General features: G+C 37.0%; 3 protein-coding genes and 1 long non-coding RNA gene across 5 annotated transcripts; 2 read left to right on the forward strand and 2 right to left on the reverse strand.

Moving 5' to 3' along the window:
- The first annotated feature begins 1454 nt into the window (after window positions 1-1454).
- LOC131065966 (probable LRR receptor-like serine/threonine-protein kinase At1g53420) lies at window positions 1455-96899 on the forward strand. Its single transcript, XM_058000580.2, has 24 exons — window positions 1455-2113; window positions 2202-2337; window positions 2631-2702; window positions 3346-3417; window positions 3500-3571; window positions 3708-3779; window positions 3949-4020; window positions 4150-4221; window positions 4396-4467; window positions 4701-4772; window positions 4883-4951; window positions 36818-36889; window positions 37003-37068; window positions 37257-37322; window positions 37469-37516; window positions 37700-37749; window positions 93613-94004; window positions 94193-94388; window positions 94559-94717; window positions 94823-94938; window positions 95093-95303; window positions 95422-95659; window positions 95750-95900; window positions 95999-96899. The coding sequence occupies exons 1-24, from the start codon at window positions 2011-2013 to the stop codon at window positions 96329-96331; spliced, it is 2982 nt and encodes a 993-aa protein (XP_057856563.1). The 5' UTR covers window positions 1455-2010; the 3' UTR covers window positions 96332-96899.
- On the reverse strand, window positions 80879-84493 carry LOC131065967 (uncharacterized). 2 transcript variants are annotated; one of them, XM_058000582.2, is made up of 7 exons: window positions 84284-84493; window positions 83296-83981; window positions 82944-83176; window positions 82691-82843; window positions 82198-82598; window positions 81676-82084; window positions 80879-81576 (listed from the first exon to the last, which is right to left on the reverse strand). In XM_058000582.2, exons 2-7 carry the CDS (start codon window positions 83931-83933, stop codon window positions 81194-81196), a joined length of 2217 nt encoding a protein of 738 aa, XP_057856565.2. In that variant the 5' UTR covers window positions 83934-83981; window positions 84284-84493; the 3' UTR covers window positions 80879-81193. The 2 variants fall into 2 exon arrangements, with proteins under 2 accessions (XP_057856565.2, XP_057856564.2); XM_058000581.2 differs by lacking the exon at window positions 84284-84493 and having other exon boundaries at window positions 83296-84102.
- On the reverse strand, window positions 93999-169497 carry LOC131065968 (uncharacterized). The gene is made up of 3 exons (XR_009111527.2): window positions 168837-169497; window positions 168602-168705; window positions 93999-94110 (listed from the first exon to the last, which is right to left on the reverse strand). It is a non-coding gene; the product is annotated as an uncharacterized LOC131065968 (long non-coding RNA).
- A 27738-nt stretch (window positions 169498-197235) lies between these two features.
- Window positions 197236-204209, forward strand: LOC131859561 (uncharacterized). The gene is made up of 2 exons (XM_059213473.1): window positions 197236-197337; window positions 203766-204209. Exons 1-2 carry the CDS (start codon window positions 197236-197238, stop codon window positions 204207-204209), a joined length of 546 nt encoding a protein of 181 aa, XP_059069456.1.
- Window positions 204210-228059: the final 23850 nt, after the last annotated feature.

Below are 228059 nucleotides of genomic sequence, written 5' to 3' on the forward strand. Positions count from 1 at the left end.
TCTACTTTTAGGTATGTCTTTAGTCTTGGTAGGGGTGTGATCACATGGACTAGTAAGAAGTAGCAGGCGATAACTCTTTCCTCAATAGAAGCAGAGTGTTGGTGAATAGTTAAAGCAACATGTGAGACAGTATGCCTACGGAGGATACTTTTGGACATGAAAATGTCTCAAGCAAGTCCTTTGCCCTTGTTCTATGACAATCAAGGGGTGTTGAAACTTGTCAAGAATCTAGTCTTCTATGAGCACACCAAACATGTAGAGCTTCATTGTCATTTCATCAAACAACTTGTTGAAGATGGAACTGTAACCTTGTAGTATGTTTCGATGATACACACTGAGGCAACAAGCACATATACGAACGAAAGTACATGGCAATTTCATTAAGTACTTCTAAGATTAAAGCTCAAACTTTTTCACAAAAGCATTTGCACCATCTAGGATCTTGTCTCTTCTAGAGATTGAACCTTGTGACCATCTTTATAATATTGTCTTACTACTTTGAATTGTCCTTCTAACCTACAAATATAAGAACTTTACCCTTTTTCATATTGAAACAAATCATGGCTTTAGTATACATGTGCTTGCAAATAAAGATTGGTACTAGAACAATGATACTACCTTACTCTAGACCATAATCGTCACTAATCTTAACAAACACTAAGCCAAAGTGAAATGTTTAAGGACACCTTTTGGACTTGTCCTCTTGCTGAAATGACATGTACGTGAATTCATAGGCCTAGTCTATGAGTTGGGGACACACCTAGACTTTAAAATTTCTTCGTAATTGCTATTCTTTTTCAACTTTGAAAGTCCAAAAGAAAGTCTAGAAATAATGCTTTTATTTTCTAAACATAGGGGAAGAGCACCAGTAGCCGTCATAGCTAACTTCGCGCACCCACAGATCCTAAATGGTACATCGGATTTTGATTTTTGTTTTTTAGTTGTCTTCGTATGCGACTTATAGTTATTGATTTGGGTTCCGGGTAGTAACGATGCACTTTGTGTAATCAGTTATGCGCACAAAGGTCAAAAAGTACACATTTCAAAGTGTCGCCTGATACCTAACTAAAGATGTTCCAGTAACTGTCAACTCAAAATCGCTAGTACTTGTTGACAAATGTCCCAATAGTGGTGCACAAATGTTCCAATAGTAGTACACAAATGGGACAAATGTTCCAATAGTTGTGCACAAATGAGCCAATTAATTACAAAAAATGATAGGCTATTGGTACAAAACAAATTTATTAATGGTGTTTTCACTATGACGGCTATTGGGGGGTCAACATGACAATAAGGTGACGGTTATTGGAAATATGTTATCTATTGGTGCTCTTCCCCTATTCATTGTAATTTTTAACAAGAAAATGAGTATCCTTTCCTTTTGTGTACTTATAGATTTAACCTTACAACGAGAAGGTTGTTCCCCAGTTTCTGCATGTGTAGGATTTGCTCAACCACAAGGGAAGCACCACGTACACTACTACAATAGGTTTAATTTAGATCTTCTCGTGGTGAATCTTTTAGAACCTGACAGAGTGACACTAAGAACATGGTTATGAATTTATCGCCATGATGACTTCTTATTGCCTCTTGACTGTGTCAGATCTATAAATTATGCAAGCTAGTACAAGACTTGATTTCCCTGGCGAGCACTCCTAATGGATGGTGTCATATCATGATAAACCCCTGCATATTGAGATGTTCATTCTTTGCCGTCAGTCAACTCTAAAACACTGTCGACGTATATGACATTCATAGCTTTTTCTACATTGTTTTCTATTCGAAGCGTGAAAAGTTCTCAATTTTTTGTCCGCTGCTATTACCGATACTTCAGGATATCCTTTGAATTTTAACTATGGCAATCTATAAGGCCTATGTATGAGAAGCTCTCCTGTCTCTGTATACTGGTTTGGACTATCCAATGCTAGGCAGTTGTTGATAACATGTTACTCATAGCCTCTCTTTTCAATATATGATATTTGCTGTTCATTCTAACAGCAAGCTCACCTCATGGCTTTCCACCATATGTATTTTATGGTGTGCATCACTTATTTGTATGCTCTCTTCTTCACAACTGTACACACAGAGGCAGCAAGCACAGACACGAACGAAAGTACATGGCAATTTCATTGCTTTTCGATTCATTTCATTCCACTTGTTTGGCTTTGCATCTTTTAACCCTCTCCTTTTGCATTTGACAGTCGAAACGTTGCGGATAATTTTACAGAAGCTGGGTAAAAGAGATTGGAACTTTACCGGAGATCCCTGTCTAAACTTTCAAGAATTCCGTTGTGATTATTGTGACAAGAATAATAATGTTTGTCATGTTACCAACATGTATGTTTAATCTGGTTGTCATATCACCAACCTCTATGCTTTTAAATGTTTTAGGATCATAAAAGCTCTTATTTTCTGTTGTCATGTATCTGGGAGTTTATTTTACCCAACACTTAGCTTTCGCCACCGGGAGTCGATCTTCCTAGGAGATGAATATTGAAGAGATGTGGGGTAAATTAAAATCTCATATTACGAGAAGCTAAAAATATTTGTTTGTGCTCCATTGGGTATTGGATCCATTTTTGGGTATGGAGGCAACAGAAGATATTCATATTGTTAATATTTTATTGCAGAACACTTCCAGGCCTAAATCTGAATGGAGTGCTTCCACCAGAACTAGCCAATCTATCACATCTTGTGGGACTGTAAGTGAGCTCTATTATATTTTCAGAATTTCTTTTGGGCCAAAATGGTCAAAACAGGTGTATGGCAAAGCTTTGAAAACAATATTGATAGAATTCACTACATCTTACTTATAGGATCATGATATATAATAATATAGGGATAGCTTAAACCGGTAGTGTTTGTTCTGTTCTCCACTTCCGTGGAAGCTAACTTTGGACCTTGCATACACCTAAGCAATATACTTAGTTTAGTTTGTAACTGTAAGGCGACCTTCCAGGTTTACAGTCTGTCTTATTTTGCGGGACTGTAAGCGAGCAATATTATATTCTCACAATTTTGGCGTTTGGGTTTAATCAAGCTTTAAAAAATATCAAAACATAGGTGTGATAGCAAGCTTTCCAAGAGACTATTGATGGAATTCACCATACCTTAACCAGCTTAATCACAGAACCAGAATATAGGAACAGCTTAAACAATGACTGTTTGTTCTGTTTTCCACTTCTGTGGAAACTAACTTTGGAACTTGGGTACTTAATCATTAATTTACTTTTGTTTCTAATTATCAGGCAAGCTTCCAGGTTTATCATTTGTCTTACTACATAGATTAATCCACTTTTCTCTTATACCTTTTTTTGGGCTAATTATTGCTGTTCTATTGAACAGGGATATCTCGGACAACTATCTCATTGGCTCAATACCTAAAGAATTTGGTTCCATGCGCGCCTTGAGAAATTTGTAAGTTCTATAGATTATTTTTTCATACTGAGTACCATCATGTTGATGTGTTTCTGATTCAAATTCTTGATTTCCTGATCAGAACTCTCTCAGAAAATCTCTTGTTTGGTCCTATTCCAGAGGAGCTCGGAAATCTTGCAAGCTTAGTTGAATTGTAAACCCCTCCCTCTCTCATACTGGTTTAGTTGCATTTGAAAATGTTTTTATAGGAAGAATCTAAGAGTTATGTTGTTTTCATTTCCATTAATGTCTGAAACTTGTGAACAATACAAAAAATATTTGCTCTGCAGAAGCCTTTATTCCAATAATCTTAATGGTACGCTTCCTCAAGAGATTGGGAATTTGGCAGCACTGCGGAATATGTATGTATCAAATAATTTGCCAAATTTCAACAGGAGCTTATCAAGTCCCACGAATTGTCTATCCACTTGTTTTAGCAGAAACCGATGTTTTCTGTCACTTCATTTATGTTTTGCCGAAGCCTAATCTGAGTGACATCTCACGCAATTATTGTTCTCATTTCTTATGCAGGTATTTATCTTCAAATCAATTCGTTGGAGAGATACCTCCAACATTAGTCAAGCTACAGAATCTGACAGAATTGTAAGTACCCATGTTCTTTAACATATATTTCTTCATTACAGAGAAATTACATAAGCTAAAAGATGTTAACTATATAATAGAAATGCTTTAAGCAGATTCATATAAATTTACCTTTCATGGTGGATACAGTTTTGCATCTAGCAATGGTTTCACGGGTGAAATACCAAATTTTATTGGGAAGTTGATCAAGCTTGAAAAATTGTGAGATTACTTGCATCTTCTGAGAATTTGAAGCTTATGCTGAGATTTTCTCCCAATTCTTTTTCTCATCAGGACAGTAAGACCAAATGAAACAACATAGTAATATACACGTAAGATCTATTTTAATTTCTGCACCATCTACTGTTGGAGATTAATAAATTGTGTTTTTGGCAGGATACTTCAAGGAACTTCTTTGAAGGGACCAATTCCTTCATCTATTAATAATTTAATTAAAATGAAATATTTGTAAGAATTGTTCTGCTTTCGTACCTTGAATATGTAAAATGGATTCTAAGATGGACTGAAATCTGCTACGACAGTAAATTGTATCTCTTTCTATACTCTCTTATTCTTTGAATTTATTTCCTGCTTGCTTAAACATCTACAGGTTGGTCACTGTGTAGTTCTTGCATCTCTCAATACGTTCATGTTAATTAGTAATGTCTATTCAATCATATTTACACTTCAAACATTCACAGGAGGATAAGCGATATAGCTGAAGGTGGTTCAAATTTGGACTTTATAAAAAGTCTCATAAATCTGAGGGAAATGTAAGGGAAATAATGTTCTTAAAGTATCCTTTTCTTTGAAGCATACAGCCTTTTTTAAGTCTATATCCTTTAAATTTTTATAACTCTTATTATAACCGGGCTTGTTGCAGAGTTCTAAGAAACAGCAACATCACTGCAAAGATTCCAGACATAAGTGAATTGACAAAATTGGAAGCTCTGTAAGTTAAATTTGTAAGCTTTGAGGTTACATGTATCAGAAATGTATAGTGCACTAAATATTTTTAGTATATTCAATAATTTTAAACTTCTATCTATGGAAGAAGTTCTTGTTTTGCTTTAAAAATATTTTATTTCGTCACTAGAATTTATTTTCTTTTAAAATCTCCTCTTTGCTAATCTAGATAAGAACTATTTTACAAACAAAAACGTATAGACAATCCTGGGTAGGTCAGAACTACACAATACAGACATGAAACAGAGTAGTAACGCCATAACACATTCTTTATATGCATAAATGTTAAGAAATATACTTAAGTAGATCACATGCAGCAAAAATGGAAGCGATACAAACTAGCAGTTAAGATAATCCTCTGCATTCTCTCTTGCAAGGATCAAGGAAGGAACAATTTCTCTGTCACATCATGTACAGTTGTGAACTGTTGTCCTGTTTGGAACACATCTTAGAGATGATAGTGCACATTCTTTGCAGGGGCAGATTTATGTGTCATTAGCTGTTTTGATGTAGCAGATTTTTGTTTGAGGACTGGGCATCATGTTGTTGATTGGAGAGCTTCCTAGAAACATTCGAAGACAAGGGAATGTGATTGCCTCGAGTGATTTGTCATAGAGAAGGTTATTGTCACTAGCAGTGCTTGGTTTGCCAATCTTTCTAAGCTGACCTGGCAGAAAACATGCAAATTTCTACATTTTCTTCTCAGAGGGGGTAGCTTTTAAGCCGCGCAGGACAGGAGCCTTGTCATCAAACCCTAGTGGCTACAACATTAAAATCCATTTCCTCATTGCAATTGTGAAAGGTTTTTTGGCGATTTCAATAGGTTATCAGATTGGTTATATTCCATGTATATATACTGCAGATGTGCATAGTTTAACTTCCAGATTTTTTCAATATTACTATTTTTTTCTTGCATACATCTTGTGAAGGGGCCCAAGCTCATAAGAGGGACTCTTCTCTATCTCAGAGTTTGGTTATGTAAACAATACCATCTCTAGAAGGCAGTCTCAGCCATTTTTAGGGTTGAATTCACGCTATATGACAGAATTAATCTTTTATTGATCTGAGATCACATTTGGTACAATGGACTTGGGAAGTGGACGAGAGGAAGAAGTGGATTTTCTTGATTACTCACAAGAGTCAAGACCTTTATGGAGGTGAGCAGATTTTCCTAAAAAATGTGGATTTGATCGTTGGGTGGAATTCAAAGATGATAGGGTTCATTTGGTTAAGGAGATGGTAGGTCATAGATGTAAAATGACATCAAAGGAGGAATTTTCTTTTGAACCTTTTGGAGGGTTGATCTCATTGGATGGAGATTGAGAATTTTTGAAGGTTAGAATTAGGAAGTGTCTAATAATCTAGAATATCTTAGGGCAACATGTGGGAACTTAGAGGTTGATTTTATGGAGGGATCCTTGAGAGCAAATATCTTCTTGGACTTTGTAGTATTGTTAAAATTATAGAGGTAGTTGTTGAACCGGTGTGGAGGAAAACAAAATGGAGTGTGAAGTTTAGAGAAGACCATGCTAATCTAGTTTAAAGAGTTGAGATAGTGATGAGTCAAGTTGTAGATAAGGAAGAAAAAATCTTAACTAGGAGGTTCTATGAAAGATTATATTCAGAAAAGGGTAGTTGGGAGATGGTTAGAATAGGTTTGGGGCCCCCTAAGTTATACACTTTATTTTCTTCTTGGTGTGAGGCTAGTTAGCTTACTCCTTTAGGTCGATTGTAGATAAAGGAAGAAATATGCAAAAAGGATGGTGAGAAGGATCACTCCCTTGTCCCTGAAAAGATTATTTCTATCCTTTAACCTGCATTGTGATTCCAAAGTTTTTTAACATATATGGGGTCAAATTGCTTGTATTATCTTTAGAATTGTGATCTTCTAAAATTCTTTTAGATATTAGGAGTTCCTTGGGCTCATTTTTGGACTAGGATGAAAGAGCTCTTAAGAGCAATAATCCTTCATGGCAAAGACTCTAGTGGGCATGGATCTTTAGGAGAGACTCCCTAAGGTGATCAAGATTTCTTGCTAATGATTTGCATCATGTCTACACTCTTAAGTAATCTAAGGCGCCCTTTCATTGTGATCAATGCCATACTTATGACCATCTTGTTGTTGACTATTCTTTGCATTCCACAAGATAGGTTTGCAAACCTAAGATTACAAACTTATAAATGTCAATAGAGCCAAAGGAATTCCCAGAATTATTAATAAAGTTGACGAGGATAAGTACAATGTCATTTCCAAGGACCTAAATTGTGTGAAGGGGAAGGTGTATTTGTGGCTAGGGGATGGCTTTGTAGATGAAGTTGCTACCATTATAATAAAGCTTCGTGATGAGGGAACTAAAGAGGTAAGTGTTGTCATTTTATGATACCCTTGGTCCATCAGTGAGAACCGATCAAAGATATGTTCCATGGACCAACACTGCCCCAATTGATCAAGCACAAAACCAATGGAAATGTGAAATGCTCAAGTGTTCTTTCGTCATGAAGTGAGCTTCGAGCCTTCCCCTTTCCCCTTGCATCTTGCCTTCGCACCTTGTAGTCTTTTGGTTCTTTCTCTTTCCCTTCCTTCTGGATTCCGAGATTCAAGGAACTGGTCTACCCCTTCCCTTTTGGGAAGAGGTATCACATCTCCCTGAACACTGAAACCCAACCTTTCCCTTCCTTTCAGATTTCGGGATTCAAGGAACCAGTCAACCCCTTCCCTTTTAGCAAGAGGTATCCGATCTCCCTAGACCCAAAAACCCAGCCTTTCCCTTCCAGATTTCAGGATTTGTGGAACCGGTCTACGCCTTCCCTTTTGGGAAGAGGTATCCTATCTCTTCGAACCTCGAAATCCAGCCTTTCCCTTCCTTCTAGATTTCGGGATTTGGGGAATCGGTCTACCCTTTCCCTATTGGGAAGAGGTATCATGTCTCCCCGAACCCAGAAACCTAGACTTTCCCTTCCTTTTAGACTTCGAGATTCGAGGAACCAGTCTACCCCTTCCCTTTTTGGGAAGAGGTATCTCGTCTTCTCGAACCCTGAAACTTAGCCTTTCCCTTCCTTCCAAATTTCGAGATTCGGGGAACCGATCCACCCTTCCCCTTTTGGGAAGAACTATCTCGTATCCTCAAAACCCGGACTTCCCATTCTCCTCCCTCTCATCCCTTCGATCTTTGAGGTTCCCGCCTCCTCTCCATTGCAATGCTTTCCTGAAGGTTCGACATCTAACCTCTGACGACATCAACTCTTCTATATGGCATGAGCAACACTCAAGGCTCTTAATGCTCCACTAACTCCTGTGACCTGTCTACTTTCATTTATGGAGCTACAGGGGCACACTTAATGTTTTTTGCAAGATTGCCATCAAGTGGAGTCCAAGGCCATGCTTATTTATGGTTACTTGATGACCTTCATGTCAAGTTTGTATGCTTTGACCTATAAATGTCAAGAAATCCATATTCTAGAAGTAATTTTCTTCTTGGGTTTGCCTTGTCAGGGTATGGATGGGTTTCTTGCACACACAACCATGTTAGATTCTTGTACTTCTCTATCTTCCCAAACTAACATTCCTTTGCACACCAGGGTCAAGGCTTCCTCCCTTTGACCATTGATCTCTTATCAGTGACCTATTTGCTATATATAGGCTATTAAGTCTCATTGTAAAGGGTTCTCTCCCTACTGGCTTGAGCTACTTTATGCTCTTTCACTTTCTTGAACATTTGTATATTTCCTTGCAATTCTGCAATTGTAAGTTTGGCTATTGGCATGAGAATGAATCGAAATCATCATTCTTGCCTCTCTTCAACTTATACACATTATATATTTCTTTCCTTCATTATAAGTGTATGTTTGTGGCTTTCTCTCACATATATATTGTGTTAACTTGTTCTTGAGTGTGACTTGTGGGAAACCTTCTCCCCTTTTGACATTCAACAAATTCTATCCTCCATACATGCATTAGGGGTCATCCACGCAACTAAAGTTTGTGCATCTCTAGGGTATTTCGATTGATTCTTTGTCATTTTGAGGTGGCGAGATGAACATCTCTTATCTTGGTTTATCACCTCCTTTCATTTTAGCATTTTCTTCTTCCCCTTTACTTTTGCAAGCTGTTAGAATAGTTTTAGAAGTAGAATTTGGAGTGTCGAGTTGGTTCAACACCTATACGTGGATTGAGAAGGAAGTCGGTCTTCTCTGATGATTCAACCCCTTGCTCAAGATCCCACACTTTGAGGTTGTTTCCATGTTTCACAAGGTTTGTTGAGTTGATAGCTCAACAAAGGTGCAAACTTTTGTGACAACAAAATCTAGCATGCCCAATGGGACAAACTTCCAACCTTCATGCTAAGGATTTGGCGCTTCTCTTAGCATCTTAGCCTTTGAAGGCAGTCAATATTCAAGCTCTTGGAAACTCTAATCATAGATCCGGTCTCTTGTTCATGACCTAATGTTGATTTCATGCCCAAAACTCATACAAGGGCATCTTCTAGAGGTCATTTCCAATTTTCAAAACTCTCATTTTTAAGTTTTGGAAGACAAAGAGGTAGACCTTCATTGTCACCAGTTAGAGGTGTTAAGGTTGCAAGCACTCCATCACCCAGGTCTCATTCTACCCCTCCATTTATAAGACCATTGCAATCTAAGGCTCCCACCACCCACATCAATAGACCATTGTTTCACATAGCCAAAAATTAGGCTTTTATTACCTTCAATTGGGGGAGTCCTCTCATTTTAACCCAAAGAAATGATATACCAATGGCTGCATTAAAGAGTATACCCTATTTCATTACTGAAACAACTACTACTCCCATATAGCACTTTCAAGACATTGCAAACATCTGCTTCGTCCATAATGTCATCGAGGATGATGTTGTTGTTAGAGTCTTGGCCACATCCTTGAAAGGAAAAGCCTTGCAGTGGTACAAGGGGTTGCAACCTAACTCCATTTACAATTGGGATGAGTTAGGGGAGAAGTTATGTGAACAATTTGAAGACAAAAGTGATCATCTATCACTTGTAGAGCAACTGACTACACTCACGAGGGCATCTCATGAAATCATGGGATACTTCAATTTTAGATTCCAAAAGACATGGGATAGGATCCCTGCTCTAGTAAAGCCATCTCCCAATCATGCTTTCTTGTATTATCTAAGAGGTCTCAATAGTGAGTAGCTGTCATGATACAATCAATGGGCGGAACTTCTCTATTAGATGCCAATGATATAGCCATAAGGGTAAAACATTGTCTAATTCAAGTTGGGAAGATAGCTACAAGGCTGTCAATGTCTCTATTCCCAGAAGCTCCCAGTTGAACACAAGATGCCATTGAGAGGGGGGGCAGGGGGGGAGGGTGAATCAGTGGTTTCCAATCTTAACCCTTTTAATCCTAAATGTGAATACCAGTTAGCATATCAAAGACCAAGAGCACATACCGATGAGATAAGGGAAGAGAACATTATGCAAACACACAAGGATTCATCACATAACACCAGATGTACGAGGAAAACCCAATGTGGGAAAAACCTCGGTGAGAAATGCTGTTGGAGTCTACTGCTCCAATCCAACCTCACAATCAACAACTATATTACAATTTTTAGGGCACCAACCCAAGGAGCACCAACCCCTACATCAAGCACCATCTCAGTGATTACAATGAATACAAACAATACAATAGTTATAACCTGATTACAAATGAGTTTTGTAACCTCTGCAAATCATAGTTAAAAAACTTTGCGAATACTTGCAAGACTCACGAGTACTCGTGGGTCATTTGCTCAGCTGAGTCACTCACGGAAAGACTCGCAAACATAAAAACCCAATGTATTTAAATGTAAAATTAATACTATGATACTATGATGTTAAATTAATACTATTATGACTTAAATAGTTTTCTATTAATATATGTTTATTCTAATATAGTTAAAAAATAAATTTAATGACATTAAATTTATATAAATGTGTGTTTGAAGAATATTAAAAAAAAATACTTTCAAATGTTCAATAAAGTTGCCGAGTTTTTCCCCGAGTTTTTGCGAGTCGAGTTTTTTGAATATTTTGTGCTTGCCGAGTCCGAGTTTTTCAACTATGCTGCAAATAATCTCTCTGTTGGTTTAACCCTACTCTGATCTCTACCGGTTCTCTGCTCACTTTGTTCTCTGCTGGTTCTCTGACTCCTCTTTGCTCATTGCTACTTCCTTACCGGTTCAGACTCTACCGGTTTGATGGACTGTCAGACTCTGCACTTCGTTACTAGTTACTCTGCTTATTGGTCAAACCCTATTATGTGTTATGTCGGTTCTCTGTTGACATTCACTCTGCACCGTTTCACTCTCTGCTGCCTTCTGCCAGTTCTAGCACTACTGGCTCACTTAACTGTTAAGCTCAGTGACAGTCTACAGGTTACCTTAACCTCACCGGTTAAACCTTTGTTAAACCCTGTTACCGGTTATGCCTCTTATCGGTTCTCTCTCCAGGCGTTCAGTCACTTCTATGTTTGTTGATGGACTCTTTGACTGACAAACTCTCTGATTGCGCTCACTTCACCGGCATCACTCTTTCATACAACAACACGCATCTTCAATCTTCAGTTTGCATATTTATAGCCAAGCTTTCCCGCCAAAACAAAAAATCAAATCTTGGTGCACTAGGGTATTCTCTACCAACCACGAGACTTATCAAATCAGATCGGATCATCTATCAGAGATGGACAGCTTGTGACAAATCACACAACACTGCCATAACTTACCCTTCTAGTACACATTTTCTAACCTGGGCAACCTGTTTTGTCGGCCTTGCAATGTCAATCACCATAAATGATCTCACACTAGTCATCACCAAATCCGATCTGCACTTGGACATCCTGCATTGATCATTGCACTGGAGATCTTTGCCTTTCAATCTGCATCGAGCCGCAAACCTCTGCACTTGACCCATGAAAGTCACAGTCGACATTTAATATCGACCTACCCATCACCAACCTCGCCAAAACACACTTCACCGACTTTTGTATGTCTGCCACCTAGAGTCCATGTGTCCTCTTTGTCAGTATCCACCTCAGCTCAGTCCACTGTGTCGGTTTAAGCTCAGTCACCGACCAACATACTACTGCTGTTCATCTACCAGTTCAACTTCCATACCTGTTATGCATTAACTGGTCAACCTTCATGCCATCTCTCTCTGTCTTGCTGGTTGGATCACATTTGCCCGGTCACCAAACTTAGACACATGTCCATTTGATAGGACCTCTTCACTTTGTCTCTTTTGCTCACTTACCGGTTGACATACTTACCGGTTGACCACACTCCTGTCTGCATACCGGTAACATCCATAGGGTCACTATGTCAACAATCTTTAGTTGTGTCCAACCATTGCAACATTAATCTCCATATGATCTTCTAGCATAGCGATAGACATGTTTACTGTTTAACAGTACATCTGCCTGCACATCGGTGACACTAATCTCAGTCTGCATTCTGGTTGACATCAGCATCCCGGAGTAGGTCCATGTCTGCAGATGCAAAATCCTTCCTTCTCCTTCATCAACTCATACCTCATCTCAACCGGTTTGTCAAAGGGACAAACTCATCGCTTCTTATCCTTCCTCTTCTGTACCGGTAGCTCTCTCAACCGGTTTGTCAAAGTGACAAGCTCATCACTTCTTATCGTTCCTCTTCTGTCCTGGTAGCTCATCATGCTTACTCTTGACTCGGTGCATATCTCTCTTTTCACACACCTGAGGCATCTTTATGTTTCACTTTGGTCATCCGGTGTGAGCTCTCAATCACCTGCCTTTAACTTCTTGACTAACCTATCCTGAAGAGTTATAATGCATTCCATGCATGTTGAGAGATAAGCTTTGTATTACCACTTACTGGTGGGAGTAGATCCTTGTCACCTGTTGGCCAATATTTTGCTCTCTCTCTGCTTCCGGTATAGCACCTATATGACTTTGCTGTCATTGAGCAGACATATCTTCAATCAGGCACATAACTTGGTAGACATCCCCTTTGTCTACCTTACTAACTTGCAACAGCCTAAACTCTGTCGGTCATATCTTCATCCCGTGATAACATCTTCATCTGGTAGGAGTCCTACTGTATGACATCCAACTGCATACTGGTTGCCTGCACTTTCTCCATTTGCTCAACCTTTCTTTCTTACCGGTCACATGCTTGCCGGTTGGCAACCATACATTGCCAACACATCACTCACCGGTTGGCATTGCCATAATGCCAATGGTCTCCAATGCCTATTCAACGGTTAACACCAACTTATGTCTCCAACATTAACTTGTATACTGGTGACTTCATTGACCACAATGCCGATTGACATCCTCTTCTTACCGGTGACAAGCTATACTGGTAACCTGCTATACCGGTTGACATCAATGACAACACAATGCCAACATTCCTACCCAACAACCCGCTTTGGCTCCTATTCCAATTGCCTCTAAATGTCAACTATTTGTTGATGTGTTTTTTATGACAGCATCCAACATGGAATAAAGTTACCAACGGTTACCTTACTCAATCTTGATGAAAGCGCGATTGTATGCTAAGATTGCAGAAAGTTCAAACAGTTGGCTCCAAGGTTCCTTTATGCAACGAACGTGACTCAGTTGGCTGATGTGATATGCTAGTAATCCAAGGGGACTTACATTTGGATCGTTCTTTCACTTCTTTGTTGCGGTTAGAACTTCAAAAATAACAATTCTGTGATGGAACTGAACTAAAATGGACTAAAATTAAAGGGGAAAGGGTTAGAAGGATCTAAATCTACTAGTAAGGGCAATGATATCAATGGATAGTGCTCTAGTGGAGAAATTTCAAATAAACCAAGCTCTGCTTCGCCAAGATTAACTACAACTCCGCAAGAACCGGTGCAATCTTTTGAGGATGTTGAAGGATTTTCACATTGAGAAAGTGCATTTGAATACCCAACATGGTGCAATCCAAATGACTATTCACAATCGAACTTAGCATAAATTTGGGGGTTTAGGCTAACTTTGCATTGCCATCTTATAATCAACAAGATGTAAAAAGTATGAACCATGGAAATTCATCAAACACCATTTCATTCTTCATTGAAATCAAAGCACTTTATCTAACAACTAAGAAAATAAAATTCTACTCTAAGTGAGGAAGGTGAAACCATGCAAGTTTTGATAAAAAAACTTAAGTGGACACCATCAAAGAACAATGTTTCATTGTTATTATCTCAAAAAACTCATCGCAACAATTTCATACAAATCTCCCTCCTTTACAAATGAGGGGGTCACCCCTTTATAGGCTTCAAGCCTTGAGGACATGCAAACCCTAATTAGGGTTTTCCCTGAAAGATTCCCCACACATGATACAACAAGGTCATAATCAACAATAAATGCCCATTATGCCCATATACAATTAATTACATTCCTGCCAAAAATGGCATCCACTTGTGCATTAAATGCACCATCACCCATTAAGCTCACCCAATAAATCATAAATGCAATAAATGTCTCCATGCAAAATCGCCCCCGATGCCACAAATGCACCATCATCTCCACATGCGACGACTGCATGCAAAAGGGATTCGCCATAATGCCTTAAATGTGACAGCTACATGCAAAAGATGCTCCATTAATTCATCATGCACTGACCTGGCTGCCATTTGGCGAGAAACCCTTGGAGAGAGAAAACTTTATCTGGGAAGCATTTTCTTGAAGTTTTGATTTTTTCTTGTTCTAGAGGAGATTTTTTATCAATTTTCAACATCTATTTTTTAGGGATTTTTTCAATTTTGAGTTTTGGGGTCTAGGAGAGATAAAATTCTCACAAATCTAAATCTATCATCGTTTTGAAATTTGGATGATTTTGATGCCCGAAAATGGATTTTTCAAAATTTTACCCAGGGGAATTTTCTTGTTTAGTTCATCCTTGATTTCAAATTTCCATGCCTTGGAATTCAACCTTCAATCTTGGGCGCTAGAATGACCCTATGGAGGAATTTTCTTTGGAAGGAAAATTCCTTGACTTCAAATTTCCGTGCCTTGGAATTTGATCTTCAAACTTGGGCGCTTGAATGACCCTGTGGAGGAATTTTCTTTGGAATTTTGAAATTTTCCTCCCAGATCATGTTTCTGCATTTTCTACTTGTCCTAGAGCAATTTTAGAAAATTAGACTTTCCTTCCTTGATGCCATTTTGGCGCCCATTCCTTTCTTGGAGCACATTTTCTCCATGGTGAAGGAATTTTGATGTGGAGGGAAAATTACTCCTTAACCCCATTTTGGTGCACAATCTTGACCTTGATTCTACTTTACCCTTGAGGAAGGAATTCCTTCATACCTTAGCCAAATTTCACATTTTCCAAGAATTCTGTCTTGTAGGAAGGAATTTCCAAGAATTCTGTCCTATAGGAAGGAATTTCCAACACAGTCAATTTTTCACTTTTTCCAAGATTTTTGTCCTGAAGGAAGGAATTTCCAACACTTAGTCAATTTTTCCACTTTCCTAGAATTTTGTCTTGGAGGAAGGAATTTCCAACACTTGTTCAATTTTTCCACTTTCCTTGAATTCTTCACCTTGGGCGCATTTCTTCCTCGAGGAAGGAATTTTTTGAATTCTTGAAGTTTTCTTTATGAACCTTGATTTTCATGTTCTGCTTCCAACCTTAGGCGCATTTCAGAACTGGAGAAGAAATTTTGGAAATTTGTTCCTTGAGGAAGTAATTTTTTTTGTGCTTTTTGAGTTCATCTTGTTCGGAAGAAGCTTTTTCATCAATTTGCCACATTTCCTATTTTTTAAGAATTTCTTAAAATTTAAGTTACAGGGTCCAGGGGAGAGAAAATTCTCTTATGAATCTAAATCTATCATCATTTTGAAATTCGGATGATTTTTTATGCTCGAAAATGGATTTTTCAAAAATTTTCCCAAGGGAGATTTTCTTTCTTAGTTCTTCCTTGACCATTGATTTCCATGCCTTAGAATTTTTTCACTTCAACCTTGGGCATGGAAATTTCACCTTAATGGAGGAATTTCCATTTTCTTCACGATTTCCATGAAACCACCATCTTGGCGCCCATCTTTCTCCTTGGGCGCTAAATCACCTTGGGCAAGGAATTTTGGTTTTGAGCATTTTTCCTTCATCACCTCCATTTAGCACCCTGATGCACACTTGGGCATTATTTTGCTTGGATGAAGGAATTTCAACATCTTTATCTTTTCCAAGGCATGCTCATTTTGGTGCCCTCAATTGCACCTGGGTGCCGAATCATGGTGCCTTTGGAGGATTTTAGGAATTTCTTGGTTTTCCATGGCATCTTCATTTTGGCGCCCAACCCTTGACTTGGGTGCTATTTTCACATAGTCAAGGAATTTTCCATTTTTTCAACTTTCCTTGACTTCTTCATTTCAGCGCCCATACCTGACCTTGGGCGCTATTTCTCCTTAAGCAAGGAATTTGACTTGCTTCTTTCCAAACAGTCAATTTTGAACAGTTCCAGATCAAGATGTCATATCTGGAATTGAGGAGATTTTCTCACCAGACTTAGAAGATTTTAATGCTTTCCACTTCTGGAATGGATGTTCATACAGCCATTTTTTATCCATTTTGCTTTCTTTTTGAAGCTTCTGGATTTAGAAATGTTCAAGAATGCTTGGTCTTCAGTGTTTGCTTGCGAAGAACTTGCCACAAATAGAGTTTCCCAAAATAGGAAGTGTTACTAAAAATAGAAACTTACTAAAAACAGTAAGTTTGATTTTTGGCAAAATTAGACAAATCTAGGAGGTAGTGAAATCCCTAAAAAATAGGAACTTTATAAAAATAGATAGTTGCTCAGAATTCGCTCAAATTTCACGTTTAGGTCCCTTAAAGGATCCTGATTCCAATGCAATGTTCAGTTTTTCCAAAACCCTAAAGGAAAGGTCTCAAATCCAAGTCTGAAGGATGAAACCCTAAAACGGACAAAATAGACTCCAGAGTTAGCCAAATTTGCTCAAACGAGCTGCAAGCTTGATCAAATTGACCCCAAAACACTTGCAAACTAAGAGAAATGACGAGACTGCCGCGAAGAGACCCAACAAACAAAAGCCAAAAGACTGAGAGGGCCTAAAAAGTAGGGGGTCCCCATTTGTAATGGGGTAATGTGCGAAAACATCACAACACTATCCACATCCACTTCATCCTCAAACGAGCTCCATGAGGTCAAGACTCTATTGCAAAACTTTGGCAATGAATTGGTGACACTAAAGAGGCAATAGGCTCAACATAGTAGGCCTTATCAAGCACAAAATCAGAAATACCAACAAAATAGGCCACCTTTTCAAGGGCAAAACCAACGGAATCATGCAAGGCCCTTGAATTGTGTGAACCCTATAGCTGCAAGTAACTCAAAGGCAATAGTTCTGATGGAAAACAATCCCACCCAAGAACACGATTGGTGTCAACCATGCAATCAACCATATAGTCAAAGTGCATGCCAAAATAGAGAGTTTGTTCAAGCTCTAGTAGTGCAGAATGAGCCAAGCACCTCTAGCTGACAATATGATACAAATCAGTCAAGTGTTGGCAATCAAGCTCATATACAAGCAGATTCTACTTTTGTCAATTGGCAAGAAGCATAATTATGTGGTATAAACTAGACAAATGGGGACACTATGCTACAATACACAAGGACCAAAAAAAGAACAGTAGAAGGTGTCACACTTGCAATAGCAGCCAAGACTCCAACGAAGCTATCTAGGATACAAGTTCGAACGTTGTTTCAGGAAGTAAGAGGCAAGAGCCTTAGGTCGCCCCAATAACAAATTCGGGCCTCCTTGTTACAAAGGGACCTTCAAAGTCAGCTGGTGTTCCTTTCAACATATTGGACCAAATGAAGAAGACCACCCTCAATGTCACTATGTGGGAAGCCCTTTCTATCCCATCTCAAAGGGATTTGCTTAAGGAGGCATTGAAGGGCATCAACCAATCAAATGATGAGGCAGCGGTTAGGAAGAGGACAGTTCCAACCAATTTGGTACAACTTGGGGAGGAAGGAGATTCAAGCAAAATCAGTAAGCCTTGTCCTTTCTATCTCTCTTGAATCATAGGGGATAACTTAGTTCACAATTGCATGATAGATTCAAGATCCAGTAGCCCAGTCATGCCTAAGAAGGTAGCCGATCTTCTTGACATAGAATATGAACTTGTGACTAAGGGGGTTGTCCAACTAGATGGCACCTCTATTAGGACGGCAGGGGTTGTTAAAAATTTGAAGTTATCCTTGCACGCATGATCTAGCTGCACTGTCTTGCAAGAAGTATCAGTCATTGACCTCCTTGCCTTCTTTGCTATTTGTCCATCTAGAGACTTCACTGCGAAGATAGGCAGATGCTTGTCTTTTGATTGGTCCCACATGCTACTTCAAACAAGGCATGGTACGAAGGTTACCATAAAAGCATAACCCATTGCATGAAACCACAGTAAGCCCTACACCCCCAACCCCATAAACACAAATTGCACTTTGCATGAGGGGGAAGACTGTATTATCCGTGAACCTGCCATTCCTCTAGAGGAGGTTCTTGATTGCTTACTAGATGAATGGGCCAATGGTTTTCAGTTTGATCCATTAGTTGAGACTGAGGAGTATTTATGAGGAGGATACTCCTATTCCTAACCTCATCAAGACACAAGAAGATTTGGAGGGGCTATGGAGCATGTTTTTTATGGTTCAAGAAACAAGAATGGTGCAGGGGTTGGTATAATGCTTGTTTCTCTTGAGCAGGAGAAATATTTCTTTTCTTTTAGGCTTCATTTTGGTTGCACCAACAATGTGGCTTTGTGTGAAGCCTTGATCTAAGGTCTACAACTTGCACAAAGAAGAAAGATTAGATCTTTGCAAGTATTTGGGGACAGTGCATTAGTTGTTTATCATATCAGAGCTCAAAGCATAACAAAGAACAACTTACTCAAATCATACAAACATAGGGTTTGAGACTTGATTGAAGGATTTGAGGCCTTCACCATCCAAAGCATTCCTAGGAGTTAGAATAAACATGCTGATAGGCTTCTAGTAGTTGGTGCTTAGTTTGACATACTAGTGCATGTTGCAAGCAAGAAGGAACAACACATCAAGCTTGTTGTGGGGCCTGCTGTCCCAAACAACCAAGCAAATTGGCACGTATTCGAGAGTGATCAGCAAATTGTTAATTTATTGCAAAATAAAGTAGAATTTTCTGCTAAAAATCAGTCTATGCTGCAAGACCAATATGGAGATCAGATCATGCTCAACTCCAACAAGTTGCTTAAAGGTCTAGTTACCTTGGAGGGCATTTTCAACTTGGATGATCAACAAAAGAGGAAAATGAACCTAGCTACAAAGAAAGGTGATTATAAGCTAGTTACTGTTACGGAGGGTAAGTCACTAAACTTGGGAAGGGTATGTTCCTTAACTGAGCAAGAAGCCTTTTTTAAGCTTTGTCAAACATATGATGACATAGTTGCTTGGACCTATGAAGATTTGAAGGGTTTTGACCCTAGCTTGGCCCAAAATACTATAGAACTAGACACAAATGCAAAACTAGTTAGACAAAAGAAAAGGCCAATAAACCCCAAAATTGAGCCACTAATGAGGAAGGAGTTAATGAAACTCATAGAAGCCAATATCATCTTCCCTATCAAACACTCCTCTTGGGTGGCTAACCTTGTCCCTGTAAGAAAGAAGAATGAGGAAATCAGACTATGTGTAGACTTTAGGGACCTCAATAGAGCCTCCCTTAAAGATCATTATCCCCTTCCCTCCATGGAACAAATCCTACAAAAGGTCAGTGGCTCAAAAAGATTTTCATTCTTGGATGGGTATTTAGGCTACAATCAAATTTTTTTGGTCCAAGAGTCAGATCAATACAAGACCACATTTACAACTAAGTGGGGTACTGTTGTGACGTTTTCACACATCGCCCCATTGCAAATGGGGACCCCTACTTTTTTGCTTTTTAGGGTTTGTTTTCTAGGTTTTTTAGGGTTTTGTCCATTAGCCTTTGCATTTTGAGTGCTGTCGGGGAGATCAATAGGATAGCGAGTCCGGCTTGAGTGATGTCTTGATCCTGAAATTTGGCTAAGTCTGAAAGTCCTGATCCTGAAATTTGGCTAAGTCTGGAAACTGAAAAACCTCAAAAAACTAGATTTTGCAATATAACTCCTGGAGGTCTGAAACCACTCTCAAACATCCTGAAAGTATATATGGAATATAACTTAAAGTATAAGAAAGGAGAAACATAGAGGGAAATGTCACTTATACTTTAATGTTATATTCCATAAAAATTATCTTGATAGAGAGTTCAAAAGGTCAGAAAGTGCTCCCATCCCTCTCCAAGGGTCCAGAGTGAAAAGCGCTCCCAGCCTTCACTCAGGATCCAGAGCGAAAAGCGCTCCCGTCCCTCTCCAAGGGACCAAGGCGAAGTGCTCCCGTCCCTCACTGAGGGACCAAGGCGAAAAGACTTATTTGAGCCATTCCTGGCCTTGTTTGGTTAAATTGAGACATCAAAGATATGGTGAAGGACGAAATGAACATGATAAAGCATCCAGACTTGATTGAAAACGATGAAATGATGAAGTTTTGGCCTAGATGGTCAAAAGTGCTCCCATCCCTCACTGAAGGACTAGAGCACTTTTCTTTATATGCACAATTTTAGACCTCTATTGGACATTAACTTCTATTCATAGCATTAAGTAAGATGAAATCTTCCCTAGCAAAGGAATTTCGAGGTGGAAAGTGAGACAATTTGGCTTAGAACACAAAAAGTGCTCCCGTCCCTCACCAAAGGACCATCCCACTTTTTCTAAAAATACAGATTTCTAGCAAAGGCAAGGCAAGTTGCGTGATTGAAATGAATGAAAGAGGGCAAGATTCATCCATTGAAGATAATTTGGAAGACTAGCAAAGGACGAATTGGCTTGTAATTGCAAAAGTGCTCCCGTCCCTCACTGAAGGACCGTGCCACTTTTTCAAAAGTGCTCCCGTCCCTCACCAAGGGACCAGAGCACTTAACATGTTATCTTGCCTTTCTCACCAATTTTGGACAAATTGAGGCCAAGGCGCAAGTTTGAAAAAGTGTTTAAAATGCCTTGAAGTGGAATTGAGATGCGAGAGTTGCAAATTTTGACGACAACTAGCAAAAGTGCTCCCGTCCCTCACCAAGGGACCAAAGCGCTTTTTCCAAATATGACCATTTACCTTGCATTTTGAAATGATATTTTTATTACCAAGGCTCAAGATGGTGTGAAATGTGATATTCTACGCCTTGAGGGTAAATTGAAGATTAATGTGATCAAGAATTCATGCAATGGACTCAAAAGTGCTCCCGTCCCTCACTGAAGGACCGTGCCACTTTTTATGAAAACAACTAATTTCCTCCGAGATTATGCTAAGGCAAAGTTGTATGAGATGGGAAGGATCTTCTAAAACATGGTGAACAAATGTTTGACCTCAAAAAATTGAGAATCCTAGCCTAAAAACGAAAAAGTGCTCCTGTCCCTCTCCAAGGGACCAAAGCGATTTTCCAAAAGGTGCTCCTGTCCCTCTCCAAGGGACCAGAGCGAAGTTATTGACATTCTTTATTTTTGCCATATCTCAACGTTAACATCTTCCAAATCGCATTAGAAGCTAAATTTGCCAACTTCGAAATATTTGAAAAAATTAATTAAATTGGCATTTAATAAATTAATTTTGGGCCTCAAAAAAATCGAATTTCTATTATAAAGGCATTTAAAATTAATTTTTGTGAAATAAAAAATTAAAAGTTGATCGCACAAGGCATTATTTTGCCTTTATTTGCTAGGTCGGCCTACTCCTTTTGAGGTTTTATTTATTATTTCACCTTTTATTTGCTTAGTCGGCCTCATGGTTGAAGAAGGTAAGCGCTCTATAAGAGGGGAGTGTTGTGGACAAATGCAAATCATTCATTCATTGTTTTAAAATGCGAATTGGAGGAGCAAATTGGAGAGGCGAATTTCTTGCTAGTTTGGAGGATAATTTCTAGATTTTTGAAGACATTTGAAGGCGAATTTCCAGATCTTGAAGAGGCTAGTGGAGTTTATTCTTTTCCAAGCTAGAGGAGGCGCAATTTGTTCAAGAGAAGGCTTTGATCTACACTTTGCCTAGCAAAATTCATCTATTTTTTTACATCATTTCTTGGAGTTTAAAACTCAAGAGGAGGTATGGCGAAATCATCTTGACGCCCTTGTTCAAGGTTTGATTTTTTAGACATTTGTTTTGGAAAATCTAAGTATTACATGGTTAATTAGGAAATGATAACTCAAGATTTATCATGAAGTTTCCTAATTAAAATCTTAAATCTTCCTTTTAAGTTTAATTTCTACACTTCAAGATATATTATTAATTGTGAAATGTTGTGTAGGTATCAAGATGGCGACTCCCAAGCTCGAAGGATCTACAAGTCGGAAGGTTCTCCTCAAGGAAAATCAAGCCAAATCAAGGATGGTCTCCTCCAAGAAGATCAAGCAAGGACAAGGGCGACCTCCTCCAGTCTAGCATCGACAAGGATGGCTTTCTTCGATCAAGCATCATCAGGATAAGGGCGACCTCTTCCAATCCAGCGTTCCAAGGCGAGGTACATCATCATCTTGCAAATCAAGGACACAAGAAGTCAAAGCAAAGGGTTCGTTGAAGAAGCAGATAGTTCCAGAAGAATTAATTAAGGCTAACTTCTCAACGTTACCAAATTGAGTATCAACCAAGTGTCAAATGAGGTGGCATCCTAGTCATCACTTCTCCAGTCAGTGTGGTCCACCTCAGCATGTCCAGATTCAATGTACCTAACTCATGGAAGGTGGCACAAACTTCGATGTACCTACCTAGCTATCCATTGGTGGAATTTTCCAGAGAGGACATGTGTCCAAGCAATACAATTTTGTCATTGGTCAAGCATTAAATGTTATGTAATGGTTGTAACAAACCCTAATTAGGGTTTTTATTGTTGAATCTTGGCCATTGATCTCGAATTGATCTAAGCCGTCGAATTGTATTGTGGGCACTATATAAGCCCTGGCATTTCATTTTGTAAAAGCAGTTAGAGAGTTGGAAGCAGTTAGAAAGGAGTTAGTGAATAGAGAGTAGTTAGCTAGTTGATAGAATAGCAATTAGAGTAGAGTAGAGAGAGAAGGCAAAGATTGTTGCCAAGATGTTGTTGTAAGATACTTGTAAAACTTCATTGAAGAAATGGTGAAATTTATGGGTCGATTCGACAATTTGCATGGTCTTTATACTTCTCATATTTGATTTCATGTTATTAGATGAGTGCAAGAAATGTGCTTGATTGATGGTGAAATTCGCATATCCATACTACTAGCAGTTTGTTGATTGCAGACTTGCCTTGTGTAGTCAACTGGAATCATTCAGCTTAAGCTTAACTTCAATTGTCGCTTCTTCATTGACATGCATCAGCTTGATGGTGTCTATGCCTGTAGTGATGATTTGAACATCATAAAGCTTTCCTTTGAAGATCGCACTAGCCTTGTGGAGATGGTCCTGCGATGTCAAAACAAGATTAGTTAGAATTTCATCAAAGATCAATCATTGCTCCTACATTCTTAGTATTAGGATTAGATCCTTTCCTCGCCCTCATCTTTTTCCCTTTTTTTCAAGTCAAAGCTAGTAAAAGCTTGTGTTCCAGCAATATTCAAAGCAGATCAGACGTTCAATCATCAAATGTAAGTCCCCTTGTGATTCCAGCAAATCACATCATACCACAGAGAGCTTATCCACACGTAGAGATCCTACATCGAAGAACCTTGAAGTCATCCTGATTGATCCTTTTTTGCGATATCTTCAGCAATCAGAGGCTTTATTCAAGAGAGGATAAGGTACCTTTAGGTATTTTATTCCGTGTTTGATAGTGTACAAAATACACGTCAACAGGTACCTATGCTTATTGTAAGATGCCCTTTGGGCTAACTAATGCAGGTGCCACTTTTCAAAGGGCAATGGACATGGCTTTCAAAGGTGTATTAGCAAAGTTCATGCTTGTATACCTTGATAACATAATTGTTTATTCAAAGCATGCAATTGATCATTTTGATCATCTTGAGCAAGTGTTCACATTAAATGCAACGAATATGATGTGTCCTTGAACCTGAGCAAATGTGTATTTGCTATTGATCTAGGAAGATTGTTGGGATACATTGTATCCAAGGAAGGCTTAGCCATTGATCTGAAGTGAGTGGAGTCTATTCTTTCTCTTCCACTCCCTAGTTACAAAAAGGGATTACAGTGTTTCCTTGGAAGGATCAACTTTGTGAGTAGGTTCATCCCCAACCTTGCCACCATGGTAAAACCCCTCACCACCATGCTGAAGAAAAATCTAGCTTTCAGTTGGACCAAGGAAGGGAAGGCCAGTTTCAAAGAGATCAAGCAAGCAATTGCTTAGACCCCCACTCTTGTCAATCCTAACTATGAAAAGGATTTTATCCTCTATACTTTTGGAAGAGAATCTAGCATCTCAGCTAACATAGCTGAACAATGATGATTTGGAGCAGCCCACTGCTTTCTTCAGTGAGGGTCTAAAGGATTATGAGCTTAGGTATAGCTATGTAGAGAAGCAAGTCCTCACTGGCGTTAGAGCATTGGAGAAGTATAGACACATGATGTCTAACAATAGAATCCAGCTCTTAGTTCCACATGCAAGTGTCAAGGATTTCCTTCTAAAACAATTTGTGAGAAGAGGGCTAGGTGGATAACCAAGGTCATGGAATATGACATCCAGGTCATGATCACTAAGCTTGTAAAAGGCAAGGGCCTAAGTGAACAACTTGTCTCATCTTTTGAGACTCTTTCAGAGGTCGCTCTTGTGTTACAAGAAGATCAATTGATCAACAATGACACTCAGGTCAGTTGGATGAGCGACAAGACCACCTTCTTCATGAAAGGTAAGTACCCATAGGGTCTAGATAGGACCAAAAAAAGACATTCTAGGTTGCAGTCCATTCCCTATGTCTTAGTGGATGGCACCCTTTTTTGGAGAGACTTTAATGGAGTCTCGTTAAGATGTGTCAAGCACAACTAGGTTAGTAGATTATTAGAAGAGTTCCATGATGGCTCTTCATTGGGCCACTTCTCTACAAGGACCACAACTATCAAAATAAAGAGGGTTGGTTATTATTGGCCAACTTTATTTAGTGATTCACATAGATGAATTTTGCAAAAAATGTACCTTCTTCTCTGGAAAGAAAAGGCTAGTTGCGCTTCCTCTCTACCCTAATCAAGCCAACCAGCCATTCACACAATGGGGTTTAGACTTCATTGGCGTGATAAACCCACCTTCTAGTACTGGTCACAAGTGGATCTTGGTAGATACAAACTACTTCAACAGGCAGACACAAGCAGTTGCATTGAAAGATGCCACAAAAGCCTCAGTGTTGGAATTCCTTGATGGAATTGTAACCAGAATTAGTGTCCCTTCCATTATCATAGCAGACAATGCCAAGGCATTTGTTGGAACCCAAATCAGTTCTTGAGGAGTTAAGTGTGGTACGTATTTGAAGACATCATCAAATTATTACCCCCAGGGTAATGGCTTAGCTGAGTCTTCCAACAAGAACCTCATCAAGATAATCAAAAGAACAGGTGAAGACAATTAGAGGTCTTGGCATACTAAGTTGAGAACAACCCTACGGGCTGATAGAATTACACGCAAGAGGGCAATTGGTAACTCCGCTTTCATGCTAGTATATTGGAGGGAAGCAAGACTCCCATCTTCCCTAGAGTTACATTAGCTAGAATTGATAGAGAATGATGCCATAACAGTAAGGCTAGCTGAGTTGATGGAGCTAGAAGAAGTTAGAAACAAGGCCATGCATACACTTGAGGTTCATCAAAAGCATATCAAAAGAAGTTTCGACAAAAAGGCTACTAATAGGATCTTCAAAGAGGGAGATCTAGTTCTCAAGTGGGATGCAGACAAATCCAAAGTTGTACAACACTCCAAATTTGATGCTGTTTGGAGTGGTCTATATGTCATCACCAGTTGCAAGGAGGCCAATGCATTTCATCTCTCTAGGTGAATGGGATTCATCTCAAGCCTTTCTTCTAATGAGGGTCTTGATGACAATGTAAATGTTAGATTAAAGGTTGTTTTACTTTCATAAGTGCTTTTGCACCTGCTATATTCTCCTTAGGAGGGTGTGTGCTCTAGTTCCTTGCTTTCCTTCAAGTGTAAGCTTGCACATCTTTTGGGTCCTTCTAATGACTCAATGCCCAATGGATGCTCAAGGCTTTTGGATCTCACACTTAGCAGGCAAGCATCTCGCAAAGGTCGCCAAAATGTTGTCATTTTGTGACACCCTTGATCCATTAGCGACAACCGATCAGAGATATGTTCCATGGACAAGCGCTGCCCCAATTGATCAAGCACAAAACCAATGGAAATGTGAAATGCTCAAGTGTTCTTTTGTCATGAGGCAGGCTTCGGGCCTTCCCGTTTCCCCTTGCATCTTGCCTTCGCACCTTGGAGTTTGTTGGTCCTCTCTCTTTCCCTTCCTTTTGGACTTCGGGATTCAAGGAATTGGTCTACCCCTTCCCTTTTGGGAAGATGTATCCCATCTCCCCAAACCCTAAAACCCAACCTTCCCTTCCTTCCAGATTTTGGGATTCAGGTGTAATGTCCTCAACCAAAAAATTATATTACTCTAGGATCTAGAAATTAGATTCACAAATTCTATACCGAATTTCACCAAAAACACCAAAACTAGCTAGCTAGTTTTGCACATAAGAAGCCAATTTCAATGAAAGCTTAGAGAATTCATTGAAACTGTTTTTTTCTGATATGAGAATCATATAATCAGGTCTGAAACTGATCTATTACATCAGCAACATAAATATCTTCAAACTCCAATTTTAAGCACCCACAGTAACTATTATAACCGAATACCACCAATGTCACTGTAAACACGACAAACTGATTTTGTTTGATTTCCAAATGAAAAGTACATAGCATATGATCTTATACAAGATTGATAACAGAAACAAACCCCTTAGAATACATCTAGATCACTGCAGCAACATTAATAAGCCTCAAACACAAACAATGGAAAACTACTCGAACTGCTGAAATCTTGAAGATCCAATGCAACCTCTAGATGAAGTTGCTCTATGTGAACAATGGGGTTTCATCCACTATCCACCTAAAACTCATGGGTTTCCGTCCACAATCTCCAATCTCCAATGGGTTTCTGTCCACTGAAGAATTTTGTTGAACATGAAATTCATACAATGAGAAATTGAGAAGTAGAAATAGCATAATGATCCATTTTCCCAAATATGCTTTGTATTTATCTTGTCCTTGGCCAATTTGGTGGGAAAATCAATAATTAGAAATATTACAAATTTCCATGCCACTCTTACTTTCCAAATTTGCACTTGTGGGAAAATCATTAATTAGAAATATTTTAATTTCCCACTCCACTCTTGCTTTCCAAATTTGCTCTTAGTGGGAAAATCATTAATTAGAAATATTTCAATTTCCCCTTCCTCTCTTGGTGGGAAAGTCATAAATATAAATATTTCAAACTTCCCATTATGGCACAAAATCCAATTCCCCACTAATTGTTTCCAAATATTTAATTTAATATTTGAATGTCCTTTTAATATTGATAATATTTGGACATTCATAAATATTAAATTAATTGTTCTCCCAAAGATTGTCCAATTAACCCATAAAAGAATAAAATGGGTTAGTACTGACCAAGATCCATTTTTAGTAAAAGGGGACATGACAAATCCTCCCTCCCAAAATTGCTTGTCCCCAAGCAATTTCAAACATATATTTCCAAGGTCCTGATATCTTAGTGTTTTGTCATGTTGTATACTCAACCTTGATTTTGCAACTGTGAAATGTTGCATCTTCCTTCCAAGTGCCCTGAAAGAACTTTGAGATGTATACCTATGCTGTTGTACTTTGTTTTGAATGTCTTTAATGCTTAAACGATGAGTCAATGCTATTAGAATCCAATTTCCCTTTGTACAGCAGCTATTGCTAGAAGATATATTATAGAAATGCACAGTTGCTTCAATTTGAGTGATGACATTTCCAACTTCATGGATTGATGTGTTAAAGCATTTGTATAACAATGAACCAGCCATTAGCATCGACCAACAATAACATTCAGTCCGCAACCCTCTAGGTACCCAAATGGCAGATAAAAATTTATTATGTTGGAAGATTATGTAACCTCTGGAATCATCCATTTGCACATACTTGCCACCCTTTGAATATAAAATGTGATGAGATGCCTTCAAAATGCTTCTCTTCATCTTGGGTTTAGGAAAGAGATGCTCCCGGTCCATAAAAAAATTGAATTCATTTTCTTTCCTATGACTTTCATCCTGAAACCTTTGAGCAATAAACCAGTGTCTTCTTTGAAAGATGGGTGGATAAACATGTAAGGACTGCAAAGTCTCTATGAGCAGCCACAAATTGAAAATCATTCTTTCCCAACTTTGAATTTTGTATTGGAACATGAGATGCAACACTTATGAATATATTTATAACAGCTCCTATGAAAGTGTAGCAAATTGCAATCAACCATTCAAAGTTGGCAAATGCTATGATCAGCTATATAAATGGAATACAATAGTAATGAACCAGCAATAGAAGCCATGTGAAAACTTGAATCAACCATACAATGATTATAATTCCCTTCATAAGAACTGGTATACTGCTGCAACCATTCAAGATCAACAACAACATTCTGTATATCATTAAATAAGTATTATGTAATGCTATCATATATTGAACATCTTGTAGTTTCCTTATATTACCGTGTACTTTCTTAGAAAGGATATAACTCCCATCATATCTTCTTGTTGTAGCATCACATTCTTGAATACCAATCTCCTGACCCATGTGTGTGTTATCAATCTTCCAAGAATATGCTTTATACAAGAGCCCTTTTTGCTGAAATACATCCATAGCTATATCCCAATCATCTTTCCATATGTTGGAGATCAAAATATCATCAACATAAATGAAACCAAATTTCTCACCTGATTTGTCATGAATTGGAAATTCAAACTGTAAGGCAAGAAATTGTACTTTATGTGCTCCTTGTTGATGGATGACAGTAGTGTGATGCTGAATCAAAATATGAGACAATATTAATGCATTCACAATCAATGGTATGCTGAAATATTCGTTCTAGACATGACCTTGGAAGCATATCTCTCAACACCTTCCTCTGTTGATTTAGAAACAATGGGACAATAGGTTGAGGTATATAATACTCACCAAAGAATGACATTTCTTGCATACTCAGTATTTCCAAACAATTTTCTGTCCTCTCAGCTTCTCCCGCAACACCATACTCTTCTACATATGGATATGAAAAATCAGAAATGCAAATTTTAAATCATGAGCAGTTTACCTTTTCAAACCATTCTAAAGAATCTCTTATTACATTCTCTTGCATGTCCTCAGTATTAGTGTCTTGGCTACTGCTCATGACGTCATTTTCCCTTGGAAGTATATTCCATGATACCTCCAATTGTTATGTGGATGTAATATTGCATTCCTTTTCTTGAATTTAGAAATGTCATGGTAGAGTCCTCCGTTGTACCACTTGCAAGCATCTCAATTATGAGAATGGGTTGTAAAGTCCAACACCGTATGATTGAAGACCCTTCTTTGGATTTGGTAGAGGGTATGATTGCTAACCAATTTTCATTCAACCACATGACTATTGAAGCCCTTGGACTGGTGATATAATAGTCTTTGTGTGTTTCTTGTTCATCCAAATGGATCACCCACTATCTTGCCTTCTTGAGTCCTTCAACTTGATTGTAGGTTGACATTCACAACACCATAACATAATTACTCACAAAATATTGAACATCATAATGATTCGAATTTTTCTTACCACAACCAATGTTGGCCATTTCTGTTTTTCTATCAACCACAAATTTGCCTTCATACATGGTAATTAGCTTCCATGAATGATCTATGACCTATGAACATTGACCTTTCAAAATGCCATCAATATGATAGCAAATCCCTTATGAACCCTTATAAACATTCTTTCATTCCAAATGGAAGATATGGAGAAATCAATAGTGCCTCTAACTATTTTAATCCTCAAGAGCTTGCCCGGATCCCATATGAGAAAATAATTTTGGATTAGAATCAAAGAGTCTTAATGCCCTATACTGCAAGTCATGTCCTTTACTCTATCACCCATTTTAGCATGCTTTCCATGGTGACAAGAATTTTGTAGTTTCAAGAAGGAAACAAATATGAAATATTTTCATATCGTGGGCTGCAAAAAAAATTCTCAACTCATTTTCTGTAAGAGAATTGATTAAGGTATCCTCAACAACTCCATTTTTGTGACTCAAAACCCTCGAACTAGAGCTAACTGAAATATTGTTCTCAAATGCATACTCATCCAGCAAGCTACTCTGTAAATAAAAAAATGGCTCATAATCTGGAAGTTTTGAATATAGCGTATGTATTGGTGCATGATCCTTTGACTTGTGCTCTTCACTTTGAACAAGTAAATCCTTTCCATCTCCTTGCATGACACATTTGTTCCATTTTTTCACAATGGTATCCTTCTTTTCACTACTTATAATATCAATGGGTGTTCCTTTCACACCATTAAAATTAATTGTAACAGCTTCCTTAATTATTGAGACTTTATCTTCCACCTTTGAATTCGAGTCTTCGTTATCTTGGACTTGCACCCTTTCTCGTTCCACCTTATCATTCATATATGCTTCTCCTTTTACTTCTTCATTGCTCCCACATATATGAATTGGCTCCCAAGGTTCCTTGCATGTAAAACAAAGCCGCCTTCTTCTGAGTTCATTTTTGGTGTCTTATTCCATCTTCTTTGTAATAATTGGAATTCTATTCTTTTGTGCAAGTACAATTGCACGATATGGCTTCTTTTGGGATTCTTCCTCAATTTTGTTCTTCATCTCTCCATTACTTTGATTCTTGTAATGTCTTTGACCTCTTTTTCGAGGTTCACTCTTCCTTGCATGTTCTACATATTCTCTGCATGACATTTGACATTTGATCTCTTCAGGTAGGGAGTTGTAATCTGTATGCCATCTACAAACCTTATCAATATTGAGGTCTTTATAACTCTCATAGCATGCCACGATGCACTCATTATTTGAAGAAGTTTTGCCCCTCTGACTATTGTGATTTGCATTTCCATATACCAATTTCTCTGCAAGGTTTTCAATATATCTCGTCTCTTGTAGTGTTGTTGGTATGTCCTTTAAAGCTCTTGTAACCTAATGAATTTCTGTTATTTTTCTTTTAAATCTTTCTTCATTTGACATCTTCCTTTTTTATTGGATGTGAAGTCTCTTCAACCACTTTTCTTTGCTCTCTTTTCTGCTATCTTAATTCTCTATCACTAGGAATCATTCATGGACCCACTTTAGGCTGGCAAGACCATGCTCTGATACCACTGTAATGTCCTCAACCAAAAAATGATATTACTCTAGGATCTAGAAATTAGATTCACAAATGCTATACCAAATTTCACCAAAAACACCAAAACTAGCTAGCGAGTCTTGCACATAAGAAGCCAATTTCATTGAAAACTTAGAGAATGCATTGAAACTGATTTTTTATGATATGAGAATCATATAATCAGGTCTGAAACTGATCTATTACAGCAGCAACATAAAAATCTTCAAACTCCAATTTTAAGCAAAACCCACAATAACTATTATAACCGAATACCACCAATGTCACTGTAAACACGACAAACTGATTTTATTTGATTTCCAAATGAAAAGTACATAGCATATGATCTTATACAAGATTGATAACAGCAACAAACCCCTTAGAATACATCTAGATCACTGCAGCAACATTAATAAGCCCCAAACACAAACAATGGAAAACTACTCGAACTGCTGAAATCTTGAAGCTCCAATGCAACCTCTAGATGAAGTTGCTCTATGTGAACAATGGGGTTTCGTCCACTATCCACCTAAAACTCATGGGTTTCCATCCACTGAAGAATTTTGTTGAACATGAAGTTCATACAATGAGAAATTGAGAAGTAGAAATAGCATAATGATCCATTTCCCCAAATAATTTGGTGGGAAAATCAATAATTAGAAATATTATAAATTTCCATGCCTCTTACTTTCCAGATTTGCACTTGGTGGGAAAATCATTAATTAGAAATATTTTAATTTCCCACTCCACTCTTGCTTTCCAAATTTGTTCTTGGTGGGAAAATCATTAATTAGAAATATTTCAATTTCCCCTTCCTCTCTTGGTGGGAAAATCATCAATTAGAAATATTTCAATTTCCCCTTCCTCTCTTGGTGGGAAAGTCATAAATAGAAATATTTCAAACTTCCCATTATGGCACAAAATCCAATTCCCCACTAATTGTTTCCAAATATTTAATTTAATATTTGAATGTCCTTATAATGTTGATAATATTTGGACATCCATAAATATTAAATTAATTATTCTCCCAAAGATTGTCCAATTAACCCATAAAAGAATAAAATGGGTTAATATTGACCAAGATCCATTTTTAGTAAAAGGGGACATGACATCGGGGAACTAGTCTACCCCTTCCCTTTTGGGAAGAGGTATCCCATCTCCCCGAACGTCGAAACTCGACCTTTCCCTTCCTTCCGGATTTCGGGACTCAAGGAACCAGTCTACCACTTCCCTTTTGGGAAGAGGTATCCCATCTTCCCAAAACCCGAATCCCGGCCTTTCCCTTCCTTCCGGATTTTGGGATTCGGGGAACTGGTGTGCCCCTTCCCTATTGGGAAGAGTTATCTAGTCTCCTCGAACCTCAAAACCCGACCTTTCCCTTCCTTCCGAATTTTGAGATTCGAGGAACCAATCTACCCCTTCCCTTTTGAGAAGAGGTATCTCACCTCCCTAAACCCCAAAACCCGGCCTTTCCCTTCCTTCTAAATTTTGGGATTTGAGGAACCGGTCTACCCCTTCCCCCCTTCCCAAAGGGTATCCCGTCTCCCCGAAACTCGAACTTCCCTTTCTCCTCCCTCTCATCCATTCGGACTTTGAAGTTGTCGCCTCTTCTCCCTTGTAGCGTTTTCGTGAAGGCTTGACATCCGATGTCCTATGACATCAACACTTCCAAATGGCATGATCAACACTCAAGGCTCTTTATGCTCTACCAATTCCTACAACTTGTCTACTTGTATTTATGGAGCTACAAGGGCACATTTAATGTTTTTTGTAGCATTGCCATCAACTGGAGTCCAAAGCCATGTTTACTTATGGTTACTTGATGGCCTTCGTGTTAGGTTTGTACACTCTAACTTTGGAATGTCAGGCAATCTGCCTTCTAGAAATACTTTTCTTCTTGGGATTGCCATGTCAGGGTATGGATGGGTTTTTGGCATGCATAACCATGTCAGATCCGCGTACTTCCCTATCTTTTTGGACTGATATTCCTCTGCATACGCTAGGGTCAAGGCTTCCCCTCTTTAACCATTGGTCTCTTCTTTGCGATGTGTTTTCTATATATAGACTATTTAGCCTCATTGTAAAGGGTTTTCTCCTTGCTGGCTTGAGCTACTTTATGCTCTTTCACTTCTCTTGAAGATTTGTATATTTCCTTGCATTTTTTGCAAAAGTAAGTTTTTCTATTGACCTAATAATGAATTGAAATCATCATTCTTGCCTCTTCAACTTATGCATGTTGTGTATGTTTTTTTACCTTCATTATAAGTGTATGTTTTGTGGATTTCTCTTATGTATATATTGTGTCAACTTGTTCCTGAGTGTGACTTGTGGGAAACCTTCTCCCCTTTTAATATTGAACAAATTCTAACTTCCATGCAACTAAAGTTTGTGCACCTCTAGGGTATTTTGATTGATTATTTGTGTCAATTTGGGGTGGGGAGAAGAACATCTCTTGTCTTGGTGCATCACCTCCTTTCATATTAGCATTTCCTTCTTCCCCTTTACTTCTGCAAGCTGTTAGAATAGATTTAGAAGTAGAGTTTTGAGTGTTGAGTTGGTTGAACACCTATACCTAGATTGAGAAGGAAGTCAACCTTCTCCAAAGATTCAACCCCTTCTACAAGGTCCCACACTTCGGGGTTGTTTTCATGTTTCACAAGGTTGCTGAGTTGATAGCTCAACAAGGGTGCAAACAAAAGCCTCGTTTGCTTGAAAACTGAGTTAAAATCAAAGTTGAAGGAAACACATATAATCATGACTTCCCCATCCAATTTACATTTTCTATTAAATTTGCTTCTAGATCATTGGCCATCCTTAAGGGATTCTTCTTGTGCTTCTCCATATGGTGCACGGTATCTTAAAATGTTTCATAAGAAGGCTAGGTAAGAGAAGACATATATCTGCTAGGTCACCTTAAGATCTACTACAAGTCTTGTTATTCTAGAAAAAAATTAGTTCCAAGATAGGTTCCCTAATATTTCTTCCTTCATGGGGGATGAGGAGTCTTATAAAGGATTTAATAGGTTCGACTTATTATCTAAGAGGCTAGCAACTAATTTTGAAGAGCTAGTCAAAAAATTAAAAAGAACAAGTAGTAATGATCTTGAGAGGGGGACATGTAATTCCTCCCCAATGAGAATGTCCATTTATCATGCCAAATTTAAATCATCAAGGGGTATTTAATGTGGTGAAAAAAACTATTGATGGGGCACTTATAGTAAGTTGAACCCTTAGAAAGGTTACATGCTAATTCTCTCTCTTAACACTTATGGTTTGGGCAATCTTTTTGAAATGTTAGCTATGTGTAAATAAGTATTGGTTCACAAACTTGATATTTTGTCGGTTCAAGAAACTATGTGCGAGGCTAGGAAGATAAGGGTATTCACGTTTTTTCTTAATGTAGTAGGAATTCCTTTAACTAGGTTTTGAAGACCTCTCTAAAGGTTATTTATCGGATGAAAGAAAAGTTCCTTTACACTGCTTAATTCTAATTTTCTTACCCAACTTGTGACAATTCTCCTAGATCGATCTCTAAAGCCAATAGAATCCACCCCAAACCTATTATTATTTCACAACTCTTTGATTTGTAATATTTTATTTTCTAAAAGCTTTGTTTTTAAAGAAAGTTTAGATTAGGCTACAAGTCATAAATATTATCTTGTAGGATTCTAAGGTTGTAAGGTGCACCTTCTTGGCCTTTTATCCTTGAGTTTCCACAAACACTTGTTCTTTACCTTGCTTGACCAATCCACTTGAAAAAATCTACCTAGATCCATTTATGCTAGAGCTATTCTCCACATCTTTTATGGAAAAGGGTTCAATGCCTCTAATCCAGAGGTATGTCATACCTTCTTCTCAATAGAAGGTCCACTATTAATTTAAGAGCCTATTTAGACCTAGAGAATCCAAACCTCTACGCACAACAACCAAACCATCAAGGGAAAATGCATTTTTATTTTCTTTATCATCCCTACTTTCTATTAAACTTCTTGCACTATTTCCTCTTCTTTACTCAAGTGATTAATTTCTTGAGTTTCCTTTATTGTTATATATGATCTTCACCTTCACTACATTTAATTCCTCCATTATCTTTCACCCTATTAGTTATTCCTTCATTATTTCACTTTCTAAAGCAACCCATTTATTTTGAGTTTGTACCCCAACATTAAATTACTTTGAGTTTATCCTACTTGGTTTGTTATTACTAACATATAAATAACACAAAAATCATTCATTTGTATTAGCTTTGGATTTTCTTTAGTATCTAATATGGTTTTGGAAGGGAAATCATGAATAAAGTATGCATACTCATTGCAATTAAAAAATTTAAGGGGAATTAGTTCATAATTAAAATTATGCTTCCAAATTTTATCTTGAAGGTCTATTTATATGCAATCTAGAAGGCCCTCAATAAGAATAATTTACATATAACTTTTAGGAAAAAGTGATGAATTTATATCGTGGTCATTCAAACAACTTTAATAAGTTTACCCAAAGTATCACCAATCATTTGGAAGGATCCTTCCCTCCACAACAAAATAGAAGAAAAAGAAGCTAAAGTCAAATGGAAATCAAGTTGGGAATCTCCTCCCTAAGGTTGGAGTTAGCATCCTAATATTTCATATGTTGTTTACTTCTAGTCGAAAACCATGGTCCTTTATAAAAAATATTCCATTATCTTTAGTTGAATGAAAAATCACCAAGAAAAAACCTCCTAAAAAACAAATGCCAAAGTTACTAAGAAATTAAGGGAAGTTAGTTATTCCTTACATTGAATGGCTTTTAGAGAAGGCCATAAGATAAAAGATTTATAGATTATACCACACTCTAATAGTCTATGATCTTGAATAATGTTTCGTTCATCAAATTTAAACTCAAGTTTTACTGTTATTCTTAACAAAACTATCTTTAATAAGTGGATAGCCTTATCTAATTTTGTTCTTCTAGAATCAATCCCAACCTAGGCTATAACCAACCTACATGAGAAAGAAAATCCAAAACATTCTTTTTAAAAATTTCCATGAACAAATTTATAGGAAATATATTTCACTATAAAAAACACTTCGTAACAAAAGGGTACATTAAAATTCACAAAGAAGAACCCCACCATTAACCAAAAAATGACAATACTTGCAAAATTAAATCAAGGTAAGGTCTTTTGTGCTTCTCTATCTTTTTAATCTATTTATATTTGTAACATTACATATAACCTTTTCAATAAGTGCTTTAATTTCTTCTTGTATTGAAGAAGATTTGGACGCAATACCATCTAGATGGCTACAACATAGACTTTTCCATTAAACCAAGTTCCTTTTGACAAGTGCTTCAAATTTTGGGTTTTTAATAAAATGATTTTTAGTTTGATATAAAATCTATGTTTAATTTGATATTTCCATTTTACAGGGATTTGAGTTTTAACAATTTATATGGAGACATTCCAGATTCTCTCAATAGCATTCCAAGTTTACGATTTCTGTAAGTAATGTTGTAATAATTCAATAAAATTATTGACTAATTAATTTAATATATTTTTAATGGGTTTATAATTTTATAAAATTTAAGCATGATAATACATGGTTGTATTTCAGACTTCTTGGGAACAATAATTTGTCAGGTCCAGTGAATCCTTGGTTGTTTTCAAACAATGCAATAATGTGAGATTTATAATCAATTAATTTTATTTTAATGTCAATATTAAATATTTTGCATGCACATTTCTTCTAAAATGACATGTGATTCAATTTTTTTTTTCGAAAGATAAAAGTGTTAATTGTCATTTCCCATTATTATTGAAACAATTTCCCAAACTTCTAACTTTTTTGTTTAATGGTGTTCCTTCCAGAGACTTATCTTATAATAATTTAACAGGGGATATTCCATCAGGGTTTATAAGTGAAAATTCAAGAGTGTAAGTTTTTATTTGCATTCAACTCATAAATTAAGATAAAATTGAAATTGTTATACCTCTAATATTTTTTTATCAAACGTTGTTTGAATTATATTAAATGTTTATCTTTTTGTTTATTTTTAATTTAACTATACTCAAATGTGCAGGAATTTGATTGGTAATCTTTTGAATAGTAAATCCCCTAATGATCACAGGTGTGCATATAAAGCTATAATTCATTAAATATTATTAGTAAATTGCATCATATCATGCTATTTTAGAGCTTAAAGATCATTGGCAGATGATCAAGTTTTAGTTTTGCATAATATTAACAATATTCTCTTTTTCAATACAAATTAAAAGATTCGTGAATTACGTTTTTTTGTTTTGAACATCAGTTGGATCACTTGTCTCCAAAGAAATTCCATCTGCAATAAACAACCATCAAGTAAGACTTCTTCATTACAAACCTTATTCATCTTGAACATTTTGTAATTTTAAATTGAAAATACTATTATTTTTATATCTTATCATTTTAAAATTATGGATTTACATGTTATTATGAAATATAAAGTATATAAATGTTCTCTTTATTTTTTTTTAGTACTTTTCGATTTTTATAAAAATCAAGCTTATACAATAAGAATACATGTGTTAACATAATAGTGAGAGTTATTTATGAATTAGATAGTAACCTTCTAATATGAATTAGGAAAACTTATCAAGCACTAATTTATAAATAAGAGAATTATAAATATTCACTAACTTTGTGTCTTGAAATTCTCATAAAATTTGCAAAATAATGAGTAAATATAACCTTATTAAATTTTCTAATCAATTTTAGTCTCTAAATTTGAATGAGTTAATCTTTCAATGAAAATAATATAATTTGTATAACTGGGTAATGGTAGTCTTCATAAAACTTAAATAGGAAAATGCTAGAATTTCCAATTTATTATCTTTCCTAACTATTCAACTCTATAGTCATTCTTGTTAATTAATATCAGATTTAAATGCAATGCTTTAATTTTAATAATCAGTGTTAATTCTACACTATGTTTGGTTCTTGTTGATTATAATCTCTGATGTGAACAGGTATGAATATGAAAACAACACTGTGTATTGATATACCCAAAGTTTTGAAGCAAAACACAGGTTATAATTTCCGATCCAGTTGTATGATATTTTTCGATTTCTATATCATTGTTCCCGGCAGCCTCCCTCCATATATAGGAAGGGAAAGAGGCATGCCTTCCTTCGTAGAGGCATGCCTCTACGTGGAATGAGTTCCACGTAGAGACATGTTTCTACGGAGACATGTCTCCACCGATCCGTGGAGGCTAATACAATTTGACTTCGATGCTTGCATTATGTAACAAGTCGATTAATATATCGACTAATGGGTATAATATATATGTTTAATAATCAATTTTTATATACATAGATTATATATATATATTAAATCCAATCAACAATTACATTTAATTTGATGGCAAAACATATAAGTCAATTTATGATAATTTGTAAGGATAGAGCAAACATCAAATGCTTAAGGCCAATAGGCCAATTAAGTATTTGATTTCGACGACTAGAATTATCTGACTGAAGCTATGCATCGTTAACACTCCCTCTTAGCTAGGGAGGATTAATTCTATCCCAACAAGAGAGAACAATTGATATCACCTTCTCATGATATCAAAGAATCATGACATAACACAAATATCACATCTCATGATATTTGTCATGGTTCTCAAAAATATCCAAAGTCGATGATATGTGCACTGGTATCAAGTCGCATGATACCTATCATAGGGATACAAATCATGGCATACCGAGGAATATTACATCTCATAATATTCACCATGATCATCTCAATCATTATGACTTCTCAAGATATCAAGTCTCATGATATCTATCATAATGCCTACAAAGATGCAAACTATCATGATGAAGTCACAGATATCAAGTCTCATGATATCTTTTCATGATAGTGTGGTTAGAGTATTGTGAAGCCATCACTTCATAGTATCAACCATAAATAAGTGAACTTTTCAAAAAATCATCATTTTTCAAAGTTACACAAAGATCAAATAGTCATGGAGTCTCACACATGACAAAACAAAAAATATAGTACAACAGATCAAAGTAAAAATAGATTACATTCTCAATTTAACTTACATTTTCAACCATGCCAAGTTTCTTACGAAAGTACTCAACCTTTGCTTTAGACAGGTTTGGTCAGAATGTCTGCAATTTGTTCTCCTATACTCACATATTTTAGCTGGATTACATTCCTTAAAACTATGTCTCTAACATAGTGGTAAGGTATCTCAATATGTTTAGATCTATCATGAAACACGAGATTAACAAAGAGCTTTATACAACTCTGGTTGTCACAATGAATAAGAGTAGGATTTAGTGGTTGACCAAATAAACTCACAAGGAGTTTCCTTAATCATACTTCTTCTCTTGTTCCCATGGAAGCTGCAATATACTCGACTTTTGTAGAACTCTGAGCCACTGAGGATTGCTTCCTACTTATCCAGGATATCATAGTTGATCCTAGACTGGAACAACACCCTAATGTGCTTTTCTTGTCCACCACACTTCCAGCCCAATCTGAGTGTGAATCCATGAAGATCTAGTTCAACATTAGCATATTTAAGTCCATATCCAATAGTGCCTTGAAGATATCTCAGAATATGCTTTGCAGCCATCAAATGTATCTCCTTTGGTTCACACATGAACTAACTAACTGCATTAACTGAATAACATATGTCTGGCCTGGTATTAACCAAATACATTAGGGATCCAATCATCTGCTTGTACAAGGTAGGATCTACAAATTCTAATTCTGAAGCAGCTTCTCTTAATTTGTGCAAGTTTGTTTCCATGGGAGTGGACACTGGTCTACATTCCATCATACCGAACCTCTTCAGAATATCAATAGTATATTTTCCTTGATTCGAGGTGATGTTGTCTAATTGTTGCCAAACCTCTAAACCAAGGAAGTAATGTAGAAGACCTAAATCTTTCACGTCAAACTCTGAAGCAAGGTCTTGCTTGCAATATCAATCAAATGATCTTCTCCCATGATTAGTAAATCATCAACATATAGAATAAGAATCAACATTTCACCATTTATCATTTTGAAGTATAAATTTGGATCTTCATCATTCTTGAAGAAGTTTAAACCCAAGAGATATTTGTCTATCCTTTCATACCAAGCTCGAGGTGCTTGTTTGAGCCCATATAAAGCTTTCTTTAGTTTGCATACATATGCATCATTCTCATGCATGACAAACCCTTCAGGTTGTTCTAGGTATACTTCTTCTATAATTTCATTCAGAAATGTTGTTTTCACATCCATCTGATGGATCTTCCACCCTTTAGATGTTGCTATGGCAAAGATGGATCTTACAGAGGTATATCTGGCAACTGGAGCAAAAGTCTCCTCATAGTCTATTCCCTCTTTCTGAGAGAATCCTTTGGCAACAAATCTTGTCTTATATTTTTCAATACTGCCATCTGCTGCATGTTTGATTTTAAACAACCATTTGGAGGATACTACTGATTTTTCTTTAGGCCGGCCCAAACATCATTCTTAATGATAGACTGATATTCTTCAATCATGTCATCCTTCCATACTTGTCTTTCTAGGGCCTCTTTTACACTAGATGGTTCCAAGTTTATAATTTCACTCATCAAGGCAACATAGCTAGAAAACCTATGAGGTCTTTTGCTTTCCCTAAATGTTCCTTGAGGTGATGCATAGTCCTTTGCTTCTTGTATCATTTTTCTGGCCCAAAGAGGCTTTTTACGATTCTCAGGAGGGTTATTATTTGGAGGATTTGTGTTATCACATTGTTCTTCAGTGTTTATTATTTATGGAGTCTCCCTCTAAGTCTCAGGGGCCGGATCCTCTTCCATATCTTGAGGAGAATCTAGGTCTTCTGAATCTTGAGAGCTCCTAGATTTCATGAAGGCAATATCTTCTTCAAATATTACATTTCTACTTAATTCAATTTGTTTCTGACCAGGTATATAGATCTTGTAGGCCTTGGAGGTTTCACTGTACCCTACAAAAATGCCTTTTCTGCCAGAGGGATCTAGTTTGGACCTCTTTTCTTTAGGTGTATGGATATAGACAGGACAACCAAAGATTCTTAGGTGACTTATATCAGGCTTGACTCCAGAGAAGGCTTCTTTAGGGGTTTTGTCATCTAGGAGAGAGTGAGGGCTCCTGTTTTGAATGTATACAATAGTGCTAGAGGCTTCTGCCCAAAAAGAGGTGTCTAAGTTTTGATCATACATCATCGCTCTAGCAGCTTCTACAATAGTCCTATTTTTTCTTTTGACTACCACATTTTGTTGAGGATTGTAAGGAATGGTGTACTCCCTCTTAATCCCAACATTTTTACAAAATGTTTTAAATATTTCTGAAGTGAATTCCCCCCCATTGTCTATTCTTAAGATTTTGATTTTCTTACAATATAGATTTTCTACTAGGGCTTTGAATTCCTTAAATCTTATAAGGATTTCTTCTGACCCTTTACATTTTAGGAAATAGATCCATGTCTTCCTAGAATAATCATCTACAAATTAATGTAATATAAAAATCCCCCTAAAGAGGGTACAGGCATGGGTCCTCATAAATCAGAATGAACAATTTCTAATATATTTTTGGTTTTGCTATTGCTAGAGTGAAACATACCTTTTGTGTTCTTTCCAAGAGCACATCCTTTGCACGTACCTTCATGATTCTGTTTTAACTTAGGTAGTCTGATCACCATCCTTTCAATTGTAGGAAGAGCTCGGAAATGTAAGTGTCCTAACCTCCTGTGCCAAATTTCATTTGTGTCTGGAGATTCATGTAGCAAGGCTTGAAGGGGAGATGTGCATAGTTTATAGAGGCATCCATGCCTTACTCCAATTGTGTAGGCTTTCTGTATGGTTGAATTCTTTGGCCAGACCAAGACTTTCCCCTCCATGAAAGTGATTCTATACCCTTTGTCTTCAAGTGTTGAGATGGAGAGTAGATTTCTTATTATCCCTGGTACATATAATACCCATGTAAGTTGAAGAGAGATTCCTGATTTCAGATTTATGGTGTAGGTCCCAATCCCTTTTACAAGGTAGCTTGAATCATCCCCAATGGTTACTTCTTCATTTGAATTTTCTTTTAAATCATCAAGATGCTCTTTGAATCCAATAATGTGTCGGGATGCTCCACTGTCAATCACCCAGGTATTAGGGTTGGTTGAAAATTGACTTGAAAGGGCTGAGCATAATACAAGTCTCTCTGAATTATTTTATCCCCTTGATTTGCCAACTTCTGCAATGGAGGCTTGAGACTTTAGTCTGTCTAGGCATTTAATGGCATAGTGCCCATATTCATCACATTTGAAGCATTGGACCTTGGTCATATCCCTCTTTCTTTTGTGAGAGTGTTTTCCTTTATTTCCTTTAGGTTCTTTGTCCTTCTTTCCTTTGAAACTTCTTTTCTTTCCTTTTTTGTGTGAGGAAGAATTTAGAACATGAATGTCTTCATTTGAGGTGTTTTGATTATCCCCTCTTGTGATAAGCCTGGATTCCTCTTGGATACAATCAGTCTTCAATCTATCAAATTTAGGTAGTTCAGCACGAGCACTGATTCCTTGTATGAATCCTTCCCATGATCCTGGTAGCCCATTTAATGCTAACAAGGTTAGCTCCTTACTATCTATGGTATGACCAATAGTGGAGAGCTAGTCTTGTAACTCCGTAATTCTCATGAAATATGAAGTCATGGATTCACTTTTATGCATCTTTATGTGATGGAGTTTCTGCTTTAAGGATAGAGCCCTGTTGGTGTTGTTAATTTCATACATGTTTTCCAATGTTGAAAACATCTTATATGATGTATCTAATTTGGAGATTATAGGCACTATGTGATCTTTTACTGCATCTACCAATATCTTCATAGTTTTATTATTGTTCTTAATCCATAATCTTTGCTCATCTTCATCTTTTGGCATGGTTGAATCTTTATGCACGAGAGTCTCTAATTCTTGTTCTCTTAGGGTAATCATAATACTGAATTTCCAAGAGACGAAATTGGATGCACCTTCAAGACGGTCCTCAAATCTGACCCCATTTGCCATTTGGAGATAAATATTAGATAGTTAAGATTATATGTAATTTCTTTTATTTCTTTTATTGCTTTAATCCGATATGATCTTCCTTAGGCTGGCTCTAATACCATGTTAATTTATATCAGATTTGAATGCAATGCTTCAATTTTAATAATCACTGTTAATTCTGCACTATGTTTGATTCTTATTGATTATGATATGATGTGAATAGATATGAATCTGAAAACAACATTGTGTATTGATATACGCAAAGTTCTGAAGCAAAACACAGGTTATAATTTCCCATCTGGTTGTATGATATTTTTCGATTTCTATATCATTGTTCCCGGCAGCCTCCCTCCATATATAGGAAGGGAGAGACATGTTTCTACGAAGGCATGCCTCCACCGATCCGTGGAGGCTAATACAATTTGACTTCGATGCTTGCATTATGTAACAAGTCAATTAATATATCGACTAATGGGTTAATATCTATGTTTAATAATCAACTTTTATATATTATATATATATATCCAATCAACAATTACATTTAATTTGATGGCAAAACATATAAGTCAATTTATGATAATTTGTAAGGATAGAGCAAACATCAAATGCTTAAGGCCAATAGGCCAATTAAGCCTTTGATTTTGACGACCAAAATTATCTGACCAAAGCTACACATCATTAACAATTCTCTATTACCTCACCCACACCTAGTAATCGATTAATCATCAATTTATTGCTTTGGTCCCATTTTACTTTATTCACTTCAGCTAAACTTAGGAGCTCTTTATATAGTTAGATTAATCTAATTATAGGCCATGAAGTCTCAAGTCATTGAATGAGGACATTTGTCATAATCTAACTTAATCCTCACCAAGGGTTTCATCTTTTTTCTTTTATAAGCATTCATTCATTCAATATCAAATACTTGTGTAGATCAATCTCTCTCTCAAGGTTGCAAAGCATAATCATGACTCTTTCTTTTCAAATGTGATAGATGTTTCAATTATAGGTATTTTTGGGAGTTGTGGGGTTTAACTATCAATGCCAACATGGCAATAGAGCACCAAATTTGTGACTTCCTATAAAATTTCTGAGAATATAGCTTTGAGAGAAAATCAACTCATCCTGGAGTGGAATAGGCATCATTGTTAGATCTAGAACAACCAAAAAACCCTAAGATCGCTTTATCAATTCGCCAAATTTGGAGTAGTGCAAAAAAAGAAAAAAAAAATTAAGGGCACAAAATCCAAGGCAAAATTTTGTATAGATCCATACAAGTCTCATATAGATATGTGCCCATCTCTGCCATTAATTGCAAATTCAAAAATTTTAAGGGAAGGGTTTCAATTTTTTTCTATTTTTTTATTAATTTTTTTTAAAATAAAAAATCAAATTAAAAAAGAGAATAAGAATTTTATTGGACATAAGGTATAGTACTTTATTGTACCCTTGCAATCACAGATTTCTCGAGGTCAACACATGGCCTCATATAGGTGTATTGACAAAAGTCATGATGGGCAAATCTCTTGCCACCAATGCTATCTTCCACTAGTCGATGACCTTACCAACCAACTAGAAAACCTTTTTGGCACCTAGACAATCATTGTTGGCATACATAACTCCAAGCTGTGTCGCTCATAAATCTAGTAGAGATCTAACCAACCTATCACAAGTGACAAATAATTTTGATAAGAATATTCTTAGAATATTTTGACTAGTGGAAGATTTGCATCTTTCCCAGCACATTCCAGGACTGACTAGTATGTTTTAGTATGATCCTTTTTCTAGGCATCATTGTTTTTCTAGTGCAAGTAGAAGAATATTCTAAGGGCAAGCTACATTTATTCTTTGCTGACATCAACCCTTGTACCCTATTGATGCAAAGAAAAATGACTTTAATTATATTTCAAATGGACACATTTCATATACGAGTTCAACAATGACCACAACTAGGTTCATCCCAATACACCCTAGACACTAGTGAGCACATGTGCTTCAAGTTCAATGCAACACACCCAACCTTGGACTGTTCTAACTCCCTCTCAACACATTTTAATGGTTAACAAACATTCACCTCACAAAACAACACAATAACACCCTTTCCACTTGGATTCTCCTTCATTTCCTAAGCCAAACATTGCATTCAGATCAACAACTTGATTCAACTGTTCAAATAATAGTTTTGTAAGCCCTTCTACAATCATGCCAAGAACCTATCACAACAATACTACCATTATCTTAACCCCAAAAAACCAATAATTGCATTAAAATCCTCATGAATTGGGTTCCTGACTGTTACACCAACAATTTCAGATTTTCTGTCAAGGATAACTTCTACAAAACGAAATACTAGGCCATTCCGTTTGGAGTGATTGTAGATAACATAAAAAGAAAACTTTTCACCAATTTTTAGCAATTTTGGACGGTTAAAACAAGAGATATGGATTTTTAAAGCTTGTTGGAAACCCTAGGCAGCATTTCGAACTGTAGACCCCAAAATGACTATAACTTATTCAAATCTTAATGAAATTTGATCAGACAAAAAAAATATGAAACTAGAATCATTTCCTCATCTTTTCCCATTGGTTTCAGGCTGATATCAGTCCATACAAATCCGTACCATTCATTTTTGCAAACTGTTAACACACAAAAATACATTCTTTCAACCTGTCCATACAAAGAATGTAATATCTTTCAAAATACTAGATGAAATTTAATGAGACCAAGGGCATTGGAAAGTAGATTCACATGGATTTGAAGTCCAATAGATCTTAGGTCATTAAATTCAGTGCACAACCCGTACCAAATGAAATAGCAGCAATATTACAGGAAATCACAAGAAAAATTGCTCCAAATTGATTCCAATCTTCATTCCAAAGTTCAACAACCCCTAGGGTCGTGCTTACAAGACATATTTATGCCATAACAGTTAGTTTCTCACCCCCAACCAACCTACAACTACCCTTTAACAACATATTAAAAAGTTGCATTACAACTTTGACAATATTTGAACAACTTTTACATCTTTTACCCTATTGGCCCAAAGCTTCACAAAATGATCTCATATGATCTCTAATGGTCCAAAATGACCTTATTTACATAAAACAACACAAAACAAGAAAAAAACTCAAATTTAAGCATTTTGAGCATGAGGGTGCTCCTGCACCACCTATCATAGCCCCTTAACTCCTTTTATCTTGCCAAAAGGGATTTGTTTTTATTTTCACTATAACTTAGGCACATACAATGTTAGAATTGGTCAAACAAGATATCGTCAAAAAGATGGCTCGAGAACTTTTCAATGGTTTAGATCTCATTGCCAAATTTTACTAGTGGTACAATTCATTCTTAGTCAAAGTCAAATCATTAGTTTCTACTTTTCAGCTCGCAATTTTTTCCATGTCTCCAACTTTTGTGATTCTTGTGGTGTTGAAAAGATATTTCAGATCTCTTTAGTTCCATTAATACGCTTTTGTTAGAATCTACCCCAAGTATATTTTATTTATTTTTGTGATTTCACATTCTAGTTAATTACTTAAATGTTTTGGCACCTATAAATGATTCGTTTGCATGAGATGATTTAATTTTATTATATTTATATATATATATATATATATATTGAGGTTATTGCTCTCAATTTTTTTTCATTTAAGAAGATATCACAAGTTTTATTGTTCATCCTTCTATGGCCATCCTTGTGTGGTCATCCTAGGAAAGGATAATTTTAAGTCTTGGCAAAATAGCATTTTGACACATCTTCGGTGGCCTAAGATTTTACCTTATGTATGGATTCACACCAAGGGGTAGATCAACTTGGGGTAACATCATTGACCTTGTTGTATGAGTGATTTCTTTTAGTGTTGATCCTAACACCATGTGTGTTGTATTGGATATTTATTGTCCTCAAACACTTTGGAATAGGCTTTGGGAGATCTATGGAGACCCTCATTCCTCTCCATTCTTAGAGGATCTTACTATAGAGTGTCTCATTTCCCCTTTTAAATGTAAATTGTATACTCTTTGATTATGCTACTTTAGAGGAGCTTGAGCATATCACAGGTCTTGCATGTTCCAATGGTCCAAAGGATTTTTTCCTTGTTCTTACTCTCCATATCAAGACCTATTCTCCATCTTAGGTTTTTCTTGATCAAATTGACATCACCACATCCATGGACCCTATTGATCCAGTGCAATAAGACATTCATCCTCTTCCAAACATAACTACTGGGGATTTGTATCTTGTTGACATATCATCCTTGTTCAAGTGGAGTCATATATAAAAATTGGTGGATTATTTTGAGGACATTCATCTCCTCTTTTCATGACAACCACATCATCGTTGTTGGCACATCACCTTCATCTTTGGTGCTTGTTCTACATTAGTCTTCACGAGATTTTGGATTGACATCATCTCATTCATACACATGGACACTTGAGAAATTTTTAGAGGCACACAACATTTGAATTTTGTTGAAACATGATAGCTTCGTTAAGATAAATGATTGAATGAGAGATAAATGAAGTCTCTCATTCAATCATCTATCTCATCGATGAATAATGATGGACTTCATTTATATATATCCTTTGTTATCTTCATTCATATTTGTTGTAATTACAAATACATTTCATGATCGGTCTGCATATATCGATATGTATTTTCTCGAATGATTGAGCACATAATCATATTGATATACTTCTACTTAATTACCATTCACGATCATGAAGAGATCGTATTAGACTTGATCGGGTTGTCCTGTATAATAACCATGCAACAATGTCAATACTCCTAACATCCCGATTGGTATCGGGTTGGATAACAAAAGGTATTTAAGCACCAATTAGTATCGGGCATTATCTGTATTAAACCGATTGGTATTTGTTATGCGCTAACACCGATTCATATCGGTATGATCATATTTGTTATCAAGAGGCACGATCAAGTGTTACCTTGATCGGCCATGTCTAAAAAAAGACATGTCTGATCAAGTTAACACTTGATCAAACAATATCATCATATATATGCCAATCGATGGATGAGTAATAAGATATCGAAATTTATTAATGTTCTATCATAGCCACCTGCACAAAAGAAAGTATAATCAGCAATATTCATCGAAGCAATATATATACAATTAGAATTTAAAGACAAATAAATATACCTTTGAGCATTTGAACATAGATTTGAATACATTTACATGGTATCAGAGCCACGTTAGATCAAACCTGAGGCATTCAAATTTGTAAAGTTCAAACCAAAGTATATAACATCACATTTTTCTCCATGGCCAGTGCTGTTAGATTTGAAGATAGACTCGATGGAGGAAATAACCTTGTCTCATGGAAATTCAGAATTATGTTGGTACTTAAAGAGAACAAAGTACAGTCATTTGTAAATGAGAAAACTGAAGAACCACAGAATGATCTTGAGAAGACTGCGTGCATAGATGGAAACGATAAGGCAATGAAGATAATTGTGGATGGGGTAAGAGACAATATTGTACCCCTTCTAACGAAATATGACACGGCATATCAGATGTTCAAATCTCTTTAGAGTACTTATGAGATAAGTAACTCTAGCAAAACTTTAGCACCGAAAAGGCAGATCAACCACATTAGTATGAACAAGGGTGAATCCATCAATGCCTACTTTATGAGAATCTCAACCTTAAGGGATCAACTCTCCACTCTTGGGTATGAGATTGAAAGCAGGGAATTAACCCTAATTGCTCTAGATGGTATACCAAGCACATGGGAAACCTTTGTACAAGGAATCAGTGCCAGATCTAAATTCCCGAAGTTTGATCAATTAAGAGCAGATTGTCTCCAGGAGGAATCCAGGCAAGCCAAGAAAGGGCTCAACCACAAATCTATAGACAAAGACCTTCAAGTGCTTAATGCTAGCACTCACAAGAAGGGTAAAAAGAAGCAATTTAAGAAAAGGAAAAGTCATCAGAGCAAGAACACCTCCAAGAAAGATCTCTCCCACATTCAGTGTTTCAAATGTGACCAGTTTGGACACTATGTAGCTAAATGCCCCGAAAGGTCCAAACAACAAGCTACATTTGCCAAAATAGGAAAGACTAGAGGAGAGAATGATTCTGAGAAATATGTGTTTTATTCAGCACTCTCTAACCAAGTATCAAATAAAACAAACTCATGGGTGATTGGCAGTGGCTCATCTAGACATATTACTAGGTTTAGAGAAGTGTTGGATTCCACAGTGGAAGAAATTGATAAAGAGGTAACAATTGGGGATGATTCTGCACATCCAGTCAAAGGAATTGGAACCTGCACCATAAAATTGAAGTCAAGCCTATCTTTGTAGCTCACAGAAGTACTATACATCCCAGGCATCAAGAGGAACCTGGTCTCCATTTCAGCACTTGAGGATAATGGGTATAGAGTGACCGTCATGGATAACAAAGTGTTGGCTTGGCCAAAGAATCCATCCATCAAGAAAGCCAAGACTATAGGTCAGAGGCAAGGTTACTTGTACGAGAGCTATGTACAAAACCTAATCTAGCCCTAATCCATGAAGTTGCAGATGCAAATGAAATTTGGCATAGAAGATTAGGTCATCTGAACTTTCGTGCCTTATCATCTATGAAGAATCTTGTCACAGGTTTACCTAAGTTGAAACAATATCATTCAGGTGCATGCAAGGGATGTGCCCTAGGTAAAAATACTAAGGGCTCTTTTCAAAATAGTACTAGAAAAACTAGCAATGTTTTAGAATTAGTCGACTCTGATTTATGTGGACCTATGTTTGTACCCTCTTGAGGAGGATTTTTGTATTATGTAATATTTGTTGATGACTACTCCAAGAAGACTTGGATCTACTTCTTGAAATGTAAAGAATCAGAAGAGATTCTTAGAAGGTTTAAAGAATTTAAATCCGTCGCTGAAAACTCCTCGGGAAAGAAAATTAAGACCTTAAGAACTGACAATGGGAGGGAATATATTTCAGATCTATTCAAGGATTTTTGTAAAAATGTTAGGATTAAGAGGGAGTTCACTGTTCCTTACAACCCTCAACAAAATGGGGTAGCTGAAAGGAAGAATAGGACAATTGTAGAAGTAGCCAAAGCCATGCTCCTTGATCAAAATCTTGATACCCATCTTTGGGCAGAGGCCTCAAGCACTGCCGTGTATATACAAAATAGATGCTCTCATTCCCACATTGAAGATAAAACTCCTGAGGAAGTCTTCACTGGATCAAAGTCAGATATTAGTCATTTCAGGATATTTGGGTGCCCTGTCTATATCCATGTACCTAAGGAGAAAAGAACAAAATTAGAGCCCTCAGGGAAAAGAGGAATTTTTGTTGGGTATAGTGAAAATTCCAAGGCCTACAAAATCTATGTACCTAGTCAAAAACAAATTGAACTTAGTAGGGATGTGATCTTCGAGGAAGACTTAGCCTTCAAAAAAGCCAAAAATTCCATAGAACCTGAAGTTCAAGTTTTTGCTCCTAACCTAGAAGAGGATCCTGCTCCTGAGTTTCAGAGGGAGAATCTTGAGGAGAATGAGGATGAAGCCCAAAACTCACCTAGAGAAAATCCCAAGAAAAGACCACTCTGGGCCACCAAAATAGTAGAAGAGGCTCAAAAATATGCAGCTCCCTCAGGAACCTTCAGGGAAAGTAAAAGGCCTAACAGATTTACTAATTATGGTGCCCTTATAAATGATCTCTCCAAATCCGAACCTACTAATATATCAGATGCACTTAAACATCAAGTATGGAAGGATGCCATGTCAGAGGAATATCAGTCCATTGTGAAAAATGATGTTTGGGAGATTGTTCCAAGGCCAACAGGAAAATCTGTGGTTTCATCCAAATGGCTCTTCAAAATCAAGCATGCTACAAACGACAACATTGAAAAACACAAAGCCAAATTTGTAGCTAGAGGGTTCTCACAAAAGGAAGGGATTGATTATGAGGAAACCTGTAATGTCCCCACTTTAGCAGTTGACCAAGTGTATGTGCGTTAGCCTAACTCTACATGGTCCTGAGGGCTAACGAAGGGTTTAAAGGGATCCTGGAGTGTTTTGGCCTAGTCATTTCCAGTTTGGGCCAAAACGGAGTTGATTTACTTAGTTTCAGGCATACTTACTATTTTTAGTAAGTCAGCAGGACACAACAAAGGCTAGTTTTTGTGATTGGATTTGATACTCCTCGGTGAGAGCTTTCCGACGAGCTATCACTCGCGCTATTGGGAGTCCGATTGCTAATATATTTTAATGCCTGAAGTGTTATTAAAGTAACATTTAATTTAATTGTAAAATATTAAAGTGTTACTTTAATATTTATTTTATGGGCATGTGTGCAAATCAAAGGGGCACCCAAGGGAGACATAAATGAATATTTTAATATGTTTCATATTGCACATCTTTTATCCCACATTGCTCAAGTGAGTTGGGTCGACCCTTGGAGAAAGAATAAAAGGAAGCTTTTGTGGCTTCATTCAGCATGTTGAATATGAGAAGAAATTGATGTGTGAGTTGTAGATCCATTCTTGGCATTAGAGTACGTCTATCCTCTCTTGTGACATTGTAGACGTCATTCCCTTGGGGTTTGGGCAGATTGGGTGCATCTCCAGCTATAGGCAGATTTGGTGTTTTGCTCATACCTTCTCCACTTCTTGACCAATGCTTATGCCATTCTGAAGGGATGATTTTATGAAGATATTGGACTGATTGAAGACTAATTAATACTGTAGCAGCACTGTAGTGCAGCACTATTCATGTTACTGTAGCGCGGCACTATTCATGTTACTGTAGCACGACACTATTCATGTTACTGTAGTAGCAAGATGGGAAGTCATTGCTAGAATATTATGTCAAAAATGCTGGAGTATTTAGTGAGTTGAAAATCTGCTATGTATTTGATTTTATTAATTCTGGAAATAATATCATTTCAGCAGTAGTTCAATCTTCATGTTGCATATTATTGTAATTTCCTTCTAGTTCATGTTATGTGATTTCAAATATATGCAAAGACTTAAAAACAAACAAACATTTCATTTCCGAAGCCATAAGAGGTTTAAACATTAAATGGAGAAATAAGGAGTTGGATGCAAACTGTTTGACTAAATTCCTATCAGCAGTTGGTTTAGTTTTTGGGCATTCTAGGGTGTCCATTACAATGGTATCAGAGCTTGTTTTTCCTGCCATCCCGTGAGGGTTTCATGTGTCCAACACATCAGTATTACTTGAGGAGAAACAGGTCAAACCAAAACTTACAGAATTCACCAGAGATTGAAGAGGAGGGTGATCCTTTTTCAGCACCAGCCATGGGTGACAGAGATGGGGAAAGGGGAGAACCTAGCACTAGGGAGATGCTCAGTGATCTTGCTAGGGGTCAGAGGGAGCTTCAGGCTACATTGCAGCAGATGGCTATAGCCATTACACAACATTTGACGAGAGCAGATCAAGGCAATAATGGCAACCAAGGTAATAATACCAATCAGGGTAATAATGCTAACCAGGGAGGTGGACAGGGTAATGGAGGTAATGGAGACGCATCGGTTAACAGGGGAACCAGGACATATGCTAGAGCAGGTTCTTCTACTACGAGACCACTCATGCCACAGTTTCCTCCAAGACAGAATGATCAGAATAATGCCGGTCCTACACAGCAAGAGATTCAAGATATGATTATGGATGATTGGAGGGACTCTAGCCCTGAGTTACAGGCTGAGATGACATTCAGGGAATATATGGATGTTAGACTCAAGAATATGCCCATGAGAGGAAATCGACAACAGAATTATGAGATGAGGAAGAAGTTGGGAAAGTTGTCTATTCCATACTATGATGGTACAGGGAAGGCTTCAGCACGGACATGGGTCCAGAAATTAGATAGTTATTTCCAGCTTAATCCCATGCTTGAGGAGGATGTGATTAAGTATGGTACATTGCACTTGGATGGGAGTGCACACGAGTGGTGGCACCATGGTATGGTCACATTGGGCCATAACCAGATAGACACATACGCAGAGTTCACTGAGAGGTTGATTGACAGGTTTGATATGAAGGATCCAAAACTCCATTTCAAGGAGTTAGCCCAGTTGAGACAGTGGGGTCCTATCGACAATTATATCTCAGATTTCCAGAGTCTATCAGTGTTGGTTATAGACATTTCGGAGAGGAGGTTGATTGTACTGTTTGTGGATGGATTGTCAGAGCCTCTTCGTGGTTGGGTGAAGGGACAAGATCCCCTCACATTGCAGGATGCCATTCGGAAGGCAAGAGATCTTGCACCTTCCGCTTCTAGGAGTAAGTTCACTCCTAAGGACCCACACTTCAAGAAGGATAAGGATAATAAACCTCTACATAGGGATTCTCAGCCTCAGAAAAAAGAATCTTGATGAAATTGAAAGAAGACTATCTACTAGTCTCTTGTCAGTTGAAGGTCTGCACTTCCTGCAGAACGAGCGAAACAGAATCTGGAGAAAATTGTCTGACTCTGGATGGGTTCCTCCGATACAGTTGGCCTCCAGCAAAGAACCAGATCTTGAACCTAAGTAGCATTAAAGCATACCAGGATACAATCCTTCTCTTAGGATAAGACTTGCTTAGATAACTCCACAGAGAGGACAACCTAGTTCATACTGGGATTGCCAAGTACCTCTATCAAATTCTGAAAGAAGAACACACTGGCGAAGAAAGTGCCAAGAATATTTGACAAAGATCATGAACAGAGCATTGCACGAGAAACAATTGTTAGATACAGAAGAAGAATACGTGCAGAATATTCTTGTTGAAGGACAACTAGTCAAGTTCCATGAATCTAGACAACCAGTTGCTGATCCAAAAGAAGAAGCCCTCAAATGCAATCCAGAGGATGAGGAAGAATTTGAGCTTACAATTGCTCAACGAATGGTTGCTGATCTTCAACCTACTGACCATACTATCTCCATGATGAGAGAACATTCATGGATAATGCTGCCTGTCAAATTTTCAGGTTTTAAACCTTATGCACTAAAGTTTTTATTTGACACAGGAGCATCTTTAAATGCTGCACACAAAGAAGCTTTTCCTGCGGATGGCTGGTGTATCCCCTTAAAGTGCAGTATTACTTTCGGTAATGGTCAAACAAATAAGACACAGGTAGGTGCTCAGTGTACTTTCCATATCCCTCAAATGAATGGTTTATAATGGGAAAGTACTTTATTATTTTATCAGCTTCCATTGCAAAATACTGATGCCATTATTGGCACTGCCCTTCCTTCTGAATGGCTTCCTTTCACAGTAATGGATTCTGGCATTAATTTCCCTTTCAGTTTTGCTAAGTTTACTATTCAAGCTGCAGTTACTTTTGTTCACCATCCTAGCTTGCCAAACATGCCCGCAAACCGAAAAATGCTGAATGAAACCTGGCTAACAAGCCACCTTGCCGAGTTTAGGCCTAAGTTTGATGAGGCACTAACACTCTTTTCTAACTCGGGGGGGGGTTATAAACAATAATGTACAGCAAGGGAAAGAGAAAAGAAAGAATAAACAGCTAAAGGCTACCCTACCTTTAGGCATAAACCTGGCTTCAGGCCAAACATGGGTATTACCAAAGAGAAAGGCTCATTACATACCTATGACTCCTAGTGAGCAAGAAATGTGTAAAAAAGAAATCAATGAGCTTCTAGAAAAAGGATTGATTGTCCCAAGCCAATCACCGTTCTCATGCTTCGCCATGTATGTAGAAAAGCATGATGAATTAGGACAAGTCCTTCCTGAGAAGAGACTGGTAGTAAACTATAAGCCACTCAACCAGTACCTTCTAAGCAACCAACATCCAATACCTTCTGCCAAGCATATGCTCAGCAAAATTGCCCAAGCCAACATTTTCTCCAAGTTTGATCTAATGAAGGGATTTTGGCAAATTGAACTAGCAGAAGAAGATAGGTGGAAGATAGCGTTTACAGTTCCATAGGTATGTTATGAGTGGACGGTTTTGCCTTTTGGCTTAAAAACAATAGCATCAATATTCCAGTATCACATGGACAACATCTTCAACCCATATGATAAATGGCTACTGATATATATTGATGATATATTGATATTTTCTAATGAAGGCAAACAGCACATCTAGCACTTGAATAAGTTGAAGGAAATCTGTGAACAATGGGGTATCTTGCTCCACCCCAAGAAATTTAAAATAGGTGTTTCAGAAATAATTTATGTTGGCCTACACATTCAGCCTGGCGGTAAGCTAATAGCTCAAAAGCACATATTAACCACTATCAGCAAAGTAGAAGTGAAGGATGTACTGACACTACAACGGTTCTTAGGATTGTTGAACTACGTGTCCCACTTCTATTCAAAAGTTGCAACGGCCAAATCAAAGCTAACACCTTTAATCACAGATAAGGCCAGATGGGGACCACTGCATGATCAGGTCATCTCCGAAATAAAGCATTGGTGTACAAACAACTTGCCACTCAAAGGATTAAATCAACTTTGGAGTCCGACCATATATTATTGACACCTATCCTCCTTCTAGAAGAGAAGAGGGAATCTTACCGAAGAGATAAGATCAAGGACAAACATGTGGGACCGAGACATGTGGCTCGTTGCTTTACAACCGAAAGAAAATATGGTTTATTGATTCCTTTTGGAACCATAAGAGGAATAACTTGTGATGGATAGTGACGTCATCCATTACCACCTTTACCAACAGTGGTAGGGTCCACTTCAGACTTTAAGGTTTAGTCTGATAACCTCAATCCGTAGAAGGATATCCATCTTCATCATCATCCAGCATTCGATGTGCAACACTGCTTGCAACTGTCGATCAATATCTTGGATGATATGTTCGCGGCTTTCTTCGGCTAGCGCGACTATCCTTCTTCTATTGTGCCTTGGAATATGCACGGATGATCCAGCTTCCCTTGGTTCTGGATTTGGAGTTGAGCCAAGAAATTCCACCTCGTTGGAGTGAGAGTCAATTGTTCTGGTGACTCGTTGAGGAATGTATCCTCCATTATTGTATACTCGAGGTATTGTTCTTGAAGAGATTCGTTCTTCGGAAACTGGCCTGCTTCTGCTATCTAGGGATCTTTGCGGCATGCGGTATACTTCCAGATCTGTGAAGTATACATCCCATTCATCTGGTGTCAGGACTGCAGGGTCCGCTGTATTGATTCTGTTCTCTGAATTCTTCGTCAGAGATAGACACCAGTCTGCTTCTTACCTTATGTTCTTCCCAGAAAATAAAAGACGTCCTTTTACAATCAGGATAAGCATGATTAGCAACAATATCAAGCTCGTAAGGACAAAGAACATAGGTTGGGATTTTCATCTTAACCACTCGAGAGTAGTTAACCGCAGAGACTGAAAGTTCATTTTTCAGTCTAGCACTCCATCTTTCCCAGTGCTGCATCCAATGAATACAAGGATGTGGGTCTGTAAAAGAGACCTCAAATAAGTGACTCCAGAAGTGCCTGGGATCTACAGCTTCTGGTTGTTCTTCTGCAATGGGCATACCCAAGAAATGGTATAACTGCGTCCACTGCAGATCTTCTCGTCCAAAGACTGAGACTAGCTGCATCATGTCATCGAAAGAAAAGTTAACAAGGTTAGGGAATTCATTATTCAACATGAAACACACCTTGTCGGGAATTTGTTGAAGATGATGTCGATGAATGCAGGATTCATGTAGCTGAAGTGTTGCATCTCTAGCCAGCTCCTTATGATGCAAATGATTGTCAGGCCACTGAGCTTGAGGATTCCGTACCCATGGTCTTCACGACACATGAGTATCTATTATCTTCCTGTGTCTCCACACAGGGGTAGTCTAAGCGCTACTGGAGGCCATTGTGAACAGATAGGAAATGGAGTTTCCTATATCTTTCTCTCTTGAAGCTCCTTCTCTGGAAACAAAGTATGCAAGGAGATTCTTGGTTTCGGGTATTTGTTCGAATTGAAATTCAAAGCTATTTATAAGTTGGAACCACCGGATAAGTCTGCTCCATTTCACTTTGTCGGCAGACTCTCTTTTCAAGAACGTTGGAAGATTCTTTAAATCTGATCTTATGAGAAAGACGTGATCTGCCACGTAACTTTGAAACCTTAAGAGGCCTTTAATGAAAGCAAGTATTTCTTTGTGAGTGCCCTCATAATTACGCTCTGCTCCTTGGAAAATGCCGCTTTCGTACCGGCAGATGCTTTCCTTTCCATCTGGCTCAATTTCTTTTAACACTGCACCCCAACAGCATTCGGATGCGTCAGTCTCCACTATTTTCCTGCCACTTCCGAGAATCTTTAGTGGTGGCAAGTTGTTTGTACACCAATGCTTTATTTCGGAGATGACCTGATCATGCAGTGGTTCCCATCTGGCCTTATCTGTGATTAAAGGTGTTAGCTTTGATTTGGCTGTTGCAACTTTTGAATAGAAGTGGGAAGTCCTAAGAACCGTTGTAGTGTCGGTACATCCTTCACTTCTACTTTGCTGATAGCAGTTAATATGTGCTTTTGAGCTATCAGCTTACCGCCAGGCTGAACGTGTAGGCCAACATAAATGATTTCTGAAACACCTATTTTAAATTTCTTGGGGTGAAGCAAGATACCACATTGTTCACAGATTTCCTTCAACTTATTCAAGTGCCAGATGTGCTGTTTGCCTTCATTAGAAAATATCAATATATCATCAATATATATCAGTAGCCATTTATCATATGGCCTGAAGATGTTGTCCATGTGATACTGGAATATTGATGGTGCTGTTTTTAAGCCAAAAGGCAAAACTGTCCACTCATAACATCCCTGTGGAACTGTAAACGCTGTCTTCCACCTATCTTCTTCTGCTAGTTCAATTTGCCAAAATCCCTTCGTTAGATCAAACTTGGAGAAAACGTTGGCTTGGGCAATTTTGCTGAGCATAAGCTTGGCAAAAGGTATTGTATGTTGATTGCTTAGAAGGTACTGGTTGAGTGGCTTATAGTTTACTACCAGTCTCTTCTCAGGAAGGACTTGTCCTAATTCATCATGCTTTTCTACATACATGGCGAAGCATGAGAACGGTGATTGGCTTGGGACAATCAATCCTTTTTCTAGAAGCTCATTTATTTCTTTTTTACACATTTCTTGCTCACTAGGAGTCATAGGTATGTAATGAGCCTTTCTCTTTGGTAATACCCATGTTTGGCCTGTAGCCTGGTTTACGCCTAAAGGTAGGGTGGCCTTTAGCTGTTTATTCTTTCTTTTCTCTTTCCCTTGCTGTACATTATTGCTCATAACCCCCCCCCGGGTTAGAAAAGAGTGTTAGTGCCTCATCAAACTTAGGCCTAAACTCAACAGGGTGGCTTGTTAGCCAGGTTTCATTAAGCATTTTTCGGTTTGCAGGCATGTTTGGCAAGCTAGGATGGTGAACAAAAGTAACTGCAGCTTGAATAGTAAACTTAGCAAAACCGAAAGGGAAATTAATGCCAGAATCCATTATTGTGAAAGGAAGCCATTCAGAAGGAAGGGCAATGCCAATAATGGCATCAGTATTTTGCAATGGAAGCTGATAAAATAATAAAGTACTTTCCTAGTATGAACCATTCATTTGAGGGATATGGAAAGTACACTGAGCACCTACTTGTGTCTCAGTTGTTTGACCATTACTGAAAGTAATACTGCGCTTTAAGGGGATACACCAGGCATCTGCAGGAAAAGCTTCTTTGCGTGCAGCATTTAAATATGCTCCTGTGTCAAATAAAAACTTTAGTGCATAAGGTTTAAAACCTGAAAATTTGACAGGCAGCATTATCCATGAATGTTCTCTCATCATGGAGATAGTATGGTCAGTAGGTTGAAGATCAGCAGCCATTCATTGAGCAATTGTAAGCTCAAATTCTTCCTCATCCTCTGGATTGCATTTGAGGGCTTCTTCTTTTGGATCAGCAACTGGTTGTCTGAATTCATGGAACTTGACCAGTTGTCCTTCAACAAGAATATTCTGCACGTATTCTTCTTCTGTATCTAACAGTTGTTTCTCGTGCAGTGCTCCGTTCATGATCTTTGTCAAATATTCTTGGTGCTTTCTTCGCCAGTGTGTTCTTCTTTCAGAATTTGATAGAGGTACTTGGCAATCCCAGTATGAACTAGGTTGTCCTCTCTGTGGAGTTATCTGAGCAGGTCTTATCCTAAGAGAAGGATTGTATCCTGGTATGCTTGAATGCTGCTCAAGTTCAAGATCTAGTTCTTTGTTGGAGGCTGACTGTATCGGAGGAACCCATCCAGAGTTAGACAATTTTCTCCAGATTCTGTTTCGCTCATTCTGCAGGAAGTGCAGACCTTCAACTAACAAGAGACTAGTAGATATTTTTGCCTTTGGCAGGACATGGGAGGAACATTTGCAGCATCTTGAGGAGGTGCTATTTATCTTGGAGAGAGAGTCATTGTATGCCAAGGAGTCTAAGTGTGAGTTCGGGATGACAAAGCTTTTGTACCTTGGTCATATTATCAGTGCAAAGGGAGTTCAGATGGATCCTGAAAAGATTAGAGCTATTGTTGATTGGCCCACGCCTACGAACCTTACTCAGCTTAAGGGGTTCTTTGGCTTATGTGGTTTTTATAGGAGGTTTGTTAAGGGGTTTTCTCAGACAGCTGCTCCCTTGACAGATCTTACTAAGAAGGGGGCCTTCATGTGAACTGGGGCAGCACAAAGGTGTTTTGAGCATTTCAAGCAGGTGATGTCTTCATGTCGAGTTCTAGCTCTACCAGACTTCACGAAGCCTTTTGAGCTTCATTGTGATGCATCGAGTGATGGGATTGGAGCAGTATTGATGCAGGAGAAGCACCCCATCGCTTTTGAGAGTAGGAAGCTCCGAGGTGTGGAGAGGAGCTATTCTATTTATGATGGTGAGATGTTGGCCATCATGCATGCCTTGGCCAAATTCCGATCCTACTTGGTTGGAGGGAAGTTTGTGATCAAGACGGATCACAACAGCATAAAGTATTTCATGAGCCAGCGAGACTTGAATGACACGCAGCAGAAGTGGGTCACTAAATTGCAGGCTTATGACTTTGACATTGAGTTTGTCAAAGGGAAGAAGAATGTAGTAGTTGATGCCTTATCCAAACGACCTCACATTTGTGCTCTTGCAGAGATTACAGGAGATTGGGGGGATAAGATTATAGTAGAGTATGTCGGAGATACTTGGGCTTTTGATTTGATTTCAGGTACTATACAGGATAATCGCTATGAGGTGATAGATGGATTGATCAGATTTCAGAACAGGGTTTATTTGATTCCGTCATCACAGTTGAGAGAGGCAATACTGAGGGCATTTCATGATGCGCCTATAGCTAGGCATCCGAGGGTCTTCAAGACCTACAGACAGATCCGAGAGCGGTTCTCATGGAGAGGGCTCAAGGATAATGTTCAGAGGTATGTCAAGGAGTGTGTAGTTTGTCTGCAGAATAAGGGAGAGCACACGTTTCCTGCAGGTTTACTACAACCCTTGCCCATTCCGGATAGGAAATGGGAAAGCATTTCTATGGACTTCATCACTGGTTTACCACGAGTGCAGGGAAGACATTGCATTTATATGGTGGTAGACAAATTGACGAAGTTTGCTCACTTCTTTGCTATTCCTTCTTCTTACACAGCAGCTCAAGTGGCAGATTTGTTCTTCAGAGAGATTTTTAGGTTGCATGGGCTACCGAGATTTATTGTTAGTGACAGGGATAGCAAGTTCATGAGCGCCTTTTGGCAGGAGTTGTTCAGGTTGTGCAGTACAGATCTTACACCTAGTACGAGCTACCATCCTCAGACAGATGGGCAGACGGAGATAGTAAATAAATGGGTGGAAGGTTATTTACGGAACTATGTGACTGCGCAGCAGAGAGCTTGGGTCAGGGGGTTACACATGGGGGAGTATTGTTACAATACCACATATCACATGACCATCAGGATGACTCCATTTATGGCATTGTATGTGTATGAAGCACCAAGCTTCATGGATTTGGTTTTGGGGGACAGCAGAGTGCCCAAAGCCAAGGATCTGTTGCAGGATAGTTAGGATATCCTGAGAGCGCTCAAGGAGAATATACAGCAGGCTCAAAATCAGCAGAAGTTGTATGCTGACCAACATAGGGTAGAGCGCAGTTTCGAGGTGGGGGACATGGTGTATTTGAGGCTATAGCCATATAGGCAGTCATTGCTCAAGAGGAGCGGAGCAGAGAAGCTGAAGCCTAGATTTTATGGTCTCTACAGGGTGATTCGCAGAGTGGGCGAAGTCGCCTATGAGCTTGAGCTTCCAGAGGGCAGTCGGGTACACAATGTATTTCATGTGTCTAGGCTTAAGAAAGCCATTGGTCAGAGTGTAGTACCTTCTGCAGATTTACCCCCTTTGGATGAGGAGGGGAAGCTCGTGTTAGTACCAGAGGCTATTCTGGACACCAGAGAGAGGAAACTCAGAAACAGGATAGTGAAGGAGTATTTGGTCAGATGGAGAAACCTGCCAGAGGAAGATGCTTCATGGGAGAATGAGCAAGTGATACAGCAGGTTGGACTGAGATTGCTTGAGGACAAGCAATTTCAAGGGGGGCGAACTGTAATGTCCCCACTTTAGCAGTTGACCAAGTATATGTGCGTTAGCCTAGCTCTACATGGTCCCGAGGGCTAATGAAGGGTTTAAAGGGATCTTGGAGTGTTTTGGCCTAGTCATTTCCAGTTTGGGTCAAAACTGAGTTGATTTACTTAGTTTCAGGCATACTTACTATTTTTAGTAAGTCAGCAGGACACAACGGAGGCTAGTTTTGGTGATTGGATTCGATACTCCTCAGCGAGAGCTTTCCGACGAGCTATCACTCGCGCTATTCGGAGTCCGATTGCTAATATATTTTAATGCCTGAAGTGTTATTAAAGTAACATTTAATTTAATTGTAAAATATTAAAGTGTTACTTTAATATTTATTTTATGGGGATGTGTGCAAATCAAAGGGGCACCCAAGGGAGACATAAGTGAATATTTTAATATGTTTCATATTGCACATCTTTTATCCCACATTGCTCAAGTGAGTTGGGTCGACCCTTGGAGAAAGAATAAAAGGAAGCTTTTGTGGCTTCATTCAGCATGTTGAATATGAGAAGAAATTGATGTGTGAGTTGCAAATCCGTTCTTGGCATTAGAGGACGTCTATCCTCTCTTGTGACATTCTAGACGTCATTCCCTTGGGGTTTGGCCTTTGGAATCCATTGCTATCAGCTTCATTAACAGGCAAATTGGGTGCCATTCTGAAGGGATGATTTTATGAAGATATTGGACTGATTGAAGACTAATTAATACTGTAGCAGCACTGTAGCGCAACACTATTCACGTTACTGTAGCACGGCACTATTCACGCTACTGTAGTGCGGCACTATTCACATCACTGTAGCACGACACTATTCATGTTACTGTAGCAGCAAGATGGGAAGTCATTGCTAGAATATTATGTCAAAAATGCTGGAGTATTTAGTGAGTTGAAAATCTGCTATGTATTTGATTTTATTAATTCTGGAAATAATATCATTTCAGCAGTAGTTCAATTTTCATGTTGCATATTATTGTAATTTCCTTCTAGTTCATGTTATGTGATTTCAAATATATGCAAAGACTTAAAAACAAACAAACATTTCATTTCCGAAGCCATAAGAGGTTTAAACATTAAACGGAGAAATAAGGAGTTGGATGCAAACTGTTTGACTAAATTCCTATCAACAGTTGGTTTAGTTTTTGGGCATTCTAGGGTGTCCATTACAGAACCTTTGCACCTGTTGCTAGATATACCTTAGTCAGAGTAGTCTTAGCCATTGCAGCAACAAAAGGATGGAAAGTACATCAGATGGATGTAAAGACAACATTCCTGAATGGAAAAATTGAGGAAGAAGTCTACCTAGAGCAACCTGAAGGATTTGAGATACATAATGCAGAGTCTCATGTGTGCAAACTCAAGAAAGCCCTATATGGACTTAAACAGGCTCCCAGGGCCTGGTATGAGAGAATTGACAGTTATCTCAGAGGATTAGGCTTCTCAAAAAACGATGCGGACCCAAATCTCTATTTTAAGCAAAACAAAGGTGATATTTTAATATTGATCTTATATGTTGATGATTTATTAATCACAGGAGAAGATCATCTCATATATCAATGTAAGAAAGACCTTGCTAAAGAATTTGATATGAAGGACTTGGGTCTTCTTCATTATTTCCTTGGATTGGAAGTCTGGCTGAATTCTGATAGCATTGTACTAAATCAGGGTAAATATACCTTGGACATATTGAAGAGATTTGGGATGTTAAACTGCAGACCTATAACATCTCCTATGGAAACAAACCTTCATAAACTTAAGGAAGTAGCAACAAATTCACAACCAACAGATCCTACTCTCTACAGGCAGATGATTGGATCCTTGATGTACCTGGTAAATACGAGGCCAGATATCTGTTATGCAGTAAATGCTTTGAGTCAGTTTATGTGTGAACCAAAGGAGATACACCTGATAGCAGTAAAACACATCATGAGATACCTTCAAGGTACTCTCAATCTTGGTCTTAAGTATGAGAAAGTTAATTTGGATCTTCATGGATTCACAGATTCAGATTGGGCTGGAAGTGTGACTGACAGAAAAAGCACCTCAAGATGCTGCTTCAGTTTGGGTTCAACTATGATATCTTGGATTAGCAGAAAACAATTGTCAGTAGCACAGAGTTCCACTAAGGCCGAATACATCGCAGCTTCCATGGCTGCTCGAGAGGCAGTATGTGTGATGTCCCCACTAGACTCCAATTCAATTAAGGAGAGAAGACCACCGTCCTTGAGGGCAACATGATCCTGTCCAAGCATTAAGTATATTAATCGATTAGTGGAGAAGATATATTAATCACTGGTTTGTAAGAAGACTAATAAAAGGTCATGACTCACTGATTATAGAGCAATCGACATAAGGATAATGATGCGGTGGATAACATTAATAATGAAAGGATGCGACTACAGGGAAGTAGTGCGATGAAGGTAGGCAATCGCCACAATCCACGAGACATGTCTCATCTATGTAGTTCGTCATCTCAATCACATGGTATAGAAGAACAATCACAATCTCTCATTAGGGGGGGGGGGATATACACCGGCAGATAATATGAAGAAGATTAAAAGAAGTTTGATCAAAAGCTGATATTTCATAATATCCAAAAAGGAAGAGATTATTATTATTACTGGTTCGGGTCTTCTCAATCAAGCATCCACCTTGGGCTTAACAATCAGGAATGACACCATTATCTGTATACTTCAAAGGAATAATCAGACATAGCTATAAATGACAGGGAGAACTCTGACAACCTGAGTTTACAGTTGTATCAGAAACAACAGAAAGGTTTCTCTGTAATATAGGTCAGCACATAGTCATTGCACAGTTCCCACCGGAGATATTACATGTTAACAGATTAATAAGGGTCATACATTACAAATTCTGAATAACACATTCATTGTAATCCTTAGACACCAGCTGTATCAAGTTAGAGGCATAAGTATATTCATATAGCAGATTATAACTATCATTCTTATTACAAGTGGTATCTAGTATCGACTATTTCAGTTTATATGAAGATTTTGGGTTAATTATTTAGAAGGAAGTCATCTAGGATTAAAGTGTAAGCTAATAGTCCCTTATTTCTAAGGATTCACAAAAGGGGACATTACAGTGGTATCAGAGCATAATCCTGCCAGCCTGTGAAAGAAATAACATTCCAAAGGTCAACCATAAGGCCTAACCAAAAGTTTCAACATCCAAAGAGAAAGATCAACTACCGTCAACCTAGAAAAAGATATCATAATCTCAAGTCTATACTGAAGAAAAGAAACTACTTGTATAGAAATCGTACGAAATTATTAGCAAATCGAGAATTCCTACATCGTTTCTGTAATTTTACACAAGGCAACAACAACATCTTCACGACAAGACAACAGCAAATAGAAGCATTCTCGCGAAGAGAATTCCTGTCGTATACAATGATCTAGCGCATTGTATTCTTCCAAAAAAGATGTATGTTGATATAAAAAGGAAGCTTAGACACATGAAAACTAAGATAGAACTAAATTGAAGAATAAAGATATAAAATTATGAAGTAATATGTATGAAATAAAAGAAACTGATCTCATATACACCAGCAGTCTTGTATGAGGAAAAATATATATGACCATGACAGGTTTATAAGAATCTAGTATATACATTCAAGGCAGATTTGCATAAATCATTTAGGGGAGAAACATGAGTTATCTTTTATACAAGTACTATATAATAAAGGATCCTTCTAAGGCAAAATTTGTGAAAGAATAGAGTAGCTTTGTGAAGATTCTATGGTTGGAGTCACAAATAGTTTTTGAGCAGACATATGAAAGAATTTTGAGTAGACTGGAAGGAAGAAAGAATGCAGGGAAGAAAAAAAAAAAATGAAAGCTCATTTGTGAAGAGTCTATTGTACTCTAATTTGAAGGTTCAGTTGAGCAACATTAATTAATAACATTGAGCTATAATTTTCAAATATACAATCTAGAGAAATTTATCAAGATAAGTTCTATCCTTTGAACTATTCTTTAAATTTTAAGTTGAATAGTATACTGATATGTATTCAGTTAAGATAAAATTATGTTTATTAATATACTACAACTCTCACTTTAAGTTAAAATTGTTTTCTCAGGACTAAAGGCAAATCCCTAAGGGGACATTGTAAGGAGGTAAACAATATGGTTACAACAACCAAGAAAGAGGGAAGACAGAATGGAGGTTAAGCTAAGGGCCGCCAAGTACATGCTTGGTGTAGGAACGACTCAATAAAGACCCCACTCCTTTCCGAAGAATAGAAAGAGGAAAGTTAGAATGTGGAAGGCTAACCTGAGCTATCAAGTAGAGCAAGTCTCTTAGGTTTGGTGTAGAAAGGGCTCAAGGAAGCCTAAGGTGGGCAGCTTGACTCAAGGAAGTCAGCCCCCTAAGTAAGAATAAGGGCTCAAGGAAGCCAAAGATGGACAGCTGGACTCAAGGAAGTCAGCACCCTAAGTAAGAATAAGGGCTCAAGGAAGCCAAAGATGGGCAGCTGGACTCAAGGAAGTCAGCACCCTAAGTAAGAAAAAAGGCTCAAGGAAGCCAACGATGGGCAGTTTGACTCAAGGAAGTCAGCACCCTAAGAAGAATAAGAGCTCAAGGAAGCCAAGGATGGGCAGCTTGACTCAAGGAAGTCAGCACCTTAAGTAAGAATAAGGGCTCAAAGAAGCCAAACGTGGGCAGCTTGGCTCAAGGAAGTCAACACCCTTAGTAAGAAGGATGACTCAAGGAAGTCAGTCCATTTCAGTTAGACAAAGATGGCTCAAGGAAGTCAGTCTCTCTCAAGATCGGATAGAGATTGCTCAAGGAAGCCAATCTCCCGCATGTGGACAAGATGGCTCAAGGAAGCCAGTCCCTCTAAAGTTGGGCAATGGCTCAAGGAAGCTAACCCCTCTAAGTTGCAATATATGCATAGAAACAAAGTAGTAATTTTCTAACGTTTATCATTACTTTAATTTATATGATTATGTATTGGTACTACTAACCTATGTGCAGGTTCATCCAAGAAAAAAAAGAGACAAGGAAGAAATTGTTTGAGGACAAGGAAGAAATTGCTTGAGGACAAGCAAAGTCAAGAGGGGGAGACTGTGATGTCCCCACTAGACTCCAATTCAATTAAGGAGAGAAGACCACCGTCCTTGAGGGCAACATGATCCTGTCCAAGCATTAAGTATATTAATCGATTAGTGGAGAAGATATATTAATCACTGGTTTGTAAGAAGACTAATAAAAGGTCATGACTCACTGATTATAGAGCAATCGACATAAGGATAATGATGCGGTGGATAACATTAATAATGAAAGGATGCGACTACAGGGAAGTAGTGCGATGAAGGTAGGCAATCGCCACAATCCACGAGACATGTCTCATCTATGTAGTTCGTCATCTCAATCACATGGTATAGAAGAACAATCACAATCTCTCATTAGGGGGGGGGGGATATACACCGGCAGATAATATGAAGAAGATTAAAAGAAGTTTGATCAAAAGCTGATATTTCATAATATCCAAAAAGGAAGAGATTATTATTATTACTGGTTCGGGTCTTCTCAATCAAGCATCCACCTTGGGCTTAACAATCAGGAATGACACCATTATCTGTATACTTCAAAGGAATAATCAGACATAGCTATAAATGACAGGGAGAACTCTGACAACCTGAGTTTACAGTTGTATCAGAAACAACAGAAAGGTTTCTCTGTAATATAGGTCAGCACATAGTCATTGCACAGTTCCCACCGGAGATATTACATGTTAACAGATTAATAAGGGTCATACATTACAAATTCTGAATAACACATTCATTGTAATCCTTAGACACCAGCTGTATCAAGTTAGAGGCATAAGTATATTCATATAGCAGATTATAACTATCATTCTTATTACAAGTGGTATCTAGTATCGACTATTTCAGTTTATATGAAGATTTTGGGTTAATTATTTAGAAGGAAGTCATCTAGGATTAAAGTGTAAGCTAATAGTCCCTTATTTCTAAGGATTCACAAAAGGGGACATTACAGTGGTATCAGAGCATAATCCTGCCAGCCTGTGAAAGAAATAACATTCCAAAGGTCAACCATAAGGCCTAACCAAAAGTTTCAACATCCAAAGAGAAAGATCAACTACCGTCAACCTAGAAAAAGATATCATAATCTCAAGTCTATACTGAAGAAAAGAAACTACTTGTATAGAAATCGTACGAAATTATTAGCAAATCGAGAATTCCTACATCGTTTCTGTAATTTTACACAAGGCAACAACAACATCTTCACGACAAGACAACAGCAAATAGAAGCATTCTCGCGAAGAGAATTCCTGTCGTATACAATGATCTAGCGCATTGTATTCTTCCAAAAAAGATGTATGTTGATATAAAAAGGAAGCTTAGACACATGAAAACTAAGATAGAACTAAATTGAAGAATAAAGATATAAAATTATGAAGTAATATGTATGAAATAAAAGAAACTGATCTCATATACACCAGCAGTCTTGTATGAGGAAAAATATATATGACCATGACAGGTTTATAAGAATCTAGTATATACATTCAAGGCAGATTTGCATAAATCATTTAGGGGAGAAACATGAGTTATCTTTTATACAAGTACTATATAATAAAGGATCCTTCTAAGGCAAAATTTGTGAAAGAATAGAGTAGCTTTGTGAAGATTCTATGGTTGGAGTCACAAATAGTTTTTGAGCAGACATATGAAAGAATTTTGAGTAGACTGGAAGGAAGAAAGAATGCAGGGAAGAAAAAAAAAAAATGAAAGCTCATTTGTGAAGAGTCTATTGTACTCTAATTTGAAGGTTCAGTTGAGCAACATTAATTAATAACATTGAGCTATAATTTTCAAATATACAATCTAGAGAAATTTATCAAGATAAGTTCTATCCTTTGAACTATTCTTTAAATTTTAAGTTGAATAGTATACTGATATGTATTCAGTTAAGATAAAATTATGTTTATTAATATACTACAACTCTCACTTTAAGTTAAAATTGTTTTCTCAGGACTAAAGGCAAATCCCTAAGGGGACATTGTAAGGAGGTAAACAATATGGTTACAACAACCAAGAAAGAGGGAAGACAGAATGGAGGTTAAGCTAAGGGCCGCCAAGTACATGCTTGGTGTAGGAACGACTCAATAAAGACCCCACTCCTTTCCGAAGAATAGAAAGAGGAAAGTTAGAATGTGGAAGGCTAACCTGAGCTATCAAGTAGAGCAAGTCTCTTAGGTTTGGTGTAGAAAGGGCTCAAGGAAGCCTAAGGTGGGCAGCTTGACTCAAGGAAGTCAGCCCCCTAAGTAAGAATAAGGGCTCAAGGAAGCCAAAGATGGACAGCTGGACTCAAGGAAGTCAGCACCCTAAGTAAGAATAAGGGCTCAAGGAAGCCAAAGATGGGCAGCTGGACTCAAGGAAGTCAGCACCCTAAGTAAGAAAAAAGGCTCAAGGAAGCCAACGATGGGCAGTTTGACTCAAGGAAGTCAGCACCCTAAGAAGAATAAGAGCTCAAGGAAGCCAAGGATGGGCAGCTTGACTCAAGGAAGTCAGCACCTTAAGTAAGAATAAGGGCTCAAAGAAGCCAAACGTGGGCAGCTTGGCTCAAGGAAGTCAACACCCTTAGTAAGAAGGATGACTCAAGGAAGTCAGTCCATTTCAGTTAGACAAAGATGGCTCAAGGAAGTCAGTCTCTCTCAAGATCGGATAGAGATTGCTCAAGGAAGCCAATCTCCCGCATGTGGACAAGATGGCTCAAGGAAGCCAGTCCCTCTAAAGTTGGGCAATGGCTCAAGGAAGCTAACCCCTCTAAGTTGCAATATATGCATAGAAACAAAGTAGTAATTTTCTAACGTTTATCATTACTTTAATTTATATGATTATGTATTGGTACTACTAACCTATGTGCAGGTTCATCCAAGAAAAAAAAGAGACAAGGAAGAAATTGTTTGAGGACAAGGAAGAAATTGCTTGAGGACAAGCAAAGTCAAGAGGGGGAGACTGTGATGTCCCCACTAGACTCCAATTCAATTAAGGAGAGAAGACCACCGTCCTTGAGGGCAACATGATCCTGTCCAAGCATTAAGTATATTAATCGATTAGTGGAGAAGATATATTAATCACTGGTTTGTAAGAAGACTAATAAAAGGTCATGACTCACTGATTATAGAGCAATCGACATAAGGATAATGATGCGGTGGATAACATTAATAATGAAAGGATGCGACTACAGGGAAGTAGTGCGATGAAGGTAGGCAATCGCCACAATCCACGAGACATGTCTCATCTATGTAGTTCGTCATCTCAATCACATGGTATAGAAGAACAATCACAATCTCTCATTAGGGGGGGGGGGATATACACCGGCAGATAATATGAAGAAGATTAAAAGAAGTTTGATCAAAAGCTGATATTTCATAATATCCAAAAAGGAAGAGATTATTATTATTACTGGTTCGGGTCTTCTCAATCAAGCATCCACCTTGGGCTTAACAATCAGGAATGACACCATTATCTGTATACTTCAAAGGAATAATCAGACATAGCTATAAATGACAGGGAGAACTCTGACAACCTGAGTTTACAGTTGTATCAGAAACAACAGAAAGGTTTCTCTGTAATATAGGTCAGCACATAGTCATTGCACAGTTCCCACCGGAGATATTACATGTTAACAGATTAATAAGGGTCATACATTACAAATTCTGAATAACACATTCATTGTAATCCTTAGACACCAGCTGTATCAAGTTAGAGGCATAAGTATATTCATATAGCAGATTATAACTATCATTCTTATTACAAGTGGTATCTAGTATCGACTATTTCAGTTTATATGAAGATTTTGGGTTAATTATTTAGAAGGAAGTCATCTAGGATTAAAGTGTAAGCTAATAGTCCCTTATTTCTAAGGATTCACAAAAGGGGACATTACAGTGGTATCAGAGCATAATCCTGCCAGCCTGTGAAAGAAATAACATTCCAAAGGTCAACCATAAGGCCTAACCAAAAGTTTCAACATCCAAAGAGAAAGATCAACTACCGTCAACCTAGAAAAAGATATCATAATCTCAAGTCTATACTGAAGAAAAGAAACTACTTGTATAGAAATCGTACGAAATTATTAGCAAATCGAGAATTCCTACATCGTTTCTGTAATTTTACACAAGGCAACAACAACATCTTCACGACAAGACAACAGCAAATAGAAGCATTCTCGCGAAGAGAATTCCTGTCGTATACAATGATCTAGCGCATTGTATTCTTCCAAAAAAGATGTATGTTGATATAAAAAGGAAGCTTAGACACATGAAAACTAAGATAGAACTAAATTGAAGAATAAAGATATAAAATTATGAAGTAATATGTATGAAATAAAAGAAACTGATCTCATATACACCAGCAGTCTTGTATGAGGAAAAATATATATGACCATGACAGGTTTATAAGAATCTAGTATATACATTCAAGGCAGATTTGCATAAATCATTTAGGGGAGAAACATGAGTTATCTTTTATACAAGTACTATATAATAAAGGATCCTTCTAAGGCAAAATTTGTGAAAGAATAGAGTAGCTTTGTGAAGATTCTATGGTTGGAGTCACAAATAGTTTTTGAGCAGACATATGAAAGAATTTTGAGTAGACTGGAAGGAAGAAAGAATGCAGGGAAGAAAAAAAAAAAATGAAAGCTCATTTGTGAAGAGTCTATTGTACTCTAATTTGAAGGTTCAGTTGAGCAACATTAATTAATAACATTGAGCTATAATTTTCAAATATACAATCTAGAGAAATTTATCAAGATAAGTTCTATCCTTTGAACTATTCTTTAAATTTTAAGTTGAATAGTATACTGATATGTATTCAGTTAAGATAAAATTATGTTTATTAATATACTACAACTCTCACTTTAAGTTAAAATTGTTTTCTCAGGACTAAAGGCAAATCCCTAAGGGGACATTGTAAGGAGGTAAACAATATGGTTACAACAACCAAGAAAGAGGGAAGACAGAATGGAGGTTAAGCTAAGGGCCGCCAAGTACATGCTTGGTGTAGGAACGACTCAATAAAGACCCCACTCCTTTCCGAAGAATAGAAAGAGGAAAGTTAGAATGTGGAAGGCTAACCTGAGCTATCAAGTAGAGCAAGTCTCTTAGGTTTGGTGTAGAAAGGGCTCAAGGAAGCCTAAGGTGGGCAGCTTGACTCAAGGAAGTCAGCCCCCTAAGTAAGAATAAGGGCTCAAGGAAGCCAAAGATGGACAGCTGGACTCAAGGAAGTCAGCACCCTAAGTAAGAATAAGGGCTCAAGGAAGCCAAAGATGGGCAGCTGGACTCAAGGAAGTCAGCACCCTAAGTAAGAAAAAAGGCTCAAGGAAGCCAACGATGGGCAGTTTGACTCAAGGAAGTCAGCACCCTAAGAAGAATAAGAGCTCAAGGAAGCCAAGGATGGGCAGCTTGACTCAAGGAAGTCAGCACCTTAAGTAAGAATAAGGGCTCAAAGAAGCCAAACGTGGGCAGCTTGGCTCAAGGAAGTCAACACCCTTAGTAAGAAGGATGACTCAAGGAAGTCAGTCCATTTCAGTTAGACAAAGATGGCTCAAGGAAGTCAGTCTCTCTCAAGATCGGATAGAGATTGCTCAAGGAAGCCAATCTCCCGCATGTGGACAAGATGGCTCAAGGAAGCCAGTCCCTCTAAAGTTGGGCAATGGCTCAAGGAAGCTAACCCCTCTAAGTTGCAATATATGCATAGAAACAAAGTAGTAATTTTCTAACGTTTATCATTACTTTAATTTATATGATTATGTATTGGTACTACTAACCTATGTGCAGGTTCATCCAAGAAAAAAAAGAGACAAGGAAGAAATTGTTTGAGGACAAGGAAGAAATTGCTTGAGGACAAGCAAAGTCAAGAGGGGGAGACTGTGATGTCCCCACTAGACTCCAATTCAATTAAGGAGAGAAGACCACCGTCCTTGAGGGCAACATGATCCTGTCCAAGCATTAAGTATATTAATCGATTAGTGGAGAAGATATATTAATCACTGGTTTGTAAGAAGACTAATAAAAGGTCATGACTCACTGATTATAGAGCAATCGACATAAGGATAATGATGCGGTGGATAACATTAATAATGAAAGGATGCGACTACAGGGAAGTAGTGCGATGAAGGTAGGCAATCGCCACAATCCACGAGACATGTCTCATCTATGTAGTTCGTCATCTCAATCACATGGTATAGAAGAACAATCACAATCTCTCATTAGGGGGGGGGGGATATACACCGGCAGATAATATGAAGAAGATTAAAAGAAGTTTGATCAAAAGCTGATATTTCATAATATCCAAAAAGGAAGAGATTATTATTATTACTGGTTCGGGTCTTCTCAATCAAGCATCCACCTTGGGCTTAACAATCAGGAATGACACCATTATCTGTATACTTCAAAGGAATAATCAGACATAGCTATAAATGACAGGGAGAACTCTGACAACCTGAGTTTACAGTTGTATCAGAAACAACAGAAAGGTTTCTCTGTAATATAGGTCAGCACATAGTCATTGCACAGTTCCCACCGGAGATATTACATGTTAACAGATTAATAAGGGTCATACATTACAAATTCTGAATAACACATTCATTGTAATCCTTAGACACCAGCTGTATCAAGTTAGAGGCATAAGTATATTCATATAGCAGATTATAACTATCATTCTTATTACAAGTGGTATCTAGTATCGACTATTTCAGTTTATATGAAGATTTTGGGTTAATTATTTAGAAGGAAGTCATCTAGGATTAAAGTGTAAGCTAATAGTCCCTTATTTCTAAGGATTCACAAAAGGGGACATTACAGTATGGCTCAAGAAGTTGCTTTTGGGATTATTTGGTGAACCAATGAAACCTACTATTATTCATTGTGACAATCAGAGTTGTATAAAACTCTCAGAGAATCCTGTATTTCATGATAGATTGAAACATATAGAGATTCCTTATCATTATGTACAAGACATGGTGGACATGAATGTGATACAGTTGGAATATATTAGTACAGGAGATCAGATAGCAGAAATACTTACCAAACCACTTTCCAGGGTGAAAGTTGAGCACTTCAGGAAAGGTCTTGGTATGATTGAATTGTAATTTGCTTTGTAATCTGTACTTATATATATTTAATGTGTAAATTTCTTTGTCGTGTTATGACTTTTATGGGCTCCACCCCCTGTGCACATTTCTAAGAGGTGGCGATCTCCTAGATAATGGACACTTGTATGAGACATTATAAGGTGACGATCTTATAATGGTCAAACAGGATGTCATGTGTGATGATGTCTTGTATATCATGGATGTGCCATGATATGTTGTGGTAAGACATTATGAGATGTCAGTGCACATACCACAACTTGGATATAACGAGAATCAAATTATTCTCTTGCATTTATATCCTTGGTATCGCGTGCTATGCGATATTGATATCACGTGTTAGGTGATATCTATGTCACGTGCTTAGGTGATATGATTCCTCATATCACGTGTTAGGTGATACTTCATGTCACGTGCTTAGGTGATGTGATTCTTTGTATTACGAGATTATGAGATTATGGTCATCATGAGAAATGTGATGCTATATACTAATATGTTGTCATTCATTTATCTTCCTGTTATCAATGAAGCCTACACCCTCTGCTAAAGCTGTGAACTTCAGCTGCCTATTGAAACATGCAGGAAAAAGGAGCACTGAGGACCTGGGAAGCAAGGAGGAGCAGGACGACACCAGCAGATTTATGGATCAGCCAACAAGCGATAGTCATTCAGGCAATGACTGGTCACCCCCTAGACATGCATTTTTAGTATATACTCATTCATGTATAATTTAGCTTTCATGTGCATCATGCATATTGAATGAACATGGTCAGTCTCATGCCTTATTGTGTAAGACATGCATTCTATCATTTTAATAAATATTACATTCTTTCCGAAAGACTTGCCTAATCTTTCTATGCTTCGTACATTTATATCAATGAAATGCTTTTACTTTGCAATCTTTGCTTTCTGCATTCTTTTGAGGTTATTTCATTTGCAATGAAATACAACATAGAGAGGCCATTAAATGCCACTTGCTCAAAAACTTAGTGGCTCTACCTGATTGAGCCTGCAGGTGAAAATCTGGTAACATTTTTGGCAATTTCTGCTAAATGTTTGCCTGCTAAACATCCTGCCCAGCTGCCTTAGACTATTCATTGGGCACAGAGTCACTTGATACTTTTGTGAAAACTGGAAAAACACATCATAACATTGCAAAACTCTCTCTTTTCCCCTCTGAACCTGTCCTACCCTATTGAGTATAGGTGTGTGGTTTATGGCAGTGGTCTTGACACCTCACTATCATGAATTCTACATGTGTATTTGATAGATTAGGACAGGTCAGCAACAAAGTACCTTTGAAACACATTCTCTTGCACTACTGAAACTCAGATTCAGACTGAAAACTTCGCTAATAACACCTCCTTAGAAGACTGTTGTGAGCTGTCCCAACTTTATGAGGCAGATATGTATGATGTGTGGCAGTGGAATCATGTATTCACTGTTTCATATGATAGGTGTCTACCTCATAGAATTGGGTGACTTACAACAGTTTTACCTCCGCAAAATCAGAAACAACTAACAACTAGCTAAGCTGTGCAAGAAGCACTTAGGGAAATAGAAGCTACAACTAATCTACCTGTGCAACAACACTTATTTGGCATCGGAACCTACTCTAGCCTATGCTAATCAAAATACCAAATCTCTTAAACAAAGCCATTTATAGGCTGGTTGAAATAGCTAACCATTCTTTTCAACTTACAATTTGTAGCATGTTCATGAGCAGCCAAGAAGAGATGAATCTTGGACAGAATACTGACAAAGAGCTGAAATATGTCTTCAAGATAATAAACAAGTTCACTTACCTCACAAATTTGAGCATCAAAAATCTTGCTTTGAAGTGAACAAGTGGTCTGGGTCAGCCCTTCTTTAGTAGCAACCTCATGCTTATCTGAAAGCATGATTATCTTTTCTGTTTTGGCCTCCATCTTGGCTAGATGCCTGATAGGGCATCCTTGTGACAAAACAAACTTTGAGCTTCCTTTGCTGGTCTCCAACTGATGGACTGGTTCTTGGACATCATCTTGCCAATTGAAATGATTTGGCTCATGCGATGGAGGTAGAAGCATGACTGCCTCCACATCTTGCCCATGCTGCTAATGATTTTCCAACTTAGGACATGTTGGTTTTGTATCCAAGCTTACACAAAACAATTCCAGCTCTTCCCAAAAATTATCTTCTTCAGAATCGTCCTTGCTTTTTTGCATGAGAGGTCCAATTTTGTCCTTGTAACAATTTTCCTCAAGTCCTCTAGATTCTAAAAAAGAAACATTTTTTAGATCTTCAACGGAAGATAAAACTTCATCTTCAAACTGATTAGCGTTCACCAAGAGATCACCACAGTGATTTATGTCTCCTTGCTGCTCCAAATCAGTTGGTGATGACATTGACATGCTTTCTTCGTCTTGATCAAGGAAACTAGGAAGCCCATCGAACCAAACTATATCATCCTCTTGATCACCAGCTTGTTCGCAATCATTCACCTCTTGCTGGTCCAAGACTTGCACTAATGTTAATACTTGGATGTCTTCTCCATCCTTGTCATCAAAACAGGGCAATTCATCAAAAACAAAAGTGAGGTCTTGAAGCTCATGACCCCCACCTTGCTCAATATGCTGCTGTCCCAAAACAGTTGGTAAGTTGGAAAACTGTGCGCTCTCTTCATGTTGTTCAACAAAAATAGGTAGTTGTTCAAACAGAGAGACCATTTCTTCCTCCTCACATATATTATGATCATTTTCGGCTGGGGAAGCGATACAAACAGCAGCAACTTCTTGCTGACTTTTCTGGTTTTGGACTGGCATATTTGGGATAACTTTGCTAAGGTTTGGCATTTTAAAATTAGGATGCTTAGTCCAAGAAGGCTGCCATAGCTGCTCAGCACTTTGATTATTTGGTTCAAACTCTTGATATGACTGAGAATAAGGATTAATGAATTGGTTTGGTTGACTTTGCTCATTCATGGGCTCATGTAGGGGTTGTTCTTTATCATTTGTAGGACCATTACCCTTATAACATGGAATATCAAACCTAGAAGATTTACTTGGAGACTGAGTAGAAACATCTAACCTGAAACTTGGAATTTTAAACTTGGGAACCTCTTCATTCAAAGAATGATTCATCCTTACAAGAAAAGTTGAACTAAAACTAGGAACACAAGGAGTTGCCTGGGTCTCATACCTTTGAACCTGTGCAAGCAAGGGCTTTAATTGTTCTTCTTTGGCTGCAACTTGTTTAGCAAGGAGTTCTTGCTCATACCTTTGAGCCTCTACCCCCTGTTGACGAATATAAGCTTGATCAACAAGCTCCTCTTGCTGCATGTTATACTCCTGCTCTCTATCAATAGCTGCCCACTGCTCTTGAAAACTTGACAGTATGCCTTTTATGCTTATATTCTCCACATGCTGGGACTGATTATGAGAAATTTCATGATGGCCTGGAACAAAATGACTTTCTGGCAAACATGTGAAGGATGTTGATAACTGGCTGTAGCAAATGTATTTGGGTTAAAACCAGTAGCATAGCTGTTTTGACATGGCTGATAAGGAGATACATAAGCAACATTCTCATGGAATGGAGAATGATAATACATGCTTTCATAAGGACAAGACATATCAGAGTATGTCTATAAGCTGGAAGAACTTTGCAATATTGTAAAACCAAAAGTGACAAGGTCTGATTTTTCTACATACCAGCACTTAATCTGCCTAAAACCAGTAGACCAACCTTCCAGAGTCGCCAAGTGTGTGCTAAAAATTGCCTCCAAAGGCAGAAAACACTGCTGTACACACCAAACAGCAGTAATGCATATTACAAAAGAAACTGAGAATCAGCTCTCAATCCCATCGGGCGTGCCAAAAACTGTTATCAATGAAGCCTGCACCCTCTGCTAAAGTTGTGAACTTCAGTTGCCTATTGAAACATGCAGGAAAAAGGAGCACTGAGGACCTGGGAAGCAAGGAGGAGCAGGACGACACCAGCGGATTTATGGATCAGCCAACAAGCAATAGTCATTCAGGCAATGACTGGTCACCCCCTAGACATGCATTTTTAGTATTTACTCATTCATGTATAATTTAGCTTTCATGTGCATCATGCATATTGAATGAACATGGTCAGTCTCACGCCTTATTGTGTGAGACATGCATTCTATCATTTTAATGAAGATTACATTCTTTCCGAAAGACTTGCCTAATCTTTCTATGCTTCGTACATTTATATCAATGAAATGCTTTTACTTTGCAATCTTTGCTTTCTGCATTCTTTTGAGGTTATTTCATTTGCAATGAAATACAACATAGAGAGGCCATTAAATACCACTTGCTCAAAAACTTAGTGGCTCTACCTAATTGAGCCTGTAGGTGAAAATCTGGTAACACTTCCCTAGCTAAGAGGGAGCGTTGAAACATGATAGCTTCGTTAAGATAAATGATTGAATGAGAGATAAATGAAGTCTCTCATTCAATCATCTATCTCATCGATGAATAATGATAGACTTCATTTACATATATCCTTTGTAATCTTCATTCAGATTTCTTGTAATTACAAATACATTTCATGATCGGTCTAAATATACCGATATGTATTTTCTCGAATGATCGAGCACATGTTCATATAGATATACTTCTGCTTAATTACCATTCACGATCATGAAGAGATCGTATTAGACTTGATCGGGTTATCGTGTATAATAACCATGCAATAATGTCAATACTCCTAACATCTTGATTGGTATCGGGTTGGATAACAAAAGGTATTTAAGCACCAATTAGTATCGAGCATTATCTGTATTAAACTGATTGGTATTTGTTATGAGCTAACACCAATTCATATCGGTATGATCATATTTGTTATCAAGAAGCACGATCAAGTGTTACCTTGATTGGCCATGTCTAAAACAAGACATGTCCAATCAAGTTAACACTTGATCAAACAATATCATCATATATATGCCAATCGATGGATGAGTGATAAGATATCGAAATTTATTAATGTTCTATCACAGCCACTTGCACAAAAGAAAGTATAATCAGCAATATTCAGTGAAGCAATATATATACAATTAGAACTTAAAGACAAATAATTATACCTTTGAGCATTTGAACATAGATTTGAATACATTTACAAATTTGGATTCCCTATTCATCCATCTTATGGGAATGACTTCTCCTATCACTAATGGATTTGTTTCCTCCTAAGGGGAGAAATGTTGTTCGCAAGAAGTGGATCTTGATCTGTCTTCAGGCTTTCATCTTTGGCACAAGAGCTACTTCTCTATGGGGTGATTCCTATCCTTATTTCTCTCTCCTATTGAGAGGACAATTATTTTTAGTATAAAATATAAAACAAAATTATACAATAAGCTACACGTATTATAAATTATGAAAATATAACAATAAATTAAATAGTTTACTAACAATCAACATAAAAAATAAATTAAAAAATATGAAGGAAAACATTAAAAGTACTTAACAATCGTTATTGTCTATAAAAGAGAATTCTTCTCAATCTCCTAAATTATAATTAAGCACGCCTCCATATCATGGATTTGAGATTCCCAATACAAGGGAAAACCACAACTAATTCAAGCAAAACAACTAAGTAGTATGTTTCTCAAAACAAAAACTATACTAACATATTACCATCCTTCTCTCTAGTGGAGTAGAATTTTAAGTGTAATTCTACATGATACCCCTAAACCATTAACCAAAATCCTAACTGTGTTTGATACCAATTAACTAAAATCTAGATAAAATTCCAATAGAAAGGAACAAAATAAACCTTCAACCACCCCTTTTTGGCATTTGACCACATATATTATAGAACACAAAATGCAAGACTCAATATAAAAAACACTATAATTCAAACATTGCTTTGACCATGAGTCTTGCTTGGAGACACTAGAAAAACACAAATCCTCCCTAGATAATAATTGTCTGCAAATATTTTGGAACATAAGGAGCTCGAATAAAAAATGAAAGAGCAATGCAGATGTCAACAGTTGTAAGGCCTATCAAGGTGGGTATAGATAGCATGGTGTTGGGAATCACAAAGAAAACAGGTTAAGTAACAACTAGGAAATTTTGACAAGATAGTTGGAAAGCAGAATGGGATTGTAAGAAGCCCGCAAGTAGAACAGATAATTAAAATTGTAGTGTACCAAGCTAATGGAATATTGGTAGATAGAATAATTTAGATCTTGCATGTCAAAGAAAAATTTATCTGAAAACCACCACCACTTAGGATTGCACAATTGCCTCAACACATCAACATTTGATAGAAAAAAGCATCAATCTTGGGAAAAAAGGAAAATCATATAAGAAATTTAATTCCTTTCCAAAATGCAACACCTCATATTCGGCCAACTTCAGAAGAGAGGATGAAATGACCCAAATGAGTACCCAATTTAGAAGAAAAACAACAAAATTAGTTTGCATCTCTATCCAGTACAACTTCAATAGTCATATGCAAAGAAACGAGACTCGGACTCGGCTCGGACTCGGCAAGGCCAAATCGGACTCGGACTCGGGACTCGGCGTCAGACTCGGCTCCAAACTCGGCTGGACTCGGGAAAGTGAAAAACTCAAAAAATTTAGAGATACAATAACATCATAACATCATCAAACTTGGCTCATTTCATTACATAATACATACACAAGTATACATCTATGATCTATTACATAAGCATAAACGCAAATTGTAGCTGAAGGAAATAACAAACATAGATATATAAATATTGTCAAATGTATACAATATTACAAAACTCATGGAATAAAAAATCCATGTCATCATATGATCATCATCAAATGTTCCATACAAATAACAAAGGTAAATACATCTACAAGCCTATGGCACAGAGGAGTCTGCACCCTCCGGCCCCGACGTCGGCTCCGATGAAGGCCCCGGCCCCCTACGAAGGCGTCTAAGGTAGGTCATAGATGATTGGGCAGCCATAGCCGCTCCTCGTGACACCACGCCATGCTCACCAACATCAGGAACATCTGTGTCACTGTCACCATCTCTGTCACTATCACCATCTGCCTCTGAATCTCCTCTCTCTGCTCATGCTCTCTGCTCCTCCTCTGCCATGGCTACAGCCTCAGCCTCTATATCTACCTGGTCGATCCAATCAGTGTCATCATCACTAAAGACAGCCACAGGATCTGTCTCAATGGCCCACTCTGCCTCAGGATCAACCTCATCTAGAATGATAGGAGAGATGTCAGCTAATGCATTCTTTCTCATTCTCAGGCGGAGGTTGTAGTGAACAAAGATAAGATCATTCATCTTCTCCACGGATAATCTATTGCGCCTCTTGGAGTGTATGTGCTCAAACATACTCCAATTGCGCTCACAACCAGATGCACTGCATGGTTGGCTCAAGATGCGAATGGCCAACTTCTGAAGATTTGGTGTCGTTGGGCCAAAAAAGTTCCACCAATTATCTGAGTTTGAAATGAGAAAAATAAATAAAATCAGTCTCTCATAAACTCATTTAACAATATACAATAAAACTAAAATTAAGCCTTACAATTTATTTTTACCTGGCATCATAGTTGTCCTACTTTCTTTGGCGATAGGACGAGAAAAGGTCTCCCCTTGTGCATTTGAGAACAACTGTAGCTCTCGCATAAGATCTGTCTGAGTACAACCAACAGGTGCCATCTTCTCCATGACTGAGTATAGCCCATCAAGGACCTCCGCATCAGCCCTAAAAGTAGGGCTAAAATGGAATGCCGGATTCAAATAATAGGCTGCTGCATGGATGGGCCTATGAAGCTGATGATGCCATCTCTTATCAATGATCTGCCAAATGGGACCATACTTGCTCTCATCTCCTGCATAGATAGATTTGATGCCCTCTTTCGCCCTATCCATGCCCTCATATATGTAGCCCATTGCGGGCTTTTCTCCATCCGCAACTCGCAACAAAACCACCAAGGGCTTAACAAACTGTAAAATTGAAAATATTGTGTAATTTAAAACATAAGCAAATAAGAGAATATGATGAATAAGTTATAAAACAAAAAGTTAAATAAAAATTGTAGAATTTATAAAAAAATTACCTTCACTATCTCATCACAAGGGCTCCAAAAGCCTCGCTCATCAAAAATGCAGTCTGCCATATCTTTTCCTGCTGGGGTGGCAGCATAGGATGAGGAAGACCACTCCTCACCAACAATCATACGTCTCAAGGCCATCTTACAACGAAGCATGGACTGCAATGTGATGAAGTTTGTGGCAAATCTTGTGATTCCTGGACGAGCTAACTCCTTATGCTCTGTGTATTGTCTCATAAGAGCCAACACCCATGAATGATTATATACAAATTTGCACACATTTCTTGCCTTTTCTACACATGTCTTGACCCATGGAAGTTTTCCAATATCCTCTAACATGAGGTCAATGCAATGGGCGGCACATGGAGTCCAAACTATAGATGGGTGCCTCTCCATCAATAGTCTGCCTGCAACAACATAATTTGTTGCATTGTAATTAATGAGGTTACAAAATAGAAATTAATTTGCAAACAAAATTAGTTTGTAATCAAAAGTTTACCTGCAGCAACATAATTTGGTGCATTGTCAGTCACCACCTGTACCACGTTCTCTTCACCCACCTCATTAATCACCTCCTCTATCTGCTCACATAGGTAGGTGGCATTCTTGCAATGGGCGGAGGCATCAATAGACTTGATGAAAACGGTGCCCCCTGAAATAAAAAAATAAAGCAAGATCAATGATCATTCAATAAATCATTAAATGAAAAATAAAAAATTAATGCCTAAATGAAACTAAAATTAATCAATCACCTGTGGAAGAAACAAGAAAATTAAGGAGAGTTCTATTTCTCCTGTCTGTCCAACCATCAGTCATGATGGTGCAACCTTTAGTGCTCCATATTTGGCGTTGATCACCCAATTCTTTCTTCACATCATTCACCAATTCAGTCAAAATGGGTCCGCTCAAATCAATCTCAGAAGGGGCTTTGAACCCCGCCCCACAAATGGTAAGGGCATCAACCATTTCTTGCCAATAAGGTGACCTGTCACAAATAATTTTAATGAGATAAGTATGTACTATGTATAATGAACTATATACAACAAAAATTAATACGAACAATCAAATTATAAAAATTAAAACAATCAAACATAAAACATTTACCTGGCTGTGAAGAATGGAATACTGCCATAGATCCAAAATCTGCCAACTGCCATTTTAGCAGCATCATGGACCTCCTTGTTCCAACCCATGCTCTCAAGTGACTGTTGGGACCCAGGAGTAGTGCGAGGTGCAAAAAAGGTATCCAACCTAGATTTACGAATCCTAGGTCCAATGCTAACATTCCCACTACCACTGCCAGTGCTAGGAACATGAGAAGGGGCAGAGGCACTGGCACTAGCACTGGCACTTATAGAAGCAGAACCGGAAGCATGAGTAGTAGCAAAATGAGTGGGACGATATGAAGGTAAGGAAGAAGGCCCTCCAACACAACCTAATTGTGTCCTTGTTCCTAAAGGTGCATGTCTCCCAATGACTGTGAGATCCTCTTTTTCTTTCCTTTTCCTTTCAATTTCTTCAACCATTACATAGCAATCACGTACGGCCTCAGTGACTGCTTTTGTGCATGGGTCGGCATCATGCCCACGCACACCAGCAATATGGTATTTCAATCTATATATGCCTCCATGGAATATTGTTTTGCAAAATATACACTTTGTTTGCCCTTTTCTTTGCCCTGGAAAATCCTCATGATATTTCCAAGCAGGGTCCTTTCTAATGGGAGGTCTAGAAGAGGACATTGTATGATTGTTTTGTGAAACTTGAGGCAAATAAGAATGTGAAGGTTGCTGCAATAAAACATTACAAATGCAAAAATAAATTAAGACATTCATTCTATGTTGTGCATTCATAATTTCATTCTCATTGAACATTTTTTTCAAAAAAGCTAAAGTAGGGTTTGCAATTTTTTTTTTTTAAATTGTAGGGTTTGTCAAACCCTACTTTAAAAAAAATAAAATTACAAACCCTGGGCCTACATAGTAACATAGAAAAGATTTTGGAATAAAATGTAAAACTTTCAAAAACAAAAGAATAGAAAAATGAATTTTTGCATATAAGAAACAAAAAAATCTCAAAAAAACAATGTTACCTCTTAGAACTCTTGAAGAAAATTGAAGAAATTGAAGAAATCTTCCTTGCTGGTTTTTCTTCAATGCACCCTTGTTATTCTTTTTATCTCACTTTACTCCTCCTATTTTTGCAAATGAATGAAATGAAAGTCACTTTTAGGTATAAAACAAAAATAACACAAAAAAAAAAAGTCAAAAAAACCATTTAAAATTGTTTTTTTTTTAACTTATCATTCACTTCGCCGCCGGCCGAGTCCCAGGCACGGGACTCGGCCAAACTCGCCAAACTCGCCAAACTCGGCGAGTCTGGCGAGTCTAGCTCCTGGACTCGGCAGAGTCCGAGTCCGAGTCCCCAGGACTCGGCGAGGGTGACTCGCATTCGGACTCGCCGAGTCCAGGCGAGTTTAGGCGATTTTAGTTTCTCTGGTCATATGGCAAGAAATAGCAGTTAAAATCAAACTCTTGCAACCCTAAAACAAGATAGGATGGTCAGACTTTGGATCAAAGAAAAACATAGATGAAAAGTCAATAAAACTACACAACAAAATGTTCCAAGCCATCTACTCTAACCACATTTGACTAGAATGCAATTGATTCATCTTTGAAGCCATAGGCACCTACATAAAGGTCTTATCAATCCTTATTTATTTGATCAGCAATCAATAGTTTCCATGGCATGTCATCCAAAGAGGATTTTTAATTCAATCCAAACAAGGACAATGTTGACAACACATGCTCTGATACCAAAATGATGACAACCCACTTCTAAAACAATGCAAGCTAACTCTGCTTGCAGGGGAGTCAGGAACTCAGAAAGGAGGACTGCAAATCATTTAGACAATCGATAAATAGACAACGAACACCAATATGCTCATTTTATTGAATGAGTATTACAATCAATCGATAGTTATTTTTATTCAGATAACACAAACCAAAAACCAATTCACCCCATCCTCTCTCAATCTTTTCTAGCTCACTTTCTTCAAGAATCGCTAACTCCCTTCTCCCGTTTTAGTTCTACCCGATTCTTCTCCTTCTAGAATTGACGTCTCTCCATTCCAAGAGTCTATCTCTCCTTCAAGAATCGATGACACCTTTCCTTTGTTTCCGTTCTATCTGATGACAAAAGCTACAACAATCCGTTTTGCCAGGCGAGTACCTCTTCCAACCTAATCGGTCTCCTCTTCTCTGTGATTTTGATTTTCCTTTCTTTTTGGCTTGATTGCTTCCCACCAAGCGATGTACTTCCTCTTCAAAGGACTAACTACCCCAATCGACCCCGCCCTCCTTCATAATGTCTCCTCTCTGCCTTCAAACCCCTCTACTCTTCCTTTTCTTCCTGTCTGCAGTTATTGTTCATTGTTGCGCATCATTTGTCCATTGCCCTTAACTGCCACTAACAAAATCTAGAAAAAGGTAATAATTGGAGCTTGAGGGATCCAAGATCCTCCTCCACCAATCTTTCCCAAGGAGATTCCCCAAACATCAGTGACATTAATGAGGGAAAACTTCCAATAGCAAACCAAGAATTGATCACAGAACAAAAACATAACTAAGCAAACAAGTGAACCGATGCTCCTGCATCAAACAACCAAAGTAGAGTTCAGTGTGGGGAATGTAGGTTGTCTTGTTGGTTGCATAGGGCACAAACTGCAGCAATAGTGCATTCCCCAAAGTGTGTGGTCATCAATACCAGTTGGTCATTGTAGGTTGTGAAGTAGCCAAAGCTGTAAATGATGTTCAATTTACATTCAATATGCAAGTTCTATTCTATTAACTATTTTATTATTTCCTTAATGTATATATCTAACTATCTTCTTGTTTGTGGCAGGTGAGAGGAGCATTTAATGTTTTCTATGTCCTATCTCACGAATGCCCCTCAATATAAATATGTAACAAATGAGGCACGGTCAAGCAATGCCTTGATCGGTCATGACCGATCAAGACATTACTTGATCGTGGCTCTTTGTTTATACTAACCAAATGTATGTTCCACGTTAATGCCAATCGGTGGGAGTAGTATTACAACCGATGTCTATCGGTGTTGTCTTAATGCTAACAGCTGATGGTTATCGGTGTGTTAGACTTAACAGCCGATAACTATCAGTGTACACTAACACACCGATAACTATCGGTGATCTTCATTATATTGCCACCCGATATCATATGCAACCCGATAATATATGCAGCCCGATATATTATATGCAACCCGTTATTTAATCAGTGTTTTCATTAATCATTTATTTAATATTATTTATGTTAATCGATATATATATAAATACAAGATTTAATAGATCGATGAACATAACCAAAATATATAGTATGATTATCAATAGGTTGTTTATATGCAAATGTGGAATGGTTATTAAAGAGGAATTAATTGCTTGAAGGTTTTATCATAGTTTTCGATATGATAAATGATTGAATGAGAGACTTCATTTTATCTCTCATTCAATCATTTATCTTACCGAAGCTATCATGCGTTAACAAAAGCAAGTGGCCTTAAATAGAGATCTAAAGAGCTAATTAGATCACTATGTTTTTTTCAATTTGCTAGTGATCATTAATTGTTATTGCACTTGATTTGTTAGTAACAACATAGATAGTTGGGGTCCTTTAATCTCAATTTTCTATGAAATGCGAAGAAATTGAGAAAGTTGAGTTTCTTCTTTGCATGGAGATCAAAAGAGATAGATTGAACAAAAAACCTTGGGTCAATTAGAAGTATTCTAACTTAATTGTTCAATGGTTTAATTTTATGGTTTTTAGCTCAATGTGTTATTTGACACAAAATATGTTTTTTACATGAGTTTCCAATTGAATTTTATATACTACAGTCAACATCATGCCACAAATTGACCAAGCAATGAGAATCCTAAGACGAGATATATGTCCATGTTAGAGAAGTTTCATTGCATTGTGATATAAAGGGTCTTCATATAATATTTTTTGCATATCTATGCATTTGACACTAAGAGAGAAAATCTATGCAAAATTATGTATAGAGAAGGACTTGAGGTTGTGGAATGAATTGCATATGTAATAGTAGGAAGTCTACCAATGTGTATGTTCTTACCTAATTTTGTGGTGCAATTAGTAGGATATGTAATAATTGGAGATCTACCAATTATACAAGTTGTAGTTGTTGTCTCAATTATAGATGCAAAATAAATGATAATTACTTAAAATTATTTTGGAGAAGTGTTTGGCTTTGGTGATTGTGTTTTATCAAGTTAAAGTTGGATACAATTATGTTTATCAGTGACAATGTGTCATTAACTTGGTTGGGCATCATGTATTTCATGCATTGTCATGATGGATGATGAGGGTTTTCATTGAGATGGGTATCTCCTTGTTTGTTGTTGAAAAATCTTTGATGGAGTCCACGAGCACAATGGAGTTTAATAGTTCTAGCATTGTTGTGGGGTTCTTAGTCCAAGGCAGTTCACTAATTGTTGGCTTTTATTTACTCTTGTAAGCTATATGAAAAGTGGGAGAATGTTGGTATTAAGTACATGCACCTTGTGATTTCTAATATTTTGATTATTATTTAATTTACATTAATTGTGTGCTTGCATGGGTAGGGGCACCCCACTTGAAGTGACATTGTGTCACTCACTGGGGATGGCGGACCAAGGCGGCAACGGGGGCGGTGTTGATAATAACATGTATTGATCTCAAATCAATATATAGACAATATTTATCACTCCTTACTATTCAAACACATTAGGGTTTGGAGGAAGAAGAATGATAGGTCCGCCTGAAACCATCCCCGCACTAAGCCCAAGAGCGGACACTTGCCCTCTTAGCCCCAATGGTAGGCAACATGGACATCCACTTAGGGTGGTCTACCTAGTGGGGTGCTTGTACCTGCTTTCCCTATCTATGCCTTATCCCCTAAAATCAATAATCAATCATTGTAGAGTTGGTGAGGAGATCGTAATAGGGAACCTCTTAATCGTTAAATCTAAGCCCAAGAGCGAATCTTTGCTCTCTTGGGCCCAGTGGCTAGAAAAATGGATATCCACTTGGGGTGGCCTACTTAGATGGCGATCTCATACTTACCCCTCTTCTTTACACCTCCTTCCTTCCCTACATGACAAGAGTTTACAAACAGATTCATTAATAGACATGCATTTTTATATCCAATCATATATATATATATAAGAGATAAATGTTGACAAATAATGCATAGGCTAAATATATACCACGAGCAATTATTAAGATTATTAGATGCTTGCTATAACAAATCTGAAATGGTTAGAGGTCTGCTGCTCTCACACGTCTGATATGGGTGTATCTTCTCGATCGATTGTTGTAATTACTTGTATTTGTTGATCTCAGTTATCTTTGTCTGATTAGATGATTGGTGTAGATGTCAATTCTATGGATGCTCTTCTCCAAATGATTGCTTGTTCTTTTTCAATGTTGATCGCTTGATATGATTCGTCGTTGTGATATGACACAGAATTATTGTTGCAAGTTATGGATATTCAATATTTGATGCTATAGCAGACTTCCCTGTGTATGAGATATTATTTCTAAGTCTGAAATTCCATATCTGGACTGGTTCATCACTAAAAAAATTTCTGAGTTTGACATGTATAAATCTGCTCCAAAAGGTCATATAATCTCAGTCTGAAGTCTCCCACAAGGTCTGAGTCACTTTTAGTCTATCCCAGCTCCAATGAATTGATTAAAACTTCAAGGTGTGTCTTAAGAATATTGGAATAAAGTTTATGTCTGCTGCTTTTCTATAATCAGAGCTTGTAGAACTGCTGTTTATGATTCAAGCAAATGAAGGTCAGAACGCTAATATATCCTGCTGATTGTGAAGTTACTTATTTAACAATGTTGGATTGTATCTGCATTTCGAATGGGATATCTATTAAAATATTATTCCTCTATGAAAAAAGGAAATGAACCCTACTAACCTCTTATTTATACCAATACACACACCCTTTCATTGGTTGGTTGCATCTCCTCAAATGGGTCGACTCAGGGAGGAAATAATTTTACTTAATTTTGATATTTGCCTCCAAATGGGGCGCCTATCTCATTAGGTCAGCCAGTAAAGAATTTAATTTAAATTCCTAGAAAGTCAGCCCAAAAATGATTCTTGTTTTATTTTGTTTGAGTGCCTAGGTCAGGGAGATCGGCCTTATTGTGTCTACTCACTGGTTGAAATATTCTAACCTAGGTCATCCTTCTTATTATTTATTTCAATGCTTATGTTTCCCTATTTAATGTTGCAACCTAGAACAATTAGTGAAATGCCTCTATTTAATTTTCATTTCAGTCTGCCTTTCCCAAAATTGCTTGTCCTCAAGCAATGTAGGTTTCTATTTCTCAAACTGAATCATTAAGGTCCCAAATCAATCTTTGGAGATTTGTATTCCAAATTTTATACGATATCATAGATATCTCCTTACAAATTAAAGTGAGGGTGAGCTTATCATATATTAAGATGAGGATTAGAAGTGTGACACATATCTATGACCTCAATTGTGAAAGGATAATGCCAACTATACATTATAAAATGGAGACCTTGTGATGTTAGGAACTAGTTTACTGAATCTCGTTGTTTGTATGGTATTCGTACCCTAGCACAAGTTTTCGAGAGGGGGTAAAATACTATGAATTTGATGGTTTAATATTTGTAAGCAAGCTTGACATCATGACGGATTACTATGTTCAATCATGCTCTGTACACTTTTTGAATATGGTTTTAGTGATGTTCCACAATGTATGATATGCGGCTTGTGAAATGATAAGTACTGTGTGGAGTCAAAGAGTTTTAAATATAACTCATGACAATAGAAGTGACTCTGAGGAAACCCCAAATGTTTACATGCTATTCATGATAGGTATACAGATATGTCTACATTTCTTGCTTTATAAGTTGTTAGATGATTAAGCCTAAGTCAATAGTTAACTGATCTTATGAAAATTGGTTAGATAAATTTCTCAAAAGTGTATAGGGGCTGCATCATTTATGAAAGAATTTTGATCCTAATAGATCTAGAAGACACTGTTAACTCATGACTATAGCAGTGATTCTGAGGAAACCCCAAATGTTTACATGCTATTCATGATAGGTATACAGATATGGCTACATTTCTTGCTTTATAGGTTGTTAGATGATTAAGCCTAAGTCAATAGTTAAGTGATCTTATGAAAATTGGTGAGATAAATTTCTCAAAAGTGTATAGGGGCTGCATCATTTATGAAAGAATTTTGATCCTAATAGATCTAGAAGACACTGTGTAAACTTAAATTGATTTCAATGACCGTCTATATAAAGAATGTTTGTTACTTATTAAATTTCATGCTGAAGTCAAGGACATGACTGAATTACTATCCAACTTGGAGATTGTGATGTCTAGCTATGAAGAAGAGGTCCAAATTGCATTAGGAACCTCATGCTACAAGAGTTTGGAAATGCCCAATAGCTTCTCTGTATGCATGATGCTCTAGATGACAAGAAACTCTATAAGCTTACCAAGTTATGTATTTGAACTTTGGGTAATAAGGTTTTAATAAGGTGGATTTCAAAAGAGGACTACTAAGTCTTGTGTTGTAAACTTATCTTGGTATGTTCTAGCGGATGGTACTCTTATTATATTTTGTTCCTCACATGATTTTATGGTTGACGTATGGCTTCCTTGCTATTGTTTGTCATGAATGTATTGTGAACAGTTCAACACTTTTTCTTTCACATTTTATAGGAAATACTCATCAAGTTCTTACATCATCACTCTATAGTGTTTGAGCATCTGTATTCTCACACATTCTTCCTTCCTATCCCATGGCATACAACTTATAGATTTTTATTGCATTGTTATGTTCAATAATCCTTATGTTGTTTTTACTAGTGTCTTATCAATTTTATTTGTAGACAGAACTGTCTTGATAATCTCAAACATGCACCCCATGCAAGAATATAGCCTCTGAAACATTTATAAGTACTTATAAAACACTCAAGGAATAAACTTGTCTGGAGACACATCAAACATGAAGTGTATACATTAGGAAGGCACATACACCCATAAAGTAACCAAGCTGAAAACACATTAGACATGAATAAAATACGTAAAGCATGAAGTATTCACATGACTGTGCATAAGGCATGAATCATACACACGAATACATGTAAGGCATAAAAAATGAAGGATACAAATGAATACACATAAGACATGAATCATATACATGTAATGTATAAAGCATGAAGTATACACATGAATACACTTAGGCATAAAGCACATACATGAATACACGTAGTGCATGAAGTGTACACATTAATTCACTTAAAGCATGTAGCATACACATGAATACAAGTAGAGCATAAAGCATGACGTATACACTTGAACTCAGTCAAGGCATGAAGCATACACATGAATACATGTAGCACATAAAGCATGAAGTATACACATAAGGCATGAAGCATAAATACATGTAAGGCATGACACCATATAAATACACACTGGGCATGAAGCAAACATTTGAAAAGCACACACATAAAAGTAGTGTTGGCCTATTTGATTTGATTTTTGGACTGAGTTTATAGATCCCTTGGACCTTCAATTATTTTTGAATAGAATGCATCTATTGTTTTAGCTTTACCCTATAGGCTGCTAGGATCAAAGCTCTAATACAAATTGTAATGTCCCCTTCTGGATTTACCCTAGATTTTTCCCTAGAATCATAGTATTGAATAAGGATACACAATAACAAGAAACATGCATTTATACTTCAAGAAAGAAGAAGGATTAGATATTTGTGAACAATATGCTACTCATCTGGTTTAACTCTTACAGGTCTTGACATTGCTATGGAGAGGGAGAGCATCATCAATGGATTTACCTCCAACCACAGACCTAGCGGTCCTCAACACACCTTCCTTCTAAAAGTGGTCCTACCCTTCATGAGGGTGCAGACCAAGGACTAAGACTTGTTGCCATCTGGTGTTTAGAATCTACACAACTCTAGTTGGTCACACACTATAAGTACCACCTAACTAGCATGACCATCTGACTAGGAAGTGTATTTGATTCATGTGAATTGATGGTTGCATGCAAAGCATTGTGCCACCTTGCCAAAGTTTAAAAGTTGCAAGCATGATTAACATTCTATTAGTATTCACAACCCTTACTCAACTTGCACAAACACTTGAGCCCAACTGACTCACTAGTTTACTAATCGACAAGACAAGCCAACTGCTTAATGTCTACCGACACTAATGGTCATCAATGACCTTTTGAAAGATCCTTATCTAGTATGGTAACAATTATACTTTCAGGCAATCACTGACAGGTTTCCCATTCTGCTGAACAAGACTTAACACTAACCCAACATTTCAAGAGCACTAACAGACTGAAAAATAGTTGATTACTTATTGTCTGATCCATTAAATGTTGTTTATCATTATGCTGACCTGGTCCATTGTTCATTAATGATGATATATTAATTTATTTTAGAAGACATTTAATCCACCTTACAGGGATACGTGACAATGCTTACACACAATGAACCCATATATTATTTCCATTCAGGTATGCAGATTGTTCCAGTCTTGTCCAATATTACAAAAGAACACTGGGTTTTAGACTAAAGCTCGACCCATTCATGACAATGATACAGTGATTTGAGTACACACTATGTATGTTCCCAAACAAAGCCAACTATTGCACACCTACAAACTACATCCTATGAGAAGAGTTAATGTTTTTTTGTCACGTGTATAACATTACTTCAACCAGGAGTGGTTTTCCATTATCAATTATGTATAGATCATCTACAAAGCCAAATGTGCAAGTACAAGATGATATAAGCTTGTACAAAGGAGGGGAAGAAATAAATGATTGAAGGCATGCTTATCTATGTCAAAGGATGATGCTTACTGGCACAAACACTATTTCAACATGCTTGCAAGTGAAGAGTCAATAGTCAAGCTACATAAACTGCCAAAGAAAAATATTGTACAATGTGAATAATTATATAGTTTGTCTAGACGAATATTGTATGATGTGAATAATTATATAGTTTGTCTATAGCTTAGTGTCTAGGATTAGTTTTAGATCTTCCAGAGCTTCCCTTTATAATTTGAAGAGAAATTTTTCTTCACATTCTATTCAAGTTTGAGTTATTTCAAAAGAATCAAATTAAAACGTTAACCATTTAAATAAAATTAACTAAAATTGAACAACTGCACTTCAAATACATAACAACAGAACTCTTATATAAATAAAACCATGTAATTAAGAATCTCATCTTGTAGACATGTTTCGTATGTCACTTCATGGTGCAGGTATTAAAACTCTAATCTAATTGGGAAATCTTTTCTTTGCAGATTATCATTTGGCTATTAACTGTGGAGGACAAGAACTAAAATCCTCTGTCCATGGACTTCCTTTTGACAGTGATTTTGAGGAACTGGGTGACTCAACATTCTATCTGAGTCCTGAAAAAAATTGGGGTGTTAGTAATATAGGTTATTTTATGGAACATTATACAGAATACAAGCCTGAGTTTGAGACCCCACATATAGTTAAGGGCAACAGCCCACCTAACTCCATTGATCCACAACTGTATAACTCAGCACGTACTTCTCCTTCCTCTCTGAGATACTATGGCTTGGATCTCCAAAATGGCCTATACAATGTAACACTCCACTTTGCAGAGATACAGTTTCCAGCTACCCAAAATTCAAACAGAGTCCGGATATTTGATGTCTATATTCAGGTATATTCTTCTTCTTTAGTAGTTTGTTTCAGTGTTTAAGCATCTTCACCAAGATTGCAATCTGATTTCAGTGTCTTAAATCACTACAAAAAAATGTCTTAAATCACTGCAAAAAAGATAAAAAATTTGGTCAAATTTCATATTATTCTAACAGTTATGCTTGATCAAATTGATAAAAAACTGTGCAGGGCAAAAATATGTTGAAAGATTTTAATCTAAAGGAGGAAATTGTAGAAAAAAATCTTCTTGTTGTCAAGAACTTCACTATCAATGTCACAAATAATATCCTAGAGATACACTTTTTTTGGGCCGGTAAAGGAACATGTTGCGAGTCACAAGAAGAAATCTATGGACCTTTGATATCAGCTATAATAGTTGATCCTGGTAAGGAAATTTTTTGTGTAAAAATTCTTTATTGTTTCCAAGAATGCCAAGGAAATAGCTTGCTCTTTTGTAATCATGTAGTAATTACTTAAATATGGTGTTCTAATAAATTTATTGTTATCTCTCCTCCTTCTGTCGGTATCTGATATTACTGAATATCTATCTGGCAGAATTCAAGTACTATATTCCCAAGAACAGTAAAACTATTAAAATGGCTATAATAATTGGAGTACTGGTGAGTCTGGGCCTTTTTCTATGTATTTCTCTAATCTTTATCAAGAAGACAAAAACGTGGGATAACATATTCTACTTTGCTAGGCGGGACAAAGGTGAGTAATTTTTAAAATTGATGCTATCTAATTTCATTAATGTTTTTTACTTTGTGATATGCAACTCATTTGTTGAATTCTTACTGTCTGTGGTTGGAAACTTAGCCAAATCAAAGAAAACGACAGGCAATCATTTCAACCTAATGTTGATGAAAATTGCAACAAAAAACTTTGATCCTAAAAATAAGATTGGAGAGGGTGGATTTGGTGCAGTTTACAAGGTATATTTGATGTGCATCCTAAAATTTCAGTTGGGTTTACATGATCAATAAAATCATTAAACACGTGCATAACATTTATACTGATTCTTCTTGCTACATCATTGCTTGCTACACCATTGCTGTAAGTCTATGACAGAGGATCTCTACTGTGCAGGGCATACTACCAGGTGGAAGAAAAGTAGCAATAAAGCAATTTTCACACTCGTCCAAACAAGGGAATCGCGAATTTCTGACTGAAGTAAGCATAATATCTGCAGTGCAACATCCAAATCTTGTTAAACTTTATGGTTGTTGTGTAGAAGGAGGAGAGCTTCTCCTAGTATACGAATACATGGAAAATGGCAACCTTGCTCAAGCATTATTTGGTAAAGCTATCCTATACCTATTATGACCAGTTCCACTGTACAGAAAATCTATTATTCATTTTCTATGAACTACTAGGTCATGTCAATTTATTTATTTTATTCTAATTCTATTTCTCAGATCCTTTTGAGGCTAGGGTCAAGCTAGATTGGCCCACCCGGTACAGAATTTGTCTAGGAATTGCACGAGGGATTGCATATCTTCATGAGGAGTCACTTGTAAAAATTGTGCATAGAGACATCAAATCTACAAATATTCTTCTAGATAAACATTTAAATCCCAAAGTGGCAGATTTTGGTTTGGCTAGGCTCGTTGATGAGGAAAGTACTCATGTCAGCACAAGAGTTGCTGGAACCATGTAAGCTGAAAAAGAACCATATTTGGTGATTTATTTATACTAAAAATATTACTTTCCATTCTGCTAACTTTTTTCATCGTAAATCTTCAGTGGTTATCTGGCTCCAGAATATGCTTTGAAGGGGCATCTCTCAGACAAGTCAGATGTTTACAGCTTTGGAGTAGTTGTGCTTGAAGTTGTGAGTGGCAGAACTCACACAGACATGAGCTTGGAAGAAGAAAAAAATTATCTTCTTGAATGGGTAAAATTCCATATTCAAACCATATTTTTATATAATATAGTGGAATTTATTTGAAAGCAGTTTAATTATATCATTTAATATTTGGCTCGGTAACACAGGCATGGCAATTATATGAGGAAGAGAAGACTCTTAAGTTGGTAGATGTGAACCTGTTGCAATCAGGATACAATGAAGAAGAGGTGGTAAGAATGATTCATGTGGGGCTATTGTGCACCCATGAGAATCCTTGTGCAAGACCTTGTATGTCTGCAATTCTTGAAATGATGGAGGGTAGAGCGCCAACACCTGCCCCACGGTCTCAACCAGTGCATCTCAACCAGTGCCAAAATTGGGAGCTGGACACTGGAGGGCACCATGATCAGGCACAATCTTCAGCAACAAGCCAGAGCTCAGACTCCAACTACAAAGGATCTTGGAAGGACATCCCTTAAGTGTTGAAAAGAAAAGCTTCAAAGTTAAATAAGAAATGTGGCTTCTGCCAGTACTGTAATGTCCTTTTACTTTGAAAGAAATTGACCAACACTCAGCAAACACCCCTCATATATCTACCGTAGAATCTTAAGGGGAACAAAAGAGATTAAATGTTTTTCTCAAATAAGACAAGCTACATCAGCCACACTGGAAGACAAAAGATACTAGAAGACAGAATAAAGGGATACATATTTTATCAAATAATATTAAGAAATAATCGATTGGTTTTGAAGGGGCAGCAATTTCATAAAGCATGCAAAAGAAAATTAATTAAGAGTTCCCTTACAGCGATTAATAAAGGTAACTCCAAGGTAGCGATTATTTGTGAAAAGGTGTATCCCTTGCAAAAGCAATAGTCTTAATGAAAGGGTGTGACCCCTTCTCATTTGATGATATAAGAGTAAGAACAAATCCCATGGGAAAGGACACTGAAGGATCAAGTGGAAATCGAATAAGAATTCTGATTCTGAGTTTTATTATGAAAAAGTGCAGTCATCTATAATATTTTGAAAGGTGATTAGTATGCAATATGGTTAAATTTATGTCTATAAATCTATTAACTAGCTTTAATTTATTTATTGAATTAAATTACCAGTTCATCAAGAAATATTAGAAAAAAATTATTTGATTTCCAACAAGCAATCATATCTGGAATCGATGTGGATTGTGTTATAGTGAGATGCAGCAGTACCAGTTCCCTCATCAAGTATGCCAACCCCAAGCTGGATGTGCCATGCTTGTGAACCAAGGGGCCAAATGACTCGGAACCTTATTCTGTGCCATTGGGCTTGATTGAGGAGAGTCTCCCAACGCCCTTTCATACTTTCCAATCAAATTCCTAATATGGCTGGCTGTTGGAAATAAGCTATGAAATGGATCCAAATGCATTTAGGATATTGTTTTCAATAGGAGATTATTTACTTGATGTTAATTAATTACAATCTTCTCTAAGTTTAATTACAATTATGTAATTTAATTATAGAATAATCTTTATAAATAAGTTGTGTTGTTGGAATTGTTATTTTTGGGCAAAAATCAGGTATATCCCGAAAGGGGGCATTACAAGTACAAATCATAGTTACGACTAATATATGCGACACTTTACTAACTGGTGTTAGGTCTCGGAGACAACTGAGAGGGGGGGGTGAATCAGTTGTCCAATAAATTCAAACCAAAATCAACTTAACCAAAACTTAGTGCTTAATACCTGTAAACCAAACTTTAACCCAGTAGATAGTTTATCAGTTAATTGCAGTACCGGTAAAGATTAATGCATGAAGCAGAAAGACAATAACATCCACAACACATAATACCAATATTTGTACGTGGAAACCCTGTAAAGGGAAAAACCACGGTGGGAAACCTTACCCACAATCAGATGATACTACTGCAGATAGTATGTGTGCACAATAGGGGGTCTGCACATGCAGAAAGGCCAAGCGCCTAGAGCTCACTGCTCAATCACAAAATGAGAGTCACATTGACTACAATTGGATGATTAAATCCAATGATAATGTACTGCTCAAAATAGCATCTTCATATGCTGGATTCAGTACCGGTTTAGCTCTGATATGCCTTCTTCAAACTTTCCTTCAATCTTGAATGATGTCTGCTTATATAGCTCTGCTTATATTCGCATATACCAAATTACAATCCTTTTCCCAATTGCATATCAATCTCACAAATGAGATCTTACATTTATACCATAACCTAAGACCAATTGAGTAGGTCGGCTCACTAAAAGATATTACAATAAAATCAATTACAAATAAAACAATATCCGATGCATGATGTCGGCTCAATGCATTTACAATATTAACAAATCGTCTCCATAACGTGTCGTGCGGATCTGGAATAGATATGCCTGCCGGTGTATATCCTGGACCTATTTGCCGGTAACAACAAATATGCAAACCTGAATATACCAATGAACAAATTACCAAGACAAAGTGTCCAAACGATGTCTTCAACATAACCAAGTAGTTTTCAAGTGATTCCAAGTGCCGGTGAACAATATAATCTGCCGGTGAACCAAATACCGGTGATTGTGCATAAGTCACTTGCTTGCCGGTGAACATAACCAAATCTCCAAATGCTGATAAGTGATGACAAGTGTTGACAAGTGTTGACATCAATGACAAAACCATATCAACATATCCAAAATACCAACAATCTCCCCCTTTGGCATTGATGGCAACACAAGATGGAAAAACCATCAAAGTGCCAAAACAGAAATGCCAAAAACCAAAAACCAACAATCTCCCAAAGAGATCATTATCAGATACAAAGAGTAATCAATCTCTCCAACAATCTCTCCTCAAAGTAAAAGTCTCTCCCCCAAAGAATCATGTTTTTTCCATGTGTTTTTCCATATCAATCTCTCCCCCTTTGACATCAAATGCCAAAACAATATAAAAACCAGATTCAAATACAAAATACCAACTACTCCCGGTGAGAAGTAGCTCTCCTCATCAAAGCCGGAATAAAAGATTTCTCTGTTAATTCTGTCGGTTGATGACAAACATCAACTGTCTAAGTCTCTACCGATGGGGGTATAACCCCAAGCTGATCTCTAAGATATTAAAAAGTCTCCTTAGGCAAAGGCTTAGTAAAAATATCTGCAATCTGCTCTTTAGTATTCACATAAACCAATTTCACTTCTTTTGCTTCAACATTTTCTTTTAGAAAATTTAATTTGATAGAAACATGTTTAGTTTTTGAATGTAGTACTGGATTCTTAGATATATCAATTGTTGTTGTATTATCACAATAAATAGTTATAGGTTCCTTGCATTTTACCTTTATGTCCTTCAACATTTCTTAAGCCATAATACCTGTGTGCAATTAGTTGCTGCTACAACATATTCTGATTCTGCTGTTGATAAAGATGTGCAACTTTGTTTCTTGCTCAACCAAGAAATTAATCTACTACCAAGAAAAAATGCTCCTCTGATGGTGTTTTTTCTGTCATCTACATCTCTTGCCCAATTTGCATCTGTGTATGCATATAATTCAAAGTTTTCATCTCTAGGATACCATAAGCCAAGATTTGTGGTGCCTTGTAAGTACCGGAAAATCCTTTAAACTGCTGATTCATGATTTTCTTTAGGATTACTCTAAAATCTTGAAACAATACATACTGCATTCATAATATCAAGTCTTGTTTGTGTCAAATACAGTAAACCTCCTATCATAGACTTGTATCTAGTCGAATTAACAGGTGTTGATTCATCCCTTAGTGATAATTTGTCAGTTGTAGTCATAGGTGTGCTTATCGGTTTAGAGTTTTCCATGTCAAATTTCTTTAGTAACTCCTTCAAATACTTAGATTGACTCAAGAATATACCTTTATCAGTTTGTAAAATCTGCAATCCTAAAAAGAATTTTATCTCCCCAATCATAGACATTTCAAATTCTTGCTGCATTTCATTAGAAAAGTCTTTACATAATCCATCTTCTCCTCCAAATATTATATCATCAACAAAAACTTCTATAACTAAGATGTCATCATTAGTCACTTTATAGTATAAGTTGTTGTCAGCATTACCTTTAGAAAAACCAATCTTCAAAAGATATTTATCCAATCTAGCATACCAAGCTCTTGGAGCTTGCTTCAACCCATACAAAGCTTTCCTTAACCTGTAAACCATATCTTTGTCATTTGTCAAAGAAAATCCATCAGGTTGTTCAATATAAACTTCTTCTTCAAGATCTCCATTCAGAAATGCACATTTAATATCCATCTGATATACTTTATAGTTCTTGTGTGCTACAAAAGCCAAGAATAATATGACTGGTTCAATTCTAGCTACCGATGCAAAGGTTTAATTATAGTGAATTCCTTCTTTCTGTGAATATCCCTTACACACTAGTCTTGCTTTATTTTTGATTACCTTACCATCTTCATTAAGTTTGTTTCTGAATACCCATTTAGTTCCAATTACATTTTTGTCTTTAGGTCGGGGAACTAATGTCCATGTGTTATTCTTTTCAATTTGTTCCAATTCATCTTCCATAGCTTTAATCCAAAATTTATCTTCACATGCTTCATTAACTGATGCTGGTTCAATTTGAGAAATAAGACATACCTCTTCATTTGTCAGTCTTCCTCTAGTCATAACTCCTTGATACTTGTTCCCAATTATCTGATCTTCAAATTGGTTCAATCTTACATACCAGGGTGTCTTTGTTTGCTATTGTTCCTCAGTTACTGTAGAATTTTCAGATGATGTCGGTGTAACTGGGTCATCATTTTGTACTGGTGTATTCATTGTAGGTTCATTTGTCAGTATTTTTGTTGCCGGTTCAGAGTCCAAATACCTTGAATTTCCTCTAAATTGTTCATCAATCTTCACATTTGTACTTTCAACAATTTTCTGCAATCTCTAGTTAAAACATCTATATGCCTTGCTCTTAGATGAATAACCAAGAAATATTCCTTCATCACTTCTAGGATAAAATTTGTCAATATACTCATATCTTCTAATATAGCATTTACTTCCAAATATTCTGAAATATTTAAGAGGAGTAATACCAAACCATAATTCATGAGGGGTCTTACCGGTTTCACCTTTGATGTGAACTTTATTGAATGTGTAAACCGTTGTACTTACTACTTCTCTCCAATATACATGAGGTAAATTTGCTTTTGATAACATACTTCTAGCTGCATCTAAGATAGTTCTGTTTTTCCTTTCTACAACTCCATTCTGCTGGGGTGTCCGAGGTGCTGAGAACTGTCTTCTGATTCCATTCACTTCACAGAATGTATTAAATTCCTTAGATGTGAATTCACCTCCTTGATCTGATCTCAGACATTTGATTTTCTTACCGGTTTCACTCTTCACCATCACCTTAAATAGCTTGAATTTCCCAAGTGCTTCTGATTTCTCCCTAAGAAAAGTAACCCGACACATTCTAGAATAATCATCAATGATTAGCATAAAGTACCTATCTCCTTGTAAGCTTCTAGTTCTAGCTGGACCACATAAATCAGTATGAATCAATTCAAGAACATTATTGGATTTTTCTGGAATACTCTTAAAAGATGCTCTAACTTGCTTTCCAAATTAACATTCCTTACATACCGGATTGTGAGGTTTGACAATCTTAGGTAAATCTCTTACTGCCTTAGTTGTACTGATTTTCACAATGCAATCAAAATTTACATGACAAAGTCTCTTATGCCATAACCAACTTTCATCAATATGTGCAATCAAGCATGTCTTTTCACTGTTATTCAAATGAAAGATATTACCTCTAGTCTGATTACCGGTTGCAATTTCCAAACCAGTTTTGTTCATGATTTTGCATTTACCATTCTTGAATTGTAATTGAAATCCTTTTTCAACTAATTGACTAACACTCAAAAGATTATGCTTCAAACCTTCAACATAGTAAACATTATCAGTATTGTGCTTACCATCCAAAGATATAGTGCCTTTTCCTTTGATCAAACAAGCTTTATCATTTCCAAATCTCACTAGACCTCCATTGTATTCCTGAAAAGTTAAGAATTTTCTTTTATCACTAGTCATATGGTGTGAACATCCTGAATCAATAATCCATTCATCCTTATTTTCAATTCTAGCTGCCAAGGCCTGTTCTACCGGTTTAACAGCAGGTGCCGGTTGATCTTCTGTTATAGCAACAAAAACCCATCCATTGTTTGTCGGATCCTCATCAGAATCATCAGTGACTCCTTCATTAGCAAGGTAACAAGATTTGTCTCTATTCTTCTTGAATTTGTATCTGTGGTATTTAGGGTTAGGTTTGTATGTTCTAGATTCTTCTTTCAACCTTACATGTCTATCAGGACACCTAGATGCCATATGACCAATCTTATTGCAGTTAAAACATTTAAAGGGTGCTTTACCTTCATACTTACTTCCAATTGGACCTTTAGGCATTTTCCTTGCAAATGGTGCTTCAAGTTCTTCAAGTTCTTCATTTTCTCTCCTGCTTTCTTCAAGTTCTCTTGTATAAAAGGCTTTCCAATCAGATTTGTCAAATGATGATGATGCAGATGATGTTGATGCCTTGAAAGCTAAATCTGTCTTTATAGTAGCAACAGGACCAAATTCCTCAATTTCAAAAGCTGAAAGTTTTCCAACCAAAGTGTCTCTAGTTACTGATGTATTAGGCATTGTTCTCAATTCATTTATAGAAATTACTTTCATTTTATATGCCGGTGGCAATGCTCTTAAAACTTTTGAAACAATTTCATCTTCACTTATGGTTCCTCCACAACATTGTATACCTAAAACAATTTCATTTACTCTTTCCATAAAAGCAGAAATCCTTTCATCTTCTTCCATTTTCAGATTTTCATACCTAACCCGAAAGGATTCAAGTTTTGCAATTTTGACCATGGTATCACCTTCATTCAATGTTTCCAATTTGTCCCAAATAGCTTTAGCAGTAGACCTATCTGATAATCCCATGATTTGCTGATCTCACAATGCGCTCAAAAGTGCTTCTCTTGCTTTGCAATCATTTTCCTCATTTTTGGTTAGATTTGGTGGATTAGGTTGACCTTGAGTAGGAACAGTATAACCATTCTTTGTAATCTCCCATGTGTCTTTTCCAATGCAATTCAAGTGAGTCTCCATCCTGATCTTCCATATGCCATAGTTGGTTCCATCAAGTTTAGGATTGTCCTTCCTGAAATAGTTAGAAGACATTGGATCTCCTCAAGCTGTTAAACTTCTGCAAAAAGAGGATTAGGCTCTGATACCAATTGTTAGGTCCCGGAGACAACTGAGAGGGGGGTGGGAAGGTGAATCAGTTGTCCAATAAATTAAAACCAAAATCAACTTAACCAACACTTAGCGCTTAATACCAGTAAACCAAATTTTAAGCCGGTAGATAGTTTATCAGTTAATTGCAGTACCAGTAAAGATTAATGCATAAAGCAGAAAGACAATAACATCCACAACACATAACACCAATATTTGTATGTGGAAACCCTGTAAGAGGAAAAACCAGAGTGGGAAACCTTACCCACAATCAGATGATACTACTGCAAATAGTATGTGTGTACAATAGAGGGTCTGCACATGCCAAGCGCCTAGAGCTCACTGCTCAATCACAAAATGAGAGTCACACTGACTACAATTGGATGATTAAATTTAATGATAATGTACTGCTCAAAATAGCATCTTCAAATGCCGGATTCAGTACCGGTTTAGCTCTGATATGCCTTCTTCAAACCTTCCTTCAATCTTAAATGATGTCTGCGTGTATAGCTCTGCTTATATTCGCATATACCGAATTACAATCCTTTTCCCAATTGCATATCAATCTCACAAATGAGATCTTACATTTATACCATAACCTAAGACCAATTGAGTAGGTCGGCTCACTAAAAGATATTACAATAAAATCAATTACAAATAAAACAATATCCGATGCATGATGTCGGCTCAATGCATTTACAATAATAACAAATCATCTCCATAATGTGTCGTGCGGATCTGGAATAGATATGTTTGTCGATGTATATCCTGGACCTATTTGCCGGTAACAACAAATATGCAAACCTGAATATACCAATGAACAAATTACCAAGACAAAGTGTCCAAACGATGTCTTCGACATAACCAAGTAGTTTTCAATTGATTCCAAGTGCTGGTGAACAATATAACCTATCGGTGAACCAAATACCGGTGACTGTGCATAAGTCACTTGCTTGCTGGTGAACATAACCAAATCTCCAAATGCTGATAAGTGATGACAAGAGTTGACAAGTGTTGACATCAATGACAAAACCATATCAACATATCCAAAATACCAACAACTGGTTGGACAGATTTTCCAATACTCCCATTCATTTTTAATCTAGTTATCTACTTCTTGTTTTTGAATCAACGAAAGAGGTTGAACTTTTGTATTTTGGTAATTAGAGGAGAATATCCAATAGTTGAGCATCTTAATTTTGTGCCTCTCCAAATCTTATGTGGCAATTTCAAATCACTTCCAATTTTTTACAGTAGCTTACTTGGCAAATCCCCTATTTATAACTAAGGTTTGAGGGTCACGTCATCAAATATGATGCCATCAACATATTTTTTGTTGAGGTCTCCCCAAAAAGGTTAGACCAGTAGTTGTACACTAAATCATGTTTTATTGGTGCATTGATGTGGCATCACACGAGTTATTGCTTTTTAGATATAGGAAATACATTTCATTCAATCATGAATACTCATGACTAACACTAAAAATTTTAAAGTCACAAGCATTAGTACTATATTATTAAAAATATTAAGCATTAAAATTAACAAATGCTATCACAACTATTGGAACGTGCTCAACCACAAAGTCCTTTCCTCTAAAAGGCTCTCAACTGATAACACCTAGAACCTAATGTCATGTCCCAACCACTACACCCATCTAGCAAACTATTGATTATGTTTAATAAATTTTAACAAACTATACATATTCCTTATAAACTTGTTTTGTTGAGCTCTTTAAGCCAATTACATATATTTTGAACAACAAAGTATGGCATACCCCAATTCAACCTTCCTTTGGGTGCATCTTAAGCACAATTGTGACTCTAATCAATAATCTTCTAGATTAGAAAAAATAATTAGAGAAGATATGCCTTCCTTTGTCACACAATTATTTACAAAGCATGACAAGTTCCATATTCAACTTTCTCTTCTTTTTATCCAATCTTGAAATAAAAAATAATTCATCAAATGAGGTTTGGAGCAAGGGGACAACCATGATTGCCTATTGCAGATTGTTGAGTTTTTGTTTGTCACTGATTTCAAGAGTGTTTTGAATTGTTAGATGTTTGAGTAGCTTGCTTGCATGATTACACATTAGCTACTAAATCAACTTTTATGACAACTCAGTTTGGTTGTCATCCATGGACTTTTGGTGACTAAGATTACTATGACAAGTTCGTGTAAGAGGTTGAATGATTGGCACAATTTGCAAGTGATGTTTCCGGGTGTTCTTAGAGCAGCTGAAGAAGTGTAGAGTTGTCAGAACTTAGTGTGAATCTAAAACATTTTTTTTTTCTCTGAAAATTTTTGAAAGCTTTTATTTTAAAGTCTTTTTGAAATATGTTTGGTGTGCCTCGGTTTTTGGCAGAGTGTTGATATTCGTTTTTGGGATGCTTTCATATCATGTACAGATGGGTATTCACATGTGTTGATGTAGCAATTGATTTGAGGGACTCTTCTCTGAGCACGGTAGTAGTTAAGTGTTCTATTTTCAAATGAAAAAAATTTCAGGCAAGACTTTGTGTTGAATTTAGGCATTTTTATGTATGATTGATGCCGTTCTTTTTCCGGTCCTCATTGCTTTGTGGAAGTTGGAAAGTCTTGTGCATTCTGTTGAAAATGAAGGGTCAGTGTTTGAGTTATTAGATTTAAGAAACGTATGTCAGTTGTGTATGTGGTAAAAAAAATTGAAGTGGATGAATTCGAATGGAATACATTTTTTATTATCAATGCAGCTAAGTTCATATTCTGTAAAAAATATATTCGTGTGGCTAAGTCGATATTTAAAAAAATTGATTTTTGATAGAGTCATTTTTTAAGACTGGATAAAGAAAAGTGTTTTGGTTTTAAAAATAAATGGGAATGATTGTCGTGTCGGAATCTCTGTTCTAAGTGAAGATTTTGTGTTTTTTGTTTTCTTGCGCGAATACTCTTTTAGCACAAGAAATTAAGTTTTTAAAAAAATGCAAGGATATATTCGCCAGTTGGCCGTGTGAGTTGTGTGAGCAGTATTTTGAAGTTATACTAAAAAGAGAATGGCTAGCGGTATTAAGGAACCATGCAATAACAGTGTTTGGTGTGGAAGTAATTTTTCAGACTGTTTTGCATGATAGTGAAATATATTTCTAGTTGCTGAATATATTGGGTATTTTCTGAGTGCAATGAACTGATAATTTTCAGCGAAGAGGGAAGTGATAAGTAACTATGTAAGGTGGAATAGGTTGTGGGTGTATGCACCTAATTGTTCAATTTTCAGATAATACACAGGCTATGCTTTGAAGTTTCTTGGAGAATGCAAATTCAAAGCGATAATATGTAATGTCCCCATTTTAGCAGACATGGTTTTTGGGTGATTGGCCTATTATTCTAACCCTCGTAGGCTAATGAGTATGGATAGAGGGTCTCCCGAGGCTTGTATCGTCTGTAGAGTTCAGTGTGTTTCGATCTGGCTTTTGTTTGGTATCATTTGGACTTCATTTGCTATACTTACTATTTATAGTAAGTTTGAGATGTTAGAGATGGACCCCTACTATTTTTAATAAAGGGGTATGGTCATATGAAGCTTCATCATGTCAATTCCCAGTTCAGACAACGCTAAAAAATGTTGAGTATTAATGGAGATATTAATGTTTATTTAGTTTAAATAAACATTAATGTTTTGAGCTTATATTATTAGGTTATAATATAATTTTATATTATAACTTAAGTAAGGGTCCAAGTATCATTAAAGGGGACCATTTAATTAATTAATTGTGGCTCTTTTACCAAGGTGAAATATTAAATGACAAAGCGAAAATATTATATCATTAATGGATTTAATTCCTTATTGGAGAAAATCGAACCTTCATGGAAAATATATATAAGGCTTTTGAAAAGAAGAGAAGGGGGATTGATCATTGTTATTTTTGATGAGAAGACTTGTCTCTTGGCTTTGGAGAAGAAGCTAGGGTTTTTGCAGCTTGTCCAGAGTATCAGCATTGGAGAACGTGAAGACTTCATTGCATCAGCAATCTGAGGGTGTGAGATATTCATCTAAAGTTGCTCCTAGGGTTGGCTTCATCCAAAAGTTTACATTGTGCTGATTGGAGATTTATTTTCAGATTTATTGGCATAGCTGAGGGCATATGTATATGACAGACTGAGAACATCATACAGAGGGTTTATTTGCTGCTATAGTGTCGTGAATAGTGTGCATGAACAGTGCGCTACAGTAGTTTGAATTCTATAGAAGGGAATTTAGAAAGGTGAACAACTATATATATTTGACAAGGGCTTTGCATATGAGGAGAATCAAACCAATATATCAAGGCAGCCATTGAAATTCCAGGTCTCCTATCGATGGTCATTGTATTAGAAAATCATTACTTCATTGCATCATTTTCTATTATGATTATATCATGAAATACTTGGAGGTTGCATATGTTTAATGAAGATATAAGTTGCATATTCCACATTCATGGTGACATTCAACATTGATTAGCTTTCATGCCAACTGTTTGCTTAAATGCCTAATGACTGTATGTGTACTTTGGGATGCATGACAGGTGTTTGTCTTAATGTCTACTAGTTGTACTAGTTAATTTCAGTCATTACATGTGTGTGTAAAGGTCTAAAACAGCTAGCATATCATTTCTATAACAACTTTGCATTGTTAGAAGCTTTCCATAACTTCATTTGCAGCCTACAAACCCAAAGAAGACAAATAAAGAATTCACTACAGCTGTAGTACCCCTACTTGGTTGAACATATTAGACTCATACTTTATTATTATTTGCTTTCAGTGGATACATTACCATGATGTGGTTTTCAGACTTATATGACATTATTTCATACTTTATCTGGATATGAGATGCATAATTTATTTGCAGTATTTCAGTACTTGTGACTTATGGCATTTTATGGATTATTGCTATTTACTGACACTTTACTTTATTTATGCAATGTGGAATTATATGTTGCGTGTGTGCGAGTGTATTGGATGCAAGGGGACGATTTTCCTTCACTCATTTCGGTGAGACAGGGAACGTCGCGATTCTCCTTCATCGATTTGTATGTTGTGTCTTCTATATTGTATATATGCATGTGTGGTTCGGTGATGCAGGATTTTGCAGGTACAAGTATCGGGTAGGTACGGGGTATCGTCTCCACCTGGCTTCACAGGTCTGAGCGTGCCTTATATTTTTTGATGGAAGTGGAGGAGGTAGTAGTTGACCCTATTTTACTCAGTTACACTCTTGTGAGTGTTGTCAGTTGGTCATCCTATCAATTTGTTCGACCTTCGTATTTTGTCGTTTGATCTTTTTATGAGTCTTTGCTTTGGTTTGCTCAGTTGTGTGTGTTTAGTTGATTTAATTAATTAATTAAATTTATAGATTTATCTCATAATTGGTATTCTTGTGAATTATGTATTTTATGCATTGAGATTATAAATTTAGTTTATTAAAAGAAATTATTAAATTAAGTTGCAAGCTGCATGATGTTAGAAATATATTTTATTTAAATTTTATTGAAAAATAAATTAGATTAATTTCATTTATTGTTTCCTAGAATTTTAAATAAATAAAAGAACAAAAGAATAAATAAATAATTAAATGAATAAAGAATTAATTAGAATTAAAAGTTTTGCATTAATTTATTTATTTAGAAAATTAATTAATTAATTTGCATGAGAAAAGAAAAGAAAAGAAAAGAATAATTATTTTTAATTATTGCATGTTAACTTATCTTTTGTTAGAAAATTAGAAAATAAAATAAAATTGTTTTTATTACTAAATTTTGGTTTTTGGGGAAAAAAAGATTCAACCTAGATTTTTAGTTTAAAAGGGGACAGGTCTTCATTTTAGGGGACACAGGAAACAGGTCAGGGATTTAGGTGAAGAAATTTATTGGAACTTTGTTAAAAAGATTAGAGCTCTTCTACAAAATTCTTCCAGGAAAGCTATACCAGGTTGGATGGCTTCTTTTGATTGGTTGTTTTTAAGAAAATAATTCTATTTCTTCCATTTTCTCTGATTGATGTGTGTGTAAAATTATTTTCAAATCCAAAACCCTCTTCTGGTAAATTCGAGTTTTGTTTTAAAATTCATGCATGATGATTATTTCTAGTTTATGGGAAGAATTTAATTTGGAGAAAATTAGAAAAATTATTATGAAAAATTTGTCAAGATTTTTATTGTGCATGGAAATTGCAAGATTTGGGAGGAATGAGATTTACCAGAGAAATCATTCCCTCTTGTTTGATTTTTGTTTTGATTTTTGGCTATGGTAGTCCTTTTTAATATTTGTGTATCTTTGTGATATTATTAGTCATTATAGAAATAAATTTAATCATTAATTTAATTTATTGTGTTATTAAAGTTAAAAGAAATTATTTTATTATATTATTTTGGAGAAATTATGTAATAATTAATTTCCTTGGAAATAAATTGATTTGGAAATAAATTCTAGTTGAAAATTAAATTTACTGGTTTTTAGGTTATTGTGAATTTTAAAAAATAAAAATAAAAATAAAAATAAAAAATAAAAAATAAATAAAAATCTCTGTTAATTCAGTTTTGTTGAATTGGATTAATTTAAAAAAAAATAAAAATAAAAATAAATAAATAAATAATTTATAATTTCGGTTTTATTTTAATTTTTATTAAGTTTTAAAAAAATAATATATATATATAGTATTTTCGTTGTTTTTTTTAATTATGTTATTTTGGAAATAAAGTATTGCATAATTATTAGAAATAAAAGTTATTGCAAAATTAAATCTTCATTTTATTATATATTTTTAATGGGATATAATTATATTATATTATATTCGAAGAATATATATATTTATGTAATTATATTATACTATTGTATATAATTTTTAATTTGGAATTTAATTTAGATTATTGATACAATCTAATCGGGTTTATTTGTAAAGTAATCATAAACATATAATTAGGGGGTTAATTTTTATGTGATTGATTTAAACCTTATTGGACAAATGACAAAATTGATTTATTTAATATAGTTGTATTTTCTTATTTTTTGGAAAATCTTTTATTGCAAGTTATTTATGCATTTGGCTATTTTAAGGAAAGAATGCTTGAAATAGGATATTGTGTAAATGGTGTTATCAGTCAAACTTAATTTCATTGCAAATTTGGTTGTGTTGTTGTCATTATGTCTTATGTTGTTGTATCTCCTTGGTCAGGTGTTGTAGTATAACCTTTTTGATATGAGCCATTGTGTGTTTTTATCCAAATGGTCAATCTTGGGTTAGTGATTGTGTATCCTTCACTTGTGCTTTGTTAGGATTAGTTATGGTTGTTTGTTTCGCCATAGAGTTCTCGTAGAGAGACCCTTCTTGTTAGTGTCCTATGAGAGAGAGTGACTTTTGAGCGGGGGTCGTGCCCGAAGTGGATGACAGGATAACCTGTCGAAAGTCAGTTAAAAAGTGATAACATAATAATTGAATTGGGATGGGAAAATATTAAATAAGATAATGTGCCTTGTGCATAGGTGAGTGCTTGTACAAGGCTCATAATGTAGTGAGAAGGCCTGGAATGACAAACTTACCACCTTGTCGTCACGAAAGGATTGGTAGGGTCTGCATGAGACTTAGTTGGAACTGGAGGCTCGGGAGAGGTTACTAGGAGAAACCCAGGATGGGGGCCGGGACGTATGGAGGTTGCACCATGGTATCCATCGTAAGAGATGCGATGACACTCTCTCCCTAGAGTCACTAGTGTTTTGTGAGTTGTGTTACATAGATGTTTGCAGAGTCTTGTAGTCCTTTCGTACTTGTCTTACTTTGCTTGCTTGAGGGTTTTCTACTATCTCCTAGCATGGTGGGGTGGTTCCATTTCGGAATCACATGGTCGGGTGGTAGTGCCATTTCCCATCGGATGTTCTGGATTGTATCTTTAGGCGAGGAAAGACTTCGTTGGTGCTTCATGGTTCGTGGTTTATGTATCAGCTCATGTTCGTGATCATTGTTCAGTTGAGGCCTTGTGGTCATTGTATTAGACTTTTATGTAACCTTGATATTGTAACTTTGTAATCCGTGGTATTATTGGAAGCCATGCATTTATGGATATTGTAATATTAGATCATTGAAATGTATGCTATTTCAGTTGATTTAATCTTTTGTATAAATGATCTATGGAAAAATAATTGCTTTGGAGTACTTTGATTCTTTCTTTATGGAATTTAGATGTATGTGTAGATTTTGTCTTAAGCATTTATTCTTCCTAATTAAATGAACAATTGGATTAACCTTGGTGTTAATATAATTTACGAAGTAATCTTCGTTGGTAACCCTTAGGAATACATACGTGAGACTTCTGTTGTGTTGTTAAACGTGCTATTGTTATAATTAATGCACTTAATCTTTTAAAAAAAAGATTATTACACCCTTTTAGTTGCCTAGTTGTATTGTTTTCCTCTAGGGTTTCTGGCGGGGCATTACATTTGGTATCAGAGCTTAAGTTTCAACATTGGGTACTCTAGGTTTGTAGTGAGCTTACTTAGTTTGATCTTTCGCTTAGGTCTTAATGTTTGTATTTCCCTTGTTTTATCCTTGCCATAGGTATGAACCATTTTATCTATATAGTGCTAGGTCATGGCTAGGAAAGCTAGGAGAGGATGCAACGAATATGAGAGAGTTGTATTCTTATTTGTTTTAGGCTTCCAGGAGTAAGCCTAGTTTTGGGGGGGAGAATGTAGTACCCCTACTTGGTTGAACTTATTAGACTCATACTTTATTATTATTTGCTTTCACTAGATACATTACCATGATGTGGTTTTCAGACTTATATGACATTATTTCATGCTTTATCTGAATATGAGATGCATAATTTATTTGCAGTATTTCAGTACTTGTGACTTATGGCATTTTATGGATTATTGCTATGTACTGACACTTTACTTTATTTATGCAATGTGGAATTATATGTTGCGTGTGTGCGAGTGTATTGGATGCAAGGGGGCGATTTTCCTTCACTCATTTTGGTGAGACAAGGAACGTCGCGATTCTCCTTCATCGGTTTGTATGCCATGTCTTCTATATTGTATATATGCATGTGTAGTTTGGTGATGCAGGATTTTGCAGGTACAAGCATCGGGTAGGTACGGGGTATCGTCTCCATCTGGCTTCACAGGTCTGAGCGTGCCTTATATTTTCCAATGGAAGTGGAGGAGGTAGTAGTTGACCCTATTTTACTCAGTTATACTCTTGTGAGTGTCGTCGGTTGGTCGTCCTGTCAGTTTGTTCGACCTTCGTAGTTTGTCGTTTGATTTTTTTATGAGTCTTTGCTTTGGTTTGCTCAGTTGTGTGTGTTTAGTGGATTTAATTAATTAATTAAATTTATGGATTTATCTCATAATTGGTATTCTTGTGAATTATGTATTTTATGCATTGAGATTATGAATTTAGTTAATTAAAAGAAATTATTAAATTAAGTTGCAAGTTGCATGATGTTAGAAATATATTTTATTTAAATTTTAGTGAAAAATAAATTAGATTAATTTCATTTATTGTTTCCTAGAATTTTAAATAAATAAAAGAACAAAAGAATAAATAAATAATTAAATGAATAAAGAATTAATTAGAATTAAAAGTTTTGCATTAATTTATTTATTTAGAAAATTAATTAATTAATTTGCATGAGAAAATAAAAGAAAAGAAAAGAAAAGAATAATTATTTTTAATTATTGCATGTTAACTTATCTTTTGTTAGAAAATTAGAAAATAAAATAAAATTGTTTTTATTACTAAATTTAGGTTTTTGGGGAAAAAGAGATTCAACCTAGATTTTTAATTTAAAAGGGGATAGGTCTTCATTTTAGGGGATTTAGGTGAAGAAATTTATTGAAAGCTTGTTAAAAAGATCAGAGCTCTTCTACAAAATTCTTTCGAGAAAGCTATACCAGGTTAGATGGCTTCTTTTGATTGGTTGTTTTTAAGAAAATAATTCTATTTCTTCCATTTTCTCTGATTGATGTGTGTGTAAAATTATTTTCAAGTCCAAAACCCTCTTCTAGTGAATTCGAGTTTTGTTTTAAAATTCATGCTTGATGATTATTTCTAGTTTATGGGAAGAATTTAATTTGGAGAAAATTAGGAAAATTATTATGAAAAATTTGTCAAGATTTTTATTGTGCATGGAAATTGCAAGATTTGGGAGGAATGAGATTTACCAGAGAAATCATTCCCTCTTGTTTGATTTTTGTTTTGATTGTTGGCTATGGTAGTCGTTTTTAATATCTGTGTATCTATGTGATATTATTAGTCATTATAGAAATAAATTTAATCATTAATTAAATTTATTGTGTTATTAAAGTTAAGGGAAATTATTTTATTATATTATTTTGGAGAAATTATGTAATAATTAATTTCCTTGAAAATAAATTCTGGTTGAAAATTAAATTTACTGGTTTTTAGGTTATTGTGAATTTAAAAAAAAAATAAAAAAAATTTAAAAATTTAAAAATAAATAAATAAATAAATCTCTGTTAATTCAGTTTTGTTGAATTGGATTAATTAAAAAATAAATTAAAATAAATTTAAAATAAAATAAATAAATAAAAAATTAATTTATAATTTCGGTTTTATTTCTATTTTTATTAAGTTTTAAAAAAATTGTTCTGAAATATGGATCGAAGAATAATGACAGCGATTCTGGAAGACTGATTGCCGTGAGTTATTGATCGTCTCCATCATTGAATCCGGTTTAAATACAAGAGGAAAGGTTGCCTACGTAGGGACATGTCCATACGTGGTAGTTGCCATGTATGGACATGTTCCTACGGAGGCAACCATTCATAACAATTAGTTTGTTTATGTTTAATTTCCAAACTGTATGCTCTGTTAATATATCACTCTCCAGATAATAACCGATTTACCATTAGTTAGATTCATGAGGGCTATATCTTAACACTCCCTCTTAGCAGGAGTGGATCTAAGTAATTTTCTTGGGAGCATATTCTGTCATGACTTCCGACACAATTCGGGACAACATTTAATATAGTCTTGTCATGACAATAAACTCAATATCATGATATCCGGCTCAGTCCGGGACAATTACTTAAGAAGTCAATCATGAGATGATCACATACTTTAGGATCAAGATATCCGGCACAGTCCGGGACAACAACTTAATGTAGTCAATCTTGACACTTGGTCAACTATTGTCAAGATCGTCACCTTGAAATAGTAACCTTAAACATAAGAAGATCGTCATCTTCTTGAACACAGTTAGAATATTGCAATATACATTTTATTTATTTATTCATGAACAAATTACACACGGTAGGAATTTCATCCTAATAATCTCAATTATAATCTAGTCATACCAAGTTTACTTCTGAAGTATTCTATCTTCAATCTTGCAAGTGGCTTGGTGAAGATATCAGCATTTTGTTCTTTAGTACTGATGTACACTAGTTTTATGACATTTCGATCTACCATATCTCTTATGTAGTGATAAGGGATCTCAATATGTTTGGATCGATTGTGAAAAACTGGATTTACTGAGAGCTTGATACAGCTCTGATTATCACAGTGAATTATTGTTGAATTCAGAGTTTTTCCAAATAATCCAAATAATAACTTTCTTAGCCATACCGCTTCACGAGCTCCCATGGAGGCTACCATATATTTTGCTTCGATGGAGCTTTGTGCAACTGCTGACTGTTTTCTGTTGAACCAAGATATCATAGAAGAACCAAGACTGAAGCAACACCCTGTAGTACTTTTACGGTCAGTGGTACTTCCGACCCAATCAGAATCAGAATATCCTTCAAGTTGAATCTCAACATTTTCATACTTTAAGCCAAGTCCGATTGTGCCTTGTAAATATCTTAGAATGTGTTTAGCAGCGATTAGATGTATCTTCTTAGGTTCACACATGAAGTGACTTAATACATTTGTAGCATAGCAGATATCAGGACAAGTATTTACCAAATACATGAGTGAACCGACGATTTGTCTATAGAGTGTGGGATCTGTAGGTTCTGAATCTTCTGCCTCAATTTTCAGCTTGTGCAAATTAGTTTCCATTGGTGTAGCTAATGGCTTACACTCCATCATCCCAAATCTAGTTAGAATATCTGTGGTGTACTTTCCTTAATTTAGGAAGATGTAGTTTTTCTTCTGCCATACTTCTAATCCCAGAAAATAATGTAGAAGCCCTAGAACTTTCATATCGAATTCTGCTGCCAGATCTTGCTTACATTTCTCAATGAGATTATCCTCTCCTGTTATCAAAAGATCATCCACGTAAAGGACCAATATAATCATATTGCCATTTGAAGCCTTGAAGTAGATGTTGGGATCTGCTAGGTTCTTGGAGTACCCTAGTTTGGAGAGATAGTTGTCTATCCTTGCATACCAGGCCCTAGGTGCTTGTTTTAACCCATAGAGAGCTTTTTTTAGTTTACAAACATAGCAATTTTTATCACGTATGGTGAATCCTTCTGGTTGTTCTATATATACTTCTTCTACAATTGAACCATTTAGGAAGGCAGTCTTTACGTCCATTTGGTGAATTTTCCATCCTTTGGATGCTGCAATTGCAATGATTGTTCTTACTGAAGTATATCGGGCAACTGGGGCAAATGTCTCTTCATAATCAATTCCTGCTTTTTGAGAAAATCCCCTGGCCACAAAGTGAGCTTTATGTTTTTCAATGCTGCCATCGGATGCATATTTGATCTTGAATAACCACTCGGATGAGACAACTGATTTGTCTTTTGGTCTAGGCACTATATCCCAAACATCATTCTTTAGTATAGATTGATATTCTTCAACCATAGCATCATTCCAAGCCTGTTTTGATAAGGCTTCTCTGACATTTGTTGGTTCAAAATTTGTGAGTTCGGTTAGAAGTGCAGCATAACATTTTAGAGTTCTTGTTCTCTTATTTTCTTTGGAAATTTCATTTGGTTCTACATTATTCTCTTCAATCATTTTCCTTGCCCATAGAGGTCTTTTCTTGTTATTGAGTGTTTCAATATTTTCATCAACAAGAGGTTCAGAAGCTCTTATGATGTCCTCCCTCTCAGTGTCTGAAGGTTTGGAATTTTCTATGATATTCTCCCTCTCAATCTCAGTTATGTGATCTTCTTCTTCTTTAGTAATGTTATCATCCTCGGGTTCTTTGAGTGTGGTGTTTTCTTCAAACTTTACATCTCTACTTATCTCAACAGATTTTTTCCCTGGAATGTAAATGCGATATCCTTTAGTATTTTCACTATAGCCAATGAAGATACCTCTTTTTCCGGATGGTTCTAGTTTTGTCCTCTTTTCTTTAGGAACATGTATATATACGAGACAGCCAAATATCCTTAAATGACTTAAGTCTGGTTTGTTCCCTGTAAAAGCTTCTTCAAGAGTTATGTTTTCTAGAACTGAGTGTGGACATATGTTTTCTAGAACTGAGTGCGGACATCTGTTTTGAATGTAGACTGTTGTATTTGAAGCTTCTGCCCAGAATGAAGTGTGTAAGTTTTGGTCATGCATCATGGCTTTTGTTGCTTCAATTATGGTTCTGTTCTTTCTTTCTGCTACTCCATTTTGTTGTGGATTATATGGTACAATATACTCCCTCTTAATCCCAACAGAATTACAAAAGTCTTTGAAGTTGTCAGATGTATATTCTCCCCCATTGTCGAATCTTAAGACCTTAATTTTCTTCCCTGACTGGTTTTCTACTAGTGCCTTGAATTCTTTGAACTTAGATAGTACTTCATTTGAGTCTTTGCACTTTAGAAAATATATCCATGTTTTTCGAGAGTAGTCGTCAACAAAGATTATGTAGTATAAGGATCCAGTTAGGGATGGCGTTGAATGGGACCGCATAGGTCTGAGTGAATTAGTTCTAAAATAACTTTTGATTTGTGCTCGCTTGAGGGAAAAGAAACTTTCACATTCTTTCCCAAGGCACATCCTTTGCAAATGCCTGTGTTCAGATTTTAGTTGGGGTAGTCCTGAAGTAATCTTCTTTATGTTGGATAGAGCACTATATCTTAGGTGTCATAATCTTTTGTGCCATAATTCATTATTATTTGAAACTTCAAGATTTAGTGCTTCCTTTTGATCATTGCATAGTTTGTATAGGCTACCATCTCTTGAACCTACTGTTATGGCATTTTTGATATTTGTATTTTTAGGCCAGAGTAGAACTTTATCTTCATTGAAGGTAACTCGATATCCTTGATCAGCTAGGCCTGAGATTGAGACTAGATTTCTTTTTATTCCAGGTACAAACAAAACATCCTTTAATTGTAGAGATATTCCATTTCTTAGTTTGATAGTACAGGTCCCAATTCCTTTCACAGGATATGTGGAGTTATCTCCATTAGTAACCGTTAAGTGTTTCAAACTTATTTCTGAATCCAGTTATATGCCTTGATGCTCCACTGTCTACGATCCAAGTGTTTTTATTTGTATTTATTTCGCTTGATAGGGCTAAGAAGAAAAATGAGTTTTCTCCTTTGACTTCGGCTAGACTAGCTTGTGTTTTCTTCCTTTCTGGACAATTCCTGTGAGTGTGCCCATATTTGTCGCATTTGTAACACTGAATTTTAGACATATCTCTTTTCTGGTGGTTTTTATTTCCTCTCTTCCATTTGGAGAACTTTTTCTTTTTGTTGAAGGTATTTGTATTAAGTGCTTGGATTTCTCCTTCTTTATTTGTCCCTAATCCTCTTGAGATTGATTGAGATTCCTCTTGAATGCACTCATTCTTAAGTTGTTCAAATTTGGGTAAGGGGGGTGTTCTGCTAATACATTGAATGTAGGATTCCCATGAAATTGGTAATCCTCTTAGGGCTATGAGAGAGATTTCTTGATCATCTACCTCATTTCCAATAGTTTGTAATTCGTCTTTTACTTCAGATATCCTTGAAAAGTATGTAGATATTGTATCATCTTTATTCATCTTTATGTTTAAAAGTTGTTGTTTCAAGGTTAACATTCTGCTCGCATTGTTAACTTCATATGTATTTTTAATGGTTTTAAATACTTCATATGCTTTAGGCAGTCTGGCTATAGATGGAAGAATATGATCTTTGACTGAGTCAATAATTATTTTCTTTGCTTTATTATTACGCCTTTTCCAGGTAGATTTCTCTAGTTCATCATTTGGCATGTCTAGATTTTCTTCTATGTAAGACTCTAATTCTAGTTCTTCAAGAATGGCAATGATTCGTATCTTCTAGGAAACGAAGTTGGAGGCTCCTTCGAGTCTATCTTCCACTCTCATATTACTTGACATTTTGAATATTTTCTTAGTCGGATATATCCTCTGCGTATATAGCCTCTGCGTTGATTTGTTATTTACTTCCGATAAATGCTTATGAGTAATATGGCTGTCTAATTTATTCTCTTAATATGCTGACTCTGATACCATTTTGTGAAATATGGATCGAAGAATAATGACAACGATTCTGGAAGACTGATTGCCGTGAGTTATTGATCGTCTCCATCATTGAATCCGGTTTAAATACAAGAGGAAATGTTGCCTACGTAGGGACATGTCCATACATGGCAGTTGCCACGTATGGACATGTCCCTACGTAGGGACATGTCCATACGTGGCAGTTGCCATGTATGGACATGTCCCTACAGAGGCAACCATTCATAACAATTAGTTTGTTTATGTTTAATTTCCAAACTGTATGCTCTGTTAATATATCACTCTCCAGATAATAACCGATTTACCATTAGTTAGATTCATGAGGGCTATATCTTAACAATATATATATATATATATATATATATTCGTTGTTTTTTTTAATTATGTTATTTTGGAAATAAAGTATTGCATAATTATTAGAAATAAAAGTTATTGCAAAATTAAATCTTCATTTTATTATATATTTTTAATGGGATATAATTATATAATATTATATTCGAATAATATATATATTTATGTAATTATATTATACTATTATATATAATTTTTTATTTGGAATTTAATTTAGATTATTGATACAATCTAATCGGGTTTATTTGTAATCATGAACATATAATTAGGGGGTTAGTTTTTATGTGATTGATTTAAACCTTATTGGACAAATAAAAAAATTGATTTATTTAATATAGTTGTATTTTCTTATTTTTTGGAAAATCTTTTATTGCAAGTTATTTATGCATTTGACTGTTTTAAGGAAAGATTGCCTGAAATAGGATCTTGTGTAAATGGTGTTATCAGTCAAGCTTAATTTCATTGCAAATTTGGTTGTGTTGTTGTCATTATGTCTTATGTTGTTGTATCTCCTTGGTCAGGTGTTGTAGTATAACCTTTTTTATATGAGTCATTGTGTGTTTTTATCCAAATGGTCAATCTTGGGTTAGTGATTGTATATCCTTCACCTGTGCTTTGTCATGATTAGTTATGGCTATTTGTTTCGCCATAGAGTTCTCGTAGAGAGACCCTTCCTGTTAGTGTCCTATGAGAGAGAGTGGCTTTCGAGCGGGGGCCGTGCCCGAAGTGGATGACAGGATAACCCGTCGAAAGTCAATTAAAAAGTGATAACATAATAATTGAATTGGGATGGGAAAATATTAAATAAGATAATGTGCCTCGTGCATAGGTGAGTGCTTGTATAGGGCTCATAATGTAGCGAGAAGGCTTGGAATGACAAACTTAACACCTTGTCTTCACGAAAGGATTGGTAGGGTCTGCATGAGACTTAGTTGGAACCGGAGGCTCGAGAGAGGTTACCAGGAGAAACCCAAGATGGGGGTCGGGACCTATGGAGGTTGTACCATGGTATCGATCGTAAGACATGCGATGACACTCCCTAGAGTCACTAGTGTTTTGTGAGTTGTGTTACATAGATGTTTGCAGAGTCTTGTAGTCCTTTCGTACTTGTCTTACTTTGCTTGCTTTAGGGTTTTCTACTATCTCCTAGCATGGTCGGGTGGTAGTGCCATTTCCCATCGGATGTTCTGGATTGTATCTTCAAGCGAGGAAAGGTTTCACTGGTGCTTCATGGTTCGTGGTTTATGTATTAGCTCATGTTCGTGATCATTGTTCAGTTGAGACCTTGTGGTCATTGTATCAGACTTTTATGTAACCTTGATATTGTAACTTTGTAATCCGTGGTATTATTGGAATGTATGCTATTTCAGTTGATTCAATCTTTTGTATAAATGATCTATGGAAAAATAATTGCTTTGGAGTACTTTGATTCTTTCTTTATGGAATTTAGATGTATGTGTAGATTTTGTCTTAAGCATTTATTCTTCCTAATTAGATGAACAATTGGATTAACCTTGGTGTTAATATAATTTACAAAGTAATCTTCGTTGGTAACCCTTAGGAATACATACGTTAGACTTCCGTTGTGTTGTTAAACGTGCTATTGTTATAATTAATGCACTTAATCTTTTAAAAAATAAATTATTACACCCTTTTAGCTGCCTAGTTGTATTGTTTTCCTCTAGGGTTTCTGGCGAGGCATTACAACAGCGGCTTCAAACATTGTATGTCACGTGTTTGACAATATTCCTTGGGGTTCAAATAAGCGAAACAGGGTCAAATTAGACAAGGGATACTACATAATACAAATTATGTGTGAATCAAATTGGTTATCTTAGTTCATACAAATATTGATTTAAAGTTGTTTCTTAGTTCAAAGAAGACTGATAGGAAGAATTGATGTGAAGTAAATTTTCTTGTGTATTTTCCAAATCTTTTTGTTTCAAAAATTTATTATAATCTAAGGTTCAGAGGTTGGTGCCTCTGCTAAATGGAGTTGGTGCTCTTAAGAGTTGGAGCTCTTGTTTTGTAAATGGGGTGTTGCCCATAATTATTAATGAAAGTTTTTAATATTGTGGTTTTTTTACCACGAAAGACTTTTCCACGAGATAAAATTTGAGTCAGCTTGTTGTTTTCTCTGCTCTCTTTGTTTGGCTAAATTAGTTAATGTTTTTGAAATACTGAAGTTTGTAAAAAAGGGAAAGAAGTCACATAACTTCAAGAGAAGTTTCTATTCCAAAGAGGAGAGTTGTTCTTCAATTTAAAGTGGAGAAGAGTCATTGAATGATGAAATTTTGTTCATGGCATTAGAAGAGACTATGACTGAAAATCAAGAAGAAGAAGATTATTTTGATGAACAAGAAGTTGAAGTAGATCTAGAACAAGAACTTATCAGTGCTCTTAATGAAATCAAAAAGTTGAGAAAGAAAATCAGAACTTAAAGTTGCTGTTACAAGAGGAAAGTAACAAGAATTCTGAAAAATCTCTTGCCTTAGAGACTGCTGAAAAGTTGATTGCTGATCTGAATGTTAAAATTGTAGAAGCTAAGAAAATTGAAGAGAATCTTAGAAAGGAGCTTAAGGACAAAGAACTAAACTGCGAAAAGCATGAAGGTGAGGTTGTTTCTTTGAGAAAATTCAAAAAATCCTCAAAATTGCTGAATCATGAAAATATTTTTCAAAAGAATTCTATGAATCTAGATCATCTATTAAGTTCTCAAAAAATGGTCTCTTGACAAAACTGGAGTTGGTCATGAAGAAGGCCAATGTCCAAAGCTCATTGAAGGTGAACAACAAAAGTCTAAAGCTGATTCATTCTCTAAAAACAAAAAAGGTGCTTTCAATAGGTTCGCTCGTATGGCTAAGTCTAAAAACTCTTACTTTTATGGTTACTGCTTTATGTGCAATTATTTTGGTCACAAAGCCATAAATTGTAGTATTTTCTAGGAGAAATTTTGGTTTTGTGAATCGAAATACTTTTGCACCTTTAAGAAATTATAGTGTTATTTGTTACAAGTGCAATAACTTTGGTCATACTGCAAAAGTGTGTAATAGTGACTTAGCGGATTCCTCTAAGAAGGATGATACAAAAAGAAAAGTGAAGGAGATTACTAAAGTTTGGAAGAAAAAGGAAACACAAGGAATGGAAATGTCCTTGGTTGTGCAAACTACCTTTCTTGCAAAGAATGAAAATGACATTTCGTATGTTGATAGTGGATGTTCTAGGCATAGTTGAACTACTCGTCGGGTACTCGGTGAGTTGCAAAAACTCGCCGAGTTTTTCTACCCAGCAAGTTTTTACAATTTTTGCTGGCCGATTTTGGTAAAAAACTCGTCATGTTTTCGGCGAGTTTTTGACCAAAACTCGCCGAGTCCGAGTCAAAAACTTGGCCGCGTGTGCATGATAAGGAAAAACGGCAGAAATCAAATTCATTTTGTGTTCTTTGATTGGGTTTTGGGCTGAGAAGGGGGAAGGTTGACTTGGAGTGACTTGCAAGGTGATTTGGAGTGATTTTTGAGTGATTCCAAGTGGATTTGAAGGGGATTTAAAAAAAAAATCAGATTCCCATGTTATTTTTTTTTTTTTTTTCCTATGCTTTTTAAAATCATTTTGTTTATTTTTTGTTGAATTTAGATGAGTTAGAAATCATTCCTAAGTAATCTAAAATCTTTTTAACTTATTTGAATAAGATTTAACACTAGTTTTGACAAGTTTTGTAGATTTTTTCACTATTTTTTTTTAAGAATGTCTAGTTTTCAAAACAAAATCAAACCCTAATAGTTTTTTATTTTCTTTTTAAACTTTAAATGATGTCTAAATGTTTTTCAACTAATTTAGATAGTTTGCTAAATTGTTTAACTAAAATGTTAAATTTTTTTTTTTCACTTTGTATGTGTAGGTTAACTAAGCATTAAATATGGCAAGTCATGATTGGCACTAAAACCATGCCCATCCAGTTATATAGGCACCCATCCTAAAGGTGCTAGAGATAGGGCTTGGAGGTATGCATATGAGGGACTCGAACCTGGGGAAGTTATTTGCATAAAGTGTGAAAGAGTACTTCATAGAGGCATCAACCGCCTCAAATACCACCTTGCTGGCAAAGACAAGCATGATGCTAGAGAATGCGTAGGGACCACTCTTGATATAAAAAGAGAAATGAATGCCCTACTTGCAGTTGGGGAAGAGATGAAATTGTAGAGGGAGAGGGTAAAGCTAGCCATGAGATCAACCATAGCTAAATCTCAAGGTGCTTCTATTGATATTGAAGAGGAACAAGAAGCACTTCAGAGCATGGTGGGCTCTCAGCGTGGCCCACGTATCCACAAACCCACCACCACCTCGCCCATTGCATCTGGTTCCTCTAGTAGAGTACTAATGTGCGTATCGCACACCCCGTCCCCATCCTTTTTGACAGGGACCCCCCATTTGAAATAATTGCTCTGCGTTAAGAGAAAAGGTCTACCCGTGTGAGAGGTCGAATGTATCATTGAGAAGTTTAGGCTTTGACAAAATCTCGAGCCTCAATCGTTAAATTCGCAAATACTTCTTGTAGGCCGAGATGGGAAAGGGAGTCATAATCGTGCCATCAAGCTGGAAGAGCCAAAAATGTTTTATAAGGTAAAATCATGAATTTCCCCTTTAGGCCGAAAATCTCTAATATCTCGCGTTTTAGTCCAGAGGGCCGAAATGCAAATAAAAACTCCAAAGGCCCCAAAAATCGCGCATTTCCTTCAATATGCCCAAAAATGACAAATGAACAAAACTCGTGAAAAGACCATTTAGGCCGAAAACCAAGTCGCACAAACAAAAAAAATTCGCCCATTTAGCTCGAAATGTAGGCTTTAGGGTCTCAAAATCAGAGTTCCATGACTTGCCAAAACTCGGCGAGTCATGGGCTGAGTAACCCTCGGCGAGTCCTAGGTGGCTCGGACTCGACAAGGCTAACCCAATTCGCTTTAGGCAAAAATCACTAGAAAATTGGTTTTTTTGCCGAGTTCTGCCAAGTTTTTGCCGATTCCTGTCGCTTTTTTGCCAAGTCCTAAGTCGGGTCAGCCTTGCCGAGTCTGCGCTGAGTCCAAGTCTTATTTCTATGCTCAAAATCGACTCGCGGACCAAAAATAACAAAAGAGAAAATCGCGTTGAATAGCTTCATAGTCCGAAAACGAAGAGTCTAAATCAGTTTTCAAATTCACGAAATACTAAGAGCCCGAAAAATCGCGACAACCAAATCCCAAGTTTGATAGAAGACAGCTTCAACCCGAAAATCAAAAGCTTTCAAATTCGGCTCACAAGCCGAAAAAGGGGTAAATGCTTAAATTCAAAAATCTCTTCATGGGGCTGAAAATCATTACAGTTCGCAAAGAAGCCCTATAAGCGGAAAATGACTGAAGGAGGAATCACGCAAAATGGCCCCTTAGGCCGATAATCATCAAAGTTAATCATTAAGGCCGAAAATGACAAGGGAGGGACATTTAATCATAAAACTAATCACACATTTCAGCTATTTGGCCCGAAATTCCTGAAGTCGGCATTTTAATTCATTATGAGAGAAGTCGCAGAGTAACCAATTTGGCCGAAAATCTAATAGGCCATAAATGAACAAAGAGTTCAAATCGCTCAAACTCGCCCATTTTCAACATTTCGCAAGAAAAAAAGACATTTTAGAGGGTAAAGGGTTATTCTCGCATTTTCACCTTGTGGGTCGAATTTCATCATTTGAATGGAAGACGTTAGAGTTAAACCAAGTGAGATCGCGCATTTCCCCCTTATAACTCGAATTCCAGAACAAGTAAAAGGATGAGATGAAAATACGAGGGGGGGGGTGTCGATTTATTTGCCTAGGAGACCCGATTTTGACATTCACATAGGCGTTTATTTTTTTTGCATTTTGGCATGATAAGCCGAATATTTGAAAGGTGTTTGTATTTTCACCTTAACGGTCAAGTTTCCTCCAACAAAGTGGTAAAGTGCAAAGTCGAATTCACTTAGTCAAAATGAAAGTTTGCATTTCGACCACAGTGGCCAATCTTTCGTCACAAGCTTTAGGGGGCATTTAAAATTTAATATTTGTTAAATTAATTTATTTAATTTTTCAAATGATTAATGTGGGTCAAAATTGATTATTTGTAAGCATCGTCAGGGAGAACCAAGAGAAAGCCTGAAATGTCAAGGAGCCTTGATCGCAAGCGAAGAGGAGATGTGATTGCAAGTGATTCTAAGAGCGTCAACCTAAAGCTCGGATTGCAGGTCTGATCGCGATCGACACCAAGGAGCAAGGATGCAGGATCGCACCATAGAGTGCAGGATCAAAGTGATGAAACATTGGGAAGCGTGTCACTGGACTCCAAGTTGAAGTCCACCCTTAAAATCAAATACCGAAGAACATTCAGAATGCTACTCGAAGTATGCATTCCTGAGAAATACACAGCTGAATTTAATTCTAGGAATTCAGTTTTAAGAACTGAAATTGTTTTAATGTAAAACTGCCTGTGGGTCTCGCTCAAGATATTTTAAAACAAAGGGAACCAGGTTAGTTGTGCACGGTTATGTTCAACTACCAGATAGACCTAAATTAAAGCCAAATAGTGGTAGGCAGTTGAGAACGTGGTTGGATAGATAACTAGGAATTGAGTGGGCATGGGTTAAAGTTACCAACTTCTAGATGGCAGGTTGCAGCCCTTGGATGCAGTCAATCCTGGCCACCGGTTCGACATGTAAAATCTATAAAAGGCAGGATGCCTCTCATTGTAAAGGGTTAAAGTTTTGTAGTTAGAATAGGTTAGATTTTAGGAATAGCATAGAGATGTTGTAGAAATTGTTGTAATAGGCAACTAATTTTAGGATGTTTCCCAATGTTTCATCGCTTTGATCCTGTGCTCTTTGATCATGTGCTCTATTACTGGGGTTAGGTTTTTGACTTTTTTGATTTTTTGATCTTTTTGGCTTTTCTATTTTTTTACTTTTTTAAGATTTTTTGGTTTTTTACTTTTTTTGGATTTTCTGGAATAAGAAAGATCTTGAATATCTCGGATTCAACTCGAAAGCTCAATTGGTTCTGGCTTGCTTCCTTCTTTCGTAAGTCCAGTTGACAACCTAGCGATCACCTTCCTTTCTCTGTACCACTTTCGTCGAGCGTTGAAGATGGCTTTCCACTGATCTTCCTTGGATTCAAGAGTTTGCATTCGCTCACCTTTCTTCTATGTTGCTTTCAATTTTGTTGAGTGTGAAGAGAGGGTAGAAGTTCTAGATAGCTCCTCAAAATATGACTTGATAAAATCTGGATTTCATTTGCTCAAGTGTTTATCGTGATCATGCCCTCCTTCTAGCGCCAATTCTGTTCCTTCCACTTCTTCATCAATTGTTTGGGCTAAGAAGACATCTGTGTTAGTCAAGAAATCCAATATGTGCTTGTCATCTTCAAAGACCTGGAAGTTGGTGATGTCGTTAGGAACTGAGGGTACTGGGGTTAACTCTACTGTGAACTTCTTCAGTCCTTCCATGGCGAGTGGAACCAAAGAGCTAGTGGCCTGAGTGAGAGAATTAGCCACCTGATTTTGATGTCTGTATATGGACTTGATATTGAAGGCATCAAAACTTTCAACGAGATCCCAAACTCGGTTTTGGTATCTAGTCAGCCTTTTGTCGTGGCACACATACTGCTTCCTGATTTGCCTTATTACTATTTTTGAATCTCCATATACATGCAATATTTTAGCTTTCTTTCTGATGGCTAGCAATAACCCATTAATTAAGGATTCATATTCAGCAACATTATTAGTGCATGGGAATTGTAGTCTATGGGCAGCAAGGTAGGTTTCTCCTGACGGACTGATCAGTTCAAAGTCGGCTCCTAATCCTTGTTTGGATTTAGATCCATCAAATCTTAGTGTCCAAATCAGATTCTCCTAGTCTTCTGACTCTTCGTCTTCTTGGCTCTCTTTTGATTTGTTTGATAAAGTTTCTTCTCCCGAGGAATTAGCAACTTTCGGAGCTTCAATTTCTTCAATAGTCAATGCTTGTGGGACCCTCTTGTATACTTGCTCTAATGTGGTCTTGCACATAGCACAAGATAATTCTGAATAGGCAACATTGTGTATCATGCACCAGTTGGGAAGAAGTAGATCTCGAATACATGCTAAGCTGCCAAGTTGCATCGCTTGTTGCACATTTTTGTGTACAATTTTTTTGAAATTCTCAAACATTCCATCATCATCTTGGTCGGATCCTTGATCACTTTCCACAAGAACTTTTGTAGATTCCATCACCTCTTGTTCACTACCCCTTTCTTGTAGATCATGTATCATCAAGACCTCTTCTATCTTAGGTTTGTATGTTCCAAGATCAATTTCTAGAAATAGGACTTCATTATCTTCTCTGTACTCGGTTATCATAAGTCTCAATCTTGGAGTACTGTCAATTTTGATCTGGTTTGGAACTCCTCTCCAGGGTAGCCACATATGTGCAAACTCCGTTGATACATATCCATTCAACTTTTGCGACCAATCTCTACTTAGGAGCATATCATATGTGTCAGGTATATCCACAACTAATATGTCTATGAAGTTTTGGACTCTTGGGTCTGCTGCTAACTGCATGTGGATATTGTTCAATTCTCCCATGGCTGGAACTTCTGTCTTATCCAACTGAGTGACCTTCCTTCTGGTGGGTGCAGGAGTTATACCTAATTTCTGACAGATGGCCAAGGGCATTACATTACTAGAAGCTACTGAGTCATATAGACAGTTGTGCAATAGTTTTCCAAAGATTCTAACTGATAGCAAGAATGGAGTTGGCTCGTCTTTTCCTTGACAAAGGATTGAGGAGTCTTCATCATGTTCTTGATTCTTTGTTTCCTTGACCTTTGGATTGCTACCCTTTTCTGAAGTTTCTTCTTTTGAATTTTTTGTTTTCTTTGAGGGCTTCCCTTTCTTTACTGCATCCTTCTTAGTAGCAATCCCTTTCTCAAGAAGGATTTGGCTTGAAGTGAGGCTTTCTTTAATGGTGGGTTGGATTTTCTTAACATCACCTCTTTTAAGTAACACCTTTCCTTCTAATATATCTTCCTTTTTGGCTGGAAAGAATAACGTCTGGACCATACATTCGTCCTCGTCTGACTGCTGCTTGTTATCAATTTCATCTTGAATCATATTGACTGTGCTTGAGTATTATTAGCTGTTTCTTTGGAAGTATTCTGACTATTTGGCCTCACTGCACTTGTGTCATTCAAGCTATTGATCACGGTATCTTTAATTTCTAGCACTTTTAACAACTCATAGAGTGGCAAGCCAATCTTAACCCTTTTGAGTTCTTCCAACACAAGCATAGCAAGCCTTTTCATTTCATCCGTTGGAGGAGGAGGAGCATTCCTTTGTCTATACTCTTGTGCATCTTGCGGATAATTCAAAATATTACTAGCCTTTGGATCTGGAGGAGTAGAAAAATTGTTAGGAGGAATGGATGTTGTCAGAGGTTCTTGATTTCTTTGATTTCTTTGGTATACTCTCGAACCTATGCCTCCTGAAGATTGATGGAATACTTCTTTTATTCCTTCAACCAAGACACTACTATTCAAGGGCAGGAAATAATATTCTGAGTCTTCAATAGGTTCATTCGCTAAAGCAAGTGGGAATTGAGAACCAGGAGGTACCATTGGTCCATTAGCTAATTCTGGTGGAAACCTTCCATTTTGAGCTTGGTCGTTCTCCCATTTCGGCAAATGGTTGTAGCTTTCCACGACCATGGCTTGATCATATAGTGGTAGGGACCATTTCATATCCTATTGCGGGAGGGTTTTCGGGTGCATCATTGCTACGCATCTCTTGTTGAAATATGTCAACTGCAATCTTGAATTCAGGACACTGCAATTCAGAATGTTGGTTCGTACTGTGAAGTCTACACCAACTGGATAATGTTGCCTCGGCTAGAAACACTTTGCTGGTAGGATGGTTTTCTTGATTTTGTGAACTTGATGGGTTGTCTAGTGGTGTCACCACATTTCCATTATTAGGAGTCGTATTCCATGCTCTCCTTTGGAAACCTTGATTGTTGCTTCTGAAACCTTCATTGTTGTTTCTTGAAAATTTTGATTGTTCACTTGTTGTCCCTGATTAATTCTTTGTATGCTTTGCAGTTGATTATTTTGATTCCTCAAGTGGGTCACCTCAGTTGATAACTTCTTGAATTGTTCAATCAATTCTTTCATTTCCTCCTTTTCTTCCTGTGTTCTTGAGAAGGTTGTTGCATTTTGCAGGTACACAGGTTGTGCTGGTGGAGCTTGTGAAAGTGTAGCTCCGGGATGAAGCACCAATTGATTTGATGGCTGTATGCTGGGATATGTTGCTTGCGGAATTGGATTCATGACTGGGGTTTGATGTGTCAATGCCAGACTTATTACTTGAATTTGGTTCGGTGCTACAGTAGGTCCCATATGAAGTAGTGGCCCAATGATGTTTTGCCCCATGTGCTTACTGACTTCAATAGCTTTTGCATATGCCGCATTTAAATCATTTGGGGTAGGATAGGCCCTTACAAACATGGAAGTGAGATGATCTAAAGCTTTATAATAAATCCCCCTTGGATCAGTAATGAGATATGGATGACACAACATCATGTAAGCTCTATGGAACCTATTATTGAAAGAAGGGATAGGCTCATGTTCTCTCCTTCTGATTTCAACAAATTGCCTATATAACTCAGCAGTTGTGGTTGGAATGCCAAACTTTGCAATAAATGTATCTTTCATTGCATCCCATGTCCTGATTGACCCTGTTGGTAGATGAATGAACCAGAAGTATGCTTCTTCTCCTAATGAATATGGAAAAACTCTACAAGCTAAGTCTCCGTATTCAATTCGCCTGTTGCGAAGAAGGTCTTCGAACATTTTGATATGATCTTCTGCTGTATGATTGAAATCATTGTTGAACTTAGTACAAAAGTTCTCCGGATTCTTAGGCATACCATGATATATTGCAAATTCTAATGGTGATGGATTATCGATCATCCATGTAGCGTCGTTGAGTGCATAAGCACCAGCAGGAGCAGGAGGAGGAGGAGGAGGAGGAGGATTGTGAGCCATCGTGTTTCCTAAAGGTTGGAAACTTGATTGAGAGCTCGATGAACTGACTTGACTTATTGGCTATGTAATTGCTTGGATACTTGCCTAAATTGCTACTTGTACTTGTTCTTGAAGGGATGGCGCATGTAATGAATCAGACGTATCCTCAGGCCTTGATTCAAGTTTTCTTTAAGTGTTTTCTCTCTTATCCTACTTCGATCTTGAAGTGAACTGAAGTTCAATCAGTTCTTTCGTGCCTGGTGTAGACCTCAATATCCTTTGGTGTTTTTTGGGCGAGAAAGAACCAATACAATCCAGCGTGAAGCTCTTACTTTTGAGAATTACTGTGGGTTCCTTTGGTTACGAAGTTCCTTGGCGACAGATCTTTGGCATTCTTCAGCTCTGTCTGCTTCTTGTTCCAAGATAATTCTAACTCTAGTATATTCAACGTCACTTCTCCTTAGGTTCCACGCCAGGTCATTCAATCCTGAAACAATGTCTTCTTGTATGTTGCCTATCTCCAAATTGGGTTGTACTACCTCGTTCAATTCTCTATGTGGAAACACCATAGTGATACATGTTCATCTCGAATTATGTTGAATTCCCTTTTTGAGGTAGGACTTTCTGAATAGCACTGTTCCTCTTAATGACCAAATTTTGTATAGAAAAGTAGGCAAGCCCTCCTGCATCCAGTTTTGTGATGTCACAACTAGCCCTTTAAGTGATGTCAATTTCAAAGTGTTTTTGGCAAGAATTTGGGCTATCTTAGGATTAATAGATCATGTGTACTTAATCATCTTTTGGTTTGTTTTTGCAGATGGAAGAGAACTTCAAGTGTTTGGGAAAAGCATTAAGAGACTACAAGTGTTCGAGGAGTTGCAAGCTATCTCCAAAACCTTCACTTTGCCACCCAAAGGAACCACATGATGACAGAGAAGAATGACCTTACCAACACTTCAAGGTGAGGTATGATATTGGCACTAGAAGGAGGGCTTGATCGCAATAAACACTTGAGCAAATGAAATCCAGATTTTATCAAGTCATATTTTGAGGAGTTATCTAGAACTTCTACCCTCTCTTCACGCTCAACAAAATTGAAAGCAGAAGAAAGGTGAGCGAATGCAAACTCTTGAATCCAAGGAAATTGTGGAAAGCCATCTTCAACGCTCGACGAAAGTGGTACAGAGAAAGGAAGGTGATTGTTGGGTCATCAGTTGGACTTACGAAAGAAGGAAGCAAGTTGGAACCAATTGAGCTTTCGAGTTGAATCTGAGATATTCAAGATCTCTCTTATTCCAGAAAATCCAAAAAAAGTAAAAACCAAAAAATCCAAAAAAAGTAAAAAATAGAAAAGCCAAAAATATCAAAAAAGATTCCTCATGGAGCGGCAACAATTTCACGAGGAGCAACAAGTTGATTTTCCTCAACTTTGGTGGAGATTAGATACACAGCTTTATCCATGCCGATTGTCCAAGTTTGCAAGGCCAGGGCAGTGTCGAGTCCATGAGACAGATGAAAATGATGAAATGCATTGCTTGAAGTACTTATCAAGGATAGAATCAGCAATGCAGGGAAATATCTTCTTTTAGGATGTCTCCAGACTAGAGGCAGAAGAAAGCAATTTCAATGTCCCAGAAACCAAAGATCCTCTTCTAAGCTTCTTATGGATGATCGAGAGTCAGCTTATTTTGAATGGTGAAATGCATTTAGAGAACATATTAATTCCATTGTGGTGTAGGATTCACAATTCACCTCACTCTGAATTTACTTGCTTAGTAAGTGAAATGGCCATTAATCAAGTCAGAAATCACTTTGGAAAGCCAACTTTGTCCGAGGAAGAGTGTATTGTGAACAGATCTTGGGGTGCACATCTTGCAGCTGAATTCAGGAAAACCTATGAACAAGACATTGCTTCAGCACCTGATTGTGAGAAGGACCAGTTGTACGTTGGCGATACAAATGCACCTGATGATCAATGTATTACAGTGGATAGCTCACCATGCCTTGCACCTGAAGAAGAATACCATGAAACGAAAGTTGAAGAAGTAGTTGAGAATGCGCAGGTAGTGATAAAGGAAGATCCAAGAGTTGAACAAGCAATCAAAGAAGAAAATGACTCATTCCTTGAAGAATTCTCATTTGTGCTACAAAAGGAGATTCTTGAGAATGAATTGCAAGTGGTTTCAAGTAGCATCCTTGAAGAGGACAATCAAGTTGACATTTTGAATGAAGAGCTACAAATCATCATAAGTGAGCCTAGGTATGAAGAACAAATTGAGGGGGCGCTTAAAGATTTCATCACCACCATATTATTTGAAGGGGCACTGAAAGATCTCATGGAAGAAGTACAAATGGAATTGCGGTCAAATTTTTTTCAAGATAAGCAAGTTACTGTGAGTGATGTGATCCATCATCAACTCCGACCTCCCGAGACAACACTTGAATATGGTACATTAGCAGAGATTATTTTTGATCAACTAGAGGAGATGTTTGAAGCTCAATCCATCAAGGAGTGCTTAGTTTTTGAGGATATGCTAACAAAATTTCATGAAGATGCTTGGTTTATGCAAGATGTCACTATGAAAGTAAAGAATGTTGAACTATTTGAAGGGGCGTTGGGCTTGTTTCAAATGGAGCTTCCAAATCAAGATCAACACACTGCTAATGCTCGTGGAATGGTTCATCATCAATGGCGACCTCCTGAAGCAACTGGTAACCTCGCTTTCAACAATGCAGTTCCATCTGAGCTTGAAATATGTGGTTCCATTGTCGGATATTTCATGCGCCAATTCTGTTAATGTGTCTTTTGTACACGACCAAACACATAATAAAATACCTAAAGGTATCTTATCTTCTCTTGAATAAAGTTTCCCTGAATGCTGAAGATTTCGCCTAAGGATCAATTGAGGCAACTCCAAGGTTCTTATATGTAGGTTCTCTACATGTGGATAAGCTCTTGCAGTATGATATGATTTACTGGAATCACAAGGGGACTTACGTTTGATGACCTGAGCATCTGATTTGCTGGAATCGCAAGTCCTATCTACTAACTGGGAGATAAAGAAATATCAAAAGATGAAAGGCTTAGAAAGTCTAATCTAGAATGTAAGAAGATGGATGAATGACTAGGTGGAGTCCTACTGGGCTAGGTCTCACCATCAGATTGAACAACCCAGCACCAACTCAGTGCGATCTTACAAGGGATGCTTCAAATAGATTCAAATCATACACCATCAAACATTGATCACCATTCAAGATAATGCATGAACAATAGACCTGTAATGACTTGAATTAAGTTCATTCTATGCTAGTTGACCACGCAAGGCGCACTTACAGTCAACTAGAGGCTAGTGGTTTGGACTAGGCGGATTCCACACAAGTGCATTCAACAATTTTCTCCATTCAATCTAATTATTTACCATCTAATACGAAGATTCAACAAGAGACCATGCATATTGCAAAGAAACGACACATTTCACCATGATTTCAATAAAAATGGGGTTTATTTACAATCAAGGGCAACAATTTCTTGCCTTGTCCTCCTAATCTACTCTAATTGCTATTCTATCTGCTGACTATTCACTAACTCTATTTTGCTAACTCCTAACTATCCACCCCCTATTCCCCCTTTACAAATGAAGAGCTTGAGCCTTTTATAATGCTCTCAATACAATTCAATGGCTCAGATCAATTTGAGATCAATGGCCAAGATTTTACAATGAAAACCCTAATTAGGGTTTGTTACAACAAACTCTCCTTAGCCAATGAGAAAATTACATTCCATGAATGTGGACCAATAGGAAGAAGGGGTAGGTACACCGAAGTCTGTGCTATCACAGACGAGACAGGTACATTGAATCTAGACATGCTGAGGTGGAGCTATCTGATTGGAGGAACATTGACTGGGACGCCACCTTGCTTGCATTTATGCTTGGTTGATCTTCTTCGGATATTCAATTTGGTGATGTTGAGAAGCTAACTTTGATTAACTCTTTTGAAACTATCTGCTTCTTCAATGTACCTTTATATTGACTTTGGTTGATCCTTCTTCGTCCTTGATGCGATGAATGATGTACCTCTTTGACTCTCATGTTGTTGATGAGGCATCCTCACGGTCAAGTTTTCTTTCTCTGGTAGCATACCTCGCCTTGAAGTGTTGGTAAGGTCATTCTTCTTTGTCATCATGTGGTTCCTTTGTGTGGCGAAGTGAAGGTTTTGGAGATAGCTTGCAACTCCTCGAACACTTGTAGTCTCTTAATGCTTTTCCCGAACACTTGAAGTCCTCCTCCATCTGCAAAAACAAACCAAAAGATGATTAAGTACACTTCAGAGGTCGCCCTTGTGTTACAAGAGGATCAACCTACTAGCAATGACACTCAACTCAATTGGGTAAGTGACATGACCACCTTCTTAATGGAGGGTAGATACCCCCAAGGTCTAGACAAGGCAAAAAGAAGGCATTTCAAGTTGCAGTCCATTCCCTATGTCTTAATGAATGGCACCCTCTTTCGTAAAGACTCTAAGGGAGTCTTGTTAAGATGTATCGAGCAAAATCAAGTTAGCAGAATGTTAGAAGAATTTCATGATGGCTCTTCAGGGGGCCACTTCTCTGCAAGGACTACAACTATCAAAATAATGAGGGCTGGTTATTACTGGCCATCTTTATTTAATGATTCACCTAGATGGGTGAATAATTGCAAGAAATGTGCTTTCTTCTCTGGAAAGCAAAGATTAGTTGCCCTACCTCTTTACCCCATCCAAGCAGACCAACCATTCGCACAATGGGGCTAAAACTTCATTGGCATGATAAATCCACCTTCTAATGCTGGCCACAGGTGGATCTTGGCCGCAACAGACTACTTCTCTAGGTGGACAGAGGTAGTTGCATTGAGGGATGCCATTAAGGCCTCGGTATTGGAACTCCTTGATAGAATTGTGACAAAATTTGGTGTCCTCTCTACCATCATATCAGATAATGCCAAGGCATTCGTTAGAACCCAGACCAATTCTTGGGCAGTTAAGCACAGTGTATACTTGAATATGTCATCCAATTATTACCCTCCGGGTAATGGCTTAGTTGAATCTTCCAACAAGAACCTCATCAACATAATTAAAAGGATGATTGAAGACAACCAGAGGTCATAGCATACTAAGTTGAGGACAACCTTATGGGCTGACAGGATCACACCCAAGAGGGCAATCAGTAACTCCCCTTTCATGCTGGTATATGGGAAAGAAGCAAGACTCCCAACTTCCTTACAATTACCCTCTCTTGAACTAGCACATCAGCTGGAACTGACAGCGAATGATGCCATGACAGTAAGGCTAGCTAAGCTAATGGAGCTGGAGGAGGTTAGAGGTCAGGCTATGCATACGCTTGAGACTCATAAAAAACAAGTCAAAAATAAGGTCTTCAAAGAGGGAGATCTAGTTCTAAAGTGGGATGCAGACAGAGCCAAAGTTGGGCGACGCTCCAAATTTGATGCTATCTGGACTGGTCCATATGTCATCACTAGTTGCAAGGAGGCCAATGCATTTCATCTCTCCAAGCTTGATGGCGAATTTCTTCCAATCCCAGCGAATGGGATTCATCTTAAGCACTGCTTCTAAAGAGGGTATTGATGACTATGTAAATATTAGACTAGAAGTTGTTTTGCTTTCATAAGTGCTTGTGCACTAGCCACATTCTCCTTAAGAGGGTGCGTGCTCTAGTTTCTAGTTTCCCTCCAAGTGATGGCACATACATGTTTTGGGTCTTTTCAACGACTCAGTGCCCAATGGATGCTCAGGGCTTCTAATCTATATGCTTAGCAAGCAAGCATCCCGCAAAGGTCGCCAAAAATGTTGTCATTTTATTACACCCTTGGTCCATCAGTGAGAATCGATCAGAGATAGGATCCATGGACCAGCACTACCCCAGTTGATCAAGGAGAAAAGCAATGGAATTATGAGTGTGAAGTGTTGTCTTGTCGGAAGTAGGTTCCTTGGCTTTCTCCTTCTCTTCCCCGGAACTCCGGAACCCCGAGGTTCCGAAGTTCCTTTCTTGCCTTGCCCTCCTTTTTCTCCAAAGCTTCATAACCCCGAGGTTCTGAAGTTCCTTTCCTTAGTTCCTCCTCTTCTCTCTTCTTCGGAACCCTAAGGTTCTGAAGTTCCTCTCCATAGTCTCTTCTTTCTATTCCCCAGAACTCCAGAAACCCGAGGTTCCGAAGTTCCTTTCCCTGGTAGTCTCTTTTCTCTTTCTCGGAACTTTGGAACCTCCAAGGTTCCGAAGTTCTTTGCTTTCTCTTTATTCTTTTTCTCGGAACTCTGGAACCCCAAGGTTCTAAAGTTCCCTTTCTTTGTCTCCTCTTCTCTTCTCCGGAACCCCGAGGTTCTAAAGTTCCTTTTCTTGGCTTTCTCCTTCTCTTCCCCAGAACTTCGGAACCTCGAGGTTCTGAAGTTCTTTGGCCTTTTCTTTCTATTTTTTTCTCTGGAACTCTGGGACCTCGAGGTTTCGGAGTTCCTTTCCTTGGTCTCCTGTTCTCTTTCCCGAAACTCCGGAGCCCCAAACCTCTGGCTTGCAACACTTCTAGGTGGCGTGATTGACACTCAAAGCTCTTAATGCTCGGACAACTTTAGTGAATCATGCACCTTGTTTCCTGGAGCTACAGGAGCGCATTTAATGAGGTTTGCAGACCTGTTTGGGAATGCTCTAGGGGTCATGAATGCATTTTTTAAGAGCTTTTATGACAAGGTATGGGCTGGCTTGATTTTTGGCTCAAGCCCATCCCTTTCTAGACATGATTAGACCCCTGAAATATGGGCTTTTTGGGTGAATTCGACCAAGATGGTTAGCGTTTCCTATTTGGATGCAACTGTTGGGGAAATGCATATATACCTTGTAGCTTCTTTTGTAAAGGGTTATTTTCTCTACTGGCTTGAGCTTTCCATGCTCTTTCACTTCTCTTAAAGACTTGTAATTATCTTTAGATTTCTGCAACTGTAAGTTTGGCCATTGGCGTTTGAATGAATTGAAATTATCATTCTTGCCTTCCTTCAACTTATGCATGATGTATATGTTTCCTTACCTACATCATAGGTGTATGTTTCGTGGCTCTTCTCTCACATATATGCTATGTTAATTTATTTTTGAGTGTGATTTCTGGGAAATCTTCTCCCCTTTGACATTCAGCAGGTTTTAACCTCCATACATGCGTTGGGGTCATTCATACAACTGAATTTTGTGCATCTCTTGGGTATTTCAACTGATTCTTTGTGCCATTTAGGGTGGGCAGAGAAACAATCTCTCATCTTAGTGCATCACCTTCTTTCATTTTAAGCACTTCTCTCTTCCCTTTTCCTCTACAAGCTGTTAGGATAGGTTTAGCAGTAAGTTTTAAGTGTTGAGTTGGTTCGACACCTGCACTTGGATTGAGAAGAAAGTCGGCCTTCTCTGGTGATTCAACCCCTTTGCGCAGGGTCCCACACTTCAGGGTTGTTTCCATGTTTCACGAGGTTGTTGAGTTGATAGCTCAACAAGGGTGCAAACCTATGTGATAGCAACACCCAAGGGAGAGATTTGGTGAGAGCTAGTATCACAAGGTTTGTAACGATTTTCTTGACGTTGCAAAGTGTTCTTCCTGCATTGACTTCTTTGAAACAAATATTTGTGAGTGGAGAATGGCTTAACTCTCCGGAGATTTAACCCCCTTGCGCAAGGTCCCACAATTTAGGGTTGTTTCCATGTTTCACGAGGTTGTTGAGTTGATAGTTCAAGGGTGCAAACCTATGTGATAACAACACCCAAGGGAGAGATTTGGTGAGAGCTAGTATCACAAGGTTTGTAACGATTTTCTTGACGTTGCAAAGTGTTCTTCCTGCATTGACTTCTTTGAAACAAATGTTTGTGAGTGGAGAATGGCTTAACTCACCTTATTCAAAGAAGCCAGAAGGAGAGGTTGTGGCATTCATAGTGTTCGACAACCAATTTGCAAAAGGGCTGCAGAGATTATGAAGGTAACTTCAAAGCTTTGATTTTTACTTATTCTTGATTTAAGTCTCTCATTACTAATTTGTAACTTCATTAATTAATCTTTTTGTAATTTGTATTTTTCAATTGGAGGTGTCAAAGCCTTTGGTTCGAGTTCTCCCCTTGGTGGATGGGGATAAAATCCCAATGGAATATCTTTATGAGGCCATGGATAGGGCCAAGGAGTCTATCAAAAACTATTACAAGGGGATCGACTCAAATTTGATCCTATTTGGGAAATTGTTGATAGGAGGTGGAACAATTAGCTCCACCAACCCATTCATGCAGCAAGGTACTTCCTCAACCCTCGTTTTAGGTTCGGGGGTTCTTACTCAAATCCGAATGGAGAGGTCATGGAGGGCCTCAGTACATGCATTGAGAGGATGGTACCCGATGTTTAGGATAGAGATCTCATTGTGAGTGAGATCCAAAATTATGAGGAAGGAAGGGGTAAGCTATTCTCTTCAGAGCTGGCTAGGAGAGGAAGAACCACTCAAACCCCAGGTATAACATTTGCCATTTGGATTTTGGGATCTAAAGTGAATGATAAACTGATAAATTATGTTTTCTCTTTTCTCTTTGCTTTCTAACTTTTCAATTTTTTTTATTTTGCAGATGCTTGGTGGCAAAATTGGGGTGGAAACACCCCCCATCTCAAAAAGTTTGCGTTCAGAGTCTTATGTTAGCCTTGCAGTTCATCCAATTGTGAGCGCAATTGGAGCTTGTTTGAAGCAATCCACACGAAGAAAAGGAGCAAGTTAGGGCAAAAACGCCTCAATGACCTTGTCTTCATGCAATATAACCTTCGATTGCGCATAAGGAAGGTAAAGGAAGTAGAAGGTGGTCCAATTGACTTGGATGATATAGATCCTTACAGTGATTGGACATCACAGGAGCATCCTCCATTGTTCCAATTGACTTGGATGATATAGATCCTTACAGTGATTGGACATCACAGGAGCATCCTCCATTGTTTTCCGAGGGTGAGATCACTGATTTGGAGAGGCAGGCTATGGAGGAGAGGGATGGATTTGGTTTCACGCTGGATGACATTGAGGAGGAAGAGGATGAGGATGAGGAGTCATTGCGAGTGCCACAAGAAGGTGGAGACTTAGCTTCAGCCATGATGGAGGATGAGCCAACCATACCGAGCGAGGAGGCACAGACACTCACATGCCCACTGCAGACTTCTAAGACTGGACCCTCTAGATCTACCTCTCCCAATTTTTTTGCTAGGGCTGGGAAGAGAAAGTTGTAGTTATGGCTCTAGTATGCTTAGCAAACAGGGATTCGGACTCTAGTATGCTTAGCACCTCATCCAAGTGTTGTAAATGCTCCTTCCAAGATTTGTTGAATATGAGTATGTCGTCAAAGAATATCAGTACAAACTTCCGCAGTTGTTTCTGGAAAATTCTGTTCATGCAAGACTGAAATGTGGCGGGTGCATTTATCAAACCACAGGGCATGACTGTGGTTTGATAAATGCACCCGCCACATTTCAGTAATCCACGCACATGTGCATGGTCCCATCCTTCTTTCTCACCAAAACAATAGCCGAAGCAAAGGGGCTTTTACTTGGCCATATGCAACCCATGTCAAGTAATTCCTGGATTGCTTTCTCAATCTCATCCTTCTGCTTCTTAGGATACCGGTAAGGAGTAGTCATAACTGGCTTAGCTCCTCCTTCAAGCTCAATGATGTGTTCGGCACCTCTCTTAGGGGGTCTGCCAGGAGGTGGATTCTCAAACACCTTACTTCTCTTGGTTATCAAGGCTTGAATGTCTTCAGGATAGTTCCGATTTTCTTTTAGTGGTTCTGAGGGCATGACCATGACCTGACTTCTATCCGTGATCATTGCTTGAATGTCTGTGGAATAGCTGCCCTTATCTACCAATGGATTTGAAGGCATTATCAAACACTCTGCTGCCCACTCCACCTGGTTATGGCGGATCAGCCTCTCCATCCTTTTCAAAGATACAACTCTAAGTCCACCATGCGACATTCCTCTCAATACTACCTTCTTCCCCTCAGACATGAATTTCAGCTCCATGGTTTGCAAGTTTAGTGTGATCTCACCAAGAGATCTCATCCATTGAACCTCAAGGACTGCATCACCAGTCCCACCAATGCTAACCACAAAGAAATCATCTTTGATTTCATGATTCCCCAACTTCAGAGACATGTTGGAAATCATCTAGTTGCAGGATATAGTAGAGCCATTTGCTACCATGACTTTGAAGCCCTCAACTTCCTCTACCACTAGCCCCCTCTTAGCAACAATCCTTTCATCAATGAAGTTGTGAGTCGCCCTTGTGTCAATGAGAGCAATGACACGATGCTCTCCAATCACACCTCGAACTCTAAACGACTCATTCTTGTGAATGCTCGAGAGTTGAGCAGCCATTCCTTTGTCTTTGACCCAATTTCAGGCCCTTCAGGAGCCTCTTCATACTCGCTGTCCTCAACTTCAGTTTGTTGTTCTGAAATTTCAAAGTCTAATCCATCCGCAGAATAGCACTCCATCTGATGCAGATTGCCCTTCCCATGACACTTATGTCCTGGGGACCAAGGTTCTTTGCAAGAATAACAAAGATTCTTCCTTCGAAGCTCTTGACGGAGCTCATCATCCATTCGCGAAGGGAACCTCTTGGTCTGATTTGTGAACTTCTTCTTATCCTTTTTGAAAGGAAAAGGCTTGGACTGAATTTTATTCCTTGGGGCAGCCAACTCCATGCTTCGAGATTTCTTAATAGCTTTTGCCAAAGTGGGCGGGTCAAATGCTTTAATCCAACCTTTCAAAGGTTCCTCAAGTCCTTCAGTGAAAAGGACAACTAACTGCTTCTCAGAGATGCTACTTACCATAACTGATAAATTTTGGAATTCAGTTACGTAAGTGTCCAACGAACCTTGTTGTTTGAGTTGAGCAAGTTCTCTAAATTTCACCTCTGGATCCTTGGTGTCGAATCTCTCAATCAACTTGTTGGTGAAATTAGCATAGGTGGTGATCAAGTTATGACCAACAGTGACCAACCCATGGTACCACTATTCGTGGGCCACTCCATCCAAGTGCAAGGTAGCAAACTTGATGGCATCCTCTTCCGGCATAGGCCTCAAGGACAAGTAATTGTCCAACTTCTGCACCCATGCTCAGCTGTGCTCTTAGTGCTTCCATCAAAGTGCGCTAAAGTCACTCTTCCAAGAGCTTACTGATAATCTCGTGGGGCAGCAAATCTATTGTCATTCCTCCTTCCTCTCTTCATTTTCTGATTCATAAACTGATCCAAAGTGAGGATATCTCGGATCTCACCAGGGAGAGAAGCATACTCCATGTAGTTGTTTCTTATTTCATCAGTTGTAGGTATCTCTGTTTCAGCTTGTTGTACTTCTCTTGGCAGGAATACAAGTTGTAGAGGTCTTGGGGCTGAACCTCCACTGTTGCTCTCGTTGTTACTCCCATTTCCATTGCCTACAGGAGCATTGGAAGTGTTGTCTTTCGGTCCATTGTTGGGTTGGTTAGGGGTCCCAACAACGTTCTGGTTAAGTTTGGCCAGCAGTAGAGACATCATGTCCATCATCGCATTGAATTGTCCCTCATCCTTCTTATCAGGTGCCTCACTCAGTTCTGTAGTCTTGTCTGCCATGGGATCCACTGAATCTGTAGAATCCAAATCCTTCCCTCTGTTTCTCAAAACTTTTGAAAATGTATCCTCTTCCAGCACTATTGGAATCTGAAACTGTTGTCTCTTCTATTCTCAGTTGTAGTATCGAACGTCTCTGTCACTCATGGAGAATTCTGAATCCACTGAAACTCACAAGCTGACAGGAAAACCAGCTCTGATACCACTGTAATATCCCGGATTATTTTTTTGTTTTTTAAGACCAATAATAATCATCCACAAACAGATAACCCGTTAAGGTTAGAAAGCATAAACTCAAAGCTTGCTGAAAAATGCAACCCTTCCACTTTCTGATAGCCAAGTGCCCAATGTGGGAAGGTGAGAGCATATGGTGAATAGGGGATCGTTAGAACTCAAATCTGCTGAAAAGATAAAGTGAATACAAAACTGGGCGGCAAGCCAACCCCTTCCACTTATCCAGCGGGAAAGCAAGAAACTTGGCGGTGAACCAGCCAAGAGAAACATATAGCAGACACGAATCACTCAACCACGATTTTTCAGTGGGAGGACTGAAATTACAAAAACTCAACTCGACCGCTTATGCAGCGGGAGCACTGAATTACAATATAACTGATATAGGCGACAAGCCAACCTCTTCCACTTTTCCGCAGGATGAGAGTTTACAAGCCAGAATTGGTTAGTAGTACTACTACTTAACCTTACAATAACAAAGAGAGTGAGAGTAGAAGAGTAATGTTGAACATCCAAATAATAAGCATGAAACTCTACTAACATCAAAACTACAGGCTGGAAATGCAAAACCAGCAGCCTATGAACCCACTAAAACACTCATAACTCTCTCAATACTCACCCAATTCACCCCAAAACAGTTCTAAATCAATACTATACCAACAACAATGAAAACAAACCCAAGGAGAGCTATCAAAACACACTTATTAATTTGGCACGCCTCCCAATGCACCTCATAAACCCAATGCCTAACCAAAGAATTTCGATTTGCATTATAAAAATCCATACTCAATGCAAGGTGCTAAAAACTAACAAGGTGAATCGCTAGTAGCTGGAAAGATGAATGAGCCGATACCCAGAATGATGGAATCGCCTGACAAAGAGGTATGAGCAAAATATAGTTTCAGCAACTCCGCGACCAGCAACCAGAAAACACTCTAATCCCACACTAAATACTCCACAATCTACAAAAATCACTCACTAACAACACTAGAAACACCAGGACACAGCTAGGTACTATCTTCCAAGTACGAAACTGAGACTTAGCTAGGAAGTCACACTTCGAAGCTCAGATTTTCAGTCGCCAAACCGGCAGCATAACGGTGCAATTTTCATAGATAACCAAAATGAGAGCCCAAGGCTCTTATTTATAACTTCTAACTCCACCAAATTCAAATGCAAATGCTCACAAATTCAACTTTCCCATTTGCATTTCATTTACCCAAGTGGACCCCAAGGATGGCGCCATACTTCAAGTCAAACTCCACACCAAGCAAGCATGGACCACGATTTTCGACTTAGCCATTACTTTATTGAATAATTTAACATCTCCCATTTTTTAATATTGGCCTCCCCCCTTCCAGACATAAATAATTCGCCTAACACTTAGGAGACATCATGTTATGCACAATTTCCAAAGTCATTAATCAGTAGCAAAAATAATCAAATTAATTAAATATTAAACCTTAGGATAAGGAAATAATATTTAATTACATCACTTATGACTCCAATACTGATTATTAACAAAACCAAGATGAAGCTGAGCAAGGGAGATCACTGAACTGCTGCAGGATCAGGACCCTGTCCACTGCCAAAAATAGAAACACTCCATACTGCCACTTACTAAAAATAGTAAGGCATGAACTACTGCTCTGAAAAGCTTGATCTTTGCACCCAGTGACAGAGCATGGAAAGCTCAGTAGGATAGTATCACCAAAACAACCAACCCCTGACTTACTAAAAATAGTAATTTCTCGCCTCATCAATGTTTGACCCTAGTTCTTCATTCCACATAGCCTACGGGTCTCTAGAAATAGGCTAATGGACCATTGGAAGTACATCAACAAGAAGTTGACATTACATCTTCTTTACTATACCATCCCTATATGAACCATAAAATATTTAGAAAGCAACAACTAACTACAATTTAAGAAGTTTGAACCTTTGAGTTGGATGAAAGACCATATCATTTAAGGTTTTTCGTTTGAATCACATGAACACACAAATCCTGAGAACAAAATGAAAACTCTAACAAGAGAAATGCTAAAGAAAATACTCACACAATCCTTTTAATTAAATATATATAACATATTTGTCTTTAGACATGTAGTGTCGTGGTTAAAACCAAAGAAGCATTAATCATTTGGGGAATTAATCGGCAAATCAAAAGTATAAGATTTTTTGAAAAAATCGGGAAAAAATCGTGAAAAAATCAGATTTTTAATGTAAAAATTAAAGAAAAACAGTCAAAAATTACCTTTTTAATATATTTATGGGCATATATAGCATAAAGATGTGACTTCAACCCATGAAAATAAATATATTAACAAATTTGTTTATATTTTTTAAGAATTTATATATTCATTAATTTATTTAATATCTTTTATTATTATCCTTTATAGATCGTTTAAAAAATACCCTTTTTTTTGGTCTATAATAGAGAATAATATTTTATATTTATTTTGATATTATTTTTACTTCTCATTAAAATAAATATATATTTTTTAATAATAAAAGTATAAGAATTTATATATTCTTCAATTTATAAAATAGTTTTTATTATTATCCTTTACTGATTTTTTAAAAAAAAACTTCTTTTTGTGTTTATAATAAAGAACATTATTTAATATTTATTTTGATATTATCTTTGCTTCACATAAAAATAAATATGTATTATTTAATATTAAACTAAATATTAAATAATATTCTTTGTTATAAACACAAAATAATGGATATTTTTTTTAAACAATTTATAAGGATAATAATAAAAACTGTTACATAAATTAAAGAATATATACATTCTTAATAATATTTATTTTGATATTATCTTTGCTTCACATAAAAATAAATATGTATTATTTAATATTAAACTAAATATTAAATAATATTCTCTATTATAAACACAAAGAAATGGATTTTTTTTTAAAACGATTTATAAGGATAATAATAAAAACTGTTACATAAATTAAAGAATATATACATTCTTAATAACAATCAACAATTTGGTTTATTTATTTAATACATAAATTCATTTAAAAACATTTTTTCATTAAAAAAAAATTTGATAAAAAAATTTAAATTCTATAAGAATTGTGAAACGAGGTATACATTTCCAAAAGAAAATAAAATTTCTGAAACAAAATGAAGATTTTGACTTGTAAATGGCCACTGACGTCCGTTGTGACGTATTCACAGATTGCCCCATTGCAAATGGGGACCCCTGCTTTTTGCTTTCTAGGGTTAGTTTTCTTGGTCTTTTAGGTTCTTGGCTATTAATCTTTGCATTGGAGAGTTGCCAGAGAGATCATTGGAGATAGTAGGGTCTGCTTGAGTTGAAATGGGTCAATAGGTGGTCCAGGTCAGGGTCTCTTTGAAAGCCTTCTCTAGGTCAAGCCTTGCTCTAGTCTTGGAATTATGCCTTGATTGAGTTTGGGAGAGTCTTTGCATTATGTCTAGAGCCTTGTTTGATACCAATTCTACTCATTTACCCTACGAGGAGCAAAGAACATGAAGATTGAGCATGAAAACTTGAAGTTCTACGAGGAAATTGAGCCTAAAACATCAATTTCACTCCTGATCCTTCCAAAGGGTCTAGAGCGAAATTCCTCTTTAGGTCTTGTCCTTCCAAAGGTACCTAAGCGAAATTGTTAAGATGTGCTTTTGATCCAGTGTTTTGAACTAGGTACCTCCTTAAGGTGATTTGTTAGCATGTCCTAAGGTGAGAACAATGTGATTGAGGGTGAAGTTTGAGTGTTTGGATGATATCTAAGACTAATTCCTCAAATTCGCTCCTAACCCTTCCAAAGGGTCTAGAGCAAATTTCCTTATATCTCCCCTCTTAGTCCTAATTTGCATCACAAACCTTGCTCCCATGGCATCTTTGAAGAAGATAAATACACTTGGAACATGAAGAAATGGAGAATTTGGGCAAAAACACCAAATTCGCTCCTGACCTTCCAAAGGGACGGGAGCTAATTTTCTTAAAACACCTATTTGCTCCTTGTTTGGGTTGAACTCTTTGTTCCTATGGTGTGATTAAGGGAAGATTGATGACTTAAAGTGATTTAGGACCTAGAAGAATGCCCTTAGCCCTTGAAAGAGTTAGGAATTTGACCAAGAATGCAAAATTCGCTCCTGACCCTTCCAAAGGGTCTAGAGCGAATTTCTTCTAAGCTCCTGACCCTTCCAAAGGGTCCAAAGCGAAATTCTTAAAAGGACTTCATTCCTCACCTAAGCCATTGAACTAATCTCATTTTGAGCAATAATGGAAGCAAGTTGACTTGATTGAAGTGAAAAAAGGATTTGAAAGTCAAGTCTAAGGTGATTTGAAAGAAAAAGGAGAGATAGGACTCAACTTCCATGTTAGGATTGAGCCTAAGGGAGCAAATTCACTCCTGACCCTTCCAAAGGGTCCAGAGCGAATTTCCTTAGATCTCCCTTCTTTGCATCAAGCTTAGGTTCCAAAGCTTTAATTGAGGTTGATTGAACTTAGAGGCACCCTTAGGCATGCATTTGAGTAGGTAATGATCACTAAATGTGAGAGATTTGAGCATAATTGCAAATTTCGCTCCTAACCCTTCCAAAGGGTCCAGAGCGAACTTCTTCAATGGACCTTGTTCCTCGCCTTAGCACTTGAATGACCCCGTTCCTAGCAATTTTGGGAGCAAATGACTTGTCTATACCTAGAAGGAGCACAATTATGAGGTCCAATGCCTTGAATAATGATTTATGAATAGGGAATTAAGGGAAATTGCTAAATTCGCTCCTATACCTCCCAGAGGGTCCAGAGAGAATTTCATTATAGGGCCTGTCCTTGGAGAGGGTCTAGAGCGAAATTGATCCTAATGCCTTCTTATTGATGGTTTGAAGTGAGAAATACCATGTTAGGATGAATATATCATAAGTACTTAACACCTTTTTTGTTTGTTTTGTAGATCAACAAAATCAAGATGGAGGAAGATCAGGCCATGACAAGGGCGACCTCTTCAAGTTTCATCATCATCAAGGACACTTCAAATGCGTGAGAGAGGACTCAAAGTGCTTCCAAGTTGAAGGACTTCAAGTGTTCAATGAGTTGCAAGCAATGGAGCAAAGACCTCATTCTACCACATGGAGAAACCATAGGATGTCAAAAAGAAGGATCTTACAAACACTTCAAGGCGAGGTGAGCTACCAGAGGAGGAGTGACTTGATCGTGAAGAGACTTCATCAAACACAAGGGAGCCAAGGAAAGGTGCGCCACTCATCAAGTACATCAAAGACAAAGGAGGATCGACGAAGGTCATCACAGAGCAAGTACCAAACAAGGTGGCATCCCAGTCACTATTCCTCTAGTCAGAGGGGTCCACATCAGCGTGTCCAGATTCGATGAATCACACCTATGTACGGAGGCACAAACTCCGATGTACCTACCCTTGTTTCCTATTGGTTCTCGAACATTGAATGTAATTTTATCATTGGCTAAGGGAGTTTGTTGTAACAAACCCTAATTAGGGTTTTCATCTTAAAATCCTAGCCATTCATTCTAAATCGATCAGAGCCATTGAAATGTAAAGATCTCCCTATATAAGGCTTTGGCTCTTCATTTGTAAGGCTAATAGTTAGCTAATAGTCCTTAGAATAGCTATTAGTCAATAGTGAGTAGTCAATAGAATATCGATTAGAATAGAATAGTAAGAGAAGGCAAGAAATTGTTGCCTTGATTGTAAATGAACTCATTTTCATTGAAGTTATGGTGAAGTGTGTTGTTTCTTTGCAAAATGCATGGTTTCTTGTTGAATCTTCGTTTTAGATGGTAGATAATTAGATTGAATGGAGAAAAATTGTTGAATGCACTCGTGTGGGATCCACCTAGTTCAAACCACTAGCCTCTTATTGATTGTAAGTGCGCCTTGCGTGGTCAACTTGCATAGAATGAGCTTAATCTCGAGTCGTTACGCGCTTATTGTTAATGAATTAACTTGAATGGCGATCAGTGTTCGATGGTGTAACGATTTGAGCATATTAGAAGCGTCCCTTGGAAGATTGCACTAAGTTGGTGTCAGATTGTTCAACTTGATGGTAAGACCCAACCCAATAGGACTCCACTTAGTCGTTCATCTACCTTCTTACATTCTAGGTCTTAGAGTAGACTTTCTAAGCCCTTCGCCTTTTACTATTTCTTTATTATCCCGGTGAGTAGATAGGACTCAACTTCCAGCAGATTAACCGTTCAGGCATACAAACGTAAGTCCCCTTGTGATTCCAGCATTATCACATCATACCACAAGAACTTATCCACACGTAGAGACCCTACATATAAGGACCTTGGAGTTATTTCGACTGATCCTTAGGCAAATCTTCAGCATTCGAATAACTTGTTCAAGAGAGGATAAGATACCTTGGTATTTTATTCTGTGTTCGCATGTGCATGAAAAACACATCAACAATGTCCAAAACCCTCAACCCAGCGAACTGATCAATTCATGCAACCGTTCGCAATTTTTTGACTTGTTAACATTAGGAAACCTTTGATTAGCCTTAGATTTGTTGCTTCCTGGACCTCGACGTCATTGTTGATGAGAATTTGTTGTCCCGTGGCGCAATCTATAACATTTTCACTCATCATTTCTAAGTTTTGTGGGTGTTTAGGGTTTTCCTGCTCTTTTTTTCTGTCGACGCATTTTATTCCCGACAAAACGGGCGATTATTTCCGATTTAAACATGCAAAAAATCATTGAAAGCGTTGACTGGTTTTTTGGCGATTTTTTGGGGGAAAAAATCAGGAACCATGGCGATTCCCGATTAATCGCGATCAGTTGCGATTCATTCCAAATTATTGCTTCTTTTGTTAAAACACTTTGTTGGTGTAGCGGCCACCAAGGTTCAAATCCCTACTGGGCCACTGAGCTTGCATGCCTTGTGCTTTCACTAGGCCATTGAGCTCGCAAGTTTGATCAAGTGGAGTGTGGGGATGAGGTCCCCCATTTGTGGCCTCACCGATTCATAGGTCCGAGTCAAAAGCGTTTCATGTGGAGCCAAAGGGCATGTCGTGCCAATGTCATGGTCAAGTTAAAAATTTTACTAGGCATAATTTTAAATATATATATATATATACACGTATATGTTATTTTCTGCCCTTCTTGCACACCTTGAAAACCCTAGTAATTGAAGCACATGGATCAACTGAATTTTTTTGCTAGGCTGGAAAAAAATGGCAGGGAACGTCTTGTATGCTCTTGACACATAACATACACATTGTTTAATCTCGATCCTTAAAAATGTATTACCTGATTTTACTTGTTAAAGAGCTAAGAGGAACTAATTTAGAGAAAAATATAACTTTTTTACAATTAAGAACAACAATTATAATCAAGCAGGGACTATAAATGGGACTTGGAAACTCTCTCCCCCAGGCTTCATCAAACTGAATTTTGATAGTGCCCCACATGCAAATCTTGGGATTACAGAGACTAGAGAGGTTCTACTTAAGGATAATCGTAGATTTCTTTATGGTGGCTCACTATTCCTAGGACATAAGATGAATAATGAGGCTGAATGGGGAACAAGTGGCTGCAGGGATGGTGTTAGCCTCTTCTAATGGGGTCTGAAATCTTATTGTAGAAGGGGATTCACTTTAATGATCTATGCTCTAAAGAATGTGGCTCGTCAGATTCGGAAGTTAGGGAGATAACTAGAGGAAGCTCACTCCCTAAGCTCTTGGTTAAAGGATATTGTCTTCTCACTCTTTATAATGTCCCCTATTGGGGTCTTTTCCTATTTTTGCCCTAGAATCACAAATTCAGTAGATAAGGGATGAAATATATTCAGGAATACACAATTGCTAACTTTAAATCTTGATTTAGACCCAAGTACTTGAAAATATATAAGCCTGCTGGCTATTCTTATTAATTCTGAAACTGATTGTTTGTTCCTTGCTCGATTGCCTTCTTCCTCTCCTTCGATTTTCATATCCTCCCTTTCAGATCTACTCAATAATATTTTTATGTCTGTTACAACAATATATTTATGTCTGTTGCAAGGATATATTCATGTCTGCTGTAAATATGTTTTCATTGGTTGATCCGTTATAGATGTCTTTCCTGAATTTAAACTCAGATTTCTTAATTTATTCTATGGTCTTATTCTGTTCTGGATCTGCTTTTCTCTAGATAGCTCTCCCTCTTCACGACGCTTCACCAACTCTTCTTATCCCTTCACCAAGGTAGGCAACCTTTTGGAGGGATATGATGCTTCCCAATTGAGACAAATCTTCCTTATTGTATACCCTTTCAACGCATCTTTTAATGGCAGACTTGGGCCCTCCATAAGGGGCCAGGTCCATTAAACCCATGAAGATTTATTATTTATTTTGACAATTAAATCCCCAAGGTGGGGCGCTAATCACCAAGGGTCGGCCAGCACTGTAAACCCTAAGTCGGCCCTTTAAAATATATAATTATTTCTTGATTAGCCGCTGATCTCTTTTCAATCAGGTCGGCCCTCCTTAAAGAAATCACTTTTCTTACTTGGGTCAGCCTTAAATAATTATGGCCCATATTTATTACTTATTTAGGGTTGCCCTTGCATAATTTAGTCACCTAGGGTTTTATTATCTAAGTTGCGACCTGCTAGTGCTACTTATTGTGTTTTTTCTCTTATGACAAGCCCTGACATTGGACAGAGATATGACAGTCCACCCTTCCCAAGATTGCTTGTCCTCAAGCAATGTAGGTTTCTATTTCTTGAACTGAATTGTGAAGGTTCCAAACCAATCCTTGGAGATTTGTATTCCAACATTTACACAATATGATGGATATCTCTTTGCGTTGAAGCAAGGGTGAGTTTAACATACACTAAGATAAGGATTAGAAGCATGACACGCATCTATGCAATGTTCTTTCTAAAGTGAATTTTATCTCTTTTTGGTCCCATTTTGTTATTCCCAGATTCTAGACCAATCAAAGAGTCTCTTTATTGATGATAGACCATACATAGAACAGCTATCTAGGGTGAAATGATAGTACACAATAGAGATCTTATACTGAGCATTTTCATAATTGTTAAGCATAAAGTAATATAGACACACATGGAGTAGACATGCTGGAAACAAGTCAGGAATGAACCAAACATGGATCATGCACATAAAAACACGAAGCATACACATGAATATATGCAGACATGGAGCATACACGCAAATATGCGTATTGTTGGATCCCTTCTCTTGGACTAGACATTGATTTAGTTTTACCCTAGAGGCTGACAAGGTCAAAGAAGAAAGAAATGAGTATTTGGATCTGCAAAAGGAAAGTGCATAGAAGGGTTTGTTTGGAAAGGGGGCCTAACCCCACCTTACTACTGCCATGAGCTGGGAAGGGGGCCTAACCCCATCTTGCTTCTTATAAGCCACTTAGAGCCAAAAATAGGGCCTAACCTGCCTTTCTGCTCCCACAAGCCAGGAAGGGGGCCTAACCCCACCTTTCTGCTCCCATGAGCCGGGAAGGCAGCTTATCCCCACCTTGCTGCTCATAAGCCACTTAGAGCCAGAAAGAAGGCCTAACCCCACCTTTCTGCTCCCATGAGTTGGGAAGGGGGCCTAATCCCACCTTGCTACTCATAAGCCACTTTGAGACAGCAAGAAGGCTTGAGCCAGCAAGAAGGCCTAACCCTGCCTTTCTGCTACATGAGCCAGGAGGGCCTAACCCTACCTTGCTGCTCATAAGCCACTTTGATTTTTTTTCTTTTTTTTTGCTAAATTTTATGCATTTTTTAACTCTACATTTTTTCAATGAAAGGTTCAATGCAAAGGGGGTACCTAAGTACAGATGAAGCCCAGCAATACAAATCAAGAATTTTATCTAATTTACCATAATTCTCCTCTTCATTGGCTAGGAAATGTGAAGTATCATTGCAAATTGAAGCTGAATAAATATGTTCTTATTTGGAAGTTAGGGTCCCTTAACAGGACGTTCCAAGGAGCTCTCCCTCAAAATATGATCAAAAGCCACAGTTGAAGTAACAAACAAGGCATGCGCAAGTGGACAGCCTCTCCAATGAATCTTTGCATAATTTTTCACCAATCCGAAAAGCCCTCATCATGTTCCATTTTTTCACTCCTTGTGTTGTCTTGGTTATGGTTGTTGCTTGTTGCAATTTTCTTCTTTTCCTTCTCTGGATCCCTTAAAGCCCTTTGACTAAGTTGCATGAACTACTGTTTGCCCATCAGGCTAGCAAGAACAGTGCTTTGGTACCATTTGTAATGTCCCCTATTGGGATCTTTTCCTATTTTTGCCCTAGAATCACAAATTCAGTAGATAAGGAATGAAATATATTTAGGAATGCACAATTGCCAACTTTAAATCTTGATTTAGACCCAAATACTTGAAAATACATAAGCCTGCTGACTATTCTCTTATTAATTCTGAAACTGATTTTTTCTTCCTTGATTGATTGCCTTCTTCCTCTCCTTCAATTTGCATATCCTACCTTTCAGAATTGCTAAATAATATTTTTCTGTTACAACAATATATTTATGTCTGCTTTAAGGAGATATTCATGTCTACTGCAATGATGTATTTATATCTGCTGCAATAATATATATTTCTGCTCTAATTTTTTGGTCTTAGACCAAGGGTTCCTTATCATTGGCCGATCCGTTATGGATGTCTTTCCTGAATTTAAATTCAGAATTCTTAATTTATTCCTCACCATGCTTCACCAACTCTTCTTATCCCCTCACCAAGGTAGGTGACCTTTTGGAGGGATATGATGCTTCCCAATTGAGATGACTCTTCCTTATTTTATACACTTTCAACGCATCTTTTAATGGCAGACTTGGGCCCTCCATAAGGGGTCGGCCCCAATTACCCCTAAAGATTTATTATTTATTTTGAGAAAATCCTTAAGGGTCGGCCAGCACTGTAAAGTGTAAACCCTGAGACAGCCCTTTAAAACCACATAATTATTTCTTAATTAGCCACAGATATATTTTCAATTGGGTCCTTAAAGAAATCACTGTTCTTAATTGGGTTGGCCATAAATAATTATGGCCCATAATTATCACTTATTTAGGGTCGTCCTTGCATAATTTAGTCACCTAGGGTTTTATTATCTAAATTGCGATGTGCTAGTTTTACTTACTGTGTTTTCTTCTCTTATGACAAGCCCTAACCTTGGGCGGGGATATGACACTCTCGGTTCAAGGAGGTTGTCTTTTCACATTATCACATATTTGCAAATTCTGTTACAGAATTTTAGTTAATTGTGGCACTGACCAAGAGCCTAATAGGCTACTATAACTATGTATAGTAGTCACCCTTCCTCTTGGTGAGATACTGACAAAAATTAAACTGTAGAGCTCCTTAATCTTTCAATATTGGAAACATTCTATCCATAATGTGAGATTTTGCCAAGATCAAGAGCTCAATGAAATGTACAAAATAGAGACACAATATAGGACAAGAATAAACTATATTCCTGTCAATAGAAAATGATCAATAGTTCAATAGTTACAATGAATATGAGCCTGCTTATATAGGCAAGGCTATATGGATATGTGAGCACACAAACATGACATGTGGCTCAATAAGAAACAAAGGTAGGTAGGAAATAGGTGTGGGTAGGTAGGAGAAACAATAAAATATTCCACATGAGGTGGATCACCCACCGAAGGTGGAATTATCACTCCACAATAAGTGGATATGATAAATTAGTAACAAGATCAACACCATAAAAGGTGGAATTTCTCCTACACGCACTATCCCAATGTGGCACAAACACCCAAGTGTCTCATACCCAAACTACTATGAAATGCATTTCCTAAGTAAACTTAAGTAAAGTGTAATAATATCCATGATGAATATTTATTTACACCAACACCCCCCCTTAAGTGCAACTTAGGGGAATGCACTAAAGTCTACAATGCAACTAAGCAATGCAAGATGGGTCCCAGCTACGAGGCCATAATAGGTACCCATGTACAAATGCAAATGCAATCTCCCATAAACGAGGAAAGAGAGAAAAACCCAATGGGAAAAAACCCTCCCCCAAAAGAGAGATGATGAAAGCACACAATGCTCTCAATGATGAACGAGAAGAACAAAAAATATGTCCCCCCCATAAGAGAGAAGAAAGACCATGAAGCCCCCCCTCAATGTCGAATCTGCACCAATGATAGAAGCTCGATGATGTATGAAGAAACTGCTCCACGAACGTCGAACAACATTCCTCCCCTTAGGAAGAAACAAAACCAAAGGTGTATCCATGGAGTCTCCCCAATCATGAAGGGAAGATGTACGAAAAAAACTCATGATGAATGGAATCTCTGAAAACTGCTCAAGTGTCCCCATGTCGATGCTAAAAGATACCCCCTCCAAAGGTGGTAAACTGTGCCACACTGCTGAAAAAGGCACTCCAAGATCTAGTGGAGATGGATGTAGAACATGTCCCAAAGACTCACATGTCTCCTCCAAAGATAAAGAGACCTCCTCCAACTGTTGTACAAAAGTATCCACAATCATGTCAACCTCGAAAGAATGATCATGTAGAGAATGAACAGGAGGGTCAGAGTGTTCCCTCGCAACAATCGAAGAAGGATCATCTTCATCAAAGAGAAGATGAATATCATCAATGATGTCTCCCAAATCTGCAATGTAGGATTCCACAAACAAACCTGCAATGTCTATCAAGTAATCATCCCATGAATTTGAAGCTGGAAGACAATGAATATCCTACTGCACTGAATCACATGAAGGCAAAACTGTCCCACTATTCGCATCATCAGGTGCAATAGGTGATGTGATATCAATAGGAGGAGATGAAATACAAGGCTCAAGAACGGGGTCACATGTGAGAATCCCCATGTTCAAGTGCCCAAAGTTCTCCTAAAAAACTGAACCATCACAAGAAGTGTGATCATCCTGTGTAGAATCATCAAATGTGAAATCATCATCATCAACAAAATCTGAAAAGGAGTATAACCGAGATGCATGATCAACCACCCCAGTCGCAATGATAGCTCTAGTCTCCAAGTCTCTAATGAAAATTGACTCGGGTGTGAACTCCACAACTCTCTTAGTTGCGCCATGTGTGATTTGATAGATAGAAAGGAGATTGTTTGTCAAGTGGGGTACACACAACACATCATTGAAGGAGTTATCCCCAATGTCAATAGATCCTTTCCCAATCACATCCATGTATGTATGATTGCCCATCAAAATCTGCGGCATGGTGCAAGGCTCAAATGTAGAGAACATAGACTGCGAAGATGCCATATGATGAGAAGCCCCTGAATCTAGAAGCCATCTCTCTGAATCATGACTGGTAGTAGCACAAAGAGCTTTTCCTTTTCTTGTCCCATAAGAGTGAGTCTTCCCACTTGTAGAAGCCATGAATGCTTGCCCTTTTCCTTTTGAATGTGAGGAAGTGGAAGTTGATGAATCATCCTTCTTGTAGACATTAGGCAAATCAATGTTATGCTTTTTGAGGATATGTGTGAGCTCATCAATCTTCTTAGAATGGCAACGACGCTCCTCATGACCAAACTTTTTATAATAAGCACAAGTAGGTCTCTCCCTCTTTGGTGAATTATCCCTCTTGGAAGAGGATGTATCTCCTTGTTGTGGAGAGGATGATGCTTTGTCCTTAGGCTTTGATTGCCATTTCTTCTTGTTTGAGTTGTCCTTTCCTTGATTTCCTTTGTTCCCTTGATTTGCCACTAATGTTTGAGACTTAGAAGCCTTAAGAATGCCCATGCTTATCAACTTAGTTTTTCTTAAGGTACCAATTGCCATGATATTTTTAGTGAGCCAATCCAAGTGACCAACTGGATCAACCTTAGGATCAGCGGGAGCAACAATAGTTCCATCAATGTAATGAGTTAGTCCTTTTTCCATAAGTTTACTCCATGCATCAATTTTCCAAGTAGCATAATTATGAGGAGTTAAGAGAGGAAATTTAGAAGAACCCATAGAAGCAAAAAGGAAGGAACACAAGAGCACAAAAGCACAAGAGACACCCCCCAAATTCACTCAATCAAAGTACCCCCCAAAAATGATGATTTTGGCACTTTATATGTAGTGCATGTACAATAGGCCACTTGCAAAAAATGGCAAGGTGGACTTCTGATTTTGTTTTACAACTGCTCCAATAGGCTGAGAACTATAATGCCAAAGACCAGAAAGATAGATCTATGCAATACAAATGCCAAATTGGCCAAATAAGACCATATGATGAAAGTACAATTTCTACCCACAATTGCTGCAAACTGATAGCATATTCTGAGAGTAGACAAAAAATAATGCACTTTCAAAAAAAACAGCACCTGAAAAGGAGTTCGTATGAGCCCAAGCGGAGTCCTAGGAGTTGCAGAAATAGGGATTGGACAGGTACAGTCACCAAAAACTGAGAATTTTGAAAAATTTGTCCATCAAAATCAGAAAATAATTCCACCACGTGAAAGTAAACGAAATTCTAGCCCATTTCAAAAAAAATTGCACCAAAAAAGGAGCAAAAATGAGCAAGATATGGCCATTTGAAGTTGAACTGCAAAATCAAAAAGCTCAATGAGAGGGGCCTACAAATTTTTTTTTAAATGATGACGTCAACGAACTGCGAGGTTAAATTTGACGGCCGTATGGCCGTCGCCAAAACTTCATGGCTGACTGGGCGCTGACTGATTGGCTAAAAAAACTGATTTGGCTGATGATGTGTCAGGGTGATCGGGCAGCGAACTGGGCTGCTGACTGGGCAGCGTCTACTGATGTGGCATGTAGTTAGGGGTCGTTGGAAAAACCACCGGAAGGCAGCTGGTTGTGGCCAGAAAGTCGCCGGAGGACCGACGGCGGCAGTCGGAAGGCAAAGAGCCGGCGGCGGGAGGCGCCGACGGGGGTGGCGCAGCAGGGAGGCGCGTGGGAGGCGCGTTGGAGGTGGCGGGGCCACCGAGGACGGTGGTCGACGGCTGGTAGACTAGGCGGGAGGAGCAGAGGCAGGAGGCCGGAGGAGTCGAGCCGCTAGGAGGGGCCGGCAACGGTGGGAGCTAGGTCGCCGGGAGGGGCCGGCAGCGGTGGAAGACGGAAGACCTCGGCAGCGGGAGACTCGGCGGTGGAGTTGCGCGGGGGCAGTGGTCGACGACTGAGCTGCAGAGACCAGAGGGTTACAGGGGGGTCTTCGGACCCCCAAAACAAATATTTTTGAATTTTTTTTTATTTATTTTTTTTGACGAAAAACATTTTCCGAATTTTTATTTTTTTTCCGAAATTTTTTTTTTCAAATTTTTTTTTTCGATTTTTTTTTTTTTTTTTCTCGGAAAAAACTAAAAAAAAATTCTCATCAAAATAGACCGACTTTATAACCAAAATTCATGGAAACGGTCACCTAGACGCAATGACGAGGTCGGATTTGGTCTAGGACGCCTCCAAAAGATGTTGCTCCTCAGTCTGCCTCTTGACGTTGCAATAATGCCTCTTCAAGACGAATCAATGACACTCTAATGGCTCTGATACCATGTGAGATTTTGCCAAGATCAAGAGCTCAATGAAATGTACAAAATAGAGACACAATATAGGACAAGAATAAACTGTATTCTTATCAATAGAAAATGATCAATAGTTCAATAGTTACAATGAATATGAGCCTGCTTATATAGGCAAGGCTATATGGATATGTGAGCACACAAACATGACATGTGGCTCAATAAGAAACAAGGGTAGGTAGGAAATAGGTGTGGGTAGGTAGGAGAAACAATAAAATATTCCACATGAGATGGATCACCCACCGAAGGTGGAATTCTCACTCTACAATAAGTGAATATGATAAAGTAGTAACAAGATCAACACCATAAAAGGTGGAATTTCTCCTACACACACTATCCAAATGTGGAACAAACACCCAAGTGTCTCATACCCAAACTACTATAAAATGCATTTCCTAAGTAAACTTAAGTAAAGTGTAATAATATCCATGATGAATAATTATTTACACCAACACATAATTTGAACGTCTGCAATATGTAATAAAGTGACCTTTATGAAGTCTAAAGGTAATGTTTATTAGATCCTTTGGTTCATGTGTTTTATTTCATTTAAATATTGTTTGGCATAGCTCATGGGGAAGAGTATTTCAAAGAATTCAATGGTTGTTTCTCATTGCTGTGTGGTTCCAATGCTTGTTATTTTTCAGGCACTTAGCAGTGATCTAGATGTTTAGGCTCTTCTTATTAAGGTGTTTGTCTTTTGCCATGGCTTGCAGGTACTAATCCTAAAAAAGCCATGATCCTCTGCAAAAAGGGCAAGAATCAAACCTAAGAGTGAAAGCCATTTTGGCCTACAATAATTTGGCAATGCTAGAGTTCATAAAAGAAGTATTAGGTGATTACAGATTAGGACTTACAGGTCTTTGAGGTCAAAGATTGCTATCCATGAGGACTTATGGCCAACTCAGCAACAACTATCCACTTTGGTGACATATACTTAATGAGCATTCTATGAGGATGTTGAGAAAGTTTTAGAAGGCCTCATGGTGACCCATAATAAGGATCACCTTGAGGTGTTGAGTAACTTTACCATCCGTCTTTTGTGGTAACTATATTCATTGTGTGCAATGTAGGCCAACGTTGTTCCATGTCATTCGATCCCTTGATGTGTTGACTTCACCACCTTAGGAGGATGCTAGAGGGTGAGTGATGTTCAAATTAAAGAAATATTTGGGGAGGTGAGATAAACTCAAGAATGAATTTTTAGGTTGCATGTTGAAAGCCCCTAGGTATGGCAAATTTTCACTGCGCTGCTGTATGTTTTTGTCTTCATGGAGAAGGTTTTTGGCACTCTAGTTTAGCTGGTTTTTGGATGTTTTATTTTTTTGTATTCCTTTTTAGGGAAATTTATTGCTCTTTCCTGCAAGACTATTTAGATTGTTATTGTTCGAGACTTATATATATTCCGTTATGTTAAGCATTATCTATGGGTGGGGAACACAATGGATTTCCATAACTAATTAATACAAAAAAAATAAAATATATATTGAATAATTTGAATCATCTTTTTCACAATATCATAGCAATGGCAGAATTGTTGCCTCAATTCTACCAAAATGTCAAGCCCTCCCTAATCTATAAAGCCAACTGATGGGGGGTTGACCATTTTGTACTTCAAAAGCATATGAGAATAAGCCTAATTTATGACCCTTTTCCTTTCCTCCTGAGTTGTAATCATGCTAAATCTCTCTCAGACAATTTCCTCATTTCCTCAGTGAAACCTAATGATTTCGTTATGTCTTCTAATAAATGTCAATTCATTTGTAAGCACTGGAAGATTGATGAGTTAATATAAACATTGGGTTCATTTTCCTGCTCTAGATTTAAGTGCTAATGTGGATCACTGCTGAAGCTTCAACCTCGGCTAGCAATCTAGCAAATTTGAAAGAAATGGAGAGGTTCTAAAGAGTAAAATTAAAGGTAAGTTGTAAAGTAGGGCAAGGAATTTCGGTGATCTTCTAGGCAGGCACTAAACTTGGGGCCAGATACAAAATAATATTAGAGCAAAGTAATTTCAGGTAGTTGCAAGGAAGCTAATTTCATATAGAGCATTAAACATGATTTTTTAAACTCGTCATATCAGACAATTTAAATTCAAAAGCATGCAAAACTTGGGGCCAGATACAAAATAATATAGAGCAAAGTAATTCAGGTAGTTGCAAGGAAGCTAATTTCATATAGAGCATTAAACATGATTTTTTAAACTCGTCATATCAGACTATTTAAATTCAAAAGCATGCAGAAAACTCCAACAATTTCATTCCTATCTTAAGACACGTATATCGATACCTAACAGACAAACGAATGAAAATTTATGCCATAAGAAACATTTCAACAATCAGTTACAAATACCTAAAAGTAAATAAAATATTTTTATTTCCGAGTGACTTTTGACAGTTTATTGTTTCATGTGAGACTTCTGCAATTATCTGAATGGATTTTAACTTTAACATCTTCCTTAGACCAGTAAACTTAAATATTATGCAAGCGATCCTACAAGACTCAAATGATAAAGTATCATGGAATGCAATCACTATAGGATACCAAATGCATGCAAGGCTGGAAATTTTTTTCAGAAAATGAAATTAGAACATCTTCACTCTAGCCAGTAGCCTTTACTAGTTGTCTCAGACTCTCAAGCATGTGATGCAGTAGAGGCACCAAAATTGGGAATAGTTATTCATGATGAGAGTAAAAGGCTAGATTGAGATTATGATTATTATCTTTGCAAGCATGACATGGCATAGAATATGTTCCAAGTGTTTGAAATAATGCCTTTCAACATATGTTCAGTATATGGTAATGCAAGAACCCAATGATAGCAGCAGCACAATAGCATATAAAAAGAAGAAAACATGCATACAATTGATTTAGATGGGTCAAGGGTTCAAATCAACTCTTTAACCAATGAAAACCTCCCCACAATATTATAATCTTACCATATAAATAAAATGTTTAATAAACAAAGTGAAAGAGTCAATGCAAAAGGTACCAATACAACAGTAAAATAAAGCAAAAGAAAGAAACTCAACAGAGGTGAGAAGAATCAATCACTTACCTGATAACCAAAAAATATTCTACAATGGGAACTTGAAATTTCTCCAAACAAACATGATGAAAACAAAAAAAAACAATAACCGATGTTATGGGGATGTCCTAAAGAACTCTACACAAAAACAACTATCAAAATTATTGTTCAGATTTACAAAAATAGCTAAGAAATTTAATAATGTTTTTTGAATCACCTTATCTCCACAAGCCATCTAAATTAGAAATCCAAAGTGACTCACAGTTAACCTTTGTCTATGTATAATCGTTTGATGACAAGTAATAGAGTGAGTGATTGTCCTTGGAAAAATGCAATGCAAAGAAAGGACTGAGCATTCTGGAAAACTGTCATGCCCCCGGCCCTGCCATGATACCATATACTTGCACTATCCTTAGTAAAAGAAAATTGTCTTATTTTTAAGACTTCACAATTTTTTGTAATCTAAATCGGACCAACACAAATAGAAAAGAGAAGGTGATGATTCTATCCCTTGAATGTTAGCAATCTGACCGAGCAATGGCGCATAGGTTGGTTTATACACAGTAATCTCTATAAGGTGCATATACATATGTTAATAATTATGGTTGAGGAGTGAATTCATTGAGGCAGCAATCTCATATGATTACCACAGCAATTTATTATGTATTTGATTACAGTTGAGCGATTTCATTAAGGCAGCGATCTCATGTTTACAACAGCGATTTATTAAGGAGCAAAAACTAGTGTGAAAAGACACCCTTCTTAAGAAGGCTATGACCGTGGGAAGGGACATATCCTTCACTTACCAATTTAAAGGCTATATAACGGGGAACTCCATTTGAAGGAAGGGCATCAAGGAAATCAGATCAGATCAGTATTGTATACTAGCAATCTGCATTTCAGAATACAGCCATCTTGTGTCTAGCAAGTATTGTGGTATGCATTATGAAAATGTTGTGTAACATATAATCTCTTATATATCTGGTTTACTTGATAATGTGAAATGCTAATGGTTTAGTTAATAATGTGAAATGCTAACCAATCTAGATTATTATTTATTTATTAAATTTACTTATTCTCCTACAAACAATCATGTAGAGGTTAGTAAGGAAATACAAGTAGGAAGGGCAAAGACGGATTCCCCTTCTAAGTACACCACCCCATGTTGAATGGACGTGTTCCTGTCACTTGTGGGCCAAGGGGTGTTGTATCACGCTCTTGGGCTTAGTTGCAGCAAATGTTCCAAGGCACCCTATTGTGCTTTCTATTGAACACATCTAGAGATTGAGAGGGAGGTGAATCAATCTTAACTAAAATTCTTACATTACTGATTAGTTATGCATTCCGCATCAATAAACAGCAAGAACAAAGAGAAATAAAAACATAAAACCATAACACCAAATTTACATGGAAAACCCCAAAGATGAAAAGCCACAATGAGAAGAGCTACTTGGATCTACTCTCCAAATCTAGCCTCACAAGTGAAAACATGAGTACATTATATTTTTTGGGCTACAACCCAAAGGAAGATGCAACTCCTTGGTTGGCTCCAACATATCATAAAAAATAATAAATTGTGGATCAACATATCCTCCAAAGCAAGTGCAAACAATCAAGATCATGCCACCAGTGAGAACACGAGCCCTATTGGCCTAACAATAGCAAATCACCAAAAGCTATCAACATCAATCCATTGCGCTGCCGAAGAGAGCCAAAGACCATTATGCGGATCAAGATATGAGCATTGTTATCCTTTCAATGTGTCCCTATAAGCTTCTTTTGCAGCATATGAATTTTATGCACTCGCACAAGTATAGAACCCACTTAAACAAATGAAAAAAAAGCATGCCAGAATAACTGCATCATACTAACTCTTTGAAGACTTAACTATGGTGTACCAAAACGTCTAAAACTTGAGTAGAGTATACCTAAGATTTTATTGAACAAATCCTTTAAACCACATAGCCATATCTATTAGTCCAAAGGAATGCAAAGCATTATAGTTTGACCTTTGATATCCTTTCTTATACCTTGGCATAGTCTGGTAAACATTTACTTCTAACTCTTTGTGTAGAGGAAGTTACCACTTGAAACTTTAGATATAACATGTTTCCAGCTCATCCAACTTATCATCAGAACTGCAAGACAATGTCTTACAATGTGGAGAGATGCAGACCAAAGTACAATGACACTGCCTTAGAAGATACTTTGTTTTATGCCTTAGACAAATTATCTGCAACTTATATTGTGTGTGGTGTACCAAATTAACAAGATGCCACCATAGTGATCTCAAAAGCATATCAAGACAAGTGTACTAACAACCGCATCTTAGTCCTTGTCATACACATCACTTTAGTGTTGAGTTTGTCTCCCATGTCTCCGCAAGGTTGATCTGCACGACAAAGACAACTTGCAAAGGCTATATCTGCACTAGTCCCCCCCTAGTCACGTAATAGGTTGTCAGCATCAAACATACAAGTGTATCTTGGGTTGGCATATGTAGACAACTATGAGTTGACATCAATGACAACATACAACTCTATATGCGCAACACTTTCCTCTCCAATCTCTACAATGGTTGGTTGTAGAAGTGAACTAAAGAATGGAAGCATTTATGGGTTCATAAGGAGACATGAGTAGAGAGGGCAGAGATAGGTTCCCCTTCTAAGTAGACCACCCCTTGTTGAATGGACATGTTCCTGCCACTTGTTGTCCAAGGGGTGTTGTGTCACACCCTTGGGCTTAGTTGCGGCGAATGTTGGTTATTGGAAAGAAAACTATAAATTAGATCTAAGTATGAAATGTTATTTAATTTAATTGCTTATTTACTTTAAGTTTCAATAACTATCATATGTTTTGATTATAGAATACTATTTGTAAACAAATTTTGTTGTAGAATTGTTTCTGATGAAGGTTCAAATAGGTTTTGAGGGGACTCGAAACCCCTTACAACAGGTTTTGAAGGGACCTGAACCCATGGATTCCACACCGATCCGGAACCCAAAGAAGAACGCTATAATAGGATACGACATAGGCAAACAACAGCCCAACCACAGCCTAATAAAAACTAAACATTGAAGAACCAGTTGTAAGATAAGAAGGCCGAAGCCAAACACTAGAGATCTCAAATAAACATGAGCAAAGGGTTTTTCTAGGCTCCCTCAACCTTAACAGTGAGTTTTAGCAAGGCTCCCATAAAATTTACCTTGAGAATAAACAACACTAAGCTCTCCATGCCCTTCAAGTTCTCCACCTCAATAGGAGAGAGAGGAAATAAGTCAGAAGAAAGGGCAACAATAGCTCCTTTACAACCAAGAAATAGGGTGCCATCAACTCCCCCAAAAGCACCTCCTGTCAGCTCCAGCAACATTCATCTCCACCTCAATAGAAGATAGATCATCTCCAACCACATCCATTTCCACCTCAATAGAAGATAGGCCCACCTCAATAGGGAAAACCAGAGAAGACCTTAGATGCTGAAACTGAAATCCAAAGGCCAAAACCAAGATCACAAGAAGGGGTAAGACAACCAAAACCCCAATAGGGAGTGACATCAAAAGGAATAAGCAGAGAGAAGCAGGTCCCTTCACCACAAAAATCTCAATCCAAAAAGATTTAAAAGAAGCCCACAACAAAACGAAGAAGCCCATCCAACCATATGAACCTTGCATAACCATGCGGAACCAACAAGAAAAGGCGACCACCACACAACAAGGCATAGGGCATAACCCTAAACCCTATCCTACCCCACTCTTAAACAAAAGACTTAAAGAGCAAGATCATTGAGAAGTCCCCCACACGACTAGGACAAATAGCCAGCGAAAACCACATCTCTTGCCAAACAAGGCTAGCACACCAAGCATATAGGAAAGAGGAGGAAAGAAACAATGTTGAACACAAAAAAGCAACCTCCACCTGTGCAAAGGGAAGGGAAAATAAGAAACCCGAAAAAACCGAGCCATAGTCACAAAGGAGAAAAGAGTCTCTCCGCAGGCATTAAGCAAGACAACCCACAACGCCATGAGCCCAAAAACACCTAGACAATGCATATAGACAGGGCACAGGGGAGCAAAAAGACACAAAGCCCCTCCATCCAGGCAGAAACAAAAAGACCCAGAAGGGCACGCTGCTAGAAAAGACCAATGTCCATGGGAGCTGAGCAAGCAACCCCATCTCAGCACCCAAGCCTTGCAAACAAAGGAAACCTGAAAAGCCAACCAACCCACAAACCGTCGGGTAGGCATGCAAACAGAAGGGCCAGACTTGGCCCTTCTCCTCTCCAAATCTCCACCATCATCATCTGATTCGCCTTCCTCTCCATCGCTGCTAGCAACACCAGAAACCCTGGAGCTTCAGCCTCCGTCACTACTAGCAACACCAGAAACCCTGGAGCTTCCGCCTCCACCACTCCCGCTCCTCTCCATTTTTTCTATTTTTCTGTATTATAATCATTGCATATACTTAATCAATATTTGACTTGGATGAATCACTGTTTAGTGATGACCATTTGATAAGTATTAGGAGATCACTGCATCCTTCAAGCGAATTTTTGTCTAGTCATAAACCTTCCAACTTCTCAGATTGCTGCATTAATGTAATCTCTTAGTCATAGCTTTGTAGAAATGTTACTTTGGGCGAAAATCAGGTATACCCCAATTAGGGAACATTACAAAAACAATTATAAGATATGTACATAATGCAAAGGATAATGGGGCTAAAGAACTAGCCAAGGTAACAAAATAAGAATTTCCATCAAACTTACAGTACACATTTTCCAGTTTTCTACAAATATTTACAACCCAAGCAATGTGTGCAGAATGCACCCTAAGTTTTTTACAAAATGTTTGTCATAATATATTGACTAATGGAGATATAGAAATAAAGTGAATGGCTGTAACAATAGAAAATTGGTATGTAAAAAGAGGAACACATCCATGCAAGTTATGCAAATGGGTTACAGGTTCAAAACAGATCCCTGGACAGTTAACACAAAATATTCCCACCTCCCTGCACCTTATTATTATTAATATTATCAATTATGAATCTAATAAACAAAGAAAAATGGTCAATGTAAAAAGTATTCAGATCAGGGTAATCTAACCATAAAATTATGCAAAACATAACAAATGCAAGTGTTATGAGTTTTGATCCCATATATGGAAACCTAAAATAATTCTGCAACGGAAACCCAAATTTCTTAACCATTTGGAGGCTAGAATACAGGGCGATAAATTCTGAGCAGAAAACCATGCAAATCATGATTATCTCTACTAGAAGCACAAAAAGAAAAACCAATGTTACATTGAGAAGGTAACTTTATCTCTACTAGAAGCACAAAAAGAAAAACCAATGTTACATTGAGAAGGTAACTTGTAGATTCATATATGGTGCATCAAGAATTGCTTATGCTCTAAGCATTTTGTGAGGATGTTATTCTGCAACGGAAACCCAAATTTCTTAACCATTTGGAACCTAGAATACAGGGCAATAAATTCTGAACAGAAAACCATGTAAATCATGATTATCTCTACTAGAAGCACAAAAAGAAAAATCAATGTTACATTGAGAAGGTGAACTTGTAGATTCATATATGGTGCATCAAGAATTGCTTATGCTCTAAGCATTTTGTGAGGATGTTATGAAATATTTAAAGGCATCGTGGTGACCCATACGTGACTTTACCATCCTTATCTTTTATGGTAACTACATTTATTGTGCACACTGTAGAGTGGAGTTCTTCCATGGTGCTCAATTCCCTCCCTAGATGTGTTGACACCAGTACCTTAAAGGGTGCAAGAGACCAAAAGAGTGTTGTTCAAATTGAATAAGTGGCTGGTTGGGGATGTGAGGTAAACTCAGGAATGAATTGTCCGGTAAGTGAGGTAAACTTATGAATGATTGAAAGGTACTAGACTTTTATATATTTTGCTATGTTAAGCTTTATCTAAGGGCCAGGAGAACAATAGAATTCCCTAATAATTAATCCAAAAGAAAGAAAATATATTGCCTGATTTAAATTATCTTTTTCACAATATCATAGCAATGACAAAATTGTTGTCTCGACTCTAACATAATGTTGAGCCCTAATCTATAGATCCTATGACTAATGGGAGGTTGACCAATCTGTACTTAAAAAACATACAAGAATAAGCCTAATTTGTGACTATGGCAATGAGCCTTTTACTCCCTCTTTGAATTTTAATCATGTTAAATCTGTCTCAAAATTTCTCCTGCAAAATCTAATATTGTTGTTTTGTTTTCTAAATAAAGTTAATTCGTTTGTAAGCGCTAAAAAGTTGATGAGTTAGTATAAGTATTGGTTTCAACTTCTTACTCTAGATTTAAGTGTTAATGTGGATCATTGCTTCAACTTCAACCAGCAATCTAGCAAATTTGAAATAAAAGGAGGTTGTAAAAAGTAAATTTAAAGGTGCAGTTGCAGGGTATCGCAAGGGATTTTGGCAATCCTCTAGGAAGGCACTGAACTGGGGGCCAGATACACAATCATATAGAGAAAATTAATTTCAGGTAGTTGCAAGGTAGCTAGTTACATATAGAGCATTAAACATGATATTTTAAACTTGTCATATCAGACAATTTAAACTGAAAAGCATGCAGCAAACTCTAATGATGTCATTCTTTTTGTAAGACATGCATGGCAATACCTAACAGAAATCATCTAACAGTACAAGGAATCGATTGCATTTGTACATCAATATAGGTTTTATTCACAAAAGCAAATGAATATTAATGCCATAATAAACATTTCATCAGTAAGATACAAATACCTAAAAGTAAATAAAATATTTTTGTTTTTTAGTGACTTTTGACAATTTATTGTTTCATGTGAAACTTCTACTGGAATAATCTGAATAGCATTGAAGTTTACCAACATCTTCCACAAACCAGTAAACTTACATATTATGCAGTTGATTCTAAAAGACTCACATGAAAATGAAATGTTATAGTAAATCGATGAAGATGCAGGAAACAGGGTGACTAACTGTATTTGGAAAAAGGTAAAGAAGAGACAAAGTGCCATGGAATGTAATCATTACAGGATACAAAATGCAAAGAGCGACAAGGCTGGAAATATTTTTCAAAACATGAAATCAGAATGTCTTCGGTCTATCCAGTACACCTTTGCTAGTTGTCTCAAGCATGTGAAAAACTAGAGGCTGCAAAACTGGGAATAGGGTTTCATGGTGAGAGTAGAAAAGCCTGATTTCAGATTATTAGCTTTGCAAGCATGACATGGCATAGAATGTACTCCAAATGTGTCATCATATGTTCAATAAATGGTAATAGAAGAGTGATAGTAGCAGCAGAGTAATGTCCCCGATATAAGTAAATAGTCCATTTAAATAATTTATTGTACGGCCCCGTACTTCATAATATATTTTGGGCCCCTTTTATTAATTAGTTAGTTATAAACTTTTTGGTGTCGGCCCGTTTGTAACCCTTCGGGAAACTTCCTGGAGCCCATATATATGGCCGAGTTAGTCATTGTTGTAGGTATGCGAATTTTGATATTTTGTTCTCTCCTGTGCGAATTCCTATTGGAGTTCTGGTATCCGCAATTTCGGAGGTGAAAGACCCTCCCTATTTGGTATTGCAGTTTCGGTGAGATTCACCCCTCACCCTATTCTGTTTATTTGTACTCATTCCGGATTTGGCAAGTCTTGAATCTCATCCTTGTTTATCACTCCAGTTGCATATTTGTTAATCCGCTACATTCAGAATTTATTGCTTACGGAAGATCAACCCTTCATCGCACATTCACTGGAGCTTACCTTCCACCATACGCCATTCCTCCACCGTACGCCCATTGTACGCCCACCGTACGCCTTACCTCCCACCGTACGCCATTCCTCCACTGTACGCCCATCGTATGTCTTACCTCCACCGTACGCCCTCACCTTCACCGTACGGTCACACCCACACGCTCTCAATATTGTCGTACATTAGCAAGGGAACATTACAAATGTATTCCAAATGTGTCATCATATGTTCAATAAATGGTAATATAAGAGTGATAGTAGCAGCAGAGTAGTATATAAGAAGAAGAAGAAGAAGAAAACATGCACACAATTGATTTAGATGGGTTGAGAGTTCCAATCAGCTCTTTAACCAATAAACACCCTCCTACAATATTGTAATTATTACCATATGAATAAAACTTTGATAAACAAAGTGAAAGAGGTCAATGCAAAAATATCAATCCAACTATAAAATAAAGCAAAAGAAAGAAATGCAACAGAGATGGGAAGAATCAATCCCTTACCTGATAACCAAAAATAATTCTACAATGGGAACTCGAAATTTCTCTGATATTGGAAACCCACATGACTACGTGCTTGGCAAAAATCACATAGATCATGCTAAGACCTGATAAAAACAAAAATAACCAATATTATGGGGAGGCCCTGAAGAAGAACTCTACACAAAAAAGACTATCAAAACTATCATTCAGAATTTTGAAAAATGGTTAAGAAATTTAATATAATTTTTTCAATCACCTTGTCTCCACAGGCCATCGAAATAAGAAATCCAAAGTGACTGAGAACTTAACCTTTGTCAATGTATATCCGTTTGATGACAAGGAATAGGGGAAGACATTGTCCTTAAAAAAATGTAAAGCAAAAAAGGGACTGAGCATTCTGGAAAACTATGATAGCAAGACATGTACATAATGGAAAGGGTACGGGGGGGTCAAAGAACTAGCCAAGGTAATAGAATAAGAATTTCTCTCAAACTTACAGTACACGTTTTCCAATTTTCCTCAAATATTTGCAGCCCGAGCAATGGTGCAGAATGCACCTTAAGTGTGTTACAAAAAGTCTTTCATAATATTTCAATTGATAGAGATGCAGAAGTAAATTGAATGAGTGATAATAGAAAATTAGTATGTATGAAGAAGAATGCGTATGTGCAAGTTACACAAATTTGTTGCAGGTTTGAATCAGATCCCTGGCCAGCTGACACAAATGGGTTGCAGGTTCGAAGCGAACAAAACAAGACACATATATGAAAAACATTGCGTATCTTTTCCTTCTTTGTTCTTATCCAGACCTATATATAAATCAGAGCCAAATCAGACCCGATTCTCAAGTTTTTGATTTGCAACAAACGGTAAGAATTGGTTTATATTATTTAAAAATAATCATGCAGGTTGTTGGCCAAGCGGAATTGTGTTTAGGTTAGCATCCCTAATTCATTACTACCTGTCTGCGTTTTGCTGTTTTGGGGAAAAGGTTTCGTTTTAGCGCATATTATTTCTGATGCACTTTTCTGTAACGGCTTTTGTTTTTAGCGCCAGCTCATCAATTCTCTTTCTAAATGTTTTTAAATTGTAAATTTTTACAACAAATTCTAAATGTTTTGTTTTGGGGGCAGCTCATCCATGTTAAAAAATGATATTGGTCAAGATCAATATTTTATGGATTGTGGAAAATTAATGTCTGCTAAAAAATATATGTTAAAATAACATCATATTAAATGGTGGGGCATTTCCACGTGTTCGGAATAAATATCTCTTAGGGGTCCATGTGGACCTACCTTGTAAACAATGAATATTACAATTATAACATTTATTTTATTTTATATAGTTTGAAATATTATTATGCGGAGAGGCATCTACAACAATGAATATTACAATTATAACATTTATTTTATTTTATATAGTTTGAAATATTATTATGCCGAGAGGCATCTACAATGACATCAAAATGTCTATAAACAAAAATTCAAGTTTGAAACAATTTGGCATGCAAATGATGGGTAAATGCATGAAATATGTCATCTTTTGGTTTTTTGTGGAGGTGTTATTTTATTACTCCAAATAAAATAGAACCCTTGCCACTGTCTCCAACTATATGAAATTGTTACATTCAAATAATAGTGGAAGAGTGTCATACTTAAGCAACTCTATTATTATCCATATTTTTGAAACTCTTGTATACTACAAATATTGTTGCAATCCTCAGATTCCTTCTATTATAAGATATCTCTCGGCATAATTTACCTATATTTTTTAAATATAGATATACTAGTTTTAATAAATATAATACATAGTGTTTATGGTGAAAGTGGAAACAACAATAACATTGAAAGACTAAATGAATTCAACCACAAAACCCTAGCCTAACAACAACAAAGATCCACCACAACATATGAAGATTACCTAAGACAATGCAAATCAAATGAAATCACAAAGATTATACCATCACATGTCCAATAGGGTTTGGATCTCCATTCTTCCTATCTCCATTGATCTTGTTTGATATATTTGCTCTCAAATTTTATGTGTGCACAAGAGCTTCAACAAAGAACGGAAATGTGGTTGCAAGTAGGCTTGATCGCATATGCAAGTTCGAAAGCATAGTGTAGTCGGGGAATCAACTGATTAGGGTTGATAATGAAGGAAGCATCTCCTTATATAGAAGACACTATAAGAAATGGAGGGATAAGATTGAGAGGTGTAAAAGATAAATGGTCACCTAGGATTAGAAGGTAGGTAGAAGAAATAAGAAAATAATAATAGGGTAGGTAGTGAAGGAAGTGGGATCAATTAAATAAATAAAATATTTATTTAATTTAGGAAAAAGGATAATTTAAATAAATAAATGTATGTATTGAAATGAGAAATAAGGCTAGAAGAAGATAAATGAATTAATTAAATAAATAAAGATTTGTTTAATTAATAGATGAATTAGGCTAAAATAATTAAATAAATAAAGATATTTATTTAATTAGACTGGACAATTTTAGGTGTCTACATTTTGCCCCTCTTTGAGATAATGCAGCTTGTCGCGTTGTTTCAAAGAAGATAATATGAACTGATACAGAGTTGCCCCAAGATGGGAATGATATGCCCCCTTGAGAGATTGAATGAAAATGTCTAGAAAGATCACAGACAATCTCTCGATAAGAAAGACGGGGTAGAATGGACTGACCGGATAAAGTGACAGAGTCACGGGATAAAGAAGACGGACCCATGAGACTAGGGCTAGGTCTAGGGTAGTCTATAAGATAGACCACGAGGGGAAAACATCCTCATTGTCATCCACACATCCAAGAGATCAAAGTGCATAGAGAGAATAAAGTAGCAGCAGTCAGCAGTGATGACATTGGTTCACAGATTCGATTGCGTTCGCCGATTTCAGAGGCCAGCAGATGTAGGAGAGTCGGTAAGTACCACCAAACATCCTTGTAATTTGTCCCAATAAATGTTGTCATAAATGCATGTTAGGTAGCGCATTTAATACATTTTAGATATGTCAAGCGGGGGCAAAAAACACTAAGGCGTGTCTGTGTTGGTGCCAGGTGCGTCTATGTTTGTGTCAGGCGCGTCTATAAATGCAAAGACATTTGTGTCAGATGCGAGTGCGCCTGTGTTGTTCAGGCGCGTTTATGTCGTATGGACGCGTTTATGTCTTCTAAGCCAAATCAGCAGTTCTATGATGAACATACGTTGTCGATTGGATAAGCTGCTGAGAGGATACACTCAAGCAGGTCCTCTAGGGAAGACCAGAATAGCAAATAGGGCTCGGATTGACAATTCTGTGATAGAACATACGTTGCCAATTAGGAAACTACTCAAGAGGATACACTCAAGCAAAGGCCCTAGGATAGGATAGATCAAGGCACTTTATGATTAACAGGGAATGTGAAACATAGTACTTTGTGATGAACAGGGAGTACTAAAAAAAGTAGCACTTTGTGATGAACAAGGAGTGCAAAACGTAGTAATTTGTGATGAACAGGGAGTACTAAAAAGAACAACACTTTATGATGAACAAGGAGTGCAAAATGTAGTACTTTGTGATGAACAGGGAGTACCACTAGGATAAAAAGCAACACTTTGTGATGAACAAGGAGTGTCATTGGGATAGAGTACCATAAGCACTTAGGATAATAAGAAACATTTTGTGATGAACAGGGGATGTCACTATGATTGACACAGTTGATTTGCTTGACTGCAAGAGGACCTACCTATGCTGGAGTCACGGGAGAGATTCTCATCGACTCAGAGTTTATGAGCAAAGCTGACAGTCGAGGAGAGAGCAACAGTTCAGGCTATGGGACTACGACATATTTTGTTTGTGCCTAAGTTTCAGGCGAACATGGGGTTGCTGACTGCGTTGGCTGAGAGATGTCACTCAGAGACTTGTAGTTTTCATTTGCCGATGGGTGAGATGACAGTCACCTTAGAGGATGTGTACAGAATACTATGGATACCGATCGATGGGGAGTTAGTACCCTACGATCGAGACGGAGGCAGGGATGCACTGAGACGAGTGTTCCAGGATCCAGGATTAGAGATAAGAGTTGGACACGTGGCTTGGGATACCATGACATGGACAGGATTAGCACTACCAGCAGTGTTGGCAGGAGTGATCAGTTAGTTCCTCTGTCTGGATAGGGCGACACAAGGATTGGCTGTGGGATGGGGAGGGACACAGGAGACATTGGTGACAGAGCACACCAGGTTTGCATGGGGACCGTGTCTGCTAGCACACTTGTACTATGAGTTACATTAGTTTGTATACCATGGATCAATAGGATTGAGCTGCGGAGTGACACTGTTGCAGGTGTGGGCATATGAGCATCTGTCGGTGACATGACCGATTCATTTCAGAGGTAGGGGCCATGAGCGCAGTTTTGTGCATCTATATGATATGATTACATCTTAGCCGCGGATTGGGAGACTAGAGTACTGGCGTTGGGTCATTGATGAGCTTGACAGTGTAGTATGGAGGCCATACCGAGAGTGCGAGGAGTGGGAGGATGATGCAGTGGAGCTGCCATATGCATTTAGGAGCAGGTATCTAATTGGGCAGACATCATATGTTCTTGAGAGGCAGTTGGTGGATAGGGTGGGCGGGTAGTTCGATAGGATACAATGGATGCCATGGGGTTTCGGGATGTATGCTCGGATAGTGAGAGATCAGGTGCACTTCGAGCCATTGTCTTATGATCAGGTAGTGATGTAGCTGGTAGAGATGATTCCCTTGCCTTGGGACATGTGGCTAGATATAGAGGATGCAAGGATGGATGCAAAGTATACTGCATATTGGGCAGAGCATCCGTTTCCATGGCTAACGGATCCAGGGGAGCCGATAGATGGAGATGGCGGAGGTGATGGAGATGGCGGGGGTAGAGGCCGACGGAGAAGGCTGGGTGCAGTAGGAGAGAGGAGAGTGGCTCTGAGGAGAGAGGGTGGAGAGGAGAGGCAGGTTTGGCAGGCTCACAAGGTGAGGGGCAGAGGTGGATTGCCTTTATAGGTGGCAGTAGCACAGGTTCCCAGATAGGTACAGAGACAGGGACAGGGACAGGGACAGGGGCAACCACAGAAGCAGCCACAGGTATAGGGATAGGGTGAGGGGGGAGAGGAGGAGGATGAGTTACTGGCCTTGAGGGAGATTTGCCAGGGACAGGCAGATGAGATCCAAGATCTAGAGCGGGAGAGGGATAGGCTCAGGAGATAGCTGAGGGATACTGAGCGGGAGAGGGATCAAGCTATCCAGTGCTATGCAGAGGCTGAGACAGCACTGAGGGCACGGAGGCAGGCATCAGAGAACATAAGAGCTGGATATGTCTATGTTTTGTGGGTTGGGGAGGAGATAGGCTATGGGTGAGACCTATACTATGGAGCGGTGCCACCAGATCAGTGGGCTAGGAGCTTCCATAGACCATCGCGGACAACGACAACCACTGGAGGGAGGGACAGGAGATAGGCATCTAGCAGTGGGGTCATGGGTTCTCCACCACCACCAGAGAGAGGGGACATGAGAGATGATCCTGGGGTGGGTCCTTCCAAGGCTCAGACTCTATCGAGGCCAGCTGGCTCTGAGGGAGGGAATTCATCATAGCCTTAGAGGGCTCCCTATGTATCAGTTTTGTACCATTTTGTATGATGACACCTTCGGGTGTTTGTAGCCATATGATTTTGACATCATTGTATCATGACACTTATGATTATATATATATATATATATATATATATATATATATATATATATATATATATATATATATATATATATATACATCCTTGTGGCAGCTATATGCATGTGTACCTATGTGATGAGATGTTTCATGATGTATGTTTCTACATGATGCTTATGATATGGATGGAAATATGTACATGATGAAATGCAATATTTTGTTCTTTTATGTTTTATATATTTATGCAAATGCAAATGTGAATGTATGAAATGTGGATGAATATGATGAGAATATAGAATGTGCTAACATGTTTTGTGTGCAGGATGTGATGTAGTTGTGATATCTATATGTATGTATGAAATGCTAATATGTGGTGATGTAGGTGCAACTACATGAAATGCAAATATTTTTGGTGTGTCATTATACTTAGTCATGTGATAACAGGCTACACGGACTCAGGAAGGATGATGGAAGTCAATCAAGAAAGGGGGATGGAAGGTAGAAGATATGGAAGTGAAAGAGCTTCTTGTGTGTTATCATCATTGAGCTTTATTATGGCAAGTAGGTTATGACAATCGAGGCATATGTTTGACCCAGAAAGTCATTGTACCCGTTTGCATGGAGATCAAACAGTCGCAAACAAGGAATGTCCCAGTTCACACTAGACTCACAGTGTCCTCATATCCTTGGACAAGTCATAACATTACTAAGGGACAATCCACAGACAACAAATAAAAATAGGTGACGATACCCCATCCTCACCTTTCTAGTTAAAGAAATCTTGGAGATAAAAGCTCTAGTCAAAGACATCCTAGAAAAGCTAAAAGACATGTCACCAGAAAGATACAATCAAAAGAAAACCAAGACTCGACACCAACATCCACTGTAGTCCTCAAGTTTAGTGTCTCTTGTCACTTGTATAAGTCTATTTGATTGTGGTCACAATGTTTACTTTCACAAAATGATAGATAGCACTGAACCAAAATGTTGTCTAAGTCTGTTGAAAATATTTGATTTGTTAAAGCCCATTGCTACTGTGTCTCATCTGAAACTGACTGAATCCATGAAACTGATACTTTATTGTGAAGAAGATGGAACTTTATTGCAGACTGGTGATGCCAATGTTGCTTTATTGCGGATTGTATGTGGATAGACTGAAGAAAACTAGAAGAAACTATACTCCTCGAAACAGGTGATGCTCTCAGTTCCACACCCATCACCAGATGTAGGATTTGACTTAGCCACATATAGTAGCTAATTTATTATGGATGGAAAGGGGTGAAGAGGAAGGATTATTATGAATGGCTAAGCAATCTTAGGTAGATCAATAACAAGCCATGATGGGAATGGGTAAGTTTATTATGGATGGATAGGTTGTGAGTGTGTGCAAAGTGAAAGGATGAGATGGAATCCTGAAGGAGGGAGGAGCAATGTGTCTACGCATGGCACTGGTGACCCAATTTTCACCATGGTACTTGCCCAGGGCGCCACCGAAGTGGTTTTCACCATTGGACGAATTGTTTTTCTATACTTTTTTTTTTTTTTTCAATTTTTTTGTTGTGTCACAAGGCGCCTGTTTGCCAGGTTTTCACTAAGTAACGATTTTTTATGTTTATGATTTTTTTGTATTTTTGGGTTTTTTGATTTTTTTGTATTTTTGAATTAGGATACTCTGAAGAGCTATGTGTAAAACCAGTGAAGGTGCATGCTATTGATAGGATCCTCCCAAGGTTCGCCATCTAGAGTTGAAAATTGATATGCACCAGATCCATAGACTGTTGTAATAATGTAAGGACCAAGCCAATTTGGTTCAAACTTTCCCTTCTTCTCTCTGTCTTGCTGATTTTTAAGATTTTCTCTGATAACTAAATCACCTACCTCGAATGTGCGAGGCTCGACTTTATGATTGTAACTGCGACTCATTCATTGTTGATAAGCCTTGAGATGATTAAAAGTAGTTTGTCTTCGTTCATCCAATAGTTCAAGTTCCTGTAAGTGAGAGACCCTGTAGTCTTATGGTAACTCGACCTCAATAGGCAAGATAGCTTCAATGCCATAGACAAGTGAATAAGGTGTGGCTCATGTGGGTGTGCAGACGCTTATGCGGTAAGCCCAAAGTGCAAGATTAAGTTAGATATGCCAATTGCGGCCAGCATCATCGACTGTCTTTTTTAGAATTTTAAGAATGGTTTTGTTAGACGCCTCAGCTTGGCCATTACCTTGGGGGTAATATGGTGTGGAGAAACGATGGGTAATATGGAAGCGATCAAAAAGTTCACGAACATCTTGATTTTTGAAGGGACATCCATTATCAGTGATGATGGAAATAGGAATACCATATCGACAAATGATGTAGTTGAGAATGAATGTAGCAATCTGTTTTCCAGTGACTTGTGTAAGAGGCATGACTTCGATCCATTTTGTGAAATACTCTGTGGCAATGATGATAAATTTATGGCCATTGGATGAAGGAGGGTGAATCTTGCCTATGAGATCAAGTCCCCACTGGCAAAAGGGCCAAGGAGTCGCAATTGGTTGAAGTTCTTGTGCTGGCACATGAATGAGGTCTCCATGAAATTGACATTGCTTACATTTCTTGACAAACTGATATGAGTCTTTTTCCATATTGGGCTAGTAATATCCAATCCTGATGAGTTTCTTGGCTAAGGTAGGACCACTAGAATGTGGACCACATATCCCTTCATGGACTTCGCATAACGCAATTTGAGCTTCATCCCTTTCTAAACATCTAAGAAGAGTGTCATCTAGACCTCGACAGTATAGGGTGTTGGCTAAAATGACGTATCGAGAAGATTGGTGAATGAAAGTGCGACGCTGGTTGTTGGATAAGTCAGGAGGAAGGGTATTACTATGAAGGTATGTGAAAATGGAACCGTATAACTTGGAATCAGGACCAACGACACATATCATCTCAGGGAGTGATCTCATACGAGGGAACCAAAAGGTTATCCACCAAGAACTCATAGCAGGTTTCATTATGTGGTAGATCGATTAGTGAAGCAATAGTAGCCATAGCATCTGCGACTCGATTCTGCTCTCTTGGTATCTGCTCAAATTTTAACTCCGCAAAATGTTGTTTCAGGTCATCCACCATTCTTTTGTAAGGCATTAATTTTTCATCTTTTGTTTGGTAGTCATCAGTTGGTTAACGAATTACAAGTTGAGAGTCCCCAAAAACATGAAGTTCCTGGATCTTCCACTGAACTGCAATCCGTAATCCTTGATCTGCTAATTGATCTGCGATAGCTTGTCCTTTTATTGCTTTTCTATCCACATATTCAATGTCGAATTCACTTAGGAGCATCACACATTTGGCTAGTCGACCAGTAAGTGTTTCTTTATTGAGAAGGTACTTCAATGGATCAATTCTTGTGACCAACTTAGTTTTATGAGTTAGCATGTAGTGTCGTAATTTCTGCTAAGCAAATACCACCGCGAGACATGCATGCTCAATTGGTGTGTAGTTTAGCTCATATCCCATCAAAGTGTGACTGATGTAGTAGACTGCCTTTTCTTTGCCCTTAGCATCTTGTTGTGCTAAGAGTGCCCCCAGTGTTGTTGAAGTAGCAGATATGTATAGTAATAGGGGTTGGAACTGGTGGCATCAAGACTGGCGGATTCAGAAGATAATCTTTGAGTATCTAGAAAGCCTGTTGATATTTATCATCCCATTTGAATTTGATGTTTTTGTGTAGCAAGTGCTGAAAAGGATGACATTTGTCTACAAGTTGTGCTATGAATCTTCGTATGGACTGAAGTCTCCCTTAAAAAGATCTAAGTTGACTAATATTTCTTGGTGGTTGCATCTCTAGGATGGCCTTGACTTTTGCTGGATCAGATTCAATTCCTCTTTTTGATACAATGAATCCCAGGAGCTTCCCAGAGGTTACTCCAAAGACACATTTCTTAGGGTTTAATCTTACTTTGTATTTTTCCAACCGATCAAAAATGACTGAAAGTATGTCCAAATGTGTATCTCTATCAATTGATTTGCCCAAGAGGTCGTCAACATAATCTTCCATAATAACGTGCATGAGATCATGAAAGATAGTATTCATGGCTCTTTGATATGTAGCGCCTGCATTCTTTAGCCCGAAAGGCATGACATTCCAGCAGAAAGTTCCCTAGGGACAAGTAAATGTTGTTTTGTGCTGATCCTCAGATGCGATTTTTATTTGATTATAGCCAGAGAATCCATCCATCAAAGATAACATCGCATGACCTGCTGTGAGATCTACGATCAGGTCGATATTTGGCAATGGAAAATCATCCTTAGGACAAGCTTTATTGATGTCTCTGAAATCTATGCATATTCTGATGCTATGATCTGGTTTACTGACAGGCACTAAGTTAGAGATCCATTCAGGTATCAATTGGGCATATGAATCCGACATCCAATAATTTTTCAAGCTCCGCTTTGACTAATAATGCCACTTGTGGATGCATCTTTCTTAATTTCTGTTTTACTGGTTTTGCCCCCGGTTTGACTATCAAATGATGCATTGCTAAATCCAGATCCAGTCCAAGCATATCAGCATATGACCATGCAAAATTGATTTGTCGCTCCGTGAAGAAACTTATGAACTTTGGTCTTTCTACCTCTGTCAGAGATTGTGCCAGGAATATGTTATGTGGAATTTCTTCTATACCAATGTTTGTTTTGATGGTCTCCTCTACCAACATAGATGATTTTTCTTCATATGATGTCGGGAGATTGACGAGCCTTCCATCTTTGGGTGCCTCAAAGAGGTTTTCGCCCTCAGATACATCCTTTCTTTTTACTTTTTTGGGGTCAGACAGTGCCACAACGTGGTTTTCACCATAAGACCCATGATTTATTTTTATTTTTATATTTTTGCGACTGGAAGGCCCAACGCCCTCACCAAAATATGCCATGCTGTTGAGTTCTATAGTGTATCCTGCCTTATGGTCCCCAGGGGGAAGATCATCTCGTATGCCTAGATAGTCAATAAAGGCTTCATCATTTTGGAATGTGTCAAACTGTATAGGTCCTTCATGGTCCCATTCAATAAGTTGGTGGTGAACAAGGGGAAGGTCTTCAATGTTTTCAAAGTTAGCGGGACTAAGGGTGAAGATGCAGTTATATTCAGGTATGTCGTGGTAATTGTCGAGGTCATCGTTGGCACTCTCCTCATCTATCTCGATTGTGAACGAATCCAAATTGTCATAACTAGTAGCGCATTCCAGAATTGGTGTCCTCATTCTTTGTGATTTCGACCTAGAACCTAGAGCCAAGGACTGTGTGGGATCCTCAGGGGTCGTTTCTTGACCAATTTTGAGTTTTTTATAAAATTTCTCTTCTTTTGTGGGTTCACCTGGTTCTCTGAATGTCTCAGTGAGTTCATAGTCACTAAAGGATTTGTCCGAACCCCATTCCCATTCATTGGAGTCGGTGGAATAGCGGTTCTCTTATTGATCTTTGGCAACTTTAATTTGTAATGCTTCCTCTGTCACTTGAGTATTTACCTTGGAAGACATGAAACCAAGTCCTTTCGAGTGCTCTTTTTTAAATGGCAATTCTGGTTGGAAAGGTTGAATGATACCTTCCTTTCTTAAGGCAAGAGGACTTTTACCATCATACCCAAATTTTTGTAGGATCTTGAATCCTTTGCCATATTTTTCACATGGTATGCTGATGTGATCTTGTGTACCATTTTCAGGGTCTTTGTAAAGGATTTTGTATAAGTCTTCTTCTTCCATTTCACCCCATCTTTGGAAGATAGTAGGATCCCATTTGAGTGTAATGATAGATACCCATTTGGTAGGATGTGGTCTTCCATATTCTTTTGGTGAACTCATAACTTGTTGTAAGTACATGGTTTGATTCAAAGTGTATTCACCCATGCCTTTGTCCTGATATTTCCCTTTAAGCTCACCTTGTTTTGATGCTGAAGGTTTTAATGATTCAGGATCAATATATGTAGAAGAAGGGACAACTTCCCTATTACTTGGAATGATCGTCTCAATTTTTGGTCTCAAGTTATTGCAGTATATAACTGGATTAGGATCACCATTAACTGTTATTTCAACTCCATTGTGAGGAAACTTAATGCATTGGTGGTATGTAGATGGGACTTGCCTCATCTCATGAATCCAAGGACATCCTAGCAATATATTGTATGTGAGATCCAAGTCTAGGACTTGACAAACCACATCCTTTGTAACTGGCCCAATTCTAAGGGGCAAGGTGACTGTGCCCTTGGATGAACGCTCTTCATCATCATATGCTTTGATAGTAATTTTGTTTGTAGCATTCACAACTTTATCATAATATCCCAATTGTGTAATAGTTCTCAATGTACAAATGTTTAGACCTACTCCTCCATCTATCAGGACTCGTTTTATTCGATGTTTGTGTAGGAAGGCTTCGATGTGTAAAGGTACATTATGTGGTTGGCTCACGGAGGCATCATCAACTTCTGTGAATGTAAGGGAGTTTGGAACGGAAAGGTATCCCACCATGTCTTGAAACTGGTCCACGTTCAGATTAGTAGGGACATAAGTGTCTCTCAAAATTTTGTCAATAATGGCTTTATGTGCGGGGGATATTCGTAAAGCTCGAGGATGGAGATAAGCACGGGTGTCTTCCCTAACTGTTCTACAAGGTCATACTCAAGCTTGGTTGATGCAGAAGTGGTGTTTTCAGCTGGAGCACCTTGCAAGGTGAATGTACCTCGATTAGTTGTAACATTGCATTCAGAGGTAGGTTCGGAAGAGGATCCAATGCCTTTTAGGACAATCTTGGGTCTTTGGGTAGAATTCTCAGACGTTTTTTCCTTAATGATAATGGTAGAGACATAATTGTCCATTAAAATGTGATTGATAGTTGAATCATAGTTATAGGATGCTCTGGTATACTTGGTCTGCTCATCTGTGGCTTTGGCTTTTCCCTTGTCATGTTTTGGGAATGGTTCTTTAGACATCTCATGTTCTTGATTGGATGAGTGTCCCTCGATCTCAATGTCACCTCTATCAATAAGATCTTGTATGATTTTCTTCAGTCGATGACAATTTCTTGTTTTATGACCTTTGCTCTTATGAAATTCACAATACTCATCATCATTCCACCAATTTGGTTTGACCTTTGGCTCATATGGAGGTAGATCTGGAATTGTTATTATTTTGTTTGCCACTAGCTTTTTGAAAACTAACTCAAGTGGTTCTCCCAATGGGGTGTACTTCCTTCATGATTTGGAAGTTGTTTGAGTATTCACTTGATTGTTTGTAGAGCTTGATCCAGAAAAAAATGATTTTGGGTCGCATTGTATTGGCATCAACAACACCATCATTGATTGTGTTCTTGTTTTTATTCCAAAATCTTGGCTTGTCTTTTCTTTTAAAGTCCTCTTTGTTTTCTTTGAATATTTTGATGATGCCTTGCTTGATTAGGACCTTCTCTGTCGCTAAGCCTTTTTCAATGACATCCTTGAAGGTGGACAAACAAGCTTTTCTCAAGTCATAACCAATGTCTTTGTTAACATTCTGGGTGAACATCTCTACCATTTGTTTCTGTGGAATTTCACAAGAGCATCTGTTGGCTAGATTCCTCCATCTTTGTAAAAATGATGAAAAAGACTCTCCCTCCTTTTGCTTGGTGTTGCACAAAGTAGTGACTAATATGTCTGTCTCTATGTTGTATGATAAATGTTGGATGAAAGCCTCTGCTAAGTCACCCCATGACTTAATTTCAGGTGGAAGTTGGGAGAACCATTCCATAGCTTGATCACCTAAGCTCTGTGGGAATAATCTCATCAAATATGTCTCTTTTGCTGCTACCTCAATGCAAGTTGTGAAGAATTGTTGTATATGTGCCTTAGGGTCTCCCTTGCCTCTATACTTATCGAACTTAGGTGTCACGAAATGTGTAGGAAAAGGAGGCATTGAAATGCTTTTGTCAAATGGATAGGGACATATGTCTTTCATTGTGTAAGTTGGCTTTGGTGTATTTATGTCCTCCATTTTGTTTTGCAAGTCCTTAATTTTTTGTTCCAAATTGTTCTTAGGTGGAGATCGACTTCTTGGACCATATCCCATGCCCGAACCACTGGGTGGAGGAGGAACATGTTGCATATATGGATGATATTGATCATACACATGTTCATATGGAGGAGGTCTATAATGATGTTGTCTATAAGGACCACTTGGTATAGAGTCATGATGAGGAATAGAATATCTGTTTTGTCCATGTATACCATACTCTACATGCATGTCATGAGTTTGTTCTAGTGTGTTTCCCCCAAATTTGACACGGGGTTTCCTTGTGTCAAAATTTTGATCATGCCTTTGGATATCCAATTGCTTTGGTGGTTAGTCCTTAGCATTGGTATGTGATTGAGTATATTTTTTTGCATAAGACTTCCATAGTGGTTTGCGAAGGTGATTATTGTATGCTTGACTATGTGTGTATGGGAGCTCAGGTTTTTGAAATAAAGATGATGGTGATTCAGGCACAAGATGTGGTCCTCTATTGCCTCCACTATTAGGCCTCCTTTGATCCATGTTGAGGTGAGGTTGTTGCAAAGGTTGATGTTCCATTATTTGAGACATGTCAAAATCATGAGGAATCTTGGCTCCACTTTGTGCCATCACTTGTAAGAAGTGTTGTCTATCTCTCCTCATTATTTCCTCAACCAATCGATTGAAATGGGGATCCATAATGGAGTCTTCTACTTCTGCCAAAAGTACTGAAATATTGTCCATATTGTCATTGTGCGTATCATTGTTGTTTGTCGTGCCCATGTTCTCAATATTTGGAATGTTTCTATAGGCATCCATGTCAGGTAATGTGGTATGATCAGAATTGAAAAAGGCATCATTGTCATACTCATAGGCACTCATGTTTGCGGACTCTTGAGCCTCTTTAGTTTCTCTCCTAGATTTTTGGGAATGGGTTTCAACCATGAACTAGGTCTTGACCAAGATGTGTAAGATTAGATGAAAATAGAAAGAGTATGAAAGACCAAGAGTTTGGATGGAATGTAAATGAATCTGAAGTGTACTTGCAATGTCCAAAGTGTAAGACCAAGTATGTATGTAGTAGAGTAGGTGTGACTTCCAAAGAGATGATAGTTTCTCTTGATGAGGTAAGTTGACCTTGACTCTAAGTAAGACCAAATGAGACCCAAAGGTGATAGACCTTGATGAGGGACCACTTAGCAAAATGTTGCTGTATGTAGTGTGTTTGACAAAATGAGGACAAGCAAGTGACCTTTTGACTCAAGTTTAGACAAATGTGAATGTAATGTAAGGTGTAAAGTAATGATGGACTTTGTGAGACCCAAAGATAGGCTGAATTCTAGATGAAAACCCGGAGAGATAACCTAGGAAGCTCGATAAGTTTGTTTGCTGGACCATAAAAGTTTTTCAATTCTGAACACATACGTGCCTATATACTTCACAGATGCGATTAAATGACACAGACGTGGTTCGGTCAGACACAGACGCGTTTCTGAATTTTTATAAATGAATTTTGCTCAAGAGAACACATATGTGTTTCTACCCTTCACAGACGAGGCTAGATGACACAGACACAATTCTATCAGACACAGATGTGTTTCTGGAAACTGAGTGCAATTTTTCCAATTTGTAAAGTTGTTTGTTGTGACCCAATCTGAGTTTTTTGACTGTTTTTCCGTGACAAGAGGACACAATGTTGATGAGGACTGAATGATTGCAAAATGTTGATGAGGACTCAATGTTTGCAAGTGTGTAGACTCAAAACGACTCAAAGAAAAGTGTGTTGTTTGATGTAAAAAAGTTTTGCATACACTTGAAGACACAAAAGACACAATGTTTTGATGTTTGGTCTTGAATGTTTGATTATTCAAAATAAGACAAGCACAATTCTTGTGGTTGGCCAAGACAATAGTTGTTGATCCCACATGGGGTTTCCCCCGAGGCTACGCTATTTAGAGCGGATACTTAGATGCTTGACCCCACTAGCTCCACCCTCGACACTCACTTCTCTGGGGTAGCCAAGCACTAGTCCCCATGAAAACTCCCCGTGGTGAACTTTGTATCTCTACTAAGAACCGTATGTGTGTGGGTCGCTCCAGAGGTCCGACCTCCTGACCCAACAACTAGAAGGATTTTGGCTTTCTAAAACAAAAAGGTGCTAGTAAGGGCATCCGCTCATGTGGCCATACATGCGGCGCTTTCAGCTCTGTAAATACAGAAGGCTCCTAGGTGGTAGGGGTTACGCCCTACAACTGATCAAATAAATTTGATCAAATGGGTTTATGGGGAGACATAGTGTCGGTATGAACTAATCAGCACACGTTATCCATAGTTTTCACCATGAATGCAGTTGTTTATAGTGGTTTGGAAGAGGATGGCTTTTCCTCGCTACCACTTGGGTCGTTCTCTCCTCACTAGTAGTCCCAATGACCACACAGGGAGACAGACCCTCTAAAGATGTAACAAAAAGAGTCTATTGCCCAAAACACAAAAGACACTGGTTCAATTTTAATGCACCAATTGAAGTGTTTGATAATCTATGAAAACAAGGCACATAATAAAGATCAAAAGAAAAACCCTTGTCAAGGTCCTGCAAGAAAGATTTGTTAGTAGTTTGGATTGTTTCAAATGATCACCCCTTCCTGCAAATACACAAGTTAGGTAAATTTTAGATCCAAAAGACTTTGTGAAATAGGGGTCTTCGACAAAACGATTTTACTTTCAAGACAAGCTGCACCAATTTCGTTAGCTAGATTAGAAAATGTTAGTTCAATATAAACCAGATCTGAAATCCGAATAATGAAATAAAACCTCGAAACTGGATAAGAAACTGAAATGCAAAAGCTAAAACATAAACGCAGTTAACACTAACACAAACACTACAGAAAAATGCAAACATGGCTAGGTCTGACACAGACGCGTCTTCGGAACACCAACACACCTCCCGAACACAGACGTGTCTGAATGCTTCATAGACGTGATTTAGAAACAAAAATGCGACCCTGCAATCTGCAAAAAAAATAAAACTAGTGTCGAGATGCAGGTGCGAGTCCAGAGATTACATACGTGACAGAAAATAAAAAACGCAATCTCAAAATGCACAAATACAAAAATGTCAAAATATTGTCGGAAATATCAGATCTGCAACTTCAAAAACACAAAATCTGCAACAAAAGATGTTAAATGCAAAAGGGACAAGAGTCCCACCGGGCGTGCCAAAATGTTTATGGTGAAAGTGGAAACAACAATAACATTGAAAGACTAAATGAATTCAACCACAAAACCCTAGCCTAACAACAACAAAGATCCACCATAACATATGAAGATTACCTAAGACAATGCAAATCAAATGAAATCACAAAGATTATACCATCACATGTCCAATAGGGTTTGGATCTCCATTCTTCCTATCTCCATTGATCTTGCTTGATATATTTGCTCTCAGATTTTATGTGTGCACTATAGCTTCAACAAAGAACGGAAATGTGGTTGCAAGTAGGCTTGATCGCATATGCAAGTTTGAAAGCGTAGTGTAGTCGGGGAGTCAACTGATTAGGGTTGATAATGAAGGAAGCATCTCCTTATATAGAAGACACTATAAGAAATGGAGGGATAAAATTGAGAGGTGTAAAAGATAAATGGTCGGCTAGGATTAGAGGGTAGGTAGAAGAAATAAGAAAATAATAATAGGGTAGGTAGTGTATGAATTAAGAGATGAATGGCATGTGTCATGGGTAGAAAAGGTTAATGAATTAATTAAATAAATAAATATTCATTTAATTAATAAAGGAAGTGGGATCAATTAAATAAATAAAATATTTATTTAATTTAGGAAAAAAAATAATTTAAATAAATAAAGATTTATTTAATTAATAGAAGAATTAGGCTAAAATAATTAAATAAATAAAGATATTTATTTAATTAGACTGGACAATTTTAGGTGTCTACAGATAGATTTTAATATATTTATTTAAAAATTATTTTCATTTAGTTATTATTTTGTATGCAATTTTGAATAATTGTATAACTAGTAACCTATATTTAAAAAATATATGTAAAATATGCAGAGAGATATCTTACATTTGTAAAATAAATGTTTTTTTAAAATACTAAACATGAAGAATACAAATCCATTAAAGTCCTTCGTGCAAAAAGCTATGAATCTAAGTGGAGACAAGTGGCGAGGGTTCTATTTTATTTGGAGTAATAAAATAACACCTCCACAAAAGCTGAAACATGGCATATTTCATGCATTTGCCTGTCATTTGCATGTCAAAAATGGATTTGACATGCAAATGACAGGCAAATGCATGAAATATGCCATGTTTAAGCTTTTGTGGAGGTGTTATTTTATTACTCCAAATAAAATAGAACCCTCGCCGCTTGTCTCCACTTAGATTCATAGCTTTTTGCACGAAGGACTTTAATGGATTTGTATTCTTGGTGTTTAGTATTTTAGAAGAACATTTATTTTTTAATGATTCTCTTCTATTATAAGATATCTCTTGGCATATATATATATATATATTTTAAATATAGGTATACTAGTAAATAATGTGGTAAGAATTTATATTATTGTAGTGCATGTATATTTTGAAAAATTTGTAATGATATGTACGTAAAATAGAACTCAAAAAAGTTTCCAAAATTATCTTTTAAATAATTTTAATAATAAGACATAATTATAATCTCTTGAATAAATTCTCTAAAAATAAATCTTACTTTTCAAATAAAATAACTCCTATAAATAAATTAAAATAATTTTTAAAGTGTATTAAACTGATAGTTGGGTGGTCAAAAGGAGGACGGCAAATACAATGATTTTGATAAGGTTGGCAAGGTAAGAGCAGAGGTAGGGAAAAAGGATGTGGTGTAGTTTTCACATTTTCAAGGGTTTTGTCTAGTGTTTTTGAAGGGTTTTATTTGTTTTCCCTAGCTCAAAACCTAGGTCTTTTTTTGCTTCAGTTTTTTCTGTCTAATTAGTTATTGACTTGTTAGCCCTGATCATCAATAACTTTAGTTATATCTTAAATCCCTTGTGTTCATGCTTCTACCAGTCACTTTGTCCTAGTGACCTTGTGTTCCTAGTGCTTCTTAGTATTGTAGGCTCTTATTGTGGGCTCCCTTCTAAAGACATGATGGTGTGAGATGGTGCCAATTGTTCAACTCTCATTTCTTAAAGCTTAAAAATCTATCTTGGTGGTCTCCACATGGAAATTTATAATTGCATCGTGCAACTTCTGTTACAGGGAAACATGGGAGGAAAGAGTTTGCATATTCTCCAATAAGGGGCTGGTGGAAACAAAATGGCACTTCATCATTGAGTGCACAACCTATGAGGATATCTGTACACAGTATGCAAAAGGCTTGAAGGTGGACAACATGCACCAGTTATTTAAAGAAGATAGGATTAACCATATAGCCAACCTCTTAGTTAAAATTAATAGTAGGAGATCCACCATGGCAAAGAATTTTAAGATAAACTAAAGTTGTTGATCTCAATCCCATAGACTATTTAGTGTTCAATATCCCAAACAACTGAGAGGGGGTATATCAGCTGTACATTAAAATATTTTACTTTTCCCACAAAAAATAGACTCAGTAAACCAATCTTAAATTACTTAACCATAAGTAGATATAAACATGAAAGAACATACACATGAAACACTAAATATGATATGGAAAACCCAAGAAGGGAAAAACCACGGAGAATGTTAGTTCTCAATATGAAAACACCTGTTAGGATGACACCAATTAAGGTGAATTTTACAAAGATGGCTCACTGCTAGAATGCTCACTATAGGTGGGCTCAAGTTGCCCAGCTAAAACTGCTAGAAAAAGAAAGAGTGCTCATTGCCTAGAATAAGTAGAAAGAGAGAAAGAATCGATCATTGAAGCACACAGTTGAACTGCCAAAAGAAACCTTAGGCTCACTACCACGGGTACCAAACAACATCATCACACAACCATATTGATCATCCACAACCAGATATAACCTCGCACAAATCAACAGGAGATAGATCTTCTTTTCAATCCAAATTATTCTATATCTTCCTCATTACAATCAATCTTCATTTATATTGATCTTCGAAATAGAATTTTCAATTTGGTGAAGGAGATAAAGAAACACAACTCAAAATAGGTCTTCACTAAGCATTCCCTTAGTGGAAAGGAATAAGAAGTGAACCACACCACGATGCAACAACACGTTATATAAATGCCACAATCACTAGAGCATAAGGTAGAGTATCTAGGGTCAACCAGACCCAAAATAATCATATCCAAAACCACAACTCTAGAGCACACCAATAGGTGTCGAATCAAAATAGAAAGATAAGAACATTAATAACATAAATGAAAAATCTTATCAACAGAACTAGAAATGCGGAGAAACGTAGAGCACCACAACCTCTGCCAGAAAACATCATTACTATGTAGACTTTTGAAGCACAACTTTTGGACCTCCAAAACCCGAGAGTAATATCTCAAGGCAATATCCAACAACATATCAACACATCATGAACACATTTGCAACATATTAACAATGCAAAGTAAAACCAAACATTGAAACTCAGATTTAGTACATTCACATCAATTACAATCAATGACAACCATACTGACACGTCAAACATCTTCACATTTGCTACAATCTCCCCCTTTGTCATCAATGACAACATTCATCAATGACAAACTCTCCAAACTTCAAAAAATGACTATATCTCTTTCCCTTTGACATCAAAGACAAAGGTGAACAATAACTCAACTCAGAATCCACATAGCTCCCCCTAAGAGGAAGCCCCAATAATTAGCCTAGTGTAAAATATGCATGAGGTTCCCTAAACTAATGCACTGCTAAATGCATTTAGTTCAAACTAGGAAGGGGTATGGCTCCCAACATTTGTCGGAGATACTCAAAAGTATCTTTGCACAAAGCCTGCATAAAGATATCCACAACTTGCTCTTTTGTGGGTACATATTCAAGTTTTACTTCATTGTCTAGCACTTTTTCCCTCAAGAAATGATAGCGAATAGAAATATGCTTTGTTCTAGGATGCAGTACCAATTTTTTAGAGATATTGATTGCACTTGTATTGTCACACATGATTGAGATCGGTTAATCAAAGATCACGCCAATATCCTTTAATGTATGTTTCATCCAAAGTACTTGAGTCCAATATGATGTAGCTACAATATACTTAGATTTTGCGATTGATAAAGATACATAAATTTGCTTCTTACTTAACCATGCAACTAACTGGGGGCCAAGGAAAAATGATCCACCGCTAGGACTTTTTCTATCATCAACACTTCCTGCCCAATCTACATTAGTATAAGCATTCAGAGTAAAGTCTAATCCTTTGGGATACCACAATTTGAAACCTTATGTTCCTTTCAAATATCTGAATATCTTCTTTACTTCAACAACATGAAATTCTTTTGGTTCTTGTTGAAATCTGGCTGCAAGACAAACAACATACATGATATTCAGTCTAGTAGTAGTCAAGTATAACAATCCTCCAATCATTGATCTCTATTTGCTTGCATCAGCTTTTGGAGATTTATCACCATTAGTCAATTTTCATCCAATAGTCATAGGAGTACATACCGGTTTGAAATTCTCCAATCCAAACTTCTTCAATATCTCTCTAACATACTTTGATTCAGAAATGAAAACACCTTTAATGTTTTGATTCACTTGGAGGAAGACATGCCTTTGTGAGAATGCAACCTACAATCTTCCACTTGGTATAAGGATATTATTTAGTATTTATAGACCATGTCATGTAGGGAGGATATAAATGAAAGTAAAAAAGAACCCTCAAATCACAAGGTATCAAATACACTATGCTACAAATTTCTTTATATTGGAAGAATAAGGATGATGATTTGTTGAAGTGTGTATAAGAAGCTCAAACCTCAAATATATTAACAAAAAAAAATAGAGATTCTGAGGTCATTACATAACCAAGACAATTTCCCATAATATCATTAGGTTTGGTTATTGTTGGCTTACACTATTTTGTTGATGTGCAAAAAAAGGTAAGAGTTCTTCAAATCGAAAGAATAGAGATTGTCACTTGTGTAATGTCCCTATTTTTGGAGAAGAATTAATTAATTAATTTAATTACTTAAGTTGTCCAAAATATTTTTTATTTTTCATGGATAGCTTAATTAATTATTTAAATTAATAATATTAAGTTAATTATTTATAAAGTTGTCAAATAAATTAAAATTAAAAAATGACTTTATATTTAATTAATTTAATAAAGTGACTAATTTAATATTATTTCATAAAGTCACTTCTAGAAGCTTATGGATGTTGGGGTGAAAAAGTATTAAAGGAGATCAAGATGAAGCTTGAAGGCAACTTGGAATTGGGATTTTGATTTTGATTGGGTTTTGTAGAATCCAGACTTTGGTCTTTTTGCATTGAGGAGGTGATACTTTAGTCATCTCGAGTGTGCTTGATTTGTGGCCAAGGGCCAACCTTGCTTAAGTTCATTTTTTGAGAAGGGTTTAAGGATATTGTGAATGCTTGAGGATTTCATCGATCCTTTCAAGAAGACTGTTATCACCTGTTCATATTTGAGTTTTAATTTCAGACATCTTCAGACTGCCATCAATTTTGGAAAAACCACGATCATGGAGAGTACTTCAGCCAGTGGTTATTTTGGCATCTATGTGTGCATCGTTTTATTAAAGGAAGCAAGACGAACTCTCTAGGAGCATATTGGAGGAGAAATTAAGGGGTTTCAGGTTATATACCAGATCTGAAGCAAGTCCGATCAGTCCTCTTATACCCCACGATTTAGCTCATAACTTCATCATAGTGCATTGAAAACATCCCTAGGTTATAGCGCCCACTTGGGAGGAGTTCAACAATGATGTTTTATGCTTGAAAGGGAGCGAAGGGGTTGTTATTCATTCATTACTGTCACCTACTTTAGAACATGGGCGATTTTGGTGAAGTCTTTGACTTGGTACAAAGGAGGCACAAAGACACTGGATATTGCTAGTTTCTTCATCTACACTTCAAGGCGCTCCATTTAGGTTCTCTTTTGACATTGCTTGAATAAGTTTTCAGTGATATATGAGTGAATTCTTGCTGCCATTAATACTTAGAAAATTTTGAGTCATGCTTCATTTGTAAGCCAAGTTTGGGCCATTGTTTTGATATTGTAATCAATCTATTATCTATAATAAAAGGGAGGAATAAGGTTGTATTTAATTCTTATGTTGTGGCTTCAATCTCTGAGATGCATACCAGATATTTGATAAAATGACAGTCAGTTGTTGATGCCCATTCTTACTATGAAAATCATGTATATGCATTGGAAGAGTCAAATAGAAATTGTTATGTGTTGCGCTTCTAGTTCAAACACTATTGAGGTTATTTTGAAATCTTTATTAGTGTTGTGGTGTCAATAACTTGCATTGTATCAGACTGAAACTCAAATCAGCAGACTGTGACCTGTAAGTAAAGTATTTGACAATATTCCTTGCGTCAAAAACAACCATTTCTACACCTATATGAGCAGGGGATATTACATCTTGTTGAAGTGTGTAGATGAAATTCGAGCCTCAAAGATATTAACACAAATGAACAATGGAGTCCATGGAGATCATAACATGGCCTAGACAACCACCCATAGAATGATTAAGTCGCCAAAAATGGTTAGAAAATTTGATGTATGTCAAATATTTTCTGGCAAGATGAAACGCACTAGTGCATTGCCCCTTCAAACCATCACCATCAAATCACCTTTCTAGCAATGGGGCATTAACTTCATTAAAGAAAATTCAGATAAACCTAGTGGGGGATATAAATGGATTAAATTGGTTGCTACTACTTACTTCACTATGTGGATTAAACCTAGTGGGGGATAGAAATGGATTAAATTGGTTGCTACTACTTACTTCACTATGTGGATTGAGGAAATCCCTACCAAGAAAGTAACTAGCATTTTTTTTTGAAACATGTTGTTATCAAGTTTGGAGCCCTTTCAAACTAATTACAGACAATGCAATGTGTTTACGATAAGAGGAATTCATGGATTACTTAAATATTTATGGAAAAAAATTATTTTTCTCTTTCTTATATAACTCACAAGGAAGTGGATTTAAGCAGAATCAAGTAACAAAATCTTGATGAAGATCATGAAGAGGATGATAAGGAAGAATAAAAAATTCTTGGATTCTAAGTTAAAGCTTACACTATGGATAGATAGGGTTACTATAAAATTTTATCAATATGGATCGGATGGAAAGTTTCCCATAAAAAATCCTAATGCATATTTATAAGTTTATCTAAGAATATGATCAATATGTGGATGATGCAATAGTTGTTAGGATAAACAATTTGGTAGAGCTTGATGAATCAGGGAGATTGGCTTAGAAATTAAGTTTGAAGAAGAAATAAGTGAAGTACCTATTTGATAAGAATTCTTTAGATAAAAAAATCCAAATTTATGATTTGGTCTTGATGTGGAATGCAAGGGTACAAGATAAAGGAAAGCATGGAAAATTCAACCTAATCCAGGTTCACCCATATTTGGTCATCACCACCCATGATAAAAATTCAAACTTTTTGTAAAATATTAATAAGGAGTTTTAGGAATTGCTAGTGCATGGGAAATTCATGAAATCCTATTTTTCTTCATAAAATAGGTCCATTTAGTGCATATTGTATTTTTATGTATATGTTGTATAGTAATTTGTTTTGTCATGTTTGTCTTGTCTTCCTCCTAAAGTTTTGGATCCTCACTTTGTTTCTCTAAAACATGTATCCCCAACTAGAGCCATTGGTGTAGTTTATGCATTTTCTAGGGTTTTACCTAGTATTTTAGAATTTTATTTATTTATTTTTTGTAGCTTGAACCCTTGGTATTTTTGGCTGTGTTTCTTTTTGTCTAATTGGTTGTTGAATTTCTAGCGTCGATAGTCTTCAACTCAAGATATATCTTAAATGCCTTACGTTCATGCCTCTACCAACCCATTCATCCTAGTGACCTTATGTTCCTAGTCACCACAAGTGTCTTATGTTCATGCCTGTGACCTATTCATCCTAGTGACCTTGTGTTCATAATCACCACACATGCCTTTTAATTACTTAAAAATGAATGAATTATTTCTAATGACATCCATGAGACCATTCGTCTATGGGACCAAGGGCAACATTGTTAACACTTTTCAGGTTCTTTTCATTATCAGCTATTGTATCGTGGATCTCAATTAAGAAGCCCATAGTTTTGTAAAGTCTAGCCTCCTCAAATAGCTCCTTAAGTCTATAAAAAATAAGCATATATATATGATGGCCCCCACATTTTGTCTAAGAAAGCACCAAAAATCATCATCTCATTGGATTGCTAAAGGTTTATCTATACAAGTTCCCTAGGTTTGTAAAGTCTCTAATTATGCTAGCATGAAATCACAGTATGTGTCATATTTGTTAGTAGGCCCATATCCATTAGGATTTTCTCTTTAGTGCATGTTAATATAGTACTTTGTTATAATAGTCCACATGTCACCTTGCTATTACATCACATTCTCTCTCTATATTGCAAGTCCATATATATCATAAATCTTGTAGCTACACAATACCATGAAATGACAACATGTGTCCCCTTTTTTAAAAAATGGGTCTCAAAATTTTTGAGTTCCTCGATAAAAATTATTGACCCTACCATTCTCCAAGCTAGGGGAGATGACCCAATAGTTTAGCACCCCAACTTCACACTTCTTAAAATCCTATGAGGAAATTCCAAACCACTCCCATTTTTTGTAGTAGCTTACTTGGCAAGTACCCCTTTTTATACCTAAGATTTTAGCACCACATCATCAAATATGATGCCACATCAACATGCTTTTTTCCAAGGTGTCCAAAACAACTGAAATAAAAGGTGAGACCAATGGTCATGCAAAAGGGAGACCCATACTTGTCCCAATGATGTGGCATCACATGCTTGGTTGCTTTTAACAAATATGGGTAGTTATAATTAGAAATAACAACTTTAAAGTCACAAATATTGGTGCAATGTTGTCAAAAAAGTTGGACATTAAATCAACAAGTGTGGGTATTAAATCAACAACTACTATCACAACCATTGGAACACGCTCAAGTATCGGGTCCTCTCCCCTACATGTCAAGTCTAAATTGCATTGCATTCATTATATTGTAGTTTCATCTATAAGGGAATATCTAAGGTTGCGATGTTGTAAGATGTTGATGTGTGTCCTAGATCAAAAGGCCTACATTTCCATTGCATCCTTCCTTCATATCATAGCATTTGTTAGTATTGCAAGCTCTTCTTGTGGGCTTCCTTTTCAAGATTTGATGGTGTGAGATGGTGTCAAGTGTTCGTTTATCATTTCTTAAAGCATAAACCTACATCTCAATATCTTCCATGCGCAAGTAAGAAATTCCCAGCCTATCCCAAAATCTTTTGAGGAGATGGAGGAGATACTTATGCCATCAATTTTGATTGGTGAAGGTGACGTGAAGTCCAATATCCAATGGATATAATATTTAATTAAAATTTTCCTTTCATATTCAAATCCATAAATGAAAATGATGTTGTGAATTTGGATATCTCAACCTCAATAAATTAATGAAGCTAGAGAATGAAATAGTAAGGTTCTTAGCATTGGATGACTCAAAGATAGAAAATGATGATTACAAAACTCATATGACCATTGTGAATAATTTTTTTGTTGATGATACCATTTTTGGTTGAGGCTAGTCACTATGAGTAAATCAAATCTATAGTTTTAGATAAAAATATGCATTATGGACAAGATGATCATATGGTTCTCATCTCAGTGGCCTAAAAAATAAAGTGTTTACAATATGGATAGATACATGAGGTTAATAATACATATTTTCATTTTAATATATCATCAAGTTTTAGTAGTAGTGTCCTATTTAATAGCACGAGAGATTCATTGGCTAGGCAATATTATATCATGTGCATTCATATTGGGGGTTTAATATTCCAAAAAATATGGTGCAATATATTGCCTATTGATGAAAATAGGGGGGGTTTAATTCTGAGTATGAAAAAATATAATATTTGGTATAAATAGGGGGGCTTTTAATTTGGGTTGTGTATTGGGAGGGGTTGACAAAAAAAGAGTTTAGGGCAATATTTTTTGAAAATAGGGGGATTTTTTAGTATGCCATGAACACATGTGCTATAACCCAGGTTCACTAAGTGAAGCCCCCTCTGTTTAATAGGTGATAGTACATGTGACATGATTTTGGAATCTCCAATAATTTTCAACAAAATATTAATTTTTGGCTAGTTTTTTTGGCTTTTGTGACACTATTAGCATCAACTTCAATCCTTATTAATGGTCTCAATGGTGTCTAAAATTTTATTTCAAAAGGAGAATCATATCTTATAGTAGACTTAGTCCCACTTGTTTTAACTGAATGTGAAAAGTGATATATAAATGTAAACAACCACTTGAGTAATGTGACTTTATTCTAGAGTTTGTGTCCTCATATTTATATATAAGGGAATTCTGTTCTTTGAAAAGGGTTTTGAATTTGGAAAATTAAAATTTTAGGTAAGTAGCTAAGTTGATTTAGGTATTCCTTATAAGTTCAGAAAGAGAATGTTGTAATCATGGGGGCTTCGCTTAGTGAACCTGGGTTATATCATGTGCATTCATGGCATAGTAAAGAATCCCCCCATTTTCAAAAAATATTGCCTTAACTCCTTTTTTTCACCCCCTCCCAATACACAACTTGAATTAAAAACTCCCCTATTTTCACCAAATATTGTATTTTTTCATAGCCCTAATTAAAACCTCCCCTATTTTCACTAGATAGGCAATATATTGTTAAAGTTTTTTGGGATATTAAAACCCAAAATATGAATGCACGTGATATAATATTGCCTAGCTAGTGAAGCCATTATGGTTGTAATCTTCTTTGAATTAATATCATACAGTTCAATTATGGTATATATGAATAGGATGTCATAGTGTTGTCTCCTATAATGTAATGCAATGTTTTTTTGATCAATTATAATCAAGAATTATTGAGGTCTTCATTGCACATTTATTGTAATAAATTTTTAATTGATACTTTCTATTAAAGTAATAAAATATTCTTTCTTTTTTCTTTTAGTTAAATGTTGGGGATACTATTGATATATTAAGGATTTGTAAGAAGAATAACATTGTTGGCTAATATCAAGTTACCTTATTGTAATACAATAATGCTTAATTACCGACTAAATTATTGTTTAAGTTGTTATTGAGAGGTGTTGCATAATTCATGACTTTGTAATGGATAAGGCATTGTATAATCGTGTTTTTTTGTTGAAAACTAGGAAAGAATCAACAAAATTGAAAATCCAGAGTCTATTTTACTATTAATTATTTAGTGATTTTTTATTTCACATCATAATTAAATGGATCTTAGAGGGCTTTTAGAAAATTAAGCAAGTTATCTTACCAATCTTGACCTTATTGTGTGATGTCATGTAAATATAAACCCACCTTAGTTTGATAGAGCCTAAAATGAAAGGGAATTTGAAGAAAATCATCTATTAAGTTGGCCACTATCATGATCTTGCTGACTATAAGAATTAGCTTACCTTTAGAGAAGATTAGGGAAGCAGAAGTTGGAAACAACCATGATGAACCTAGTTCAACAAAGACAACCTCAAGGAGTGATTAACAAGAGCTTGTAGTTGTAAATGATAAGGAGTTTTGGAGGGGATTCTACGAATGGAGGGAAATTTGAATTCTGCGAATGGAGGGAACAACGTGGCTGGTTTTTCCTCTAGTTTTGTAGCCTCTGCAGCTCAAGGACAACTTGTCTCTTTGGGATCTACGAGGGATGATGAGGATGGTCGAAAGGATGGGGACCCACGGCATCGGGACCCTCCTCTTGTCTTTAAAAATACTGAAGATTCTTCAAAGTTGGGTCATGAAATCTTGAACGCGGAGCTAGATAAGATGGCTGAAGACAAGGTGGTCAAACCCTGGAACAACTTATTTGCAAACAAGCCTACTGGTAAATCTACCTTTCCCTCTGTGGAAGATATTTCTGATAAGAAGGTAGGCAGATTAGCTATTGCAGTATCGGACGTGGTCATAGATCACAGTATTTCTCTTATGACATTTTCTCTTGTGGGGAAATTTGTTGGACCTATACCTAATATTGAAGTTGTTAGGTCTTTTGTGAAGAGAAAATGGAGGGTGAAAGGACAGGTTGATGTTTCAGCCTTGTCAAGGGTTTTTTTTGTCTTTTCCTTCTCCTATGGTGAAGAATTGGAAATGGCTCTGAGTGGAGGACCCTGGATGCTTGGGAAGTCTTCTTTATCTTTAAGAAAATGTTCTCCAAAAATGGAACTCAATGACTCCTTTTTCGAATCTGCTCCAGTTTGGGTGTGACTCCCTGGTTTGCCACTGGAATTTTGGTTGGAGGACGTGTTCTCAGGCATTGCTAAATTCTTCAGGGAGCTTGTGGCTATAAACTCCATGACAGCAATGTGAAAGAGACTGGTGTATGCGAGGATATGCGTTAATATGTCACAGAACATAGACCTTCCTAGCTCTATCGAAATAAATTCGAAGCTAGGTAAGTGGGAACAAATCATAGAGTTTGAATCCCTCCCCTTCGTGTGATTTTCATGTAAGAAAGATGGACATTGGGCAAAGGCTTGTCCTAGTAACCCAAAGAATGCTCAGAAGAACAATAATCATGTCAAACAGATCTGGAAAGAGAAGCAGAACAAAAATGAGGAGGGTAGAATGAAAGGAGGAACCTGACTCCCTAGTAACTCAAAAGATATAACGAGGGATGAAAGGAAAGCTACTCCTTCCAAGGAGGTTCCTCAGAAGGAAATCAGAGAAGATGGAGAGAATGTATTTGAAGTTAAAACAAGCAATGGCTTTGAAGCTTTACAAATTCAAGAAGAAGAAAATGTAATTATAGAAGAAATTCTTGAAGACGGTGAGATTGGAGACACAAATGAATCACAATATGTGATTCCAAAAGATATAGAACAGGAATGCAATAAAGTGTGTTCAAAGGACTCTGAAGTTCCAGATGTAATCTTTGAAGAAAAGACCCAGTTTAGATCGCCCCAGGTTAACCTTAACTCTCTATTCCAAAACTTTGGGACAGATTCACCCACCTCATCTCAACAAAAAGGAGATCCTTGGAATAGTAAGAAGTTTGCATATAAAGATGAAGAAGATGAAGAGTTAATAGAAGTGGGAAAAATAAAAACAAGAAAACAGGGTGTACTAATGGTGTTAAAACTAGAACTAGATCTAAGGCGGATATTGGTCTTTCTAAATCTCCACAAGGGCGCAAAACTATGAAGTGGCACAGGGATCAGGAGAGAAAACAAAATATAGCCGATGGAAGGCAGCGAACCATTCAGGAATCCTGCTCCTAGGTTTCCAAATGAAGGTAATTTCTTGGAACATTAGAGGCCTAAATAGTCTCCATAAGCAGGATGTGCTCATGAATTTTATCAGAGATCATAAGCCGGACATTATCCTACTTTAGGAAACTAAAATGAGTAAGGAAACTTTTGAAAAATTAAAATTCTTTAAACTTGGGGGTGTACGTGGCAGTAGTTCTAATGGAGCATCTGGTAGGGTTGCCATATTTTGGAATAAGAAAACTATTGATGGAGACCTGATTGATGAAGATGGTAATATCATTTCTATGAGAGTCAAATGCATTGCTGAAGGACAGGACTGGGTGGTTACCAACATTTATGTTGCCAACTCTAAAGCTGCTCAGAGCAAGTTCTAGGACAAAATCCAGCAGAAAAGAGGGACTTTTTCCCAGGAGAGCTGGCTTTTGATGGGAGATTTCAACACTCCTTTGCAAGAGATTGAAAAATTTGGTGGAACCCAAGCTCAACTGGATAGCAGGATTGATCTTATGGACTTTATCAATGCCAATGCCCTCATTGATGTAGACCTTTCTAGAGCTTCCTACACTTGGTCTAATCGTAGGGATGGAGGAGAACTTATTCAGGTAAGGCTTGATAGATCTCTTATTACTCCTAACTGGGTCCTTAAATATAGATGTTCTCTATCTTTTATTAACAGAATTGGATCGGACCATTATCCTATTTCTTTTGTTGCTGATTCTATTAAGGGTAAACGTTGCTTTCCCTTCTGGTTTGAAAAAATGTGGATCTCACACCCTTCCTTGGAAGCCTCCATTTTCAAATGGTGGAATATAACTGTGGATGGTTTTGCCATGTTCAAAGTTGCTACAAAGTTAAGAAATATCAAAGATAACATCAAGGTTTGGAATAAAAAGGTTTTTGGGGACATTTTTGAATCTAAGAGGAAGCTCAAGGAGGAATTAGAATAGATTCAAGATTCTATTCACAAACATGGCTATAAGAATGTCCCCAAGGCTAAAGAAGATGAGGTTCTAACCAAATTACACAACACTATTTCTAGAGAAGAAATCTACTAGAGGCAGAGATCCAGGGCAATTTGGTTAGAGGCTGGTGATAGAAATACCAAATTCTTTCATATGACATCAATGAAGCATAAAGTGGCAAGTAGAATTTACAGATTAATTGTTAATGATAAAATTATTGTCAAAGATGATGATATAGCTGATGAAGCTGTAAGGTTCTTCTCTAACCTTCTGACTGGTAGCAAGGAACTTGACCTTGTTAAGCAGCAAGATCTGGTTGAAAATATTCCTAAGATTATTGAACTTGATCAGAATAGGATTTTATCTACCATTCCCTCAGTTGATAAAATTAAAAGAGTTGTTTTCTCCTTCCAAGGGGATAAGGCACCAGGTCTAGATTGATTCCCCATGTTTTTGTTTTAGGAATATTGGCACATTGTTGGGGCTGATGTGGTCAATGCTGTCAAAGAATTCTTTGGTTCTAGAAGAATTCTTAAAGAAATCAACTCTACCTTCATTGCTCTAATTCCTAAGGTGGCTGGAGCTGAGTCTATGGGTAAGTTTAGGCCAATAAGTTTATGCAATTCTTTTTACAAGATCATCTCAAAAGTCCCGACTTCTAGATTGCTGGTTGTTCTTCCTCTTGTTATCTCTAAGGAGCAAAAAGGATTTGTCCTAGGTAGGCAGATTTTGGACTCTATAATTCTTGCGCATGAGAATATCCATTCTCTTAATGTTGCAAGAAAAGAGGGATTCCTCATAAAGGTAGATTTGGCAAAAGCCTATGATAGGGTTGAATGATAGGTCCTTTTCAAGATTATGGAAGCCTTTGGATTTGATGAGAAGGTTATCAAAATCACTAGAGAGTTGATATCTTGGCCAAATTTTTCTATTCTTGTGAATGGTTCTCCTTCTAGATTTTTCAAGTCTTCAAGGGGTCTTAGGAAAGGAGATCCTATCTTGCCTATTCTTTTCACTATTTTGGCGAAATGTTTGAGTAGACTGATCCATAACTTGAAGGAGAAAAGGATCATCATAGGATTGTAACCCTCTTCAGCTAATTTCTCCTACACTCATCAACAGTTTGTTGATGATACTATATTATTGGGATACTCTTTTGTGAGTGAAGCTTCTACCTTCAAAAATGCTCTCAGCTCTTATTCCCTTGCTACTGGCCAGCAGGTTAATTGGGACAAATCTGCTATTTTCTTCATCAACACTCCTTTGTTGAGGCAACAGAGGATTGCTAACATTATGGGTTGTAAGGTTGAGCTGCTCCCCTCTACTTATTTGTGCCTCCCTCTTGGTTTGGCTCCTCCAAACTCTTTCTGGAATTATTTGATTGATAAGTTCAACAAAAAATTGGCTGGATGGAAAGGCTCTATGTTGTCACAGGCTGGTAAGCTTCAGCTTCTTCAAGCTACCCTTCAGAATCTTCCTGTTTATGCTCTTAGTTTGTTTAGTATACCGGTCAAATTTGCTGAAGTGTTAGAAAGAATTCAGAAAATATTTCTTTGGTCTGGTGTGGAAGATAAGAAAAGGAATGCTTTGGTTGCTTGGGATAAAGTCTGTGGTCCTAAAAGTAGTGGGGGGTTAGGTATCAAATCCTTTAAACCTTTCAATAAAGCTTTGTTAGCCAAACAAGTTTGGAGGGCCTATGGTATTAAGAGAGATTGGAGTATGGTGTGGTTTGACAAATACATCCATAATCAACCCATTCATTGCCTTCTCTATTCTAAAGATATCCTCGCAGGATCTTTAATTTGGAATAGTATGATAAAATCTATTAAAGTTGCTAAAGCTGGAGCTGGCTGGGTCCTTGGTAAAGGTAACAAAATTAGATTTTGGGAGGATGTCTGGATCAAAGATGAGCCTCTTTTTAACCAAGACTGCAGCCATATCATAGAAGATTGTAAAAGGAGGTTTGGTTCTATGGTCTGTAACTATTGGGAGGAGAATAAATGGGTTAGACTTGATGTTGTCTATGCTGGATTCTCTTCGCTCCAGCATGATTTGTTGTCCTTTTCTGTCAGCAAAGACTCAGATGATGTCTTCTTATGGAAGAGTAATCCCAGGGGTACTTTTACTGTTGCTTCTGCTTACAAAAAGATATCTACTCAGGCTTGTAGCCCTATATGGTCTAAAGTTTGGAATAGATTCCTCATTCCTAAAGTTAATATGTTTTTCTGGCTTGCCATTCATAACAAGATTCTCACTATTGATAACCTGGCCATAAGAGGATTTATGATCCCTAATAGGTGTGAGTTACGTCAGAAAGAGGCTGAGTCTATGGATCATTTGTTCATTCACTATTCTTTTACCTAGGAAATCTAGGGCAAAGTGTGGACGCAATGGAAAGTTGATTGGGTTATGCAGAATAGTTTTAAGGAAGTCCTTTGGCATTGGATTTTCCCTACCAAGTTTCCCATCATCAAGACCCTTTGGTCCTTTCTTCTTCCTATGACCTGTTGGCATATTTGGAAGGAGAGAAACAATAGAATTTTTAGGGAGACTAAGTGTTCTTCTCAGGTGGTCTTTGAAAAGATTTGTAGGGCTATGAAAGAAAACTTCAACACCAATCACAAAAGCAACAAGCAGTGTAGTTATATTGATATGAATGATAATGAGAAAAGGATTTTAACAGAATGGAAATTAATGAATAAGGTTTGGAAGTCTAATCTAAAGAGTAGAAGAGATAATGTGGTCTGGAGGTTCCCACCTCATGATTGGGTGAAGGTGAACTTTGATGGTGCAGCTAAAGGAAATCCGGGTAATGTTGGTGGGGGAGGTGTTATCAGAAACTCTTATGGCTTTTGTGTTGTTGTGATTGCTTCTCCCTTTGAAATTCAAAACAACCATGTGGCAGAAGCTATGACTATGTTAAAATGTCTTCAGCTTGCTCAGGGTTTCAATTTTAAAAAAATTTGGCTGGAGGGGGATTCCCTAAATATTATTTAGGCTATTAAAGGTATTAGTTCCTCTTCTTGGAATATCCAAAATATCATCGATAAGGCTAAAAAAAAATGTTAGATTCCTGTGATAGTGTGGTTATTATCCATACCTTTAGGGAAGGTAATAGGGTAGCCAATTTGTTAGCCAATGAGGGGGTCATTTTAGAGAAAGATGCTAATTATATCGGAGAGTCATCATGTAAGAACAAAGTCTGAGGGCAATTATTTTATGACAGGATCAATGGTACATACTAATCTCATTATTACCCTTTTTGGTTCGTATTTCAATGATAGAATTTGGAGTGAGGTGAATTGTTAGTTAATGACCTGTCTCAGGCGTCACGCTAATGAGTATAGGTATGAAGGGCCTTATCATATTAAGTATTGGGTTAATTGGCATGTTTTAAAGGGCTATTTGAAAAACAAGAAAGTTACCTTGGTTTTCGATTCCAGTTTCTCTATTCTTCAGTATTTGGTCAGCTTGTGCTCCCTTGAGGGTTTCGATTTGAATAGTTTCTACATTATGGGTGGAAATATCAACCGTAATGAGCCCACTAGTTGTGATAATTGGAAAGGTGGAAGGAAAATTTGGAAGAGGCTGCATAAAAATGACTTGACTGATTATATGGAGAAATTGCATGGGAGCAAGAAGTTCATTTCCCGTGGTTTTGCCAAGGGTTGGAAAAATAACAGAGTTACTTTGTTTGGTCAGACCTAGAGAGTGGATAAAGATTTGGTGGCCGAGGTGACTGGATTGCAGAAGGAGGACATCAAGTTTTATAGAGATCGTAAGTTTTTGGTGGAAGCCACTAAAAATTTCCCCAAGAATGATGAAGAAAGGGCTCGCCTTGCCAAAAAAGATAATATTTCCTATTATCTCCCTAACCAGGAAAATTCCTTTTGGCAGAAATTGTTGAAAGTGTTAATGGAGTATCTTACTGTTGATGGTAGGTTTTTGAAAGTCTATGAATATCATTTTGTTATCCTTAATCACTTTTACCATGGCTCTAAGATATCTCTGCCCTTCTATCTGGCCTCATCCCTTAATGACAACCTAGCTGACCATGCTAAGAAACCCAATTCCGACCCCATTGCCCACCAAGGTCCTATTCTGTTAATTTATGAGCATCTTTTAGGATAAAGTTAAGGCTAATAAGCATGATCCCTTTGTGGAGAATGCCCATATCTATGAGGATTATGATAGTTTTGAGTCTGATGAGGATTCTACCAATCCTCCCCCTAAAATGAAATTGAGGGTTAGTAAGAAAGCTGAAGATTACGCTGAAGAGACGGATGATCCCAAGCAGAAGCATGAGAAGGAGATGGAAAAGGAGGTGACACATGAGAAGGAGAAGGAGTTGGAGGGTGAGACAGGAGACAAGGATAATGAGCAGGGTAAAGAGGATGTTGATGAGTCAGAGGAGAAGGAGAGTCCCTATGACACATACAATAGGGATGAGGTTCAAAATAATATGGAGGAGAGAAACCCTAGGTCTGAGGATTCTGCCCAGGACATGGAGGATACAGATACTATTTTGAATGCTGCTAGAAACAACTCTCTGGAAATGTTTAATTTCTAGAAGTGGGTGGTTGACAATATTACCAACATTCAGGAAAAATAGAGAGAGCTAGAGCTCAAAATTGATAATGTGGTTAAGGATATTAATGATAAAGGCAAAGAGGAAAATTCTGAGGACAATAGTGAAGTAGAGGATGAAAAAGAAATTCCTGATTGGTCGGAAGGTGAGATCATAAAGGGAGATTTGAAGCATCTGGAGGATGTGGTGAGGACTCTCAAAGAAAAGGGTGAGTCAGATTATGATCTGATAAACAACAAGATTCAAAAAATTGAGAGTTCCTTGAGGAAATTCATGGAGCATAGCTTGGCTGTGTTGAAGGTGTCTTCCCAAAGTATGAATGCATTGGTTTCTCGTCTAGAGAAGGATAAGCAGAACAAAGACATAGTGATTGTTGATGATGAGCTAGTTTCTAGCTCTGTCCTGCATTCTTCCAGATGCCGTACTAGGCAAAATACTAAAGAGCTGGAGTTGAAGACTAAAGGTAATCAACAGGTGCAGGAAAGCAAAGACCTTAAAGACGCAGCAAATACGATGATGATGCTTGTCAGGGATGCTGAGGAGATCATAAAGATTTTCAACTAGATGTTCTAGTTTTGTTTTTGGTGTGCCAGTTTCTCGCTGGTCTTTTGCTGTTCTTTTATCTGGCTGCTATCTTTTGTGCTGTTCTTTTGCAACCTTTCTTTCTTTGTTATGTCCTCTCTCACTTCTATAATGTTGTTCTTTTCACTATGTAAGTGGGTTTTGGGTCCCTTAAAACCTATTTTTCCTTAATAAAAAAAAGAGCTTGTAGTTTTTTTAAGTAATTCAAGGATTTGGAGATTGGAAAGGAGACTAAGGAGGGAAAAAAGTCAATAAATGGATTTTTTTGTCGGTAATTTTAATTTCAAGATCTCAAAATATACCCTACATCTAAATTTTAGATAATTTTCTTAAATCAAAGGTGGAGAACCTTAAAAAAAAATTGGTAATTACAAAATTTATTGGTGTTTGGCTATCTATAGAGAGGATCAAAACATGAGTTGACAAAAATTGGATGGGTTTCCTTAAAAGTTAATTTCTTGGTCTAGGCTTTCTTAAAATTATTTTTTAGTTGAATTTTAGTGAGAAAATGTGCTTAAAGGTGGCTCTTCATTCATAGGTTATTCTAGCCTATACACCTACCTATCTATTAGGGTTTGGTCCACATATGAAGATGAATCAATACATGCCACTCTAGATCAAATTGTACAAGTTACCACAACAATTATAGTTAATTGATATTTTTTACTTAATTAAAATTCCCTTGGTGAATATGTTTATTATTCAAATGCCTTAGGAGGTAGGCAATTGACAACTTATGCAAGAATTTGTGTGAAAATAAATTTAATTAAACTAATCAAACACACCAAGTTATCCTCAATTTGGGTGGTTGGAAGTAGGAGTTGGACAATGAATTCCTTCCTTTTAGATGTTTTTGATACTAGAATATTAGTCATTTAACAAGGAACTATGATTCAATGAGTGCTAAGGTGGGACATCTAGGATATGAGGAGGAGCTGAAAAGTAATTATCCCCCTCTGTAGGAGGTTGCCTCTTCAAAAAAAGAGAAAGATCTATCACCCACTATGATTTGGGATAATATTGTGGAAGACAAGGGTAGGTCTTTCCCAAGGTGGGTCCTCCCACCCACCCCTAACTTGATCGAAGAGAGTTAGATTAGGTGTTGCCTCAAGTTCAAATGTTCATAAGGAAATTGATAATAATCCTCCTAAGGATTCTACTTTTGAGTTAGGTGAGAAATTGGTCCCTTTAGGAGAATCTATTTTTATGGAAGGATAAAAGGGGGTACAAATGATAATAATATTGACCATGAGGCTAAGGAGGAAAAGTATGATATAGTAAAGTGGAGTATTGCTACCAAAAAGGGAAGAAGATGGGTGAAAGTATTAGCACCTCATTTGGATGTGTCTCATTTTAACTCTTTTCTTCCCTATAAGCATGTGTATTTGATCCTATCCCACCTATTGTTGATAATCACTTTAAAAAAAATATAAGTTGGGTTCCCATGTTGAAGTACCAATCAAGGGAGATAGGAAACATTCAAAATATTTATCGAATGACTTAAAACTAGGGAGATTTTAGCTTGTTATTTTTTCACGTCCAATTGAACTAGATCTAGTTCACTTTGATTTCCTTGCAAGATCCCATTCTCTATAAAATAATCATTGAAGGAAAAAAATGGAGAAACAAAATTTTGTAAGCCTTTTGTGAAATCGTAACCTCTAATTAAACTTCCACTTTAAACAGTAAAGGTCTAGTTTAGATGGCTTTTCTTGCATGTTTCGTTCATTTAAAATTTTCTACATACTTAGGATTTTGGATCTCAACCTCCATCTAAATTGTACCAAGCAAAAAGTGAATATTTGGTTCACCTGAATTTTCTTTCATCTCATATTTATATGATAAAATTTAGTTATTGTAGAAATATATGATTTTTCTAAACCTAATCATTAGCATTTGAATATAGTTCCCTTGGAAAATTTTGCATGTCATACCTTGGTGACATCATGTTCATGTCATCATCACATCATCAACCCCTATCATAGAAGAACTTCGTTGTATAATTGATTAGAAGATCTCTAAATGTTGCACACAACTAACTTGTCTAGTTGCATTTTCTTGTAATCACATACTTTGATGATGTCACCCCATCCTTTTGCTAATGTCATCCAACCTTATTGACATCATTATGACATCATACCATCTCAAGAACTCCCAATGTAATACCATTATTATGTCATGATAACATCATCTTTTTTTATTGATGTGATTATCAAACTTTTCATTTGAATAATATACCAAAACATTGCAAAATTGATAGCTTTAGTCGATTTTCCTTGTAGGTTTAATTCCAATGAATTTCTTCACAGATTTGATTATTCAATTAACTCTAGCTACAAAGGTCTAGTTGCATTTTAGATTCCCACAAAGCTTCATCCAAGTATGTACAAAATGTATGTCTCATTCCATCTTTCACCTTTCAAGATTCCATTAATATATTTTCAATTTCTAGTCGCCAAATCAGATCTCATGGTATTCATCTATACCTCATTTGTTACTATAAAACCTAAATATTGAGCACCACCTTTAGACTATTGTTCTAGTAATTTTTGGGTGATTTTATTGTCCCTACAAACAAATTTGCGTGCACCATTAATCATCAAATGTTATACTAGTTGAAGATCAAATTCCTCCCACACTCCTTACGAATGAGAAAACATAGTTCAAGGTGGATTTATATTTTAAATATGATAAAAACCTTTATAGGAAGGTATGGATGCCCCATAAATAAGATAAAATCATGGATTTTTTTATTGGGTGAGTCTATATGTTTCCTTCCAAATCAAACTTTCATTTGAAATAAGTGCTTCATTTTCATTATTGTAAGGTGGGGATAATATTGGATTAGAGAAGAGTGTAACAGAGGGAAAGACTTCCATAGTAGAACCTAAGGGTTCATAATTTATAGGTCTAGGTATTGTAATTTTGTTGTTGTAGTGATGTGGGTTCATGTCAAATTTGTAATAGGGTGATCCCATAATACCAGGTTACACTTTTTGGCCAAACTTGACACTCAAATCAACATTTTGCACTAGATCTTTACTTTCTAACACTTATAGCAGCTAAACTATTAATTTGAAGATGAAGTAAACTACTAATTTGTGAGATTTTTCTAAATGTATTTTTTCAAAAATAATTAAAAATGAATTGTATATATTTTTATGTAACTTTTAATTTAACTTGATATTTACAGTAATTAGCACTTTTCAGAAGTGACATTTATTCTGTAATGCGTAAGATTTTATATAGCAAGAAGGAGATTCTAATTTTTAAAAAATAGATTTGTCACACCGATATCTAGTGTATGGATATTTTTGCATAATTTTTTGTTACATATATTTTTTTTAGTTAAATTTTTAAGTCAGAGTAATTATAATTTGGATAGAGGTGTATTTGGTAATGCATAACTTTTTTTGTATGCATTTGAATTAACTTATTCTTTTTGTGTTGAAATGCGGATATCAATACCTAAGGATAGATATTTTTAATAAAAAATTTCTCCATTTTTCAATTTTTCCATGTGTGAAACAAAATCGTTAATTTCAATGAAAAATCTACATTCATAAGAGATAAAATATAAATAAATTAAGAAAATTAAGTATATTAAAAATTATATTATTTGGAAAGATTATAATGAGGACTACATAGTGAGAAAAACATAACTTTTAAATGAATTCATTTGAGCCCCCAAAAGCTAATGTAAAAGTGTTTTTTTATCAGCATTTTGATAGGTGCGAAGGAGACTCCATTGCAGGTATGATTTAAGAGTAGAGAGGTTCTATCCAAGGGATTTTGATCTAAGAGGCTTTGATCTAACTCTCTTCAATTAATCACTTCAAATGGGACCTCTCAAGGCTTCAATCGTTATATTTAAAAAAAAAAATGATTTCAACAAAAATCAAGATGTACCAAAAGTGTAACCCAGTATTGTGGGATCATCCAATAAGTACTTGTAACCTTTGCAGATCAAATTATTAATAACATAAATCAACAATAATTAAGTGTTTGCATATGTATGGTGTGCATTTCTAGATGTGCATTGTTTAGTTAGCTAGCTAAACGATTATTAAATCTTTGTAAAGATTTTTTTTTAAGTAGTTTTTAAGAATAATAAATGAAATGTATGGGTATGATCATGGATTACTAAGCATACCCTTTTAATATTTTACAATTTTTTAAAATTTATGTATACAACCCGACTTGCTTGTACATTTTGAAAGGCATATTCTTTCATGTTGTCTTAATTAAGGTTTCATCTTGGTTTGAGCTAAACTAGATATTTTGTTTGAATTTAGAGACTTATTTTCTCAATTATATAAAGGCATGGTTCTATTATTAACTCTTTCTCCCCATAGTCCTCTACACACTCAAAACAATCAATATAAATATCTCTTAATTTTATATTTTCTAGTATATTCGAACTACCATGGGGCCTTGATGGCCTAGAAAAATCCCATTTGGTTAAACGACTTATTGAGTTTTAAAGTCTTGATATTATTATTCTTTAGAAAACTAAGGTAGAGGGATGTATTCTCACATAGATGATTCTTAGGATTTGTAATCATAGTGAAGGTATTCAATGGTAGATGTGCAATAGGATGTTCAACCAATTTAGATTGACAAATTTGTGGAATAGACATCGTGCTAAAGGTATGTTAGTTGAGGAAGCTCAATATTTTATCTTTTTCAAATTCACTAGTTTAAGCGAGGATGATTTTTTTCTCTTTTCCAATGCTTATGGACCTAACATAAAAATAATTATAATTAGGGCTTGAGATCATCTTAAGAAAATATTAGGCTCTTGAAACCCACTATCTTAATAAATTTAATTATATAACTTATATGCATCTTTCAAGGCAATCTTTATGATCTTATTACATTGATGGTTATTATTGTAGACAATGATGCCTAAGGGTTTGAAGTCTATAACTCATTCCATGATATTATTGTGAAAATTAATTTATTAATGAAATCTAAGATACAATGATGAATTTTTAGGTAAGATCCATCCATGTTTCCATAATGCATTGGTAAACTTGATGGAATATTATCAATGAGTAACATTGGTAGCCATGATTAGAAAAACAATGAAATATCCCTCCAACAGAAAACAAATACTATATCAAAATTTAATATCATGAAGTATCAAACAATTCAAATCAAATAAAATGCCCATCAAATGAATTTGATCATAGGATTTGGTACTAAGTTGCCACCAACAACCATTTAAGACCATTCTAAAATTTAGGTTTTTGGAAAAAACTTGATATAAATCCTCTTGTATCTAATTGATAAATAATAACTTTTCCATTCTAAAATTTAGGTTTTTGGAAAAAACTTGATATAAATCCTCTTGTATCTAATTGATAAATAATAACTTTTCCATTTTTCCAATAAGCATACTTGCTAATTGTTTGCTAATTGTTTGAGAGCATAAAAATCAATCATGGTTTGATTCTTGATTGTGGCTAGGGCTACTATTATAGCTAAAAATAATATTTTTATCCATGTTAGGCAACCTAAATCATTATAAAATATACTATACTTATAAGACAAATGCATGCTCCCTAATAGATCTCTCATGTGTGTGGGTCCAAAGTATACAATTTGGAGAGATATTTACAAGGGAAAAAGAGGTCTTAAAATAATTAAATCATAAATTTAATTTTTTTTTCATAATATGAATCCTCCTCATCCATACACATACCCATGCGAGATATCTATGGCATAATAATTATTACTTTACCCTTTTTATAAAGTGTTATGCTCAAAAAATGCTTAAAAATAGTGAAAGGTCTATATTTATTCTTAAGATGAAAAAATTAATAAGGCATTTTGCAAGAATATAATTATTTCTGGCATGGTCAAATCAAATCAAGTTGATAAAATTTGAGAGAGGTTATTGCAGAGGTACCCCACATTCAACTATAAGTCCAAATAGAAAATATCTAGACCCCATGAACTTTGAGAAATGAACTATTATTTTTTGGCAGTTTTGCTCTTAGGTCTCTTGAATATTTTTCCATGGCCATGTAGCTTGGAAGGATCAACACACTTGGGTAATGAAATGAGGCCTCATATATAGATGATTTTCCTACCCACATATGCTAGCATAGTAATATCAATCTCAAAGGTAAGGAACATAAATAATGGCTCTTTGCAACAACACATTGAATGCTATTGAGACAATTTACGAGAATGTATTTATTATGGTCATAGTAAATATTTTTGAGTCAATAAAAATTGAGAGAGGTTATTATAGAGGGACTCAAATATAGTTTTATTTTTATATGGAACATTCTTAGGCTCCACAAACTTTGAGGATTGCTTCATTTTACTTTGCTAGGTTTGTGCTCTTGAGTCTTGTAAGAGAATTTGTTGGAACCATGTATCTTAGGAGGAAAATAGGTCCTCCCCTAGCATTCATCTACCTAATTTGATGTGTTGGTACAATTTATTTAGTTCCACAAGGAAAATAAAAAAATGGTTCTTTACAATAATACATTGAATGTCACTAAGGCATCATGCAAGAAACCATTCACTATTGAAATGGTAAAATTATTTCAATTTGATGAAAACCAAGAGATGATATTATGGAGGGATACCACATTTAGCTAGGTCCTATTAGAATATCCTAGGCAACATGAACTTTCCATAACACTTTGCTAAATATTGGTAATTTCCACTTAGGTCTCTTAAAATAATTTATTAAAATTGTATATATTGGAAAGATAAAGAAACTTGGGGAAATATATAGGGCCTCCTCTAGAATTAATACACCCACCTCAACATGTTTACATGGTTTAGTTCCACTACGAAAAAATTGAGATATTTTATTAGTGATGTAGGTGTCTCTTAAAAGGGGAATGAAACCATGCACATGTGTACGTTAATTATTTACATCTCATACATAGGTTACAAAGAAATGGGGTCATAATAAATCTCTTATATCTTAAATTTTATTACTCTCATGGAAATCCTTAAAATCTCGACGAGCAAAGAAATATCATAGAAAAGACAAGTTTTCTAATGTCTATTGGGTTATGAATTGATTATCCTAATTTTTTTTGATTAATGGGTCCTTTGAGAGATTTTTATTAAGGAAAAAATTGATGCTCATAATAGTTATTTTATGTCATGTCATATTGACTATCATAGGATAAAGGATATTCTTAGTTCTTAAATACCACTATAAATCATAGTGGACTATCTCAAGTATTCAATATAGTTAAATCAACAAAATAATGTTTAAAATGTTATCAAGTCATGAAATCTATCACTTATACGTAGTTGATAGTTACATTAAAAAGGAATTCCTTTATCAACTACTTATCCTATTGGTTTCTTATGGTTACAAGCTTGGTTTTGGAATATGGACTAATCTCAAGACTCTTTATAAGTTCATTGATCTTTTTCCTACATACATTGGGATTTAGAGAAAGATAGGAAGATGGCACAAAAGTAACAACATATCTAGACAAGGTTTCAATATAAACAATCTTGACCTTATTCTCTATTACAATAACTAAGTATAACTGATATAATAAGAAATACATAAATAAGCTGATATAGATTAATAATTATATCATCTTAAATCCATTTTTACAAATTTGTAATAGGTTAAGGCTCAACCTTGTTCATGCTTCAAAGTTATTGCAAAAAAGAAAATATTATAAAGAGAGAAGATTTAATAAAAAATTTCATATACAAAATTATCTACCGAAAAGAAGGTTTATTTGGGTGATGAATCAAGACATAGGATCTATAGTGTAGGATTGATTTAGTATATCTCTCAAATACTATATGTGAATGATCCAAATTGTTAAATATAATCTAGGGTTAACCAACAAATTGTTATTTATTGTAAAATTTTAGATGAAGGAAAAAAAAATTAGTTCCATTGAAGCCCATGCACAATAAAAGATCACAATCTATCATAGAAAAGGTAGTACAATTTGGTATTGCATATAAACTATGTTCATAAGATATGAAAGAGCATGCTTTTTTTTGTAAGAAAATCACACAAATTATATAAGATAAATTTATGGCATCAAAGATTTATGCATATCAACATGAAGAGTCTAAATCTTAGGGATAGGTAGAAACTTATGGTAGGTTCGGATCTAGAAAATGGATCAAAGTTGAAGACTTGTAAATCATACATATATTAGGTAAGCATCAAAGGAAAAAGTTTCCAAATGAAGGAGACACTCAAATATATATCAATCATACATAATTTTGTATGTTCTTAATTATTTACACATGTAAAATATTTTGAATAAGGTAAAGTTATTTAAGAATCTTGTGTAGAAACCAACAAGAAAATGAATGAAGAAGCTTAAGAGTGATAACAATAGAGAGTTTATTTTAAAATATTTTGAATAATTATATATAAATTTATGAATCTAAAGATAATTGACATCCCCATACAACCTAGATAAAATGAGATATTTTGAATCAAAAAACTAAATGCTAATTGAAAGTTTATTTTAAAATATTTTAAATAATTATATATAAATTTATAAATCCAAAGATAATGGACATCCCCATACAACCTAGATAAAATGAGATATTTTGAATAAAAAAACTAAATGCTAATTGAAAGTAAGGAGACTATCGAATCATGCTAGACTAACAAATAATTTTTAGGATAATATATAGCTGTTTCTAAGACATACATTGGAAATTGAATTCCAACCAAGGTAATGATTGAAAAAAATATCAAAATAATTTTGGTCAAGGATCAATCCAATAGTAACCCACATTCATGTATTTGGATGCATAGCATATCTACACATATCTCTAATGAGAAAAGGAAGAAAATGGAGATGAAAATTCAAAAGCGCATATTTTTGGGATATGCATTGAGAATTAAAAACTATAATATTTATGACATTGCTAAACTCTTAATGATGATGATTAGAGATTCCATATTTCATGAAATCACGTGGATACAAAATAAAGTGGTAGACAATAAACTTCCTATAACTTTAAATGTCAATAAGTACATAATTTGAAAACACTCACTTAAAGTAAGGTAATATAATCATTTCATATTTTCTATAATATGATTTTTAGTTTAACCTAATAGCTTATTTGAAGCATTGGAGGTTCCTAAATCAACTAAATGAAAAGTTGCATTTAATTCTTTAAATAAAAGCCATTGTCGAGCAACAAGATTTTTAGATTAATCACACTTCATCTAAGGAGAAAACTACTGGGTACAAATGGTTATTCAAGTAAAAACTCAAAGAAAATGGACACATTAAACACAACAAGGCTCGATTTGTAGAAAATAAATATTCAAGAATGCATTACCCTCATCATGATACATTTTCATCCATGAATAAACATACATTTATTTACTTTTTTATTGTTAGTAGAATTGAGGGTATGTGCAGGATCATGAGGGGCCAAAAAGTGGCGATATTCTGATTAAAGTTTTGACTGATAGGCTGATTGAAAAATATCTATAACTTTCAAATGATATCACATTTTTTGAATTTGAAACATGTGTCACATTATATTCTTCGTATACTATAGGATTATTAAAAAAAAAAAGTCTTCATAAAGTTTTGACCAAGTTACGGTGGTTAGACGTATGAGTTTTTTGTATTTTAAAAAAGTTGTAGTAAAAAATTCATAATTAATTTTATTTTAAAAAAACACAAAAAAATATGTGTCACATCCGGACATGAGTCTTCTACTTATATCTAAAATCTTATAAAAAAATATTATAATTTTATTGCAATTAGGGTGGTCAAATAGACACCTGCTTATCCTTTTCCTGAAATTTTAGTACTACTGCATTGAAATTTCAAATTTTCATCAAATAGATTTTTTTTTTAACAAAACAACTAGTAGCTTAGAAACTACATTCAATTTTCTACTGATTCTATTCTCACATATTTTCAAAATAGTATTGGTAACTTATTCAAATTTTTACGTCAAGTTGCGTATCTGTTTTCTAATTTTCATTGCCACTTAAGGGCCTGTTTGGCCCACCATGATCTTGCACATTCCCTCAATGGATAAATGGAAGAAGATATCTATATAGACCAACCATAAGGATGTATAGTTTTAAGGAATGAAGGGTTACAGTGCGAGCTTTGAAAGACCCTATACAGATTGAGGCAATCACTAAGAGCTACATGTACCAATAAATTGACTTGTATCTCTAAATTGTTGGTTTTGTTAAAAGTAAGTCAATTCAAATGTTTATATATTTACAATATATTATATGAAGATTATAATTTTATTATATGTGGATGATGCAATCATTGTATATAATTGTATCATATTGTTAAATGATACAAAAGAAATGCTAGCCTTTGAGTTTGAAATGATAAATCATGGAGAGATACACTATTAATCTAAAAATTAAACCACAAACCTATTATTTAATAGAAAAATAAAATAAGAATTTAGTGAAGATCAACATACATATTTAGATTTGCTTGAATTGTGTGCTCCACCTATTCTATTTCAGGGCTCTTCCTTACCACCCCACTCCTACTTCTGCTCCTTGGATCTGTGGTGGAGGCTTTTTATATGTCGGTTGTGCCTTACTTGCTTATCTTCACTCCAAGACGACTATCCTATCTCTGGGGAGGCTCCCAGATTTGGGGGTTTTGTTGTCTATGGCTTCTAGATATGATGGTGGTCCTCCGAAAGGGTGGAAACATGCTTTTGCTTGTAGATTCTTCTGGTTTTCCCACTCTATACAACCTAGGTTCTATCCAACTTTTCTTATAGAGGTGGTCCCTCCTTCTTCAAAGGTGGATAAGGATGGTGTTGGAGATAACTTCTTTCCTATTTAGGTGGAAGTGTGTGCTGCTATGGAGTTTGGGTGGTGCTGGTGGGTGACTGGTGATGTCTGTCTTTTGGACTATTTGGGTCCTAGAGGTGATATTTATCCTCTCTTCAGGCAATGGGAGCCTGTCCAATCCCATTTTTGGGTAAGTACACCAAGTTGTGGTACCAAAAAGCTGCCACTTTTTATCTTTTCATAAAAATGCGTCATTGGCATGAAAAGGTTGTCCAAACCTAAGGGTTGGATGCCCAAGGCAAATCCAACCCAAAGGGTTGGTATTCTCCCAAGCAAACCATTTAGCAAGCACCAAATATGGCTCTAGCCAAATGGAAAATTTTAAATTTTCACATTTGGTGCGAGCCAAATGTTCTGCATTGTCCAATGTGAAGGTTTTGTGAGTGTGTAGATTTTCCAATCTGGGCACAAGTTATATCCACCCCCAAAGGAGAATATATACATGAAATATAACATTTAAGTGTAGCTCTATAGGACTTATAATGTAGATTCTAGTTATCATATAAAACTTAAGACAATCAAATTTCAATAATCAGCATGTCAAATTTCAATAATCAACATACTCCTATTAGCATTATTTAGCTATGTATCTCACTCTCTTTATCTTCCCCAAAACCTAGACCTATCTCTCTCCCTCTCTTATCTCTCTCACTTCTCTATCCTTGTCTCTCTCCCTCTCTCTTCTCTCTCACTCTCTTATTGTTTCTCTCCCCTCCCACTCCTTTCTCTTGGTCACTACCTATCCCTTTTATCCTCTCTCTCCCCATATCTAGGGATGTCCCTCCCTCCCTATTCACCTCACCGCCTCTCCCTCCCTATATTATTGCCCACCTTTCTCTCCCCCTCTAGGTTTCTCACTTATCTAATTGTCCAACCTCTAGTTCTCTCCCTCCCTCTCCACCTTTCTATCCCTTCTCCTTACCTCTATCTATTTATGAACTCTCTCCCCCCCCCTCTCTCTCTCTCTCCAAACCTATCTATCTCCTCATTCTCTAGGTCTCTCACTCCCTCCATGTCTACCTCTCTATCCATCTCCTCTTACTCATCTCTTTGTTATTCTATATCTTATATTCTCCCTCCCTCCCCACTCCAGATCTCTACCTTCCTTTCTTTCTCTCTCCCTCTCTATCTCTCTCTCCCACTCTCTTGTCTTCTCTCTTCCTCTCTTATTCTCTATCTTCATTGTCTGGGTCATTACCTCTCCATCCCACCCTCTCTCCCTTCTCTAGGTTTCTCCCTCTCTTCCTCTCCACCTATCTACCTCTGCATATAGGTCTCGTTACCCACCTCTCTTTATCCCCCTCTATCTATCTCACTCCTCTCTAGCCATCTAGGTCTCTCATCTATCTATATGCCCCCTCTACAGTTCTCTCTGTCCCTCTCTACCTCTCTCTCCATCTTCCTTAACCCTATCCCTTTATGAAATCCCTCCTTTTCTCTTCCTCCCCTAACTTCTTTATCTCCTCCTTCCATAGGTCTCTCACTCCCTCCATGTCTACCTCTCCATCCATCCCCTCTTACTCCTCTCTTTGTTCTTCTATCTCTTCTCTTCTACCTCCCTCCTCTCTCTAGGTCTCTAAAGCCCTTCCTTTCTTCCCCTCTCCCTCTCTACCTCCCCATCCATACATACCCCCATATATATCTCACTCCCCCACTTTTTTATTCTCTCTTCCTCTTTTATTCTCTCTATCTCTACATTCTAGGTCATCAACTCTCTCTCACCTCTCTAGGTTTATAACATCCTTCTTCTCCACCTATCTACTTTTGCATCATGTCTCATTACTCACCTCTCTCCCCCCCTCTATCTATCTCATTCCTCTCTCTTGTCATCCAGGTCTCTTATCTCTCTTTCCCAATATAGTTCTCTCACCTACCTATTTGTCCTCTATCTAGTTCTCTCCCTCTCTACCCCTCTATCTCCCTCCCCCTTTACCCCTATTTATTTTTGAATTCTCTCCTCCTCTTCTCTCTTTCCCCCCACCTCTCTATCTTCTCCTTCCCTAAATCTTGTAGTCCCTCCATGTCTACCTCTCCCTCAATCCCCTAATACTCTTCTCTCTCTTTATTCTTTCATCTCTCCTCTTATCCCCCCCTCCCATTTACAGGCATCTCCATTCTTTTCTTCCCCTCTCCCTCTCCCTCTCCCTCTCCCTCCTTATCCCCATCTCTCTCTCTCTCCCTTCCCTACTAATTCTTATTCTCTCTGTATCATCTCATCATCAGCTTTCCATCACACCCCCTCTACCCCTCTCTAAGTTTCTCCCTCATTCCCTCTCCACCTCTCTACATCTCCATCCATATCTCATTACCAACCTCTCTCTATCCCCCTCCATCTATCTCAACCCTCTCTCTTTCTCACCCTATCTAGGTCTCTCACGCCTCTCTCCCCCTCTAGGTATCTTATATCTATATATAACCCATATGCGTATGTGCAGGATCATGGTGGGCCATATGACCCCTTAGGAAACCATTACTATCAATCTTAGGACACCATATGACCTCTTAGGATAACAAATGGTGTCGTTACAATTCATATGGTGTTCTATGACTGCTTAGGATACCGTATGATCTCTTAGGACACCATATGACCCCTAACAACACCATATGGTGTCCTAAGGAGTCATTTGGTGTTTTATGACCCCTAAGGACATCATATGACCCCTTAGAACACCACACGACCCCTAATGACACCATATGACCCCTAATGACACCATATAGTGTCCTAAGGGGTCATATGGTGCTCTATGACCCCTTATGACACCATATGACCCCTAACAACACTATATAGTGTCATTTGGGGTCATATGGTGTCGTTAGGGGTCATATGGTGTCCTAATGGGTCATAAAATACCATATGACCCCTTAGGACACCATATGATCCCTAACGACACCATATGACCCCTTAGGACACCATATGACCCCTAATGACACCATGTTGTGTCTTGAGGGGTCATTTGGTGTCACAACTGGTCATGTCATGTACTAAAATGTTAAAAGGGGTCATATGGTGTCCTAGGGGGTCATAGAACACCATATGACCCCTTAGGACACCATATGGCCCCTTAGGACACCATATGGTGTCGTTAGGGGTCATATGGTGTCCTAAGGGGTCATATGGTGTTCTTAGGGGTCATATAGTGTCCTAAGGGGTCATATGGTATTCTATGACCCATTAGGATACCATATGACCCCTTAGGACACCATATTGTTGGAATTTGCATGAAGATTGCATTAATGATATATTATGTTATCATTGATGTCAATTGAACTGGTAATGATATTGTTGATATTGTTGTAATATTGTTACTATAACCGGTAGGATTAATTTGTGAGGAGAACCGGTAACCGGTGTAAACCTTATCTATTGTTCTAACTGGTAAACCCTACCAGTTGTTTTTGATAAACCCTAACCGATTAAGTTTGGTGAATTGGTTATATTGGTTTATGATCTGATGATGAGCGGTAATGATGACGACACGCATGATTGCTGTATGAAGATAATTCCAAGAGATTTTGGTGAGTTGTTGTAATGGTTTTTGTCTAGGGAATAAGAAAATTTATTGCATCTAATGCAAAGTGCGTGATGAGTTACTAAGTTCAATGAAGCGGTGATCAAGAAGCGATCGAGGTTTTCTTGATTGATGTGTAGAGATTTCTATGTAATCCAACGGTCATACTTGAACCAAATTTGTTTGTAATCTCAATGAGAGTTAGGTTTTTGTTGTGTTACCGACTTGATTGATTTGCACTTAAGGTCGATGAAGTTTTTTAGTTTTCAAGTGAGTTGGCAAAGAGATAGACACAATTCAATTGAGTGTGTGGTTGCCTAACTGGATGATGTATCTGCAGTTTGAGTAAAGGTAGATAGGAGCATGAAATGGATTTGATCAAGAAAGTGTAGTGCTATTCAGATAGATCAACAAACTCCTATTGTTTTCTAACAATTACAATAGAATTGAAATCCCCTAACCGGATAAGCTCTAACAAGCTTGGTGCTATTCAAATCCTCTAACAAGGTAGTCCATTAGATTGGATTTTCAAATCCTCTACAGAGGTTACTCCTTACAGGGTATTGCTTCTTACAAGGCATTTGTAGTCAATCCCTTAACCGAGTGATTCCTAATAAGATCAGTTCTTAACATGACTTTTTGTAAAGCTTTAATAGGCTAGGCTCCTAATAGGGTGAACTTTAGAAGAGTTTAGATATTATCTTGTGAGTCTCATCTCACCGTGGTTTTTACCTATTTGGGTTTCCACGTGAAAAATATTTGTGTCAAGTGGTGAATGTTTATGTGGTTATATTTTCATGGTTGATTTACTTAACTACTTAACTATTTCTAATAAGTCATGTTAATCGAAAGTATTGAGATATAAAGAAGTTATTTACTGTTAATTTGTTGTAACAAACAACTGGTTTATCTTATGAGTTTTTATCTCGACAGAGTTATTATTCTATGTTTTCTTTGAGAGATTGATTGGTGAAGTTTATAATCAGTTTTTCTATCTACTGATTCACCCCCCCCTCTCAGTAGTTGACCAGATACTTATTCTTTCATCATACCATCAATTGGTGTCAGAACATTTCAAGTCCTCTAAGGTCTAAGCCTGACAGCTTGAGGTAAAGATATGTTGATCACGATGAAGAAGGAAGGTCCGAAGTTTAATAGAGAGAACTACAGGATATGGAGTGACAGAATGAAAATTTATATCAAGAGTCTGGGAAGTCAGTATTGGGAACATGTCAATAGTAAGTATGTTGCGCCTACTGGGATGTTGAATCCTGATCAGAAGAAAGAGCAATAAGAAAATCATCAAGCATTGGAGGCTACTATTAGTTCTTTGTCTGATGCAGAGTATGTAGATGTTCATGGTCTTGAAACTACATATGAGGTATGGAAAAAACTTGAAGAGATTTATAGCGGTGATGAACATGTTGAGATTGCTAAAGAGGAGAGTCTAAGAGGAAAGTTTGATGACATGTGGATGGTGGAAGGTGAGAATATAAAATAATATGGTCGAAGGATTAAAGAGATAGTTGGTGAAATCAATAGTGCAGGAGGTAAAGTGGAAGATTCCACAGTGATCGGTAAGGTATTGAGAACCCTACTACTGATCTCGCTATAAGAGTTGCAGCTATTTAGGAGATGAAGTCTATTGAAAAAACTAAGGTAACTCTTCACTCCATCATTGGCAAGCTTACTTCTTTTGAATTAAATGGTTATGATGGTAGTGTACAGAAATACGAGTCTGCATTTAGAGCTTATGTTTCTAACCCATCTATGAGGAAAAGTAGAGATGCCAATCACAGTTATGAATCCTGATCCAACAGAGAAGCTGATGATGAAGACAGTTTAGTTGAGCTTGAAGCATTATTGGCCAAGTGGTTGCTTAGAGGTACAGGTAAATATAGAAGCAAATTACATTTGAAGTGTTTTGCATGCAACAAGATTGGACACATTGCTGCTAATTGTCCTAATGATGATAATGAGCACAAACAAGAGAAATTCAAGAAGTACAAGGGTAAAGGAAAAAGAGATTGTCTTATTGTTGTAGATGGTGGTATCACTGATGAGGAATCTGATGGTGATGCTAATGAAGACACTGTGTTTGTAGCCATTAAAGAAGAGTCAGACCAGAAGGCATTAGTATCCAGGATGGATAAATCTGATGATTGGATCATTGATAGTGGTTGTTCACATCACATGACCGGTGATCGGAGCAAATTTATTTCTCTAAAGGAATTCAATGGCGGAGTTGTAAGATTTGGTAATGACTCACCCTACATGGTTAAAGGTAAGGGAACTATTTCTCTTAATGGAAAGAGTAATGCAGATGATGTCTACTAGGTTGAAGGTCTAAAGAACAATCTTTTGAGTGTGGCACAACTCAATGATAGAGGATACCCATTGGAATTTAAAATTGGTATGTGCAAGATCTATGACAATAAAGGTGAACTGATTGCAACCAGGAAGCAAACTAGAGGTAACTTATTTCATCTTCATCCTAAAGTCAACAATTGTTTGATTGCAAAGATAGATGATAGTTGGATTTGGCATAGGAGATTTTGTCATATAAACTTTGATAACATTGTTAAAGTGAGTAAGTCTAAGATAGTGATAGGTTTGCCTCAGTTAGACAAACCGATTAATGCTCTGTGCAAAGAATGTCAGTTGGGAAAGATGGCATCCTCAACTTTCAAGAGCAAATCTTTTTCAGTGGAACAAGTGTTAGATTTGGTTCATATAGATATTTGTGGACCAATAAGAACAAAAAGTATTCAAGGTGACAGATATTTCATGATCTTCATTGATGATTGCTCAAGGATGGTGTGGGTCACATTCTTGAAGGATAAGACTGAAGTTTTTGGTAAGTTCAAGGCATTCAGGGTCTTAGCTAAGAAAGAGAGCAGTAAGAAGATAAAGTGTCTGAGGACAAATCAGGGTGGTGAATTTACTCTTGAGGAATTTACTAGGTATTGTGAAGGAAATGGTATCAAGTGACAACTTTCTGCACCAAGGACACCATAGTAGAATGGTATCGTAGAGAGAAACAACCAGTCAGTTGTTGAAGCTTCTAGGATGATGTTGATACAAGGAGGTGTAGCGAAAACTTTCTAAAGAGAAGCTTTCAGCACAACTATCTACACTATGAACCGAATTCTAGTAAAAAGAGGTAAGAACAAGACTCCTTATGAATATTGGTATGGTAGATCACCTGATGTTAGTTATTTCAGAATATTTGGAAGCAAATGTTTTATTAAGAGAGTTGATTATATTAGCAAATTTGAGGCTAAAAGTGATGAAGGTATATTTCTTGGCTATTCCACTAAGAGTAAGGCCTACAAGTGTTTTAACAACTGGACATAGAGAATTGTTGAGAGTGTTGATGTTCTAGTGGATGAATTTCCCGAAGTCTCAGAGGAAACCAATTCAGAGAAAAAGGATGAAGATCCTTGCATTTTGATTTTGGAACTAGAAACTGTGAAATCTGAAACCGATAAAGGAAATATTGATGGACCAGTCCAACCAAAATAGATAAATTTTGAAGAAGATGATGATAATGAAGAAGCTGAACCTAAAGATAATGATCATGTTATTCCAAGATATGTGAGACTGAATCACAATCCTGAACAAATTATTGGGGATAAGGATGCTGGAGTACTAACCAAAAGAAGAATCAGAGAAAATTCTTGCATGATCTCCACTATTGAACCAAGAACTGCTAAGGAAGCATTTGGTGATGATCATTGGGTTAAATCTATTGAGGAAGAATTAGATCAAATTGAGATGAACAACTCATGGACCCTGGTACCTCGACCAGTAAATAAAAATGTGATAGAAACTAAGTGGGTTTTCAGGAACAAATTGAATGAAGATGGTGTTGTGGTTTGTAATAAAGCTAGGTTGGTTTGCAAAGGTTATGCACAAGAAGAAGGAGAAGACTATGGTGAGACTTTTGCACCAGTGGCAAGACTAGAAGGTATCATAACTTTACTTGCATTTGCTGCACACAAGAAATTCAAGGTATACCAGATGGATGTTAAGTCAACATTTTTGAATGGGATACTTGAAGAAGAAGTATACATTGAGCAGCCAGATGGTTATGCTCTAACTGATAAGGAAGACATGGTATGCATATTGCATAAAGCTTTATATGGATTAAAGAAGGAACCTAGAGCATGGTATGAAAGGCTTCATACACATCTGATGAAGATAGGATTTCTATGAACTAGTGATGATGGTAACATATATCTCAAATCTGAAGGAGATAAAATACTAGTCAACGAAGTATTTGTTGATGATATCATATTTGGAGGTAATGATGACATGAGCAACAGTTTTGCAGATGAAATGAAAAATGAGTTTGAAATATCTTTAGTGGGGGAAATAAAATTTTTCATAGGCTTGTAAATGCAACAAATGAAGAAAGGTATTCTCGTCACACAGTCCAAGTATGTGAAAGAGGTCTTGAAGACATTTCGCGTGAGTGACTGTAAACCAGTTGGCACACCTATGGTTACAGGCTATAAGTTGTCTAAGGAAGTTGAGTCCAAATCTATTGATGAGAAGGAATACAGGTCAATGATTATAAAATTGCACTATGTTGTTCATAGCAGACCGGACATAGCTCATGCAGTTGGCATAGTTGCTAGATTTCAGAAGAGTCCTAAGGAAACACATCTGATAGCAACAAAGAGAATTTTTAGATACTTGAAAGGTACTGTTGATTATGGGTTATGGTATCCATATGGAGGAAATTTTGACTTGAAGGTGTACACAGATGCAAATTGGGCAAGAAATGTTGATGACCAGAAAAGCACAACTAGTGGAGCATTTTTTCTTGGAGGAAGGCTTGTTTCATGGAGTAGTAAGAAGCAGAGTTGTACTTCACAATCTACTGCTGAAGCTGTGTATGTTGCATCTTACATGAATTGTACACAAGCTATATGGATGAGGCACATTTTGGAAGGTTTTAAGATAAAGATTTCAGAACCTATAAAGATTTTATGTGATAACACAAGTGCCATTAATATTTCCAAGAACCCTATTTTGCATGCACAAACCAAGCATATTGAATTGAAGTATCATTTCTTGAGGGAAAAAGTTCAGTGTAAAGATGTTATCTTGGAGCATGTTTCTACCAAGGAGTAGCTTGCAGATATTTTTACCAAACCTCTGCCTAAGACTACTTTTGAATATCTTAGATGTTAGTTAGGGGTTGTCTCTCTTCATGAAGTCAGTTAAGTATGATGTAGATTACATAAGTACTGGAGCTACTTGCAGAATTTTATAGGGGGATTGGTGTAGAAGTGGATGTATTCCATAGGGGGGGCATCTAGTTGTAGATTGTTGATGATACACAGTGAAATTTGACATTACATGTTTTACATTCAATTTGGCATTGTTGTCAAAGGGGGAGAAGAATTATGTGATTTTGGGAAGAGAACCAACGACAAGCTGAAGACACAATGAGCATGGTGAATACTTGGTAATGAAAACCAAGATTCCTATTCACAATCACGCATAAATTAATGGTGTTGATATTTGTATTGCCATCAATGCCAAAGGGGGAGATTGTTGGCATTTGCATGAAGATTGCATTAATGATATGTTATATTGTTATTGATGTCAATTGAACTGGTAATGATATTGTTGATATTGTTGTAATATTGTTACTGTAACCGGTAGGATGAATTTGTGAGGAGAATCTGTAACCAGTGTAATGGTGTAAACCTTATATATTGTTGTAACCAAACCCTACCAGTTGTTTTTGATAAACCCTAACCGATTAAGTTTGGTGAATTGGTTATATTGGTTTATGATCTGATGATCAACGACAATGATGATGACATGCATGATTATTGTATGAAGACAATTCCAAGAGATTTTGGTGAGTTGTTGTAATGGTTTTTGTCTAGGGAATAAGCAAATGCATTTTATCTAATGCAAAGTACATGATGAGTTACTAAGTTCAATGAAGCGGTGATCAAGGAGCGATCAAGGTTTTCTTGATTGATGTGCAGAGATTGGTAATGTAATCCAATGGTCATACTTGAACCAAATTTGTTTGTAATCTCGATGAGAGTTAGGTTTTTGTTGTGTTACCGACCTAATTGATTTGTATTTAAGGTTGATGAAGTTGTTTAGTTTTCAAGTGAGTTGGAAAAGAGATAGACATAGTTAAATTGAGTTTGTGGTTGCCTAACTAGATGATGAATCTGCAGTTTGAGTAAAGGCAGATGGGAGCATGAAATGAATCTGATCAAGCAAGTGTAGTGCTATTCAGACATATCAACAAACTCCTATTGTTTTCTAACAATTACAATAGAATTGAAACCCCTTAACTGGGTAAGCTCTAACAAGCTTAGTGCTATTCAAATCCTCTAACAAGATAGTCCATTAGATTGGATTTTCAAATCCTCTACCAAGGTTACTCCTCTTAGGGCATTTCTTCTAACAAGGCATTTATATTCAATCCCTTAACTGGGTGATTCCTAATAGTACCAGTTCTTAACATGACTTTTTGTAAAGCTTTAACAGGCCAGGCTCCTGACGGGGTGAACATCAGAAGAGTTCAGATATTATCTTGTCAGTCTCATCTCACTGTGGTTTTTACCTATTTGGGTTTCCACGTCAAGAATATTTGTGTCAAGTGGTGAATGTTTATGTGGTTATGTATTCATGGTTGATTTACTTAACTACTTAACTATTTCTTATAAGTCATGAGAACTGGAAGTATTGAGATATAAAGAAGTTGTTTACTGTTAATTTGTTGTAACAAACAACCGGTTTATCTTATGAGTTTTTATCTTGACAGAGACATTATTCTAAGTTTACTTTGAGAGATTGATTGGTGAAGTTTATTATCAGTTTTTCTATCTATTGATTCACCCCCCTCTCAGTAGTTGATTGGATACTTATTCTTTCATCATACCATCACATATATGGTGTCGTTAGTGGTCATATGGTGTCCTAAGGGGTCATATGGTATCATAAGGGGTCATATGGTGTTCTATGACCCCTTAGGACACCATTTGACCCCTAAGACCACCATATGGTGTCCTGAGGGGTCATATGGCATCGTTAGGGGTCATATGGTGTCGTGAGGGCTCATATTGTGTTGTAAGGGGTCATATGGTGTTCTATGACCCCTTAGGACACCATATGACCCCTAATGACACCATATGGTGTCCTAAGGGGTCATATGGTGTCCTTAGGGGTCATATGGTGTTCCATGACCCCTTAAAACACCATATGACCCCTTAGGACATGTCATATGGTGTCATTAGGGGTCATATGGTGTTATAAGGGGTCATATTAGACCCATTAGGACACCATATGACCCCTAACGACACCATATGGTGTTGTTAGGGGTCATATGGTGTTTTAAGGGATCATGCAGTGTCCTAAGGGGTTATATGGATTTCTATGATCCCTTAGGACACCATCTGACCCCTTAGGACACCATATGACCCCTAAGGATACTATATGGTATCCTAAGGCATCATATCATGTTGTTATGGGTCATATGGTGTTCTATGACCCCTTAGGACACCATATGACTCCTAACGACACCATATGATGTCCTAAGGGGTCATCTGATATTGTTAGGGGTCATATGGTATCATAAGGAGTCATATGGTGTTCTATGATCCCTTAGGACACCATATGGTGTCATGAGGTGTCATATGGTGTCCTAAGGGGACATAGAATACCATATGACCCCTTAGGACACCATATGGTGGTTTTAGGGACCATCTGGTATCTTGAGGGCTTATATGGTGTCCCAAGAGGTCATAGAACATCAGATGACCCCTTAGCACACCATATATTGTCATTAAGGGTCATATGGTGTCTTAAGGGGTTATAGAACACCATATGACCCCTTAGGACACCATATGGTGTCATTAAGGGTTATATGGTGTTGTATGGGGTCATATGGTGTCCCAAGGGGTCATAGAACACCATATGACCCCTTAGGACACCATATGACCCCTTAGGAAATCCTATGACCCCTTAGGGGTCATATGGTATCCTAAGGGGTCATAGAACACCATATGACTCTTTAGGACACCATCTGACCCCTTGGGACACCATTTGGTGTCGTTAGGGGTCATATGGTGTCCTAAGGGGTTATAGAACACCATATGATCCCATATAACCTCTAACGACACCATATTACCCCTTAGGACACCATATGGTGTCATTAGAGGTCATATGGTGTCATGTGGGGTCATATGGTGTTCTAAGGGGTCATAAAACACCATATGACCCCTTAGGACATCATATGACCCCTTTCCTAAGGGGTCATAAAACACCATATGACCCCTTAGGACATCATATGACCCCTTTCCTAAGGGGTCATAAAACACCATATGACCCCTTAAAACACCATATGGTGTTATTAGGGGTCATATGATGTCCTAAGGGGTCATAGAAGACCATATTTCCCCTTAGGACACCATATGACCCCTTAGGATACCATATGGTGTCATTAGGGGGGTCATATAGTGTCCTAAGGGCTCATAAAATACCATATGACCCCTAACGACACCGTATAACCCCTTAGGACACCATATGACCCTTAATAAAACAATTTGACCCCTTAGGACATGATATGGTGTTGTTAGGGGTCATATGGTGTCCTAAGGAGTCATATGGTATCATAAGGGGTCATATGGTATCTTAAGGGGTCATATGATGTCCCAAGTATCAATACGACCACTACCCTCAACCCTATCTACCCTAAACAATGTTCCATCAATCTTGTAGCCTATACCACAAACCTTATATCGTACAACCTATTATCTAAATCCTATATAGGGGAGGGAGAAAAGAGAGGGGAGAGGGAAGAATAAAGAGAAAGAGAGATCTACAAAGAAAGAGAGAGGTGGGTAGGGAGTGGCCGAGAGACCTAGAGAG

This window comes from Cryptomeria japonica, chromosome 2 (genome assembly GCF_030272615.1).
Source record: "Cryptomeria japonica chromosome 2, Sugi_1.0, whole genome shotgun sequence".
NCBI classification, from domain to species: Eukaryota; Viridiplantae; Streptophyta; class Pinopsida; order Cupressales; family Cupressaceae; genus Cryptomeria; species Cryptomeria japonica.

What these genes read in the sequence shown, in the direction of transcription:
- LOC131065966 (XM_058000580.2), top strand. Translation starts at nt 2,011, where the DNA reads ATGGCTTTCCACCATATGTATTTTATGGTGTGCATCACTTATTTGTAT. An exon ending in GTTTGTCATGTTACCAACAT is followed by an intron (nt 2,338 to 2,630) that starts GTATGTTTAATC and finishes ATTTTATTGCAG; the next exon opens with AACACTTCCAGGCCTAAATC. An exon ending in GATTTGGTGCAGTTTACAAG is followed by an intron (nt 94,939 to 95,092) that starts GTATATTTGATG and finishes TCTACTGTGCAG; the next exon opens with GGCATACTACCAGGTGGAAG.
- LOC131065967 (XM_058000581.2), bottom strand. Translation starts at nt 84,065, where the DNA reads ATGTTCAATGAGAATGAAATTATGAATGCACAACATAGAATGAATGTC. An exon ending in ATTCCATTCTTCACAGCCAG is followed by an intron (nt 83,177 to 83,295) that starts GTAAATGTTTTA and finishes TATTTGTGACAG; the next exon opens with GTCACCTTATTGGCAAGAAA. An exon ending in ACCAAATTATGTTGCTGCAG is followed by an intron (nt 82,599 to 82,690) that starts GTAAACTTTTGA and finishes ATGTTGTTGCAG; the next exon opens with GCAGACTATTGATGGAGAGG.
- LOC131859561 (XM_059213473.1), top strand. Translation starts at nt 197,236, where the DNA reads ATGGCTGAAGACAAGGTGGTCAAACCCTGGAACAACTTATTTGCAAAC. An exon ending in AAGATATTTCTGATAAGAAG is followed by an intron (nt 197,338 to 203,765) that starts GTAGGCAGATTA and finishes AGCATCTTTTAG; the next exon opens with GATAAAGTTAAGGCTAATAA.